The 288358-nt window shown below is 40.3% G+C and overlaps 2 protein-coding genes across 3 annotated transcripts; one reads left to right on the plus strand and one right to left on the minus strand.

Annotated features, from left to right (window-relative positions):
• The first annotated feature begins 22091 nt into the window (after positions 1–22091).
• LOC306881360 (dihydropyrimidine dehydrogenase [NADP(+)]) lies at positions 22092–192144 on the plus strand. Its single transcript, XM_079435424.1, has 23 exons — positions 22092–22243; positions 32803–32913; positions 40068–40150; positions 59463–59550; positions 59762–59923; positions 61440–61636; positions 62837–62918; positions 64732–64819; positions 71290–71397; positions 71736–71905; positions 75554–75764; positions 82196–82380; positions 87166–87381; positions 105726–105890; positions 116561–116629; positions 130504–130587; positions 140851–140971; positions 148921–149040; positions 168245–168387; positions 173750–173929; positions 189404–189562; positions 190593–190733; positions 191632–192144. The coding sequence occupies exons 1-23, from the start codon at positions 22205–22207 to the stop codon at positions 191794–191796; spliced, it is 3087 nt and encodes a 1028-aa protein (XP_079291550.1). The 5' UTR covers positions 22092–22204; the 3' UTR covers positions 191797–192144.
• Positions 192145–203835: 11691 nt separating this feature from the next.
• LOC306881212 (polypyrimidine tract-binding protein 2-like) lies at positions 203836–224014 on the minus strand. Of its 2 annotated transcripts, XM_079435190.1 has the most exons (15): positions 223886–223988; positions 223165–223195; positions 222905–222965; positions 214329–214501; positions 213988–214131; positions 213712–213870; positions 213483–213593; positions 212952–213150; positions 212557–212616; positions 211781–211896; positions 207180–207213; positions 206542–206634; positions 205650–205866; positions 205285–205362; positions 203836–205199 (listed from the first exon to the last, which is right to left on the minus strand). In XM_079435190.1, the coding sequence occupies exons 1-15, from the start codon at positions 223891–223893 to the stop codon at positions 205070–205072; spliced, it is 1614 nt and encodes a 537-aa protein (XP_079291316.1). In that variant the 5' UTR covers positions 223894–223988; the 3' UTR covers positions 203836–205069. The 2 variants fall into 2 exon arrangements, with proteins under 2 accessions (XP_079291316.1, XP_079291317.1); XM_079435191.1 differs by lacking the exon at positions 212557–212616 and having other exon boundaries at positions 203838–205199; positions 223886–224014.
• Between the last annotated feature and the right edge of the window lie 64344 nt (positions 224015–288358).

The raw sequence follows: 288358 nt of genomic DNA on the forward strand, positions 1-288358 counted from the left end.
CGTCCAATCAAGAGCTCATATGTTTTGCATGATTTTATGCACAGTCCCCCTGTCAAGCAGGATTCGGCTGGAGTTGGCCTTGTCTGCTGCAATTCAAATGGCTTGTAAGACTGTTGACTGCTGAATGATGTGGAGATGTACTGTTGTGCTATCATGCATGCTGAATGCCACTGTCAGACGCTGACGGGGGCCTACTAGACACAATATGGAGATGAGAGATTACTGCGTCCTATTTGGCGAAAAGCCACTCAGTTCAGCATTACTGGATCAGATATAATACAAATGTTTAGAATGTGTTTTTGCGTGCATTTTGATGCTGATTATGGGTAACTTTTTGCTTCAAAAATAAGTATTCAGTTCTAGTTAACTACAGTAGCCTATATCAATCCAGAAAAATGTAAGCACATGCTCCAAGCAGACCAGTCTCAGCAGATGCCACTAGCAGCACTCATAACTTGCAAATAATTTGCATGAGAGAGTAGCCAATTAGCATATTGGCAAGGGGGAGGGGCAGAGTGAAAGCGAGCCGCTCCCCTCTGATTGCTTGTAATCTTGACAGGATGGACCAATCCCGTGATCTGCTGCTGCGTGGGTGTGTGTTTGCATCTCAGGCCACTGGCAGGTTCAACCGTCTTGGGGAACCTTTATACTGTACTGCATTTTATTAAACTGCTGACACCATTTAAATTTTATCATTTGTCTACTTTTAGTCTAGGATGTGCTAAACTGCACTATTGGAGGAGAGTGCTGTAACTGTGAATACAGGTACGATTTCCAGGCAATCCATTTCTCTTGTAGCACAGTAAACGCTGAAGTTGGAAAAACTCGTTTTTAAAAATAGAAGTTGATGTATATTCACACTTAAAGAAAATACACCAAATCAAACCTCTGAAAGGAGCTGGAGCCTGGTGAAGAATAAACATTCAGCATTGTATCGCACTATTGATTCGAAAGATTTATGTTTCCTTAAACATAGTGAGTGAATAACAGGATAAATGCAGAAACACTCGCCATGACCAAAACCACTCAGGAGAGGCCTGTTTGCAAAACACCCGACTTTCAACACATTCAGTGGAGATTCATGGCTGGATGCATAATGTTGTAAGGGAGTAAAGGTTGTGAGTGAGCAGCTTTATGCTTCCTTGACAGATATTTATCCCTTAATTCAGCTTGCCACCGATTAGCCTGCATGAAAAAGAATGATTATTTAAAGTCGATGTGTATTGTTCACTGTACTAACTGATGTCTTTACCCACAGGTTCAATACAGAAGTGTAAAACACAGCAGCTGTATGTTGTAATGCATGGTTGCTGGGGAACCACGCATCTGAGGTATGTTGATATATGCTAGCAGCTAGTTAAGTCTAGTCAATATTATTTGTATAGCGCTTTTAAAAATGCAAATTGTGTCAAAGCAGCTTTACATCGGCTTGATATAAAGCTGGGTGGCTTTAAATCAGCTTTACAGTATTTAGACTGGGAAATAGTTTGTTGAAATATTGTCATTCTCCTCTGGCCAGACAAAATCAGCAGTTTAAATCTAGGCTAAAGCAGAATCAGATTGTGCAAAATACTCATCTGGTTCCTGTGGTCTTGTCCCGATGGCCGTCTTGGAGACAGGGTCTTCACTGGGGATCAGTCTCTGGGGCTTATCTAGATGTCCTGGCTATAGAGGACATCTCTAGGTGCTGATCAACCATCTGATCTGGATACAGTCTGGATCTGGGTGGCTACGGTGACCTCGGAATAAGAAAGAAACCGACCTATATTAGAGTAGATGCCATTCTTCTAATAATGTAACAAGTACATCAGATGTTTTGGGAAGTGTTCCCGGTTCCAGTTGACCTAATTAATCCAGCCTAAAAATCCTTTAACGGATTTGAATTATAGAAATGCAATAGTGTATTATGTGTAAACCAGGTTAAAGAGATGGGTCTTTAATCTAGATTTAAACCGACAGAGTGTGTCTGCTTCCCGAACAGTGTTAGGTATATTGTTCCAGAGTTTGGGCACTAAACAGGAAAACGATCTCCCACCCGCAGTTGATTTTGATATTCTAGGTATTATCAAATGGCCAGAGTTTTGAGATCACAGTGGACGTGAAGGATTATAATGCGATAAGAGCTCATTCAAATACTGAGGTGCCAAACCATTCAGGGCTTTATAGGTAATTAGCAAGATCTTAAAATGTATACGATGTTTAATAGGGAGCCAGTGCAGTGTTGACAGAACCGGGCTAATGTAGTCATACTTCCTGGTTCTAGTAAGAACTCTAGCTGCTGCATTTTGAACCAGCTGGAGTTTGTTTATTAAACGTGCAGAGCAACCACCCAATAAAGCATTACAATAATCTAGCCTCGAGGTCATGAATGCATGAATTAATACCTTAATTAATTAATGTTTCTGCATTTGACATTGAGAGCATGGGTTGTAATTTACATATATTTTTAAGATGGAAAAATGCAGTTTTACAAATGCTAGAAACGTGTTTTTCGAAGGAAAGATTGCTATCAAAAAGTGCGTATAGTTTCCTAACTGATGACGAAGAATTTACAGAGCAGCCATCAAGTATTAGACAGTGATCTAGGTTATTACATGCAAAAGTTTTTGGTCCAATAGTTAACACCTGTTTTTTCAGAATTTAGCAGTAAGAAATTGCTAGTCATCCAGTTTTTGATATCAACTATACATTCCGTTAGTTCTGCAAATTGGTAAGTTTCATCAGGTTGCGAAGAAATATAGCATATATATAACAGTAAAAGCTAACACCATGTTTCCTAATGATATAAACATGTAAAGCGTGAAAAGTAAGGGGCCAAGTACTGAACCTTGAGGTACTCCATACTGCACTTGTGATTGGTATGATACCTCTTCATTCACTGCCCCAAATTGATGGCAGTCAGATAAGTACGATTTGAACCATGCCAGTGCACTTCCTCTAATGCCAACATAAGTTTCTAGTCTATTTAAAAGAATGTTGTGGTCAATAGTGTCAAATGCGGCACTAAGATCCAGTAGCACTAATAAAGAGATACAACCATGATCAGATGATAAAAGCAGGTCGTTTGTAACTCTAATGAGAGCAGTCTCAGTACTATGATATGGTCTAAAACCTGACTGGAAATCCTCACATATATAATTTTTCTCTAAGAAGGAACATAGTTGTTATGATACTACCTTTTCTAATATCTTTGACAGAAAAGGGAGTTTCGAGATCGGTCTGTAATTAATTCATTCTTTGGGGTCAAGTTGTGTTTTTTTAATGAGAGGCTGAATAACAGCCAGTTTGAAGGTTTTTGGGACATATCCTAATGACAATGATGAGTTAATCATATTCAGAAGAGGATCTATTACGTCTGGAAACACCTCTTTTAGGAGCTTAGATGGAATATGGTCTAAAATACAGGTTGTTGGTTTAGATGATTTAACAAGTTTATACAATTCTTCATTTCCAATAGAAGAGAATGAGTGGAATTGCTCATCTGATGTGATACTGTGGCTGACAGCTGCATGGTTACAATTTTATCTCTAATAGTTTCGATCTTGGAAGTAAAGTAGTTCATAATGTTATTACTACTGTGCTGCTGGGTAATGTCTGCACCTGCTGATGTTATATTTTTTGTTTATTTAGCCACTGTATTAAATAAATACTTGGGGTTGTGTTTGTTTTCTTCTAAAAGAGACGTAAAGTAAGCAGATCTAGCAGTTTTTAATGCTTTTCTGTAGGATAGGGTACTTTCCCGCCAAGCAATACGAAATACCTCTTTTTGTTTTTCTCCAGCTGCGCTCCATTTTCCAGGCTGCTCTCTTTAGGGCCCGAGTATGCTCATTATACCATGGTGTTGGACTCTTTTCCTTAAACTTCCTTAAGTGTCAAGGAGCAACCGTATCTAAAGTGCTAGAAAAGTGAGAGTCAGTAGTTTCTGTTACATCATCAAGTTGTTCCTAGCCATTGGATATGCTGAGGAATTGAGATAAGTCAGGGAGATTATTTATAAAGTAGTCTTTTGTGGTAGAAGTGATGGTTCCACCATATTTGTAACAAGGAGTTGGCTTTACAGCTTTAGCTATATGGAATATACACAAAACTAGATAATGATCTGAGATATCATCGCTCTGCTGCAATATTTCAACGCCACTGACATCAATTCCATATGACAGTATTAAATCTAGAGTATGATTTTGACAATGAGTAGGTCCTGAAACGTGTTGTTTAACACCAATGGAGGTTAGAATGTCTATAAATGCTGATCCCAACGAATCCCTTTCATTATCAACATGGATATTAAAATCACCAGCAATTAGGACTTTATGTGCAGCCAGCACTACCTCAGATAGAAAATCAGCAAATTCTTTAATAAAGTCTGTATGGTGCCCTGGTGGCCTGTATACAGTAGCCAGTACAAACATCGCAGGGGATTTATCATTAACACTTGTTTCTTTGGATGACGTTATATGAAGCACCATTACTTTGAAGAAGTATACTTTAAACCCGACCTCTGAGAAATACTCAAAATATTGCTATAAATTGTGGCAACACATCCCCCTTTACCTTTTGGACGCGGTTCATGTTTGTAACTGTAATCTTGGGGGGTAGACTCGTTTAAAATAATGATTCAAGATTCAAGATTTTTTATTTGTCACATACACAATTATACAGGGTATAACCAGCAGTGAAATGTAAGTCAGATCCGCTCCAAGGACAGTGCAATTATAAAGTATACAGATATTAAGAAAAGAAAAGTAGAAAAAATAAGAGAATAAAATAAAATAAAAGATAAAAAATATAAATATAAATATAAATGTGCAGGTCAGTATGTTGTTGACTTAAATAGTAATAAGAGGAATGTGCAAAAAGAATGTGCAAAATGTTGTCCAGGGTATTTAAATAGCAGCAATATGAGGTAGAGAAAAATTATGAATAGCTATTGATATGGTGATATTTACATGGAGTCATGTGATGTTATGACACAGAGTTAGAGTTTAGGAGCCTGATGGCCTGGGGGAAGAAGCTTCTTCTATGTCTCTCAGTTTTTGCCATCAGGCTACGAAAGCGCTTACCAGATGGAAGCAAAGTGAATAGTCGGTTACCAGGATGATTTGAGTCCTTGATCATTTTGACAGCTCTATTTTTGCAGCGTTTGAGGTAGATGTCCTGCAGAGAGGGGAGAGCAGACCCTGAGATGCGCTCAGCTAAGCGCACAACTCTCTGTAGTGTTTTGCAGTCCTGATTTGAGCATGTAGTCATAATGTAGTCATAATGTAGTCATCTGGTTTTAGCCAGGTTTCTGTCAAACAAAGCACATCTAGTTTATGGTCAGTGATCATATCATTTACAAAAAGTGCTTTTGTAGAAAGGGATCTAATATTCAATAAGCCAAGCTTTATCATTTGTTTATCTGTATTATATCTGTTTTTTATTTTTTGAACATCAATTAAATTGTTACTCTTACTTTGGTTTGGATGTTTTCTGTATTTTCTAGTTCGGGGAACAGACACAGTCTCTATAGTGTGATATCTAGGTGAAAGAGTCTATATGTGCTGAGAATTAACTGACTTTTGTGACGTGAGGCGGCTAGCAGACGGTCGGTTTAGCCAGTCTGTCTGCTTCCTGACCTGGGCCCCAGTTAGTCAAGTACGAACTCTAAGACTATGTGCCATATTTCTAGAGAGAAGAGTGGCACCACCCCAAGAGGGATGAAGACCATCTCTTTTCAACAGGTCAGGTCTGCCCCAAAACTTCTTCCAATTGTCAATACACCTATGTTATTCTGCGGGCTCCACTTAGACATCCAGACATTGAATTGACGACAGTCTGCTATGTATCTCATCACCCCGGTAAGCAGGGAGCGGACCAGAGCATATTACAATGTCTGACATCGTACTTGCAAGTTAATTTTAATGCTTTATTAATGATTTTTCTTGGCTATATTTTCCCATTATATTAAGCATTGTCGAAAGTCAGTATATTGTTGTCTAAATCAACAGATTTCAGTATGATTGTCTGTCAGGTAGCCAAAGAAACCACATATTCTCTGAGCATAACAGTAATGAAGACTGGTATTATCAACCTAAAGGAGTGGCTCTGAAATATGTGAACTACAGCTGGACAAACCAACAGATGGCAGTATGTAGTTGCAAAATGGGGTCAATCACTTCGGTGCCTTTGTCTAAGATAAAAGCAGGATGTGCTTCATTATTTATCAAATAAATTGTCATATCTGAAATGTGTTCTTTCAATGAAGTGATATATCTGGATTTAAGAAATCTGCTAGCATTTTTCTCTGACGCTATGATTTAATTTTCCAGTAATACGCAATAGATGTCATGAAGCCTTTTCCAAATATTACAGTGGAAATCTGTCCATTCTGTGAATGTGTTTTACTTGAGGCAAGACTGAGAAACAAACAAATATAGCACAATATTTAATAACATTTATTGGTATATATGCTGATGGGCTCTTTATTAAAGTGATTTTGGACACTACTCTTATTCGACTCTGATTCATATTGTACCTTTTTGGATTTAATATCCTCTTATGTTCACTCCACAATTTTAGTTTCTAAAAAACAGCCATAACAGATCTACATGTATGGACATTTTTTAAGCATTTGCAAGGTGTTTTAGTTTCTTAAAATGCTCATATACAAGTAACAGATTGACACAGCAGCAGGATATACACGTAAATACTTATAACTATGTTTAATATGACATCTTTTTCATTTTTGCTTCATGTCTCAACAGCGAATGACTCTCACAGTGAACTGAAGGGTTTGTGAGAAGCGGTGAAGTCATGCATACAGATGGCAGTGCCGGTATTGGTGGAAATGATGCTTCCTGAACTGTTGTAGCGGTGGTCCCAGAGGACTGAGCCACAGTCCAATAAGATGTCATGAAGACTAGACCGAGAGGAGCGCGCATCAGATCTCCCTCAATTAATCCACCATTATGCCTGAGATTCATGGCTCACTGACTTTGCTTACTGCGTTGGAGCTCAAATCTAATTAGACTCTCTCTCTTTCTCTTTCTCTCTCTCGGCTTCTCTTTCTCCATGTCCATCCCTCCTTAGATCGAAAGATAGATGGATCTTTCCTCACTGAGCCCTGTGGTTGGGTATTTTAGGTGTTCCTCCCTCCCTCTCTCTCCTCTCTCTCTCTCTCTCAGTATCTTATCCTTACAGCCACATACTCACTCTCAGTCTGTCCCTCTCTTGCACTCCTGCTTTATCTCCCTCCCACTCTCTCTCTCTCTGTGACTCCCTCGCTCCTCTCATCCTCCTGTGACTTAGTTTGCCGTGCGCAACAACTGGCAGATATCTCTCCTGTTCTCCGGCGAGGTGACAAGCTTGTTCGGGAGGAGATCCTGCACGTTTGGGCACATGGTCTTACAGCAGCAACGGATCGGCGGCACAACAACCTGAAGGAACGGAGGCACGGCATCCTCAGCCTTCCCCATCACTGCCGGCTCAAGGCAGCGGACGAATGGATGGCTTTGTGCTCAGCGGGTGCCGCTCTGTAGAGATCTCTAGGGTAAGCCTGCTTCAGTGGAGTAAGGATTTGTGCCTGTTTTTTTTTCTGCCACTACTTTTCCTTTTGTTCCCTTTGTGACTCGTCACAATATCGTGGGGGAAAGAAAGATTTGTTGCCTTGGGTATTGTGTGAGCTGATTGTCACTGTGCTGCAGATTTGTGTAATCGCGCTACTATCGGGCGGTGGATATTTTTCTGCTGGATTTGTCAACTGTGTTTGCCATATTAACATATTCATGGGATTCCTGCTCCTTCAATTAAATGGCAATCACTGGCAGGCAGCAGGAGCCCTGTGTCAGTGAGCCTCTGTAATGATGTGTGAGTGGAATGAAGAGGAGCTTCACGAGAAAAAAAAAAAAGCTTTTTTGTCCCTTCTGTCCACGTTTTGTCTTCTCCTTTCTTTCGTTTGTCCTCTCTTTGTCCACCTCTCGTCATGTTTCTTTGTTTTGTTGTTCTTAAAAGCCCCAAAATGGAGGGAAAAGTCACAAAAGGATTGGGACAGTCACACTCGTGCACCTGCTGCAGGAAAAGCTTTTGGAGATGAAGCAGAAGATCATGTATTTTTGCTATTGGCCAGAGGAAGATGTTGTACCATGGGAACCTGGCTGTATGCATGCTTTGGGGGGCATGTGAGGGTGGTATTTTAGCTTCGAAAGGGCTGTCCAAACAAGATAAGAAGGGAGTTTGTTTTTGACAAGCCCATTGTGCTGAACTAGGGGTTGTGTTGCTGTTACAGTGTCTCCAGTGTGTTGTTTCTCTACTACATGTCTTGTTTGGTGTGTGAATTCTGCCTGAAATGTTGTAAGCATCAATGGATGGGTGTGTCTGAGTGTTTTGAGTGTGTTAGATAGCCACGGTCCATGTTTACGCCATGTTTTTGAATGTGTTATGTTGGCTTTCCACTGTAATGGTGAATCACCACTGTTCAATACTTGTGTCTTAATATTTTTTTATCTCTTGCATTTAAATGCTTTTTTTCGCATGTGAGAAATGTTTCAAGAAAGCTGTTTTAAACACATTTTGCACATTTACATCCTCCCAGCAAAGATATATATATGTTTTTTTTTTTTTTTTGTATATATATGTTCATGCTAATTTGTGGTTCCATGTGAGTCAGAAAGTGTGTATGAATGAATTCCACAAGGCTGGAAAAATACATGTTCTGATGTCCATCTTTTTCCACTTCCATTTGGGAGCTGCTGCACCCCTCAGAAAATGAGAGCCATAATAACAGACATTGTTCCCCATTTTTGACAGCCATCATTGCATTCCCTTTTTTCCCCCCAAACGATCTGTAATTTGCTTCCCGCTGCTAATGGATTTTCTGTATGACTCCTCTTCTCTCTCTCTCTCTCTCTCTCTCTCTGTCTCCCTGCCTGAATGTGTGTGATGAGCATGTGAGACTTTGAAGGTGACAGTGTTTGACTGTTAATGTGCTGTGCAATAGCGACGTTAAACCTATGGCGAAGAGAATGTCAAGCCACGCTTTTGTTTAATTCCTTCCTCCTTTACATCGTTCCCAGATCTGGCCTGGATGTTTGTGAGCGCTTCCGCCCCCAGAGGCTGGGCTGGACCGAGGACAGGACGTGAGGTCCGTGAGCACCAGGTAAGATGATCCCCCTCACCATCTGTCTCTCCACATAACTAGTTAAAACCCAGGAAGGGAAGCGTTTTACATGCAATATCCTCCCTCTCCTGCTACAAATGCAAAGTGTGTTCATTTCTGTCTGCAGATGCAACCTTTGACGGGGGCCTTGCCTTGTGGTAAAGGGCATCTTCAATCAATTCCCCTAGAGAGAAAACTTTGGCCTATGCCACTGTGGATGGCTGAAAGTCAGGCGAAGCCCCCTTTTTCTAAGGCTCTCTTCGGTGACGGGTATTCTTGGGTGGATAATACGGCTCTCGTTGTTATTGCTTAAGAATACGCGTAGTTGAGGAGAGTCGTTGTCGACTGTCTTCGGGGAGATAACCTCCACTGGTCCCAAAAACCTTCTGGCTTTGCACTGTGGCCGTTTATGTAGCTACTAGATTTTCACTGTGGTTTGTTTGATTTCTGCAACAGGAGACAGACAGCTCTTGCTCTCATTGGATTGTCTCCATCTACATTGGCAAAGCGCCGCTTTGTGTACCGCTATCCAACGAGCGGCATTTTGCATTTCACACAACTTGTTTTTTTTCATCTGAGTGTGCGTACGAGGGGCGGTTCATGGAGAACGGCGTTATTTTTGCTCTCTTCGGGGAGTGTTTTAGTGTACACATGCCTGCTTGCTTGACTGATAGGAATGCATTTACTGCTCTTTATTGTTAGTCCTGAGCACCAGCGGGAACCCCGGACTGCATGGGGTGTTCACACAGATTGATTTTGAGATGGCATTAGGCGTACAGTTTTCACCATTCAGCTGACAGCGATGGGAGGCAAAATGTCAACGGAATCTAAGAGGCTTTGCTATGACAGGGGAGGGGCTTCAAGTCTAATTACAAAACACAACTAAGCAGAAGCAGCATAATAGATTACATAAACGTATCTACTGGGCTCACAGCATCAGCTGTTTCCTTCTGATTGTAGCACAGTTTCTCAGGACAAAAACTGATTGAATACTATCTTTCTCCTAGATAAAGACACACGTTCACATAATGTTCTTTTCCAAACCACTAATTACTTTTTAATGATGCACTCAAATGTCTGAGTTAGCTTGTGCTGGGGAAAGCCAATGAGGCCTGTGGCGTATAAAGATGGTCAGTGTTTTTAAAGCAGTCATATCTATCTCTCAGCTCTTATCTTAAGGGTATGTTGCTTGTATAATATTTAACCAAACAATTTTCATATAACTGAATGCATTTAAGATAAACCTGAAGTTTATTTTTAATGCCTTGTTTTTATAAACTTAAGATAAAACTGAAGGACTGACAATTTTTGATGAAAAAACAAAACAAACACTTTTTTTATGATTTATAAATAATATTTGTGTGGGTTACAGAACTGTTAAGAAATTGTAAAAGCATAGCTTACTTCTTTCATTCTCTGCTTTTTTAAAAAGGCCTGGAAGTCATAGAGGCAAAATGCAAATTGGCTGCTACTCTGTTTTAGTCACATTAGCCACAGAGCTTGTGAAAATAACTAGAGGCTTATTAGAAATGCTCATGAAAAGTCCCCATCACCAGACACAAAGCATATTACTTATATTATTATGTAATCTAGTAATATAATGCTGATATTATACTACGTATCACAAGGTTATATCAATTAATATTATATTATTATTTAATTTATTACTGTCATTAATTTATTGTAATGCCATTCTTTGTTACTGATGCACATTCAATGTTTTTCTGTTTAGTTTTTTTTTCACTGTAATTGTATTGCACTCAAAATGTGCATTTATTGAATGATTTTACTCATTTTAATCATTAAGTCATGGCAAATGTTGTATCCAATGACAATTTGAAGCCCTAAATAAACTCTCTATAAAAAAGTCCAGAACATTGTTATGAATTTGTCATGACTTGAGTGAGTTTACTCTGCCTTCCCCCTGTTTCCTCTCTCTGTGTTAATAGCTTTCATACACCTGTTCCCGTGCAGGTGTTTTCCTCTTTATGATTACCTCTCCCACCCACTGAGCTAATTTCAGCTTTGGAAAAGAAGAAGAAGAGAAAAACACTAAATAACCCGTGGAAATTTCACTAGTTTACTAAATAACGACTTCATTTGGCACGCTTTTTCTCTCCCTCTTGTGCAGACAGCCACATTAGTGGAGGTGTTTAACTATTGTGTAGCAGGGAAGCATTTCAAATCCATTTGAACTTTATTCAGCTTTAAGACGTTTATCATGATGCATTCCTCTCTTGGGCTGCTATCAAAAACAGGCAGGTACCCTATCTCACTATAATGACACTTTAAAACAAATCTATTTTGGGGTGTTTGTGACACACAACCTTAGTGCGAAACCTGGATCAAGCGCTCCATTTTACCAGCGTTTTGGGGAGAAGATATTGTGCTATGGGGGAAGAAAAAACAGTTCTTACAACTGTTCTGTATTTTTACAAGATGCATTGCCCACTTGATACTTGTGCTGGCAAATGCTTTTTTGCTTTAAAGCAGTTGTCAGAAATAAGCTGACAGATTCTTGTATGCCAACTGCTACCCAGAATTCTGTGTAGGCAAACGTGATCTAGACTAAACAGACATTAGCACACACTCCAAAGACTCTGCATACTTGGCTGAGCTCGAAGCTGCGCTATCAGCTCAACCATATGATATGAGAATGCTGTTCATGTGTGCGTGTGAGCAGGCGCTCTGTGTTTTTATCCCTTACAGGGGCAAAGATGTTGGATACCTTAAAATCTCAGGCAGTGCCGCCCCCAAAGCTCTTTTCAAGAGACCCTCGGCTTTTAGCTACGTATCAGAGGCCAGTCAGAGTTCTAGTTAAAGGGCAAAAAGAGGCAAAAGTATCTGAAGTTGAAGATGGAGAAACTGGGGTCTTGCAATTGTTTGCTCAAGGCTATTAGACGAATGCTTTGTGGAGACTGAAGGCTCTCAGCAAGGCTGTCGGAGGCCTCATGGTCAAGTGGCTGCACTTAAAACATTTGAATACTCTGAAAGGGCCACAAAATTGTGTTTGGCCCATCTCTATCTCAGTCTCGGCCTCGCTCGCTCTCCCTTCCCCCTCCCTCTTCGCTCTCGTATAAGCTCTGACCTTTTGATACATAATCATCTCCTGGGGGCTGCACGCAGAGCCTTTGTTTACTTCATCATCAGGATCACCTTCAGACAAGACCCCCCTCCTCCCGCAGCCCTTCTCTTCCCTCTCCATGCAGGTCATATCTTTAATTATTCTGTGATAATTAGTCCAGCAGGGCATTTTCATCTGCATTGATATATGTGCAGTTCAGGGTAGGACGCTGGCTTTGTGAGTTTAAGAGTGCGCGGAGGTGATCGGTATGCACGCCATCTGCCCTCCAATTGCCTTCGACAATTTCGCTGTGGAATAAATGGAGGCCTGTCGGCACAAAACAAAATAAGCAAATCAATTATCTGCATTGCTGCAGCTCTTTTACTGAGCACTACACATTTTGCATGTAGCGTGGGCTCTCCGTGAGAAACAATCTGTTGGGTCCTCGCTTAACTGACGCGAGATCGACTCGAATGTATTTTTATTTTTTTTATAAAAAACTCAACATTCCCTCTTTGGTTGTTTATGCACTTATTTGCTAATTAAATAGCCACGTGTCCTGTCATCGTAGCAGGTTTAACCGCATCTTGTCATGGTGTATCGCAATCGAGGCATCGGAAGGAATCAACAGCTCTTTCAGAGGTAGATTTTAAGCATTCGGTGCCTTATAAGTCAAAGTGCGAAATAAAACTGACTCGGAGAGGCAGTTCACTCAGCCAGCTTTGTTTCATCCTCGGTAAGATTGACACCAACGGGAATTCCAGATCAACAGTTGCCAGTTTTGTATGCTTAGAGCTGACACATTGACACACATAGCAGTGCATCTCTGTGTTAAACAAATGGCTCTTTGAGCCATAGCTGACTCCGAGATCAAATAAAAGCTTGCCTAAATCCTCTCAAGGAGGACAAACTCTGTTTCTGTCAGCAAGACGAGCGACTGTTGTATTCGCTGCTAATCAACTTTCACACTTCAAGCTCGCTTCAAGAGCTAAGCGTGCAGTCGATCCATCGCCCTGAAACTCACAAGAGCATGCGTGTTGCTATCACAATGTTTTCGGGATGGGCCCCGGCCAGCTGTTGTGGGTCCAGATGCGCATGCCGTGCTCTTTTCTCACTTGTACTTTATCACTCTGACTGCCGGTGAAGAAAGTTTCGCAGATTGGTGTCAAACAGAACGCTATGGCTTGGCTTGTGCGTAGATCAGTTTTCATGATACATCTAACTCTCACAGGATTGGCCAGAACCCTGCTGAGAGAATCTGTGGTGCTACAGCCATCTGGCATGCGTTGGGTCAGCAATGCCTCCCTGCCCTCTGTTTTGGCCTCTATCTCAATCCTTCCCAGAGTTGTTTAACAGATATTTACGGTCTGCTTGCCAATTGCTCATCTTCATCATTTTTTTTTTCCTTTCGATGCTATATAACAGGTTAGGACTGCTGGTTGTGCTTGGAGACTGCGTGGTTTGAATTAGTTAGCCAATTTAGCTAATTAGTCATTTAGCTGATGTTTCTATCCACTGCGATGTACAGTGTGCTTAGTGCTATGAAAATCCCAATGGAGCAGGCAGGGGTTAAGTGCTTTCCTCAAAGGTGCAATGGTGATTTTTCATGGTGTCTAAGTGTTGCAGGATATGGACAGTCACGGTTGCATGAAAGTGTCTGCTAAATGAACAAATGTAAAAGTACAAATAGCAAAGCTTTGAGTTTAATTACATTTCTCAGTAGTCAGGTGGCAGCATCGCTAGTTTTTAAACCATTTAAACCACCAGGGGAAGTCGTGGCCTAATGGTTAGAGAGTCGGACTCGTAATCGAAAGGTTGCAGGTTCGAGTCCCCGGCCGGCAGGAATTGTAGGTGGGGGGAGTGAATGTACAGCGCTCTCTCCACCCTCAATACCACGACTGAGGTGCCCTTGAGCAAGGCACCGAACCCCCAACTGCTCCCCGGGCGCCGCAGCATGGCTGCCCACTGCTCCGGGTGTGTGTTCACGGTGTGTGTGTGCATTTGTTCACTACTCACTGCTGTGTGTGTGCACTTGGATGGGTTAAACGCAGAGCACCAATTTCGAGTATGGGTCACCATACTTGACAATACGTCACGACTTTACTCTTTTACTTTTATTTAGCTTGTCTGGCTGTATTGTGTATTTTCTTTCCAAGTTTATTTTACAAAGTACATAAATGTATACTTGAGTTCAAGTACAGATACCCTACTAAATAATAGTCTTAGTTTTAAATTTTACTTGAGTAGTAGTGCAAAAGTTATAAATAAAAAAAAATAGGTTACCATTCAACATCTGTGAATGAATCAGTCTTTTGAGTCAATTACTTTAAATTAATTAGCCAAGCATGTTCATCTAAATCAGTTCACGATTAAATCTAAATTCAGTCTAAACACACTGAACCAGCAGTTTGTAAATTAGTTACATTGCAGCAGTTTGTTACTTAGTCAAAGCTTTTTAAAACAAAATATTATCAAAATTATTAACAGCAAAAACGTTAAAAAGTACCACAGCATTTTCATGTGTTTTGTGTTGTTTGTTGTTTTATTGTTGATGTTTCTGATGTATCTTGGCATACTTTGTAAACAATCATTCAGTAGTAATCATTCGGTGTTGATGTTCAGTGCAGTTAGTCCAATTACAGCTGAGTATTTTTAATATTTCATCTTTATAAAAAATTTAGAATAGCTTAAATGTAGAAAGGTAAATATAGTGTAACTACCTTTCTCAAAACTAGGGTTTCTTGGTTCTCTGGCGAACCCCTAGGAGTTTGTGAGTTGATGGAAATCTAATAATTAAATCATAAAAATGCATGTTTAAAAGTTGAAATAAATTATTTAAAAATAAAATCTGTTAGAATAAATAACATTTGTTTACCTGCATGTCTTGTGACCATTAACGCAGCTAACAAAAATAAGTAAGAACGTTTGCTAACATGCCCTAGTTATTAAAACTTTATTTATGAATGTTCTCTGAAAATGTTACGTTTTTTAAATGTTTCTAAAAGAAGTAGAAACATTTAAAAATTGTTTGAATGTATGAATGTCCAACTAAAACGTGTCAGAATAAAAAATTCCATAAACTATGTAAAAATAATGTTTTTATGTTAACATTTTTGGAACATTATTAAAGACCAGACAACTCTGAATGAACATTCTGTTAATGTTACTGGAAGAATGTTTATTCATAAATTTGAGAGAACCTTGCCAGAAGTTCTGAGGACATTCCCTGTTAGCTGGGAAACAAAAATGGAGAACAAGTGGACATGCAAATGATTGAAATATTACCTTAAAACTCAGGGACACATCAAGTAAACATTTTAGGTCAAAAGGGGTTCACGAAAAAAAGTTTGGGCATCCCTGTTGCAAATAATATCATTGGCTTTTTTTCTGTAAATTAGTTGTTTACTTAGCTAGCTTGCCCAGCACTGATATATAAGCTCACAACCTTTCAATTACTAACACATAACTTTAACCATTAAGCAGCACCTTATGTTACACAAAGGTCCATCATAGCAGTTAATTAATTTTTCGGCTATATCCTTTATAATGGAACAAACCATGCTGCTTCTTGTCACATGAACTTAAGCTGTTCCTCCGCTTTTCTTGTTAAAGTAACCCAAAGGTCAGCCACAACCTGATCCTTCCAATCCAGGCAGAGCTGCCGGCAAAGCTGTCCAACACCTCGCTTTTTCTCAGTGCCCCCAAATCCTTGACTGGCAGTCAAAACAGCCCTGAGCAGAATCAGAAGTGTAGTTGACCGCCTCTCGTCTGCGCTTTGCAAACCATCCCTTCAAGTCGTCTCTAATCCTCTGCTAGCCCGGCTGGCTGCGGTGCCTTTAATCCCGATGCTTTCTGACAGAACTGAGCCCAGGCCTGAAGTTCAGTCTCTGCTTGCTTGGGAGAAATAAGGTGATGGTGAGAAGCATTTCAGAGCTCAGCCAAACAGAGCTGAGTCTGGACGCATCCGATGACGGCTCGGATCTGCCTTATGGCTGATGGTTAGTGAGCCTGAACCTGCTCTGTTATCATTCAACACGCTTTTCTCTGCAGTCTTCCATCAGTGTCAGATGGAGGAAAGCAGAGATGACAACAAATAGTAGCTTCTAACCTCTGATGTTTAAAGAGATACGACTGGTTAAAAATAGTGTGTTTGAAAACAGGCTCTCAAGTTAAGAAAAAGGTTGTTATTTGCTTTCAGCAGGTCTCCTTTTTAGGTGCCAATTTCATATGGTGCAAAGAATCATGTTTTCTCTCACTCTCTCTTTTAGTTTTCCAATAAAAATATCTAAACATTATTAAAACATGATAAATGGAAACTGTGTAAGACTATACGACTTGTTTTCAGAGAATACATATCTTGAGTTGCTTCTTGTTCATACATTTTTTTTTTTCTTGTTTTAAACATATTTGGCGTGCATATTTTGTTAGATTTATTCTAAAAGAAAAGAAAAAGATTGCCAATGGGGAATGAAAAATAATTCATTTAATATATATTCTCTGAAAACTTATGTAAGATCTTGTTTTAAGGATATTTGTATACACTACTGCCCCAAATTTTTTATTTATTTTTTGTTCAGCAAGGATGCATTAAATTAATGACATTATATTTCAAATAAATGTTTTTCTTTATTCACCGTTCATCAAAGAATCCTGAAAAAAAGTCTTACGGTTTCCACAAAAAAATATAGATATTGATAGAATGATTTCTGAAAGATCATGTGACACAAGTAATGGCTGCTGAAAATTCAGCTTTACCGTCACAGGAATAAATTACGTTAATAATAAATTATGTTAAAATGTTAAAATAGAAAATATTTTAAGTTGTAAAAATATTTAACAGTGTTAATGTTGTTACTGTATTTTTGATCTTTGAAATAAATGTAACTCAACGAGCAAATGGGATTTCTTTCAAAAATCTTAACAACCCCAAACTTTTGAACAGTAAGGTTCTTTTAATGGAAAACAAGACAGAAGTCCTTATTAAAAAAAAGATTTTTGCAGTGTTTATAAAATTCTTACATTTCATTAGATATTGAGTTGTTACATGGTATATTACCTTTGTTGGGATTTCTGTGCACATTTTCTGTGATTTCGGTCGTGAAGTGTGAGAGACTGGCTCTCAGGCCTGTGTTTTTGAATGACCTTCTTTTTCATGTCTTCACCAAAGATGTCTTGCTAGATTCAGACCTCTGTGGAACACTGAAGGGAAAATGAAAGAGTGTTAATGTTCAGAGAATAGGAACAGAGAATAGGAAGTTACCTTGATGTTTCTGATCTGAATTTTCACAGACCTGTCATTTATATGAATTACTGTATCAATTAATTGGAATGACTGGAAAGCTATGTGGTTCCTCCTGGAACAATATTGCAGTATATTTCTCTGTTGTTTCATCATATCAGAAATAGTTATGGTTTCCAATATTCTTTTTGTTCTGGATGTCTGCCAAGTTCTACACAGGCAGTGTTGCCAGACGGCAGGCATTTTCAATCCAGAATGCTGAGACCTACTGTGGTTGGCAGAGAAGAAAAACATTCGAAGCTTGACATTTATTAATACTTTGTCCTAATCCATGGAAGACATAAATGTAGAACAAAGAAAGTGAATAAAAATGAATAGGAATTCTCTAATTTCTCCGTAAAGTATGTGGAAACTGTTGAGTGTGTAGTTGAAGAGAACGATAGAAAGAAAAGCACTTACACTGAAAGTCATGGCAAAAAAAAAAAGTCCAGGCTGAAAACTGATGAAAGAGCTGTAATTTTCCATGCATGCTGCTAATAGGACATTTCCTTGTGTTACTCTGAGAAGCCCAACAAGAAAAAAATGAAAGGAAAAGGGAAAAAAGTGAACCAATGTCTGTTTTCTCTCTTCCCTGTCGCTGACACTGTCACAGGAGGTAGCCTGTTAAACGCAGGAAACCGTTTGGTGTGTTTCTCTCTCTCTGACTGCCACACAATGCTGTTTGTCGTTCCCTTTTGAACCGTTGCCTACTGGATCAAAGCATGCATGAAAGTGTGCAGGTTAGTTAAGACCAGAGATGTGTTGAACCACGTTCCATATTCACACACACACACACACACACACACACACACACACACACACACACACACACAGAGAGAGAGCTCAATCACTAAGGATAGCTTCACTCTGATGATAAAGCAATGTGCTTGTATAAAAGATATGTGAGACTGCAAATGAAAGAGTGAAAGAAACTTATTGATGCAGAAGAAATCACAGGTATTTTCGAACCCACAGGAAAAAAAAAAGAAAAAAAAAAGGCTTAAATGTTGTAATAACTGCCAGAATAATTGGTTGCTATTTGGCCATTTTGAGAGAATAAGAACATTTACAATATATTTAAAATAGCAATTAACAGTATAAATGTCTTTACTGTCACATTTGATCAGTTTAATGCATCTTTGCTCAATTAAAGAAACATATTTACTGACCCCAGGCTTTTGAATGGTAGTGTAGCCTATATAATTAAAAATAATTGTGCAATTTGTTGAATAAATTATATACATAATATAATTAAATATATGCAATTCAATTTAATGTTAGCAAAATAATTAGAATGCTTATTTTAAATATAAAATATATATTACATATTTTAAACACAATTATTTGACACAAAATATATATATTTTTTGTTTGTTTATTTTTGTGGTTTTATCATTTGTCACCCTATACTGACTAAACATCAGTATCTGTATTAGTTTTTAAACAACCCATATCAAAGTCCATCTTGTTCAGTATTGAATTTCTGATTATCTACATGCAAGCTCTTCAAAATGGTTTAAAGGCCTTTCAATATATAGCCGGCGGATTTGTTTTACAGCAGGGCAGTGAAATATCCCAGTGTACTGACAGCAGCTCCGTTCACAAACGACTAATCAAGCTGCCTTCCTTCGCTTTGAAAATGAAAGGACACTTATCTGATGTCAGGTTTGTTACTGCCCAAGGACTGAGATCATTTCTCTTTCAGCACACAAACGCTGGGTGACGAGAATCAATCAAACGCTGATTCACCGAATTGGCCAACACGGAGGAGAGGAAAAATTCACGGGAGCCAAGTGTGTCATCTGTTTCCAGAGTCTGTATGCGTGATGACAATGCTGTGCTGGATTCTGGTCCAGAACACTGGGTCTGTACTACTATAGCTGCTTGATTATAATGATATTCTGACCCCTGCTGATTCTAGAGGATCCACAATCCCTCTGATCAGTAAGTTGCCTCGGGCTTATCAGCTCCCAGCATGAGGAGGCTGCTGTCCCGAACATAAATATTAGATTTGAAAAATATAGGGCGAATATGAATCTAAGGAGAGCAAATAGAAAATACTGTTTGGGACGTTGTTTATATTTTTGTGATTATCTCTGTGTTGTTATTTGTATTATAACATCTAAATATTTAAATGAAGGATGTGTACTGCATTCAAAGTGCACTAAACTCTGAACTTACTGTGATTATAACGAGTGGCAAAAATAATTGTCTTGTGGAGACGACTAACACTGTGTTGAATGATTATAATGAGTGACACAAATAATTGTCTTGCCATAAAACACAACATTGCATTGAAGGCTAAGTAGACTGCAAAAAAACACTTGAGGTGCAAACACGCAACGCACATGCACACACATACACAGACCGGGAGGCACACACACACACCACTGAGAAGCTCAGCTCAGCTCCAGAGTTGCAGATTTGAAAAATAAAGCTCCTCAGCAGTCGGCAGGTGTTTGAACATCAAGCCCTTTTCACGTTTGGCCTGCTGTGTTGGGTTGGAGAGAAACCCGCTCTGACTGCAAAGACGTGAGATGCAAGCAGGCAGGAAGAATAAACACTAGTGAATGGAAGGTGAAGTGACCTATTTCTGCATGCGATGGCAGAGGTGTCTACATAAAAACAGCAAAACAACGCTTCTTGTCTCAAGGCTATATGGAATTACAAGTCTGATAAGATGCGCTGTATGTTCATTCTTTCATTCCGTCTCATGTACTACAGCACAATATTACGATGAAAAACATATCTGTTGGAAATATTTGTTTTTATAATAAAGTAGAACTCTGTAAATGGCTTTGTGTGATGATTTATGTACTCTGACATTGTTTAGACACATCTTCAGCTCAAATTTGCACTGATTTAAGTAAGAAAAAAAAAGTCAATGTGTGAAATTATTTGTTTAGCATGATCTTGGATAAATCCCACCAGCATTTTAATTTAATCTTTGATTACCAGCATCTCCATATTTGAATTTCTATGGCTGTTAAAGCTAAACTCTATAAAAAATAATAACGTAATTAGTTTATAATAATATAACATTAAACCTCACTCATAAAAACAAAGGTTCTTTATTGACATCTATGGTTCCATGAATAGCTTTTAATATTTCTACATTAATATTTCTATATTCTAAGTAAGTTTAATATTAACTTCTCCACTGGGCAAAAAATTCTTTATAGTAGGAAAATGTTCTTTAGATTATTAACATGTTCCAAGGTATAATTTGGAGAACCCAAAATGTTGCTGTGAAAACCCCCTTCTGGAACCTTTATTTTTAAGTGTGTTGAATATTGCATAATACCACGGCTCAGAGACATGTTAACTTGGAGTCATCAGACTTTGAACCTCAGGTTTACAGAGGAAAGAAAGAGGGAGAGGAGCCAGTGACATAGTTTTGATAAGCCATTCCCCTCACTGTGAAATTGGCTCAAAACATTTAACCCTACATTCCAGTCGGAAGCCAAGAGTTTTTCATATTTTGAGTGTTTTGGCAGCATAAGGTATTTTGAAATATGTGATTTGACCCAAGTCATATCAGTACAAATTATGACAACAATATTCAGATTAGTTCTGAAAAATGTCAGTATCATATTAAATAGATGAGTGTGTATCATGTACAGTTTAAAAAAATATATATATAGACACTGGACTGTATAAGTAAATTATATAAACTTTATGATTATTTATTAAATTGATATTCACACTTAAACAATTAATTTCAAACTGTAATATAAAAATAATATGGATTCATGAGATTAATGACATATATATGTGACCCTGGACCACAAAACTAGTCATATGTAGCACAGGTATATTTGTAGCAATAGCCAACAAGACATTGTATGGGTCAAAATTATCAATTTTTCTTTTATGCCAAAAATCATGTTCATATTCATGTTCCATGAAGATATTTTGTATATTTCCTACTGTAAATATATCAAAACTTAATTTTTGATTAGTAATATGCATGGCTAAGAACTACATTTGGACGACTTTAAAGGCAATTTTCTCAATATTTTAATATTTTTGCACCCTCAGATTCCAGATCTTCAACAGTTGTATCTTAGATAAATATTGTCCTATCCTAACAAACCATACATCAATGGAAAGCTTATTCATTCAGCTTTGATGTATATATCTCAGTTTCAAAATATTGACCCTTATGACTGGTTTGGTGGTCCAGGTACGCATATGTATAAATGGAAATATTAAAATATGTAAATTAATCAAAAATTGATTAATTATTACACATAAACTTTATAGATAGATAGATAGATAGATAGATAGATAGATAGATAGATAGATAGATAGATAGGATATATTGTAAATATTTAATTAAATATTGAAAACGGGGGTTATAAAAGCAACACGTGCACGTGCAGCATATCTTACCTTCCATGTAAACTTTGACCCTCTAAACTTCGTCTGTTGTTGGAATCTACCATTTCACCCAGAACTACTAACATTTTGCCCATTCGTGCCAATTTAAAAAATGAATGAGGTGAAAAGAGACAATAGATATGTGAGCACAGGTGGATTAAGAATAGCACTTTATCATGTCTGTGTCAATGCAAAGTAACAGCTGCTGCTGAGGTGAGTTGTGATCGGTGACATAATGGACTAGTCGCGTGTTTTTAGAGCGCGTGCTTAGATCTGCTGGAGTCGAGCGCTCTCACGTCTCTATAACGGAGGAGAAATCGGATCACAGTACTGCAGATCGGACATTATGGCTACAATGCTGAGTAAAGAATTGCCGGATATCGAGGTAAAGCGACATGCATATAGTGTATCTGAGCTTTGTATATTTCGTTCGGTAAGACGTTTTTACACACTCATCTGTTGCTAGACTATTTTTGGGCACGTGTCCATGTTTTAAAGTCAGGTAAGGTGATTTGTGTGGGAGACTGCGAGACAAAACTTTGAAAGTTGCTCTGTTGTGCATAACACAGACACAACGAAAGAAGAAAAATAGAAATAAATGAAAATAATGCTCATAATGCTTTGAATAAAACAAAAATCTAAACTTTAATATTATACTTGTTCAGTAGGCTATATTTGATTTCAAACTAAAAAATATTTATGATGATGATGATATTATTATGAATTATGATTTTGCACTAAATGTTTTCTTAAGATAATTTTTTTCTCCTGTCTTTAACATTTACACCTGAACGACAATGAAATCCCTCTGAATGTTTTAAAAGGTGGAAATTAATAAAAGGTATAATTAATAGGGTTTTAACATGGCCTTGAGAGCTGCTAGGAAGAGATGTCAGGACCTTGGACAGGGACTCGTTCAGTAGCTGAGCTCTCAGTAGCTGTTCAACACTGATGAAGCCATAATTAGAAGCTTAATGAAAATGTACAGTACCAATTTAAGGATCATTTCCTCCAGATAAACAAGTGTACACTCACATATGTTCCACAATTTCTTCTGATGTACAATGCACTTTGGAGACACAGGCCCATTGATTTGTGAGCAGTGCATGATTGATGGCCTACATTTTTTTCCTTTTTAGATTTCAAAGCAGTAAACATTGTTTTTAAATTATGTTTTGTTTCTATCAAGTGCACTCAAGCTAGCAGGTTGCTAATTTAGTGGTTAAATTATTCTAGAAAAACAGAGGCAATAAAAGTTTTTTAAAGACTGAATTAAAATCAATTAACCTAATCAAAACATCAGAAGGCATAATCAAATGTTGTAATTTTGTTCCTTTTGAAATGGTGTTTCAATTCAGGCCCGTTCTCAACTTCAGTGTCTCTGTATTTCCAGTATTAGTTCCTGCTGTCTGCAGCGTTTGCCATGTTTGATCTAGCATTAGCACATCTGATTTACATTAATCATATCTGTTAATGGCGAGCCTAAGAGAAAATGGTCTTCTTTATGATGTCTTGGTATGCACAGCACACGCCGGATGACATCTCTGCTCAGGTGAGATAAAGCTTTCTCTTTTAAGTTGAGCAGATATGGGCATTGACTTTCATAGAGAAAATAGAACTGTTACTGACAACTCTCATTAGCATTTCTATTCATGACTGTTATGACTATGGCAACGTGACCTTGGCGTGCAGAGTGCACTTAAAACGTGCACTAAACGACTCCTGTCTGCCACTGAAAATACCTCACTAAATGTCATAATAATGGCTGTCCGTGGGGCAATTAAATTGGCCATTCATTTTGGCAGTGTGTCAGACGTCTCATTTTAATATCCTGCTTTTCCGAGAGTGCTAAACGTGTGCCTTTGTGTGTGTTCACGGATTCATTAAAAAATCCTCCAGGATGGCCATCAGTGTTCGTTAAAAACCAGATTAATGTGGCCGCTTACACAAAGGGCTACGGCTTTTTATGGAAGGCCCCAAACCCCAACAATGACCACTTCCTGATAGCGAGTCAAGTGCCATGATAGAAAATTGTCGACTTAAAAGCCAAAATTGCAATATGAACGTTATGAAAGCCCCATTAGCTGACAGACATCCATATCATGGATGTCAAAGTCAGATGCTGTACCTGCTGGAGCCTTTATCTGTGCTGTAAAAATAAAAGTGCTTTTCGCGTTCAGGAGGAAATTTGGGAATATTTATAATCCAGTAATGGTCTGCAAATACATGCGGTGCTTACCAAGAGTAAAGTAAAGTAAAGTCGTGACGTATTGTCAAGTATGGTGACCCATACTCGAAATTGGTGCTCTGCGTTTAACCCATCCAAGTGCACACACACAGCAGTGAGTAGTGAACAAATCCACACACACACACACACACACCGTGAACACACACCCGGAGCAGTGGGCAGCCATGCTGCAGCGCCCGGGGAGCAATTGGGGGTTCGGTGCCTTGCTCAAGGGCACCTCAGTCGTGGTATTGAGGGTGGAGAGAGCGCTGGACATTCACTCCCCCCACCTACAATTCCTGCCGGCCGGGGGCTCGAACTCGCAACCTTTCGATTACGAGTCCGACTCTCTAACCATTAGGCCACGACTTCCCCCAGACATTGGCCTTATGACATATGCTACTGATGTAAGTGCTTACATAAATGGTTAGTGATTGCACAAGGTAGATACACCACTCTACGTCAGTGAGCAAAAGTGTGTACTTGTTTAAAACAGATTAGTTGGAAAGGAAGAGCTTTTTTCTTTTTGAACAAATACATTTAGTGTGTTTATTAAGGCTGATAAGTAAACAGATAAATACTTGAGTGATATCCATTTTTTATATCTAAAGATACCATAATCTAACGAAACAAAACAATTTGGTAAGACTTTAGCATTGTCAGTCCTTGTCTTGTGTTTCCCCTCCTCTCGTGTCCCTAGTTGGCCATCCTTGTTCCTTTAATTAGTAGTTCATGTGTCCCCAGCCCTGCGTTTGATTAGCCCTCACCTGTTTCTGTTCTTCCTCGTTAATTTCCCTGTGTTTATAAGCCCTGTATTTCCTAGCCCCTGTGTCCGGTCTTAACGTCATTGATGTTCGTCTCTCCCCAAGCTCCTCGTCTCATTGTCTTCAATAAAAGGGATTATTGGAACTTCCACGTCTCCGCACCTCCTTGTATCCCGAGAGGGAACGTGACAAGCATAGGACCAATTCTCAATATCAACTATTAGCATACCTATTATTAACATATTAGCTGTTTATTAGTGCTTATAAAGCACATATTCTGCATGACCATATTCTACATCCCTAACCCTACCAAATAACTAAACTTAACAACTACCTTACAACTAGCAAATTAAGAGTTTATTGAGGTAAAAGGTTAATGGTTTGTTAATAGTGAGAATTGGACCTTAAAATAAAGTGACCAACAATTTTAACTAAGACAGATATTTTTCAGATTACAAAGATTTCTGAAGGATCATGTGACACAGAAAACTGGAGTAGTGACTGCTGAAAATTAATTTGCCATCACAGGAATAAATTTAATGTACAGTTCTTTCAAAATGAAAGTTTTTGCTATATTCATATTTTGGATCAAATAAATGGGAATAACATGCTTGGTGAGCATAAGATACTTATTTCAAAAACAAAAACATTGAAAATTGTAATTATTCCAAATTGTTCACCTGTAATAAAAAAGTCACTTTCACTAATATAGATAGATATATAGATATTCTGTATTCAGATTTGATCTCGAAAATGGCAATTTCATAATATTTAATATATGAATGTGAAGAGTTATGTGAACAGTGGTCTAATAACTGTATATTAAATGTTTATAGGCTTTGATTATTCATTAAATTAATATTTCCCATTAATTAATAATTATAATATCTTTGATATTAAAATAATATAAAATTTAAATGAATGAATTACATTAGATTAGAATTAAAAGATAGATAGATAGATAGATAGATAGATAGATAGATAGATAGATAGATAGATAGATAGATAGATAGATAGATAGATAGATAGATAGATCAGCTTGGGTTATCATACTGTGATCCGCTCAACAAGTTCATGACCCTAAGTCAATGATTAACCCAGTCACATGTGAGCAGTATTAAGAAATCTGTTCACAAACAGCCCATTCAGAACCTTTGAACGACATGACAGGCCTCTCATCTGGAACACAGGATTTTGAACTTGGTCTGCCCTGTTACCCCTTCCTTAGTTTGAAATAATAAACATTAATTTACATTTTCTGAGTCTGGACAGAACACAGGGTTTAGTTGTTTAAACATCCAAAATGTTAAGACCGTATCTTGAGAAATATTCAGACAAACTAGCACATAGCCAAGTGCTTTTCTTACTTTTTGGATTCAAATTAGACCAATCTACCGATCGAATCGCTCATGCAATTGGACTGTGGGATTTCAGTCCAGTGACAATTAATCCAAAATGCAGTCATCTTAATGTTGCTCCAAACTTGTATGCCTTTCTTTATTTTGTGGAACATTAAAGAAGATATTTGGAGACTTTTTTTTGGCCATACACTAGTCAGTTGGGGTCTAGTGTTGTCTTGGACCACACAAAAACATTCTTCATTATAGCTTTAATGAATCTTTTCAGCAATGTTTAATACATTTTCACATAAAACCACGTGAAGAATGTGTGAACATGGTTGGTCAAAAGCATAGTAGGCTTCTTACAGATACCCAGCCAGTAATCGGAAGTACTTTTCTGTGTGAATCAGCTCCATTTCACTCATTACAGTCTCTGAAACCTGAAGAGAAGCTTCAGGAGACCTTTAGCTGAGCAAGATGATGTTGATGCCAAATGATCTGTATTGCTCTCTATAATTATGTTACAGCACTAAATGATATTCTGGGCTTGTGCTGAACATTGCTGAGCTGCTGGAGCGCTGTGGCTTCATTTCAGCTATGGAGGATCAATTCCTGTATTGATTTCAGACAAAAAGACTAGGCAAGAATCTCTGTAGATTGTGTTTAACTATTCTGCCTTAGGGAGGGAGGGGGCTGTGTTATGAAAGATGAAGTGTGCTTTGGAAAGGGGTCAAGTTGCCTACATTGAGATCATTGCATAAATGCTTTTAGTTATGAATTTGCCCTTTTTCTGCATCTGGATGATGTTTCATTAGTATTAATTATAGCAGAGAACACACCTGAACTCATTCAGACAGTGACAAAAGCTTGCTTTTAGTGTGGACTAGTGTTCTGGGTTGGTCCTGTGGTTTATAAATTACCCATTTAAAAGTTCACATTGAAACTCACATTGGGGTTCAAAATCTAATTTAAAACTTTGCTTAAACATAAGATTTTAGACAAAAATGTAAAACAAGAAATAAATAAAAGAAGATAATAAAATAAGAAAGAATAAAATAAATAAGGTATGTTGAAGAATTAATTTATCATGTGAATCTTTGTGCAGTCGGGCAGATGTTCTTCCACAGAAGATCAAGATGCGCATTGGATCATTAAATATAAATTATACTTCTATAAAAAAAAATATTTTATTCAGTAACAATGCTGAACATGACAGTAAAAACAAACAAACATAATGTTACAAAAGATTTGTATCACAGATAAATGCTTATAAACATTCTATTTATTAGAGAGAGAAAAATAGGTATTTTATATTGTAATAAAATGTAATATTATTGTTTTTACTGTATTTTTTATCAAATACATGCTACCTTGGTGAGCAGTCGATGCTTCTTTTGAAAACACTGAACAAATCTAAATGGAAGCTAAAAATGGAAGCAAATTCATGAATAGACTTCCTTCAAGCGAATTTCAATGGGACTGTATATATATTACAGCCTATGAAAGGCTTGCAGAATCCTTATGACTGACATCAGTCAACATAATTTGCTATAATTTGATCATATTCACTGTTCTGGATAGGGAGCAGATTTTGCTTACTTTGGAAGGAGAAAAGCCAGTATTGATTTGTTGTCTCAGTGGATCACTATGACCAGCAGAGAGTGATAAAACCAGTGTCCAGAGCTCTCCCTGTGGAAACGAAACACAGCACATCACATGCTGCTTAAAAATGCCTTCTCTTTCTTGCCAAATCCTGGCATGTTTTAATGAAATGTATACACTTGCTCGTCAGTGTGCGATTCTGCTTTGATTTTCTTGTGTTGAATTCCACATCTTTATTTTCATCTCGAGGCTGTGGTGTTTTGAGAGGAGAAACCTACCTCCCGGAAGAAACTCGAACCTTGCTGACATTTTAAAACAGGTTTTATTTCAAGCGACAAAGCGATGTACCCTCTTGTGAACAGTTCAATCTCATGAAGGCTTACTGTATATATCTAGTAAAAGAAACCCGTAATACCTCACCAATTACCTTACAACCTTTATAAGTGAATACACAAAAAGCAATAACTACGCAGAGCGACTTTCTGTTTGGTCATAAAAATGGGCCCACACTTTCATTTCCATCTTTGTTCCACTAAAAGCCTATTTGACATGAAATAGACTAAGATTTCCATCTGAGCTTGGGGACTATGGGCTTGGGAGATATTGATCTCTTCTAATATAGATCTTTTCTTCTTATGGATGTGTTTCCCCTTACACAATATTGATCTAATTGGCAAAGGTGCACAGTGTTTTTCATTGCTTACAAGAAACAGCCTTCACTCTAAAATCATTAAGTCACTCTAAACATACTGGGCATGCTTTTGTACTGGCCTTGATTAAGTGTTCTTTTTTATTATTAATGCTTGTTTGTTTTTCCTTTACCGGCTCTATGTGGACTGTGCGCCACTTTGAGGTTGCCGTCCATAGATTTCCAAATCTGTTCATCTGCGACTGGTCAAACATGGCTTAACACGCTCATTATTACTTCTGCTTCTCAGACTGAGCCTATTATAGCAAATAAACAAAGTTATCAGCAGTCCCAGCAAGGAAAAATACTCTGAAAACCTAATGTTTTTTGTCATTCCTGTGAGACATGAAATTAATGAAAACAAACAAGATTTCCTTTAAAAAACACTATTTAGAATAGTAAATTGCATCTAGTTTAAGCTGTGCTAAAATAGCCAAACTAAATGCCACAGACTATATGCCGAAAGGCTATATGATGGAAGTTTTGTGTTTTTCTTTTTAAAGTGTTGCTGATTTGCATTATTCAACAGTCAGATATTCCCTAAATATTTGCCGCCACGCAAATAAACAACAAAATCTGGCTAAAACTGAAATGCTACTTTCATGCCTCAGCTCTGACGCTTGATAGTATGCACAAAATCACATACAAAAGCAATTGGTGACGTCTCACTTTTTTTAGTTATCAGAGGACTTCAGAATTAACGTTACTGTAATATGGTAATGTGTTTGTTTTGTTGTTACACTATTGTTAAGAATGCTTGTCGAAATTTCTCGAGTGAAATCCAGCCATTTAGCGCCAGGGCGAAAAGGTTCTCATGCAGTCTTTGCGAATTTGCCGCATTCACCAACAGTCAGCTGCTTAGCCTGTTTCATTTTGTAACTGTTGTAACACCTTTTATATGTCTGTAAAAATTTCATAAAAGAAACATGGCAGTAGAACGCTGCATGGTTAGAAAGTGTCTTCTGTAGCTGCATTTCCATTAACCTTCAAATTGTGCTAAATTGAAATTGCGAACAGAAAATATGCCCAATGGAAACACATCAGTTTCGCCAAAACTCCCATGTGTTTAAATTATTAAACTCGCACGCATGAGGTGGTTTTTCAGGCAATTCGAAAAATAAATATTTTGCAAAACTGTAATGGAAACAGTTTCTTCGCATTTACAGGTCACCTGGTGTATTTAAACGTCACATGATCATTCTTTAATGTACTATAACCTCCAAGAAACACCTCATATAGGGCCGCTCTCAAGCACAAGGGGTTTTCTTTGCCATTAATGCTTGGATAACTCCTTTTTTACACTGCACACGTCTGCACACATCATTTCAAAAGCATCCCAGAAGTGGTTTTCCACGTTGCTTCGTTAAAGATACACATCTCCCTTTGTCTCCTTTGATTAAAAATAGTACGGTGGTTGTGATACATGTAAACCTACAAACATCCGTCGCCATGACTTATTGCGGGAGAAAAAAGTTTTAGTCACATAACATTGTTTAATGGAAATGCCGTCACTTTGCAATAGATTTTTATTGACATTTTTAAAATTTCACAAACGCAAATCTGCGTTTGCTCAAATCTGTAATGGAAATGTGAGCTTCAAATCTCTGGATTATTGATAACAGACTGTGGACTTTTTGCGTTTATCACCTTCTGGTAAGGTTACAAAAGAATGTTAACTTCAGAGAGTAGCCATGTGATAAGCAATGCTGTCAGCCTATCAGCACCCAGCGTTGGCGTCCTGTTGCAGTTAATTTTTTTGATAATGGCCAGCTGACGGTTTCGTTACTGCAGTTGTTACTCTTTATTAAATGTTATGAGATTTAACAACAATTATGGTGATAATTCTTTAATGAGAGGTCAGTGCTGTCACTTTAGAGTTTTATTATAATAAAAGATAAAAATATGAAAGTTTCATGCAAGACCTACCTTTGCAGCTCAGTGCACTTGCACTATACCCCCAACAAAACTAAGAATGATTTACACATGCTACATATTAATAGTGCCATCAATAATTAATCCCTCCATGCTTCTAAGAGTAAATGGAAAGCCTGTAAGGACTGTTTCCTCCATCTCACTATATTTGTTGTCAAACATATTTCTTCTGGAAGTTTTGTGGCATAAAATGGCAAAACTCAAAACTGAAATTTGTTTAGGAAACAGTGCATGACTGATTGTAAACCGTATTAATTGGACAAATACAGATAACAGACAAGAGTCACCACAGCATTCAAATATCATGTCAGGAATTTCCGTCAATGTCCTTTTTGTGCGAAGGTTTTACTGACACCTGGCTTATGGGCTAGAATGCGAAAGTGGCTTATTTCAATTTGGTCCTGGCCTCCTGTTCTGGCCTATGTCAGATAGTGTTTCAGCACAGTGAAATGACTGTGGACATGGTATTCTTTTACACTACAAAGAGCATGAAATTGGTATTAGTGTGATCGTAATGGTTGCTTCTCCCTCACTTGTTCTCAGTAAACTGCCTGTTAATTGTGTTTGCCATTAAAAGATCCCACACTGGTGCCTGCCTTCAGCTCCTCGACTGTGGTGGGGTGATTTGACTGGCAGGCGTGAAGGTGCCGTGTGTATTTGAACTGAAGGTTGCTCCTGAATCAAATGATGATGGTCCCCATCATGACTCTCATTTCACACTTTACTGTTTCAGTCGGACCCCTCTTTATTGACCCCACTGCTCTGGCGTTCTAATCAGTGTTGTCACAGACGGCTTTGAAGGACCTTGACTGGTCCAAAGTGTGCTTTGTAGCATATCAATGTTTTAAAATGCTTTCATGTTTGTGGAACACAAATGCATGATTATCTTAGCTTTTTCTTCATTTGTGCTGTAGAACTAGTCATGTTATTCAGTGTTGGGTACTTCAGTGTTACTTTTAAATGTAATGTGTTTGAATATTGAGATTTTACATTTTATAGAAAAGTAATGCATTAAGTTACTTTTGTATTACTGTCAGTTGACTAAGAATGTATGTATGTATAGGTATGATAGATATTAAATATAGTTATGCCACATAATTTTTTTTTTCATGGTATGCCCTATATATCATTCCATGCACTCTATTTGTCAGTACAATATATAAAAACTACTACATTATTTAGGGTAACACAGGGTAAGAAGGGGTAACTTTGTTTTCTTTTGGCCTTAGATGGCACAAAATCACATCTCAAAACTTTTTACATTATTATTTTACATTATACATTATTTAATTTTTTCCTTTTTTTATCTGAATATCTGAAACAGTTTTGAGGTTAATTGATTTAATTTTATGTCTCTGGAAAATATAATTTTACATTTCCAAACATTCATTTTGCCATTATTTGGAATAATCCATTGAGAGTTTTGTTTGCACAAGGATTCTGACAACAGCCAGAGCTCCACACAGAGATCTGATCTGATCATTATCCAGTCTGTCTGGTATGACATGAAGAAACAGAACAAACTGAGACAGACTAAATCCAGAAGAACTGTGGCAACATCTCCAAGATGCTTCAAGAAACCTACCTGCAAACAAAAATCTCACTGCATTATTACAATTAATGGCCAAATAAATGTTTGGAAATGTAAACTGATATTTTCTACTGACACACTACAGATAAAGATAACTGACTTAAAACCTTTTTTTTTTTTTTTTTTTAGCTGACTAAAATACTAGTGTCCGAATAATTTTGGCCACTGCTGTATTATATGATGAACATTAGGCTTTCAGAATACATATATAAAATAAGGAATAAAAATGATAATTTCATACATTCTGTTGAAGTTTAGCCAGGGGGCTTCATTGAATAATTTAACATTCTGTGCTAGAATAATATAACTAAATGAGCAAATGTTTCTATTTATTTCCCTTAATAACATATTGGCTGATGTGCCACCACATGCTAAACTTATATCTAAATATCTTTCAATTTAAAAGTAAATGCACATAGTCCCGAAGAGGGGCATATTCCCTTATATGAATAAACAATAGAACATAGACTCTCACTTGTGAAAAGTAACTTGGTGATTAGGGTGTAAATTTATCAAATAGGCCTTCTGGGATACTTTACTCATTACCATTACTGGAACATAATGATCTGATTTTGTAACATGCCTCAATTTTAACAGCATTTCTCAATGTATCATAATAGCTTATGTAAATTGTGTAGATCCATTGCAATAGTTACACAATATATCTTGATTTTTTTTTTTTTTTTTACTTTATTTGTTCTGCATTGATTAAAAAACGCACATTATACATTCAGCAATGATCTTGCATTGATTGAACCTTTGAAATGTAACACTCTTGATTATGTGTAATTGTTCTTCAGAGTATCCTTGCCTTGAACCCAAGGGTGAAGACCCACGCAAATCTCCATTCCACCGCCTCTAAGAAGAATGAGAAGAAGCACTGGAAGAGAAACCCAGAGCGGAGCTGTGATGTGAGTAAACAAAGACAAGTTATTCTCACAGGCTGCCTGAAATAACTCACTTTTCCAAAACTCTCACATATACTGCTGCCTTTGAGTTTTACATTAAATATTAAAGAAACAGCCAATGGGAAGAAAAGTCCTTGTCACAACATTCCAAACTCACATGTTTTTCCTTGTTTGTGGAATGTTTACATGCTGCGGTTTGTTACAATGTATTACGGTCACAACATACTTCTCAGCAAGATGAAAATTAGAGGTTGAAGAAGAACAACAGCGAGCGGTAAAGATGTTAGAGCTGGTTCTCTGAATCTCTTCTGAGAGCAAACTTCGTCCCAGTTTACCGATGATAATGAGTACTCTGTGATGTAGTTTATGGTGTGGTGATTCAATGATTATGTCGGCGATGGCTGTGATGATATTACTCTGATGAGCAGTAATAGGGCCGAATATTATTATTCTATAATTAGTTCCAGCCGCCTAGTTTGTCCAATTATTGTAGAGATTCAAATTTTGACTCCTTCTGCCCTTTTGCTTACAATTTGTCAGTGAGTAATTCTTTAGCACTCATCAGAAAACTGCAGCAAAAGCCTAAAGGAGACATTATGAAAATGCATCATAAGCAGATGCCCCCCCCCCCCCCCCCCCCCCAAATCCCCCAAGTGGATTAAATATTCCAAATTTCCTCTCAATTATTATCATATCCTGTGAGCCCTATGAGTCAAGGCTCATAAGCATATTCAAATGTTCATTTTAAATGCTTTTTCACCATGTGGCGATCTTGTTTCCAGAGCTTGCATATTAATTAGCTGTTAAATTATACTACCAATTCCCAGCACTAAGCATTTTGTCTAATTAATAATAATAAAGCCCCCAAGATGTTGGATTAGACTAATCCTTTGCAGGGGAAAATGCTACACACAATTTCAAGAGAAAATGTCAATGGTTATCCCAGTCCCAACAATGCCTCAGTATAATTGGAAATGTAATTATGTTTCATTTTACCACACAGATGAGTTTTAATACCTCACAGAAGCTGTGAGATTAGTCTACTGTGACACAGGGTTGACCAAGGTCAAGTATTTTTGCATTTCAAATCACAACACAAAATAACACATGGAGCTTTATATGATGCAAGGAAAGTTACATTTAAAATTATCTTCATAAAAATGTGTGATTGAAATAATTAAGCATTCTTTAATGGCTTTGCTCCAACCCCACTCTGGTTTTTCCATTGCCCACTTCTTGACTGGAGAAACACACTGTGATTTGACTCATCTTATTATTATTATTATTTTTAATTATTATTTTGAACGTGGGCATTTAAGTAAATCCATGTTTGTGCAATTTTCTGACAGTAGCAAGGCACTTACTATGAGGATGTGTTTGTTTGATATGTTAACCACACTTTATATATAGGATGGGATTTGACATATTACACATTTTAAATGTTATTTTCATATCTGAAAATAACAAATTATAATATATTTTTTCTCTACATGTTACACATTTTAAATGTTATTTTCATATCTGAAAATAACAAATTATAATATATTTTTTTCTCTACATGTCTTCTTTCATCACACAACATCTCTTCACTCTTTCATCCATTTTATTTTCTGTTCATTGTTTCCTAACATTTGACATTTTTTCTAATAATATTTCTGAAATTCCATGTTTATCATGTGGGGCATTCTTGGTGACTATGGATGTGTCAGCTCTGGTTAGGAAGCACACAGAAGATTCCAGGAAACAGTTTTTTGGTAAATTAAACCAAACAATTAATAGATTTTAGGAACAGGACCAAGAACACTAATCATATAATTACGGTTAATTTAGAAATTTAATTTAGCATATTAGCAAATGTGATCAAACTGAACACATGATCAAGGAACACTAACTAAAAAAAAAAAAAAAAAAAAAAAAAAAAAAAAATATATATATATATATATATACATATAAAATTAAATTAAATAAAAAATCCTAGCCCAAACTGAATGGCTTGAATGGTAATGCATTTTTATTAGTCATCATTTATTATATTTCTCATTTATTTGTACTGCATTAATCTTTCAGCGTTTATCCTTATGTTCAGGTAAGCAGAAAGAGAAATGGCTTCTATCTGCTAATTCAATTACTTTTTCCTTTTCAAAACTTGTGATGCACATAAACTTTAATGCTTAAATCACTACTTAAACTCTTAAGATTGATAGATTTATGTGAGGATCGTTCATCTCAAAACAGCATCAGTATCAAAAGTACTTCAAGATTGATCCACCCATCTGTATTGCTGACATGCAGTTGTATTATGGGCTGTTAACATGTGTTCTGCTCGTGATAGAGCGGTGTCAGATTGATCCCGGAGAGAGCAAAACATGCTCCAACAAAAATGCTTAAAAAAACCCGCTTCTCACTCCAGGCAAAATCATACAAGTCCATCTCGCTCACAGATTCTACTATCAAAACAAAATTATATATAGTCAGATGTTTGAACTTGGTGAGGTTATCATATGATATTCTTTGAAATCCCAAAATAAAAATCAAAGCATCATATACCTGTCACGGTGCACACAGCAGGGAGGACACAGGAAACACGGAAACGAGGATGTAACTCAAAAACATACTTTACTAGGACATCAGGGCAGGACAAGGCAAGGCAGACACTGACAGGGACACCGGGGAGTAACGAGTAGACCAGACAAAATGGCACAACACAGACAGGACTATAAATACACAGGTAACTTAACGAACACGGCTGGACACGAATAAACTACTAATTACATGAAACGAGAACAGGAAACAAACCAAATATGGGCACAAGAGGCAGGAACACATGACACACACACAACAGTTCTCTTACATTACTCCCCCCTCCCGAAAGGCTCGTCCCGAGCCTCAACAGTTCCATCGGGGAGGGGGGGGTGGGCGCTCTGGAGGCCTCTCAGGACAGACACGGACCGGAACACAGGACAGGGACCTCCAGAGCGATACAGACAGACGGAGACGTCGGAGAGCTGGACGAGACCAGCGGAGACACAGCGGAGCTGGACGAGACCAGCGGAGACCCAGGAGAGCTGGACGAGACCAGCGAAGACCCAGGAGAGCCCAGGAGGCCATGGTGGAGCCAGGGGCTCAGGTGACCATGGCGGTGCAGGGAGCACAGAAGGCCAAGGCAGATGGTCTACGGAGCCTTGGCCTCGGACCCCTCTCGGCCCGGCCCCTACAGCCGGAACCCTACTACCCCCCCCAAAAATTTCCCTGGGGGTGTGGGGGTATCAGGAGCCCTCCGGGGCTAGACACAAGTTAAAAAGACCTCGGTCACTGGTCAATACGGCGGCAGCCGGCTGCCACTACAACAACGGTGGCAGCCGGCCGGCTGACCATCCCAACGGCAGGGACCGGTGGGCTGGAGGCAGCCCCAACCGGTGTCGGGCCGAGTGACCTCGGACGGCGGGTTGGCCTTCCCCGCGATTCAGTGGCCAAGGTGAGCCGCGAACGGCGGCGTGATCTCCCGCGAACAGCGGGGTCGGTGAGCCGCGAACGGCGGCGTGATCTCCCGCGAACGGCGGGGTCCTTGAGCCGCGGACGGCGGCATGATACCCCGCGCACGGCGAGCTGGAGTCAGCGGCGATCCGGCGGGCATTGAGTCAGCGGCGATCCGGCGGGCATTGAGTCAGCGGCGATCCGGCGGGCATTGAGTCAGCGGCGATCCGGCGGGCATTGAGTCAGCGGCGATCCGGCGGGCTTGACTCAGCGGCGATCCGGCGGGCTTGACTCAGCGGCGATCCGGCGGGCTTGACTCAGCGGCGATCCGGCGGGTAAAACAAAAAACACAGGAACAAACAAAACACTGGAAAAACTGGACAAAACAAAACGCGGTGAAGGGACGACGCTTACTGTACTGGTCTGGTCTTCTGTCACGGTGCACACAGCAGGGAGGACACAGGAAACACGGAAACGAGGATGTAACTCAAAAACATACTTTACTAGGACATCAGGGCAGGACAAGGCAAGGCAGACACTGACAGGGACACCGGGGAGTAACGAGTAGACCAGACAAAATGGCACAACACAGACAGGACTATAAATACACAGGTAACTTAACGAACACGGCTGGACACGAATAAACTACTAATTACATGAAACGAGAACAGGAAACAAACCAAATATGGGCACAAGAGGCAGGAACACATGACACACACACAACAGTTCTCTTACAATACCGAGGCACCATTTAAAAAAAAACTGAAGATGTGTATTGTAAAACAGACTCTATTCTGGATTTGTCTCTTCTGAATCTGTATCTTGGCAGAGGTTTCTGCAACACAAGGTTGCCAGCTGAAGTACAGAATCCAGTGGAGGTTCATAAAAGAACTATAGCAGAATATCAGATGGCGCGCTGGATTGGTTTCTTATTCACTAACCATCTGTGTTATAATAAAATGTAGTAACTCTGCCTCATGCCATAAATTAACTCAGTGTGTGAAATCGAGTTAGCCTCAATCTCAATCATGTTGTGATTTTATTTTCTTGGCTCCTAAGCCGTATATATGTGCGGGGGAATTTCCTGGCTGCTCATCCCTTTGAATTTCATTAAATAGCTTAAGTCAGTTGTCACAATGGCTTCTGTGAAACTGTATTAGCTTATGGAATAAAGAAAACAGCTTAAGCGGCTTGAACTTTGCCTCCTAAAAAGGGAGGGGCTGGGGAATCCTCTTTAATGCCTCTCTGATAATGTCAGCCATGTCATGATACGGTGTTAAATGGCACCAATTAATCCTTCCGTTTTAAAGTAGAAACTCGTAAATCTTTAAAAGCAGGATAATCTCTGTACCGTCGATTCGATGCATAATCCTTCAGTGTGGTCAAATTCAAATCTACAGCATACAGAATATTCCTTATGTGCCTCATGATTTAGAACCATTTAGAGGATGTTTGGTTTTATTTGTAGGTTAAGGATTGCTGTTTTTCTCAACAGCGGTCTTATTTACAGAATAAATAGGTTCTTTAAATTTACCACATATTTATGGTTTACAGATTAAACCTACCAAAAAAGACAAAAGGTTGGAGTGATTATAAAACAATAAAAGCAGTTTTAATTCTTCATATTACATGGGAGAATTTTCAGGGTCATAATGCATATTCCACCTGGCACAAAATAGAAAGATGCATGTTTCACAAAACATGTTGCTACAAACAGTTATTATTACTAATATATTACTATATATTTCAAAGCCTATTAATTGTTAAAAATAATGGATTTTAATTATACTGTAATATTAAATGGCTATAATTAATGGCTAAAACTGAGGGGGAAAGCATGTAATAGAGACAGCAGTAGCAGTATTTGAATCAATAATACTGGCCTTCATTAATAACAGGTGACTTAGTAAAATAGATACCATTAAACACATATTTAAATTTTTATATTGTTTCTAACTTAATTTGGCAATTCAATATGAAATTATACCAATATAAATATTGAATATTAATATGGAATTGATTAATTGCAGAAAAAACGTGTGATTAGTCATTTTTAAATCGATTGACAACACTAATATATATATAACAACAACAACAAAACTTGAAACCATAGATTAAAATTCTTTAATAATTTACTCGTCCACATATCATTCCAAGTTCCAAAACTGTATGGAATTTTTTTTTTCTATGTGGAACATACAGTAGAAGATATTGAGATTTGTTTTTCCAATGGTCACCAAAACTGTTTAATTACCAACATTCTTCAAAATATCTTCTTTTGTGTTCCACAGAATAAAGCAAAGACATACAGGTGTTGTAATAATGAAAATTCATTTTATATAATATATATATACACATACACACACACACTCACTGGCCACTTTATTAGGTACACCTGGCTAGTACCGGGTTGGACCCCCTCATGCCTTCAGAACTGCCTTAATTCTTCGTGGCATAGATTCAACAAGGTGTTGGAAACATTCCTCAGAGATTTTGGTCCATATTGACATGATAGCATCACGCAGTTGCTCCAGATTTGTCGGCTGCACATCCATGATGAGAATCTCCCGTTTCACCACATCACTAAGGTGCTCTATCGGATTGAGATCTGGTGACTGTGGAGGTCATTTGAGTAAAGTGAATTCAAGAAACCAGTCTGAGATGATGCTCAATTGGTACTAAGGGGCCCAAAGTGTGCCAAGAAAATATCCCCCACACCATTACACCACCACCACCAGCCTGAAGCGTTGAGACATGGCAGGATGGATCCATGCTTTTATGTTCTTTATGTCAAATTCTGACCCTACTATCTGAATGTCACAGCAGAAATCGAGACTCATCAGACCAGCCAACGTTTTTCCAATCTTCTATTGTCCAGTTTTGGTGAGCCTGTGTGAATTGTGGCCTCCGTTTCCTGTTCTTAGCTGACAGGAGCGGCACCCGGTGTGGTCTTCTGCTGCTGTAGCCCATCTGCTTCAGGGTTCGACGTGTTGTGCGTTCAGAGATGGTATTCTGCATACCTTGGTTGTAACGAGTGATTATTTGAGTTACTGTTACCTTTCTATCATCTCTAACCAGTCTGCCCATTCTCCTCTGACCTCTGACATCAACAAGGCATTTTCGTCCACACAACTGCCGCTCACTGGATATTTTCTCTTTTTCGGACCATTCTCTGTAAAACCCTAGAGATGGTTGTGTGTGAAAATCCCAGTAGATCAGCAGTTTTTGAAATACTCAGACCAGCCCGTCTGGCACCAACAACCATTCCAAGTTCAAAGTCACTTAAATCCCCTTTCTTCCCCATTCTGATGCTCGGTTTGAACTTCAGCAAGTTGTCCTCACCACATCTAGATGCCTAAATGCATTGAGTTGCTGCCATGTGATTGGCTGATTAGCAATTTGTGTTACCAAGCAATTCAACAGGTGCACCTAATAAAGTGGCCGGTGAGTGTATGTGTATTTCATGTTTAAATTTATAGTAACATAAACAAAGAGTAAACAAAATAATTTTGATATATATTCAGAAATAAAGTAGCCTATTTATTCACAGATCATTTAAAAAATGTATTCTTTAACAAACACACTAATTTAAATGCGGTTATTTTTGTTAAAGTCCACCCCCAAAAATTCAATAAATGTGTCGTTTTGTCCCACCATTGTTTCTGTGTGTCTCCCTCCCACAGTCTTGTGTGAATTTGGAGAACAACTTCGATGACATCAAGCACACGACTTTGAGCGAGCGTGGGGCACTTCGGGAAGCACTGAGGTAAGCACTGTCTCCATGGCAACATTCACAGTCAATGCAAAGAGGAGTTTCGGGTGGGCAGCCGAAGGAACGCGTGTGCATGTGCATGCCGTTTAGCGAGGTGAGCACGAGTAGCGGCGTAAGTCATTCTTCATTATTGAGGGAATAGAGGGGTGTACAGGCAGCACTTGCCTCTGCTTTTCTCAGGGATTAATTTGTTGGAAGAAAGCCTCCCGCTGGGCTTTGCCTTGACTCTTCAACCCTGCAGGAGATGCTAAGGCTGAGTGCACAGTGAAAAATGTAAATGTTTAATTTGTTAGTTGAAAATGCTTTTGGGGATCCCAAGATAACATCAGAATACTTGATCATGAGGACCACTGGTGTTCTGGTTTAGCTTTCAGTGTGCAGTCTTAAAAAACAATGTTAGTGATAAATAAAGATTTGCGCTTTGCAAATAAGCTGAACAGGCTCCTAACTAAAATCTATTGATCTTCATATAAATGACACTGTTTGCTATTAGACATATTTCCCATGAATCTATCTATCTATCTATCTATCTATCTATCTATCTATCTATCTATCTATCTATCTATCTATCTATCTATCTATCTGTCTGTCTGTCTGTCTGTCTGTCTGTCTGTCTGTCTGTCTGTCTGTCTGTCTGTCTGTCTGTCTGTCTGTCTGTCTATCTATCTATCTATCTATCTATCTATCTATCTATCTATCTATCTATCTATCTATCTATCTATCTATCTATCTATCTATCTATCCTGTATATATTGGTGTTGTGTTGCAGAAGTGTTTAAGCACTGAACTCATTTTTGCACTATAGAGATATGTTTATCTATGAAGAGTGAACTATTCATCCATTTTTTTTTTTAAATAGACATCTTTTGGGCTTTTTCTGACAAGATGCGTTGATTAAGTTGTGTATAGTCTGCATTTTGGCCTTTGGGTTTCATTCTGTGCCAGTTAATTACTGTGTAGTGTGACCTCCTCATCCTGTAAATTAGATTTCATGATGGTATAGTTTGTGATAATTCTCAATAGCTCACTCTAAGCATGGATTTGATCAATTATGGCTGATATTAAAGGAAATATATAAAGGGATAGATATCTTTTTATTTTCTGCATACAGCCTAGGTCTGAGTGATATAATGAGTGTTCATAATGTATTTGTGATGGCTTTGCTAACAGTATAAAATTCAGCATGAAATGATTAAATAATCATCTTTGGCTCATTAGGATTTTTCAATGTTTTTGAAAGAAGTCACTTATGCTCACCATATTTGATCAAAAATGCAATTTAAACCATAATATTGTAAATAATATTACTATTAAAACAATTGTTTAGCAAAGCTGAATTTTTAGCAGCCATTACTTCGGTGTCACATGATCCTTCAAACCCTTCTAAAATTCTGATTTGCTGCTCAAGAAACATTTCTTATTATTATCAGTTTGTGCTGCTTACGTAATACGTTTGAGGAAACCAGGTTTTAATTGAAATATATATATTTTTAAAACTATTTAATAGTCTTTACGTCACTTCTTCAGTTAAATTCATCCTTGTTGAAGAAAAAAATAATAATCAATAAGGTCACATTAGTTAAAATTGTTGTATCTGCTAACATTATTTAATGGAAGTGAGTTAACAATAACTAACAATGAACAGTTAATGAATGCTAACAAAGATTAATAAATACTGTAACAAATGTATTGCTCATTGATAGATAATGTTAATGCAATAACTAATGTTATCTGATGTGACCTTATTGTAAAGTGTTATAAAAAATCTTTTGAACATTATTTCTCAGCCCTAACAATGCTACAGTTTGGTTAGTTGTAAAACGCAAGCCTGTTGAAGCAACACTTATACATTGATTGTTTGTATGGTAGTGCATTGATTCTAGATGAGCCTTTCTCAGTCAGCCAAAGGATACTAACATTAAAGAAGGTAAAGTTAGTCAGATCGTTTACCCAGTATCTGTTCTGATCACATCTGATCTGCTTTTCGGACATCTGTCTCCTAAACAGTGATCTATTAAAATGTATACTGAAATAGCACCACATAATGAGCTCATTTGAATAATATGTCTTAATTCTGCATGGCATCGAATATGCATGAGCACAGCATTGCATCTGCTGATCATGAATAAAAAACAAAACAGCAGCGAAAACCGAGAGTTGGGAGAAGAAAGAGCGCTAGAGAGATATTGGGGACATTAATGCACACTTTTGTCCTGCAGAGGTTTGATTTTAATCCTTCTCTAAACGAGACTCCCCTGCAGTGCCGGTCGGCAGATTTGATGAAAGATTTAGGTTTTATAACTGCTAATAATGCTGAACATGAAAGTCCAACCGGCGCGCTGTTCTGGTGCTCATCACAGGAGGCAGCTGGCTTATTTGGCCTGTTTGTTGGGCGCAGAGGAAGCCCCAGGTCTGTATTCCCAGTGTCACAAAACAGCCAAAAAGTTGACTCCTCATTAAAGACCACAGATTGGTTCACATAGTGAAGCAAAGTTACTAAAATACTACTTTTATACATCAAAACTCTTATCAAAGACGCTGCCTTATAGCTCAAATAACTGTATTTTGATGCCTTATCTTCATGTCAGTAAAATCACAAGCACTTCTAGCACTCACAGCATGAATCCACATTGATTTCAGAGTAAATCAGATAATGACTAAGGAAAATTGTGATATAAATTGTGTAGTATTTTCTTGATTATTATGAGGTAAGGCCGTTTAGTCGCCATATTGAATTGTTTATATAAGACCTACTTTGACATTTCTATTAAAATTCTAGTTGAAAACGCTGGTTCCTGACATGGTTCTGACATCTTCAGTTAATAGAGGCAGGTGGAACTTTGTTATATTTATTTTGCTCTCACTTATAAAATAATCATCAATTTTAACTGCTTGTGGTACATCCTACACTGGCCTGTGCAAATCCCATTTTAGGGGTCCTATCAGTAATCAGTAGGGTTCAGAACTGATATCTGTTTTTAAATATGCCTTGTATGAATCAGAAATGTACAGCAGAGCTAGTGTAGTTCACCTACTGAATGAACCACTCGAATGAGCAGTGTTGGGCTAGTTACTCAAATAATGTAATATATTACTCATTACTAGTTACTCCTTTCAAAAGTAATATTGTTAGTTTACTTATGACTTTCTGATTTTCTTCACGCCCCACAGAAGTTGTAACTGTGTTTTGTAAGAAACTGTTTAATTTTCCAAAAATATTTTTAATTATAGTAATATAATGTACCACATGCTGATCAGAGGGATGGGTAGGATGTAATGCCAGAGTAAAGTGTTCAGATTATCTTTTTTTTCCTGACAAAATCAATATAATGCAATATTTTATCTGCTGAATGTAATCTTTTACATATTCTAAGCTTGCCTGCTGCACTGGGGACATCACATGCATGTGTGAGTCTTGAAAATTATGAAAATAAATCTAGGAATTATTTCATTGTTGGATTTTAAATCAGCGGGGTTGAGGCATCAAAGATAATTAAGTAACTAAGCTGTTTTATGTATGGTAACGTCTCGGTTACGTACGTAACCCTCGTTCCCTGATGGAGGGAACGGAGACGTTATGTCGTGACGACATTAGGGGATTTAGTTGAGAGCCCCGACTGCCTCTGATAAGAGAAAACGCCAATGAAATTTGGCTAGTGGATTTTGCATACCTGAGCCACTCCCCGTGCATACGGGTATAAAAGGGCGACAGGTGCATCCACTCATCAGGTTTTCCGCTGAGGAGCCGAGAACGTGTCCCTGGCAACCAGCGATGGTTCAAGATTGTGGCATGGGGACATAACGTCTCCGTTCCCTCCATCAGGGAACGAGGGTTACGTACGTAACCGAGACGTTCCCTATCTGTCGGTCACTACGAGTTATGTCGTGACGACATTAGGGGTCTATGGAAAGCGCCACAACCTGAACCCCGTCACGACCTTGTGGCATGCAGATGTTGACAAGCTAGCGCGTGACAGACAAATGCGATGCGAAGGTCGCAACCTTCCCGTCGCCCCAGCGCAAATTCGCTAACCTTGGTGCCCGCAGGGACCACTGAGTACATTGCTGCTGGAGATAGCCAAGCCGCTGTTCCTTTCCCCAGAAATCGGAAGGGATTTCGACCTTCTATGAAAGACTGCTTCAAGTCTTTCCTGTTTGTTGCTACAGCCCGGCATTAACGACGGGGAAGCGAGCCTTCCGGAGAAGGGCGCTACGGAGGCCACACCCTGCCCGAAGGGAGGTAACGTGTGGAGACACTGGTATGGACTGGCCCAAGCCTGGGGCAGTGCTACATACGCCTGGACCCTGGGGCAGATCCTACCTAGGAGAAGGGAGGAAGGCTGCCAGCAGGGTCTGACAGAGCTCTGTCAAAGGGAAGACACGGGTTTACCGTGAGGGAAACCGTACCGTGGATGAATACACATGTGGGATCACCCGAAGGGAATCAGGCCACACGGGCACCTAGCCGAGTACAGGGGCTGACCGGAGACCCGGGCAAGCTAACACCGGTACTGGGCCTGGCGTCAGACTGCTCCGCCCAGCCTGACTGCCGGGGGTGCTGGAGGAACTCCACCAGGGTTCGCCGTCCGGGGAACTAACTGGAGGAGAGAATAGGCGCTCGTATCCCCGGGTAAGGGGGAATGGCGCAGCAAGCGTGACACCGGCCAACTCTTCCCGCCACTTACCTGTTACCCAACACACGGGAAGAGACTGGCTCAACGCGGAGACTGTAAAATCTCGCGAAGGTGTTTGGTGTCGCCCAGCCCGCAGCTCTACAGATGTCTGCCAAAGAGGCGCCGTGCGCCAGCGCATAGGAGGAGGCAACACTCCGTGTGGAGTGAGCCCTCACCCCGAGGGGGCACGGCTCGCCTTGGGATTGGTACGTCAAGGCGATGGCATCCACTATCCAGTGGGCCAACCTCTGCTTGGAGACAGCCTTCCCTTTCTGCTGACCTCCGTGGCAGACAAAGAGCTGCTCAGAGCTTCTGAAGCTCCGGGTGCGGTCCACGTATATGCGCAGCGCTCTTACGGGACACAGCAACGCCAAGGCTGGGTCTGCCTCCTCCGAGGGCAGTGCTTGCAGGTTCACCACCTGATCGCGGAAAGGCGTGGTGGGAACCTTAGGCACGTATCCAGGCCGGGGTCTCAGGACAACGTGAGAGTAGGCCGGCCCAAACACAAGGCACTCTTCGCTTACCGAAAATGCTTGAAGGTCCCCGACCCTCTTGATGGAAGTGAGCGCGGTCAGGAGCGCTGTCTTGGCCGACAGGAATTTCAGCTCGACTGAGTCCAGCGGCTCAAAGGGACCTCTCTGAAGTCCAGCCAGGACAATAGAGAGATCCCAGGAGGGCATCAGGGGTGGCCTAGGAGGATTTAACCTTCTGGCACCCCTCAGGAACCTCACGATGAGATCGTGCTTCCCCAGGGACCGGCCGTCCACTGCATCGTGATGGGCCGCAATAGCAGCCACGTACACTTTCAAGGTGGAGGGCGACAGCCCGCGCTCCAACCTCTCTTGCAGGAAAGAAAGCACCACTCCAATCGTGCATCTTCGGGGGTCCTCCCGCCGAGAAGAACACCAGTCCGCGAACAGACTCCACTTCAGCCTGTGGCAGGCCACTCAAGTCTGCCGCGTCCCATCCAGGAGCCGCACATGGCGGTTCCACAGAGCCGGACGCGGGTGCCGTATGGTGCCGAGCCCCTGAGAAAGAAGGTCCTTCCTCAGAGGGATGCGCCAGGGAGGGGCTGTCGCGAGGAGGGTGAGTTCCGGAAATCAGGTCCGGGTGGGCCAATATGGCGCAACCAACAAGACCTGCTCCTCGTCCTCCCTGACCTTGCACAGTGTCTGTGCGATCAGGCTCACTGGGGGAAACGCATACTTGCGCAGAGCCCGAGGCCAGCTGTGTGCCAGTGCGTCCGTGCCGGGGGGGGGCCTCGGCCAGGGGGAATACAGCTGGCAGTGGGAGGACTTGCGGGAAGCAAACAGGTCTACCTGAGCTTCCCCGAATCGACTCCAAATCAGCCGGATCGTCTCGGGATGGAGTCGCCATTCTCCGGGGAAGTGAGCTGTCGTGAGAGCGCGTCGGCTGCACGATTGAGCTCCCCCGGAATGTGGACGGCGCGCAGCGATTTGAGCTGTGACTGACTCCAGAGGAGGAGATGGCGGGCGAGCTGTGACATGCGGCGTGATCGTAGACCTCCCTGCCGGTTGATGTACGAAACAGCCGCAGTGTTGTCCGTGCGGACCAACACGTGCTGGCCTAGGAGCAGTGGCCGGAACTGCTTTAAGGCCAGATGCACTGCCAACAGCTCTAGGCAGTTGAAGTGCCAAAGCAGTCGAGGCCCCATCCAGAGCCCCGAGGCTGCCTGCCCGTTGCATATAGCGCCCCAGCCCATGCTGGAGGCATCTGTTGTGACAACAACATGCCGGGACACTTGTCCTAAGGGCACCCCGGCCCGTAGGAAGGCAAGGTCCGACCAGGGGCTGAAAGAGCGGCGACACGATAGCGTGATGGTGACACGACGTGTCCCGCGGCGCCATGCCCATCTCGGGACCCGTGAGTGTAACCAGTGCTGAAGTGGTCTCATATGAAGCAACCCGAGCGGCGTGACTGCGGCTACGGATGCCATATGCCCCAGGAGCTGCTGAAACTGTTTCAGCGGAACCACTGTCCTGCCTCTGAAGGAACTCAGGCAGTTCAGCACTGATTGGGCACGCTCGTCCGAGAGACGTGCCATCATACTCACAGAGTCTAACTCCACACCGAGAAAAGAGATTCTCTGCACAGGGGAGAGCTTGCTCTTTTCCCAGTTGACCCGAATCCCCAACTGGCTGAGGTGCCGGAGCACCAGGTCCCTGTGACCACCCAACTGTTCTCGCGATCGGGCCAGGATGAGCCAATCATCGAGATAGTTGAGGATCCTGACGCCCACTTCCCGTAACGGGGCAAGGGCGCCCTCCGCCACCTTCGTGAAGGCACGGGGAGACAGGGAGAGCCCGAAGGGGAGGACCCTGTACTGCCATGCCCGCCCCTCGAACGCAAACCGTAGGAACGGCCTGTGTCGAGGGCGAATCGAGACATGAGAGTAAACGTCCTTCAGGTCGATCGCTGCAAACCAATCCACGGAGTGAACTCATCTGCGTCAACATCTTGAACGGGAGCTTGTGTAGGGCCCGATTCAAGACTCGCAGGTCCAGGATTGGCCGAAGGCCACCGCCTTTCTTGGGCACGATGAAGTAGGGGCTGTAAAACCCCTGCCTCATCTCGGCTGGAGGGACCGGCTCGATTGCACCCTTTGCCAGAAGGACAGCAATCTCCTCGCGCAGGACAGGTGCATCTCGGACTGCCACCGAAGTCTCGAGGATGCCGCTGAACCTGGGCGGCCGCCTGGCGAACTGAATCGCATAGCCGAGTCGAACTGTGCGAATGAGCCAGCGAGACGGGGCTGGGTAGCGCAAGCCACGCCCCCAGATACCGTGCAAGCGGCACCAAAGGCCCAATCGACGTGCCCGCAGTGGTGCAGCGAGGGGGAGTAAGGTTGGATGGAACAGAAGGCAGTGCGTTCTGACTCATCCCCACAAAACTCCCTAAGTCCCCGGGGGGACTGGCTAAAGGTGCGCGGGGAGGCATCGCGTCCCCAGACCGCACTCTCTTGGCCACTGGCAATATGGGTCTCGGGTGAGAGTGAGGAGGCATTGCGTCGCACACTGTCAGCCCGCAGACCTGGGAACCCGGAGGGAAGGGAAATTGCTCTTTCTTTGACAATGTGGGTACCACTGGCCCTTGAGCCAGTGGCGGAACAGAAAGAAAAGAAAACACAGGATTCTCCACCCGGCCCTCCTCCGGGGGAAGGAGCGACGCTAGCCTCGTCGTCTCCTGGGAAAGAGCAAATTCCTCCATCTCCGGGTTGTGCGCGTCAGGGCCGCTTTGTCGTCTTCCTGGAGGACTTGGCGGCCGGCTGAGGCGCAGGGGGCGCCGCACTCCTGCGAGAGGCTCGACGCACCGGCCTAGGTGACGACTCAGCACGGGGCGGAGCAGCTCTGGAGGACGCAGGAGGGCGCCCACGGCGACCAGCAGACTGGGGCCTGGCCCTTGGGCCAGCGGTGGCAGCTGGAGCATCCCGCCGTTTAGGGAGGATGTGCTGAATTGCCTCCGTCTGCTTTTGTACTGCCGAGAATTGCTGGGCAAAACCCTCGACAGTGTCGCCAAATAGCCCCGTCTGGGAGATGGAGGCGTCGAGAAAGCGTACTTTGTCGACGTCCTTCATCTCGGCCAGATTGAGCCAGAGATGGCGCTCTTGGACCACTAACGTGGACATCGCCTTCCCGAGGGACCGCGCCGTGACTTTCGTCGCCCGGAGAGCGAAGTCAGTCGCCGTGCGCAGCTCCTGCATCAACCCCGGGTCGGGACTACCCTCGTGCATTTGTTTTAGTGCCTTGGCCTGGTGAACTTGCAGGATGGCCATGGCATGCAGGGCAGAGGCGGCCTGGCCCGCAGCGCTGTAGGCCTTGGCGGCGAGTGCGGCCGTCAGCTTACAGGCTTTGGACGGGAGACGCGGACGATTCCTCCAGGTGGCGGCGTTTTGCGGGCACAGGTGCACCGCAACCGCTCTCTCCACCTGGGGAATATCCACGTACCCCCTGGCCGCCCCGCCATCGAGGGTAGTGAGGACGGAGGAGGGAGACGAGCAGCTTCTGGCCGAGAAAGGGGCCGTCCACGACTTCGTCAGCTCCTCATGCACCTCCGGGAAGAAAGGCACCGGGGCAAAGTGCGGCCGCTGGTCGCGTTTTGCGCCGATGAACCAATCATCCAGCCGCGAGGGCTCGGGACTGGGCGGTCTGTTGACCTCCAGCCCGATACTCACGGCTGCCCGGGCAAGCATGGCCGTCAGCTCTGGGTCCGGATCGGCAGTGGCGACAACACCCGAGGGGGGCAGCCCCGCCGATCGTTCATCCTCAGAGGACGAAAGCCCATCCCCCGATGCCGCGATCGACATCTGATCCTCGGGCGGCGCACCGAATGAAATGCTGGCGGCCCCGTGAGGCGAACCAGCGAAATCACTCGGGAACCGGACGGAACAAGCGCTGCGGGAGGAGTAAGAGGTCCGCGGGGATGTGCCCGGCGGAGAAGCTCTTACCGTCACCCTCAGATCTCCCAGAGCGCCAGCCGGCGGTCCTCTGCTCGAGCCAGAGAGACCGGGACGGGTGGCGGCAGAGGGTGCCAATCCTTTCAGAAAGGAAAGGCGAGAACGCAGCGTTGCCATGTTCATACGCCCACAACAGGCGCATGACTCATCCACAAACGCATCTTCAGCGTGCTGGATGCCCAGACACTGAAGACAACGCTCGTGACCGTCATCCGAGGACAGGAAGCGACCGCAACCAAGAGAACACGGACGGAACGGCATCTTTAAAAAGACGCGAACCGCCCAGTGTTTTAGAAATTTGCTCTTTCAGGTGAAGTGCCCAGGGGAATCGCTGCTGCAGGGACACCGCTGTCTGCACCGTAACGCCACCCAGGAACAAACTTCGAGGCAGACGGCTTTGTGGAGATCTGATCTGTTTCGAAGATTTCTCATCCACTCGGCTCCGAAGCAAAAATCTGATGAGTGGATGCACCTGTCGCCCTTTTATACCCGTATGCATGGGGAGTGGCTCAGGTATGCAAAATCCACTAGCCAAATTTCATTGGCGTTTTCTCTTATCAGAGGCAGTCGGGGCTCTCAAGTAAATCCCCTAATGTCGTCACGACATAACTCGTAGTGACCGACAGATAGGGAACTGTAAAATTATTACTGAAATCTTATTAGTAATTAGTTATACGACTAGTTACTGCAAAAAGTAACATTATTACAGTAACTAAGTTATGAGTTTCTAGTTATTGCCCAACCCTGCTAATGAGTAAGTACTTTTTTTAGTGAATCAAGTTCACATAGTGTACAACTGTGAGACGTAACCAGTCAATACATACCCTTTTGTTCATACAGTATGACTACATATAGTTGAAGATAGACATTATACACTTTGTCAGTGATATTTTATCAGATTTACTGAAATCATTCAAAAGTTTAAGGTCAGTAAGTTTTTTTTTTTTTTTTTTTTGAAAGAAGTCTCTTATGCCCACCAAGACTGCATTTATTTGATCAAAATCACAGTAATATTGTGAAATATTATTACAATCCAAAATAACTGTAGTCTAATTTAATATGTTGTAAAACGTCAGTTATTTATTTGAACTCAAAGCTGAATTTTCAAAGGCCTTTCATTACTCCAGTCTACAGTGTCACATGATCCTTCAGTCACTCAAGTCACTCACAAGTCACTCAAAAAAAGCAGATTTTCTGATCAAGAAACATTATTAATCTTTACTGTCACTGTTTATTCAATTTAATGCATCTTTGCTGATATATATATATATATATATATATATATATATATATATATAAAATACTCCTAAAAAAAATCTTAAGACCAGGGAAACATTACAAGTATTCACATTTCACGTTGGTGGATCGTAACCAGGTTGTATGTACTGCTTCAAAATACCAAAATAATAAACAGGAGCAAGAGACAAAAAATATAAAATGGGTAATTTATTGAAAACTGCATTTAAACTCAAACAGGCTGTTCATCAGCTGATCAAAAGTTTAAGACCACAGCCTTAAAAAGTTAAATTCTGTGCATAAATATGGCTTTCATGTCAGGCAGTCACACTGTCATGACCTCCTGATGGAAAAGACAAAAAGTCTGTCTGTCTTTGAACGTGGCAGGATTGCTGAGATACACAAGCAAGTGCGCATGCAACACACCATCGCTGCCAAGGTTGGACGCAGTAAGACCCATTTTTGTCCCATAATTCTCAGGATATTTTAAGAAATGTAAAATGATTGTCTTACTGTCTTACTTATGATGGCGCGTTGCACACGGACTTGCTTGTGCGGCTCAACAATCCTGCCGCTTTCAAAGACAGAAAACCTTTTTGCCTTTGCCATCAGGAGATCATGACAGTGTGACTGCCTGAAGGACAATGATATAGAAGCCATATTTTGGTGCAGATTTGAACATTTTAAGGCTATGGTCTTAAACTTTTGATCAGCTGATGAAAAGCCTGTTTGAGTTTAAATGCAGTTTTAAATAAATTGCCTATTTTCAATTTTTCTGTCTTCCTCCTGTTTCTTCTTTTGGCATTTTGCAGTACTTACAACCTGGTTACGATCCACCAGCGTGAAATGCAAATACCTGTAATGTTTCCCCTGGTCTTAAGATTTTGTTCAGGAGTGTATATACAGTATGTATATATATATATATATATATATATATATAATCTTGTTGTCACTGCTGATAGCCTTGTGGGGCACTGTTGCACTTCGAGCATCCTGAGTTGGAGTCCAGGTCAAAATAGAGGAACCCCCCCCAAAAAAAATGTGTTAAACCCAAACCTTTGAACGGTAGTGTATGTTACTACATTTGTTTTAGGATTGTTGTTTAGTATAGTAAATGTCAGTTAGATTTTTCAGCGTTGTTACACAGTTACTAAAATCTATGTTAACACACCTTTTGCAATAATTATTTGTATTTAATTTATTATTAAAATTATCTTTATTAATTAAATTACAAATGTATTTGATACTAAAATGATCTCATAATTTGGCAATGGAATTGCATTTATTGTATTATTTATTCCTTTGAGTACTTTTTGTTAAAGGGGTCATCAGATGCCCAATTCCAGAAGTTGATATAATTCTTTAGGGTCTTAATGAAAAGTCTTTAATGTACTTTGGTTAAATTTCTCAGTGGTATTGTAAAACAACACCATTTGTACCAGCTCTTTTCACAGCAACCCGTTTCATTGCATGTCCCTTTAAATGCTAATGTGCTCTACTCACCCCGCCCCTCTCTCCCGTGGGGTGACGAGCCTGTTTATTTTAGCCGCAGAACATTATTAGGAAAGGCAATTTGCAAAGATTCATAAAAAATCGTATACTCAGTTCTTCTGTAGGTGAGGCTGGATCACGAATGATTCACGCGCACATAGACACATTTAGGCAGATCAGGGGAACATTCCCTTCAAAAACAAAAGTAATCCACTGCGTCTTCAGTGGCTCAGATGCCGGGACTAAATGACGACTTCTATATCTATTATTACATCCAACAACAGAACACCTCAATTGCTTAAGAGACAATCTTGTCTACATCTGCTCCGGCATTGAAACAATGGTGGACTGATGACAGCTCACTCAGGGAGTGTCTAAGGTAAAACGCCAGTGTCAATCAAAAATCGTGTGAGGGGCCTGGGTCTTTCTGGGCCTTGAATGTGGTAGTTGTGCTGCTGTTTATGGAGGGTCAGAAAACTCTCGGATTTCACACAGCCAAGCATCTGAGAATGGCTTGATTTGAGAAAGGGGTTATTATTTTGGGGGATTAAAAACCTAACAAAAATACAACAACAAAAAAAAACACTGGGTGGGTTTTTATCATTTAGGGTGGATGTGTACACACACTGCCAAAACACATTTATGTTCAAACAACATGTAAAAGTGAATTTTGCATCCGATGACCCCTTTAAGGAACTGGAACAGAATCACTAAAGTCTTGAAGGGATAGTTCACCCAAAAATGAAAATTGTGCCATTAATTTCTCACCCTCATGTTGTTCCAAGCCCGTAAGACCTTTGTTCATCTTCGGAACACAAATTAAGATATTTTGATGAAATCCGAGAGCTTTCTGACCCTCCATAGACAGCAACACAATTACCACATTCAAGGCCCAGAAAGATAGCAAGGACATCGTTAAAATAGTCCATGTGACATCAATGGTTTAACCTTATCTTCATGAAGCTACGAGAATATCTTTTGTGCTCAAAGATGTCAGTCTCCATCACGCGTTCACGAGAGTACCATGACACGTGTGTGATGCTGCTGATGAAGAACCCTGGATGCTCTGTGCCTTGTTTACAAGCAGAGGAATGCACATACATGCGCCGTGGTACTGTCGTGAACGCGTCAAAGGCTGACACGAAATAGAAGAAAGTTATTTTTGTTTTCTTTGTGCACAAAAATGATTATCGTAAAATTAAGGTTGAACCACTGATGTTACATGGACTATTTTAATGATGTTCTTACTACCTTTGAACATGGTAGTTGCGTTGCTGTCTATGCAGGGTCAGAAAGCTCTCAGATTTTACCAAAAATATCTTAATTTGTAACATGAAGATGAACGAAGCTCTTAACAGGTTTGGAACGACATTAGGGTCAATAATTAATGACACAATTTTTATTTCTGGGTGAACTATCCCTTTAAAAATGTCTATCTCTATAAAAAGTTTCACTGCACTTGTACTAATAGTCTGAAAGGTGAGTTTGGCTTTATATGATACATTCCTGCATAAAAGCGAGGGTCTCAAACCTGACAGCTGCCTTTAGTGCCTATTGTCAAACCGATTTCACAGATGTCAGATGACTGAAGTCAAGTAACATGTTGCCTTGTTAAAATGATGAGCTCTAATGAGGAGTAACTCCTCTTATTATTCTCTGCTCCACCACACCCCTGACAGAAGCCCTCTTTTTCTTTCCCTGTATTTTCTTTGACACAGGAGCCACAGTATAAAGGTGGATTGATCATTAAAACCATCCTCTCATCCCAGCTGTCCCGGCACCTATTCTGAAAGGAGATACTTTGATTCGGAGCCAGGCTTAATTGGTCGTATATAAAATGGTTTAAGTAATTAAGATGACAGAGCCGGTCTGTGAGAGGACACTTTCCTCGTGTCCTCTCGCAGAGGTCTGGCACCTCTCTAGGGTCCTCATTATGACTTGGTCCCCACAAATTACATGTCCTCACAAGTGAGGATTTTGACGGGTATCTCTCCAAATTGACCTCCCACACATACATGATAAATTCATTATCTCTACAGAAGAGCATTTGGGATTAAGTTGGTAGTGGTGGGAGGCAGGAGGTGATTTGACAGCATTCGCTAATGCCCACATTGGTTTTGAAATGAGCTAACATTGTATCATGTTTTGTTGCACTGAGTAATGCGCATGCTGCGTGTTATTGCACCAGAGCAGGCGCGCTAGGGATCCAAAAGAGAATACGATGAAAATCTGAGTTGTAAAATCAATTAAAAAAAAAAAAAACATTCCATTTAATTCAGATTAATTAGAAATATTTCAGATTCTAAACTATTTCCAGGTCGCTATTCGAGAAAATTTGTGACACTGATCATGTACACATGGTCGGATTTTCTTCCAGGATGTTCTTTGGCTCATTCTTAAATCGTGCTGGAGAACATGGTCATCAGGTTTTAAACAAATTTGGGGGCTCGTTCTGGCAGAAAGGGGGTGCAACAACTTACTCAAAATGGGACATTTTTAATCAGTTTTCCAATTAAACTTTTCAGAAATTGTTATGATAATTATGTAATTTGTAATGGAAAAAATTTACTTAATTTAAAAATAGCAAAACAATTTTCACTCGTGTTCTCAGACCACACAGGATCAGTGGTGCTTGCAACTCTGCCATTAGCATGCACTTATCGGTGTTATTGTTGTTGTTATTATTATCATTATTATGCAATTTGAAGTGATCTATTGAAGGCACATGTCTGAGAGAAAGAGAATCTGGTTGTCAGAGTATTTTGCTGAAAAGCTACACAAGCAATTTTATTTTTATTTTTATATATATTATACTTTTCAGTTTAAATTTTTTGGTTAAATTTGAGTAATTTTATGTGTTTTTGTCTTTTTTATTAGTTTTTTAATATTACTATTTAAATGTAATTTGTTTATAACATAATTTTATATTTATATATAATGTTTTCATCTAAATATTTAAATATTTAATAAGCATATAAGATTTTAATTTTTAATAGTTTTAGTTTTATTTAACCAAGCCCTATCCATCCAAATAAAATGTTTTACAATTATTGTTTTCCCCCCATAAATGTTATGCATGCATATGCTCCTCAGTTGGTCAGGTTCTTAGCATCCCCAGGCAAATCCTGCAGGCATCCTTGTGAAGGATGACTGTGCAAGTAAAAGAGAATGTAAACTGAAGTGTCACAGGAAGATGGTTTCACAGGATTTGTTTTAACCTCTGTTTCTTTAATAAGAGGGAAGTGTGGTGTAGGCAGGCTTATGTGAGGCTTATGGGGTTGAAAGAAAGCTTATGTTTGTATGCAGCTATACAGACCAAGGCAGTGACTGGATTTCTGAAATGAAAACCAGGCCGTGTGTACTTCAGCGATCAATAAATCATTGCATTTTCTAATATTGTCTATGAATTAAAGATGAAAATACAGCTTTTGTGTATTTTGACCCTGATAAATGAAGTACTGTGATGAACTATGGTCATACTACTCAAATGTACATTTAGTCATTCACATAAACTTGAACATGAAAGACTGTTCAAAATAACCACAGGCACTTTTGTTCCCCTAAAACACTGAATTAGGTATAACAATTCAACTGAATACAGTTGATAATAATGTTAATTGTCTAATTAAGTGTGTAAATCTAATGCAATAAGTAGAAACTATGAAGTAAAAACTATATATAGTGTGCTCGGTCTAATTACCTTCTGTTCAGTGAGTTTATTTTTTTAACCTTAAAAAGGATGAAACTGGACATTTCTGAAGACTGTAATATAGGATAGCTCAGTCAGAGATAAATGAAATAAATACAGTCCCTTGTCACTTTATGTATCTTATATATTCCTTCCAGCTGTGCAAAGTGCAGACAATGCTACTTAATCAGGTTCATTAGGATTATTGATGGGCTTCTCAGTTGAGGATCATTAACAGCTAAAGATTCCCGACCGCACTGCACTCCACATGCGCGGATGACTAGAACATATATTTCCTCAACATCAGTCAGATACGACCTCTGTCAGATTAAATGAGCGTACAACGCTTTGACACTATAGGGACATGAAGTATTACCGCTGACACAGTGCTGGAGCAGAATGCTTATCGCAGAGGTCATGTTTAGTCTGACCTCCCATTGTGGCTCATTTACCGGCAGGTGAAAAGAGCAGGTAACACACGCAAATAAATAATGAAACAAGGTGCTGAATTTAAGAGTGCAGGGGTCAGAGCTTAGTGCTTCTTCTGCGGTCATTCAAGAGAAAAATGCCCAATTTCCAATTCAAAATGTGAACGCTGCCTCCAGCGCTGCACTGTGCAATGCTAAGGAGGTACGTACTGTACATGCGTAAATGAGTTGTTTTTACCTCAGCCGAAAACAAACTGAATTGTGCCATTGTTAGGATAATCAAATATTTTACATATGTATGTCATAACTGATATCATTGAGAATCCCCATGGCCTCCATTCTTAAATAATGTAAAAATCCCAGTAGCAACAACGTGCAGCATCTATCAGAGATCTCAGCTGCAGCCCACAGCGCAAGCTAACTCCCTTAATGACCACACTGCAATTATTCTGCCCTTGAAACTTCAAATGCATATTCATTTGACTGAATTACATTTAAGGCTTAAACTTATAATTTCTCAAGCAGTGTAGCATTGACTTTTTGAGCATTATCTGTTTGTCTTCAGTGTCCCATGCTACAAATAAAATTGTCACTGGACGTTTTGTGAGACGGGAGACTTTGGAAATGTGCCTTTGTATCTTATAAATATGCTTGCCACATATTTACAAGTTAGAATTGCAACACCACTACTGAACAGCGTGAAACAAATGCAACATTGTTGTCAGATTACAGAACAAATAAATGGCTCTTATGAGGTGGCTCTTTTTAGAGAATCGACAACACAAAGCACAACCAGTGCAGTCTGATTCCAAAATACTCTTATGAAAAAAATATTATTAATTAATCAAAAACATACATCACAGACAGTGTTGTCTGATTCTTGTGAACCAGTTATTTTTAATGAATAAAAACCTGCAGTGCAGCCTGTATAGTCTGACTCGCAAACAAATGATTCTTATGAACCGATTATTTTTAGAAAATTAGAAATACAGTGCAACCAGTATAATCTGATTCCTGAACAAATGACTGGTATGAAACATTTTGGTAACACTTTCTATGAAGCTCATATTTATAATACATTATAAGGGTATTCTTAAGGCATTATAATGAATGCATAATGCATTATAAAAAGCTTATAATGTGTTATAAAATCTCATGAATAATCATAACAACAATTATAATACATTATAGTACTTACGTATTTGTGGTTATAACTTTTAAGAGTATGATTATTCATAACACACTATACATATTATAAAGTTATTTATTATGCATTATGCATTCATTATAATACCTTAAGAATACATTTATAATGTATTATAAACGCAGGCGTCATAGAAAGTGTTACCCACTTTTTTATATAAATAAAAATAGCTACAGTGCAATCAGTTTTGTCTGACTAACAAACGAATGACTCTTAAGAGCCAGTTCTTTTTAGTGAATCAAAAACATACTCTGAGTTGGTTCTTTTTAGAGAATTTAATACATACAGAAAAGTGATACTTGAATCAGTGTAGTTACTGACTGGTTGTTCATATGACTATGTGTTGTACAGTATTTTATTTGAATTTTTTTTTTTTATAAATTGTATTGCCACATTTAAAAACGTAACCCATCGTTTGGTGATGAAATGTGAATTTATTTTTGCAAATATTTATTCCTTACAAGTTCTAAAAGAATCGTTAATGAAACCATTAAGGTACTGGAACCATACTGTGTCAGTAATCTCTGCTCATTTTATTAGTTGCAGTTTTAAGGCAGGATTTTGTTGTGAGCCTTTTTTTGTAGACTCATTCAGCCTCCCAAAACTCTTAAATGAATGCAGTCATTTCCGTTAACATTTACTTAAATGCATTTGCTCCCGGTCAGTCAGATATTGTGCACTCAGAAAAAGTGTCAGGTCATCACGAGCCAAACCATTTTTGAAGATGCACTGTATGTGACACTGACCAAGAATCAGAAAAGTGACCTATGATTATTGCACCACTATTGCATGTGTCAAACGCATGATATAGATTTCAACTGGACTGTCACGGTCACAGGGTCCTTACCTACAGTATATCCAAATCTGTTCTGTTCACTCTCTTTAATGGAATGTGCCGCATGGATTTTGTTCCTCCATGAATATTTAATTGGCTAGAGCCAAATTATTCCATGTATAATTTAAAGCAGGCATGTTGTTGTCTACCAATATGGAGTTCCCTGGTCATTATGAAGTCAGCAGTATTTATAAGAGGTATCAGTCTTCACCACAGTCAGTGCAGAGACATGTCTAGGATAAAACAAGCACCGTTCAGCCATTTGTTCTCAGCTCTCCTTTTTCCAACCACACAAAGGACAAACCAATGTCCTTTGCCAGTGCCAATGCCAGTAATATATTTGACTTAAGATATTATATGCTTTACTTTTCTTTGGTATATAAATGTGTGGGTTTTTATTTAAATGAATAGTTCATCCAAAAATGAAAATTTGACACCCTTAGGACATTCCAGATGAAGATCAATTTGTTTCTTCATCTGAACAGATTTGGAGAAATTTAGCATTACATCACTTTCTCACCAGTGGATCCTCTGCAGTGAATGGGTGCCGTCAGAATCAGAGATCAAACAGCTGATAAAAACATCACAATAATCCACAAGTAATCCACATGACTCCAGTGGATCTATTAATGTCTTGTGAAGCAAAAAGCTGCATGTTTGTAATAAACAATTCATCATTAAGATGTTTATTAATTTAAATCCTCTATTGTTCTCTTCAGTAAAAAAAAGTTGTCCCATCTGAATCGGGTGAGACATATGCACAGATCAAGCACCATTTATTAGCGAAAACCATCCATAATGGGGGATTTTGATGTGAGAGGACAACAGGGGTTGGACTTTTTCACTGGAGGAAGCATTATTATGTATTATGGATTTGTATTTTGGACAGAAACGAGGTTTTAAAGTTAAAATGCTTTAATAATGGATTTATTTCTTACAAACACACAGCTTTTCACTTCACAAGACGTGAATTGATGGACTGGATTTGTGTGGGTTATTGTGATGTTTATCAGCAGTTTGAACTCTCATTCTGATGGCACCCATTCACTGCATCCATTAGTGAGTAATGCTAACGTAATGCTAAATTTCCCCAAATCTGTTTCGATAAAGAAACAAACTCGTTTATATCTTGGATGGTTTGAGGGTGAGTAAATTTTCAGTAAATGTACATTTTTTGGGTGGACTATTCCTTTAAAGCAATTGAATACAATTTTCTTTCATGCATAATGGTTTTGCATATAATTGTGAGGTTTTAAAATTAAAATGATTTTTCATAGATGCCTGAAATGTGCAGATGCTCCTTGCCAGAAAAGCTGCCCCACCAATTTGGATATCAAGTCTTTCATCACCAGTATTTCCAACAAGGTAACACCTACTACAATGCTTGAACTCAGCAGCTACACCGAACACAGTTTATTGATGTTGGCTTAAGTGATAATCTCATAATCCTTTGTGTATTATATTTCTCAGTTAGTTAAGCACAAGCACTTATACGTGGCTTTATTCAGCCAGGTAAAATCTCCAAATCTCTGCTTGAGTCCCTGTTTACAGTTGACTCTATTGTGTGTTTTTATAGAACTACTATGGTGCTGCCAAGGCAATCCTGTCCGATAACCCTCTGGGTTTGACCTGTGGCATGGTGTGTCCCACCTCTGATCTGTGTGTGGGCGGTTGTAACCTCTATGCCTCTGAGGAAGGTCCCATCAATATTGGTGGGCTGCAGCAGTTTGCTACTGAGGTATGGTCCTCTTCAGTGTAATGGCTAAAATTGCAGATTTTTCACCCTTAAGTCAAAGGTCTGGTGTGGTTCTTTCTGCTCTCTTGTACTTTGTACTGTCTTGTACCAGGTGTTGTACGTTCAGTTCCTCACTCACATCCCTATAACAATCATCAGGCTCTTTTTAGTTCCTCTGAGAAAACTCAGTGGGAAAGTCTTTTTCTCTGATGGAATGTTTTTTTTTTTCTCTCAAAGGTGTAACTCAAGAACAAGCTCAGGGAGGGAGAAAAAGTTAGCCTTTGCTCTCTTGAATTTTTTCTTAAGTTTTTAATTTGTAAGATTGGTGTTAATGTTTTTGAAAGACGTCTCCTATGCTCACCAAGACTGCATTTATTTGATTAAAAATACTGTAAAAACAGTAATATTTTGAAATACTATTACAATAAATAAAAAAAACTGTTTTTTATGTTATTATATTTTAAAATGCAAGTAATTTCTGGGCAGTATTTTCAGCAGCCATTTCTCAAGTGTACAGTATCACATGATCCTTCAGAGATCTTTCTGAGCTGATATTAATGTGCTAAATTCTTACTGACCCCAAACTTAACTGAACTGTTACCGGTGTATTTATTATTTATAAGTTATGGAATAGTTTATTATTTTAGTAGAGAAATATGACTAAAATGATTAATGCATAACCTAGTGACACTTTTCTTGTTAAAAATACATTATGTCTAACAATGCTTATTTTGTGTATTTTCCCCCCACATATGGCAGCTTTTCTGTTGGATGACCCAGCTTTACAATAGCCTGGTCTGCCTTATTTCTAAAACTATTGTGTCCATATCTAGCTGTCCCGTCTTCATCCCTGTCTTATCTTCTCTTCACCTGACCTAAGCGAATCTTTCCTTTTTCACATCCCCCCTCTTTGAAAAAAAAATAAAAAATCATCCTGAGTGGTCCAGCAAGAGAAGTCCAGCCGTACCATCCCGTCAGCTGCTCCCCCCACCGTCACCTCTCACCACAGAGATGACAGCTCCTCTCTTCTCAAATGTGAAAGGCCAGGGTTGTTTATCAGCCTGTTGATTAGATAAGCCCTAGACAGGGCCATCAGCGACCGCTCGCCTCCCCTCCTCTCCTCTCCTCAGTATGAGCTCGCCGACATACACAGACCAGTGCCTGCATTAGTGTATAACAGGAACTGTACAGTACATCACATACAGTAAATCACATTACATGCCAAGGGCGGCTTCTGGTAAACAGTCAGTTGAGAGGATGCAAACGGGGCCTGAAAGGCTTTCAGGAGATAAATAAGAGAGGAAAGAGAATAAGGCAATCACAGCATAATGTTGTTTCATTAGGCCTCGACGGATCTGTGCCTTTACTGTAAAAAGCTCCAGGGAGGTCAACTTTGAACTGTAATTTGCACACTGATTCCTTATAAATATTCCAGAGGTTACAGTGCCAGGGAAATAGGATTTATGTGTAAATGTGAATTTTATGCAGCCAAAATAAAGGTGAAGTTTGCTCTCCTCAGGTGTTCAGTAAGATGGGCATCCCTCAGATCAGGAATCCAGAGCTTCCTCCAGCACATGAAATGCCAGAGAGCTTCCACACAAGGATCGCTCTCATTGGCTGCGGCCCTGCCAGCATCAGCTGCGCCTCCTTCCTGGCTCGGCTAGGCTACGATAACATCACCATCTTTGAGAAACAGAAATACATCGGTGGCCTCAGGTAAAATAAATGATTTTTGAATCTCTTTCTGCAGTGATCCTCCTAACGTAAGCCTGAAAAGACCATGCTGGTCTTGGTCTTGCTGGTGGATGACTGTAGTCATGTTGTTATCCAGAAAAACATTATCATCTTGTCAGTAGACTTGGCTGTCTAGTTTTTGTTGACAAAAATACTGTAGGTTGGTTAATTGTCAATTAAATAAACAAGCACTAAAATAGCCATTTTAATAGGCCTTTGAAAACAAGTAGACTTATTTTATTATCAATATTAGCAAACATTTTGTTTGGATAACTAGTATGTTTTTAGAATATTATTTATTTTATTAATAGTACATTAAGGATAACCAAACTGATTTTAAATATAACACAAATATAATTAAATGTGACATTTTAGTATATTACTCATTTATATCATTTAATTACATTCTATTATGAATATTAGGTATTTATAATACTGTTCAAATACTGTTATAATACTGTTTGGGGTCAGAAAGTTCATACATTTATTCAGCAATGATGCATTAAAACATTTTTACATTACATTTTATACAGTTTTTTTTTTACAGTTACAGTTATTTGTAGTAATAGTTGTAGTAATAGTTCACAATTTTACTGTTTTACTGTATTCTTGATCAAATAAATGCAGCATCGGTGTGCATAAAAAAAAAAAAAAACGCACTGAACCAAAACTTTTGAACAGAAGTGTATGTCAGAATACTGCTTGCTTGCTTATGCATTTATTTATTTGGTTTTGTGTTGGTAATAGTAGTTTCTCTGTTATGTGTTCCTCCTGGATCTTTAATGAGCAGAAGACGTGCTTGAGTGCAGAGAAATCACATGTACAATTTGAACAGGTGCCGTTTGCCCCGAAAGTTATTTACTATTTATTATACTATTTATTATTTTACTCGCGCCCGATGGAGAATGAGATGTTGCCGATCTTGTCAAATGCACTATATCTTTCACATGCGTCATGGGGTTGTTCACGCGGACATCGATTTGTACAGTGTCAAAGCAACTGGACGTCATTCATTTTCAGTGAGAGGTGGCACAAGCATGAGCCAGAGACACAAAGTTGAACAGAGCTCAGCAGACTGATCGATCAGGGCATCCTGATCATGACTAATCAATATAATGTCACAAAGAAACAATTGCAAATATTGAAAGTTGTGTTTGTGTGTCTCCCTGCCTTTGTTTGCAGCACTGCTGAAATTCCTCAGTTCCGTTTGCCCTATGAGGTGGTGCAGTTTGAGATTGATCTGATGAAGGATCTTGGCGTAAAGGTACCAGTGAAAGAAAGATGGGGGGGATGTCAGACCCTTCCTAACCATCAACAGCCAAATGTCACTGACATTAATAACATGCAGGGAAAAAAGCAAGCTAACAAAACACAATTAAAAGCCACATTAGTGAGGCAAGTGGCAAAGACATCCATCTGTCCATTGCCTGAGATCTGTGATGGGGAGAAATGTCAATCGATAGTCCTCATCCAGATCACCTGACAATGATTAATTTGATTTTAGTCTTGAGAGAGCTGGAGAGAGACAGAAGGGGTGAGGGAAAGGGTTTCTCAAACTCGATGGAGGTTAAGTAAGGGGGACACCGACTCCCATGAGCTGACCTTTACATCAACACTTTATTCATTTTCAGCAAAGGAATTCCATTTCCAATAATTTTAATTGAGAAAATGTGTGCTGATGAGGATTCCACCATATTCTGTGAACAAAAACACTTAATTTTGCGTAAATATTTTTTTTTTCTTGGTCCTTAACAGACTAACAAGTTTACAAATGTCATCTTTATACAATCAATCACTGAAATGTACTAATATTACCATTAATTGCATAGGCTTAACAATATGCTATAATATTATTGTGTTTTTGATTTAGGGATGCATGACAAATCATTACCACATCATTTGCTTTTTAATTTATGATAAGTTGCTATTAGATATAAACTTTTTGATTTGGTTTTGACCAAAAGTAATGTATAATATTAAAAAATATTTATATTTCAAATAATTTATTCTGTTGATCTTTCTATCAATGAATCATGAAAAAATGTTACACAATGATTTCCACAAAAATATTAAGTAGTGTAACTGTTTTAAACATTGATAATAATTAGAAATATTTATAAAGCACCAAATCAGAATGATTTCTGAAGACTCATGTGACACTGTAGACTTGAGTAATGGCTGCTGAAAATTCAGCTTTTCCATCACAGAAATAAATTACATTTTAAAATATATATCAATAGAAAGCATTAATTTAAAATTGTATTATTACTGTTACTGTTTATACTGCATTATTGATCAAATAAATGTAGCCTTGGTGAGCATAACAAACTTCTTTCAAAATCATAAAAAAAAAAAAATTTTGGCCGATATATTTTCACTATCTTTAAAACACTAATAATTTAATAACACTGTAAAATGTAATCTTTAGCAAATCTCAAAATAAATATAAATATTTCATTCTGTACATTATAATGTTGTGATATAGACAACAGGTACATGTAGCATTCAAAACAACTAATATTGTTTTTTTTTTGTATTTTTTATTTTTAAATATTGGCACAAGAAATGATCAACTTATGAGTATCAGTCAAAATTTCAGTATCAGTCCATTCCTTTTCCTTGCATTGGTTAGTTTTTTTTATTAATGTCATGTAAGCTGTCTATATTGGCATCTGTCTAATTTAACTGGTTTCTACCAGGTGACAGATCAATTGCTGCACAATATTATACAGTCTGATTTATATTGTTAGCTGCGCTTTATTATTTGCATTTGGCATTATTTTTCCCCTGTGGCCCGCAACCCTTTAAGAATAGACCTGTGACCCACCGCTTGTGAACCACGGGTCTATTTGTCATTTGTACCCCAACACATAGAAGTCTGTTTGTACTAATGAATCATAACTATACTCATCTGTATACTGCCATCACAAAGGTTGCGGGATGATTGATGTAATTATGTCCTGGAATTCACAGCAGCGTAGAATAATTGACGCTAAAATCCTCTTTTTGTGAATAATACAGATAGAGACAGCCGAGACAGATGCAGTGTGGACGTTTTTTGTTTTTTTTCTCGACAGGTTGTTCTTGAGAAGGCACTGGGGCAGAATGGGATGACTCTGACCTCGCTGAAGGAAAAGGGATTCCAAGTGGTCTTTATTGGCATCGGTCAGTCCCTCTCTGGAGGTTCCTTTACCTATTTTGTGCATGTCTCTTTTTCTTTATTTGAATAAAACTGTCACGTGCTTGCTGACATTCTGTGCCTATAAACTAATTAGTCCTTGCATTAAAAAAATCTGTGTTCTCCTCCATTGGAGGTCACTCTGTGAAGTTAAAACTCTTTTTATACTCTCAAGGGAAACACATAACCCCTGTCCTCATTTCCCTTGATATCTAACTGGCCTGTCTGTGTAATGCTCCCTATTTCATTGTCTCTTTTTTCTGTCTTCCTGCATGTCTTGTACTCTGCCTTGCTCTCCATCACCACATCTATTCTGTGTCCTTCAATCTGTCATTCCTTTTTGAACACACACAAACACACTCACACTCACACACACACACACATATCTGCGCTCTTTGTTAAATGGCACATTCATTATTCCATCCAGACATAATGTCCATGTTTAACTTCAAGGAGATCACCAATAAATGAGAAAAGTGGTTCAGAGTTACCAATAAATGAGAGTTGTTATTTTTTGTCACAACAATGTATAATATAACTTTTTCATCAATTGAACACATAAGGAAAATTTTTGAAATTAAATTGAAATTCACCCTGTCTATTTTCTTAATACATGTTACTACTGTGAACGATTCAGCCATGCGTCTTTAATTTTATTTATTTATATGTCATAACTCGATATTCCATTTAAACGACAGATCTCATTTCGTTTAATCATTTAATCCAATTCCCTTTCTTACAATCTACTGCTACCCTCACAATATCATGAAAGGCCTTCATAATATGTCTCCATTTGAAGCTGTATTTGTGTGAGGAACAGAACATAGTTGAATTTTTTGAAATCATCTTTATCTCGCTTTAAAGTTCTTGCGAGAAGTAGCGAAGTCTGATTTGCAAGGAATTGTTCTTTTGAGTCAGATCTTTTCAATGAATCAATTGATCCAGTTCACAAACCACAAAGTCACAGCTGTTAACAGCTCACTGGAGAGGAAGATCATCAATAAAATAATGACTTAATTTTTGGTGCATGAGTTGTGTGGACCACTTTCATGGTGCTTTTTATGGGCATTTTTTAAGCATGAAAACTCCAATCTTTATTCATTCTAATTCTAAAAAGGTCGACCAGTACATTATTCAAAATATCTCTTTTTGTGTTCCACAGAAGAAGAAAAAGGACACACTATAGTATAGGGACCAATTCTCAATATTAACTAGTTGCTTATTAGCATGCCTGTTATTAACATATTAATTGTTTATTAGTACTTACAATGCACATACTGTGCATGACCATATTCTACATCCCTAATCCAACCAAATATCTAAACTTAACAACTACCTTACTAACTATTAATAAGCAGCAGATTAGGAGTATATTCATTCAAAAAGTCATAGTTAATCGTTTGTTAATGGTGAGAATTGGACATTAAAATAAAGTGTGACTGAGAAAAGTCATATAAATTTATATGGACATGAGGTTGAGTAAATGATGACAATTTCAACTTTTTCAACTAATCCTTTAATGCTTGGCATTTGTGGTTTCTTTGAGCAGAAAGAAATGTGTCCGTTGAGTCATTTTGCCTTCTATTTTTATTAAAGTAAGGAAATATTGTGTGCACTGGTGTATTGATTTGATTTGAGAAATTCAAACATTCCTCGAGGGGGACTGTGTACTTTGTGCTTCTTTCTTCTCCTCATAATTAATAGGAATACGTATCATTTATTATGTTTGAATAGCACTACTTTTTGGTAGCTAAGCTTCATTGTTATTGAGACGGGCGAGTCTCAGAACTGCTCTGGGATTTCTTTTTCTCATAAAGCAATGGTAATAAGCTGGGAATCATAAAGGAAATGATTACATTTGCGCCTCTGTGATATTTTTTTTCTCTCATGTTGTCTCTAATGTCAGCCTCTACAGTGATTGACATGCAAATGTGTACCTTTGCCTTTGAGAGAGAGAAATGGTTGAAAAACACAGATAAGGATGTTTCTTTTTGGCCTGTAAAAATAACCGACGTGTTTCACGCACACCCTTTTTTGTCATTTTATCATGTGATTGCCATGTCGTACGCTCCCCGGCTCAGTAATGGCTATCATCAAAATATAAATTTTTGGACCGTTGCCTTGAAAATATTGTTTTCTGTGTACACCCACCACAAAACCGTTCACAATGGAGGCAATTAAGCCCGGAATGCTTTAAGGTTAGCAGCAGTCATGTGGGTTTATCTGAAGCATTGAAAAAGATGAATGCAGCTTCTAAACTACACCATATGGGTAGGCAGATTGGTCTAGATGTTCAGTTCTAATGACTATGACTCTGAGGAGGTCTTACTGAGGTCAGCGTGTATATCATAATGTCGCGTTAGTTGAGTTTCCTACAAAAGCTTATGAAATGCCAGGAGTTGCCTAATAAATATATTGTTTTCTTAGTGTCGTTTTATATTAACTTTAATTAAAAACTTTAACATTTTACTGCATTATGTAATGCTTACAAATCATTAGTTTGACAGCTAGAAATAAGTTCATAGTTAAAAATATCATTTACATTTTAAATGCTATATTTTTTAGGCATTTTCTCCATGGACTTCCTGGAGTGCCTAAGGGGACTCCTGGGGGAAAACTCTAGATTTAAGGCAATCACTGCCAGGGAAGGATAAAACTATCTTTTTAACTGTTTTGTGTCGTTTTACTGCATATATGCCAGTTAAGCTGTTAAAGAAAGCAGTCCAAGAACTACTTTTCAACTAAAGTTGAACTGCAAATGGTATATTGGATATCAATATGTTGTTCTTTACATTTATAGCAGAACTCCAAAAAACTGCGCTGGTTACGTTTTATTGTAGTATATTACTTCTTGGTGTTGGTGTTAGTCACACAAACTTCGATTTATGTCCTCGCTGTGGTGCTGATCCAGGAGCAATGCAAACCAAAATCCATCTAAATCATTACTTAAAAACTCAACTTGTTTTATTTTTCCCCATTGGTCATGCTGTAAATAGTTAGCCTAGAAGATCACAACAGGACACAGAACAGAAAACAAAGTGTTTCCTTATTACTCGAGTATAAAATCTGGAAACAAATGTCTTGATCCAAATACAAAATCCTAATGTTTGTAACATCCGCCTCAGGGTAAAACACGACAAAAACAGCTCCTGTAAAATGTCTTCCATAGATATACAGGGTTCTGAGACACTACTTTTGTTTTAGAATTGTCAAAATCCTAACAAATTGTTTATTTTTCAGGTTTAAATTAAATTTAGAATCCCATAAATATTTAAATACGTAAAAAAAAATGAAAGCTAAAAGGTAAAAAAAAAAAAAAAGGCAATATTTTGGATTCTGCATGTCATGGTCACTACCATAGTGAAAAATAAATATACTAAAATGTATTTGAAATACAAATTTTATGTAAAGTACAAATACATTTACATATTTATGTACTTAATAAAAATACCCTGCGGTTTTACTTTTAGTATACTAAACTGGTATACTTAAAGTCTGCTAAATTGCAACAAGTAATTTTGTACTTAATGCACTTTAATTGTGCGGAAGTAGTGCTGAAGTCCAACTAAAGATATACTGAAGTATATTTGATTGTGCTAAAGTGGAGCTATTGCAAGTATACTTCAGGTACACTTTAAATATCTTGCATTTAAAGACTGATATTATTCAAAGATCAAATAATCCTCATCAACAGTGACATTAAAACACATTTTAGGCTTAATAATAAGAAATATTCATTGTGCACAAGTAGTACTCCAAATAAAGTTATTAAATTATAATTTTTATGTCAGTAAGTATTGAGAAATATGTCAGTAAATAAGTTAATAGATTTGAACAATATACTTAGTACGAAATAAATGGATTTTAAATATATTACTTTTTTACTTGGGTAATCAAGTGACCACATTTATGACACATACAGTGTGTATAGACTGACATATGTTCTTGTTCTTTGGATCATCTTAAATCATGCTGGAGTAGTAGTTGCTATTTTTAAGTACCAAATATGGGCTTTTTTAAAACTATTTTTAAATAGATATAAGAGGAACTCGCAAAACACCTTCAGGGTTCCTTGTAAGATTTAATTTCTAAAACCACATCTACTTCTCTACTTTCCTATAAAACCATTACCAGTCTGTGAATCACAGTATTTTTCTTCAGCTCTTGCAGTTGCTTAATGCATTATAGGCATACGGGAAAAGACTAGTATTTAATTTGTGCATGGATTTGATCTGAGAAGTATCAAATGGTGCTACGAAGCAACTGCTCTTAGCCGGTTCAAGGCAAAAACACATTTTTAGACATCTCTCAGCTGCAGAACTTTGTGAATTTAAGCGTTATCCTTATGTTGCCTTGTATGAAGCACCTACTCTGTACAGAACAGACTTAATTATAGCCTATAATGATTGGATAGAAGTACAGGCAATATTTAGTTTGTACCTGGAGCATCTGTGAACTTCCAGTTACCTTCTGCATGTCGTACTTGTTAATCTGTTCTTTGTTGCTTCGGCGTACAAAGTTTTCGTCTGTTGCTTCAAGGCACACAATGGCTTTTCCCTCCCATCACACACGAGGCCTTCGTGTTCATCGCTCAAACAGTGATGATGGGCATAATGAGATAGAGATTGATGGCCTCCATCATGCAGTACATCCTTGGGGTGCGTGCCAGCCATAATAGACAGATTTGAAGTGACAGGGGTTTAAGTATCCCTTAGATTTATTTCTGTTTGCCCTTTGTCTTATCGACATACTTCTTAAGGAAGCCGCCTGCCATTGCTCTAGTCCATTATTGTACGTTACATGTCTGCGGAGGACATAATTCCAAACAAACTCTATTTAGATCATTGATTTATATTCAATTGCTGAAGTGTGTTTATGCTCTGTAGTTACAGTTAATGTTTGTACTCATAATGTTGATATCAGCAGCATAAATCATGACTTCGCTGAGGTTTTAACATGGGTCGTTTGCCCTACTACAATATGCCAGATGTTCTGTGAATATTAGTGTTCAGGGGCGTCATGCACCTCATTTTATTTTGAGGGGGCACAAGTGACAGTTGCAACTCACTTGGTGGATTTGTGGTTCTGTTTTTGTTTAGCATGTTTAATATAATATAATATAATATAATATAACATAACATATAACACTTAATTTTAAGGTGTTGTCATTACACGTTACATGCACTTACTATTACAATAACAATAAATTATGCATAATTACATGCAAGTAACTCTAAGCCAAACCCTAATCTTAACCCTAACCATATACTGTAGTAAGTACATGTAGTTAATTAAGGGCAGTTAATGGATAGAGAGTTGGACTTGTAACCTGAAGGTCGTGGGTTCGAGTCTCAGGTCCGGCAGGGATTGTAGGTGGGGGAGTGAATAACCAACACTCTCTCCACCCTCAATACCACGACTGAGGTGAGACCCTTGAGCAAGGCACCGAACCCCCAAACTGTTCCCCGGGCGCCGCAGCATTGGCTGCCCACTGCTCCGGGTGTATGTTCACTACTGTGTGTACACTTGGATGGGTTAAATGCAGAGCACAAATTATGAATATGGGTCACCATACTTGGCCATACCACTTCCCTTTCCCTTTAATATTACTCAGTCCTTAAAGATATAATTACACTGTAACAAGAACATCTTAAAAAAGTGTAACCTAATATAATATGTTATAATATAGTTGGATACTATACATGAACAGATGGATGAATTCATATAATTAATTAAATTATAGTTTATTTATTATTTGGTGTGCTAAATTGCCACTGAGCTTGACAGCAAGTGATCTTCTTTTTTTCTGTTAACTCATTATACTTGAACTCATTTTCAAGTTAAAAGTGACATGAAGGTGGGTAGATAATAAATTAAATTTGAAGCAAATGATGAACAGAAATGAAATTAAGACTTAGGCAATTTAGACTATTATTTATGCTTAATCACTGTACAAACATGATTGTAATTTTAAAGGAAAACACTGTAAAAATGCTACCTTAAAATCCTGTTAATGGGTTAACACTATGTTCCGTTACTATATACAGAGAAAAACTTGTATCGATATAACGGGACATTTCATGTAATTTTATATTAAAATAATGCTGAATATACATATACAGTTTTGGAAGTAAAAAGAACCAGGCATATAATTTACAATGAAAAAAAAAAAAGTTAATTGACATTCTCATAATTTCCTGTGTGACACTTAACATTTGAAGTTTTTTTCATGGAAATAAATGTCTTCATACCGTCTTTTTGTTTGTTTGTTTGTTTGTCTTGTCTTTTTTTTTTTTTTTTTTTTTGAAGTTGCGTTCTGAATCCACTTGGCTCACAATATGTAAGAACACAATGTTTCCAGTGTTGTTTTATGCACCTGGTCACACATTGCCTCCAGGTGTATTCATCCTAACACACAATTTACATTCTTAATTATTACTTTTTTCACACTGAACAGGTCTTCCACAAGCCAATAGGGACAAGATCTTTGAGGGCTTGACCACAGAACAGGGATTCTACACATCAAAGGATTTCTTACCCTTGGTTGCAAAGGCCAGTAAAATAGGTACTGAAAGAGATTCCAGTTTATATTCCTTTCAACATGGTGCACCATAAAATATTTAGTGTGAATTTACAGTATACCTTTGGATACCAGCTGCTATCATTTTAAAGTAATTTTGCTTATTTCCTGTTGTGTTCTCTTGTAATAATATTACACTGACTGAAAAAAAAAAAAAAAAAAAAAAAAAAAAAACTCTCCTCAATTGTGGCATTCAGTGGTTAAACTGTTAATAGTTTCTGTTAATGATATTTGATGCTGGTTAAATCTCAATGCACTGAATTTTACTTACAATTTGTGTTATTTGTTGTGTTTTTTTTTTATGTGGCATATGTCTTTTGCAGGCATGTGTAATTGCCGTTCACAGCTGCCAAAGCTGCATGGGAATGTGATAGTCCTAGGCGCAGGAGACACAGCGTTTGACTGCGCCACCTCTGCTCTCCGCTGTGGAGCTCGACGAGTCTTTGTGGTCTTTAGAAAGGGCTTCACCAACATTCGCGCAGTTCCAGAAGAGGTAAAAAAAAAACAGTTCAGCAGCACCTGCAGCCAGTAATAAATTCCTATTGAAGGAACAGCTGTATACCCCACGTCTTTAAGAAGACATTTTCTCTTTCTGTCCTCTTAAATTACATTTTGTGTTGATTTTGACATGTTTTTTTTTTTTTGTTAGAATTCTAGCAAACTCTCTCCATCTCTACTGCTCACTCAAATGACAAGTAGATAGACAGATTATGGTGTACCTCTTAAAGCTCTTTTACTCAAAGAAGTATTCTGCCTTGAGTATCACTTAATTTATTTTGCATAAATGAAGACAATTCCAAACAATTTCTTTTTTTTAAATCTCCTTATATGTGAAGTACAGTATTTAATATCTGTTTTGTATGTGTTTATTTTTTATTTTTATGGTCAGAGTGGGTCAGCAGTAACAAAATTGGCTTAACCACAGTTTTGTGGCCGAGCTTCCTGTTTGTTTGCAGTGCTCAGTTGCACAGAAATGACACAGTTCACCTTTAAAATGATCTTGTCTGGCACCTGACAGACTGTTGCATAAAACCCTAAAATAATGAAAACTATTCCCAAATGGACATAATGTATTCAAGGGAATTAAAAAAAGTGAAGTTATATTCATTATTCACCTTTCCTCTAGAACCTGCTCAATTGAGAATGTAGCCTAGTTTCGAAAGCCGTTGTCTCAGTTATTACTGATATTTTGCAAAATTCTGTCTGTAATGTGGAATAGTTACATGAAATATTAATCGTTTCAAATGGAACCTTATCAAAGTTAACACAGCTAGCCGTAGATTGCACAACAGACAGTCAGAATAAAAGCGATAAAAGTCATCTGAGAAAAACTGAATGGCCTTACTTAATGGAGTAAGCTGACAGTAAAAAGATTGAGTAAAATATCTGTGATAACTGATCTGAAATCTAGTGTAAGATCTAGAGTGGAGTGAGATGGAGTTAAAAGTGGACCTTTTTCTGATAACTGGACATCTGAGATAAAAACAAAAAACAAAAAAAACATGTGAAACACTAAGGTTAAAAAACAAATGTACGTGAAAAAAGAAGGCTTATGTTTTTTAAAGCGATTAATTCTGCCTCTATTTCCTTTAAAATATTTTTTCAGTTACACACAAATAAACATTATATACAATGGTTATACTTTAATACATAGAACTGAATATACAGTATTGTTTATGAGACATATTTTGAGACATATGAGACAATTTTATGTATTACACATACAGTATAAAGTATTATGTACATTTTGAAAAACTAGTAATGTAGTTAAATGGTGATAGAAAAATACAGTTTTTGAGGGGAATGTTTAGTAACCTTCACAGGACTGTATGTGTGTGCACTGTTAAGACTTGAACAGAGGTTAGTCTGTCGATTCATCTGTGAAAATGTTTACATGTTTGCCATATTGTCTTCCACTTTATGCTATCTACAGTTTATAAATAGCAATTTAATTAATTTAAATCTTACTTTCCTCTAGTTTATACTGTATACAATTTATAAGTCTATACTTTACCTAGTGCCTAAGTTAGCTGTTGTCCAACACAATAGGTATTAAACATAAAAAATACTTTCCCATCTCAGAGAAAAAAAACATTGGAGTAAAAGCGGTTGAAAAAGAGTTTTGCAGGAAAACAAAGTGAGAGAAGTTTCTGTAAAGGTGACCATGTTTAGCTTTATATAATAAGATTTATTTTTCTGTGGAGCTTTTTAACAAAGTAATTAAGGCATATTCTTTTCTCAATGACAGCTGTTGCAATGCTGCCATGGCAACAGTGACAAGAAAGTTAAACTTAGAAATGTGTAACTACAGCAACTATTAGCTCTGCTTTTGCTCTGTGAACGTTCAAACAGAGGTGTGCTAAAGCACCATGGCCGTAAATTAAGCCTCTTCATAATTTTTTATGAAAGGTGTTAGTTATATTTCTACTCTCTGTTCATGTACATTTAAGGAATTTAGCAGACGTTTATCCAGAACGATTTACAAAAAGCTCTTTAGCTTGTCGCATGAGACCATCGTGATCAACAGATGGTAAGCATACAGTTTAGCACATTAGCTTGGAAAATAAATGATTTGTATACAAATACAAACAAAGTGCTTGCTAGTACAAATAAAGCTGATATATACATATAATAAACAATACATTGTTTGGTTTCTTTTTTAAATAATATAATATATTTGGAACGTTGTTTCCAATTTCAAATGTCAGTGTGCAATGGAGCAAACTGCAGAATGGGGGTGGAGGTTTAGATGATAGGGGTTGACGTTCGGCCAATGTACGAATAAAACCTACAGCACTGTTCCCTGGTAAGGAAAGGGCTGACTCTGGATATTTAGCAGGAGCAATCTGTGTGTCTTGACTGTGGTTTGTTTATTTGGTGCAAATGACAGGTTGCTGTCCAGTGCAGCATCAGGGTTCTTGGCTTTCTGTGTGGATGATATGGTGGAGCTGTTTACTGAAATGACAAGGTCTTGGCAAGGATGGATTTTAAATGGGATGCACATAATCTTGTTTTTTTTTATCAATTTAGCTTTGGAAGACAACTGTTCATCTAGGTAGAAATGCTAGCCAGACATGAGGCGATTTGTGAGAAACGTGGTTGTCAGAGGGTGGGAGAAAGAGAATTAATTGATTATCAGCTCAATGAGAATGATGAAGCCATGAAAGGTGTAAAGGAAGAACAGAACTGGTCTGAGTACTGAACCCTGTGGAACTCCAGTGGGTTTGGACATGAAGTGGGTGCTTCCCATTATATCTAGTGGGTTAATTTCTGAAGGTGCGATGAAAAAAAAGGTACTGCAGACATTGTAATTCAACTGCTTTTATTAGGGCTGTTTTTGAGGAGTGTGCTATTTAGAAACCAATTTACATCAATGAAATTGTTCTTGCAGGTGTAGTTTTGGATACGGTTGAACACACCAAATTCTGTGTGGTTCTACAATTGTCTTGCTTCACAATGGACATCAAATTTTATTTTATTTTAACCCTTCCGTCCATCAGAACAGACTTGTCACCCATTTTGGGGTCACTACCTACCAGTTGAGAACTACTGCTCTTCACTGTTGAGAGAGGGCAGTAAAGATTCCTATAACCTGTCAGATGTTCATGACTACAAACCGATGTGAAGAGGACCTGAAGTTAGGAAGGTCAGGTGATGGTGGAGGTGATGAAAAAGAATCTAAGATAGACTAAAAAGGTTTGAAGAGGAGGTAAAAAAGTGCATGTGGAAGGGTTTTGGACTCTTGTGCTTGTGAGCCTGGTCAGTGGTTTATACTGGAGTGTTTTATTGGAGATTCTTAAGGGGAAAGAAGCAATGCTCTGGAAAAGTTATCAGGAGATACAGTGGAATGAGTAGGATAAACTGGAGGGTTAAGTAGAGAGTAGACGATACAAAAATGCTTTCTGGGATTTGAAACTTGGCTTTGTAGAAACTTTTAGGAGATTTTCACTGGGAAGATTTGGGTCTCCAAATAAATGTTACAGCTGATGCTGTCTGTAAGCAGGCTCAGGAAGATGTTCAGGTGTCTGTGAAGTTTCCGAAGTATAGCCAATACTTAAATTTTAGTCTCATGACCACCTTCTAAAGATGAATGCAATTACAACTAGGATCACATGCTGCTCTTTTGATTTCTGTTTTTAAGATGGAGGTGGCCAAAGAGGAAAAGTGTGAGTTCCTGCCCTTCCTGTCCCCTTGTGAAGTAATCACGAAAGATGGATGTGTCGTAGGCCTGCGTTTTTGCCGCACAGAGCAGCAGGATGATGGGACCTGGATTGTTGATGAGGAGCAAATTGTCCACCTGAAAGCAGACTTCATCATCAGTGCCTTTGGCTCCATGTTGAACGATCCAGAAGGTGAGGTCGGGGTTGAGCCTGGTGACACAGAAAGGACAATAGCTGTAGCTATAGTTTATATGGGTTTATTTTTATACATTTTTACTCCTTTTTGAAGCTGCATACTGTATGTTGTATGTAGTGAGAATTACATTTCTCATCATGCTCTAACTCTATTTGTTTCCTGGGCAATGTAGTTTGAAGGTACCCAAATTAATGATTCCAGTTCGTATTATTTTGTATTCCACACTGGGCCAGTTAAAAACTGGTTCTAATGTAGTTTAAAGGAGCACATGTTGGCATACCTGTGGTCCATGTGAAAGATTTCCCCAGCGAGCCATCACAGAATCCAGACTGTTCTCTCGTCAATAAGCATTCAGCGCCGCCCCACTTATCTGTCCTTAGCAGATTTTAGTAGCCACAGCGTGATAACCATCACACTGAGGGAGAGGCAGGAGATGATAAGACCCTCAAAAGAGAGCCTTGTTTCATTATGGGAATCCTTTATCAATCCACCATCACAAATACAACCTTATTTCAATAGATTAACCAAAAACATCAACCACACATTCACATATTATGTCTGGATCACAAATTCTGTGCTCCTTCACTATATATATATTAACGAACGTATTTTTGTTTAATCTTTATCTTTTAAATTGATCATTTAATCTTAATCTTTATCAAATTTGTTTAAGATTATCATTTAATCTTTATAATAAAAAAATATAATATTTTTATTACAGTTTATATATTTTCATATTTATATATTTATTATATAATTTGTAAAAGAAAAGAGGCTATTAAACACTTAAAACATGAAACATATCCTCAAATCATACAAACCAAATACCAGAATGACAGTTTTGTTATTTACTCCATATCAAATCTAAATCTCTGTACTGTTTTTTGTCATTTTAATACTTCAACCTTTTATTTTACTTGCGAAGGCAACATTTCTAATTTTCATTAGAGTTAAATTTATTTAAACTCCCTCTCATAACGTTCTGATCCATGCTGTTATTTTGTTTTATTAAAGACAAAAAGTGCAATTTTAAAGACTCAAGACCAATGTTTTTATCGTTAACCAAATCTAAAACTATTTAAAAAATGTTTTTAAGTGAATTGAAATAAATATGAAAATTAAATAAAATAAAAATATTTGATGAAGAATGTAACTTTAACTAAATTTAACTAACAGTTTGAAAATGTCTCAGTATTTGGTTTTTATGTCTTAGTATTTGTCATAGTATTTGTTTCGCATGATTTTCTTTAATAATCAAAGAGTTACAGTATTAAATATTTAATATTTATTTGTTTTTATATTTTTAGATTCCAAAACTGTTTATTTCCAGGTTTAAATTAGATTTTAAATCCCAGATGTGGCCCCAGACTTTTGTACCTTGCTGCATTTCTTTGTATCTTTTTGTCGGCACACATTCACCCAGCTATTTTTCACCTCCTCGTGATGTTTTTTTCTTTACTTAGCGTTTTGTTGTCCCAGTGTTGTTGCTCTCTAGTGGACCTGTCATCCATCCTAAACACTATAATGTCTCTGAGCAGAGAGTTGTTTCATCACCGGCTTGAAGCTCAGAGATAGCAAGCTTATAAATGCCACTCACTCCCCGCACCTTGCCCAAGATATGAATTACTTATCCACTCCAATGGCCGGCAGAGCCGACAGAAGAGGGTTGTGTTGCAGCGTTAGAGAAGAGAAAAGCTGAGATAGTGAGAAATTCTCCCCCTGCAATCTTGGGTGGGCAGGCTTGTCCATGATTATATCACCACTGGCCAGCGGGATGAGCAGCTGAATGGCTACTTTTACCACTGTGGGGACCCTTTGCTGGACCCCATGAAGCATGACGTTGTCTGTATTCAGGCCCCTAGGCCTCAAAGCAATGCAGTTTTGAGACAGTTAAATTAGTCCACCAAAAAAAAGAAAAGAAAAGTCATAATTTTGTCCCTCTCAAGTATTCTGATCCTGTATGCTGTTATTTTCTTTTGTGAAAGACAAAAATTGCAATTTTAAAGAATCAAGACCAGTGTTTTTTAACCAAAAAACAAAAAATATTAAAAATATTTTCAAGTGAATTGAAATATATATTAACATGAAAATAAAATGAAAATATTTGATGAAGAATGTAAGTTTACATTAATTTAACTCTAACGAAAATTAGAAATGTTGCCTCCGCAACTAAAATAATAAGTATTAAAATTATGAAAAATAGTATACAGATTTAGATTTGATATGAAGTGAATAAATAATAACAAAACTGTCATTTTCTGAAGCAGTGTGATGTTTTCACATCACTCTTTCAGCATCATAACAATAAATGAATTCATATATTTAAATTTTCAGTGATGCATTCTGCATTCTCACTTTCATCCATCCAAAGTGGCTTTGTCTCCTGTAAGCTGTTGCATTTCTTCATGCCAGTGTCTTCCTGCTTGTATTTCACACAGCGGCTTGCATTCCATCTTCTAATGGAGCTTGGCAATGAGCAGTTGTATGAGAAGTTACTCTGGAGACTACTACTGAATTCTGAGAGGAGGCCATTTCATTTAAGGGGAAGATCTCAGGAGTCCCTTAGATTTGTCACACTCCACAGCTCGCGCGTGTGTGCATGAGACAGAGAGAGGTGGAGGGAGGAGGGGAACAAACAGGAGGGTGTGAGGATGTGTTTTTTTTCTTTTTTTGCTGAAAGTGATGAGGCCGGCAGTCTTCATGATCACTGAAGCGTCAGGCGAGGAGAGCTGACGGAGGGACCAGGGGATTGGTCTCGAAAAAAAGGAAAGGGAAAATATACTCAACAATAACAGCCACAGCAAAAGCATCAACAGGGCCGTCAGGGTTACAAATTCCTCTGCTTGTCTCAGGCAGGAATCCGGAGGGACTGTCATTTCTTCCTCCATCAAAGACATGTCTTCATTTTTCAGCCTAAACAATATCCAGCAGTCACTAAGTGAACAGTTATGTGTCCTCAGTGGCACCAAAACGTATTTGGACCTAAAGATCCTATACAATCAAAATCTAAGTTTTGTGACTTTGAATATGTCTATTAGGCTGTGTTTACACTGGCTCACGTGATTTTTGTTTTTTACTCACGTTGCACATTTGTAAACACAAATCAGTTTTTTTTTGCATCCGTTTTGAAACGCTTCGAAATGTGGTTTTAAATGTTTTATCTAAACATGCAAATTCCATTCTTATGGGAATTCTGAGCCATATAGATGTAGGTAAAATAACCCATGAAAATACATTTATTTTACCAAATCAAATGTTTCACTGCAAACATCAGTGACAGCTTTAACTTTTCCATGGTGGCAAATGATCATGGTAGGCTATAAGCAGCAGAATCACATCTGATGTGAATTAAAGTCAGAGAGCCATCTGACATAAATTATATAAATTATTTTTTTAAATGTATATGGCTGTTCAAAACACAAAGGTCAACAGTGCCATTAAAAGTGATCACAGTGGAATTATTCTAGTATGGATTTATTCCGGAAATGTTGGGACGTTTTTTAAATTTTAATAAAATGAAAACTAAAAGACTTTCAAATCACATGAGACAATATTTTATTCACAATAGAACATAGATAACATAACAAATGTTTAAATTGAGAAATTTGTCAATTTTATACACAAAATGAGCTCATTTCAAATTTGATGCCTGCTGCAGGTCTCAAAATAGTTGGGACGGGGTCATGTTTACCATGGTGTAGCATCTCCTCTTCTTTTCAAAACAGTTTGAAGACGTCTGGGCATCTACGTTGTGGGTTTGTGGAGTTTTGGTGTTGAAATTTGGTCCCTTTCTTGCCTGATATAAGTTTCCAGCTGCTGAAGAGTTTGTGGTCGTCTGACGTATTTTTTCGCTTAATGATGCGCCAAATGTTCTCTATAGGTGAAAGATCTGGACTGCAGACAGGCCAACTGACCTATCGGTAAGCCCCACCCCCCTTAGTTACTGTTGCTCCCTCGGACAAAAAATGACAACATGCACAGGATCAACACTGTTCATGCAGCGCAGGGTGCGATTAAATTAATGTACATTTAACCAGTTTAATATGAAGAGACAGTGAAATGTAGACCTTCGTTTATGTGTTTTTGCCCTACACTGTACAAGACGTGAGAACAGTCCGCTATTTTGGTTTGTACATTAGCATGGGCTCACTAACTTTAGCATTAGCTAGTTTTAAACAGAGATAGTGTTACCTTGCTAAAGCACAAGATGACATTAACGTTCTGCTTGAGCAGATGAAAATTGTAACTTAATAAAGATATGACAACCAGAAAATATTTTTTTTGTCTTCATTTGTATTGGGGTTGAATACTTAGGGACATTTTGCTCTGTTTTGTTTAGATTCAGGAAATGTAAAAAAAAATATTATATTGCCCATCCTCTCAGGATACCTGGAATCAGTGTTACAAATACGCGAGGCACATCGTTTTTCCATTTTTTAAGCATAAACCCCATAAAACCGATGCAAGCTTCGGATCTTCCCATGTTTCTCTGTGGCGCTGAAACCTAAAGATGTCCGAGTTCCGCTTCCCGTGCAACTGATACTCGACTCGAGGGGCTTACCGACAGGTCAATTCAGCACCCGGACTCTTCTACTACGAAGCCATGCTGTTGTAATAGCTGCAGTATGTGGTTTAACATTGTCCTGCTGAAATAGACGTCATCTGGAAGGGAGCATATGTTGCTCTAAAACCTTTACATACCTTTCAGCATTCATAGTGCCTTCCAAAACATGCAAGCTGCCCATACCGTATGCTCTTATGCACCCTCATACCATCAGAGATGCTGGCTTTTGAACTGAACGCTGATGACACGCTGGAAGGTCTCCCTCCTCTTAAGCCTGGAGGACACAGCGTCCGTGATTTCCAACAAGAATGTCAAATTTGGACTCGTCTGACCATAGAACACTTTTCCACTTTGAAACAGTCCATTTTAAATTAGCCTTGGCCCACAGGACATGACGGTTCTTCTGGACCATGCTCACATATGGCTTCCTTTTTGCATGATAGAGCTTTAGTTGGCATCTGCTGATGGCACGGCGGATTGTGCTTACCAACAGTGGTGTCTGGAAGTATTCCTGGGCCCATTTAGTAATGTCAATGACAGAATCATGCCAATGAGTGATGCAGTGTCGTCAGAGGGCCCAAAGACCATGGGCATCCAACAAAGGTCTTCGGCCATGTCCCTTACGCACAGAGATTTCTCCAGTTTCTCTGAAACTTTTGAATATGTTGTGCACTGTAGATGATGAGATTTGCAAAGCCTTTGCAATTTGACATTGAGGAACATTGTTTTTAAGTATTCCACAATCTTTTTACGCATTCTTTCACAGATTGGAGAGGCAATGCCCATCTTTACCTCTGAGAGACTCTGCCTCTCTAAGACATCCCTTTTATGTTACAGACCTGATGTCAGTTAATTTATTTAGTTGATAGATGTTCTCCCAGCTAAATCTTTTCAAAATTTCTTGCTTTTTCAGCCCTTTGTTGCCCCCGTGCCAACTTTTTTGAGACCTTTAGCAAGCATCAAATTTGAAATGAGCTCATTTAGTGGATAAAAGTGTAAAATGTATCTTGTTTAAACATTTAGGTTATCTATGTTCTGTTGTGAATAAAATATTGGCTCATGTGATTTGAAAGTCTTTTAGTTTTCATTTTATTTAAAATTTAAAAAAAAATTCAAAATATATGAATTCAGTGTTTGTGCAATATCCTGTCTACTAAAGTGCCGTCATCTGCTTGACTTTTGAAGGCAGCACAGAGCTGCCTATGATATCCCACAATACTGTGCAAGTGGTTTGGTAGTTTCTGAATGAATAAATGGAGCAAATGTATTTATAAATGTCTTTAAATGTATTTTTTCCCCCTCTCCAGTTCTAAGAAATAATATTGTAAAGATTAAATATTTGCTTGTTAAAATCTAAAGGTCACTTGAAATCATTCAGTTTCTTTAAGAACTACCTTTATACAAAAACACTGCCTGTGGAGTCAGTAGCCTTCGGATTTGGTAACAGAAAAAAAAAATATTTTGTATTATCTTATGTTATCTTGATGATTTGAAACACATTTATTTCATACTAAGTATATTACAAATACATTTGCATATTTATGTACTTAAAAATACCCTGTAATTGTACTTTTAGTTCACTAAACTGGTATACTTAATGTCTGCTAGATTGGAACAACTAACTTTGTACTTAATGCACTTTAATTGTGTGGAAGTAGTGCTGAAGTCCAACTAAAGATATACTGAAGTATATTTGATTGTGCTTAAGTGGAAATATTGCAAGTATAATTCAGGTACACTTTAAATATCTTGCATTTTTTTAATGCCCAGTGTGTCCTGACGTAGTTGTACAAAAAGTTGTTTTAGTCTAGTTTTGATACACTCTAACCACTCCAATCTCTTTAATATTATGTGCTGGAACAGTGAAGAAGGCCCTGGAACCAGTAAAGCTGAACGGATGGGGGACACCTGAGGTGAACTGCGAAACCATGCAGACCAGTGAACCCTGGGTTTTTGCCGGCGGAGACATCGCCGGCTTGGCCAACACCACCGTGGAGTCTGTCAACGATGGCAAACAAGCTTCCTGGCACATCCACAAGTACATCCAGGTGGGCTCTCCACTCAATAAGCCAATCCATCTCATTCTGCGTTTTGGACGTCTTACACAACATACTTAATGTTTGGCCACAATTGTGTAGCTTTGAGAGCCTGCTTTACATTATGTGTCAGTGCCAGCAATTTTCAGCATTAGTGTAGCACTCAAAGTTTTACGCTCACAGTTTTTATAGCGCGGCCATTATTCCACCGGGACTTTTTTTTCTCAGGGTGACATCTTGAGTGCTTTTTGGCTTCGACACTTAAACAGTAGAAGTTTCTTCCTTGGTGTTCCTAGCAGGAGACTATTTTCTGTGATTTCGCACACAGACCTAAGCGGCAGCATAAAGAGGAGGTTCATGCAGAGGTTAATCACTAATGTAACTGTGGCCAGAGGAAGTCACGCTGAAGTGTTTGTTCGGCAAAACCATTCTGTAATTTTGGACTACAGAGAAAGAGCTGTACAAATATTTGCTAATGTGTTCACAAGATCACGTAAATGATTGGAAGATAAGATCACATTTTGTTGTGAGTGTTCTGTTTAAATTTTGGTTATTGGGCTTTGTGTATGGATTTTCAGCACAATGAGGTGTTCTCTTGAGCAGCGTGCTTGTTTTTCTTCATTTTTAGCTAGCAAAAAAATGTTTCTGTGCTAGTAGGGGAGACCGGAGGCAGTTGTAAACACAATATAGTTCCTCAGTCACTAACAGAGTGATGACACTTACTCAGCACATGCTCAGCACAGTCTCCCTCTCTGCCTAAGAAAAATAAGTGCCATCATTTCAACTTCTGAGAAATTGTCAACACAAAATGTTTTTGTGGTGTGAAAGTGTTTTTTTTATGTACAAAATTATTATTTTGCTAAGTTTATGTCTAGTGTGTAAAAATTTAAATGAATCCCAAATTTTAACACTTTAACTCGGTGTAGCTTCAGAGTAGGATCTTCTTTCAGGGTCATGTGTAACAGATTATGAAACAGAAATTATTTGACTTTAATAAAAAATAAATCATTTTTTTTATTTTAATAATTGTATGTGCATGTATACATTTATGTTCATTAAAGAGCTTTGTAGTGAGTGGGGCGGGGCCGAGAGCCGTGGGAACAGAGCGAGGCCGGTGGAGTTGATGATAATGAGCAACACCTGCGCCACTCACCGGTCTCGAGTCCCACGGAGGAGCTCCGAAAGGATAAAAGGAGGAGTGACGACAGTGGAAGACGAGAGAGGACCAGGCCTGGACTTTATTTTGTGTTTTGTGTGCGGCAGTCGTCCGTGAGGGGCTGCCACTTTACTTTTGTGTTTGTTTTTTTAATTAGTTTAATTTTTGTTATTAAACTCGTAAATGTTTGCCGGTTCCCTCCTCCTTCCCGTTCTACGAACTGTTACAAGCTTTATTAAGCTCTTTATGAAGCTGTACTTCCATGATGTAAATCTATCATATTCCAAATTTGCTGGAAATTGAAGAGTCATCTGACCAGGCTACCGTTTTCCAATTTTCTATTGTTCAGTTTGGTGAGCCTGTGCAATTGTAGGCTTGATTTCGCTGTTGTTAGCTGACAGCAGTGCTCCTTTGCATACCTCATTTGTAACAAGAGGTTATTTGAGTTGCTGTTGCCTTTTTATCAGCTCAAACCAGTCTGCCCATTCTCCTCTGACTTCTGGCATCAACAAGGCATTTTGCCCACAGAACCACCACTCACTGTATACTCACTTTTCTGGCCTATTCTCTGTAAACCCTAGAGATGGTTGTGCATGAAAATCCCAGTAGATCATCAGTTTCTGAAATACTCAAACCAGCCTGTCTGGCACCAACAACCATGCCAGGTTCAAAGTCACTTAACTTCTTAACCCATTCTGATGCTGAGTTTGAACTTCAGCAGATCGTCTTGACCTAAATCTACATGCCTAAATGCTGATGCCATGGAATAAGTGAATAATTAAAAAAGTGAAACTTTCATATATATTTTAGGTTCATTATATGTAAAGTAAGACATTTCAAAAGTTTTTTTGTTTTAATTTTGATGATTAGGGTTTACAGCTCATGAAAGTCAAAATCCAGTATCTCAAAATATTGAATATTTCCTAAGATCAATCAAAAAAAGGATTTGCAAAGCAGAAAAGTTCAAGTTATTTCAAGTATGTTCATTTATGCACTCAATACTTTGTCAGGGCTCCTTTAGCACAAACTCCAGCATCAGTGAGGTATGGCATGGAAGCGATCAGCCTGTGGCTATGCTGAGGCACTTTTGAGCCTTCAGCTCGTCTGCATTGTTGGATCGACTGTTTCTCATTTTTCTCTTGAAAATATACCATAGATTCCATATGGGGTTCAGGTCAGGCATGTTCGCTGACCAATCAAGCACAGTAATATCATGGTCAACAAACCACTTGGAAGTGGTTTTGGCACCGTGGGCAATCTTCAATTGTTCGTAAAACCTATTTTGTCGAACTCGTCCTAGACGATTCGTCCGATTCTCACCAAAATTGGCTCAGATCATCTACAAACCATGGAGGCAAAAAGTTATGGAATTAAAGTCGATTCGTCCAAGCGTTCTGGAATACCACATTAACGAATTCGCCAAAAAACATGCAAAAATGGATCTGAGCTTATATCTCCGCAAGGGTTTGACGGATTGAGACGAAACTTGGTGTGTATCATACCAAGCATGACTTGAGACAACCTGCAGTGTTTCGGCACTGTGCCACCTAGTGGTCAGGAGATATGAAAAATGCATATGATTTGGCCAAAAATCACAAAACGGTCTCATTGGATTCGGAGCATCATGCCGAGTCCAACCATATCCAATTTTCCCATGTCAGCCATTTTGCGCATCGGCCATGTTGAATTTTGCAGTAAAATGTTATATTTTACAAACGAATTAACGTATCGTTACGAAACTTGGTATGGGTCATCAGCACGATGCCCTGAAGGAGCCTGAGAAGTTTTGATGCAGCGCCACCTAGTGGTAAAATCTAATTTTCACATGCTTATAACTTTGGGTGGGGTTGACTTATTTTCACAGGACTGAAATCGTATCGATGGAATCGTTCCCGAGTCCATCGATACCAAACTTCCCAGGTTTAGCCTTATGGTTTGTGCTACGTTGCATTGTAGCGCTTAAAAAACATCTGGCAATATCTTAGAAACCTTTTCTCCGATCGACACAAAACCACCGTAGGAAGTTCGAAAACTTAGCGTCCTGGCTATATGCCAATGCCCAATTGCCAAAATTTTGATAGTAAGTGGCACAAAAATGCAAACTCAACAGTCAGTATTTTTTCTCTTACACACGTATATGTCTATAACTCCAAATCAAATTTGACACGCATATGTATGGGCACACTCTAAGGACACGTAAAAAATTTGGTGGGATTGTGCCTCTTGGTGGCGCTATAATTGAACAAAACATGAAATTGCCATTGACTATAATGGAGTTTTATGATATAAAATGCTATATTTTACGAATGCATTGGTGTACCATTCCAAAACTTTATATGTACCATGGAGACCATGACCTGAAAGTACTCAAAATGTTTTCAGATAGTGCCACCTTTTGGTCAAAAGTTATAATGAAATGTCAAATAAATGCTTATATCTTTCTGTGAATTTTGCCTATTGAAATGAGACTGATATTTATAGATTCCTTGGGTCATGCTCAGAACAGTGATACCAATGTTACCGTAGTCAGCCAAACTTCCTCTCTGCCCTTTTTCGAACTCCTCGTAGACTGTTGGTCCAATTTTCACCAAACTCGAATCATATCCTCTTCAGACAATGCTGAAAAAAAAGTTATGGATTTTGTGTTGATAGACAAAACAGTTTTCACATTCCACAACAACGAATTTGAGTTATGATGCCAATATGACACTTGAGGCCGTATGTCTGCAATGCTTTGGTATATTGACACCTATCTTTGTGTGTGCCATTGTCAACGCACACAGAACACATTATATTGACTTGATAACAGCGCCACCTATTGGTCAAACGTTATAAGCCAATAAATCATATTACTAGAGGTTTTTATATGATTCTTTAGCCGTTTTGACTAAATTAATCATAAAATGGCTTCAATTACTAATTTCTGCAGTTGGTCTGATGCTCCAGCCAAACTTTCTCTCTGCCCTTTTGATTTTCATTAAAAATATACTTTTTCGAACTCGTCCTAGACTGTTGGTCCGATTTTCACACAAATCGAATCATATCATCTTCAGACCATGCTGGCAGAAAGTTATGGATTTCGTGTTAATAGACAAAACAGTTTTCACATACCACAACAACGAATTTGAGTTATGATGCCAAAATGACACTCGAGGCCGTATCTCTGCAATGCTTTGGCATATTGACACCAATCTTTGTGTGTGCCATTATCAACTCACACAGAACACACCACATCGATTTGATGATGGTGCCACCTGTTGGTCAAAGTTGAAAAGTCATTCCATCATATTACTAGTAGTTTTAAATGATTTTTCAGCGATTTGGACTATGATAATCTTAAAATGGCTTCAATTGATCCAACTCATTGCTGCAGTTGGTCTCATGCTTTCTTCCGTAGTGCTTGGCCCCGTAATTGATGCTTGCAGCTATATTTGTAATTTAGTTTCAACCTAGACCATTCCTTTAAACACTTATCTGCCAAAAAAAACAACATATAAAAGGGAAAACAATTCAGCATTATTATTTCCTTTGAGATGTATTTTTGTTGTTGTTGTTTGTTTGTGTGTATTTATTTATTTTTATTAGTGATGGCAATGAAGGCACAAGAAGTAATGGTTTATATGTGTGTGTTTTCTCTGCAGTCCGTTCATGGTAACACAGTAAGCACCACTCCCAAACTGCCTTTGTTCCACTGCGCCATCGATACAGTGGACATCAGCGTGGAGATGTGTGGGATTAAGTTTCCTAACCCATTTGGGCTGGCCAGCGCTCCACCCACAACCAGTGCAGCCATGATCCGCAGAGCCTTCGAGCAGGGCTGGGGCTTTGCCCTCACCAAGACCTTTGGCCTGAACAAGGTATATTTACAGAACACAGAAAAAAAAAAATCAACATGCAGTATGCCATAGGCTCTGCATGCACTCGTGCTTGGATTTGGGTGGTGTGTTTGTGTAGGAAGCACACACTGCATTGCAAAGTATCAGCAGAGCAAAGTCTTTCGTACAACATCACAGAAACTGAAACCGTGACAAAAATCCCCGAAAAGTCATAAGCATATGAAAGCACCAGCACTGGGCACTGCTAACAATAATGCAAGCCTTTCCAGCTTGTGAAACAGCTTACAGACACACACTCATACACACGTATGTACACACTAACACCAGCCATAATGAGCCACATTCTGGTGGCTTTCTTAAAAAAAAAAATCAAAACCAACAACCCTCCCATTAGGCAGCCATGCATCTGCCTTGTTAGCAATGTAACATTTATTCTTGACAGGAGGTAAAAAATAAATAAATAAATGAAACAGACATGAGTTGTTTATTGAACTCCAGCAGAAAATCTTTTTTGTTTTAATTTACTTTCTAATTCAAGTGATGGGAAAATTAATCGGTAACATCTGTTTGTTCTGGGCTTACTGGAAGTCCTTGATTAGTGGAGCTAGAAATGGAAATAGAATTAAAAAAAGAAAGGAGACGAGAGGGAGAGCGCAGAGTTTGAGTCGTATCAGACGTTGCCATGACAACGGCAAGAGGCGTCTGCGCAGCTCTTCGATCAGAGCGTCAATTTCACAAAGAATTTGAGAAAGCAAATGACAGCGTTTAAGGGACTTCAAAGAAAAAAAGTAGTTGAAGAATAAATGAGTGAACATTTTCAAAGATTGCAGTTTCATAGGAGGAGCCTGGACAGTTTTATCAAGTCTGAAGAAAGGAGAAAAAACAGAATGATTTTTAAAAATTATTATTCTGGGTTGAATGCAGTAAAGATATTACTTAATTAATATATTATTCTGTTGTGTCCACCGTTTGCATTCTGTGTCTTTGTTGTTTACTTTTTCCTCAAGACTATACAATCAAACAAAAATAAAAGCATAGGCGGAGTACTAAATAATTTGATACTGTTCACCCACTATTGGCTGGTATATCAAATGTACCAACCACCTAAACCCCCATTTTTGCCCCTCCACTCTAAAACTGAATCTCTTTCTAGTCTGTTTTAAAGCGGTCATGAACTGAGAAATCATAATTCCCTTGATATTTTGACATATAATAGGTCATTGTGCTATTAAAAAAAACTTTCTATAAGTTTCAAAACTCAAAATGTTCTTGTTAGTCTAAAAAATAATTATATTGAAATCAATCTGCCAAAACAACAGGATGTGGAATGTGCCACTTTATGCTGCAATAGTGTGGCTAAACAAAGCCTCCACAGAAGAAGATCAACGCCTGCTTCTACATCGCTGCCTGTTTAGCCCCACCTACCGATTCGTGCATGTAGTGTAAATAACAAGAGAGGCAAATGCGAGTCTACGCAGAAACCAAATTATCAACTTTATTTGATTAACTTTATTTTTAATGAATGCCAGACCACTTTGTTCACTTAATTGTACAGCGGATTCATTTACAAAAAACGCACAATTCGACGCAGGATTTTCAGAACGATTGAAATTAAAAGATGATGCTGTGCCGACTATATTGGAGCCGATGTCGCACCACACAAGTGTGAGTAATTGTTTGCATTACGTGGTCACTATTGCTTTGTCTGTTATTATAAATCGTTTGATATTTAGTAATCGATTATATTTGAGTATTTATGTGTTTTTAACCTAAAACATAGCAGTGTCCATCTAGGAAGGATGTAGGCTGTCAAACATACACAACTATTAGCCAATCATAGAAGTGGGCGTTTATTACTGAGTCTACAATCCGCCACGCCTATTCTGATGAGGGAGGTTAAAAACAGGACAGAAAATAGTCTATTACTTCTAAATTAGGATGTCTTTGATGTAAAAAAAAAATCTTGATAACTTTTATAAATGGACCTTAGAGAAAATAAAAAACTATGGCAGTTCATGACCAATGTCAACAACAACCCCCAGCGAATAATTCTTCGAATCTTACGCTGCAGCGGCGAGATGAAGCCATAGTCTAGAAAGACTGCACTGAAACACTCTGTCCCTTTCATTCTCTCTCGCAGACAGGATAAAGAAAACCCCTCAGTGTCAACATGTTCTTCGTGTCTCCGCACAGTGCTGTCATTAGAACATAGGGGACTTCTTTTTAATATCCTGTTCTCCTGAGCTGCGCTAAGATGAGTCGTCCGTCGAGGCCGCGCTGCATCAATAGCGTTCGCCTGTGTATATGTGTGCCGAATAGCTAATTTACCTAGTGCTAACAGGGGCACCCAGCAAGCAGGCGGCACTTTCATTAATTATAATTAATGAGATGCATTGCATATGTAAATGTTTTATTTTTCCCTTCTGTCTCAAGATGCGAGTCCCTCAGGAATTAGCACCACAATGGCTTGGAACGGGCCCCGGGAATGGTTTTGCATGACAGTTAGTGGCACTTCTCTGTTATTCCTCGTCTCTGATGATCTAAGAGTCCACTGCCCCTCAGATCCACACGAGAAGGTCATGTGATCAGATCTTAGCCATCAAACGGCGACTTGAAGAGCTGATGTGTGCTGAGATCTCAGATGTATCAGAACCTCCAGGCCCAATTAGCCTTTTAAGTCGTCTCTGTGTGAGAGACTTTGCACAGTGTCACGCTTTTCCTCCGTGGTGCCGTCGCAGGCAGGCAGCCAGGAAGTGGCATGTCAGAGCGCTGGAGGGTTAAGGGGCCATCACTCAGTCAGCGCTGCGCTAATTGTACATGAGAATGAATGATGACTGCTATTGTTCTTTTATGCGAGGTTGATTGCCTATTACTCGTGTTCTTGAGCTCACACGAGCAGTATCCTTAGCCGACGGATCAGCTGGTTGGAGATGATGTTAATGCTGGCTGATTTTTGATGGAGTTCATTATGCCCCTGCAGAGTCATGATGAATTTTAAAGTTAGCGAGAAAGGAGGTGAGCCAGATTTTCGGCTGTGGAAAAATACATCTCCCTCTCGCTGACACATTCATCATAACATTGTCTGGGCCGCTCTTGACAAAGCTACGCAGCTATACCCACTTTCCCCTCTACTGATTTAGCCGGTTGGTTATGGATCGGAGTGCAGTGCAGAGACAGAACTCGCTCGCTTCCTGCATGAGAAATAAGCCCATCCCCTGCTGTTTAAAACACATTCAATCATTGTCATAGCTCAGACAGGAGCTTATCACACCTAAGCTTTAAAACACACCACTTCAGGCTACAAGACTTAATATCTGCAGTGCAGTATAAAACTGCAATGGAAGAGCAGATGAGATCCACATCTCCTAGTTAGCCTCTAATTGCACGGTGCTTTGTTCAATTAAGTTAGCGTTTATAATGGTGGGTGTGAGCACATTCTGTTCTTTCTAGTCCACACTCAAAACTATTTGACTCATTGATCTAATCTACTTGGCAGATATTGACACATAAGGTTTCATAAAACATGCAATTCAGTGGCTACAGTATATTCATACAAGCAGTATTTGAGACTGACAACCGCATTTATCAACATGCTTGACAGAAAATTGAATGTGTTCCTTCATTGATGGACAACTCGCAAAAGCTGCGTTCACACAGTCAGTGTTTGGGATTGACAACCATATTTACTAATAGGCTTTACTCTCAAAAACTGTGTTCACCGTTTTTAGATTGACAATTTTATTTATTAACAGGTTTCACTCTCAAATGCTGCGTTCAGTCAGTATTTGGGATTGAAAACCCATATTTACTAACTGGTTTCATTCTCAAAATCTGCATTCACACAGTCACTGTTTGGGTATGAAAACCATATTTACTAACATGTTTCACTTTCAAGAGCTACTGTATGTTCATAGTCAGTATTTGGGATTGAAAACTGTATTTAATAACAGGTTTCACTCTCAAGAGCTGTGTTCACACAGTGTTTGGGACTGACAACCGTATTTAATTTTAATCTTAAATGTTGCATCCCCACAGTATTTGAGATTGACAGTCATATTTATTAACAGATTTTACTCTCAAATGCTGCATTCCCACAGTGTTGGGGATCGACAGCTGTATTTATTAACCGGTTTTACTCTTAAAAGCTGTGTTCACAGTCAGTATTTGGGATTGAGAACTTTATTTACTAAAACCTAAAAAAACTATGAATATCGTCTGTATGAGTAAATAACCAAATAAATTATTTTCATAATAGATGTGAATAACAACTGTAACCACAGTGAGTAAATATTAAAGATTTTGAATGAGATTTTAGTAACGCGCGGGATCATTTTCAGCGATTAAAACCTTATGTTTGACACTCTTCCTTCACATAGAGACATCGTATGGCTTCAGAAGACTTGGAATGCAACATGACTTTTATTCTGCTTGATTATGGTCACTTTTTGCAATAAATACCTGTGACTGCACTTATCTTTGCCTGTTACGTGTTTTATATTGTTTAGAAGTGGGTAGGTTTAGGGTAGGGGCGGGGTTAGGCGCTTCAATGAAAGTATACATTTATATAAAATGATTTATATTTTTTACAAATGCTTGCAAACCATTACATTATGACAAACAACTGAAAACAACAGAGGATGCTGCAAGTCGAAAAATTACGCTAATGGGGTACCTTGAGCATCAAAAAGCGACGCCAAGTGGTCCTGACCAAGCTTCAATATGTGACGAGTTGGAAGTGAGAAATTGTTGACACAATACATCTATTTTCTGGCATTTTCATAACCTTAGAGTATTTGACAGCCCTAACATTAGTGACTGACAGCAAAGAAGAACAACACACAACTCATGCCATACCTATATGTCAATAACATCACTGGCACCTAGTTGTCCACTGCGGTTCCATTTATACAACAAATATATAACTTAATCTCAAAATTCAGGCAATATTTTAAAGACTGTCAGTTTGGTTATAGAATGCCGTTATCAGTCTCTTTCATAGCCAAATGTTGTGTGAGCATAACCATATTTAGCACTCCAACCAGGACTGACAAACATGGTCTGTTGCTGTGTGAGCATAGCCATTATGACATACACTTGTCTGACATATGGCCATTATTGAGGTCAGGTACTGACATTGCATGATGGGGTGATGGTGCCTGGAACATTGTTCCAATTTATCTCAAAGGTGTTTAGTAGGGTTCAGCTGTGTGCTTTGAGCAGGTTTGTCAAGATTTTTTTCTTTTCCACACCAGAGTCAATAAAACATTTCTTTATGGCACTGCTGGAACCAAATTGAAAGCACACATTTCTCTAGAATTGTATGCTGCAGGATTAAGACTAGTTTCCCCTGGAACATACAGACCTGTTTTGATTTAGTTAGTAGTATAGTTAGAGCTACAGTATGTCTGAATTGCCAATCCATAGAAAATGTTCTTGACAGGCTGTAACCCCAACAGGAGCACCAGGTATTGTTGCACAGCTAGGTAGGACATCTGTGCTCTCTCTTCCACTTCCTCTCTGCTTAGGCCCTAAAAAAAACAGGCAGACTACTCAGTCCCTCACGCCCATGTGGGCCAGCCGGAGCATGCAGGAAATCAATGGTGGCTGGGGACAGACGGCTGCCGTCCCGCAATTAATGCGAATTTGTTATGTGCACGGATCTCTGCAGGGAGACATGGTGTGGGTGGAACTTTCCCGCACTGATTCAGGCACCTTGAGTCCACAACTCTAGAGAGAGAGCTAGATAAAGAGTATTTTCCCAGAGGTGAATTTAGATGGCTTTACATTCGTAAATGTTTGCATGAATATGAATGATTGCAATGAATTATTCAGATGTCTTGGCATGTTTTGTGACTCTGTACTGTTATTAACAAACACTGTATTCAATGGCTTGTAAGTCGCTGCCACTGAGCTATAAGGGTTTCTCTGTATAGGTATTACAAATCTTGGTGACATTCTACATTTAACTAAGTGGCATTTTCATGACTGGATGATGGAAATGTTTAAAAGTTAAATGCTTTATTATTTCATTTCATGCAGTACATGGGAGCTGAATACATGATGTTGCTGTTGCCAGGCCATGATACACTACCATTCAAAAGTGTGGTTTAAAGGTGCAATAGGTGCATTCGGTCCGAGCGTTTTAATTGTCTTTCCTACCTGCCTGTCAATGTATTGTAATAACTTTTGAACTATTGTTCTAATTTTAGCTTTTAGGGAATCATTCTTAAGATTCGATATTTATGATTAGTTGATATTAATCAAAATGTCCAACTTATACCTTATTAACTATACCTCATTAACGACTTGTCCAGCAAGCATTAAACCAGTATACCTTAACAATTCAGATTAATTTTGTGGCCACAGTGATACTGAATTGATTAGGTAATGTTGACATTAGGTAAAATTAGCATAAATAAATTTTGAGCGTAGGTAACGCGATCTTTGGCAAATAGTTTCAGATTTTAGAATCACAGCAACAGACAAGAGATTTCTTAATAGAATCAAAGTTTATTTCACTACTCTAACACAATACTAAGCTAAACAACACAAAACAGAATACGTAAATACACACACACACACACACACACACACACACACACACTGCAGGCAATGAATTGTTTTGATCTGAAGAGAGTCTTAGGTTCTGATGTTCGTTTTCAAGAATGCTCTAACTTCAACCTGAGGGAAATCACAGCATGGAACTTCACTATCTTTACTCTTAAAGATGAATACAACCAGTTTAAGCAAAATTAGGAAGTATTGTTTGATTTACTTGCTTTCAGCTGAATTTCAGTTCCTTCCTGGTTAAGGGAACCCCCGGGGTGCGGATTGGCTGCTGATGTGTCGTCACGGGGAACCCCTCTCGCAATTGGATGGTTTCTCTGTGAAGTGATGACGCTCTCAGGAAGTTGGTTTCAGTTTTTTGGTCTGGTGTTAAAGTTTCTTTCTAAGTTTGACTGAGTCTTGATCGCTGTTCAATGCTCGGCCATGATGTTAATGGCAAAAAGCGCTTAGCAGCGTGACCAGAGCAGGAACCTAAGTTCCAACAGCGCGTGAGCAAGCATAGAGAGACGAGCGAGCTGAGCTTAAACAACTGAGACACACAGTTGGGTGTCTGTCTTTAACGGGCCGATTTGGGATCCACCCACAGGCGACTGACCCAATCGGATTCTTCTTGTGGGGCGGAGCCCCGCCCTGCACAGCTTTTTTCCGTGCATACATTATCTGTTCAGTTATTTTATCACACGAAGAAATTATTGACAGCAGATTTCTAATCGTATTGTAATCATATATTGATGAGAAAAGACAATTTCCATCCACACCAGATTATTGCTGATGAAATCAGCTTTCATTCGAAATAAAACACCAAGTATTTTGCATACCCAAAGTACATATATCAATTGTATCTATTACGCGGTTAAGCCATAGATGAAACAATCCTTAATTCTAAATAATCACACCAAACATGTGAAACTAAACAATAGTGATCGGGAAAGTTAAACATCAAAAGATTACAACAATACCCTAGATTCCAATAACACAGCAAGCTTATAAATGACATGAAAACAACCTTAATATATATTGTAAATGTAATATATATATTGTTTTTGAGTATATTGCTTCAATAGCCGAAGCAATTATAATTTGTCCCTTTTAAACTGTTCTAATTCAAAGGTTTGAGTCTCTTTGTCTGTTAATACGCAGAAAGGGCGCGTTTTAGTTTCGAATGTGGAGAGAGAGAGAGAGAGAGGTTGTCTGGGGGTCACGAGTGTTCCGTTGGACACGCATCTGGAGATCTTCTTAGCTGGACGTGTGTCGTAAACACATCATTGAATTATTGCGTTAATGGTCAGAAAATCAGGGAGGGTTTGTTCCAGATGACAAGGTCTTTGCCCTGTTCGACTTTATTTATGATAAACCCGGTCGAACACTGAAGGTTCTCTTCTTTAAAGACATCCAGATTCTTCTCAAATATATTCCCTGTTTTTATGGTCTCAGGAGATAAGACGATGGTTATCCTCTTAGGTATGCACGAGCTCAATTGTTTGAGTCTTGGTTCAATAAGACTCTACAGTATGTATTTGCATACCTCTGCGCACCCTGTTTGCGCAGACACGATACGTCATCAGCGCTTTCCCGCATGCTGTGCAGACAGAGCGAGAATGGCAGACAAACATCAACAACCCAATCTTCCTTCCTGGGGGGTGTTCCAGAAAGCAGGGTTAACTTACCATCTGCTAAACCCTGAATTCTCAGTTGATCGACCCAAACCTTGCTTACTCGAGGTATGTTTGTTCCAAAAACGAGTCCAGGAGTAAGTTCATTCAACCCAGAGTATGTTCCTGGTTAACACAATAGAGCGATGAATCGACGAGTCACTATGGAAATGGACGCTAACAAAAAGTGCGCCATACTGCTTCTTTCTTTTTCTTCTGTTCAAAAGCCATTTGCGCACATAGTGCATATCGACAATTAATGGGTGGTTGTGCAATCATGTTTCTTTTTTTTTACGTTTCATCTTTAATATATATATATACAAATATATATATTTGTTTGTTTGTTATATTTTTATACTTACTAATGAGACTCCAGTGGGCGTGACAGATAGCGCACAGTTATATATTATTACAATAAGTTTATATATATATATATATATATATATATATATATAAACTTATTGTAATAATATATAATATTGTGCGCTATCTGTCACGCCCACTGGAGTCTCATTAGTAAGTCACGCACACATGCACTGATAGCTCTGAAGTAAGCTAACCCTGAAACTGAACCTACTCTGGAGCAGGTTATCTTCAGAGAACATGTTGCTATGGATACTTACATACTCTGAAAGTTACCTCTGTTTTTGGAACTGAAAGTTGAGGTTATCCGCTTACTTACTCTTAAACATACCCGGGTATGTCACATAACCTGCTTTCTGGAACACCCCCCTGGTATTGTAGTATTTTTACTAACTGTGCTATGAAGTTTTCTCATCGGTGAATGACACATGATGTAGCCCAGCTGTTTCCAATTCCAGGCCTCACGCCCCCCGCTCTGCATATTTTGCCTGTCTCGCTTAGTTAACACACCTGATTCAGATAACCAGCCCGATTAGCCTTTTTCACAAGAATCGGAAACTACGTCAGCGCAGGGTAAAATCAGTTCCGTTACAGTTCTGCGCCTATTATATCAGTGTGTCCTTTTGTCAAATAATGCTTCTTACCTTTTCTGTTTTGTCTTTTTTCCAAGTTGTTGTTATATAATCTATGAAGAAATAACATTTGACTTGTTTGTAACTTATATGGCCACTCAGACCGCTGACTCTGAGATAACGTGTTCAATATAGCGCTGGATGGTTTCTATTCTCCGGCAAAGCCCCTTTTTAAAATAGTCTTTGATCTCCGGTACATTTGAGCGTATTCTCTCAATTTACTCAGTCATTTCCCTCAAATCACCACATCATGATAAATTACTTCAAAATGACAACATTTATGACCAGATGCACATTTTTCCAAGAATATTAAGCAATTCTCAGCCCGGTTGAAGTATATTAAACTCAAAAAAACAACGTAATCCTAACAGAATAGGAACAAAGCCATGAATACGAGTCATCTCGTTTAATATGTATTTCCTAGGGTACATTATACAACGTACATTTACTTAATCACATTAATGCAAAGGAGAGCAAATAGAAGATACAACATTACTTTAATAATAATAGCGAGAGAAAAATGCACAGTTATAATGCACAGCCAGCACCAAACGGACAGAATGGCAAAGCTAACGTTAACTGAATTATAACTGCCACCATTTAGAATTAAACAAACTTGTATTTGTGATGACCCGAGTTGACCAAACAGTTCATTGTGAAATGTGTGCTCTATGTAGAATACAGTACCGGCAGTTCAAGCATTTTCATAGGATCTAATTTGTAAAAAAAAGACTTTGATTCTCTAATTAATTATTGTTCAGTACAGCCGCTGTTGTCACCGGAAAAACTTTTACCCTGCAAGCGCCAAACCGGAAGCCAGAAACGCGGAAGTGTGAAAAAGGCTAATAGAAGAGAGCTACGTGCTTGAACTGTATTCCAATTGACATGCTCCCTATACAGTGTTCATTGCTCCCTACTCCCTGAGCAGGGGAAATACGTTTGAATTTCACTTTGGAAGATTCACTCACGGATTTGCTCTGCGCAGGGTCTTCACACACAGATGAAACTTACTAGAGAAGTGTGAAGTGTGACATCATATACCTCTGTAAATAAATACAATTTAAATTCACGTCTCGCACACTTTAATGCCCATTGTATGAAACATATACGCTCGCTCTGAACTGGAATCATGGCGGAATATCTGGTGATGTCCACTTCGCAGGACACTTATGACTTGCAGTCGAATAGAAGAACAGTCGGACGAAATGTGCGGAGTGGGGAGGGCGCGAGGACTGTAATTGGGAACCGTTGATGTAGCCTATTATAGTAATTTAATGTTGTCTCTGGCATTCTGCTCTTTGAGCGTATGTGCGTGGGGCCGTGGCTTTAGACGGCGATTGCAGGGAGGGTGGGGCGTTCGCTTTCAGTGCTATCAGGCTAAAGTTAGCATTTCCCGAAATCTCCTACTGCACCTTTGAGTAAGATAAATAAAAAAAACCTTTTGAACCTTTTGAACATTCTATTCATCAACGAATCCTGAACAAATATATATATATTGCGATTTCCACAAAAATATTCAGCAGCATAACACCATTACTGATAATTGAGCATCAATATTTGAATTCATCAGCATATTTGAATGATTTCTGATGAATCATGTGACACTGGAGTTTTATTGTATTTTTCATCAAAAATGCAGCTTTGGTGACCATAAGAGACTTCTTTCAACCTTTTCTTTCTAACCTTTTGCCTGCTAGTGTATATTAAATTAGCAAATTAAACATCAACAAAACAACTCCATTTGGAGATGTGCACATGCTCCTTCCTACACGTGTTAAGCTCACAAACTGAGTTTGTTTCCATTTTTTGTTCTCATTTTGTTTGTTTTTTGTTTTACCTATGATTTCCTTTCTTTTCTTTGATCGTCACTATCTAAAGCAGGCTTTCTTAACCCTGGTCCTCGAGGGCCACTGTCTTGCAAATTTTAGCTCCAACCCTAATCAAACACACCTGAACCAGCTAATTAAGCTGTTCAGGATTACTAGTAAACTACAGGCAGGCGAGTTTGATCAAGGTTGGAGCAAAACTCTGCAGGACAGTGGCCCTCCAGGACCAGGGTTGAGAACCCCTGATCTAAAGGCAAAAGGCAAAAATCCTTCACACTAGACAGATATTTGTACATGTAGAAAAAAAATTACATGACATAAAACAAAAGGGAGAAGGTATCTAGAGGGCTTTTTTCATTCGTTAATGCAGTACATGTATATCAATAAGCACTATCCTCCTCTACATACTACTGTAGTGTCCTTGAGTGTGCTTCTTAATTCTCTATTGCCCCAGGCATGCTGGATAGCCAATCCTTCAGCCTATAATGGTAAGATTCTGGAACAGCGTTCGGCGGTGCTGAATGGATGTAACAGTGCCAAGGCCCTCATCAGAATCAGACTCAGAAAGAGCTTTTATTGCCAAGTATGCTTGCGCATACAAGGAATTTGTTTCATAAGCTTCCAGTTTACAGATACAGCAACGACACACAGACAATAAAAATAAGATGAGAATGAAAAAATACACATATGTAAATATAAATAAAAGAATAATTGAAACAGAAATGATTGTATATACAGTTGCCCAATAGATGATAGAATGGGATAGAATAAAAGGAGATACAGGGATGTACAAGGATGGAGGTGGTAGCAAATAAAAATAAGGTTATTGCACATTGTTATTGCATAATGGGGGGGGGGGCATTTAACTGTTCATAAGTTGGATTGCCTGGGGGAAGAAACTGTTGTTGTGCCTGGCTGTCCTGGTAATTGTGGCTCTGTAGCGCCGGCCAGATAGCAAATGTTCAAAAAGGGGATGACTTGGATGTGAGGGATCGAGACTGATTTTCTGGGCACTTTTTCTCACTCTGGATGTGTACAGTTCTTGGAGGGTGGGCAGGGGGGCACCCATAATCCGTTCAGCAGTTCGAACCGTTCTCTGTAGTCTTCTGATCCCTGATTTTGTAGCTGAGCCAAAACAGACAGTTATTGATGTGCACAGGACAGACTCAATGACGGCTGAGTAGAACTGTTTCAGCAGCTCCTGTGGCAGGTTAAACTTCCTGAGCTAGCGAAGGAAGTACAACCTTTGTTGGGATTTTTTTTTGAAGAGCAGTGTGGAGAGAACACAGCCCTGAGGGGCACCAGTGTTGGTGGAGCGGCTGTTTGACATGAATTTCCCCAGTCTCACTAGTTGCTGCCTATCTGTCAGAAAGCTGGTGATCCACTGACAGATAGAGCTAAGGACAGAGAGCTGGGTTAGTTTGGTCTGGAGGAGTGTAGGGATGATGGTGTCGAAGGCAAACTAAAGTCCACAAACAGGATCCTCACATAAGTCCCTGATTTGTCCAGGTGTTGCAGGATGTAATGTAGTCCCATGTTAACTGCATCATCCATGGACCTGTTTGCTCGGTAAGCAAACTGCAGGGGGTCCAGTAAGGGTCCAGTGATGTCCTTCAGATAAGCCAGAACCAGTTTTTCAAATGACTTCAAGACGACAGACACTAGAGCCACAGGTCTGTAGTCATTAAATCCTGTTATCTTGGGTTTCTTTGGAACAGGGATGATGGTGGAGCCTTTGAAGAAGGAAGGGACTTCACACAGCTCCAGTGAACTGTTGAAGATCTGTGTGAAGATGGGGGCCAGCTGGTCAGCACAGGTTTTCAAGCAGGCTGGTGTCACACCGTCTGGGCCTGGTGCCTTCCTTCTCTTGTTCCTCCTGATGACCTGGCGCACATCTTCTTCACTGATCTGAAGTACAGGAGTGGGGGAGAGGGGGGTTGCAGGAGGTGTTAACGGTTGTGTAGAGAGATAGTCAGGACGGGTGTGGGGGGTTTCAAATCTGCAATAAAACTCATTCAGATCTTCAGCAAGTTATTGATTCACCTCAGTGCTGGGGGATGGTGTCCTGTACTTGGTGATGGCTTTCAGGTCTTTCCACACTGAAGCGGAGTCATTGGAATTGAACTGATCTTCCAGGTTTTTAGCGTAGGTCCTTTTAACCACTCTAATCTCCTTATTCAGTGTGTTCCTGGCCTGATTGTACAAGACTCTGTCCCCATTTCTATAGGCGTCCTCTTTGGCCTGACGGAGGTGTCTGAGTTTTGTTGTAAACCATGGATTATCATTGTTGAATGTTACATAAGTCCTGGTGGGAATGCATATATCCTCGCAGTAACTGATATATGAAGTTACAGTCTCTGTGAGCTCGTCCAGATTGGTGGCAGCAGCTTCAAAAACACTCCACTCTAAGGTTGAGACAGGCTTGTAAAACCTGCTCTTTCTCGTTGGTCCATCTCTTTACTGTCCTTACTACAGGTTTAGAAGATTTAAGTTTTTGCCTGTAGGTTGGTATACGATGAACCAGGCAGTGATCAGAGAGCCCCAAAGCTGCCCGTGGAACAGAGTGAAATGCATTCTTTATTGCTGTGTAACAGTGATCCAATATATTACTTTCTCTGGTGGGACATGTAACATGCTGTCTGTATTTTGGCAGTTCACGTGAAAGATTTGCTTGGTTAAAGTCCCCAAGAATGATTAAAACAGAGTCTGGTTGTTGTTGTTCTGTGTCTATGATCAGATCAGCGAGTTTCTGTAGAGCTGAACTCCCATTTCTGTGAAACACAGAACAGCAGAGTTTGAAAAATCCTTATTTGTCCGGGAGAGCAGAAGGTGTTCGTCCGTTTTGTTAGGTAGAGAGCGGAGATTCGCCAGATGGATGCTAGGCAACGGCATTTGAAATCCGTGCTGTCTGAGCTTCACAAGCGCCAGCTCGCTTCCCCCATCTGCACGTCCTGCGTTTGATCAGCGCCGCCACTGCGCCGACTACTATGTCCAGCAAAACATCCGAATAATAGAAAATTAGTAGGAGATTTTATGGTGTGTTCTGCCGAATGTTCAGCAGTTCCTCCCTGGCAAAACTGATCATGTTTGACAAACAAAAAACAGGAAAAACTAACAAAAACACCAAAACAACTGGATAGCGAAGCACCATGGCTGCCATGAGCGGCGCCATCTTGACTGGGAAAAATATATATTCTCATTAAAGAATACATAGCATGGAAAGTAAAAGATTCACACTGAGATGGCAGAGGTGCATGCGAGAAACAGTTTGGTGCAAGAGTGAAACCTGCGTGGGGATGTTAGCATGTAGCATTTCATTTTATGTTTGTTAAATGCAGGTGTCATGTGTGGGAAGTTTGAGTTTCATGACAGAAGAGAAATCTTTGTAGTGACTTTTTAATCAGTTTGCGTGAAGAGTGGGAGTTTAAAGCCTAACTTTTAATTCCTTACTTTGTTGCAAATATATTTTTATGAGATGTAAATCACGTTCACTCACCTTTATAAGGCCTTGGAGTTAAGAGAGTTCATTTTTCTCTACAGCACTTGAAGCCCTGCGTTATTAACAGATTTATTTTCCAAAGAAAAAAAAAAGTTTTAAATCCATGTTTAATTGTAAAAAAATAAAATTTGAAGCACAAAAGGTTTTTTACTTTATTGCTTAAAGGAAAAAAATGAAAGTTCTGTCATCGCTTACACTAGTGTCATTTCTAACTTGTTTCTTTCTTCCATGGAACACAAAAGTTTTGAACGATAATTTTATGAGGAAAAATATGAGCATTTTACCTTAAACCCTTCCTTGAGAGCTGTAGTCTCATTTAGAGCTAAACAATAAGGCTGACAATGAGCTTGTCAATTTTAATTATTGATTAACTTTACATTTTTATGACAAGTAAATATATTTGAGTGAAAAAGTATAATAATGCATAATATTTTGAATAATATTAAAATACATATTTAAAAATTCATGTAAATAAATTCCTTACTGTTTTTCTATGGAACAAAACAGCTTGGACATTCAGATAAATAACTCCAAATGTTTTTTCCTGAAAGAAAGATACATTTCTGGGTTTCCAAAAACAGTGAGGGAGAGTAAAATAATTTCATTTTTTGATGAAGTATTCCTCTAATATGAGTAATATCACAAATATTTAGATGTCCTTAATGAAGTCAAGAGCTACTTTAATAAGAGTATACAAAACATCTTTACACTGTTTTTTTCTGCTAAATGTTGGTTTTATACAGGCCTTGGAAAATGTCTCATACAAGCAGCATTCATCTGGGTTTTAATGACTGAGATCTTTCCTTGTTGTTGTACGTTCTCATCATTGTGTCCTTAGTGCTGTTCAATGACTTCCTGCATTAATGACACTCAGTTATACCATTGAAATCTGCTCTGAAATGTGTGTTGAGTGTATATATTTTCATTAGTGATTTGTGACACACGATCTGTGATGTTCAGATACTGTACTACTTTCACAAAGCAATTAATATTTGTGTGCGATTTTTCTGGTAGTACATGAATCAAAAACAATGTAACGGTTGTTGTAAGAAACCCATATGCACAATATATGACTGCACCTAAGACGAGTATCTGATTATATAGTCAGTATATATATCAGTATGAGTGTGGCCATCTACGTTTTTCAGCTATTGAAAAAGCTCCTCAGAAAGCTCGATATATACAGTATTTGTTGATGTGAAGTTACAAAGGGACATTTATCCTCACTAAACAAACACAAATTCCCTTCACTTTACAGAATCGAAAGCCCAGACAGCTGAACTCAGTGAAAAGCAGAGAGGAACCACTCTGTAAAATGTGAATATATCAATTCGTGAAGTGGCCATGACTTCTGAAAGTTTTGAAAGATGGTGATTTAAGGCCACAGCCAGTATACTAGACGTATAGACTTTTTCAATTAAAAAAAAAAAGGACTTGAAAGTAAAGGTCATTTTTCCGGAACATCCATGCAATATGAATGGATCGATTTATAAAAGCCTGCTCTGACTACAAAAAGTAAATAACATAGACAAGCATTAAATTTAAAGCTTTATTTTGTCCATTCATTGCCATTAAGGTTTGAAAACATAAGCTTTACAAGCAGATGGAAAAGCAGTTAAGCACGTCATTACCAACAAGGCCATTTAGCTATTTACCACGCCACATCCTGTACTTCCAAGAATTTGCTTACATAAACCAGAAGCCAGCGGTTGTGTAAGGTGTAATTGTTTTGCAATCTCCAGTTACGGTCACTCATCCCTTGATCTGCGGCAGACCTGAGCTCAAACGCAAGGACACAGCAAAAATAATAGCAGAGGGAACGGATTCTGCACCCTCCCTCACAGGAGTGTCAACATAATGACGGCTATAGCCGTAGAGATAATTGTGGCCGAATGCTTTCCTGTGTCAGCTTAAAAAAATAGCTGGACTGTTTAAATGGCAGGCAGACTAATATTTAACCAGAGATTTTCTTTGAGGAGAACGAGAAAGAGGAAGCGGGGGTTGGCAGCTCGTCGGGACGGCATAACCGCGCCGTCTGTAATTACCCTGAATATGCCTCCAGGCTGGCCTATCAGAGGCTTCCTCGGTCGCTCGAGTGTGGCGCATGACATTTGATCACTCTCTTATCATGTGTGTTCCTTTTGGGAGAGGTGCTGGCTTAAAAGAGGATTACTGGGCTGTGCCTGGTCTGATAACCCTCTCAGTTTGTCGAACACCACACACGCGGCCACGGCTAACCACTGACCTCATCTCTGACTAAAGAAGTGTGTGAATTCAACCCAGGCTAATGTTTGACAGGTTAACGCATGCTAATGGAATCAGAGAACCAGAGATTATTTACTTACCACTGGATATCCTTCACACGCATTACCTTAAAGAGGGTACTCAAGCTGAAAGTGTAAATGTAGGTGGAGATGTGGGTAATGTGAGTATATGTACTTGGTAATCGCAGCGTTTTCTACTCTCTTATTACCACCATGCATCTCAAACACCTCCAGACAATTTGTCCACACGTCTCCTTTATCAGCAATGCAGCTACGCTTAGTTTCTAACTTAAGCAATGTATATCATTTCTGTGAAGACACTCGAGGTATTAGCTTTGAAGGCAGATGTTGTGTTGAAATGGAAGCTACAAACCACAGGCAACAAAATCACTGGTAGATTTAACGCTCTCGTGTTTGGAGGCGTTTCACGTAGGCGTTTATGATCAGAAGATGCTCCAGTTTCACTACAAATCATATGTGTTTCATTGTAATAAAGATGGTTTTCTCTTCCTATGCTTCAAAAGGAAACTTACAGTAGGCACGGTAACAGATTGTGCTGTAGTTATTTTCAGAAGCTCACATGCGGCTACAGATTTTTTTTATTTGTTTTATTAAGGTTCTATTTTGGAGGCAGAAAAAGATATTTGTATAAATCGTTGTGACAGATATCAATTTACATAAATTCACATGCACAGAAATCCACAGAGAAAAATAAATTACACAATGTATTTTCTAGGGCTGTCAAAGTTAACTTGAGATATTAATTAAATATGGTTAACAGAATCATTTAAAAAATATTTACCAAATTTCATATTAATACTTATTCATTCTGTTATTAGAAGTCATGACATTACAAATTGTAACGACATCTTTAGTTTAATATATATATATATATATATATAATGTATAACAATTAGCTAGTACAAGATTAAAGTCAATTCTGTAATTTAGGAAATGTTTATATCATGTTTAATATTCTAACACAGGGGGTCTTTATACATGACATTATATAGCTGCCTTAAATTTTTTCTGTTTTTGTAAAGTGCCTTGAAAAGCAGTCTTTAAAGATGCTACAGTATATAAAAATAAATGTAAGGGTCCCGAGTATTGAAATGTTTGAATGTACTTGTCTAACCCCAATGTTAAGAAAAATTAAGTTTTGTTTGGTCATGTGTTATCTTGCCGCTGGTGCCCCTATATAAAATGTTGCACGTGTCAGCCCTGGTTATCTTAATTGTTTAAAATTGTGTGGCTCCTAATTAACACATGCAAATGAATCCGAATTGCTCTTACTAATGGGCCATGCTCTTATCAATTCATTTATCATAGTTTTCTCTTAATTGTGAAAAAAGACTGTGCTTGATTGATGCTTATATCATGAATATATAGCAAGCATTTGTGGAATTTAACAATTTGATAAAGAAAGCACAGATATGTGTGTAAAGGTTCTAAAGGAAAAATGCATTCAGGCTCCAAGTCTGATCTAGCAAATGCGGTTGGTGTGCTTTCTCAGCGCTAATTGCAGTTTAGTGAACAGTGACAAAAGTTTCTCTCTCCTGCAGGATTTGGTGACCAATGTGTCACCGCGAATCGTGCGTGGGACTACCTCAGGTCACATTTTCGGTCCTGGCCAGGGCTCGTTCCTCAACATCGAGCTCATTAGTGAAAAAACAGCCGCCTACTGGTGCAAGAGCGTGGCCGAACTCAAAGCCGACTTCCCCAAAAATGTGAGTTCACTTTCAGCTTTATCTCTTTAGCTATGTCTTTATCTCATCTCTATCTCTCCCTATCTTTTACTCTTATTCCTACAGAAGTTTTTTCATAATGTGATTCATTACTTTGTTTCTCACTTTTTGTGGCTGGGGAGCCTGTCAGTGTTTTATCAACAGCCATAATTCTCCATAATAGAGGTGCCATCTTTTTCCCTCGTTTTCTGTCCCTCAGTAATTTGAGTCGCTTTTGCTCTGTGCATGTTAACTGCTCCACGGGTAATTGTGTAATAGAATCTCACTAATAGAAGATTTTCCAAGGCCTTCATTCTCTTCTCCTCACTCCTCTCAGTCGCTCTGCAGGCAGATGACAATAGCTTTTTGTAGTGTTCTTTTCATCGCAATCAGCCATCTCTTTTCTCTCTAATCATTTGCAATGAGACAGCCCGTTTGAGCACAAAATAACTTCCTCAACTTTTGTTGTCTGCCTGCTTTACTCAAGGGTGAAATTAATTTTGAATTACAGGGTGTAATTATGAAGCACAACGTCACTTTTCACTCTAACCCCTTGAATCCCTTCTTCACAGAGATGTGTCTCTGGGTTTATTTTTTTCAGACTGGCATTTACCTCAATGTCTACATAGGCAGCTATATTCTTAGGCTACATCCAAACCTAAATTGAACGTCATATTGCCCTATTTAGGTAGTAACTCTGCATGCCACACAAATTGGCTTTTTTTCTTTTTTGAAGTTAGAGTTTGAATTTAGCATGTTCCCTTCCAGGAACGTCGAGCTGCGTCGGAGACGCTATGGGAACGCTCTCAGCGTCATTCCGCTCTGAACATCCTATGTCATCAGTCCAATAGAAGGGCGACGCGTCACGGGCGGGGTGACGTCACGACCAGGAAGTATATAAGCACGTGCGGCGGCGCCCGCGTTAGCTTTCTGTCATTCAGCAAGCGCTCTGTATGTTGTCAGTCCTATTCTCTGTTTGTGAGTCTTATTTAGTGTTGTCTGTCCTTTTTGAAGCTAGACATGCCTAAAAGCAAGACCAAGACAGGGGGCGATTCCAGATCGCGCTTCAGATTGTGTGTTACTCCTTGCCCACGCTACATTACTGGGGAGGACACACATAATCTGTGCGTGGTCTGCCTGGGTGCGGAGCATGCGGCAGCGGCTCTCGAGGGAGCCGACTGCCCGCATTGTGAGCGGCTCTCGCTGCGCACACTCCGCACCCGGAGGGCTCTCTTCGAGGAGAGAGCCTTTGTGAGCGTCCCACGCGGTGCTGGCCCCGCTTTTGCCGAGGCAGAGCGGCGGCTGCACTCGTGGGGCTCACAGGCTGATCTGGCTGGCGAGGGTGAGACGGGCATGTCCCTATCTCCCCCCGTATCCGCCAGATCTGGTGTCCCGTCTCTCGAGGAAGCAGTTCCTTCCTCCCGAGATGAGGACTCGACGCTTCGTCTCTCTTCCTCCGAGGAGGTTGGGACGGCGAGCGTCGATGAGGGTTCGCCGCCTCCGCCCCAGTATGAGGAGCTTTTAGAGGTGGTTACACGGGCAGTGGCCAAACTAGACATCAGTTGGCCCCCCGAGAAACTTCCTGTGCCGCGCGCTAGTTTACTCGATGAGCGTTTTCTGCGCGCGCGGCAGCCACCTCTGCGTAGGAGCCTCCCGTTTTTCCCCGATCTCCACATCGAGGTGTCGAGATCGTGGGCTAAACCATTCTCGTCCCGCCCGTTCGTCCCCGCGTCTCATTACTACGGTAATGTGCGGGAGCTGGACGTGCGCGGGTACAGAGCGATGCCCCGGGTCGAACAAACGCTCGCGAGCTATCTGTCACCCGCGGGGGCGTCAGCTCTGAAGGCTCCTACCCTGCCCACTAAGCCTCTGCGCACCACATCATCCTTAGTGGGCAGGGGGTATGCGGCAGCAGGTCAGGCCGGTGCGTGTCTGCACACTATGGCAGTGTTACAGGCGTACCAGGCCGAACTGCTGAGAGAGTTAGACGAGGGCGGTGATATTAGGCCAGAAGATATTTCAGAGCTTAGGAGAACCGCTGATCTTGCCCTCCGCGCCACCAAGGAGTCGGCCCGTGCCATCGGCCGCTCCATGGCAGCTATGGTGGCGACGGAGAGGCATTTGTGGCTGACCCTGTCGGAGATAAAGGAGAAAGACAGGGTCTGCCTCATGGACGCCCCGCTTCAGCCTTCTGGTCTGTTTGGCGACTCCGTGAGTTCGGTTGTCAACAGATTCCAGGAGGCTCGCAAGCAGGCGGAGGCGTTTCAGCGGTTTCTCCCCCGCCGCTCTCTAACTCTTGGGGCTGCTGGGCGGGAGCAGTCCCCTCCGCAGACCAGCTCCTCACACAGGGCTGCGCAGAAACAGAGCGTCGCCTCTCGTGCTCCCCCGCGGCGGAGCCGAGGGCAGCGGCGCTCTGTATCGAGGACCTCGAAGCCGAAGGCAGACCTGAGGGATGTCCTGGCGGCCAAGAGGTCCTCGACGAAGAAGTCCTGATGGGCGAGCCCCAGGACTACGGAGGGCGACCCCTACTGGGGTGGAGCGGCTTGCACGGCGGTACACGGTGACCGTCTCCCCTCGGTGCCCTCCGGGGATTTGTCTGTCAACCCTGCAGTTCCAGGGCACAGCAGGTCCCAGCGAGTGTTGCTCTCAGGTTACTCCGCCTGTGACGTTAGCGGGCCTGAGAAACTCGCCCCAGCCGCCAGATTACGCGTCTTGTCCCGGTACGCCGCATCGAGACAGCGGTCTGGCCGCTTCTCTGACACCAGAGGTCAGTCTCGAGAGACTGATTCCCTTAGTAGATCGTTCTGCAGCCTGGCAGCGCCTGCCACACGTATCTCTTTGGGTCCTGCGGACGGTAGAGAGTGGTTACGCCATCCAGTTCGATGGGCCACCTCCGCCGTTCAACGGGGTTTGCGTGACCACGGTCCGCCCCGAGCAGGCTCTGGTCATGGAACAAGAGGTCGGCACTTTGCTGAGGAAGGAAGCCATCGAGTTGGTTCCGCCTCACGAAGTCCACGCCGGCTTCTACAGCCGGTACTTCATTGTTCCAAAGAAGGATGGGGGGCTGAGGCCCATATTGGATTTGCGCGTCCTGAACCGCTCAGTCAGAAAGCTGAAGTTCAAGATGCTCACTATCAGGCAGATTGTGTCTCAAATCAGGTCCGAGGACTGGTTTGTCACGATAGATCTCAAAGATGCCTACTTCCATATATCCATCCTTCCCCTTCACAGGAAGTTCCTGAGGTTCGCTTTCGGGGGCAAAGCGTATCAGTATCGGGTTCTTCCTTTCGGCCTAGCACTCTCACCCCGCACCTTCACCAAGTGTGTGGATGCGGCACTGGTCCCGTTGCGACTGCAGGGCATCCGCATACTCAATTATATCGACGATTGGTTGATTCTCGCTCAATCAGAGCAGTTGGCGGTTCGGCATCGAGATGTCGTTCTCGCCCACATGAAAGAGTTGGGGTTAAGACTAAACGCCAAGAAGAGTGTGCTTTCTCCAGTTCAGAGAACCACTTATCTAGGCGTAGTGTGGGATTCGACCACGATGCAGGCTCGTTTGACCCCTGCTCGGATCGAGTCGATCCGCACGGCAGTCAAGAGAGTGCGAGAAGGCCAGCCATTCACTGTCAAGCAGTTTCAGAGGCTGCTAGGGCTTATGGCAGCAGCGTCCAGCGTGATTCCTTCTGGCCTGCTGTACATGAGGCCCCTACAGTGGTGGCTCAAGAACAGGGGGGTCTCCTTGAGGGGAGACTCGCTCCGCGCTGTCAAAGTGTCACGCCGTGGTGTCCGTGCCTTAGACATGTGGAGAGATCCTCAGTTCTTGGTTCAGGGCCCGGTGCTGGGAGCTCCGTGTCGCCGCGTCTCGCTAGCGACGGACGCATCCCTCACCGGCTGGGGTGCGGTCATGAGTGGCCACCCTGCCCGCGGTCTGTGGAGTGGTTGCCATCTAACGTGGCATATCAACAAGCTAGAGATCCTAGCTGTGTTCCGTGCGCTCAGGCACTTCCTCCCGGACCTAATAGATCAACACGTGCTGGTGCGCACCGACAGCACGACGGTGGTCTATTACATCAACCACCAAGGAGGTCTGTGTTCGCGCCCCTTGTACAAGCTGGCACGCCAGATCCTTGTGTGGTCCCAGGGCAAGCTCAAATCACTGAGAGCTGTGCACATTCCTGGGCATCTCAATGTGGGAGCAGACGTTCTGTCGAGACAGGGGCTGAGGCCCGGGGAATGGATGCTTCACCCAGAGGTGGTGAAGCAGATCTGGAAGGTTTTTGGCCAGGCACAGGTGGACCTCTTCGCCACTCGAGAGTCAGCGCAATGTCCCCTCTGGTTCTCTCTAGCTCCGCCAGCTCCGCTGGGTCTGGACGCTATGGTACAGACGTGGCCGAGGCTGCGTCTGTACGCCTTCCCCCCGATCGCTCTGCTCCCGGGAGTTCTGGCGAGAGTGCGCCGGGACGCGGTCAGCCTACTGTTAGTAGCACCGTTCTGGCCGGGCCGAGTATGGTTCTCGGACCTGATTTCTCTCCTCGACGGCACCCCGTGGCCGGTGCCGATCAGGAGAGATCTCCTCTCACAAGCCGGGGGCGCCATCGTGCACCCCCGGCCGGAGCTATGGAAGCTGTGGGTATGGCCTCTGAGGGGGCGCAACTCATAGCTTCCGGTCTATCAACCGAGGTTGTCGAGACCCTCCTTCAATCCAGAGCTCCCTCCACGAGGAAACTGTACGCCTTGAAGTGGAAGCTTTTCACTTCTTGGTGCGGAGATCGCCAGCTTGACCCAGTCAACTGCCCGGTTGGTACAGTTCTGGAGTTCCTGCAGGCCCGTTTCTCCGCAGGGTTAACCCACTCCACTGTTAAGGTCTACGTGGCAGCTATCTCTTCGTACCACGCCCTTATCGGTGGCCACTCAGTGGGCAGACACCCCCTAGTTACACGTTTCCTCCGCGGTGCGCTGAGGCTGAGGCCTCCGGTACGATCACGGGTCCCCACGTGGGACCTAGCTGTGGTATTACAGGCTCTGAGTAGGGTGCCTTTTGAGCCTATAGAGGAGATAACAGACAGACTCCTCACGATCAAGACCGTCTTCCTGTTGGCCATCACCTCTCTGAGGAGGGTGGGTGACCTTCAGGCCCTATCTTCGGCCCCTTCTCATATTGACTTTGCGCCCGGTTTGGCCAAAGTGTTCCTCTATCCCCGTGCGGGGTATGTACCTAAGGTTCCGACGGTCATACCACAGCCGGTCGTGCTTCAGGCCTTCTGTCCTCCTCCCTTCAGGGAGCCCGACCAGGAAAAGCACCACTGTGTGTGCCCAGTGCGAGCACTGGGTGCATACATCCACAGAGCTGCCCTGTGGAGGAAGTCGGACCAGCTGCTGGTTTGCTTTGGTCCGCCTAAGAGGGGTCTTCCTGCTACGAAGCCCACTCTTAGCAGGTGGATTGTGGATGCTGTCAATACTGCTTACGAGGCCTCTGGGCTTGCCCATCCGTTGGGAGTCAGAGCGCACTCAACTAGAGGTATGGCGGCCTCCAAGGCCCTTTGGGCAGGCGTCTCTGTCCAAGACATCTGCGACGCTGCTGGTTGGTCCACGCCCCTGACATTCGCCAGGTTCTATGACCTCGACATTCGAGCCACTCCAGGCTCCTCTGTTCTCTCGTCCTGACATCAGGCAGGGACTTGTCAGTCTGGCGGCGTGGGCATAGCGTTCCCATAGCGTCTCCGACGCAGCTCGACGTTCCTGGAAGGGAACGAACCAGGTTACGTATGTAACCCAGGTTCCCTGAAGGGAACGAGAGCTGCGTCTCGAAGCCATACTTCCGGCATCCCTGCCAGCGCTTGCTTCATGACATGAAGCTAACGCGGGCGCCGCCGCACGTGCTTATATACTTCCTGGTCGTGACGTCACCCCGCCCGTGACGCGTCGCCCTTCTATTGGACTGATGACATAGGATGTTCAGAGCGGAATGACGCTGAGAGCGTTCCCATAGCGTCTCCGACGCAGCTCTCGTTCCCTTCAGGGAACCTGGGTTACATACGTAACCTGGTTCGTTTTTTAATATTACAGTGGAATAAAGTAAAAAAACAAAAACAATACATATCACAAATATTTTTAGCAAAATAATTAATTAATTACATGCTTTTCAGTACTGAATGAAATATCTGAAGTAACCTATGTGACTGATTTATTTCAGTAGAATAACGTTACAATCATGCAGTAACAAACAAAATGTTGGCAGCTTCAGCAGTAAAATTTTTCTGTTTAATAATGACTTTTGGTAATGACTTTTGACTTTTGGTAATGTTAATGCAAGATTAATCTGAAAATAGATGAACCTCATACAATACAGTTTATGTCACTAGCACTAGTTGTATAACTAACATGTCCCATTAAATAGCTTTAAATGTTTATAAATAAGGCATTTGCATAACGTGTAATTCTAAGTCCAAAAGACACAAACAGCCCAGGTTGTCATCTGTAATTATGACAAGGCATGAACGCACTCTTTGACATTAGCATGTTGCTAAGCTAACAACATGTTTACTCTAGTAAACATTACAATACATAGCACTCACAAATATTGCACAGCATAGTTTTTACCTTAAAGGGATAGTTCACCCAAAAATGAAATTTCTGTCATTAATTACTCACCCTAATGTCGCTCCAAACCTGTAAGACCTTTGTTCATCTTTGTAACACAAATTAAGATATTTTTTATGAAATCCAAGACATTTCTGACCTTGCATAGACAACAATGCAACTGACATGTTCAAGGACCAGAAAGGTCATAAGGACATTGTTAAAATAGTCCATGTGTCACAAATGGTTCAACCATAATGTTATGAAGCTACTACACTGCTCTCTATAAAGGGTCAGAAAGCTCTCAGATTTCATCAAAAATATCTTAATTTGTGTTTCAAAGATGAATGAAGGTCTTATGGGTTTGGGATGACATGAGGGTGAGTAATTAATGACAGAATTCTAATTTTTGGGTCAACTATCCCTTTAAGGTAAAAACTACTTCATCTAACCCTCAACATTTTTGTTGGTGTAAGCCAGTGAATTTGATTCAGTCATATTAAATCTGTGTGACTTTTGTCAAACCAGTTAATTTAGAAATAGCCGCATGAATCATTCTTTTTACGGTGTGAGTAAATTAATCAGTTTTTATTTACACTGAACTACTTCGTGAATTAAATAAGTTTATTTATGGTCAACACTTCTCTCACTTCACCTCGTCCAGCATCTTGGATTTGTGTTTTTCCCTTCTCTCTGCAGTGCATCCCAGAATTGCCTTCTCCAAAGGGAATCACCCTAAATTTGGAATCATATCACAGCAAACAATTTTGGGTGAAATGCGCAGTTTGTCCTGTAAACAATATAGCATATATATAACAAAGAAAAACATCTGGCTGGCACAGAGCCAGAGACACACACGTTTTTAAAGCACTGTGCATTATAACCAATCACATACGATTCTGTTGAGCTTATGAATGCAATGAGTCATCGCTAAAACACGCTGTTTCGTCACCACGCGCGCTGGCTGATTGATTTCTCTGACTAACGTTGATTCTCTCATCAGAAACAACAAAGTGAAGATGTACGAATGTAAGTAAGATATTAATTTCACAGTGTAAACGTCTTTAGAGATTATTATGTTTTTGAGAGTTCTTGAACTCGCTGTACTGAAGTGAAAATGTTCTTTGATAATGTAAACATTCTTTGCTCTCTTTTTGTTCAATGAAAGTGTTGGCTAATTAGTAACTTACAATGTTTTTATTAAATTCATATTAAATATGACACCCATATGTACTTAATTAAAAAGACGGGCTTTTATGCATAGTTAATAGATTACAGTATTAGGCTACTTTGCCCATCACCCATTATAGATCAACTAACATAATCTATAAAGGTGCAAATTTAATTTACTTACACATATTTGAGAATTGAGATATTTCATGATATATTTTGGGGATATATCGAATAATAAATTAAAACTATTTAATAAAACCCCTGCTGAAAAAAACAATAGACACCATTACAAAATTAGTAATGGTTTTACTGGTTATAATGGGACTTGTATTGATTTTAATGGTAACTGTAATTCACCCTGTGGGTCTCTACTGGTAATCGGTTGCCTTTTATTGGTGGCTTGTTAAAACCAATATATCCTAATGGAATATGTCCCAAAACACACTATAGAAAACCATTTTTTTTATGGAATGCTTCATTTTGAAGCATTCACAGCAACACTTCAAATTGTTTGCTGTGATATGATTCCAAATTTAGGGTGATTCCCTTTGGCCCCCCTAAATTTGGAATCAAGAATGCTTCATGCGGCTATTTCTAAATGAACTGGTTTGACAAAAGCCACACAGATTTAATATGACTGAATCAAATTCACTGGCTTACACCAACAAAAATGTTTAGGGTTAGATGAAGTAGAATTAACTCCTTAAAGGGATAGTTCACCCAAAAATGAGAATTCTGTCATTAATTACTCACCCTCATGTCGTCCCGAACCCATAAGACCTTCATTCATCTTTGAAACACAAATTAAGATATTTTTGATGAATTCTGAGAGATTTCTGACCCTTTATAGAGAGCAGTGTAGTAGCTTAAAAGTTGATGGTTTGTAATGTTTGTAATGGTATTTGTAGTGGAAAACATACAAATTTTCTGTGATGGTTTTATTGTTTGTTTGTTTTTTCAGTAGGGACATAAGCCTATATCAGTTATACAGTGTTATTGTGTTATCCCCTCACTTGTGTCCCCTCAAAAATTATGCCCCTGACACTACAATATAAAATTATTTGTCAAATATATGAAACATGATGAAACATTCATTTTAGTTTAGATTGTTATAGATTACTTCTATAGATTGCAGTGATACATGGCATGGTGAAAAATGACTGAATGAATAATATTAAAATAGGTTAAGATGAATTTTTAAATTGTGCCCCCAAAAAGCACAAGTGGCCCCTGTCTGCCACCCCCCCCCCCCCCCCCCCCCCCCTTCAAGGCATCGCAGGAGGATTCATAATTAAAATGCCAACATTTAGCTATGCTCCCTTAAAATCTTTCCTCTGTAGACAGCACACTCAGTTTTGTAATAGAACATCTGTCACGTATCCAGCGAGATAAACATAATCTACACACCGAATAGTTCAGTTAGACTCTCATTGATAATGCTCATCGATTTTGCGCAGGTTTCAGCTATTCAACACGCCCATTATCTCCATTTACTATCTACAATTTCCATTTCCCCCCAATGCTCTTCGTCAGCATGTCGTGACCTGCGCGGGCCACACTCTAGGGAGCGTTGAAGTGTGTGTTCGTCGGAGCTCATCACAGTGTGTGACTGGTTTGTGGTCAGGGGTGATGGGCGCACGCCGCTGGATGAAATGAATACTCAGAGAAGCATAATGAATAACAAAACCACTGCAATAATGTCAAATTGTACCGGCTCATACATTTCAGTCCCACAAACACACTGTCTGCGAAGCTGCGAGCTGCGACCCCGCCCCCTTTTCTTTTTTTAATTTCCTCATATCACCACATGATTGACAGTTTCCACAGCAATGGAGGTCCCTAGAGGGCCAGTGTTGCTAGTGTTGGCGGACGGGCTCAGTTACCTCAGCACAGCGTTATTAAAGCGATAACAGGGTGATTCTTGCTTCTTAGAGACACAGCCTGTCTCTCTCACTCCCTTTTTTCTGTCTGGTTAAAAAAGGGTAGAGCAATGCCATGCATGCACATTCACAGACTTATTTAATTTCAAACTCGAGTTTCTAAATGCTGGATAGCAAAAAGAACGGACTTTTTGTGACAGTATATAACAGATAGACATGTATAGACCGAAATCCGGCCCTCAGTTGTCGTCCTGACACCAATATAACATCAATGCTTTTCTAGCCATGCATTTGTGGAATCTGACGTTATGATAATGTCTTTGTAAAGGTTTCAAAGGAAAAATCCATTCATGCTTCACGTTTTATCAGCAAAAAGAGTTGACTTGCTCTTACAGTATATTACAGATATACAAGTATATACAGAGATATCAGTTATTCTCCAGACACCAATAAAACATTGACGCTGCTTTCAGTATGTGTGGTTGAGTGGAGCTCCCAGGGGTGAGCGGATGAGAGGAGGTGGGGTTAGAGGCGCTACAGGTCCCCCGGTCCCGGCGAGATCCAGGATGGATGGACTCATAAACTTCAACACATGCTTTGGCCGCCAAGCATTTCACCAAGCACCCTCCGTGCCGATTTGTTTCCCTTAAAAGCACCCAGAGAGGAGGAGACACGTGGCGTACATCTCTCCGCTTTATGGTGCGATTACAGTGTCTCCACATACAGAGAGAGTAATACAGCTAAATCCTATCTTGCCACAGAGGAGCTGAATAATGCCGTCAGCATGATGTTTTTATTGTTTTAATAATATGTGCATGCCACTGGGCTTCTACAAACGCACTGAATTATAAAGCAGCACAGTTTAAGGCGGGGTAATAGCTTTTGCTGGGAGCTGGGCTGTTAAAAAATGAAATAAATGCAGGTTGGAAAAAGTGTCGGCTTTAGTGCAAGCACATCAAGTGAAATCGCACTTCATCAGTCATTTTCATTCCCCCTAAGGTTTTTTCTATTCCTCAGACTCTTTTCTTCTTTGTCTAGATTATCATTTCCAGTATTATGTGTGGGTACAACCAAGCTGACTGGACTGTGCTGGCAAAGATGGCTGAGGTAAGCTGCCATTCCTTGTGTGTGTTTGTGTTTGGCAAGTTTGCTCCTTACACATCTCCCAACGTCAGAGATTAACCAGGCTTATTGGAAGCATGAAAAGTAAATGAAACATGAATCTGTGAAATTAGTTAATGTTCTGAAGATCTTGTTCTTCAAGATATCCATTTCATTTACATGTTTGAAAGTCTGTTAATGTGAAGGGTTTTTTCCTCGGCATATCACAAAAAGAAGCATTTTGTTTATCACACGCATTCTCAACACAGTCACATCCATATTCATAGTGTAAAGCCTCATTGGTTCTGTGGAAAGAGGCTTTTACATTAAATTTGCATTAGATACTGTATCATTGGATTTCAGCCTTTCGGGTGACAGAAGCCAACTGTGCTCACAAACTGTGAATGAGAAGTTGTAAAACTTTATAAAATGAATGTTTGCCATAGCCAGAACAAACTCTCTTCCTCTATCATAACCACACTGACCCTGACAGACTAAGTGTGCTTTTCCTTGTCAAATGGCCAAACAAAAGCTTGATAATTCAGCCAAATATGAACATTGTTCATCAATTACCCACGTCATATTGGCATTTCTTGCTTCTGTGGAACACAAAAGGAAAAATGCTGAAGAATGTACTTGCCACTCTTTCACACCATGAAAGTAAATGAGAATCCAGGCTGTGCAAACTGACCATAATATAATTTCTGTCATGTCATCTCTTGGACAGTTTATGGTAGTATACATGGCAATGTTAATGTGTTTGGTCTTGGGACAGTACGATTTTTAATGTTGAATTTGTACTCTTCATTGTCACTTAATTCTTTAGAAATCATTATGTTAAAAACAGTTGCTTATTATTTTTGTGGAAACTGTGATACACATACTGTGTTTTATTGCCCATTTTTGATCAACTTAATGCATCCTTGCTCAATAAAATGATTAATTTCTTCCAAAAATTAAATATAATTTTTGAATAAGAATAAAATAGAACAGAATAGAGCATATGTAATATGTATGTCTTTCTTCACCTTTAACTGAATAGACCTGCAGTCTGCACCTCTAATTTAAAACCACTAGTAACTACATTTACTTTATACTTTATACTACTTTATACTTTATAATACTTTATACTACTTTTTTCTTAAATAACAATGAAGACGGATGAAGAGAAATCATACAGGTTTCAAATAGGATGAGTAATTGACAGTTTTTATTTTTGAGTCAACCATGCCTCTAAACCCCCAATCAGTATTTCACTAATTCTGTCCTAACAAGGTAAGACTGAAGCACTTCTTCCTAAAATTCACAAATGCAGGTGAGCTGCTTGTTTAATGTATACTTGAGGGTTTCTGCAGACTGTTATTGCATTCGACGTAAGTGTGTGTGTGTGTTCTCTGAGGTGTTATAATTCCCACTGGAGCTGTTTTGTTCTGTATGTAAACAACCAGTGCTGATTTAGACAGGACGTACAGTATGTAAATGCGGACAGGACCCTGCCATCACTAACACTTACTGTTGCTGGTGCTCTAATTGAGGTGTCGTACACTCTCGTACCTTCCAGTTTATCTCCTCGATGCCCTCACACTCACACACACAAATGCGCTCAGCGAACACACACACATGTACGTTTACATTGAGAAAACCCAGGAGAAGATTTGGCTCGTGCAGCGAGGAGGATGGTGTGACAGTGAGCTTCAAGACCGATGAGGAAGACATGTTTGTGAGGGAGTTTAGTGGGAAGTTTCGTGTACAATCATGTCAAGTTATTCTACTCTAGAATCGTTATGACAATCTTCTTCCTCCTCAACATGCCTGTGATATAATACACATTACAAAACAACCCACACTATGGCCCTGTTCACATCTGATATTAAGGGCTGTCTATTGAATAATGTATCATGATGTAATAATAATACAGTGTTCCATAAAATAATGATACGAAATGTCTTTCTTTTTAAAGTACTTATAAAATAAAAGACTGTTATGAATCGATTCTTTTTAACAAATCAAGAGCATACAGTGCGATCAGTGGAATTTGATTCCCAAAAAAACGTCTCTTATGAAATTATTATTTTTAATGAGTCAAAAGCATACTGTTCAGTGCAAACAGTATAGTGAAACAAATGAATAAACCTGTGAATCAGATCTTTGAATGAATAGTCTATGGCTTGAATCAGTCTGAAACACTGCTCTGTATTAATGTAGCATTTCTGATTTTATGACCATATACATTACCATTACAAATGTTGGGGTCTGTCGGATATATATATATATTTTTTTTTTTTTTTAAGGAATTAAACATTTTATTCATCAAGGATGCATTACATTGATCAAAAGTATTTTTTAAGATTTACACTGTTAAAAAATATTCAATTTCAAATAAATGCTTTTCTTTGAACTTTCTATTCATCAAAGAATCCTGAAAAAAATGTTTCCACAAAAATATTAAGCAGCATAACGGTTTTCAACATGATTAAAATGTTTTGAGCAGAAAATCAGGATATTTGAATGATTTCTGAAAGATCATGTGACACTGATGACTGGAGGAATGATGCTGAAAACTCATGGATGATGATCATAGGAATAAGTTACATTTAAAATCTAAAAAATTGAATGAAATGGTTATTTTGAGATTTAATACAATTTTCATAATATTACTGCTTTTACAAAAAAAACAAAAACAAAAAAACAAATAAACAGTCTTGGTGAGTATTTTTTGCAAAAACATGTATGTCACTTTCTACATCATTGTATTATTCTGAGTTTTGAATCATTTGACCATCAGCACTGACTGCTTTTAAACACTTGAAACTGATCTTAATACCAGGAGTAAATGGGGTATTTTACTCTGATTTTTACTGGACTCAAGCTTTTAGGCATTAAATCAGAATTTTGATGTGTCATGCTCACTTTTCAAAACATGCTTTGCTTTTATGAATCTTTCAAAGACACAGAAGATATGAGAGCAGATTTTGTGGCGTGGCATATTCTTGCTTTAACTGAGAGAAGGGTCTGAGAAATTTATTAAGAAGTGCACAGTGTTAAAGGGCCCAACAGAATTGTCTATCAAGGGTGCCTTGATGTAGCTATGAGCTGGATTGGCCCGGGTAGTGCGGCTTTGATCACACTGGAGTGGTTAGTTCTTGTCAAAGTTAGTGTCAGGTCTGATCAGTGTTTGTGTTGAGGCCTCTGGCTGTCTAATGGAGTGTATCCAGACATTCTCCACTCACTCTGTCTCACTCACACACACACAGAAACATCATTTTTCGGAGTCCTGCAGATAAGTCACAGCTCAAAGCCTGGGCCATATGTGAAGACCGAAATCATCTAGGCTTACAAATGGAAATCTACTATACATGCAAGTACTTATATTCGTCTCAACGAGCGCAACAGTTGGCTTTTGTTTCCTGTTGAAGTGGGGAGCTTTGATGTGATGCACTTTTTACTATTTCTGTATAAGAGGTCATCAGCTTTGAAGTTTTCTGTTGTATTAGGTACATGAAAGTTCTTTCTTATAACACACAGGTGATGCTCTTGTTTTCGTTTCGCCATTGTTAGGATTCATAAATAGAATTACTTCAATTCTGTCCAATATTTCCGTAAGTCACAGGTGGAAAACGCAGAAAGGGGCTGAATGTTAAGGTGCATTGTGTGTAAATATCATTTGTCCTTGGTTGCGACTCTCCTTGTTGAGTCCACCTGCCTCTGGAAACACAAGAATGGTTCATCAGGGGCTTTATAAATTTGGTTTCAGTGGCCATGCAGCTGCATACAAATCTAAGATCACCACTGAGCAATGGCAAGCATCAGCTGGAGTGGTGAAGAGCTCGTCACTATTGGGCTCAGGAGCGGTGGAAATACATTCTCTGATTAATCACTCACTCTTCACCATCTGGCAGTCTGACAAACGGATCTCGGACTGACGTGAGAATCTGAATCTGACAGAGAGGGCTACCCACATGCCCAACCTTTCACGCATGCATATTGCCAGCTGTAAAGTTTGATGGAGGTGGAATAAGAATAGTGTAGGGCTGTTATTTTCATGGTCATGTAAGTTATAAAACATTGACATACACCCATATATAAATATAAACTGTGTGTGTGGTTTGTGTGTATTTATACTGTATATATACACACACATTTAAAAAGTTCAAAAGGTCACCAAGCAGTTTTTTTTTTTTTTTTAATCCAATTCATTTTGAAAGAATGTAATAGTAAGGATATATTAAATTGATGTTTAATGTTACAAAAAATTATATTTCAAATAAATTCTGTTCATTAAAAAATACTGAAAAAAATATTACATTTCCACAAAAATATTAAACAGAACAACTGTTTTTAACATTAATGAGAAATAAGAAATTTTTGCCATTTTAGAAGCTTTGCCATTACAGGAATAAATTGCACTTAACATTTTAAAAATATTAATTCATAACATTGTTTTTACTATATTTTTGACAAAAATGTAGCCTTGAGCGAATTTTCATAAAAAAAAATCACACTAAATAAATTAAGAAAGAAAGAAAGACAAATACTTTGGGGATGTAGAATGCTTTAATCTGATTGGTTGACCAATTATTTTCAGGAAAACACATGGCTAAAGTAGTTCCAGGCTGGTCTTGACCCTTATTACATGTCCACAACACTTCGACAAATTATTTCAGTTGTTTCAAAGCTCCTTACTCTCACACTTTACCAGGGAGCAAGGAACGAGGGAGCGAGGAGTACTTCAAAACACATTCTTTAATAATCCAGACATTCATGAGACACAGAACACATGGAACAGACGTTCAGAACCGACAGAACACATGGAACAGACGTTCAGGACCGACAAACACTAACAGAAGGACTGGGGCTTTTAAACACAGGATAATTGGGGAAGACGACGAGGCACACCTGGAATCAAATAAACACAATCAACATGAGGAAAAAACTGGGTCACAGGGAACACATGGGGAGCAAAACCCACGAAACAGTCCACAATCCTGACATATCGCCCCCCTCCCAGAAGGTGCGTCCTCGCATCGTAGTAACATCCAAAGGGGGACTAAGGAGGAGGCTCAGGAGGAGGACGGACACCCGGGAGGGGGCCGGCAGACAGAGACCAAGGAGGCGACGAAGGAGGGAGGAGCCAGGGAAGAGACAGGAGGGACCTGGAGCAGGAGGCACACAGCTGGACCCAGGCCACAGCCGTGAAGATGGCCAACGGTGGACCCGACGGTGGGAGGAGCCATGGAGTAGGGATGGCCACCGACTCCAGGGGGCCGACCAATGGCGGCGGAGCAGGTGGTGGAGGAGCCCGGGGCGGAGACGGAGATCCAACGAGCCAGGGGGATGCTGAGGATCTGGGGGGCCAGGGTTGAGCCGAGGGCTCTGGCGACCGAGGCGGAGCCCCGGAGATCCGCAGCGGAGCCGGAGCAACTGAGGACCCAGGTGAAGCTGAAGGGAGGAAGGAGCCCAACGGAGCCGGTGGGACGGAGTGACGAGGCGCAGCCAGAGGAGAGGAATCCTGAGGCGATGGCGGGTTGATGCCCGACCAAGGCGGAGCCGGAGGGACGAGGGAGCCCGGTGGAGCTGGTGGATCGATGGGTGACGGTAGAGGTGAGGGAGCTAGGAGCCGAGGTGGAGCCACTGGGTCTACAGGCCGAGGCGGAGTCCGGGCCTCGGAGGCTGGAGGCGGAGGTGAGGGATACTCCAGCCCCGGCGATGCTGGAGGATGGCAGACCCACGGGGCTCGCACCGTACAGATAGGGAGCTGAGGGCGAGCGGGGGCGCTGCCAGACGACAGCGGTGGAGGAGGCAGGAGAGGATGGGAGGGCGGGCATTTTCGAGGAGCGGGCACAGGAGGGCATTTTCGAGGAGCAGGCACTGGAGGATCGGACACCCCCTCTCTGTCCAGCAGTCCCAGATCTATCTTCAGCTCACCCTCAACTGCTGTGCAGGGGGCGGAGCTCCACTCCGCGCTCACACCGACCATGGCTTGCTCCCTCATGATGGGCACTGTCGCCGGCTCTCGCACCTGGTCTGATGGGTTGGGCTCAACTTCCAGGGCAATCATACGCCCAGTCGCTCGGCTTAGCGCTGCCTCGCAGATCGCGGCGGGAAATGGCTCTCCGTCATCAGTGGGCTCGGGCTGGTGCTCCGCACTACAGGGAGATGGTGGGCTGGGCTCTGGGTCTGGAGCGGATCTGGCAAGTTCATCCTCAGGGCAGACTGTGAGGGGCGATCCGTTTCTCACCAGAGTCCGCTCCACGAAGGCGGCGAAATCCTCTCGAGGACCATCTTCAGACGACAACGTTCTGCACACGGTGTTTAGGCTTGCATTATAGAATGAGCAGAGCGCGTTGTCCGGGTAGCTGGATGTTAGGCGTTAGCTAATAGGAGGAACAGTCTGGTATGGTCCTCGAGAGATCGGTCCCCCTGCTCCAGCAAGAGGAGGAGGAATTCGGGCAGGACGAGGGGATCCATGGGAACACAACGGAAACAAAAACTGAGCAAAACGGCAAACAAAATGGAGGGTAGACGCAGAGGTAACTGTTGTTGGTCGGTGCTTCTGTCACACTTTACCAGGGAGCAAGGAACGAGGGAGCAAGGAGTACTTCAAAACACAGTCTTTAATAATCCAGACATTCATGAGAAACGGGAACACATGGAACAGATATTCAGAACCGACAAACATTAAAAGAAGGACTGGGGCTTTTAAACACAGGAGAATTGGGGAAGACGACGAGGCACACCTGGAATCAAATAAACACAATCAACATGAGGAAAAAACGTCTCAGGTTACGTATGTAACCATGGTTCCCTGAAGGGAACGAGACGCTGCGTCGAAACGCATATGGGAACGCCTTCAGCGTGACCAGGCTCTGAATATGATGTGTAATCAGTCAAACAAGGGCGAGGCGTCACGGGCGGGGTGACGTCACGACCAGGAAGCATATAAGCACGTGCGGCGGAGCCGGCTTCAGCTTCAAGTCATGAAGCAAGCGCTGGCAGGGATGCCGGAAGTGTGGCAACGCGACGCAGCGTCTCGTTCCCTTCAGGGATCCATGGTTACATACGTAACCTGAGACGTTCCCTTCCAGGAACTTCGAGCTGCGTCGAAACGCATATGGGAATGAGATACCAACGCCGCCAGACTGACAAGTCCCTGTCTGGTGTCAGGACGAAAGGACAGAGGAGCAGGGAGTGGCTCGGATGTCGAGGTCATAGAACCTAACGAAAGTCAAGGTGTGGACCACCCAGCTGCGTTGCAGATGTCCTGCATGGAACACCTGCCCAGAAGGCCTTGGAGGCCGCCACACCTCGGGTTGAGTGCACTCTGACTCCCACCGGCGGGGGGAGCTCAGAGGCCTCGTATGCCAAAGCCATGGCACCCACAATCCACCTACTAAGAGAGGGCTTCGTAGCAGGAAGACCCCTCCTAGGCGGACCACAGCACACGGGCAGCTGGTCCGACTTTCTCCACAGGGAGGACCTGTGGATGTATGCGTCCAGTGCTCGCACTGGACACACACGGTTGTGCTTCTCCTGGTCTGGCTCCCCGAAGGGAGGAGGACAGAAGGCCTGCAGTACGACCGGCTGTGGAACGACTGACGGGACCTTCGGAACATACCCCATGCGGGGGTAGAGGAATACTTTCGCCGAACCGGGCGCAAAGTGAATAGAAGCCGTTGTCAGGGCCTGAAGGTCACCCACCCTCCTCAGAGAGGTGATAGCCAATAGGAAGACGGTCTTGATAGTGAGGAGTCTCTCAGTTATCTCCTGAATGGGCTCGAAAGGTGCAATGCACAGAGCCTCCAAAACCACAGCCAGATCCCACGTAGGGACGCGAGATCGTACCGGAGGCCTCAGCCTCAGCGCACCGCGGAGGAAATGTGTAACTAGGGGGTGTCTACCCACTGACTGGCCACCAATAAGGGCGTGGTATGACGAAATAGCTGCCACGTAGACCTTAACAGTGGAATGGGTTACCCCTGCGGAGAAACGGGCCTGCAGGAACTCCAGTACTGCACCAACGGGGCAGTTGACTGGGTCAAGCTGGCGGTCCCCGCACCAAGAAGTGAAGAGCCTCCACTTCAAGGCGTACAGTTTCCTCGTAGAGGGAGCTCTGGATTGGAGGATGGTCTCGACAACCTCGGTTGACAGAACGGAAGCTATGAGCTGTGCCCCCTCAGGGGCCACACCCACCGCTTCCATAACTCCGGGCGAGGGTGCACCTCGGTGCCCCCGGCCTGTGAGAGGAGGTCCCTCCTGACGGGCACTTCCCACGGAGTGCCGTCGAGGAGAGATATCAGGTCCGAGAACCATACTCGGCCCGGCCAGAACGGTGCTACTAACAGTAGACTGACCTCGTCCCGGCGCACTCTCGCCAGAACTCCAGGGAGCAGAGCGATCGGGGGGAAGGCGTACAGACGGAGCCTCGGCCACGTCTGTACCATAGCGTCCAGTTCCGGAGGAGCTGGAGGAACCAGAGGGGACATTGCGCTGACTCTCGAGTGGCGAAGAGGTCCACCTGTGTCTGGCCAAAACCTTCCACATCTGCTTCACCCCTCGGGGTGAAGCATCCATACCCCGGGCCTCGGCCCCTGTCTCGACAGGACGCCTGCTCCCACATAAAGATGCCCAGGAATGTGCACAGCTCTCAGTGATAGGAGCTTGCCCTGGGACCACACAAGGATCTGGTTGTGCCAGCTTATACAAGGGGCGCGACCACAGACCTCCTTGGTGGTTGATGTAAGAGACCACTGCCGTGCTGTCGGTGCGCACCAGCACGTGGTGATCTCTTAGGTCTGGGAGGAAGTGCTTGAGCGCACGGAACACAGCTAGGATCTCTAGCTGGTTGATATGCCACGTCAGGTGGCGACCACTCCACAGACCGCGGGCAGGGTGGCCACTCATGATCGCACCCCAACCGGTGAGGGAAGCGTCCGTCGCTAGCGAGACGCGGCGACAAGGAGTTCCCAGCACCGGGCCCCGGGACAAGAACCAAGGATTCCTCCACATGTCTAAGGCACGGACAGCGGCGTGACACTTTGACAGCGCGGAGCGAGTCTCCCCTGAGGGAGACCCCCTTGGTCTTGAGCCACCACTGTAGGGGCCTCATGTACAGCAGGCCAGAAGGAATCACGCTGCACGCAGCTGCCATGAGCCCAAGCAGTCTCTGAAACTGCTTGACAGTGAATGGCTGGCCTTCTCACACTCTCTCGACTGCCGTGAGGATCGACTCGATCCGAGCAGGGGTCAAACGAGCCTGCATCGTGGTCGAATCCCACACTACACCTGGTTAAGTGGTTCTCTGAGCTGGAGAAAGCACACTTTCCTTGGTGTTTAGTCTTAACCCCCAAATCTTTCATGTGGGCGAGAACGACACCTCGATGCCGAATCGCCGCCCGCTCTAATTGAGCGAGGATCGACCAATCGTCGATATAATTGAGTATGCGGATGCCCTGCAGTCGCAAAGGGACCAGTGCCGCATCCACACACTTGGTGAAAGTGCGGGGTGAGAGTGCTAGGCCGAGGGGAAGAACCCGATACTGATACGCTTTGCCCCCGAAAGCGAACCTCAGGAACTCCCTGTGAGAGGGAAGGATGGGTACATGGAAATAGACATCTTTGAGGTCTGTCGTGACAAATCAGTCCTCGGACCTGATTTGAGACACGATCTGCCTGACAGTGAGCATCTTGAACTTCAGCTTTCTGGCTGAGCGGTTCAGAAGACTCAAATCCAGTATGGGCCTCAGCCCCCCATCCTTCTTTGGAACAATGAAGTACAGGCTGTAGCAGCCGGCGTGGACTTCGTGATATAGCGAGGGCAAGGATGCACACATGACTCAAAACGTGGTCTGAAAGCTTCACCCCTGAGCTTGCCCTTGGCTTTGGCATGATACTGAATGCTTTCCACTTAAAACTAGGACAAACAACAGTAAATAAGACTGACACACACAGAGCGCTTCGCTGAATGACAAAAAGCTGAAGCCGGCTCCGCCGCACGTGCTTATATGCTTCCTGGCCGTGACGTCACCCCGCCCGTGACGCCTCGCCCTTGTTTGACTGATTACAAATCAAATTCAGAGCCTGGTCACGCTGAAGGCGTTCCCATATGCGTTTCGACGCAGCTCGAAGTTCCTGGAAGGGAACTAGTTCACAGGGAACACATGCGGAGCAAAACACACACAAACAGTCCACAATCCTGACACTTACAGCCTAAAACAGTAGAGGAACCAAAACCCACAAATACATTGACCAAGCAAAAAAATCTAGTAAACAATAGGTTAAAAACAACACATTATTTCCAAGTTTTTATCACAAAATTATATTTTATTATGTACAGAAAACACACTCTATTTCTCCCACTCTCTTTCCCTTACAAAGCACACACATACAGTACGGATACACACACACACACACACACACTTATACAGTACAGATCCACAGTCACACACAAAACATACACGTGCGCAGAAATGTTTTGTCAGCGTTACTCTGACAATTTTATCAGTAAAAAAAGTTTAGCAACTTAAAAGCAACCTGTCATTTCTCTCTAATGAGGTAATATCAGAATTCATGCATGCTTAATCTCTCTTTCTCTCTCATTAACTGCATTAATAACTGCATTACTATCATACTATCAATGGCTCAAGACTTCGTTACTAGGTCTAAAATGATGTTTTAGAATTAGCAACGGAGGCATGGGATGAGATGCGTAATAAATGAATCCTACACACAGGAGTGTTTTAAGGGCAAAAACTTAATGAATGTCTTGACATCATCTAAACAATATGTTGAGGTGTGGTAACTGTAGCAGAATAATTGACTCCAGTCTGTTGAATTATTAAAAAACAATGCACACTCCGCTTCGCATCGTGGCCGCATCACCACCTCAGGTGTGCATTATTTTCTAATAATGCAATGGCCCATCATAAACTGTGACCCTGGACCACAAAACCAGTCTTAAATTGCATGGGTATATTTGTAGAAACAGCCAACAATACATTGTAAGGGTCAAAATGATAGATTCTTCTTTTATGCCTAATATCATTAGGATATTAAGTAAAAATCATGTTCCATGAAGATATTTTGTGACTTTCCTACCGTAAATATATCAAAACTTAATTTTTGATTAGTAATATGCATTGCTAAGAACTACATTTGGACAGCTTTAAAGGGGATTTTTCTCAATATTTAGATTTTTTATTTCTTTTTGCACCCTCAGATTCCAGATGTTCAGTTAGTTGTATCTCGACCAAATATTGTCCTATCAAATATTGATGTATGGTTTGTCCTAAAACAAACAATACATCAATGGAAAGCTTATTTATTCAGCTTTCAGATCATGTATAAATCTCAATTTCAAAATATTGACCCTTATGACTGGTTTTGTGGTCCAGGGTCACAATTATTCCTTACATATAGAATTTAAAATTATGTAATTTTACAATATAAAATTACTTTTTTTAAAAATAATAAAAAAAATGGATACACTGTATTTTGTGTACTTGATAACAGTGTAATTATATAATCAAGTAATGAGTAATATTATTTAATTAAGGTTTGGTTAAAGGTTATTGCATGCAATTATGCATAATGTACTGTTATTACTATAGTAAGTACATGTAACGTGTAACTGACTGCAAGATTAAATGTATAAAATGTTGTTGTTTTTTCTTCATTCAAAATTCTTATCGCCCAACATCAGTTCTGACCCTAGTAATGCTCATGTGGATGCAGGAAGCAAACAGCCACTGACAAATTCCAGCTTTTACTGGAAACCCTTCCCAGAAGAGTCTGTTATTGCAGTACGGACCAACCTCATATTATTCTCCATCATTTGTGGAATGAAATGTTCACCAAGCAGATGTCCTCATATTTTTGGCCATATAAAGTATTGTGCACCTTATACTAGCACACCTTGGAGTAGATTTGCACAGTTCTGTCTCCTGCCTGCCTTGTCTGTCATTTTGTGTCTCTCAAACCCAGCCAAATCACTCGCTCGCTCACTCTCTCTCTCACTTACTATCCCTCTCTCCCTCTCTTTCTTTTTTTCTCTCCTCTCTAATGACTGTCAGGCTTTAGGAAAGCCATGGCTGTGTGTCTGAAGCAGCAGGTTTGTAGGGTGTGTAGCGGAGAAATCGTTCTGGCTCTCCCCATTTCAGTGCGGTTCAGAACGGCCGCCAGAGCATAATTGCCTGTTGAATGCTTTCCCACTTCCAGCACCCTCGCTCACTCACCCGCTCCCCATCCACCTGTGCTGCCTTTTTTCTGCTTCCCTTTTTTATAAGACGACTCTGTGGCAGCTTTGACATGTCAAAGAGTTCTTTTGGGTCTATTTTAAGAACACCATTTTATGCTTTTTGAATGCTGGGAAGTGCTCAGGGTGTTTTTTTCTTTTTGTTACAGATTTGAATTTTTTGCTTTGTGCAGCTTCTGGGAGCCTGTTTTACATCCACTGACCCCAAAAACTATTTGGACATCTTAATATATTAAAGATCTATTTATTGCAGTGCAAAATATCAAACCAAGTGGCATTTGTAGACAAATATTGCACTTTTTTTCTTTTCTTTTTTACGTCTTGATTTTAATGACATGTTTTTTTTTGAGAAAAATTGTATAAATGTAAAATGAAAAATAATTTATGACACAAGACTGAATTGCTATTTGATTGGATGTGCATATTACATTTAAACTTGGCCACATAAATGCAAAATGTATATAAATGCATCTACTATTCCTGAGTTGTATGAAAATATGCAGCTATAATACGGCTATTCACCTAATACGGCAACTATTGTTTGAGTTTCGTGATTGCTGCATCTATGTGTCTCATCCATGATTGCACGATGCTTACATATTTGGCTGAATCTCATCTTGCGTGCATCTCAAACCACCTCCTGAGCTTGTTTGAGTGATCGGAGCACTATCAGTCTCAAATGCACCTTGTAGGGCAGTTCCACCTGGTCTTGTCATGGTCAAATAGCAATCTGATATGTAAAAATGCATGAAGTGACCATGTGTCTTGTGTATGAGATATTGCGGTAACACTATTTGGTAACACTTTATTTTAAGGGGTCATAATACATAGTAATTACCTAATTGAGTACTTAGTAGTAGATATTGTACTTACATGAAATAAAATGTACTTACCATTTAACTAAGTTATGGAACAGCCTGTACTTACCGTTTGTAATTATGTAGATGTAATAGGCAGCTACTGTTATACATATGTAACAGACCGAGTCTGTTACACAGCTACTTGTACACTTAATCTTGATACACTTTATTTTAAGTAGCTTATGCCTGTGTAATATTATGTAATTGTAACGTAATTAGAAATGTATTACATGTATTTAAGCTGTGTACTGGTGGGTTTAAGCCGCAGCTGGATAAGTTGTACAGTATAGATACACATGAAGTACACTTAAGTACTGTAATTTGTAATAGACAGCTACTCTTACACATACATAACAGACCGAGTCTGCTACACAGCTACTTATGTATCCAAAAGATTGTTACATATGTGTTGCAGACTTTATACAACATAATTATAAATGTAAGTACACAGACATAAGCAACTTAAAATAAAGTGTATTAAGATTGTACCTAAGTGTACCTGTTACATATGTGTAACAGTAGCTGCCTATTACATCTATATAATTACAAACTGTAAATACAGGCTGTTCCATAACTTACAACGGCTACTACTAAGTACTTTATTAGGTAATTACTCTGTATTATGACTTAAAATAAAGTGTTACCGATATTTCTGTTTTGTATTTGTTTGTCTGTAAATGTAATTTTGCAGTTCAACTATTCTTGCACATATTTAATTACACAAGTGACTATATGTTGATGATGTTTTACATCATTATTTTGCTTAACAGGACTCTAAAGCTGATGCTCTGGAGCTGAACCTGTCCTGTCCTCATGGCATGGGAGAGAGAGGTATGGGACTGGCCTGTGGACAGGTAAGACAACATTTAAAAAGCACTGCTGAAAAACTCACTCCTGATTTAAAAATATTATAATTTGCAGACCCTTATGTTATTTCAAACCTGTGTGATTTTCTTTCCTCTGCAAAACACAAAATGAGAAAAATTGAAGCCTGTTTTCCATGCTTTTTCTATGCAATTACCCTGAACAGGGACCAAAGCTTTTAAGCTTCAGTAAAGACTATAAAAGGGTGAAACAGACATAAATTCAAATCATTATTCTCTAACTATCTTGATGCCTGCCCTAGATCTCCTTGGAGCGTTCATGAGAAATGTAGTAATGTCCTGTTTATGAATGAACCCCTCTTTTTACCTTTTAAAAAACTCAGGGCTGAAAGTTGATATTAGAGCTGCACAATATGGGATAATTATAATTGTTGTTGCTGTTATTGTTATTGTTATTATGAAATAAATATATAAAATAAGAAATATTGCCATTGTAATATTTCTGTAAAGTTAAGTCCACTGATAGAGAGTCGAGTTGAGAACCCATGTGCAGTTAATTGAACAAAATACAAAACAAACAAAACTAAAACATGACAAACTGGAGCGCTAGATTTTGACTATAAACAGGCTTAACAATATTCACCAACAGAAGGTTACAATAACAAAGTTAAGAGACTATAGAAACATGAGGGCTATATATACATATTCCTGAAAATGGTCAGGATAATTAACCAATGACAAGACAGAACTGAGAAACACCTGACAAGACAAACCAATGAAAACAATTTTGAAACAAAGGAAACACATGGCCAGATTACATGTGGGACAAAAGGAGTCACATTACATAAAACAGGAGCCATAATATTGGCAATTTGCAAAATAAACATAAATAAAACCTAGAACATACATGACTGTTTCACTCAACATAAGTATAAGAATAATAAATACTAAAAAAAATACACTAATATTTTTGTTTTTGTTTTGTTTTAATTTTGTAATTTTTTTCCAAGTTGCTTGCGTGTAAAAGAACACACTGTCGCATCGCACTCTGAAACATTCAGACTTATTGTGTTTTCTTTACTTTAATCATGCTGTCCCAGTTGATTTGGTTCACACAACTAGCCTGAATGTTTTGTTCAAAATTATCTGGTTCTTAGTCTTTGGCCACAGTGGTTAAAGGTCAATGGAAGGTAAGATTGTCAGTGAAGATTGTCATGTCTGTTCCTCACACAAATTTATCATTTGACTTGGAATATAGCACAAGATTTTACTTTTGCTACAAAAGCTTAGTTTACACTTCATCATAACTATATAGACAAGAAAGAGCAGCATAGTCCTCAGAATTTCTCCTTTTGTATTCCAAGTAAGAAAGAAAGTCATATTTCGGAATACGGGACAGAAGGTGAATCTGGAAATGGCATTAAGTTAACTCAGAATCGGGTCACCTGCACCACATCTCCGCTCCCAAGCTGTGTTTTTTTTTTTCTGCCGGGAGATCCTATAAGCCTTACAAGACACCTATGCAGACTTGTCACCTATGCAGACTGAATATACAGAGCAGGTCAGGAGGCATCTAATGGTACCCTATTCCTCTCCATCTCCCTTCAGCTTCGTTATGGTTGTGAGGGAAGTGGGAGCTGTTTCCCCCCTCAAACAGGACACAAAGCCAAAGCCAGCTAACCTCTGTGTGAACTAACGCAAGGCAATATCATTTAATCACACTGTTTGTCACACGCTCTCTTGTGCTCTCTCTGTGGCTGGCTTTCTCTGTCTGTCTGTCTCTGTCTGTCTTTGCTTCCTATTTATTTTTCCCCTTCTTTCAGTCTGGATCACCCCGTCCGCTCCCCCCATCTGTATGTTTCTGTCTCTCCCCCTTATACTGTAGGGAACAGGGGGAGGTCTCACTGATTGTATGAGAATAAGTAGGAAATTGTGCACCGGTACAAAAATGTATGATTGCAGCCCCGTACTGTTGGGAATTTAATCAGGGAGCATGGCCCTCTCTTTGAACCCTGGAGCGTACGGCACACTGGGCTAATGCAGCTCTATCTGGACACAGCGCTGTTGGAGGGGAAACTCATTTACATTTTACAAAGACAGAAATCAACTCGCAAAGATGTAAATATGCTAATGTTAAACAGTTTCTTTCTCTGAGCGCCAATGCGAGAGAACTTCAGGAATCTTAAGCGAGGCATTGTTTCGGTTCAGGCGTAGCTGGATTTCTCTTTTTATCTGAACTACATTTTGTTCTGTACTAGAGTCTGTTTATGATTAATGCCAAATGTTTATGCTACAGCTTTGAGTTACTGTGGTTGTGATGTGTTTATTACAGATTTCTCATACATGGGGCAAAACAAGCTCAAATTTTCCTGCTATGAGTTTTAAAATAGCAACATTTGCACTCTAATTAATCAGAGATGATCACTAGAACGTTCTTAATACAGATGTACCATATTTGAGTTCCTTTTTATTTAAAAAAAAATTATGATATTACATTAAAAATCAAACACCCTCTAAAACCACTTGTCCTCAGACTTCATAGAGACATATTTTTATAAGACTATAATATAATATAATATATAACTTAATACTTCATATATTATATTATATCATATCATATCATATCATATCGAAGGACGAGAACCAGAAGGGCGTAAGTGACATTTCACCAACTTTACAGGAGAGTCAAAACTAAAATTTTACCATTGTTTGATCTGACTTTGTGAACTGATTTTAATTGTTTATAATATAAATTTGTACACTCATGGATGACAGTACGTTTGCCAGTAGAAAGAGCTCATTAAGAGCTTTAATTTTATGTACAGTATATATCTGTTAGAGAAGCTGCTGGACACAAGGGTAAGTGTAACACACAGTGACTTTATTTGTAGAGATCGTGCAGTGGATGAGTGCGGCTGGTGATGAGAGGTGAGTGTCCGCCTCGAAGAGGTTTGGGATGCCAATGGGGAAGGAACTGAGTGTTATCTTTGTGCTTTCCAGGAGCGAGGAGCAGAGCATCCGATGCGGATCGGTGCGACAGAGAAACTGACCACAGAGAGGAACAATCTGGACACAGGGAGACAACGGGACGGAGAACAGGAGGTAAGTACAACAGGTAAAGGGTAGGAGATTATACTCATCGATATTGTCTTGCAGGAATGGAGTCCACATTGGATTAACGAGATCGGACACTGAGTGACTGGAGGTGAGTGCTTTTATGTGGTTCTGTGTGATGATGGTGATGGGGTGCAGGTGCGTGTGATTAGAACGCAGGTGACGTGGATCGTGGTAGTTGGCTGGGTGGAGAGCCTGGCCGTGCTGTTACAGTACCCCCCTCTCCACGGCCCGCTCCTGAGGGCCGACCCCGGCGTCGTGGTGGTCTGCCCCGACCCCGTGGAGCTGGGAGTCCTGGGTGAGTGGCATGAAATTCCTCCAGGAGCGTCGGGTCCAGAACATCCTCTCTAAGAACCCATGAGCGTTCTTCGGGGCCGTAGCCTTCCCAGTTGACCAAATACTCTAGTTTACACCACGGCGCCGGGAATGTAAGATCTCCTGGACCCTGTAGATGGCGCCTTCATCCACGATGAGAGGGAGAGGGGGTTCCTCGACCGGACCAGGCTCTGGGGAGACAGGAGGAGAGAAGGGTTTTAGTAGTGAGACATGGAAGGTCGGGTGAATCTTGTATTGTGGTGGTAGTTGAAGTCTGTAGGTGACTGGGTTGATGCGTTCGAGGATGGTGAAGGGATCAACGAATCTGGGAGCTTTCGGCAAGGCAGACGCAGTCTGATGTCCCGGGTGGACAGCCACACTTTCTGCCCAGGATGGTAAGTGGGGGTGGCAGAGCGTCGGGCATCCGCTGTAATCCTCTGCCTGCGCACTGCCTGCTGCAGCTGATGGTGCGCCGTGTCCCAGACTCTCTCGCTCTCTCTGAACCAGTAATTGAACATCGGAAGGTTCTCCTGACCATGGAAATAGAGGGGGCTGGAAGCCGAGTACGCACTGGAAGGGCGTGAGTCCAGTGGAGCCTTGTCGTAAGGAGTTTTGTGCGTACTCGGCCCAGCCTAGAAACTGGTTCCAAGAGTTCTGGTGGCTATGGCAGAAGGTTCTCAGGAATCGACCAATCCCCTGGATCTTGCGTTCAGTCTGTCCGTTAGACTGTGGGTGGTATCCGGAGGTCAAACTCACGGTCACACCTAGGAGGGAGAAGAAGGCTTTCCAAACTCTCGAGATGAACTGCGGTCCTCTGTCAGAAACACTGTCCTCCAAACAGTTTGGAGGGTAGTGGGTAGACCTGAGAGCGGAATAAGGCGGCAGGACTTCGAGAAACGGTCCACTACGACTAGAATACATGTGCAGTTATCCGAGGAGGGTAGGTCTGTGATGAAATCCACTCCTAGGTGTTACCAAGGGCGGTTTGGTGTGGGAAGTGGAAGAAGTTTGCCAGTTGGGAGATAATGGGGGCTCTTGGAGATGGCACAGTCCGGACAGCCATGAACGGACCTCCTCACGTCCCTGGCCATGTTGGGCCACCAGAAGCGATCTTGTAGCAAAAAGAGAGTAGCGTTGGCCCCTGGGTGGCCAGTACCGAGGGAAGTGTGTGTTGAGAAAATGAGCGGGGTTCGTTGGGTCCTGGGTACATACTGGAGATCGGGTGGACAGCCCGGCGGATTGGCTGGTGGAGTGGTTGAGGCTACTGGTGGAGAGGATGGGACTTGTGATTATCTCTGTGGGTAAGATACCTTCTGGTTCTTCCAGACTCTCCATGGATACATGGACTCGTGACAGGGCGTCTGCCTTCACATTGCGAGGCCCGGGGCGATAGGTGATTTTAAAATTAAAACGGGTAAAGAATAGGGCCCATCTGGCTTGACGGGGGTTTAGCCGCTTTGCATCCCGCAAGTACTGGAGGTTCTTGTGGTCCGTGAGTACTAGGAAGGGATGTGTGGCCCCCTCCAGCCAATGCCTCCACTCTTCCAGGGCGAGTTTGATGGCAAGTAACTCCCGGTTTCCTATGTCATAGTTCTTTTCCGCTGGGCTAAGTTCACGGGAAAATAAGGCACATGGATGAAGTTTGGGAGGCGTTCCCTGCTGCTGTGACAAGACCGCACCTACTCCTGTGGTCGAGGCATCCACTTCCACGACGAAGGGTAAATCTGGATCAGGGTGGACCAGGAGAGGTGCGGAGGTGAACGCTTCCTTTAGCCCTTGGAAGGCGTTCGTGGCGTTGATGGTCCAGGATAGGGTCTTAGTTCCGCCCTTGAGCAGGTCGGTGAGTGGGCTTGTGACGGTGCTGAAATTGGAAATGAAGCGGCGATAGAAATTAGCGAATCCGAGGAAGCGTTGGAGTTCCTTGATGGACTGGGGTTGTGGCCAGGAAGAGATGGCTTCCACCTTCCCCTTGTCCATGCGGATCCACTGTCAGAGAAACTGACCACGGAGAGGAACAATCTGGACACAGGGAGACAACGGGATGGAGAACAGGAGGTAAGTACAACAGGTAAAGGGTAGGAGATTATACTCATCGATATTGGCTTGCAGGAATGGGTGCTTTTATGTGCTTTTATGTGGTTCTGGGTGATGATGGTGATGGGGTGCAGGTGCATGTGATTAGAACGCAGGTGACGTGGTCAGAGAAACTGACCACGGAGAGGAACAATCTGGACACAGGGAGACAACGGGACGGAGAACAGGAGGTAAGTACAACAGGTAAAGGGTAGGAGATTATACTCATCGATATTGGCTTGCAGGAATGGAGTCCACGTTGGATTAACGAGATCGGACACTGAGTGACTGGAGGTGAGTGCTTTTATGTGGTTCTGGGTGATGATGGTGATGGGGTGCAGGTGCGTGTGATTAGAACACAGGTGACGTGGATCATGGTAGTTGGCTGGGTGGAGAGCCTGGCTGTGCTGTTACAATATCTCCATTTCACCAAAAATGTCACTTACGCCCTTCTGGTTCTCACCCCTCGATATTATATTATATTATATTATTCTACCTCATAATATAAATACTATATCCTGGCACAAGGAAAAGCTTAATTCTAAAAACTGTAATAACATACATTGTATTCTATACCTGCTTTTTGTCAACACCTACAAATTTTTATGAAAAATGAAACCTGGCAACATGAAAGTCCTTTTCAATAATTTACCTGCTATGAAGTCAAGACCTTCTCTCTTTTTCTCTCTCTCTCTCTCTCTCTCTCTCTCTACATATATTCAGTATAACTGTGTTGACTTCATAAGATGTAAGTTGCTTATAAAATGATGATTATGAGAGAATGATGATTAATTATTTTTTTTTTTTACAAATTTGTTTTGGATTTTTGATAATTTTGCATTACTAGTAGCAACACCAGAAAAACAAAATTGATACTGCAAAATATAATTATTTGTCAACGACAACTTTTCTCACATATTGCAGTAAAAGTTGGAGCTGAAAGGAAATGAAAAAAACGAAAAGGAAAAGGAAGGAAAGGGCAAGGACATTTTTTATTAATCAGAAATAAAAACTTTTTCTACTTTTTCATATCAGTAGCCCGTTTTGAATCAGTGATATGAAAATCACCACAGCATTCGGAGTTGAAGCAGCTGCTGTCCGTGGTTCTGAAAACAGACATCCCACAATCTGCAGGACAAAGTACTTTCCCTCCCAGCTTGATTTATATTTATAGATCCTCCTTATGTGTGATATTGTCTGCAGTGGATGAGATACTTCACCCATGGCTTACTTTCCACCGCCTGTGCTGTGTTTTAGATGTGTTCGAGTCCTCAGCTTCATATATTACCACCTTAGAAGTGTAACATATTCATTGATCTTGCACTGCGCCTTCATGTGTATCAGCACTTGTTTCAGAGTCTGACCAGAGTGTGTGTGCGCAGTGAGCGATCTCATACTCTGACTCAATGCCCTCTACATGAGATTGATGCATCTCATAAGTGTCCCAAGCCTCACCGGAACCTGTTCTTCCCGGATTTCGAGGGAAAGGGTTTCAGACACGTCTTGCCAGAGGTGCCTCTCTTCCTGCATTTAAAGCACCGGAGAAGCATGAGCCCTGAGCTCAGAGCCTTGAAAGCCAAGCTTACAAACACTTGTCAGCCAGAGGCCTTTAATAAGCTGTCATAGGCCTTCCCAGCGCCGCTGAGCTCCCCTCTGTGAGGACATTAAGTTCTTACAAGCAGCATCTGTTTCAGGGCCATGCACCTGCCTCTGGCCCTAGCGCTCCGCTAATGCTTTTCTACCTTCCCTTGACCACGCTCCCTGCTGTTAGCCACTATGTTTTAGCCTTGCCACCAGTGACCTACGCACAGATGGACACGCACACATACACTTGCGCTCGCAGACATCTGCTGGCCAGCCTCCATTATGCTCCTGGAAATTTTAATGTACTCTCGATCTCTTCTGCGAGCCTAAAGGTAGGTTTTTTTTCTCCTCGCTCAAGCATTTCATTCCTCTGGGCGCCCGGGTCCCATCTCCACCGACAGCTTGCATAGTTTTCCCTCTGTCTTTTGGGTTTTTCTAGCTTCTCTCTGTAGACCGTAGAACATTCTGGTTGCTACCCTCTGACAAGATGTAGTGTGTGTGTGCATGCATGCGTGTGTGTGGTTTGCCAGCCTTGTTATAAATGCTTGCTGCCCACATCCCTCCCACGGCCCATACTGGTGCCTATTTTTCTCCAATGCACCACATTTCATCCGCTCATGTTCCTTAGCACAAAAGAAACTCGTTCAGACTGAAGATCTCCACCTTGAAAAGCACTGGAGTTTCTCGTGTCGTGTCAGCGTCCTCCGGTTTCCTGTGTTCAGGCGGCAAAATCTCAAGACAGAAACAATAGCTCGAGGGTGAGATCCACAAAGTTTCTCGTGCAGCGATTACAGAGCGCGGCACAGAGGCTGCGTTTCAATCAAACGTGATGGGCTACAACAAGTTAGACAATAGGGCTTTTCCTCAAAAGCGCCTCATTTCTATCTCTTTGTTTGCTGCTTTGTGTTCATCCCTTTCCTTTCACTCACTCTGACACTTTTCCGCCGAAAAAAGGAAAGAAAAAACATAAAGAGATGTTTTATGGGCCCACACATGCTATGAACAAACACACTCATATTCAGAGGAAAACAGAAATGCCCCGAAGCATCGCATTTGCAACAGATGTCTGAGGAGCCCGGAGCCTGGTACGACAGAGGCACATCACATTTCCATTTGGCACATCTCTGAGTTATGACAGTTTGCGCTACTCTCAAGATGCGCGCCATTCAAATCTCATTCATTATGAATGCCAGTGATTTGGAGGGCTGCCATCACATTGCTCTCCAGAACCACAGCACCAACAGAGGAGGAGATATGGCTTCACTGTAAAACACACTTTATTCTGCTCCAGATGTTGCGAGAGATGGGTTCTTTTCCTTCGTTTAAAAGTTCTGAGGGAATCGAGCTGTATCCGATTCAATGTTTTATTTTTGTCTTTCTTGTGATTAAAATGCAGGATGTTTTCGGCAGATCTGACCTGTTGCACTCACATGTTTGAAGTTTAGAGGAAGCCAAGACTCCTTATTTTCAGCTGTAATCCCTCTAGTTATCGCTACAATCAGGCTGAAAGGGTGGCAACCCAACCATCCCTTGAAGTGTCATATAAATTTTTTTCACAACAGGTCATCACCTCCATAATATCAGATTGATATTGATTTAAAATAAATATTTCAAACAGTAAAAATAACTACAATGACAATAGCCAGCTGCAGTGCTGTATATCTGTGGCAGATATGTGTAGTATAGCGTGGAGTAAAAACAGATCTTGTTTACCATACCATTTTATTTAAATTGTGATATTGAAGAAACATATTAAATATATTAATTATCAATAAAAACTTTGGTGTCTGTAATATTATTTATTTATTTAAGTTGTATTCAGAAGTTAAATTGATCAAAAGGCAAACGATTCTACTTCAAATAAATGTTGTTCTTTTGTCATTTCTATTTATAAAAGAATTACAAAAAAAATAAATCAACACCGTTTCCACCGAAACAAAATATTAAGCAGCTCAACTGTTTTTAACATTGATAAGAAGAAATGTTTCTTGAGCAGAAACTCATATTAGAATGATTTCTGACACTGTAGAGACTGAAGTAATGGCTGCTGAAAATTCAGCTTTGCCATTATTGGAATAAATTACATTTTAATATATATTCAAATAGAAACCAGTTATTTTACATTGTAAAAATTATTTCACAATATTACTGTTTTATACTGTATTTTTTACCAAATAAATATAGTTGTGCTTTTTTACTAAATAAAACATACAAAAATCTTACTGACACCAAACTTTTGAATGGTGGTGTATATACTGGATATAAAAGAATAGAAGTTATAGGGGAGACTGGGGTTACTTGTCTCTTCAATTATGAAAAAAATAAATGGTAAAGGGTAATATAAATTTGTTTCTAATTTGAACCAACATACAAAATTACTGCTAAAGACACACTGGTGTAACTGGACTTTTGAATTAAAACATTCTCGTTACTGAGATATAGCACTTCTCCTCATGGGACAACTAGCCCTGGTTTGGAAAACAGATCTTTGAGCATTGAGTCCCCTGAAGCTTTGTTATAATTTAAACATTGGAGAACACATACATAAAATTACTGCATTCCTATCAGAAAGGTGCACACGCAATATAAATATTTTTTTTTTGTTGTTGCTTACTGAATGAGAGGGAGATGAGAGGCAGAATGAGCAGCACTAAGAGAAGGCTGAGGGAAGGGAGCGGGAAAAGGCAGCCGCAGAAGTGAAAAAGGCAGCCATGTGTTTCAGACGACATGTTCGGGCACAACAGCATTTCCTCCCTGGCCACATCTGAGAGAGTTCATGAGGGGATCGCTAAACCATTTGGAGTCTTTGGTGTGTGTGTGTGTTTGTGTGTGTGGGGGCGGCTGGGGATGGGGGGGGACTCTAAGAGAGAGACTCTATGTGAGTGAGGAAAAAAGAAGAGAGATTGAGAGAAAACACATTTTGAACATTGCCTCTGTGCTCTGTGGCCAGTGTTTGGTGAATATTTAGGGCAACCTTGCTCTTTTAGAATGGACTGGCAGATGAATGTGAATGAATGAGAAATGCACCTCAAATGTCCCAGTTTTCGCTCTTTGTCATTTTCGGTTTGGCCTTTGAGAACCTGAATTAACAGCTAGAAGTTCTTGGATGTCCAAAACAAATGTCAGAACAAGTCTTAAATAGTAGTTTCTTTCTGTGATCCACAGAAGCATGTAATGAGTCTCGACTTACATCCCCCATCACTCTAGGACCCTGAGCTCGTGAGGAACATTTGCCGCTGGGTCAGAAAGGCCACCACCATTCCCTTCTTTGCCAAGCTCACACCCAACGTCACCAACATTGTTGACATCGCCACAGCCGCATATGAGGGTATGAGCAGCCTCACCTACAAACAAACATAGACACAATCATTTTGAGTGCATTTGTAAGTGATATGTGGATTTTAAAAAATATGTTGCGTATGATGGGGAGATCTTCTAAAACAGGAATGCATGTATAAAAGTTTGGGGTCTGTAAGATTTTTTATTCATATCTTTGAAAAAATCTCATATGCTCACCAAGGTTGCATTTACAGTATATATATAATCTATCTATCTATAGAGATATATATAGATATGTTGTTGTGTTTTTTCAGTGTATTATATTCCAGCGCTGGAAAAGCTGAATTTTCAACTGCAATTACTCCAGTCTTTAGTGTCACATGATCCTACAAAAATCATTCTAATATTATGATTTAGTGCTCAATAAACATTTCTTATTTTTATGAATGAACAGTTGTTAAACAGTTGTGTGAACAGTTGCTTAATATTTTTTTGTTGAAACCGTGATATCTTTTGTTTTCAGGGTTGGTGGATGAACTGAATGTTCAAAATAACAGCATTTATTTGAAATAGAAATCTCTGAAACTTTTTTTTTTTTTTTTTTTTTACTGTCACTTTTGATCAATTTAATGCATCCTTGCTGGATAACTGTTAATTTCTTTAAAAAATAAATAAATAAATAAAATAATAATAATAATAATAATCTTACTGACCCTCAACTTTTGAACAGTATTGTACATTCAACTCATTACACTAATCAGTCATTTCTAAATTACATTTTCAATATCATGGCATTATTATTATGACGTGCATACCATTTTCAGATAGAGGAAAACGTCTTAGGTTACGTATGTAACCCCAGTTCCCTATCTGTCGGTCACTACAAGTTATGTTGTGACGACATAGGGGATTTACTTGGAAGCCCCAAACAACTCTGACTTAAGAGAAAATGCCAATGAAATTGGCTAGTGGATTTTGCATACCTGAGCCACTCCCCGTACATACGGGTATAAAACGGCGACAGGTGTATCCACTCATCAGATTTTTGCTTCGGAGCCAAGTGGATGAAGACGGTGCTGCTCTCCACAAAGCCTCATCTTTGTTTTTGTTCCTGGTTGGCGTCACGGTGCAGACAGCAGAGTCCCTTTCACCAGCGATTCCCCTGGGCACTTCAACTGAAAGAGCAAATCTAAAAGAGCAAATCACAGACGATCGCGTCTTTTTCAAGATGCCGTTTCGTCCGCGTCCTCTTGGTTGCGGTCGTTTTCTGTCCGCAGATGACGGACACGATCGTTGTCTTCAGTGTCTGGGTCTCCAGCATGCTGAAGCTGCGTTCGTGGTTGACTCATGCGCCTGTTGTGGGCGTATGAGCATGACATCGCTGCGATCTCGCCTTTCCTTTCTGAAAGGATTGGCACCCTCTGCCGCCACACGTTCCAGTCTCTCTGGCTCGAGCAGAGATCCGGCCCCTTGGCACAGATGCACTGGCACACAGCTGGCCTCGGGCTTTACGCAAGTATGCATTTCCCCCAGTGAGCCTGCTCGCACAGACACTGTGCAAGGTCAGGGAGGACGAGGAGCAGGTCCTGTTGGTCGCACCGTATTGGCCCACCTGGACCTGGTTTCCCAAACTCATTCTCCTCGCGACAGCCCCTCCCTGGCGCATTCCTCTGAGGAAGGAACTCCTTTCTCAGGGGCTCGGCACCATATGGCACCCGCGTCCAGATCTGTGGAACCTTCATGTGTGGCTCCTGGACGGGACGCGGGAAAATATGATCTCATCGTGAGGTTCCTGAGGGGTGCCAGGAGGTTGAATCCCCCTAGGTCACCCCTGATGCCCTTCTGGGACCTCTCTATCATCCTGGCTGGACTTCAGAGGGGACCCTTTGAGCCGCTGGACTCAGTCGAGCTGAAATTCCTGTCGGCTAAGACAGTGCTCCTGACCACGCTCACTTCCATCAAAAGGGTCGGGGACCTCCAAGCATTTTCGGTGAGCGAAGAGTACCTTGTGTTCGGGCCGGACTACTCTCACGTTGTCCTGTGACCCCGGCCTGGATACGTGCCCAAGGGTCCCACCACGCCCTTCCGCGATCAGGTGGTGAACCTGCAAGCACTGCCTTCGGAGGAGGCAGATCCAGCCTTGGCGTTGCTGTGTCCCGTAAGAGCGTTGCGCATATACGTGGACCGCACCCAGAGCTTCAGAAGCTCTGAGCAGCTCTTTGTCTGCCACGGAGGTCAGCAGAAAGGGAAGGCTGTCTCCAAGGAGAGGTTGGCCCACTGGATAGTGGATGCCATTACCTTGGCGTACCAATCCCAAGGCGAGCCGTGCCCCCTTGGGGTGAGGGCTCACTCCACACAGAGTGTTGCCACCTCCTATGAGTTGGCGCACGCCGCCTCTTTGGCAGACATCTGTAGAGCTGCGGGCTGGGTGACACCGAACACCTTTACAAGATTTTACAGTCTCCGCATTGAGCCAGTCTCTTCCAGTGTGTTGGGTAACAGGTAAGTGGTGGGAAGAGTTGGCCGGTGTCACGCTTGCTGCGCCATTCCCCCTCACCCGGGGATACGAGCTCCTTTTTTCCTCCTCCAGTTCAGTTCCCCAGACGGTGAACCCTGGTGGAGTCCTCCAGCACCCCCGGCAGTCAGACTGGGCGGAGCAGTCTGACGCCAGGCCCTGTACTGGTGCTAGCTCGCCCGGGTCAGCCCCTGTACTCGGCTAGGTGTCCGTATGGCCTGATTCCCTTCGGGTAATCCCACACGTGTATGCGTCCACGGTACAGTTTCCCTCACGGTAAACCCATGTCTTCCCTTTGACAGAGCTCTGTCAGGCCCTGCTGGCAGCCCTACTCCTAGGTAGGATCTGCCCCAGGGTCCAGTCGTATGTAGTACTGCCCCAGGCTTGGGCCAGTCCATATCAGTGTCTCCACATGTTACCTCCCTTCGGGCAGGATGTGGCCTCCGTAGCGCCCTTCTCCGGAAGGCTCGCTTCCCCGTCGTTACTGCCAGGCTGTAACAACAATTAGGAAAGACTTGAAGCTATCTTTCATAGAAGGTCGAAATCCCTTCCGATTTCTCGGGGAAAGGAACAGCGGCTTGGCTATCTCCAGCAGCAATATGCTCAGTGGTCCCTGCGGGCACCAAGGTTAGCGAATTTGCGTGGGGGCGATGGGAAGGTTGCGACCTTCGCATGGCATTTGTCTGTCACGCGCTAGCTTGTCAACATCTGCATGCCACAAGGTCGTGACGGGGTTCAGGTTGTGGCGCTTTCCATATGACCCCTATGTCGTCACGACATAAATCGTAGTGACCGACAGATAGGGAACGGAGGGAACCTGATGGAGGGAACGGAGACGTTATGTCCCCATGCCACAATCTTGAACCATCGCTGGTTGCCTAGGACTCGTTCTTGGCTCCTCAGCAGGTAAAACCTGATGAGAGGATGCACCTGTCGCCCTTTTATACCTGTATGTACGGGGAGTGGCTCAGGTATGCAAAATCCACTAGCCAATTTTATTGTCGTTTTCTCTTAAGTCAGAGGTGTTTGAGGCTTCCAAGTAAATCCCCTATGTTGTCACGACATAACGTCTCCATTCCCTCCAACAGGGAACGAGGGTTACGTACGTAAACGAGACGCTCCTCGAGGGAACAAGATACTGCGTCTGGAGACACTTTGGGAACACCTTCAGCGTAACCGGCTCTGAATACAAGTAAAATCTGTCCAAAGGATGGGCGAGACGTAATGACCAGCTGGTACAAAAGCACGTGCGGTGAAACCAGCGTCAGCTACTAGAATGAAGCAAGCGCTGGCAGGGATGCTGGAAGTGTGGCCTTGAGATGCAGCATCTCGTTCCCTCGAGGAACTGGGGTTACATACGTAACCTAAGACATTCCTCTTCAGGAACTCGAGCTGCGTCTAGAGACGCTTTGGGGAATGAGATATCCACTCTGCCAGACTTACCAATCCCTGCCCAGTGTGTATCCATGTGGAGCACATCTAGGGCAAGAGGACGGGAGAGCCTGGAGTGGCCTGCATGTCCAGGCCGTAGAACCTGACAAAGGTCAGGGGCGTAGACCATCCCGCAGCATTGCAGATGTCCTGTATTGGGACACCTGCGAGAAAGGCCTTGGAGGCCGCCACACTCCTAGTGGAATGAGCCTTGACTCCCATTGGCGAGGGGAGGTCAGAGGACTCGTAGGCAATGTGAATGGCATCGACAATCCACCGACTGAGGGTCTGCTTTGAAGCAGGAAGACCTCTCTTAGGGGGACCATAGCAAATTATCAGTTGGTCCACCCTTCTCCACAGGGCAGCTCTGTGGACTTATGCGTCCAGAGCTTGCACTGGACACATACAGTTAAGCCTTTGCTGGTCAGGCTCCCGAAAGGGAGGAGGACTGAAGGCCTGCAGTACGACTGGCTGTGGCATGACGGAAGGAACTTTGAGGATGTACCCATGCCAGGCGCAAAGTCCAAGTGAGTAGGGGCCACTGACAGGGCCTGCAGATCCCCAACTCTCTTTAGAGAAGAAATCGCCAGAAGAAACACAGTCTTCAGGGTGAGATGGCGATCCAAGATCTCCTCAATTGGCTCGAAGGGAGGCCTACAGAGAGCATCCAACACCACAGCCAGGTCCCAAGGAGGAATCCGGGACCGTACTGGGGGCCTTTGCCTCAGTGCACCACGGAGGAAATGTGTAACTAAGGGGTGTCTACCCACTGACTGTCCACCAAGAGAGGCGTGGTAGGCTGAAATTGCCACCACAAAGACCTTCAAGGTGGAGTGGGTTAACCCTGCGGAGAGTCGAGCCTGCAGGAACACCAGCACTGTACCAACCGGGCAGTTTACTGGGTCGAGCTGGCGATCTCTGCACCATGAAGTGAAGAGTCTCCACTTCAGGGCGTACAGTTTCCTCGTTGAGGGAGCTCTGGATTGGAGGATGGTCTCAACCTCAGTTGAGAGACCGGAAGCTATGAGCCGTGCCCCCTCAGGGGCCACACCCACAGCCTCCATAACTCCGGGCGGGGGTGCACAAGGGTGCCTCTTGCCTGTGAGAGGAGATCGCTCCTGACGGGAATCACCCATGGAGAGCTGTCGAGGAGGGAATTCAGGTCAGAGAACCACACTTGACCCGGCCAGAACGGAGGCTACTAACAGCAGCCGGATCCTGTCCTGGCGCACTCTCTCCAGAACTCCGGGGAGCAGAGCAATCGGGGGGAAGGCATACAGACGAAGCCTCGGCCACGTCTGTACCATGGCATTCAGCCCCAATGGACCTGGATGAACCAGAGAGTACCAGAGGGGACATTTCGCTGTCTCCTGAGTGGCGAAGAGGTTCACCTGAGCCTGGCCAAACACTCTCCAGATCTGCTTCACCACCTCCATTCCCCGGGCCACGGCCCCTGCCTCGACATGATGTCTGCTCCCACATTGAGATGCCCAGGGATGTAAACTGCTCTTAATGAGAGAAGTTTGCCCGGGGACCACACAAGGATCTGGTGCACCAGGCTGTACAGGGGGTGCGACCGCAGACCTCCTTGGTGGTTGATATAAGAGACCATCGCTACCGTTACGCGGCAACACCGAGCTCCCAGCACCGGGCCCTGAGACAAAAACCAAGGTTGTCTCCACATGTCTAAGGCACGTAGGCACCGCCGTGTGACCTTGATCATGCGAAGCGTGAGTAGCCACAGCGGAGTTAACGCAGCATCCACACACTTCGTGAAAGTGTGGGGTGAGAGTGCTAGGCCGAAGGGAAGAACCCGATACTGGTAAGCTTTGCCCCCGAAAGCAAACCTCAGGAACTTCCTGTGAGTGGGAAGGATGGAGACATGGAAATATGCGTCTTTTAGATCGATCGCAACAAACCAGTCCTCGGACCTGATTTGAGACACGACCTGCTTGAGTGTAAGTATCTTGAACTTCAGTCTGATAGGGCAAACCCGTCTCCAACCCGTCCGCCAGATCTAAGTGTGATCCCCGCAATCTCACCAGAAACGCGAGATCCTCGTTCACAATAAGCCCTCTCTTTCTGGGGGGAAGAAACCGTGGTGCGGGCTTCCAAACCCAGAGAGCGGGCGCTGGATCTGATGGAAAGGAAGAAGATAGGGGATCGCCCGTCTTCATTCCCTCCACCTGATCCATCTGCGATCCCCACGAGCGCAGCCGTCGCCCCGCCCTTTTCGGCGAAAGTGGGGCCGGTACCACGAGGAACGCTTGTGAAAGCTCCCTCCTCAAAGAGAGCCCTCTGAGAGCAAGCATACACAGTGAAAAACGCTCACAAAGCAGGCAGTCAACTCCCTCAAGAGCTGATTCTGCGTGCTCTGCTCTCAAGCAGACCACACAAGGACTGTGTGCATCCCCAACAGTGAAAAACCCACAGCCTGTAATGTGATCTGCTCTTGCCCAAGTGCTAGTTCCCTGCACTTAAAGACATTGTGGAGCTTATTTCAAGTGACTGTAAAACAAACAACACTAAATAAGACTTACCTCATAGATCGATAGACACACACAGAGTAGCGGTTGATGAGTGACAAAAAGCTGACGCCGGTTTCACCGCACGTGCTTTTATACCAGCTAGTCATTATGTCACCTCACCTGTGATGTCTCGCCCATCCTTTGGACAGATTTCACTTGTATTCAGAGCTGGTTACACTGAAGGCGTCCCCAAAGCGTCTCCAGACGCAGCTCGAGTTCCTGAAGAGGAACTTCATTTTGAATAAGATTGTATTATGTATTATATTGTTATATATTTTGTGTACATTTACATTATATTTAGTCATTTAGCAGATGCTTTTATAAAAGCAACTTACAAATGAGGACAATATAAGCAATCAAAACCAACAAAAGAGCAATGATATGTAAGTGGCAGGGTTTTTTTTTCGTTATAATAAATAAAAACAAAACAAGTTGACAGAATAGAAAAAGAATAGAGAACGGTAGTATTAGAGGGTAATTTTAAATAAAGTAAATAAAAAGAAAACAAGTCGAAAATAGCAAAAGAATAGAGAATGAAAGTGTTAGAGGGTCAGTTAAAAAAAAAATCAAGTTGAAAGAATAGAAAAATAATAGAGAATGCATAGAATAGAAATAGAATAGAGTGTTAGATGGTCAAGTTTTGTTAATAAATAAAAAGTAGATCAAATAGAATAGAGAGTGCTAGTTTATGAGGGTCAAGTGTAGGAATAGATGGAAGATATGTTTTTTTTTAGCCATTTCAATGTACAACTATTGTATATGCACCTACTGTACGTGGTAATCAGCATATTCTTCATGCTAATTTTTCCTGACTTTCTCATCTGCTCACTCATGCCATTTATTACACTGCACTTTAAGTCATTTAACCCCATCATTCATTCTCATTCATGTTCTTCACAATTGAAGTCAAGAAGGTGAAGGATAAATTGTACAATATAAGCCAGAAATCTTTTTTATATACAAGATTTGCTGAGTATTGATTTATGTTATTTTGTTACAAGCCTCCTCCTGGCTCCAAATTTGCGTTTGATGTCTTACATTACATATATATATATATATATATATGTAAATAAAAAGTATATAATCTGTCACATACTTTACATGCACAAACATTGATCAAAACTACATTTTAAATAGCACATCTGAAGTATTCTCATACAGGTGAACAGTTATTCATTCATTTAGTTGTTTCCTTCATACATGCATAACTAAACATGATTTAAAAATGAAATTAGAATGTACTGGATTGTCACTTGGCATAAGAACATTTTCAAGTCACTTTTTTTATAAATCTTGACTTGTTTCTGCTTAACATATGATCACTTCTATACAAATTAGCATCACAATTTAATTATTCATGCATTTTATAAATAAGGACCTGGTAAAGTATGATATTTTTGGCAGGATAAACAGTAGCACTGTATTTATATGTTCTGATATTACTGGAACAGCATCTCAATATAATTTCATCAACACATTGTGGCTGGTTCAGGCTTTTGTAAGAACCTCTGTGGTTGTTTGTAGGTGGGGCAGATGGAGTCACAGCCACCAACACTGTATCTGGACTAATGGCTCTCAAAGCCGACGCCACACCCTGGCCTGGGATTGGCAGAGGCGCCAGAACTACATACGGCGGCATTTCTGGTAAGAGAGGGAGTGTGTGTGGTGTTGGCTGGCGCACTAGCTGCTGAGATGTCTGGGCTTGCTCTGGTCAGGTCCTGCCTGCACAGACAGATGGACTAGATCAGGTGTGAAAGTACTGGGCATACTCTCTGCTCTCTAGAAATGGAGCTTCAGTGTGGGAGGCTTATAGTGAAAATACATAAATCCAGCTTGAAGTACACTGCAAAAATCACTGTCGATCAGTATTTTTAGATTACCCAATAAAAATGAAGTATCCTTAAAACAAGATACTTACTTGAGAAATATATATATATATATATATATATATATATATATATATATATATATATATATATATATATATATATATATATATATATATATTAAGACAAATTAAATTAAATTAATTAAATTAAATTAAATATTATTTAAATTAATATGATTGTTGTTCATACATTAGGTGACATTTAGATTTTAGAATAAAAATGTAAATAAAATTTATAATTAAATATATAGCATTGTTTTATTATTTAAATGAACTTGAATTCAAGATTCATATTAAAGGTACATCTCCAAAAATTTGAATATTGTGAAAAACTGCATTTTTTTGTAACTTATTTCAAAAAGTGAAACTTTCATATATATTTTAGATTCATTACATGTAAAGTAAGACATTTCAAAAGTTTTTTTTTTTTGCTTTAATTTTGATGATTAGAGCTTATAGCTCATGAAAGTCAAAATCCAGTTTCTCAATATATTAGAATATTTATATTTGAGTTTCATTAAATGACCATCTCTACAGTATAAATTCAGGGTATCTCTTGTTCTTTGAAACCACAATAATGGGGAAGACTGCTGACTTGGCAAAGGTCCAGAAGACGAACATTGACGCCCTCCACAAAGAGGGTAAGTCACAGAAGGTCATTACTGAAAGGAGTGGCTGTTCACAGAGTGCTGTATCAAAGCATATTAAATGCAAAGTTGACTGGAAGGAAGAAATTGGTTAAGAAAAGGAGCACAAGCAACAGGGATGACCGCAAGCTTGAGAATACTGTCAAGCAAAGCTGATTCAAACACTTGGGAGAGTTTCACAAGGAGTGGATTGAAGCAGGAGTCAGTGCATCAAGAGTCACCACGCTCAGATGTCTTCAGGAAAAGGCTACCAAGCCACTTCTGAAACAGAAACAACATCAGAAGCATCTTACCTGGGTTAAGGAGAAAAAGAACTGGGCTGTTGCTCAGTGGTCCAAAGTCCTATTTTCAGATAAATTCAAATTTGCATTTCATTTGGAAATCAATGTCTGGAGTCTGGAGGAAGACTGGAGAGGCACAGAACCCAAGCTACTTGAAATCCAGTTTGAAGTTTCCACAGTCTTAAAAAAAAAAGCGCTATATAAATAAAGGTGACTTGACAGTCAGTGGTGATTTGGGGTGCCGTGACGTCTGCTGGTGTTGGTCCATTGTGTTTTATCAAGTCCAGAGTCAATGCAGCTATCTACCAGGAGATTTTGGAGCACTATATGCTTCCATCTGCTGACAAGCTTTAAGGAGATGCTGATTTGCTTTTCCAGCAGGACTTTAGCACCTGCCCACAGTGCCAAAACCACTTCCAAGTGCTTTGCTGACCATGATATTACTGTGCTTGATTGGCCAGCCAACATGCCTGACCTGAACCCCATATGGAATCTATGGTATATTTTCAAGAGAAAGATGAGAAACAGTCGATCCAACAATACAGACGAGCTGAAGGCACAATAGTGCCTCAGCAGAGCCACAGGCTGATCGCTTCCATGCCATTCCTCACTGATGCTGGAGTTTGTGCTAAACGAGCCCCGACCAAGCATTGAGTGCATAAATGAACATACTTTAAAGAACTTTAACTTTTCTGCTTTGCAAATCCTTTTTTTGATTGATCTTAGGAAATATTCCATATTTTGAGATACTGGATTTTGACTTTCATGAGCTGTAAACTCTAATCATCAAAATTAAAACAAAAAACCTTTGAAATGTCTTACTTTACATGGAATGAATCTATAATATATATGAAAGTTTCACTTTTTGAAATAAGTTACACAAAAATGCATTTTTTCACGATATTCTAATTTTTTGAGATGTACTTGTATTGTCTTCAAAACATATTTTAATATGTCAGTTAGTATTTTTTTATCATGTTTTCTAGAATAAAATGTGTGTGTGTGTGTGTGTTTGTTTGTTTGTTTATTTTATTTTTAAATATCTATAAAAATCCATAAATCCATCCAAAATCCATCCATAAATTCACTTTAATTCATCACATCATAATTACTAAATTTATTTTTCATACATTGATGGTATTTTTTCCCCTTGCTTTAAGCATAAAAACAAGAAAAAAAAAATTACTAAAGTAAGAAAAACAAACTTAATTGAAGATATATTCTCTCAAAACATGTTTCAATATCTTCCACAAGTAAATTTATCAAATTTTATCCTTGTAAACAAGATATATACTAATTAAGAAAAAGCGTTTGTAATTGTGTAATATATATTATTACAAATGTGTGTATTGTCACACACATTTTAAACTCCCAGGTTATAAAATCACAATGTACGCATTTTACAAATTGCTTTCATTAATGTTCAGAAAGAAAATGTCAATATGCTTCTGTGTGCTTATAGTTACCACTAATAAAAACAATCTCTGTGGTCAACTTTTTTAACAACAAACGGTTTATGTATGTGCTTTATAGTTTGAGCTGTGTACAGTTGAGTGTGTTAAAGCTTCACCTCAGCACACCTCTCCCTTCTCCCTTCAGCTGAGCTGCCACAACGTCTGCAGAGGCAAGGACAGGGTCAGAAACACGGCCTGCATTAAAAATTAATACTCATACTATTGAGGCTCTATTTTATGCAAGCAAAACTGACTGGCTGTCATATTTTTCACTTTTAAAGTCTTATGGGCCTCACCGTGCAGCTCTCCCATGAGACCCAGCCTTGCAGCAATGGTCTAAGACTCTGCCCGAGACCAACCTATTGATCAGCGGGGCCCTAAAGGGCCCGTGCGGCCCCACATATTTTATCTGCTCCCAGTACAGTAGCTCTCTTCAGACTTTTTGTTTCAGAAGCCCATATCCAGAGCATAAAACCATGTGCAGAACATCCAGGGGCACATAAATGTGTGCCGCCCTGAGCTCTCGGTGGAGCTGACTTGATTCTCTAATGTATTCAGTAATTTAATGTTTAACTCAGCAGCAGTGGCCAGGTTTAAGGTGCTTTGATTTATGTGGCAAGTGGCATAAACTCTAAGTGTGGAGGAAATCAATCTTTTCTGTGATGTTTTTTTTTTTTCCTCAAAACTTTTTTAATCATAGTTTTTGTACTACATTCTTGCATTAGCCACTAGTGTTTAGTATAGGGATAGAGAGGGAATTTAAACTTTTAGACTAATTCATTAATATGAGTAATTCAACTCATTAGTTGATTAATGAAAAGTTGTTTAGTGCTGTTTTGTTACCCCCATTTCAGTGTTCAGATTTGTTCAATAGTCTAGATCAGGGATTTTCCATTGATGTAAGATTGAAGAGGTTTCCGTCCATTCAAAGGTCCAAATAATAACTTAAACGGGTGCGTTTCCCAAAAGCAACTATTGTCGCAAGTTCTGTCGTTACCAATAGAGTTCAATGGAACTAACGACCAAGCTAACGATGCTTTTGGGAAACCCACCCTAGGTCAAGTTAGGGATGCACTGATGTATCATCCAATAAATTATATTGGCCAGTTGTTTAAAAACAGTCAGTGACTAGGGCCAATTATATTCAAAAGGAGGCAGAAAAACGTGTGAAGAAACTGTGTGAAGAAAACGTCCCTTGTGCAGAATTTAGGGCTGTTGAATTAATGCAATAATGCATTAATCTCAATCTCACTGCACAAAAATAGAGCAGTTAACGCTAGTTCTGACTGACACTATGAGTCACCCGTGGTTCACGCCAAGGTTTCCAAGTCCACAATTTTTCCCTTTACCAAACATTTTTTTTTTGTAGTGCATCTATCCTATTCAATAATTGCTTTGTGCTTTGTTACTTCTGATAAAAAACAATGTCTCAGCTCATAAATACTGTCCACTTCCTCAAAAAATTCAAACAATAAATGCTTAATACGTTATAGTGAAAAATAAAATAAATATGACTAAACATCAGAAGGTAAGTTATGTATATGTATATATACAGTATACAGAACTTACCGAAATGTTTCATGTAACCACTCAATTATTTAAAAAAAAAATATTTTTACCTTACTTGCTCAACGACTCCCAAACGATTCGCTCAACGATTCGTTTTTCCAAGCCCCTCCTTTGCGTGACACTAATCTGCAGTGATTGGTCCGATTGGTCTCATTTTCATTTTATCATGCCTGTAATGCCTGATAAAGCAGCATTTGTGAGCACAGTGCTGTTTTGTGTACAGCGTTACCAGGGAAAACGCTATTTTTACAGCTTCAAAACCATCACCTAGTGGCAAAGAATGAATTTGCATTTACATTCACACCAACACGAAAAGACCAACAAGTGGATGGGCAATATGCTGTTTCATGTTGACGTCAACATGAAACGGCTTGGGATTTGTTTTAAAAACAACTTGTTTCAGTGATTCAGAGTCGACGCTTTCTTTTGAGAGACAATATCTTTATATACAGTGCACTTTCAGATTAAAAGTTTTGCAGGATGTTTTCATTCATTTAGAGCTGTTACACACTGCATGAAAGGTAATTTTAAAAAATCCATAATAGCGGCACTTTAAAACTTCAACTGAATATTGGGTTATGTAGGATTGCATTTACAAAGAAGCATTATATTTTGTGATTTCACTGTAACAGAGGGCTGTCATTGAGCGATAGGGCAGTGGAGTGTGAGTGAGCTTAACATATTTGAAAGCTAATCACTGATTTTTAGGGGATTGGGATGAAAGACCAAAAATGGTCTAGTATTTCCTAGAATTCATTGTAAATTCTCTGGTTGGCATTAACAATACCTTGTAAAATTTATGTCATAAACCCTCGATAGTCTCTCAAGACAGCTGCTTTAAACGCTGTACAGTATAGCAGAGCTTCTCAAGATGTGGTCCACGAATAGTGTTCTGCAGGTTGAATTAAAAAAAAGTTAGCAATGCACCATTAATCAGTATTATGATAGTCTTTTTTGTGATGTTATTGTAACGAGGAGGCAGTGTCTTTTAAGATCCATGTGCAGCTTTATTATTACACAAGAATGGTCATACAAGCATAATTCAATCACAGGCGTCAGGTACCACATAGGCAGAGCAGAATCATAAACAGAGTTCGGGCTAGAGGTCTGGGCAGGCGGCAGACATAACAAAACAGATCAGCAAGGCAGGCAGAGTCAGATTAGGCAGGCAGAGTTCTTTCATAAACGGGTAAACAGTCCAGGTCAGCAACAGGAAATCAAACACGGGATAAACGTTCAGAAATGTTTGCATGGCAAGACCAAGACTTCGCAATGAGAGCAAGGGTGGAGCAGATTAAATAGACTAGTCAATGGGGACCACCTGTGCAGGTAATCAGTCTCAGGTACGGGGTGTGATGGGAAATGAAGTCCGAATGACAGAGTTAATACTCAGGTGAGGGTTCCCTCTGGTGGTGATCGGAGGGAGCCACAGAGGCCGAGTTCGTGATAGAGCCCCTCCCCTGTGAGCTGCTCCTGACGTGAAGAGGCAAACGACGCCGGGGTCTTCCACGGGGTCTCGGGGCCAGCCTATCCGGATGGTCTCGAAAGTCTGCGGTAAGAGAAGAGTCCAAGATGTCCTCCGCACTGACCCATGATTGTTCCTCCGGGCCGTACCCCTCCCAGTCCACTAGATACTGAAGTATCCTGCCCCGGCGACGAGAGTCCAGAATCTCTCGGACTTGATATGCCTCCTCGCCATCTATGATCATGGGAGGAGCCCTCTGGTCACCAGCCTCCTCCTGGACCTCCGCTCCTCTCAGACCACCAGTGGGCTTGAGCAGGGAGACATGAAAAGTGGGTGAGATACGGTAATGAGCAGGTAGCGCCAAACGAAAGGAAACAGGAGTTATTTGTCTGAGGATTTTGAATGGACCCACGTACCTGGGACTGAGCTTTTTGCAGGGTAGTCGGAGACGAAGGTCCCGAGTAGACAGCCAGACCCACTGACCAGGTTGATAATTGGGATTGATGCGTCGGCGACGATTGGCTTGTTCAGTGGAACGACGAACTGCTCTCTGGAGATGGGTATGAGCCTCATTCCATGTCTCCTCACTTCACTGTAACCATGAGTTGACTGCAGGGAGTTCTGAGGGTTCCCCCGACCAGGGGAAGAGAGGAGGTTGGAATCCCAGAGTGCATTGGAAGGGAGTGATTCCAGTAGCAGGTTTGCAGAGTGAGTTTTTTGCATATTTGGCCCAGAATAGGTAGCGGCTCCAGTCGGACTGGTTTCTATGGCAGTATGAGCGAAGGAATCGAGTGAGTTCCTGATTGAGACATTCCAACAGGCCATTGGACTGGGGATGATAACCTGAAGTGAGACTTGCGTTGATATTGAGTTTCTGGCAGAATGCTGCCCATACTCGTGAGGTGAATTGGGGACCTCGATCTGAGACCACATCTTCGGGAAGACCGTAAAACCTGAAAACGTAATTGCACAGAGACTTTTTTGCACAGAGAATTACCGAGTAATTGCGGTCTCAAAGGCTGTGGGCAGTTTGGGTAAAGGGATCAGACGGCAGGCTTTGGAAAAGCGATCAATAACGGTGAGGATGGTGGTATGGCCCTCTGAGGCCCGTTACGAAATCAATGGCTATGTGTGACCATGGACGTTGTGGTATGGGTAATGGATGGAGCAGACCAGCAGGCAATTGATGAGGTGATTTGGAGATGTTGCATGTAACACAGTTCTTGACGAAGGCGATCGTTTCAGGCTGAATGGAAGGCCACCAAAACCGGTTATTCATTATTTGAAGTGTGGCTGTTATACCTGGATGTCCTGAACTGGGGGTTGAATGGACCAAACTAAGGAATCGTTGTCGTAGAGCTTGGGGCACATATGTGAGGTTAGGCGGAGTCTCGGCTGGTGGAGGTTCAGTGTTGTGTGCATTAGTGATTTCCATCATAATATCCCATTGAATGGGTGCGAGGATGATGGAGGATGGAATGGTGAGTTCTTGATTGGGAATTGAGGGGGCGGACTCGTAGAGTCGGGAGAGTGCGTCTGCCTTGGTATTTTGTAAACCTGGTTGAAGGTTAATGGCACAATCACCTGTTTTGTGCGGTGGAAGCTGGGTGGCTTTGGTTTTACTGAATGCCTCTGCGAGATCGTGGTATTCGGCAGGGAGTGGTAATTCGTGCGTGCATCTCACTTTTTTTGGCTGAGGTAGAAGGAAGGCAATTCTGTCGGCAGGATTCTGACCACTGAGTAATTTGCCTTTCGGACCAGGAGATTGAAGGATTGTGTTTTGCTAGCCAGGGTAATCCCAGGATGATTGGAGTCTGCGGTGATGAGAAAACAAATAGTCTTATGGATTCGGTGTGAAGAACTCCAACGCTTAATTGGATGTCCTCGGTGATGAATTGAACCCGGCCAGAACCCAGCGGGTGACCGTCTAACGCTGCCACTGCCAGATGAGATACAAAGGGGACAAGAGGAATGTTGTGAGCTTTGGCAAAACTAACATAAAGTGAAATTTCCCGCAGCTCCAGAATCTATTAAAGCCTTAGCCTCCGTAATCTGCCCGTCGAATGTTAGAGTGACTGGTATTTCTAGAACAGTGGATGGATTCAAATTAGAACTCACCGACGGGGGGGTTGCGAGATGGCCGAGTGGGAGAGGTAGCCCTCATATGTCCTGAGAGTCCGCAATATAGACACAGACTCCTGCGCATGCATCTCTCTCCTCCTCACTGAGGTGAGTGAATCCGATCTGCATGGGTTCAGAGTTAGAGAATGGAACTGGAGTGCCAACTGGAGCCGTGGAGAAACGAGGTTGACGTCGGGAACGAATAAGATTGTCAATCCGAATGGCCAGGTCAATGAACTGATCCAAGGTTTTGCCATCATCCCTACATGCTAACTCAGACTGTAGTTCCGTACTCAGACCCTTGCGAAAGTGAAGTTTCAACGGATCATCTGGCCATCCTGTTTGAGCTGCGAGTGTGCGAAAGGAGAGGGCATAATCCGCTGCCAAACTTCTTCCCTGCTTTAGTGAAATCAGTTGCTCACCCGCCTCCTTCCCACCAGCGGGATGTTCAAACACCTCCTTAAACCGCTGGATAAAGGCAGTGAAAGTGGGAAAGACAGGAGGATCATCACTCCATACAGCAGTGGCCCACTCCAGTGCCCTGCCTGTGAGCAGCGGGCAAACAAATGCGATGCGGCTATCATCGGTGGATTATAGCATGGGTTGTTGACTAACAAACATCGAGCATTGCAATAGGAAGCCCTTACACTTCGTGGGTGAGCCATCAAACTTATCTGGGAACGCCAGTCGGGGACTGGCGGTGGATGTAGATGGGGTAAGGGTTTGGAGAGGTGAGCTTGAGGGAGGTGTTTGGACTGCAGGTGTCTGGTGATGAAGATCCCGCAATGCCTGTAACATTTCTTCGGTCAACAGGGTAAGGTGTTTAAGTTGTTGCTGATGCGTGGTTAAGATCGTAGCGTGAGCCATTACCTCAGTGGTGAAATGGTAAAACGCTGCTGGATCAATTTGTGGCAAAGTCTTCTGTAATGAGGAGGCAGTGTCTTTAAGATCCATGTGCAGCTTTATTATCACACAAGAATGGTCATACAAGCATAAGTCAATCACAGGCGTCAGGTACCACGTAGGCAGAGCAGAATCATAAACAGAGTTCGGGCAAGAGGTCTGGGCAGGCGGCAGACAGATAACAAAACGGATCAGCAAGGCAGGCAGAGTCAGATTAGGCAGGCAGAGTTCTTTCATAAACGGGTAAACAGTCCAGGTCAGCAACAGGAAATCAAACACAGGATAAACGCTCAGAAATGTCTGCATGGCAAGAACAAGACTTCGCAATGAGAGCAAGGGTGGAGCAGATTAAATAGACCAGTCAATGGGGAACACCTGTGCAGGTAATCAGTCTCAGGTATGGGGTGTGATGGGAAATGAAGCCCGAATGACAGAGTTAATACTCAGGTGAGGGTTCCCTCTGGTGGTGATCGGAGGGAGCCACAGAGGCTGAGTTTGTGACAGTTACAGCAATGCAGAAGGCTGAAATTGAATTAAATAATTGGATAAATATTAAAGTCTGTCTGTGTTGGGTGCTTCAGTGCTCTGTTGTGTCGTCGAGTTTTGTCTGCTTCAAATTTATGGTGTGGTTTGATTATAATGTGGCGTGAACACAAAGCACTTTGCTTTTGCATTTTTTTAGTATACAAATATAATAATGTGACACTGGGTCAAGACAAGGAGGATATGACAGTTTTATAATATTCAGAAAGAGAAACATATTAAAGAGATCATTCAGCTAGAAATTAAAATTTTGTCAATTTTTATTTAACCTCTTGTTGTTCCAAACCCGAGACTTAAGTTCATCTACGAGTCACAAATGGAGATATTTTTTAATTAAACCTGAGAGATTTCTGGCCCTCCATTAAAATTCCATTACACCAAACATTTCAAGCAGATCAACCATACAAAGTTGACATGAGAACAAACCTCTTTGGTTCTTGTGTGTTAAGCAAGCACATTTGAGCTTCTGTTTACCATATTTGATGAGCTCTATGTGTGTGCGCTGATCAAAGTATTTATGTGAGTAAAAGCCTAAATTAAATATGTTCATTGCAAAGCAAGTGTGTCTCTTCAGAAGACTTGGATTAAACCACTCCTTTATGACCTCTTTATAAACTTTTTGACATGTCAAAGTTTTTCTGCAATAGGTTTTCAATATAGTAACAGAAATCTCTCAGGTTTAATTAAAATCTTCATTTGTGTTCCGAAGATGAAGGAAAGTCTTATGATTTAGAACAACATGAGGGTCAGTAATCGATGACAATTTTCATTTTTGGGCACACTGTGTTTAAAAAAAAGACAGTAATATATTTGTACGGTTTCACAGTGCGTGGTTTTTGATTTATTATTTTTTTTTTTTCTGCAATTATAATTGTTGTATATGTATGTATGTATGTATATATATATATATATATATATATATATATATATATATATTTGCTATTATATAATCTGTGTATATTGCTTCAGATTCAGCTTCTGTGTCATCTTATCCATGTAGTGATGACTGAAAATGTTTGTGTGTAGAGAAAAACACTGCTATGTTTACGATTATATTAATTTATGAGAAATGATTTGCAGTCCGGATGAAGCCAATACAGGGTACGGATCCAGGCGGCGGTCCGGTAATTGCTGACCTCTAGTCTAGATCATATGGTCACTTTATTTTTCCCCTGGTTGGACCTCCCACTGTGATTTCATTTAGCTGGCAGCGTGCTCCTCATTTGATGTGTGTTTTAATGATTGGTCATGCCGACCAGCTAGTCTGCTGTCACAGATATATTATTGCATCTCTTTCATTGTGCATGGAAAAACATGTTCCCCAGACACCCTGGCAGCATTGGCAGGCGTAATTAACAGAGAGCTGCACAGTCATTCCCGTCTCTTATTTGCTTTTGTTATCTGGCTGGGTCTTTTTGAGGCACAGCATATTCGGGTGAAGATAGAAATCGCAGAGGATGCAGAGACCCCACGCTCTGTCTCGCGCTGTGTTTGGAATTATTAATCAGAGAGTCTGGCATCGGGAGCGGACAACCTCGCGCTAACAGATGCCACCGATGGCCTCACTGAGCTGTCAATTACCTCAGCACGGAACCAGACTGAGGATGGCGCTCGTCCGGAGATGTGCTCACTCACGTTGGAAGCTGTGATAGGACCTGCTTAGAGTAATGAGGTATTGATGAAAGATACAGAGCGCTAGCGAGTCCAGAACATCTCTGTTCGAAGCACAGACTGTGCTGTCTGTAAAGAACAAGTGTGATACCGCTCAACTCAAGCAGCCTACAGAAAAAAAAGGAAAAGGAAAAAAACAAGTAACTCAGTCACAGTGGCACTCGCTATAGTAAGCGTATAAAAAGTGCAGAGAAATTATATGAAGGTATGCATGGGTACTTTATTAAAATTGTAAGTGCATTTTTCCCATTTAATGTGAAACATTTAAGCATGTTCTCTTCTTATGTTTTTTTAAATAAATATTATGGAAAAAAGCTAACCTAGAATAAAAAGTAGCTAATTTTGTGTCTATAAATGTTATTTAGTTCAACCTTCAAACCTGTTACTCGTCTTATTTTCTGGGAAATATATCAATACCTACAGACCAAATTCCAAACTATAGCCACAATGGAGTGGTAGCTTAATTTAGTCTAAATTAAAATAAGCTAATATATATAATACATTCTTAGAAATGTTTAGCAATTTCACAGTTGTGATTTATGTTCAGTTGTGATTTTATTTATATATATATATATATATATATATATATATATATACACAGTCATGGCAAAAAATATTGGTACCCTTGCAATTCTGTTAGAAAATGTAACACTTCTCTCAGAAAATTGTTCCAATTGCAAATGTTTTGGTATTCATGTGGTTATTGGTTTTGTTTGCACTGCAACAACACAAAAAACAGAGAAGAAAAGTCAAACTTGATAAAATTTCACACAGAACTCAAAAATGGACTGGACAAAATGATTGGCACCTTGTCAAAATTGTAAGAAATAATTGCTTTTCAAGCATGTGATGCTCCTGTAATTTGTATTTAGACACACCTGTGGCAAGTAACAGGTGTGGGCAATATAGTAATCACAATTGCAACCAGTTTAAATGGAGAAAAGTTAACTCAGCCTTTGTGTTGTGTGTCACACTGAGCATGGAGAAAAGAAAGAAGTGTAAAGAGTTGTCTGTGGATTTGAGAGAAAAAGTTATGGAAAAACATGGACAATCTCAAGGCTACAAGTCCATTTCCAGAGATCTTAATGTTCCTGTGTCCACTGTGCGCAATATCATCAAGAGGTTTATGGCACTGTAGCTAACCTCCCTGGATGTGGAAGTAAGGGCAAAATTAATGAAAAATTACAACGAAGGATTGTTCGAAGGGTGGATAAAGCACCCCGATTAACTTCCAAACAAATTCAAGCTGATCTGCAGTCACAGGGTACAACAGTGTCAGCTCGCACTATCTGTCGCCATCTGAATGAAAAGGGATGGTATGGTAGGAGACCCAGGAGGACACCGCTGACACAAAGGCATAAAAAAGCAAGACTGGAGTTTGCCAAAACGTATGTGACAAAAACACAATCCTTCTGGGAGAATGTACTGTGGACAGATGAGACAAAAGTAGAGCTTTTTGGTAAAGGACATCATGGCACCGTTTACAGAAAAAGAAATGAGGCCTTCAAAGAAAAGAACACAGTCCCTAGTCAAACATGGTGGAGGTTCAAAGATGTTTTGGGGCTGCTTTGCTGCTTCTGGCACTGGATGCCTTGAATGTGTGAACGGTATCATGAAATCTGATGATTACCAAAGAATTTTTGGGGCGCAACGTAGTGGCCAGTGTCAGAAAGCTGTGTCTCCACCAGAGGTTATGGGTCTTCCAGCAGGACAATGACCCGAAACACACTTCAAAAAGCACTCAGAAATGGTTATAAACAAAGCGCTGGAGAGTTTTGAAATGGCCAGCAATGAATCCAGATCTGAATCCCAGAACACCTGTTTAGAGATCTCAAAACAGCGGTTGGGAGAAGGCATCCTTCAAATCTGAATGACCTGGAGTTTGCAAAAGAAGAGTGGTCCAAAATTTCAGTAGAGAGGTGTAAGAAACTCATTCATGGTTGCAGGAAGCGATTGATTTCAATTATTTTTTCCAAAGGGGGTGCTACCAAATATTAAGTCAAGGGTGCCAATAATTTTGTCCAGTGCATTTTTTGGGTTCTGTGTGGAATTGTATCAGATTTGACTTTTTTCTTCTCTGTTTTTTTTTGTGTGTGTTGTTCCAATGCAAAAAAACATGTGAGTACCAAAACATTTGCAACTGCAACAATTTTCTGAGATTTCTTTTCTGGGTTGCATTTTCTGACAGAATTGCAAGGGTGCCGAAATTTTTGGCCATGACTGTGTGTGTGTATATATATATATATATATATATATATATGAGCATTTTCAGAAATTTGATTTTGGATTTAGTTTTTATTGGAAATTACAACTGTGAAATTGCTAAAGCACATAAATTAAGTTTAGACCGTCCTAAAACATTTAGACTGTCCTAAATGTTGGAAGAAAATAGTTTGACATCCTCAGGATAACAGTCTATGTTTTTGCTAACCGTTTGTTGGGTGGGGGGGAATGAAAAGTAAAATAAGCACATAAACAACATGTATATAGAAAATAGAGTAAAATCTATATTTTATCTAAGTCACTTTGATATTAGATTGTAGTGTAACATTTGAATATACAGTAGTTTATAAACTTACCACTGACTGTCAAGTTTGTTTTCAATATGATTACAGTTTTGCTGTGAACGAAGAGACATCTCTTCATCAGGATGTAACTACAGGTGCTGGTCATAAAATTAGAATATCATGAAAAAGTTGATTTATTTCAGTAATACCATTCAAAAAGTGAAACTTGTATATTAGATTAATTTATTACACACAGACTGATATATTTCAAATGTTTATTTCCTTTAATTTTGATGATTATAACTGACAACTAATGAAAGTCCCAAATTCAGTATCTCAGAAAATTTGAATATTGTAAAAATGTTCAATATTGAAGACACCTGGTGCCACACTCTAATCAGCTAATTAACTCAAAACACCTTCAAAAGCCTTTAAATGGTCTCTCAGTCTAGTTCTGTAGGCTACACAATCAGGGGGAAGACTGCTGACTTGACAGTTGTCCAAAAGACGAGCATTGACACCTTGCACAAGGAGGGCAAGACACAAAAGGTCATTGCTAAAGAGGCTGGCTGTTCACAGAGCTCTGTGTCCAAGCATATTAATAGAGGGGCGAAGGGAAGGACAAGATGTGGTAGAAAAAAAGTGTACAAGCAATAGGGATAACCACACCCTGGAGAGGATTGTGAAAAAAACCCATTCAAAAATGTGGGGGAGATTCACAAAGAGTGGACTGCAGCTGGAGTCAGTGCTTCAAGAACCACCACGCACAGACGTATGCAAGACATGGGTTTCAGCTGTCGCATTCCTTGTGTCAAGCCACTCTTGAACAACAGACAGCGTCAGAAGCGTCTTGACTGGACTGCTGCTGAGTGGTCCAAAGTTATGTTCTCTGATGAAAGTAAATTTTGCATTTCCTTTGGAAATCAAGGTCCCAGAGTCTGGAGGAAGAGAGGAGAGGCACATAATCCACGTTGCTTGAGGTCCAGTGTAAAGTTTCCACAGTCATTGATGGTTTGGGGTGCCATGTCATCTGCTGGTGTTGGTCCATTGTGTTTTCTAAGGTCCAAGGTCAACGCAGCCGTCTACCAGGAAGTTTTAGAGCACTTCATGCTTCCTGCTGCTGACCAACTTTATGGAGATGCAGATTTCATTTTCCAACAGGACTTGGCACCTGCACACACTGCCAAAGCTATCAGTACCTGGTTTAAGGACCATGGTATCCCTGTTCTTGATTGGCCAGCAAACTCGCCTGACCATAACCCCATAGAAAACCTATGGGGTATTGTGAAGAGGAAGATGCAATACGCCAGACCCAACAATTCAGAAGAGCTGAAGGCCACTATCAGAGCAACATGGGCTCTCATAACACCTGAGCAGTGCCACAGACTGATCGACTCCATGCCACGCCGCATTGCTGCAGTAATCCAGGCCAAAGGAGCCCCAACTAAATATTGAGTGCTGTACATGCTCATACTTTTCATGTTCATACTTTTCAGTTGGCCAACATTTCTAAAAATATTTTTTTTTGCATTGGTCTTAATTGATATTCTAATTTTCTGAGATACTGAATTTGGGACTTTCATTAGTTGTCAGCTATAATCATCAAAATTAAAGGAAATAAACATTTGAAATATCAGTCTGTGTGTAATGAATGAATCTAATATACAAGTTTCACTTTTTGAATGGTATTACTGAAATAAATCAACTTTTTCATGATATTCAAATTTTATGACCAGCACCTGTAGTTATTTTTCGCATTGAAATACATTTAATTTGCAGTTTTAAGTAAAATTCACAGAAAAATGTGATTTGACTGGTTAGCTCAATAAGACAAACATACAGACTATAAATTTGTCATGACCAGTGAAATACAGTACACAGTACACTAAATGAAATTTTTCATTAAGAATGTAATTAAATAAAACTACAGGTATTCTGTTGCAGTGTTGTTTAAGTGATGTACCAATGTAGTACAATTACTCAAGTACTTAAAACCCCTGCTCAAGAGACAATATTAGATCGTCCGAGCTATGTCCTGGCTGTGCTGCTGTTGACATGCAGTGAACTTGTGCCGACAACTTCACCACAGGTACTGGTGACAAACAGGCGTGAGCGACCCTGTTTGACAAGGACATGTTGGGGTTGTCAGAGCAACAGGAGCTGTCAGCGCGGCTGGCGTGAAAAACGAGAACAAAGCGCAGGGAAGGACAGAGCCAGTGCCACAATAACATCACAACAATATCACAGGACTGAAGCTTTTCTTGAGTGGAAGTGTGCTGGCTGACAACATTATCTGTGTCAGCTGCCATCGGCTGACAAGTGCTTTGATGGCTCAACCTTTGTTGCACAAGTCGTGTCCATATTAATGCGATTGTGACATCACTCACAGTACAATAGCCCATTGCCGGATGAGTTGTAGCAGATGTCTTATTGGAACATTATTACCTCCGTACATATTAGACTCGCTCAGACATTTAAGAATGATGCGTTCAGAGCTCTAGCCTCTCGACTTAAACTGTACTGAGCCGATCCCCCATCTCTAAATCACACCCAAATGGCTTTCATTGCGAGCCGTGTGATGTCTTCTTATGATATTAGGTTGTCAGAACAGAGCAGAGATGACAAATTCTACCTGACGTGCCATCCATTCAGCCAACAGGTGGAAGAGCAGAAAAAAAGTGATGGCGGTAGGAAATGCCAGAGGCTTAGGGAAGCGCCCATATGTACATAATTAACCATGCAGCATGGGGATGCAAAAAAATATGTGCCGTGATTGAATTTATCTCCACAATTTGAGAATAGTGTGGGTGATGAAGATCGTTTAGCACGCCGGAGTGGGGCTAAAAAAGAAGCTGTCTCGAGCCATCAAATGGTGGAAGTGGTGTTCTGAGCCGCGCCGGCGAAATTAATGTGGACAAACGTACAACTGTGATCAATAAATGGGAACCTGCTGGGAAAATGAGGTTAAATGTAATGTGATAAACACTTCCATCTGTCTGGCTGATCAGAAAGCCGCTCGGCTTTCATTAGGGAATCCTGCCATCCTGAGAGATGAAGAGAGAAAGGCACGGGGAGGGCTGTACTGCTTCATAGGTGAACCCAGACACCTGTAGACACAGTCGCTCCGATCCCAAACCCAGTGAGCTGCCTCGCTGTCCGCTGACTGCTTATAAGGCAGCATCCTAACCGATATGGAACATTGTAAGTGACTGAATGACTCAACTTACAATACAGCACTGCAGGAATGAGTACTAAAAACCCAAAAACAACCATTTTTGAAGTACCAATTCCATCATTCCAAAGTTAAGTGTTTTTGGTTAAATGCCTGAAATAAGGTCTGTGGTTAACACAAGCTCATGATATTGTCTTGTTTTAATTTTACAACAAAAATGAATCTGTAATTCCCCACACAATATTTTTTAAGCTTTCAGGTGTTTTGAAAAGTTTGTTTGGCTAAATGAGACGGGTTGTCTGGGACATTAAACCGGTAAACTATTAAATAATCTACAGAGCCCCACAGAAAAACTTTTTTGTTCCCCCTAGAAACTTTCACAACAGTTTTGCAAGAGAATACAATTTTATTTTATTTTTTTCCTTTATTTATATAGCGCTTTTCACAGTGCAAATTGTGTCAAAGCACTGCACAATATCAAAAAAGGAAAATAATGTGTCAATAAGTTTAAATGGTGTCTTTGCAATCAGGTCGACGATATCGCTGGAAATGAAGCGTCCCCAACTAAACAAGCCAGAGGCGACAGCGGCAAGGAACCAAAACTCCATCGGTGACAGAATGGAGAAAAAACCTTGGGAGAAACCAGGCTCAGTCGGGGGGCCAATTCTCCTCTGGCCAAACAAACCAGCAGTTCAATTCCAAACTGCAGCAAGTCAGATTGTAAGGGCTCAGCTGGTTCCAGTGGTCTTTTCCGATGGCTGTCTAAGTGGCGGGGTCCTCAATGGGGATCTGTCTCTGGCGTTCATCCAGGTGTCTGGCCTCCGCCTACGATCAGGGCCACATACGTCATCTCCCGGCGCTGATCCTCCATCTCAGGTGTTCGGTCATCTCAGATCATGTAATGGTTGGATCCAGACTGAAGTTCTGTAATTCCTAGCCCCACAGAATTAACATCCCGTGGCAGAAACGGAGAGACAAGCAGAGACATGATTAGCGTAGCTGCTGTTCCATCTAAGCAAAAATGAATTGTTCAACCCAAGCTAAAGAATAATAATAATGTACGTCTGATCAGATATAACTGCAGTACAAGATTATAAGATGCATTATGTGAATGCTTGGCTAAAGAGATGTGTCTTTAATCTAGATTTAAACAGAGAGAGTGTATCTGAACCCCGAATGTTATCAGGAAGGCTATTCCAGAGTTTGGGAGCCAAATGTTTTGCGAATGACCGCAAAGTTCCTCAGGGCAACACAATACTTTTGCAAGACTTTTGCAAGGTTTTGTGAGTGAAAGCAAAAGCATTGAAATCAAATTTTTACTCCCATCTCATATTTTTTCACCATATCTCTTTAGGTATACGTACTAATCCACTTTTACAGCCTTGTTGCCTTTACACTCGCTCTTATGCAAACTATTTTAACTAAAACTTAACTTTTATATATTAAATAAAGATCAAAACAGTTGTCGGAAGTGGTGATGTTAAATATGTGGTGTAGTTTGTTCATAGTCTTTTCTTTATTTAATTTTTTTTTTTCGTTTTCTTCTTTTGACGATTGTATTATATTCATAAAATTTGTGAATATTATCTTAATAAACAAAACGTGCAAGAATGGAAAAAAAAATGAATGGAAATACATTAAAACATTGAGTAATAGAGTCATTAATGTTTAATTATTAATTATATTAAATAATTTATTGATGCTTTTCAGTAATAAAATAATATTTTGCCATTTTGAATTATTTCCTTCACAAAGCTCCCTTCTTGGGTCACAAAGATTTAATTAGAATTTAGAAGAAAACAAAACGGGTGTCTAATGAGGCAACAAAATGAAGATGTTTATCTTCTGAACAGCTTTTGCATTAGTACGCTTATGATGTCTTAAAATGCTTTAATTTTCTTGCTTAAGAAGCATCTTTTATCATGATAAATGTTGAGCATCTCCTTAATATTTTTGTGGAAAATGTTTTTAGGATTAATTGAGGGATATAAAAAACAGCATTTGAATAAAATCTTTTGAGAAGTTATAAATCCAAAGTTCTGTCATAAAACTCTAGACTCCAGTCTGACATAATGACATCATTATCTCATGACACAGTGGTTCTTCTGTATAAGCAGCCAGTGAGCTTGCTGCTCAACATTCAAATACTTGTCTTGTACTTGCTGTAACATTTACAGCGCGCTTCAGAAACCCTCCACCTTCCCCAGCTCCACCTGTATAGATCTGCTACGGGGTGCTTCGTGTATGCTATAAATGGGGGTTATTTCATATTTGTTATATGTGCAGCAGCAGTGTTTCTTACATGCTCACAGCAGCATGATCTCAGTACTTTCTCTGCCACAGCAACAGCAACAGCAGCATAGCAGATCTATTCTGCCAAGACCAAACACATTAATATTGCCTCTGAGAGTTGTCATGACAGAAATGTCTTCACTGTCCCTTTTAAACAATTTAATGTATCCCTGCCAAATAAAAGTATTAATTTCTTAATGACCCCAAATATTTGAATAGTAGTCTATGTATAAAGTATGCTCTCTGATCACAAGTTGGATTTGTAATCTGCATGAACTGATTTTATATAATTACTGCTTTACATTAATAATGTTTTTCCTCCTGTATTTGGATAGGTAATGCAATCCGCCCCATAGCTCTACGCGCGGTGTCAGCTATAGCGAAAGCTCTTCCTGGCTTCCCAATCTTGGCTACCGGTGGTATTGACTCGGCAGAGTCTGGATTACAGTTCCTCCATGCTGGAGCATCTGTTCTGCAGGTAACCACTTACATTCATCACCAACTCCCATCAACTGCACCAGTGACTGTTGGATTTGAACAAACAACCTTTTGTTTACCAGTCTAAACATTTAATCACGTCTGTACCACCCCTCAGCCTAATAACGTTCCCATTTGTAGGACCACAGCTTGGGAAAAAAAATATATTAGTTTTGTTTTTATACAATCTGCAAGCTTAAAGTCTGGGTTTAAACATATATATTAAGTAGTCTGTTCTAATTAATCCTTAATAAGGAGTCTACTAACGGCTACACTCTCATAGAACTGCTACATCCGAGGAGCAACAACAATCTCAGAGCAAATTGCAATTTACAACATGGCACTGAACAAGTTGTTAGTGCAAATAAACCCATTATCTCAACATGATGCCACAGCCTCCGAAATCTCTTTTTAAATAAATAAATCAAAACACTCTCATTATGTGCAGAAATAACGTTTCACAAGTGCCCAGGAGTTCTTGGGGGGGGAATTAAAACATTTTAATCACACCCACATGTAATAGCAGAGTGCTGGCTTGTAGTAATAAGAGAAATTGTAAACTAGCCAACTCCTCACTACACTACAGTTGAATCAGTGTCACAAGCGGGTCACAGGAACACATCGTAGCTCCATCTCCTGCTTGAATTAGATTAGTCCAATGAGCTGCTCTGGCGAACAATGTTAGCTTCTCACAGACTCAAGACAAACAACACATGTGATAGTAAGTAAATAAGAGTGTTATTTATCGAACACTTCTGCAAACAACTTTTAATATGAAGCTTTGTACACATATATTCCTCTACGGTACTCATGACGATCAAAACAAAATGAAATTTTATCTAAATTGTAATATATTACAATACACTTTCAAAGAATAATTAAATAAAATAACTACAATAAAATTATTGAGAAAATTATTTATAAAGATCTGATAAGCATTGCTGCAGTTCCATTTGTAGGGAATTGTTATGGCATTGTTATTACTTCATCTGTACTCTAAAACCATGTTAAACCTATCAAAAAGTCACCAAAATCCAGATTAGGAAGTATTGTACATACATGTGTTTAATATAGTAATTTGAGGTGCACTTCATGCATGGGTTTTCCAGGGTGACTCTAGAAAAATGAATTATCAGGTTTACCTGCCTAATGACAACTGAAAACAGAGATGCTCTATTAACATAAAAGCCACTTTTCTGTTTTTTATCATGCACAATAAAAAAGCAAATCAATAAAAGATGAAAATATCAAAAGGCATGTTGCCTAAAAACAGCATATTCAAGACCCTTTTAAACGCCCCTTTAAACGCAGTTGAATATGTACACTGCTGTTCTAAGTTTAGGTCAGTAAGATTTATTTTTGAAAGAAATTATTACCTTTATTAAGCAAGAAGGCATTAAATTGATTAACAGTAAAGTGACAGTAAAGACACTGTCAAAAAACATTTCTATTTCACTTGAATGCTGTTCTCTATTCATCAAAGAATCCTAAAGAAAAAAAACTGCATAAGATTTCCACAAAAATATTAAGGAGCACAACTGTTTTTAACATTGATATTAATAGCATATGTTTATTGATCACCAAATCAACATATTCTAAAGTCATCATGAAATAAAAAATGACAATTCTATTTTTTTGACAGTGTTGCAGTATTTTTTTTTTAAATGATGTATCCATGCACATCATTTTTTTTTATTATTATTCATTTGCACGGGTAATCTTTAATCAAGAACATTAACAACATCTCTCAACAACATCTCTTCTCTTCCTGACGTAAGACTCGGAAAATGGGTTGGGCTATACTGACTGTCCAATGGCCAGGCATTTTAGCACCCTTTACTGGGAGTTTGATTGACAGGCGATCTGACCAATCATACTGCCAAATCCGCCATTTTGTCCAACAAACACACCATATAGGAGAGTTAACATCAGTACAGTCAAACTTGAAAATGGTGTATTGACATCTTTCCGCGGTTGAGACAACATACATTTTGATGTTCATTCATGTTTATTTTATTCTATAACTAGCAGGAAGTGATCCATTCGCGTTTAAACCGCTAGAGCTGAGGCGCTACAGCGATCTGTCACATTAAAGAGCCACGAAATGGTATTTATTGGTTGAATTAATTTTGAAAAAACTACAAAATTTGAAAGCTAAGACTGTTTCATGAAAAAAGTAACCTGCTCTGTTTTGTTGTCAGTGTCTTATTTGCTCCAAGATGTATTTTTCACTGCGTGATGATGTGTGGCGTAAGAACTCAATTGCCTCAGTTCAAGCGGCACGCAAACGATCATCTCTTCTTATTTACAACTCTATATAGCACAAAATAAACTAAATGAAAATCAGAGATATGGTGCCTCAACCACGAAAATGTGTCAATATACCATGGTCCACTGATGTTAATCCTGTTTGGTTTGTTTGTCAGACAAAATAGCGGATTCGGCATCATGATTGGTCAGAAAGCTTGTCAATCAAACTCTCGGCAAAGGGTGAAATCTCTCCCTACATTTTTTCTTATTCCAGAAGCCGTTTCACTCGGATATACACCACAATAGGGAAGAAAAGACTACCACAACTTTCGCTTCATGCTGGCTTTTAATGATTTTTGAAGGATCATGTGACACTGAACACGTAAAGTAATGCCTGCCAAAAATTTTACTTTGCCAACACAGAAAGAAGTTACATTTTAAAATATATGAAAAAAAAACACTTAATCTGAATTGTAATAATATTTCACAATATATGCTTTTACTGTATTTTTGATCAAATAAATGCAACCTTGGTGAGCATAAGAGACCAATTTAAAAACAGAAAAAAAAATCTTACAGACCCCAAATTTTTGAATGTGTACATAAAAACACATTCACATACTAATGAAAGAAAATAGAAGAAAATAGAATGTGCAGATAGAAATATAAGGAAATAAATTGCAAACACCAAGAGTAATGTAAACTTGAAACTGCATGTAACTGCATTTCAGTTTCAGTTTTATATTATTTTGGAGCTTACCGGTAAAGTCAAAATTAAAATATTTAAGTAGTATTAAATAGATTTACATGCTGGAGTGATGTGGAGTGATGGACAATATTCTTCATGGAATATTGCACTGTTTATTATAAAATTAATTAAATAAAATTAATCCATGCACATGATTTGTTAGACAGCTCTTAGCACGGCAGCCAAAATACTACTGCAATAGTGAAGTCTTGATGTGACAAAGGCGTGAATAAGATTCTAGCTGTCAGTAGGGAAAAGAATTCACATGGCTTAGAGATGTTGTGAAAGTGATAATATGCTGTTTTAAAAACATTGTTAGTATATGTCAATCACGATTCCTAATTTTTTGAACATTCAGAGACAATTAGTTTATATATGGGACAATTAAAAACTGTATTTACTTTTAAAGAGTCTCTAGTCACAATCTTTAGATGTAGTCCAGAAGTCTGCTAATTGGGTTGTGGGCATCTGGTGCAAGTTATAAAAAAATGTACATACTGAAAATTTAATCCATTTACATACTGATGATGGATATTGATTCATTACACCAGCTAATAGATGCACATAATGTTTAAATAATAAAGGACTTGAAACTAAGCCATGGGGAATACCACAAGTTGTCTGGTGTTATGTGCACCCAGTGCAGCATAGTATTTATTGTCACTTAAGTAAGATCTAAACTAAACTAGAACTGAAACTAATAGGTCGGTCAGTACAATCTTACGATCAACAGTTTTAAAGACAGCACTGAGATCAGACAGATCTGGGATTGACAGAGTACCTTATTAACTTGCAGATCTGTTAAAATAGCAATTTTAGGGCTATATAAGGCCAGACTGAAATATCTCATTAGGATTATTAATGTTGAGATAGTTATTGAGCTGTAAGAATATTATGTTTTCAATTACTTTGAAATGGAAGATTGGAGGAGAATCAGTATCACTTTGCTTCACCAGAGGCCTAACAATTGATGTCTTTAAACTATGTGGTAAAGTACTGATTAACTATGTTCAGGATGTCCAGTGATTAGGACTTTAAAACAGTTTTGAGCAAGTTAGCGTGTAATGGGTCAAAAAAAGACTTTTAAAGAATTCATAAGTGATGTGACCTGGGTGAGTTTATTAAGGCTGATGACTAGGAAAATGGACATATTACTTTCTATAGTAGTAGATGGAGAGCTAGATACCACTCCAAAAGGAGACATGCCGGTTATGGTTTGTCTGATGGTAGCAGATTTTATCAGTGAAGAATACTGCAAACTGCACTTTTCCATTGGGAAACGGTTAGATGATATTTGAGGTGAGGGGTTAAACAGCCTCTCTATGGTAGAGAAGATGAATCTAGGATAGTCTCTGTGTCTGTTAAACATGAGCTTGTCTGGCAGACTTCATCTCATTATTGAAGGGGTCATACCATGAGGAATAAATCTTGCTTGATCTTTTTAGAGAAAAAATGTACGATGAAAACACTGACTTTCAAAACTTCCTCCCAAGTCCAAAAAGACCATTTATTGAATCTATAAGCTGCAAAATTGACTCATTCTAAACTGATGTCAGGGAGATATATACTGTTTTAAAAATTGGGGTTGGTAAAATGTAATGTTTTTGAAAGTCTCTTATGCTCACCAAGGTTACATTTACTTGATTAGAATACAAGTAACAACATTGACATTGTAATTACTATTTAAAATGACTGTTTTCTGTTTTATTATTTTAAAACGTAATTTATGATGCCAAAGCTGAATTTTCAGCAGCCATTACTCCAGTCTTCAGTGTCACGTGATCCTTCAGAAAGCATCTAATATGCAGATTTGGTGACATTTCTTATTATCTGTTGACAACAGTTATGTTTTTAATAATTTTTATGCAAACTGTGATATATTTTTGTGCAGGATTGACCAGAATTTATTTGAAATAGAAATGCGCAATCTTGCTAAATAAAAGTTCTTTAAAATAATCATACTGACCCAAACTTTTGAACAGTAGTGAACATCAACATTTACATATTCAATGTTCAGAAACAGTTATTATTCTTAAACAGTAGAATGAACTAAAGAGTTTAAGCTGTTTCTGGCAGTGTGTTGCTCAAAGGTTTGGCCATTTTTTGAATATGAAGGCAAATGAGATTTCAGAGCTTCAGCAGAGAGGAAGATTATCAGTAATCAACAACTTAAATGAAATGAAACTCAGTTCTATTGCTCTGCAAGCACACAATCAGCTTTCTTTCTATTATGCTGCATTGAGCTTCTGAATACACTGCTTTTAAGAAGACCCACACATACTAAAAAGATGATGGGGATAGTGTAATCACTGGTCTTTCACAAAGTCTGGGCCCTGAGGTCTGTTCATCTGTGAATATTTAACAGGTGTGCAGTGCTGTGCAGAACCAGGACTTCACAGTGATTGAGGACTACTGTTTAGGCCTGAAGGCACTGCTGTATCTGAAAAGCATAGAAGAACTGCACGATTGGAACGGCCAGTCTCCTCCCACCATACGCCATCAGAAGGGCAAACTCGTCCCCCGCGTGGAGGAGCTCGTCGGGAAGGTGAGCATCTCTGTGGCTAGTTGCCTCAGGCTCGTTTTAAAAACGAAACACTCTGTGGTATTTTTTCTGGTTAACCTTTAGTGATTTGTGTTGCAATTAAAGAGGCACAATCCGCCTGATGTGGAGATAATGCTTTATTGAGTCATGAAGGATGTTTAAGGTTGTGGGTGTTAGTAACAGCCGCGAGGTTGATGCTAAAAGGCGTGAGAGTAATTTACTTCCTACTGCTTGGCGTGAAAGAAGCCTCAGGCTTCTTCAGACCGGTTAGTGACCCCGTGACCATTTGACCAATAGTGGCTCTCAGCTACACTGTGCTGTAAAAATGTGGTGTGAAACCCATCTAGTTTTGCACAAATCTAACAAATTCTTCTGTGATCGATATCAACGAAGAGAGTTTTTTCTTCTTCTTCTTTTCCATTTTGGGTTTTAGTTGAGAATTACATTACACTCAACCCTCTATTGAAATTTCACAGTTGCACAAAGAGATATTTTCCCCATCACTACACCATATTCATGCAGCATAAAACCGAAAGCACACAAACATATGCAAATTTTTCTCTCTCTATAAACAGCTTTGTGCTTCTGTTAAAAGTGATGGAGGGGGAAAAACACTGTGAACTGATAAGTGCTATTCCTCGACTACGACATGATTTTGAAAAACATGAGGGGCGAAATCTCTCCCTCTCTCTCTCTCTCTCTCTCTTTCGTGCCAACAGGGTGTCTGTAGAGCCCTGTCCAGAAACAAGCACACAGTTTTTGAAAACAAGGAGTGGGAGGAGGGTGTTTAGACACTTTAATTTGCTTTTATTATAAAACTTTGGAAGATCATATTTTTGTCAGTATATGCAAATACACTGCTACAGACATTTTCTAAATCATTATTTTTTTCTTGTCTAGTAAAAGTTTCTAAATGTCTTTGAAGATGAGAATGATAAACTTTATAATTTCACAAGATAGACTGTAAGGGGTCCTTTTATGCTTTTCACTTTTTGTAACTTTAGCATAAAATGATCTGCAAGGTTACTAAGCTCAAAGTCGATATTAACGTGCTTCTTCTGGATATTGTGAAGTCGCAATGTCGTTTATTTAAATAATTATGGCCCATGGAATACACAAAAAAGGGCGAGAGGTCTGGTTGAGCTGTGCTAGACAAGATGAAAAAGAGCTGCTGTAGTAGTGTGTTGCTGCTATGTCACCATGAGACGCTGTTTCTTTCACCCTGGTTTCAAAACCCCTTTATTTGTGCTTGCAAAAGTTCAGCATGATCCTCTTGTTCATAAACATTCTCAGGGTCTGAATTTGTGCTTGAATTGGTATATGGCAGTTATGGTGAGGGGCATAACATTTCCGGGAACATGCTCAAAGTGATTGGCCAATCACAACATAGTGGTCCAGCTAACCAATCAGAGCACATTTCTTTTGTCAAAAGGAGGGGTTTAATTGAAACAGGAGGTAAAAAGGGCATTTGAGACAGACTGGGAAGAGAGGTGCCACAATAATGTGAATATGTGAAAAAAAAGCGTTTAGTTTTTTTAACAATCAAGCATAAAGACCGATTCTAGTACACCCCATAAAACAAATCAAGACTTCGTAAAAATGGATGGACCCATTTAAATAAATATTGATTATACAATTATACATAAAATAATTAATGCTTATCATATTATTACATATTCTTTAAATGTAAAATATATCTAAACTTATTTAGATATAGACAAATTATATCTTGAATGTAAGTGTTATTGTTTTTTCAGAATTATTGGAAAGTAACTGGTTTAAACAAAGAAATTATATAATAATATGAAAACGTTTACATTACTTATATGAATTTTTATTTTATTTTCATTTATATTAAAGTTTTAGACATTATTTCATTGTTTATGCTCATACTTGACCACACACCAAGTAGTGTGTGTGTGTGTGTGCGTGCATGTTTATGTGGTTTATGAGGACACAAATGTGTATAATGACATGGGTATGACAGAGGTATTACAATATGAAGGTGGTTTATGAGGACACTGCCTATGTCCCCGTAATTCAAAAGGCTTAAAAAACATACTAAATGGTGTTTTTTTGAAAATCTAAAAATGCACAAAGTCTCCTGTGAGGGCTAAGTTTAGGTGTAGGGTTGGTGTAGGGCAATAGCACACACAGTTTGTTCAGTATAAAAACCATTACGCCTATGGAGAGTCCCCATAAACCACAAAAACCAACATGTGTGTGTGTGTGTGTGTGTGTGTGTGTTTTGTGATGTATAGTCACCACTATTGTAATGCCTTCTGTGATTTTTATGGTCCAAATCATGCTGGTCACACAAGTCCAAGTTTCCAAGGAGGAGCTTTAGAGAGTTTATGCATGTTGAATTTCAAGGAACTCTGTAGTCCTTAAGCAGCTCACAAAAAAACAAAAAACATGCAAAGCAGATTCCAGCACGCGCACACACACACACATGCACTTGTACTGTTATCTGAATGTTTGCTGCTGTTCAGAAATGGAGTGAGGACACTGGCAAAAGGTTTCCATTATCTTTGCACCCTGATGAGAGGAGACACAAAAAGAGATGTGTGGTCTTGGCTAATACAGTATTTCTTTCTCTGGAAAACAAGATCAAATTCACTGCCTGGAGCCAATTAAAGTGCAGAGATCAATGCCCACCATGATACCAGCACTGAGCTCCTTACATTAACATGAGCTTGGGGGATTCATGTTTTGTTATTTTATTCTGTATTATTTAGTGCCATTACATAAGAGGATCCTGTAAATTGAAAATATGCTACTGGAACAAATAAGCCAAACTTTAACTAATGAACTTTCACTGATTATAAGCTACTGTATTTGGTGTTTAAAAAATAGTTGGGAATTTTATAAGAGCTTTTTACCTATTATGTTGCTGTAACATAAGAAAACATTTTCAGAAAAATCTGTTTTTGAAATAGAACTTTTTAACTGAAACCAGGTAATATATTTATATATTTAAAAAAATAATAATAAAAATTGTTTTCATAAGGTTTTATATCTAGCCAAAAAGTGAGATGAAATTCTAGCTTAAATCAATAAGATATTCAAATGAATAGTTTTATGATCAAAGTAAAAGCAAATAAATGTTCCACAAAATTGGAAATTTCACATGATTTTTCAGAAAAGAAAAAAGCCATTATCAAGTAAACCTAAGTTGCTTCAGTGCAGTAAGTGTTCATGTTGAAATATTACACAACAAAATGCATGTAGAAGATTGTGTACAACAGGTTTTTCAGCAAAGTTTTGATCATGTTGATAATTTAGAGGCCATATAAAATATGAGACAATAGGCTTTATGGTTAAGCGTGACAAGGAGACACTGAGGTACGATCCTTCAGGTAATGAAATAATCTGATGATCCCCATTTGGACCCAACCGGTTCCTTACTTTCAGTCACATCAGGATAACAATAATGTTTCAACTGATGTTCCTCTGCAACTGCTTTCCATAGAAGGCAACGTTTGTCAAGTGAGGTCTGTTTAGCTCTTAAAGTGCGATTAGTGGCCATTACAAGGCAAAGATAAAGATTAACGCTTCTCTCGTCCAATCCCTCGGCGATCAGTGCGATGCTACAGAACATAGGAGGTTGGGCTTCCATTCTAATTCTCGTATAATTTAAATCACTCAGCCCACACTGACATAATGTGCGCTCCTTCCTCCACTGCACTCTTGATTTACAATCCAGAGGGGAGATGAGAGAACTGACAAGCCCTGTGTTTTGGAAAGCTCTGCATCTAATTAGCAGAGGCTTTCTGGTTGCCCGGGACATGAGATTTGGCAATACGTGTAGCTTCTCTCATTAAAACAGCACTCCTCGTGGAGTGGACTCGCAAAAAAAAGCCTCCCTCTCAATAGAAAGAAAGAAAAAGGAAACAATTCCTTTTCCACCAACACATTTGTATAACTGTTATTTAGCGCGCACGCTTTTATACGCAAGTATTCAACCTGTCTGCTTAGCAGACGTCCAAAGCAAATGGCATTTTCTTTTTCTTTCAGTGTTTTTTTGTAAAAAACATTCTTTGTGAAAACTCCCATCATTATATTTTTCTTTTCCATTGTTAAGTGTATTGCTTTGTAGACTCTTCTTTGAATCCTTTGAATGATCTTAGAGCGAATTAGCATAAAGCAGATACGCCGTGGCTCGTCGCTAAACAGAAAACAGAGAAAGAGAAAGGAAGAGCTCATCTAATAGGACTGAATGGGGTTGCTGCGAGTTGGACAGACTGCAGTTTGTGTATCTGGAAGACATGAAATTATAATAGGCTTCAGAGATTTCCGCCGTTGCCATTTAAGTACCCAGCACTTACTCACAAGACTGCCGGAGACAAAATGGTGGTCAGTTGCTTTGTGTGGGGTTTTGGTGAGATTTGAAAGGACGTGTAAGCCAGTGAGGCGTGATCGAGTGGTTTTGGTTCTGTTTCATGGCACCTGTGTCTGTGTGGGATGCGTATTAAAATAGATGTTTGTCCTGCTGGAAGTTCTTGTGCAGTTTTGAAACAGCAAATTTATTTTCCTTTACGCCCTGAAGAATTACAAGATGACGCCGCTGATGGCAGCTATTGTGCGTTGCTCTCCAGTGTTTGTACTGTTTTTGTTTGTTTTTTGTTTTTCATATAAGATCAGTTTTACCAGGGATGACCTGCTGAACATTCGGCAGAACACACTAGAGGTCTGCACGGGCTTTAAACTGAAGCCCGAACCCGGCCCGTACCCGCGATCATTTAACCCGACCCGACCCGACCCGACAAACACATTTACATGTTAAGCCCGAACCCGACCCGAACCCGAGGTCCACTCTATTTCTCACAGCAAATAAATACCATTTTTGCAATATGTTGTATTTTCTCACGGCAAATAAATACAATTTTTGCAATATGTTGTATTTAATGATTGCTTGAATGTCGTCTCTCAGTTGTTGAATTTCGCGCAGACGTTACCACAACGTAAATGTGTTTGCTCAGTCCGATCTCATGAAAGTGCGAATACCACGAATTGTATCTGTAGTGCTTATGATACGCAGTTTTCGTGTGCATATGAAACGCACTTTATGGGGTGTAATAGGCACGCACTCCGCACCCCTAATCCTAACCAAGGGGTTTACAGTACGTAGCATATGCATGCAAAAAACATTTTTGGTGTATAAATGGCACTAGAAATTAATTTGTGGTATAGATACGCACTTTCATGAGATCGTGTTTCATAATCTGCTACTGGGCCGGCCCTCTGTCAAATTTTAAAACCCAGTGTGGCCCTTGAGCCAAAAAGTTTGCCCACCCCTGGGCTACACAGACCACAGACACACAGGTAGAGCCTGTGTGTCTGTGGTCTGTGTAGCAGATGCACATTGCACATCTGCGCACGCAACTTTCTCTCTCGCGCGTGCCGGTCACCACAACACAGCAAGCAGGCAAAGCACACGGCACGCAAACTATATATAGCCTATTTAGTTTTTATTAGTTACAAACCCGAACCCGACGCTGTTCAATAAACATTAACCCGAACCCGACCCGAAACCCGCACATTTTTCGGGACCCGTCGGGCTCGGGTCGGGTAGCAGACTTCTAGAACACACCACAAAATCTTTTACCGGATTTTGATTTTTCGGATGTTTTGCTGGACATTGTAGTTGGTGGAGCCATAGCTCTGGTCAAACGCTACAGGAGGCGCAGGCGGGGGAAGAGAGCCGGCGCGCTTGTGAAGCTCAGACAGCGTGGATTTCGAACAGCGTTGCCTAGAATCCATCTGGCGAATCTCCGCTCTCTACCCAACAAAACGGACAAACTCCTTCTGCTCTCCCGAACAAACAAGGAGATTTTTCTAACTCTGCTGCCCTGTGTTTCACGGAAACCTGGCTAAATGGCGACATACCAGACAGCGCGATTCATCTGCCTAATTTCACGCTGATCAGAGCAGATCGCAACGCAGAATCAACGGGGAAATCGCGCGGCGGCGGGACGTGCTTTTACATCATTGAGAGGTGGTGTACAGATATAACTATGTTAAAGAAGATGTGCTGTTCAGATCTAGAAACGCTCTTCATTATCTGCAAGGCGTTCTACTCACCGCGGGAGTTCTGCTTGTTCATTCTCGTCTGTGTCTACATTCCACTGCAAGCGCAGTGTCTACATTCCACTGAAAGAGCATAGCTTTACAGAGACTCGCTGATATGATCACAGAGAGTGAGCACCAACACCTGGACTTATATAAATAAATGTTTTAATCATTCTCTGGGACTTTAATAAAGCAAATCTCTCCCGCAAACTGCCAAAATACAGACAGCACATCACATGTCCCACCAGATACAGTAATATATTGGATCACTGTTACACAACAATAAAGGACGCATATCATTCAGGCGCCAGAATGTAGATGACGCCGCTGAGTACAGAAGCCATCCAGGTCGCTCCGCTTAGATTGGGATTTTATTTACTTTTTTACTAACTTTTACTTTCTCTTTTTACACATTTAACGTCGGCACTGATCACTTATGACAAAGAAACACTTTTGGACATTGGAAACCACTACACTAACCTGTTCCAGGACACATTATCCACGAATCCATCGTGGCCACTCGAGATTCTTCGGAACGTGGAGATGAACAATGGCCACTCGAATAAACCCCCGAGGTGACAGATCAAGAAACACCGCGGGAAACGCGCTGGGATTCAAGATAGACTCAGGAAAAGGGCTCATAATCCTCCTCTTCCGAGCATTCTGCTCACAAATGTCCAATCCTTGGAGAATAAGATGGACGATCTTAGAGCAAGTATAAGTTTCCAACGGGACATAAGGGACTGTAACGTTTTGTTTGTCTGAAACATGGCTTACACCCTCGGTCCCGGACACTGCTGTAATGCCGAGTGATAACTTTTCTGTTTTACGGATGGACAGAACAGCAGAGGCTGGTAAATCCAGGGGTGGGGGAGTGTGTTTCATGATTAACAATAAATGGTGTGATCCCAGGAATATCTCCATTATGTATTATCTGCCCCGGGAGTTTTCATCGATCATTGTTACTGCTGTTTACATTCCACCACAGGCAGACACTGGCTTGGCTTTGTCTAAGCTTCACGATGTGCTCAGCGGCTACATTAACAAACATCCTGACGCTGCCATCCTGACGCTCATCGCGGGAGACTTTAACAAAGCTAGCCTCAGGCAGGTCATGCCGAACTTTCATCAACATGTATCCTGTCCAACTAGAGGACTGAATACACTGGATCACTGCTACTCTCAGTTTAAGAATGCCTACAAAGCCTGCTCACTACCGGCTTTTGGCAAATCGGACCATGCCGCCATTTTCCTCACACCGGAATATAAACAAAGGCTCGTTCAGGATCCCCCGGTGCAGAGAGTAGTGACGCGCTGGTCCTCCCACCCAGAAGCTATGCTACAGGCGGCTCTTGATGATGTTGACTGGCTGTTACAGATCTGCCAGGTTCTGCCACCACATTGTCACAGCAATCACTCTCACCTGTGTTGATTACACTCACCTGCTCCTCATCACGCTCCTCGTTACTGCTCCCCATAAAGACACACACCGCCAAACACTCAATGTCTGGTCTCGTTTGACGAAGGAGGACTACCTCAGCTACTCCAAGCTTTTGTGTGTATAGCTGCGAAGTTTACTTACCTGCTACTTGAATTACCTGCTCTCTGTACCCTCAGGATCTGGTCCCTCGTCTGCTCCAGAGTTCCTGAGGCTCAGCTCCCAGTCGGCTGTGTGTGTGCTCTCTCTCCACTCCTCTCCGTGTGTGTGGCGTCTTCTGCAAAGAATCCTCATCTGTAACAGAAGACCAGACCTACACCGAAATATGGACTGCAGCTACCAATCTCCCGAGGATGAACTGCTTCAGTTGTCTCAGGACGGCCGCCCCATAGAGGATTATGTAGAGGATTTCCTCTGGCTCTCGCAGTACGTATCGTGGACGGATGGGACATTTAAGACCGTCTTTTGGGGTGGTCTAAATAACTACCTGTTTCTCTGAGCGCTACCTGCCAATACGCCAGGCTCCCTGCAACAATACCTGGATTATGTACTACACCTCGCCGGGTCATCTTTTACTGTGGAGAAGGTTCCTGCAGTCCAACCACCGCCTGCGGCAAAGAAGGTTCTGCCGCCCGCGACATGCGAAACCGCGCTTCCCGAATCCCAAGAATCCAGTTCTCGAGCCACGACCAGGAGTGCCGATCCTGAATCCAGTTCCCAGACCGCGGCCAAGAGTGCCGATCCCGAATTCCGAGAATCCAGTTCTCAGACCACGGCCAGGAGTGCCAATCCCGAATCCAGTTCTCTGACCACGGCCAGGGGTGCCTGATCCCGAATCCAGTTCCCAGACTACGGCCAGGAGTGCCGATCCCGAACCCCGAGAATCCAGTTCTCCAGTCACGGCCAGGAGTGCCGATCCCGAATCCCAAGAATCCAGTTCTCTGACCACGGCCAGGAGTGCCGATCCCGAGTCCAGTTCCCAGACTACGGCCAGGAGTGCCGATCCCAAACCCCGAGAATCCAGTTCTCCAGTCACGGCCAGGAGTGCCGATCTCGAATCCCGAGAATCCAGTTCTCCGATCACGGCCAGGAGTGCCGATCCCGAATCCAGTTCCCAGACTACGGCCAGGAGTGCCGATCCCGAATCCCCTGTGTCTGCGCTGCCCGTGCGCCCTCAAGAGTCCGCGCCGCAAGAGCGCCCTCCTGCGTCTACGCTGGTCCCGTCCAGCTCTCCTTCGTCTCCGCTGGTTCTGTCCAGCTCCGTGCCTCCCGTGCGCCCCCAAGAGTCCGCTCCTCCAGAACGCCCTCCAGTGTCCGCTCCTCTAGAACACCCTCCAGTGTCCGCTCCTCCAGTATGGCCACCAGAGGGGAACGTTCCCAAATAAAAAATTTTTGGGGGGGGCCATATAACCTCAGTCTGTGTGGCCAGGCCAAAGGCCAAGGTCACAAAGATCTCTGATCCGCCAGGGCCATCCAAGATCTCTGATCCACCAGGGCCATCCAAGCTCCCTGATCCACCATGGCCATCCAAGCTCCCTGATCCACCATGGCCATCCAAGATCCCTGACCCGCCATGGCCATCCAGGATCTCTGACCCGCCAGGGCCACCCAAGCTCCCTGATCCGCCATGGCCATCCAAGATCCCTGATCCACCATGGCCACCCAAGATCTCTGATCCACCAGGGCCACCCAAGCTCCCTGATCCACCATGGCCACCCAAGATCTCTGATCCACCAGGGCCACCCAAGCTCCCTGATCTGCCATGGCCACCCAAGATCCCTGACCCGCCATGGCCACCCAAGCTCCCTGATCCGCCATGGCCGTCCAAGCACCCTGACCCGCCATGGCCGTCCAAGCGCCCTGATCCGCCATGGCCTCCCGAGTCTCCAGTCCCGCCATGGCCTCCCGAGTCTCCAGTTCCGCCATGGCTTCCCGAACCTACTGATCCGCCACGACTTCCCGAGTCCCCGGATCCAGCCTGGAGGCTTCCCCTGTGTCTTGCCCTGCATCGGCCTTCAGGAGGTTCCGTCCCCTATGTAGTTATTACGGTGCGGGACGCACCTTCCGGGAGGGGGAGCTAATGTTACAGATCTGCCAGGTTCTGCCACCACATTGTCACAGCAATCACTCTCACCTGTGTTGATTACACTCACCTGCTCCTCATCACGCTCCTCGTTACTGCTCCCCATAAAGACACACACCGCCAAACACTCGATGTCTGGTCTCGTTTGACGAAGGAGGACTACCTCAGCTACTCCAAGCTCTTGTGTGTATAGCTGTGAAGTTTACTTACCTGCTACTTGAATTACCTGCTCTCTGTACCCTCAGGATCTGGTCCCTCGTCTGCTCCAGAGTTCCCGAGGCTCAGCTCCCAGTCGGCTGTGTGTGTGCTCTCTCTCCACTCCTCTCCGTGTGTGTGGCGTCTGCAAAGAATCCTCATCTGTAACACTGGGACATGTTCCGGGCGAGTTCATCTGACGTCAGCGAGTTCACGGATGTAGCATTAAACTTTGTAAACACGCTAACCGAGCAAGCTACAGAAACAATAACTTTAAGGACCTTCTCCAATCAGAAACCGTGGGTGGACAGACCAATCCGTGCTGCGGTTAACAAACGCACTGCCGCTTACAATGAGGCTCATTTGACCGGGAATATGAGCGAGTACAAAGCATTTTCAGCTCAAGGACTCGTATTGCTGCTATGTAAATACCATGTACAACTTTTTTGCACATTCCTTCTTTATTACTATTTAAGTCAACAACATACTGACCTGCACATTTATATTTATATTTTTAATCTTTTATTTTATTTTATTTTATTCTTTTTATTTTTTTTCTACTTTTCTTTTTCTTAATATTTATGTACAATCGATGTTTTGTATTCTATATAATTGCACTGTCCTTGGAGCGGACCTGACTTACATTTCATTGCTAGTTATACTCTGTATAATTGTGTGTGAGACAAATAAAAATCTTGAATCTTGATATCACTCGGTTCCACAAGCAGCTTTAGGACTCTCTGATCACTGTTTGGTTCATCTTATTCCGACCTACAGGCAGAAACTTAAATCTGCAAAGCCTGTGTTATGATCTGTTAAAAGATGGACTAATGAAACAGAGCGGGATTTACAAGCCTGTTTCTCTCTCACAGATTGGTCTGTTTTTGAAGCCGCTGCCATCGATCTGGACGAGCTCACAGACACTGTAACATCTTATATCAGTTTCTGTGAGGATATGTGCATTCCTAGCAGGACTCATCTAATCTACAACAATGACAAACCTTGGTTCACTGCAAAACTCAGACAGCTCTGTCAGGCCAAAGAAGATGCTTACAGAAAGGGGGATTATGTCTTGTACAAACAGGCCAAATACACACTGGAAAAGGAGATCAGAGTGGCAAAGAGGAATTATTCTGACAAGCTAAGGAAAAGATTATCTTCCAGTGATCCTGGTTCAGTGTGGAAAGGCATGAAGGATATCACCAGTTACAAGACACCATCCCCCAGCACTCTGGAGAATCAACAATGAGCAGACGACTTGAACGAGTTTTATTCTAGTTTTGAAAAAACACCCCACACCCACCCTGAACACCTCTCCACACAACCATTAATACCTCCAGCAACCCTCCTCTCCCCCACACCTACAATTCAAATCAGCGAAGAAGATGTGTGCCAGGTCTTCAGAAAGAACAAAAGAAGGAAAGCACCAGGCCCAGACGGTGTGTCACCAGCTTGTCTGAAATCCTGTGCTGACCAGCTGGCCCCCATCTTCACACAGATCTTCAACAGATCACTGGAGCTGTGTGAAGTCCCCTCATGCTTCATCCACCATCATCCCCGTCCCAAAGAAACCCCAAATTACTGGACTTAATGACTACAGACCTGTGGCTCTAACGTCTGTAGCCATTAAATCATTTGAAAGACTGGTTTTGGCTTATCTGAAGGACATCACTGGTCCCTTACTGGACCCCTGCAGTTTGCCGGTCTGTGGGACTGCACTTCATCCTGAAGCATCTGGACAGACCAGGGACTTATGTGAGGATGCTGTTTGTGGACTTCAGCACCGCTTTTAACACCATCATCACCGAAACCCTTCAGAATAAACTAACCCAGCTCTCCGTACCCACCTCTGTCTGTCAGTGGATCAACAGCTTCCTGACAGATAGACAGCAGTTAGTAAAGCTTGGTAAATTCACATCTGGCACTCCTACCATCAGCATTGGAGCTCCTCAGGGCTGCGTACTCTCCCCACTGCTCTTCTCCCTCTACACCAACGACTGCACCTCTAAAGACCCCTCTGTCAAGCTCCTGAAGTTTGTAGATGACACCACACTGATCGGCCTCATCCAGGACGGTGACGTGTATGCTTACAGACAGGAGGTTAAGGAGCTGGCTGTCTGGTGCAGTCTTAACCTGGAGCTTAATACACTCAAAACTGTGGAGATGATCATGGACTTCAGGAGAAACCCCCCTGCTCTCCCCCCACTCACTATCATGAACAACACTGTGACTGCAGTGGAGTCATTCAGATTCGTGGGCACCACCATCTCTCAGGACCTGAAGTGGGATATTCACATAGACTCCATTGTCAGAAAGGCCCAGCAGAGGTTGTACTTTCTTCGCCAGCTGAGGAAGTTCAATCTGCCACAGGAGCTGCTGAAACAGTTATACTCCACCATCATTGAATCCATCCTCTGCACTTCAATAACTGTCTGGTTCAGCTCAGCTACCAAATCTGACCTAAGAAGACTACGGAGGGTAGTCCGGACTGCTGAGCGAATCATTGGTGCAACCCTCCCCACTCTCCAAGAACTGTACTTATCCAGAGTGAGCAAAAGGGCTGGTAAAATCACGCTGGACCCCTCACATCCAGCACACTCCCTGTTTGAACTGTTACCGTCTGGTCGACGCTACAGAGCTCTGGGCACCAGAACGACCAGACACAGGAACAGTTTCTTCCCTCAGGCAATCCATCTCATGAACACTCAACAATAAACGTGGAACACACAACTATAATACAGTATCCATTCACCACACTCACTTATTTTATTTTTATTTTCTCATTTCTAATTTGCACATACTTGACCTGTACCTATATAGTTGTCTATATTATATATTGTGTTTTTGCTACAAAGGTACATCGCCTATTTGGATATTATTATTTTATTATCTGTGTCCTGTCCTGTTGCTGTCTTTCTGTTGCACTGTGGAGCTTCTGTCACTACAACAAATTCCTTGTATGTGTAAACATACTTGGCCAATAAAGCTCATTCTGATTCTGATTCTGAGAAGATATCACAGGTTCATCAAGTTTTAGTTAGCTATTACAAAACTCCTCTCAGCTAGCACATCTTTTCAAAGTGAAGGCAGCCTTGTCACCTGACCTGAATACAGTGCTCTGATTCGCTAAAATGGACTTATTGGTTTCTGTTCACAAACATCAAGGGCGCTTGTCGGTTTCTGCAGTAAAACACGAACTCGCGATGCCTTGAAAGTAGGGGTGGGCGATATGGGAAAAATATCATATCACGATTTTAAAAATACAAACTAAAATCAATCATTTTAAATACAAATTTATTAACTGAATTTAGGCATTATAATTAAAATTGGATTTTCATTTTTAGAAGATAAAATTTTACATTTAAGAGTGTTACTAAAGGGTTCTGTCTGAAGTTTTTAAACGGCGGCTCCTTTAAGGCTTGTCAGTAAGCGTTATGATTTGCTAACAAAATTTCAGGAGAACGACAACACCTCCTTGCTATTGCACGTATAAAACATAATTTGCAGACAAAGCATTATTAATTTGTTTGTATGGTTTGTGATGCAGCTGCTATCAGATCCAATACAGTCAGCAGCTTCATCTTTTAACAAAAGTTGTGTAAAAAGCTCAAATAAAATGTTATTTCTCATGTCATGACCTCTTTAAACTATTAGTTTTTTAAGATAAATAATAAAATAAATAATAAAAAAAAAAGATAAAGGAATCTAAAAGTAAAAATAGCAGCTATGAACGCCCAATTAAATATCCAATATCGCCAGATATGTTATATATGGTAATGTGCTTTTGATGCACATTTTTCAGATGTGACCTAGTGGTTAGTGCTAGGTGTTAAGCTGTGATGTTCATTCAAGTTCATATTCAGCTTGTGTTTGTTACCCCCTCCCCACCCATCATTTCCTGTCTGCTTCTGACTGTCACTGTCAGTAAATAAAACAAAAAAAACTAAAATAATATATATAATTTATATTTTACGGCACACCCGGCTGTTTATTTCAATAGTAAGCTGTCAGCATGTTAGAAATAAAGTAGTGTTTATAGTTGCCATGTAATCAAGGTTTCACAAGCAAGCCAGTCGTCTCTGTGTTTATTTTGACTGATGCACTGTTAATGACATATCTCTGTCTAGTCTGTCTGTTTTTGTGTGCACGAGAACGGGTCCATGTGTGTAGTCTGTAGTGTGTGTACGTTTATCTCCCCAGCCACCGATGAGTTCCTCAGACTGTCTGCTGCAGGGCTGGAGCGCTTGATTCATTAGACTGTCAACCTGTGCCTGAGAGAGTAATGCTTTTATGCAGGATTAGAACAGGGCCACCAGTGTTAGCTCTACAGGGAAATAAATACATGGAGGATGTGCCCCCCCCTAAGCTAGCCATTAGTCCTGCAGTCAACACCGGCACCGTAGATTTGTGTCTCTGATTCGTCTGATACATCCTGCTTTACCAAAGGCCTCCGATCTCTGTTGGGCTGTTACTTTTCAAAAAAAGACTTGAGAGAAGTTTGGCGCGGACGGCTAATAACTGAGCCTTTCCTGTCGTGTTTTGATTCTTTTTGCTTTGCAAAGGAGACACTTCCATCTAGCCATGGTAGAAATGAAGGGTTACAGGCAGTTGTGAATGACAGCTTTGAGGAGATTGTGTCTGGGAAAACGCTAGACCAATTTAAATGTCCTATCGTTGGTACGAATGGATTTGCAGCGGGCGTTGTAAGGAATACTTGTTGCCGGAAAGGTGGAATAGGGTGTTGTTAAAAGGCTTGAATAAACGAAGCATTCTTTTGGAGAAAGGTCACAAAGAGAGATGCAGAACGAAACCGTCATTAGGAAAATTCTGTGTTTGCTCGATCGTTTCAAATTACAAATATGATAATTAGCCACCAAAAATAAAAAATAAACTCCTAAAAAGATTTCTTCATGAAAGAGCATTTAGAAAACTGAAAATATCAGTTATTGGAAGCGGTGCCCATCAGCAACCCATAACTCCATTTCCCCCAAATTACCATTCATTACCATTTTAGTGTCAAACCATTAGTTTGACCAGCTAATCCTTGCAATTACCGGTAGTATTATACGATTTCCTAACAATTCATTGCAGATTCTCTTTATGGCTCCATTAAAAGGATGGCTAATTTTGTGGCAAACTTGATTTCTCGTCAGTGGAGCCGGCGTTTCCTGTCGAATGGCCTTTGGAGAGCGAAGGCGCAAGGCTCTTTTATGGCCACCTCTCAGGCTCGGTGCGTCGGTATGAGAGTGTGACTGTGAATACGAATCACCTCTTTAGCCCTGCTGCTCTGGAGGGTCAGGCATGTGTGCGAGACTCTGAGGTGAAGAGAGCACTACAACCACTTTTGTTCTAAATGGATGTGGGAAGTGATAGCAAGGATGTGTTAGCACACTTTCCATTAGATTGGTGTAAAAAGGTTGATTTAATATGGATATGAATTCACATGACGTCCATACCTGACATGCTTTCTCAATCGTGTCTTTGTATAGTTTTTAAATAACTTTCATTAAAAAGTAATTAACACATATTATATAATGTCGAACAGAACAGATTTGTGTACATTCTTATGAATAAATTTAATGATGTTTCAAACTACCTGAAAGTACATTAACCACTGATCTGGCAAATATTTTAAGACTTTGTTTGAATAAATTTAACTTGTTGTATCTGCAATCCTACTCTCCAAAAGAGTCTGCCCAGCTTTGGACCGTACTTAAAGACGAAGAATGAAGCCCTGGCGAGGTACAAGAAGATCCTTAAAGATGCTATCGGCAATGTGATTACAGACACCAGTGATGCTGGAGTTCCCCAAAACAACATCCCCAAAAAACTCATCCCTAATGTGAAAGTAAGTAATATCTTGAAGTGTTATAACACCTTTTTATTATTGGAATCAATACACTTTTTTTCAAGTGATATTAGGCCTGTCAGTCAGTTTTGTTCAAATTAATTACACGATATGCTGATTAATCTCTCTCTCTCTCTCTCTCTCTCTCTCTCTCTCTCTCTCTCTTTTATATATATATACATACACACACAAACTATATTAGTATTATTATTGATTAGTGTTCTATGTATAAGGTTTGGGGTCAGTAAAGTTATTTTTGTAAAGATAGTGAATACTTTTATTTAGCAAGGAAGCAAATTGATCAAATTGATTAAGAGTGCCAGACAGCAAAGTCATTTATAATGTCAAAAAAGTTTTCTATCTCAAAAAAAAATATAAATTAAAAAAAAAAAATTAAAATATATAAATAAATAATGCTCTATTCATAAAAAAAACATCATACCAAAAGTGTTGAATGGTAGTGTACATATATTAATGAGCTTATTTATTAAGTTGTTATTATAAGTACACATTATTTTAGGTACACACAGATGGTTGCTGGATGGTCTCCCTGTGTTTTTGTAAAAAATGTCAACTTGTTCAAATGTTCAGCTTGTTCAAAAAAAAATCATTTAAGTACAGGGCAGATGGCATATAATTAATTGTGTTCTTTTTTAAAATCACATTCCTTTTTTCTGTAATAAATCATCTCGTTAATTTGACAGTGACATTACGCAAATATTCAAAACTTCACCAACACATCCTCAACAGCTTGTCCTCATGTAATCTGTGAGGTAATCTTGTAGCACATGCAGTTTTCCTGCTCATAACATTAAAAGGCTTTATTCCTCTAGGTGATTATGCTGTGAGGCATCTCTAGGAGGAAATGGAGATCACAAACTACCAGTCAGACATCAAAACCGATCGGCTCCTTCCAGTGCTGATTTAATTAAGCTAACTTAAGATCGGAACGCTGCCTTTCAAATGGTTTCTTTGAGATGCCACGGCTGTTTTTCTTGCCGTTTAATCCCTGTCTCTCCTCTCTGCAAAGGATGTGATTGCCAGAGCGCTGAAGCATATTGGTGCCTACCAGGAGCTGGATAACACGGAACAAGTGCAGGCCCTCGTCGATCCAGAGATGTGTATCAACTGTGGCAAATGCTACATGACCTGCAACGACTCGGGCTACCAGGTACAGATGCACACATTAGATTATTACACAATACGGTGTTATTTACGGAATAGCAATTACTAGTGGATTTTGTTTGCTAAAATGCAGAAGCTAGTGAATATTTTCAGATTGTATGTTGTCTTTGGAGGTCACTCAATTCTAAGTCCCTTTCAAGAAAAGTCTGTTCATTAGGCCACCATATTTGCAATGCCTCCGGGCAGCTCAAACAAGACCAAGTCCTATCTAAATGAATGGGGGAATCCTGAAATCTCAAAAACTGCTCGCTGAACTCGCGATTAAATTACATATTTCAAATCAGCTACAAAATCTGAAATTAACTGCCCCATGAATGTTGTTTCTTATGCTTAAATAGCGTTTAAAAAGCTTATTTTTGAGGCTAGAACAGCCAATGCGCATGCATAGTTCCAATGTGCTTGTGACTGTGCATGTGCATTGGCTGGTCCAGCCTCAGGTTTCTATGGGAACCAGAGCTTCTAACACCCGCTGCAGTGATGCAATGACTTTACCAATCAACGATTGGCTCTTTCATTTAGAAGGTGGGACTATCCCGCCATATTGCGAGTTGCAGTTTCTCCCATTCATAAGTATTGGAATGAACTTTGTCTTTGTATATCTATAGTCTTTGCCCGATTATAGAGTTTATTCACCGCCTTTGGCCCTGCATATTGAAAACATAAAGAGACAAATGCAGAGTCTGAAATGAATAAGGCTGGTGTGCGACGAAGGAGGCCAGCTATTTACCTTAGAGAACGACACTGTTGTGCTAGCTGCTGTCATTGTTGTTGCTTTTTTCCGTCCATGAAAAGCTCTCCCAGGAGTGGGGAAATCCTCCTATGGAGAGTCGATAATTGCTCTAATGTAATAGCTTTTTTTCCCTCCCCTTCCTCTTCTTTTGCAGGCTATTAAGTTTGACCCTGAGACCCATCTTCCCGTAATCACAGACAGCTGCACCGGCTGCACTCTCTGCCTGAGCGTGTGCCCCATCATCGACTGCATCAAAATGGTTACCAGGACAACGCCGTACGTGCCCAAGAGGGGCCTGCCTGTTAATCCCGTTTGCTAAAGCGCACCGTCGCTCCACCTGACCGGAGAGAAAGAAAACCATGGAGCCACGTCTCATTCAAAGCATCGATTCCACTTATAATTGCTGTGTGAAAAATTACCTTTATTATGAAAAGGAATAATTAGCCAGCAGAAATAATTGCCTTATATTCCCAAGCCAGTTATGCTAGAATAATTGTGCTGGCACAAAAGAGTTGCATTATTTCAAAACAGCACAGTGCAATGTCATTTTTTTTAGTACCTTTCACTATCAAAAGTGAGAGGGATGATTGATTGAGAAAGATGGTGAAGTGCTGTTGTTTTCTCTGGTAAAAATGAATAGCAATAAATGCAATAATAAAGCAATTGACCGTATTGAAGTCTCATTTTCACAGTATTATTTTGAAACTTGGTAAAATGAATGTGATTGGTAAGTGTGATTAATAATAAGCATAATTATTTATAAAACAGATTTGCTTTGTTTAATGTTTGTTAGTAATTAAATCACAAGATTTCTAATGATAAGCAATTTATTTCCAAAAACATTATTATTATTATTATTATTTAATAATTTAGCAGACGCTTTTATCCAAAGCGACTTACAAATGAGGACAACAGAAGCAATCAATTGAAGTATTAAAACAACTAAAAACAGATCCAAAACTAAAAGCTAAAACTTTAGAAATACTACCTATACACATTTTAAAAATAAAGAAATTAAATAAAAATGACAAATGCATACAAAAAAAGTCAAAACTTAACATTTAAATGAAAAACAAAAAATAAAGCTAAAAACAATTCAAAATATTAAAGAACAAAAGGTATGATAATGATTCTAACATAACACTAGTCAAGTCACTTTTATTTATATAGCGCTTGTAACAATGTAAATTGTGTCAAAGCAACTGCACAATATCAAAAAAGGAAAATAGTGTGTCAATAATGTAAAATGAAAAGATTAAAAAAAGATTTTCAGTTAAAGGCATTTCATTATTGAATTCAGTGATGTCATCATCCAGCTCAGTTCAGTTTAAATAGTGTCTTTGCAATCAGGTCGACGATATCGCTGACGATATAACACTAAGCCAAACACCAAAAAAAACAACATGGTTTTTAAAAAGTATGAGCCATAATTAATTTGAATAAAATATCACTAGACTTATTGTGAGTTCGAACAGTTTCACTTGCAGACTGTTTAGGCTTCTTGAAGAGCAGCTTTAGGTTTAGACACAGACAGAACAACTCGTTCTAATGATGTTTAGAATGCTTCTTCTAATGTCCCAATTGATTTGTTTTGCAAAACTAAGCATTCATTGGAGCTGAGTCTTAGTTGTGTTAATATGATCTTCCTATAATTGTTACATCTGCGAACAAACATCCGATTGGGATCAGTGGACAAGACGGTAGACGGAGTTAATTAAAATGCTATCGTTTTCATCTCCGAGATGCAGACTGCTCGTTCTCTGAGTGGTTCCGTGTTTGAAATGCAGGAAAACGCTGCACAGCAATCAGACATGTCAGAGTTATTTAATCATTTATTATAACCACACAATAACAAGGGATTAGAAAGAAAACCAGGTCGCCATAAATCTAAAGTTTGTACTGGAGCTCCATTAATTTGGCCACGACTTAACTTGCTTTGTAAAAATGTTTGCCTTTGAAAAATTAGCAGCCATGCCAGGCACGATGAGAATGTTCAGCAAATTTAGTCCCTTAAGCACTCTCATCATTAGCTGCCAGAACTGCATTTACACTACAGATGCTTTTACTTGCACTACTCCTAATTTATATTATTCTTCTTATGTCAGGATAAAATTATATTTCCATATGCACAGCATCAGGTCAATAACGAATATATAAGTATGATAGTTATTATAGCAAGTCGTGCGCTGAAGCTGAATCCTCCTCAGCATCTCTTCCCCCGCCTGCCATTCATACATCACTGTGCATCAACCTACTTCCTCCCTCTGATTGCAATTAAGAAATGATGTGTCTGGACCCTGGCCAGGCGTGCCAGGTTAAATTATTCATAAATGTTAATAAGACAAGCGAGAGCACTCCCTCTTTTCCTCCTCCTGCTCCCCTTTCTAAGTGCCGTATTAGAAAAATGATATTGGCCTTTCCACCGAAACGCCCACCTGTGACATCGGGAAGCTGCCGCTCTGTCATAATGTCCATGTCTTTTTGAAAAGCACACAGAGACAGGCTCTACCTCTCTATAGATCTGCATGAGTGTTATGTACTCAGCGCTTATTTAAGTTGAGAACAAGCAAAGAAAAAAATCTGAAACCTATAAATCTCTAATAAAAAGCAATGGTGTGATCATAATGTCAGAATTCTACAAACATTCACAGGGTTTTCTAATAGCTTCTGTAAATCTGTAATCATTTACTTACCCTCGTGTCATTCCAAACCTGTATGATTTTCTTTATAACATTTTTGGTCACCATTTGCTTCTAATTTATGGAGAGAAAAAAAACACTAAGACACATTTCCCAAAATATCTTCTTTTGTTCCACAGAAGAAAGACAATCATACCATTGTTTGATTGTTTCATATTTGAGTATTCATATACTACTATAACATCTATAACTACTGAATTTATAATATATTTATTTATATTTATAATAGATTTATGTTGTTTTTGTTTTCAGCTGTTTTTTGGGGGGGTTTTTGTTTTTTGTTTTTTTAGTTTCAGATTTAGTCATTTTATGTGCTTTTGTTATTTTTTTATTCGATTTAGTTTCTAAAATATTTATATATAACTTTTTTTATTTTTTATTTTAGTAAACTTTTCTTCTCAAGTCAAGTTAGTTCCCCAGGCAACATTTCTAATGTTCAGGTTTTCATTAAATTTTTACAGTTTACTTTAGTTCAGCTTTATTTTAATCACCAAAAACGAGCAGAAAATCTTTTTTTCTTCTTCCTTCTTTTTTTTCTGCTCAAAAACTCCTTTGTTCTTTCTGGTATCAACAATGAATGTTCTTTCAAATTACCTTTTTAAGAAATATCTTACAGAAAACATTGTAAACTCCCCACGATCTGATTTCTCCATATAAACATTAATATTGCTAGGCCTAGCAATTCAAGAAGACATTTCATGAGCTAACCAGTAGAGGGTACCATGCTATGAATGTTACATTGGAAACATTGAGTAACCCCACAATAACTTATTATTAAACCCAATAGGCCAAGTTCGCCAGATCATCTACCTAAAGTCTGTTTACATTCACAATGTTGTTCTGAGGGCAATCTTCCAGCATTTTTCCAATTTACAAGTGCTGCTAACTTTTCACTAGCTTTGATTGCAATAGAATGAATATGTTTTCCTCTTATTCCCATGACGCTCCTATTGTCTACGGGTTTGACCTGCCCCTTGACAAATCTAATTTGACTATACTCAACCGCTGTTACCCGCAAAGTTGCAGATGTGAATGTGACAATAATCATTAAAGCTATTAGCATGGAGCGAATGGCAGCTACTGGTGAGTGCTGTATAGACTCATGCCTCTGACCTGGGTAATTGGCATTAGCAGGAGGCTGGCAGAGAGCCTTTCATTTCTCTCCACTATGAAAGACTGAAGAGGTGAGAGACAACAGCACTGAGCCACAGGCCACGGCTACCAATGATTAGGTGCTTCACTGCCGGGCCGGGATGCGTATAGTAAAAAAAGAAAATTAAACAAAAGCCATTATTGGGTATTTACTTTGCTTTTTCTATTTAATTATTGTCTGTATTGTCTTGTTTTTCATAGGCAGGTATTTATTCGAACTTCATAATGTTACAAAAAAAGTTTATAACATGTAAAATTTGAATAGGTTGTGTTGATTCTATCGATTCTCACAGTGGCAAAGGTGTATTTAAAAAAAGTACATAAAAAGAGTATATCACAGTGTTATTTTAGTATTATCTATATAATTCATATAATATTTTACATTAATTTATAATTAGTATTATTAAATTAAAAATGTAATAACATTTTAAATTATTGCTTATTTTTATATTTTGAGTTTAAAAAACACATTTAAAAAAACATTTTTAAGATGTTTTTCTATTTATAGATACATTTCTTTGTATTTTTTGATAGATTTCAGTGTAATTTAGTATACTTCAAATTATTTCTGTTATTCTGTTAAGTTTTTCATCTAATATTTATATTTGATTTTATTTTAGCTATGCATTACAAAACCTATTTATTAAATATATATACATTAAATATGTAAAATGATATTAAAATAAAAAATGTTTTTAATTAAATTAACAACAATAACAACACTGGTGAATGATGACAGAATTTTTATTTATGGCTGAACTATCCCTTTAAGTCAGAAAGAAATCTTGTTGTTTTTATAAATAGTCTTTAAAAATGGTCCTTTTCAATAAAGTTAGTTGTTTTTGTTTGGATGCTTATAGTAGAAACAATTAAACAAAAGCTATCCTTGGGTATTTACATTGCTTCTTCATTTAATTATTGTCTGCATTGTCTTGTTTTTAATAAGCACTTCTTTATTCACACAACTGCAGTGCGTAACTTAATAAAAAAGTTTCTTTCAAATGAGAATGTTTGAGAATGTAAATTTTGAATTGTTTGTGTAGATCTGAATACCTATCAGTTCTCACAGTGGGGAAGGTGTATTTAAAAAAAAAAAAAGAGAAAACGTCAGGATGGTACACAACATGCACACAGCTGCACGAGCACAAACAATCCTATTCAGGGCACAACAATGGCCCTTGTCAGTGTTTTCAATACTGTGGGTCCCTCCCAGTCATAAAGATATAAACTCTTGTTTGCTGCTTTAATTCAATTACTGGTGGAGGTAGGATGTCTGTGGAACACTGGCCAATGCTAATCTCATTTCGTCAGCCATTACGCCAGAGCCCGGTCCTGGCCTGCTTTCCCCATGAATGCACCTTCCTGCCAAGCCTTGGCACATCCTTACAGCTTCACAGCCTCCGTAAAAGCCACCGTGAGCCTGGCTCCATACCTTCAGACCTCTCGTTTTCCTTCCCTGGTGGTAAGAGCGTGCGCTGCATGTCGTTCCATCAGTTAACCTTTCCGACGAAGACACCGAAAGCTACAGGCTGTCAGTGAAACCGTCTCTCTCCCTCCTGTCCTGACCGGCTGGCCGACTGACCGACTGGGCCAGACGCATGCAGGCCTTCTCCACAGGAGAACCGTCTCCCTGCACAGAGCGTGAATGAAAGCAGATGTTAAATGATGCTCCCCTGACAAATGCAATGATAGATGGTAATGGGGGTGATTACTTTAAAAGGGAATAAAATGGTCTCTGAGCTACAGCCAATCAGCAGTGGCGGCCGGAGCAAAGAAGCGAGCGAGCAAGCAGGCTTTTGTGCTTCTCTTTGAGCCCAGATTTCAGCAGATCAATTGGATTTTTGAGTTGGCCAAAGGAGATATGATCCAATGGCAATCCTCCCTCACCATCGATCTCTACTTTTACAATGGCTATGAAATAGCTTTTACAGCATTGTCAAAATGAGCCCGAAATGAGGGATAGGGAGAATCATCTGTTGATCGGGTTAAACTTGATTTTCTTTCGCTGCCGGCGTCACTGGCGAGCTATAGCGCTAAAAGTTTATTGTCAAAAATAAGTAGGTCTTTAATCGAATCTGCATCGAGTCGTGGAGTTCTCTGCTTATTATTTTTATCATCAAACGTAAATGAAGCCCACACAGAGGAGGAGAAGCACAACTTGGTTTGTGTGATGCACAAAAGCTCAGTCTAGCGCACGACTTGCAGTGTTTTTAACTCTCTGCCCTTCTTCAGAATCAGTGAGTCGAAATTATGTTCAATTTTCCATCTCGAGCATTATTGAGGTGCAAACAATCCCAGTTCAATTTTCTAGCATTCACACCAATAACCCCCTGCCTGTCCTTTCCTCCATACTTTTGGAGCAAATTTGACATTTTCCTCTTGTTTCTTTTTGCCACTCTGATTTTGAAGGCACTTGTACAATTTAAATCTTGTAAGACGTTGAGGACAAAAAAGAACTGGCATGTAATTCTCTTTCATAAAGGGGTGAGTTGTTACATTTTTTGTCCACTGACTGAGTCATTCATTCATATACTCTTTCGTTCAAATAATTTTTGCCAAAATATAAGAACAGAGGAGATTCTTTAATATCACAAAGGCTTTCTGGACTGGACTAGCCACCTGTGCAGGGTATTTTCTCTGGAAAGACTCCAGCACTCCCACAACTGGATCACATTTCATTACCATAAGTGGCAGACAAACTGATGAGGGACATGACCTCAGATTTTTTTCAGTACTTAATTGGCAAGAGCACATACTCTGATAGTATATTAATTGACCATCACCTCTATGTAAACTGTCATGGGTTATGAGTCTTAAATGACTTTAATAAAATATGTACAGACATTTGATTGTATTGTTTCACAAATGTGGTGGGCCTAATGCTCCCATTATAGGTCAGAAGAGATGAAAATTTCAACTGTGTTACATAGTATATCACTTTATGATCAATTATGTGTCATTCATTCATTGTTACAGACATTTTATAAAATAAAACATTTCATTATGGCTGATCAAAAATACTGCAAAAACAGTACTATTGTGAAATATTTCAATTTCATATTTTCAATATTTCAACAAATGTTTTCTATTTGAATATATTTTAAAATGTAATTTATTCCTGTGATGGCACAGCTGAATTTTTAGCAGCCATTATTCCAGAATTCAGAGTCACACGATCCTTCAGAATTCTTAAATGCTGATTTACGGCACAAGACATATTTCTTATTAATATAAAAAAATGTTGAAAACAGTAGTGCTGCTTAACTAATAGATGTCGCCATACTTCCACTGTTGACTGGTTACATTAATAATTGCAAACCTTTTTGAATATCAAATTTTCTGAAATGTTACGTTTAAGCAAATTAATTTAATATGCACTAATTTGCATCCATTCCCAGAATAGAAATTTGAACACTGGATAAAACCAGGTGTTGATTATAGATTCAAAGTTTGTTTTTGTTTTGTTTTGTTTTTTACAGATCTTTTTATCACTCAATATATCAGAAAATACTGTCAAAAGCCAGAAATATAAGCAAATAAACAATAAACAAATAAATAAAAACAAACAAACATTTCTGGCTCAGTGCATCAGAAAATAATTGTGAAAAAACAGCATTTAAAGATATGTATTGTAATTGAAATCTACAGACATTAATCAACAAAATAGTGCAATAAAATAAGCACTTAAAAGTGTATTTTTTAGATGTTTTCTTTCCAGTATTCTGAAACAATGCAAAGATATGTAAATACTGTTTCTGACCTATTACGTCTGTGTACAGTCAGACTTCCACACAAACATACTAAAATGATCCACAATGCAAAAAAATGCAACTCTGTCATCATTTACTCACCTCAAGCTGTTCCAACCCTGAATGCATTTCTTTCTCCTGTGGAAAAGAAGTCATTTTGAAGAATGTTGGTAACTAAATAGTAACTGACAGTTAAGTCAGTAGGGACCAGCAATTTTGTTACCAACATTCTTCAGAATATCTTCTTTTGTGTTGAGCAGGAGAAAGACATGTATACAAGGTTTGGAACAGCTTAAGGGTGAGTAATTGACTGGACATTTTTGGGTGAACTATCCAATTAATTGCAATAAGTAAAAACTGTACACTGAAGAAATACTGAGTTAATGTTACGTCTGGTTGATGTCAAATGTACCTCTAAATATAGAATACCATATGTCCTTAAACATGCTTACTAGTTGCCAGTTACTGTTATTAAAGCTGTTTGTGAGACATGACAGATGTTCTGGTTATTCCATTTAGCATATCAATTCTTTCACAAGAAACAATTTCTCTTCAAAAGAGGATAAACAATGTCTGCTGTTCTGCGTACACAGCATAACAATACTATCCACCGCTTGAGTATTAGCTGAAGTCACTTAGACTGAATAATAGCCCACCAAAACATTTCTATTTTTCTCTATGCATCAGTGTAGGTGGGTTGAGATGTCTGTATATCATTTCTATCATATCTCTCACAGACCAAATCTGACCTATTCTTAAATTAGTTTTAAAGTTATCCAAAGTTCAGAGTGACCTACAAAAGGAAGGTTCCAGCCAATCAAGTCGGTCTTTGTTTCAATAAGCATACAACACTATCTCAATCTCTATGGTATAATCCAATGATCTGAATAGTGGAATTGAAACATGGACAGTGGTGAGCTCCCGTCCACTATGAATGCTCTGCAGCTTAGAGCCATCCTCTTGAGTCATTCAAATGAAATGCAAGAAGGCCATCATTCCATTTGCATATAGATAAAAGCCCATTTGATTTGGGAAATCACTACCTCATTCCGTGATTTAAGAAATTCTGCTTTAATCTGTGGATAAATGCCCAGTGCACATTTTCCCCGCTCCTTATTTTTACAGCACTATGTCAGCGTTGGTAAAAAAAAAAAGATGTCATTTTAGAGGCCTGACGTTCAGGTTTCTGCTGAGCCCCTGAGCTAAGCTGTGATATCATGTTCTGTCCTCGCTGACAGAGCTGTTCGGTCATAAACAAACTGTGCTGCTGCCATGAGCCGTTGACAAATGGGACATAAGCTTTTGCCTTGCTGCCTAAACGATATTGTATGTATACAACAACATGCTAACAACAGCTGCTCTAAAGTGTTAGCTCACACATAAATAAATAAATTGTCAACTTTTACCTATGCCATTCCGAACCTTTGACTTTTTTCCATGCAATTGCAATAAACAGACAAAAGCTTTCAAGCTTCAAAAAGGACGCTAAGGTACCGATTGATAACACCCTGCTGTGACCGAAATCAATCAGTAAGTGAGTTGAACTCGAGAATCGGTGTAGTGCCCATTTTTGACCCCTGCCAAATTATTACCCCCACTCGTTGAAATTGTTACCTGATTGCCTAATCCTAACCCCACCCCTAATCCTAACCCCTCCCACACCTAACCCTAAACCTACCAATACTAGAGGGGTAGTAATCTGGCCGGGGTCAGAATTTGGCACAACACCGGATTCATAAACGAATCATCCAGGCTGCTTTGTTGAACCACACAAAGCGATTCATTGAAGAATCAGAACACGCCAATATCTACATTTTCAGTAAATAATGACATTTGCATTTGAATATGCAAGGCGCAGGGCATTGGATTGGGGGGAAAAATGCAAGATCTAAAACGTATTTTTAAACGTTCAACGTCAACTAGAAACTACAGTAGACTAGAGGCGTGATTGAAAAGAAGTCCATCAAGTCTATAGTGCATGTTTACATAGAAAAAAAAAAACAGCATAGTGGGATTCAAAGTTAAATTGTGTTTCTTATAAAAAGCTAGAGTATAGAAGACTTGTAATATAGCATGAGTGTTATGAGAATTGTACTTCTACATTTTTTGTTGTTATTTTTCAGCTTCTCAGCTAACAAAAATTCTAAGAACGATTTGCTATTTTTCTTTTTTAACAATGGAACATTTCATTTTATCAGGAAAAAGAAATGTTCCATGAACAATGCATAAATAACATTTTTGTGCTGAAGTTTACATTCTATTCCATTCTATTATCATTGCTGAAAGAACATTAGCCAAATTCTGAGAATGTTCCTAGATAGCTGGGTGTTATCCTCAATCCACATACAGTTCCACGATATTGAAAATAGTGGCCAAGATATTCTTAACAAAGAAAAATTAAGTATTGTGTTCCATTGACGAAAGAAAGCCAAACAGGCTTGGAACAACATGGGGGATTAATGACAGATTTTTCCATTTTGAGTGAACTATCCCTTTAAGAACAGGAACTGTAGGTTTTCCTCAAGGTTATTCTACATCCTGAACTTCACAGCTAGTATATGGCCCAATGTTGTTTTCCAATTCACGTTAGGAGATACAAACCTTGGAGAAAGAGCAAAACTGTCAAACTGACACATAACAGGAAGTGATTAAAGGAAAAAAAAAAAAAGAGTAATATATGGAGATCGGTTGGAGATATATTTAATATATGAAGAACCATGGAGTCTGTTGACATTTGGGTCATAATTACGCTATGCTAATTAAATCTGCTGAGTATCAGAGAGCTGTTTAATAATTCAAACCCAGTGCAACCTCTAATACCAATGCCAATTTCCCAAAGTAAAGACAGTGGAATGATCATACTTGTCTCTCCTAAATATTTAATTCTCCTTGGGAAATCATTTTGACCTACAAAGACTAAGGAAGGGCAAGACAATGACACTATTTCTGTACTTACAGTGGAGAACCTACTCTGAACCAGACTGGGTACGTGGAAATGTGATCTGTCAGAGTACAACTGAAGGCTCCTATTTAGCACTGCATGAAGTCTCACGATAACCATCCACAACTGTGCTACAATTATATCAGTTGTTGAAGGAAAACATATCAGTTGTCAAATCAAACAACGCTAGTAGTTTTTTGTGCCCTGTTGATCTCTGAACTGACCTGTATTGGGCCTACAGCTTGTTCTCTGGCAGTCTTTTCTCAAAGCAGAGAGAAAGTTTTTGTTGTTGTTGTTTTCTCCAGGCATGAACAGTAATAAAGGCTACGTGGCGAGTTACAGATGGCCTTGCAACAACACAATGAGCAGAGTGGGCTTGGATTGCTCAAGGGAGCTTTGACATCCAGAATATTAGCAACCCAATAAAAAGACCCCAAAGCTTTAGGAAAAAGCCAGAGATTTAGAGTAGCCTGGTTAAGTTCAATTAGCACATTCAAAAGAGCACATTTTTATTCAGAAATTTAAATTACCAAATGTTCCAATATGGTTTGGAGCAGAAGTAACTACAGTGGAGGCCAACAATATTGGCACCCTTGCACTTCAAGGAACTATTTATTATTGCAAAAATGTTTAAATTAAAGCAATGTAGTCTTCAGCCAATATTTTAATATTCCAAAAAAAAGAGAAACGCTTTGCTTTTTCATTTAGAAGGCTTTTAAACTAGTAAACAAAGGGAAATTACATAATATGGGATGCATATTAGGGGCCACATCAACATATCTTATTAATACAAGTGTATGAATTAAACTCTAATCCTAATTAAAATGAAAGAAAAAAAAAATCTAAATCAAAAAAATTAATTGTTTTACTGAAGAAAATGCCGTTCTTGAAATTTCTTGAAAAACACAATGTATTGTGATTAATTTAATGTATCCCCAGCTTCTATTAATAGAACATGAAAACAGGCAGCTTTGTCATAATTGCAGCAAAAATACCAGCAGTCTTCACCTATAGAGACACATTTTCAGTTACTTTTCTATGTTCGGTTTCATGTGCTATGAAATTTAGTGTAAACAGCCTTATCACACTGTTCTAGGTTGCAAAATCCAAAACACTCAGTTTTTTTTCTAAGCACCCAACCCTTAAGGCAACACAACCCCAAAAATCTGAATCTCCTTAATGTTTTACTATAGCAAAGGCATTGTATTTTGTAAAAGCTTTCTTTCTATAAAAAAGATGGCATTCTTACCAAAAAAGAAACACTCTCCCAGAAGAATTCTAGCACTGCACTGTTACTATGTTTTTACCAGTTCACAAAAAAGGTGCAAGTTGGAATTTTTTGTACCTTGCGTCTTTGCTCAAATCGGTGCCAGTTGATTGTCCTTTCTCCACCAGACAATCAATTGCTTCAACACACAATAAGCTGCATGCTGAAAGGCTGTAAGCACCTTTTCTCCATTGTACCACATGCAACTAAACACAGGTACCAATCTGTTGCCCAAACACCCTACTTTTGGAGAAAGGTTATGGGGACATGAAAATGGCATGAACACTGATGTCTAGGTTGGATATGTAGACAGAGAGATCTGGGGATAAGCATGAGAATTTAGAGAAGAAACATGACAACATGATGGGAAAGTTACAGATTAGCACTGCAAATGAAGTCAAAGATTACATTGTTTTCATGTTTTACTTCCAGGGAGTATTTTTATACCAAGTCAAGTGAGTATTTCTCCACCCTGGAAAGAGTGCATCAGAGAAAAAGAGCCAAGTGAGATACAGAGGACAGAAGAGGAAGAGACAGCAGAGAGGCAGAGGTGAATGCAGAGCGAGAAGAGTTTATTCAGCATGCTACAGGATAAAAGCACTACACCACACAGGGACCGTCAAGCACGAGCTTGGTAGAAAAAAGAACCTTTAATTGTGCCGCTTCTATACTGAACTTTACATTCCTGAAGATGTAAAAACTCAATTCATGTAGAAAATGTACAGAACACCCCCTCCCCTATGTTTCCCAGGCCTAGACCACAACAAAATGTCATTTTTCAGTAGATTCAGTGAGCGATTCTCGTACAACCACGATTAAAGACAATTAAGGATCATTTATATGAGTGATATCAGCTGGAAAGTCTGTTTTGTTTTTTGTCCATTGATAAAAATATTCCAGAGGTTGAATAAAACATTTTGTACAATGCAGAATAAAGTAAGACTAAAGGCACATTTACTTTGGTCCCAACAGTCCCTACATTAATGTGACATCACAACATCAAACATGGTCAATCTGACACATGCAACTGCCGAGATCCATCAGCACATGCTCTGATTTTCATCTAAAAATGGGTAACAATTCACTGAAGCAAAAGTGAATGAGAAATATCAAAGCAGGTACTATACGTCACACACTGTGCTTCCCACTGTCAGTGTTTTGTTTACCACAGGTTTCAATCACAAAAAGTACCTTGGGTGCCTGATCAAAGAAGAAAGAAAAAAAGGAAAAAAAAAACACTACAGCCCAAAATAAAACAAATGCACAAGATAATTTACAACTTGGAGTATGTTCCATCAAATTCAGTTACTTGTGTTCAGATTCAATTCAATAGATCATAAAAAATTAGCTTTTGCCTTTGAATCAAAGCAAGCCGACTAGCTTTCAAAGCTTGAATTGAATTGGTTTTGAAAAATGACAAGGTGAGGCCACATTGAGCAAGAGTGAAAACTATCACTTTCAAAACCCGTCAAAACAACAAAGCAAGGTTACGGTTTCTGTATCATCACACATAATGTGCCTAAACCTCTATAATGTGTAACAACAGGAGCAAAGGGATGATGCTATTTTGCTAAGTAAGGCACATTTTTGTCAATCCATCCTAAAACAGAATAACAGCTGGCCATACATAAACAATAGTAGGAGCAGATACAGAGCGAGTGTTCCTTTAAGGGCCATTCTCATTGAAGTTCTTGATATGGTGTTAAGGAATGACTGGTAAAAATGAATTCGACTTGAGGCTCCTGTGGGAGAGAGAGGAAAGGTGGCATAGCACCAGGGGATCCTCAGATGGTGGACTTTGAGAAGGACACTCTCAGGCGGTGGCCACGGCCCATGTCGTAGTTGTGAAGGTCAATGAGTGCCTGAATCGCCTCCTCCACCGTGGACATCTGCAGCAGAGCCATTTTGCGATCTCTAAAAATAAATAAAGTGACGGTCATACCGAGGATCGTGAACGTAGACAAAATTGACTAAGAAACTGAATGCAGTAGGTTCTTACTGGAAAAACTTGAACGCTTTCACTGTACCGCCAGAATTTGAGAAGAGCAGTCGTAAATCCTCCTCTGTCACATTCTCACTGGAGGGGAAACAAGCAGTTATTAGCATTTCCTCAGAGTAAATGGTAAAATGTTATCATGATGCATGAACCAATAAAAATGGAAAACTAATTTTCCTTGGTAGCCATAATTTAATCTCAGACTTGAACTGAAAGACACTGCGAGGGAAAAAACTGACAATTAATTTAAAAAGATGGTCAGCAGTTGGTCCAAGATTTATGATTCCAGAACAAGACACAACATAATAAAATGGCAAAACCTACTGAAAAATCACCACTAGCATTCATTAGGACTGATGCATACTCACGGTATGTTAGACAGATGGAGAGTAGCTGAAGGGGGGAAGATGTTCTGGAAGTTCTTGGACCCAGGCTTCTTGAAGCGATGCAGAGGAGAACTGGTGAAGTCCTTGGTCAGGCCCTGATCATCTAAACCCTCCCTGGGCAGTTGTACTGTCTGGTGCTTGGAGAGGGTCACACGAATGATCTTGCCATACATCTTCTGCCCGTTCAGATGGCTCATGGCTAGATAATAAAGACACATAGAGCTCTTTCTTTGTCTTAAAGGGTTAGTTCACCCAAAAATGGCATCCTAGGAGTTATATGAAAAATTGTTGTGGCTATTCCAAGCGTTATCATTGCAGTGGGTGGGTGTTTCTGTCCAACAGTCCAAAAGACCTCAAATAAAGGGCACATATCCATAATAAAACGTGCCTCACATGGCTTGGGGGCGTAAATAAAGGCCTCCTGTAGCGAATCCATGCGTTTTTGTAAGAAAAATATCCATATTTCAAACGTAATAAACAATTCTCTCTCACTTCATCTAACTGTCATAAGCGGAAGTCGTTCAGGCGGATGACGTAGGACGTCGGCGTTGTGTGATTAGTGATGAACGCGAAGAGAGAACAAAACAATGCGCAGGGGGATTTCGATATAAGCCAAGAGGTGAGTTTTCCTTTGCTAAAGTAAGGAACTTTGCTTCCTTTGCTCCTGTAAACAAACTCACGACACTAGCATATCTCAGACAATTTTTTATATAACTCAGATTGGATTCGTCTGAAAGAAGAAAGTCATATACACCTAGGATGTCTCGAGGGTGAGTAACACAGAGGCTAATTTTCATTTTTGGGTGGACTAACCCTTTAATGCAATATAAAAACGGTACATGTTAATCACAAAAAGGGCAGCGTGTCAGCATACCTAACTGAGCTTGGTTTCCATCAGACATCTGGATTAGAGCACTGTCCTTCTTATTGTAAAGAATCTTCACACGCTGCACATCACCGTAGACACCTTCGGTTAAGCAAGAGGCAGATGGAAGAGGGAGGGAAGGAGGAGGAGGAGAGGAGTGAACCAGGAAGGACAAGTTAGTGCTTCAGAAGCTCCGGTTCTGACATGAAAGGTGAAGACGATGGTACAAATCTTCAAAATTATCTACACCAAAGAGTCCAAAACAGTGTTTCTAACAGATACAATTTATTTGATACGCCCTCCAAAAACAAGCTCATGTGATATGGCAAAGTTAAAATCAAAAGCCTACATGCAAAATAATCAACCATGCATTAATATAAGCTGTACATGAAGAGAGACAGATAGAGCAAGATAGAGACAGAGGCTTCGAAAGCCAAGGAAAAACAAACAAACAAAAAACTATTTCATTTCAAATTTGGCATAGTAGAACTAAACAAATTAAATTGGAAAACTAAGAAACTGTTGTTACACTAGTGCCAGATTAATAACTAACCCTTAAAATGATAAATGAAAGAGAAAATAAAACAACTGAAATGAAATTAATAATAGATAAACAAAAAAGAGGTAGATTGCTAACAATAACATACCGAAGAGGGTAAACAGACTTTGGGGCGTAACCATCTTTAGAAGGAGAGAAGAGCAAGCAGCGTAAGACAGGTAGAGAGAAGAGTCGAGGTAGAGCGGAGATGAACAGATCATCCATAACGGAGGGTGGTTTCCCGTAGAATGGTGAGGTGGTCATGGAGCATGGGTCAAGGCAGTTAATTGGGGCAAGTCGGTCCGAGGAGGAACATTTGTTTTGGTTCAGGCACAAAGCATGAATGGGTGGAGGGCGGGGAGACAGGATTGCAGGAGAGAAAGGGCCAACCAATCACAGAGGAGTCAGGAGAGGAGAGAAGAGGAGAGGAGAGGGAAGAGGAGGGGTTGGAAGCAGCGTGGGATAAAAGAAAAAAATAGTTGGAAGGGGGGACAAAAATAATATACAGGTCAGTACATAGGAAATGCAGGAGTTTGGTCAGAAAATGGCAGGATTCTCTTTTTCTTTTGCTTCCCCGACTATGTTTAACAGAGCCAAACGTAGTCACCCGAGACCGAGCGTGGGCAGGGCACATTTACTCAGACTAACTGCAGCACAGAAACGCTGTGAGAAGGACAAAGCATGCAGAGCGCATGGAAGGCTTTGGTATGAGAAAGCGTTAAGGGAAAAAATAACAAACAAACAAAACATCAGCCTATAGCTGTAAAGGGGCGGGGCCATGCAGCGAGTAGGCATGAAAACCACCTTGCAGAGTTATGGCATCAATAGAGAGCACATCATGTTGAAAACTCCACAAACCCACAAGTGTTTGGGAAAACAAAAACCATGATGGGAAAATTACTGGGACACTTCAAAAAGACAGAGAAATCAAAGTGAGAGAGAGTGTGAGAGAAATGAGAGAGGCGGGTGGGGCTACCATGTTTCATACCAACTTTGAATAGCTTAGAGAGAGGCAGTGGAGCATCAGGAGAGGAAGAGAGAGATACAGCTTAGAAAGAAAAGACAGTTAGATATTACTTCCAGACAGAGCGCTTGTGAAAAGGTGCGAGGGAAAGAGAGAGAGAGAGAGCCAGAGAGGGGAGAGGGGGAGAGATAAAGAGAGAGGAGAGACAGTGATCAAAATTTGCACAGAGGAGAGACTGCAGACAGACCCTCCATTTTGACGAAAACCTTACTGAGAATGCTTTCAGTATATTTCTGTAAGTATAAATGTCACAATAGAGAACAAAGAGCTATAGGTTTTAATTCATTACTAGTCACTATCAATTCACTACTAACTGCAAATATACTGAAATAACATTGAACATAATATATGAAATACACTAAGGATGGAAATGAGAAACAGGTCAACCTTGAAGTCATGTCAAGACAAGTCACCTGCTCAGTGTTCATTGTGTGTGACTGAATACATCATTCTCAATCTAATGCACATTAGAAAAGTGACTGAAATGACTTTGAAATCAACTTCAAAACATCCAGCAAAAGAGCAAAGTTAACATGGGAATGTGATTACAAGGTTTTGGGGATTAACGAAGCTCTGATGATGTAGGCTATTTAGTAGAGTTTTAGTAAAGTCTATTTAGTAAAGTGTACGGTGACAAACACAAATTTTTTTGGGTTCACCCAAAAAAATTGTCAATTTACTCAGTCTCGTGTTGTTTTTATTTCAGATAACATTTAGACTTTTATTCACATTTAAACATTGATCACCGCACGTAGAGCTCATCAAATATGGTAAACACGGAAGCTCAACCATGCCTGCTTGACAAGCGAGAACCAATGAGGTTTGTTCTGGCACATGAAGCAAGCAAGGTTGAGTTTTTATGCGTAGGCAAGCTGACTAAAGATTGAAAAATATATATATATATATATATATATCGTCTGCGTTTATGAACGCGATTTTGCGTAGCTTGTCAGTGAACTTCGGCTCTGTGTAGTAAATGCTGCCCCATCTGAAAGCAGGTGATGGAGATTTACTACTAATCACAGAACCGGCTTTACTGACAACATTCGCATGACTATCACATTCGATTAATCGTGCAGCCCTATTCAGAAGACTTGCATTATACCGCTTTTTGACAAGTGAATGTTTTGGCTGTGTGGACTTTCAATGGATGGACAAAAATGAAGAGAGAATAATTAAAAATTTCTTCATTTGTGTGCTGAAAATGAATAAGTCTTATTTGGTTTTCTGTTTTTGGACTGACATTAGGGTGAGTAAACGATGACAGAATTTCCATTTCTTGGTGAACTAACGCTTTCATTTTCACACTTGTATATTATGTAATATTTTGAGCCATTACAGCTTAATAAAGCAGATATAATGCAATTGCAAGCTTTGAAATGACGTAAAAAAAATTTAATAATGAAAGAACATATGTGGGGCAACTGTTAAGGTTTTTTTTTTTTTTTTTTTACTAAAAACAGGCATGCATTAAAATGCTATTGTGGTTTTAAAAAATTATATTAGTTCTTGCAAATGATGATAAATATTAATTTAAAAAAAATTTTTTTTTATAAAGCTCTAGTATTTATTTAAAAATATGAACAGGCTTATAACATCAAGAATCCTTCTTTATGTTGTTCTCTCATAACACAACTAGGGGTCGACCGATTATCGACCTGGCCGATTATTGGCACCGATGTTAAGCATTTTTATGATAATCGGCATCGGTCATTTTCAAAACCGATGTGCCGATAAAATTATTTAATTTTGAAACGCGCTATTTGGCTCTGATGCAGCCTGTCGGAACTCACCACTCTGTGGCCTAGAGCAGTCTCCGCCCACCGCGCATCTGATTTGTTGAGAGTCAGGAGTCCGACCAATCAACGTGGAAGACTAAAGGCGCTCTCACACCGAAAGCGCTTGCTGACTGGTGCTGCTTCATCATGCATCAGTTATCTCTCAAAGGCAGCAGCAGACGTTGCTCAAGTTGCAATAAATTACAATCCACTACACTGAAGTTGTAAAAACCTCAATATTATCTATTTATGGTTTCCGAGATGGGGGAAACGCAGGGGGAATCGCGGAATCCAGTCATATGGAATTTACTGTATAACGTGGAGTCACGGAATTAGTCAAAGTTTGGATGAATTAATCAAAAGTAGGTCAGTACACTTAAATCGACTCATGATATGGACTATCTGTAAACATTACGCTGCAAAAAGACTATTTAAATATGAATTCTGCATGTTCGGCGTGTCTCTGTATATGTGAAAGGCACAGACGCGCGGTTTTGACACACACACACACACACACACACACACACACACACAGAAGTGCGCGACGCTCGCGGAGTTTTCCGCATCTGCCATGTCACTAAATGAGAACATAAATACATGAACATCATCCCCGGAACTGCTCAGAGAGTTACTTCATGAGCATTTGACTGTTTCGTTTGAGTAAAACGATCGTCATATCATAAATAGGCTACAGAAACTTAAGAGGTCCTCATGGCAACCCGTCAAAATAAAAGTTCGGTTTATTTACTAATGCTATTACAATTATTACAACTTTTGTTTAAAAGAACAATTACACAATACGCTATTTCTTACATGTTTTAATTTTAATAGTAAACATTTGTTTGCCAAAAAATAGAGTTCAACTCTCATTTGATTAAAAGATAAATTAAATTTATAATAATGTTTTATGCCTTCATTTGCACTGCTCTGTAAATGAAAACTAATGGAAATTACTGTCACATAGGCCAAGACTAAGATACTGTCACATAGGCCAAGATTAAGTTACTGTCACATAGGCCAAGATTATGATGACGGAAATTGGGACATTTCAATAGGCTATTGAACCAAGTGAGCCTATAACAGGCTATTAGTGTTATAGTTTCATTAAAATAGTTGCGGTCTTCTTCGCAACTTCTACAATGGAGCTATGAAGACAATTAAATTATTTACACTTATTATATACATTGCGCTTTTTAAATTAATCAATTGATGTGCATTAGATGATGAATTGAATAGTCACCTCTTGTAGGTTATGATTTAGTCAACCGAAAATAATTAATGAAGAATTATGAGAGGTTATGCTATTACACATACATTTCTAACATGTAAATTATTGAAGCCAAATACTTACATTTCCCCAAGCTGTTTAGCTTTAGTATTTAGTGTTCATAGGCTTAATCATGAAGCATACAGTGGCCCCACTTTTAACTCTCTCTTTATATATTACCCTTATTGTAGATGGATGCATGGGGGAAGACAAGAGTAAGAAGTGCAACCAACACTAGGGAAGGCCGTTTTTGTCAGAGCCCTTGTTATTCTTAATTTTGACATTCATTTTCATTTTTACACCAGGCATATATATCGGTTCAATATATCGGTCTACTTGGTCTGTAATAATCGGTATCGGCATCGGCCCTGAAAAACACATATCGGTCGACCCCTAAACACAACTCCATTTCATGTATGTTAACACTGCTCTGCTGCTAAATGTCGTGAAGGTTATGTTAAGGCCCCTCAAACTCAAAAATGATCTTTAACAGATGAGGACTGAACATATAAAACCTGAGACATACAGTGTACTGGTGACCTGATTGACATAATGAAAAGACTGTGAACAGAGAGAGCAGGGATATGTTTGCTTGTGTGTGTGCGTGCGTGCGTGTGTGTGTGCTGTGGGTGTGTACTGACCTCTTCGTTGAGGTTGCTGACCAGGAGCACTCCGCCAGGTCCCGAATGTCCAGACAATGCCACCCTCCCTGCTGCTGCCGCTGCTGCTGCTGCTGCACTCAGAGGGCTGATGGCCCCTACAGAGAGAGGAGGAGAGAGGAAGGACCGTGTCAGCTCACACAGCCCAGAAGAGCCTACAGCTCAGCATCTCAGGTGGATCTGCCCTGTGGCCATGCATTCTACCTGTCTGCACCCACCACACCAAGCACATCCAGTTACGCAGCCAACACCACACACCTCGGGCAAACCCACATCCCAGAGTCAATATCTGCTGCTAGGCAGATCGCTATCTGAACCGATTTCACACAGACTGGCACTCTAGAGCAATATCCTATCCGAACCAAATTGCTTTTTGGGCCCTCTCTGCTCACTGTAGTTAGCCACTCAATAGGCCGCTCTGCTTTAGCTAAAGGGAACTCGTGTTTGGCAGTTTGGATTGCCAGTCTGTCTGAAATACGGGTCCCTAATTAGTGTGCGTGTCAATCTATTACGTCAGGCCCATAATGCAGAATGGAAGGGCTTATTGTTGCAGCTTCAGATTTATGCTTTGACAAATAGCGACACTGTTTATGAATCCTGCATGTCAAGTCAGGACAAATGGTTGGGGTGGTTTCAACATGAAAGCCCTGCCAATTCTGACAGCACTGAAAAAGTCCCTGTCCTTCAGAAGGAAGAGCGCATTCAAGTAGGGTTAGAAAATCAAAAGGAAAAAGGAAAGTAAATGGAAGCATAGGTACCTAGAGAAGATGGAAACCCTCCACCACTAGAGTAGGAAGTTACCATTCCAGAGGGAGTACCTAAGGAGAACGTGTACAGTCAAAGTCTTACGGGATCAAACACAGACTGGGGGCCGTGGAAGCGGCAAAAACGTAAAGCAACGTGTTTGAATGGCACATCAATTAGACGGGATTGCATTTCAGGCACCATTGACCCATTTTCCACTAAGAACTAGAAAACTCTCATGAATCACAATAGAGGGGAAGCATTCACACCTCTACCCTGCTCTGAAACTGAAGCTATGCAGACAGGAGATGATGATGCATGTCAGAGAATGACAGGGAAGATGGGTCTTAAAGGTGTGATTGAGCAACGTCTGCGTTTGAGGCACACATGAGAGCGTTTTCTAACTTACCGAGCAGGGAGGTGGAATCTTTGCTGAGAGTGGTGGCCACAGACGGGTCCACGGGTGGTTGACCGTCTCCTGCGGGCAGCTCGGGTCGGGTGTAATCCCGGCTTTTGTCGTTGTTGTATTTTACGTTCAGGTTGACCAGTTTGGAGAAGTCGATGCGCAAAGTGCAGCAGGAGTTGTATATGTTCTGGCCATCCAAGGACTTTAATAAAAGGAAGCGAAAAAGAGAGACGGAGGATGAGAGCAAGACATTTGTTATTCTATGACATGGGTGAATAAGGATAAGAATAATTACAGCCAGCGAGTAATGTAGGGCCCTGGCTCAAAGTAATAAAAATGCTCCTCTACAAGTAATGACAACTGCAATCATTTCATCACATAAATGAAAGAAAGGTACTAAACCAACATATGACTGGATCATAATTTGCCTGTGGCCATAACCATCACATTAAAAATCTCATAACAGTGCTTTGGCACATCATTACACATTTATAGAGTTTGCAGTGGTTTCAATCCTCCTCTTCGTTCACTCACCAGTTTGGCCTGCTGGGCATTTACTGGGTCACTGAACTGCAGAAGAGCCTGGAACTGATTATTTTTGGTAAATGTGATTATCTTCATGACGGTCCCAAACTTGGAGAAGATCTAAGAGAGATCAGTGCAAAGTCCTGTTAATTCAGAGGCATGAGAGTGTAAAAATACATTTGGCTGTTTTTTTTAAACTGCGGTTTATTCCAGATGGATGCCTGCTGTGGCCAGTGACCTGTTGGAGGACGTCCAGGGTGACTGGGTAGAACATGTTGTCAATGATTATTCGCAGTACTGGGCTGGGGGCAGGCGTTAACACACTCTCACCGGCCGCCGAGCTTGGAGAGCCACCCTCCTGGACCGCGGACACCGCCTGTAGCACAGCCTGAGCTCGCTTTGGAAGGAAAGCAAGGGAACCGATTAGGACTAAAACTACACTAATGACACGCTTCTGTTGCTGTTAGAATTTTAGTTCTGAAAAATTAAAACAAGGACGAGTGCATTTTCTAACCTGGTTGAGCGCATTGTCGGTCTTGAGCTCTTTGTGGTTGGAGTACTGAATGAACACTGGGACATTACGCACTTGAGGTGTAACAGCTGTGTAGTAGTTCACCATGGTAACAGCTGCTTCCTCTGTTCCTAGCTCCAAAAATGCCTAATTGAGGGAAAGTGTTCAAAATGAAGAAAGAGGCTCTTTTTCCAAATGAATGAGCAAAAACTTTGTTCACCCAATTTGAAAAACAGCTTTAACAAGACATTTTAAACACTAAATTGAATTTCAGAGATCCATCTCTTTGCTATCACAAAAGGAGCTTGGTTGAACTTTCCTCACCACCATCCCCCATCACATACCTGATTTTTGCCTTTAAGCATCAGGATATTAGTGACCTTTCCAAACGGCAAACCCAGGGCGATGACCTCAGTCTCGGAAACCTCATTGGGGAGTTTCCGGATATGAATGACTCTGGATGGTGGGCTGTCCATGCTGTCCTCCACCCTCAGTTTCTTACTGTCACTTCCATTAGCTGTCAAATAATTCAGAAATACACCTGAACTTCAAAAGTTATTTTTTATGGCTTATATGATATTTCATTTAATAAATTGGACCAACTATATATTAATTGCCAGTAACTGGGGAAATAATCATCAATACAGCTGTACAGTGTTTGAATTTTCCATATTCCGTTAATATTTCATAAATAAGCAAAAATGACTTGGTGTCCTTTCACGTTGGATGTGATTTCACATTCTCCTAGCACTTGTTTTACAAAATGCCTTGTGTATGTGTGTCAAATGATTTTGGCCAGTTTGCTGTCCCTTGATGTTTTTCAGCATCTCACACCATGAGCATTAGGGCTGCACGATTTAGGGAAAAAATATAATTGCAATTTTTCTGGTTAAAATTGTGATTTGTAATTTAAAATGTACTTTTTTTTAACAAATTAACAAAAAATGTAAATATAACAATTGGATAAATAAATAATGATAAGATAAGAACAATAATAATTTTATTTTACAGAAAACAATTGTTTTACAAACAACTGCAGAGTTACTTGTTAACATGCAAAATCTTTGACAGTAATGTCTTGATAAAAATTAAGAGGTATGTAAAATCAAAAAGAGTCAATGTCTTTAATATGAAATTTGAGCCTTTTATGCATCCACAGAGAGGGGGGGGGGCATCTCCTGTACACTTCTATACACTGGAGAAAAACATGGATTATCATATGTTCACTTAACATTTCTTTAGAGAAAAGTATTATTTGTCCTGTTTATGCCCAAAATAGGACCGAGTGTGCATTACTGAGCCCTAAACACATAATCTCTGTTACATTCATACTGGATACCAGAGGGTGCCCTCTCACAGAAACTCTAAATATGCATCACAGATGTAATAGAGCTCAAGATGCTCCAGGAAATCCCTAATAGGGACAAAGGTATCTAGCTATCGCTGTGATTTAATAAAAAGGAAACAAAAACGCTTGAACTGATCTTATATATATATTGTGACGAGTCGGCTGCCTCCCCCCTTATCATCATCACCACCCTGTCCCGTATTCGCTGCCCTTCACCAGGCTCCCGACGGGAGTGGGTGTGTGAGAGAGGAGGGGCGCTGAAACAGCCAGGGCTGGCGGCGTGTGATGAGGCGAACCTGATGTGAATAGAGCCTCATCACCGCCGCCGTTTAGATGCCGAGCGCACCTCTCCTCGGGAGACCGGTCTCTTCCCCGTGCATGCACGCTGGTATCCTCGTGGGTCCAGGAAGGGCACGTCGAGTATGAAGACTGCCGCACCCGTTACGGCTGACGGGCCAGGATGCCGGGCCGTTTAATCCCCCAGAAGCTCCGGGGGCCAAGGAGTAGGACGAAGCCGCTGGAAGAAGCCGCCGCCACTCGCTCCCGGACCCGAGAGGGGAGCGCGTGCGGCCACCGGACTCCGCCCCTTCCCTCCTGGACACTGCCCTCCTTCACGAACCCCGCAGCACGGCGAGGACACCAGATCCCCTGTTTATTTTAGACACTTTTTCCCCTTGGACACTATTTAGATTTTTATTGTTTAATAAAAACCTCTCCGAGGCCTGACGCCACGCCCACTGTGTCTGTCGTTTGCTCCTCCCGCCACAATATATATATATATATATATATATATATATATATATATATATATATATATATATATATATATATATATATATATATATATATATATAAAATATTTTTTTTTTTAATTATGAAAATACCCAAGATCAGTTCAAGCATTTCTTGTGTATATATTATATATATATATATATATATATATTTTGTGACGAGTCGGCTGCCTCCCCGCTTATTATCATCACCACCCCGTCCCGTATTCGCTGCCCTGAATAGCCACGGCTGGCGGCGTGTAATGAGGTGCACCTGATGTGAAGGGAGCCTCATCACCGCCGCTGCTTAAATCCCGAGCGCGCCTCTCCTCGGAAGACCGGTCTCTTCCCCGTGCATGCACGCTGGTGTCCTCGTGGGTCCAGAGACTTGAGTTGCTGGACCCGCAGTCCGGGAGACAGCCAGCACCCATTAGACGGCTGACGGGCCAGGATGCCGGGCCGTCGAGTCCCCCGGAGGAGCCGCGGCCAGCAGAGGGATTACGCCGCTCAAAAGAAGCCGCCGCCACTCGCGCCCCGGCCCCCGAGATGGGAGCGTGTGCAGCCACCAGACTCCGCCCCTTGCCTGGACCCTTCCCTCCTGAACACTGCCCTCCTTCACAAGCCCCGCAGCACGACGAGGACACCAGATCCCCCTGTGTATTTTGGACACTTTTTCCCCCTTTGGACACTTTATTTTACAATTTTTGTTTAATAAAAACCTCTCCGAGGCCTGACGCCACACCCACTGTGTCTGTCGTTTGCTCCTCCCGCCACCATATATATATATATATATATATATATATATATATATATATATATATATATGAAGAGTTTGGTTCCAAAACGTTATAAATCCATTTTGATTAATTTGAGTAAAAACGTGTTTTCTTTAACCAAGAAAGTGGCAAGACGAAAACCACTATTTTCTGTTTCAAACTTTCACATATTATCTTTAGGTTATAATAACATTAAAAATTTAAATCCAGATTTTGATTTTCAAAGATTTATTATAAAAACTGATTATTTTTTCCCCAAAATGCAATAAATCCATGACATGTTTTTTTTCCTTCCATTGAATCAATATACAAGTTATTTTTCATATTGAAACTGTTGAAAATAAACAACAAAGTAAGTTGACCCACATATGACCGCCTCTGAACTTGGTCAATACTAATCTTATATGCAGACACTGGACTAAAAATAGCCTACATTCAATCAGTCATCCCCTCCAAAATTAATTCAACAGGTTATCTTGTTAACAACCCCAAGGTCATGGGTTCAATTCCCAGGGAAAGCAAGAGCTGATAAAATGTAAAAACTGTAACTTGAATGTAATGTAAGTCGCTTTGGATAAAAGCGTCTGCTAAATGCATAAAGGTAAAGGTAAACAGTGTTGGGGGTAACACATTACAAGTAACGCGAATTACGTAATAATATTACTCTTTTCAAGTAACTAGTAAAGTAACGCATTACTTTTTAATTTACAAGAAAATATCTGAGTTACCTTTTCAAAAAAGTAACGCCAGTTACTTTTTCCTATTTATTGACTGACAGTGCACTGTGTGAACATGCTGTTACTGTAGTTCTAGTTCTAGACTAAATGTGAATGTGCATTAATTCATCCCACTCGCAAAAAACAGATTTAGTATTCATCAAAATGAATTAAAACAGTGAAATGCAAACTCAGAATATGACGCAAACTGCAATAATTAAATATGTTAAACAACACAAATGTATCTAATCCCATTTTATTAACCAATGCCTTTGCTGATGACCTTTGATGATCCAGTTCAACCATACTAATAAGCAAAAATTACTTTATCCTGCGTTCTACTTTACAGATGTGAATTTACTTTTCCTTCAGTCTGAGGTTTATTCATTACACTTTTTGGTGTGAAAGGGCTTTTACATTTGCTATAATTAGAACTTCTTGTATTAAAAACAATCAAGCCCTGCTCATATTTAAAACGTAACGCAAAAGTAACGTAACGCATTACTTTCCATAAAAAGTAGCTAAGTCACGCAATTAGTTACTTTTTTAGGGAGTAACGCAATATTGTAATGCATTACTTTCAAAAGTAATTTTCCCCAACACTGCTTGTTAATGCTTTAAATTAATTACAACAATAAAAGAAAATTTAATCATGGACAAGAACATGAACAACAATAACCAATAAATGACAAAATGACATTTCCCTTACATTCAACTTCCAAACGTGCATTGATCTTTGCCATGTTATATTCATTTAGTTGACTAGTGCTATTCGCTGTATATACCAAAAACTTTAATGGCATTAATAAAAACACTTAAACTGACACAAACTACGCATGCGATTCATCTGCAATTATGAACGCGATATTGCATAGCTTGTCAGTGATCTACAGCTCTGTGTATTAAATGCCGCTCCATCTGAAAGCACGTGATGGAGATCACAGAACCGGCTTTACTGACGAGATGTGCATGACAATCACATGCGATTTATCGTGCAGCCCTAATGTTTGTTTGTTGATCACAAAGTACAAAGTAGATGAGGATGCTGGGCGTATTCAAAGCGCCGCCATTACCGGTATTGTTTACAGTGCGTGGAATGCTGCGCTGTGATTGGTTGAGTGGATTTATCGCATTCTGCAAAGAAGGGAGACTGGCGTGTCGTCACGGTTTGGAAAAAAAGGGAGAAAACATGACAGAATAACACGGCAGATATCGCATTTTGCGTAAAATTAAAAATGTACTTGTCGTTACCGACCAGATACAATACTGATTTTGGCGGAAACTAATATTTTTTTTTTTTGAGCCCCTGGGGACTGAGGGTGTTTTGGGGGCCTGGAGAAGTTTCGACATGCCCTGACATTTGTGCTTTTTTCATCTGCTTATAAAAATGTAAATGGCTAAAGTCTAATACCACTGTAAACAGCAAAATCTGGGCTACAATAATATGTTAGCAGCATTTATGTACATGATTGTGTTTTTGAGAAAGCAACATTTATGTATGGTTAGTGAAAAACTAAAATTTTGAAGTCACTGAGATAAGACCATAAAGCCCATACAGAACATTTGTTTACAAGACTTTTGAGAACTGGATCTTGTAGCCTGTAGTTTTTGCTTCAACATTATGTGAAAATCGGCTTGTTTAATTGCTCACAGAAAACAATATATTGATTTACATTTTTAAAGTCATGTTTTGTGATCGAAAGCCTATATGCAAGGGAGTGGCAATGGCCTTGAATATTAAGTGATTTTCACCTGAGAGACAAAGGGCCCTCCCCTAATGGCCCCATAATGGCCCATCAGTGTGACTGTGACTTTGAGGCAGGTAAGAAAGAATGTGAGGAGATTTAAAAAAATCTTCTTTTTTTTTATTATTATTGTTTGTATTTTATTTACAACACAGTATAATCAAAACATACATAATTAAGGTCATAGTGGTAACCACAGAGATGTGAACAGACTTTGAGTCATTCCTGCAACAGATTCTGTTCAACAAGTGAAACAAGTCATACCTGATATTTACGGGTTATTTAAGTGTTTCTGCTTCTTTCCATGGATTCATGAAGAAAAAAAACAATCAGTAGTCAAGGATCTTGTTTTACCATAGAATATCAGTGTAGTTGAACATCTGATGTTGGTACAGCGCTCTCAGAGGAAAACAGTTGGAAGAGACTGAAAGTCAACAGGGTTCATCTGTGGTGCAGGTATCTGATTCAATAAAATACAAAAAAAAACAAAAAAACATTTGTGAGCATGTTAATATCAGGAGCATCTGTGTGTATAATATATATATATATATATATATATATATATATATATATATATATATATATATATATATAGGTTTTGTAGCCATAGACTCAAGCATGCTTAATACTATCGTAAAAAGAGACATTTTATATCTGAGATACTAATTATTGTTTAGTACATTATTAAAATATATTTGTGAACAGAGTATTAATAATAAACACGGTCTAAACATTCTTAGATGCGTAGCATTCATCATGTTGTCGTTTGGGAAAAACCCAACTAGTAATGTGTTCAAGTTTATGTCACAATAACAAAGGAATTACCATCCATATTACAATGTTATTGTTTTGTTGGAGTAAAAGTGCTCTATGGGATGTTGCTCTGTGGACCCTTGCCTTTCTAACTAAACCAGAATTTCAGCAGTGGACGCGTTTGTGACTCGTTGTTAAGACGAATCTGGTATGTACTGCATTTTTATTCTGCATGTTTTGATGTGTACTGCTTACACAAATTTAGCAAATACATTCCTTATAAGTTTTCAATCGAAAAACAGCAATCTATCATCAAAGCTTGAGGCTTAGACCTTCAAAATGATATATAGTTTGTCAAGATTAACTTTGTCCCATTTCGTTTACTCTATTCGTAAACAATGACACGTGCAAACAAAGAGCGTTCAGTGCGCCGGCGTCCTGGTGCAGGTTAACAGGTTGTAACTAATGCAAAAAAGAAACATTACTTACTCGTCAGATTGATCTTCTCTTCTGGATGAAATATTGTTCTTTTGAGGGAAATCCAGCCTTTATTCAGGGCGTCTTCTTCCAGAAACTAACAGTAGCCGCGATGGGTGATCTCTTCACTCTTTGTTTATGTTTGGCGTCTCCACGTGCGCGCGGCTCACGTGGTTATTTACATATGAACGCGAGGGGGCGGGATCGCATTAGAAATTACGAGTTAGAAGGAAAAGACTGAACATCGTGTTGGTTTCATACGGATTACTTCATCACAAAATATTTATGGACATGACTTACTTCATGTAAAAGGAGACACTTCAAGCTTTCTATAGATATAACTCCCATGTCTCTGTGTTGAGTATTTGCTGAGTTACACTTCATTTTAGTGATGCGTTTCTAAATGCAGTTCGCGGAGTCGGAGAAGACAGAGAGCACACCCTGTTTGATTTCTTTATTTTATAAAATTACAAAGTTGTGTTGTTATTATGAGTGTATACAAATAAAAGTAGATGCTTTACAGATTCGATTGATGTATTACTCTTAACTGTACAATTAAAACTCACAGAGTATTTTAAGTTCCTTTTAGGGACTTTCAAAAAAATGCTCCAAAACGTTAGATCCTCGTCATGTTCAGCAGCAGCTCTTAAAGAAATAGCAGCCAAATAACCTAATAACCAGCTGCTGTGATGTCTGTTCATCAAGAATAAAAGAAAAAAAGAGGAAATCAATAACTTTTATATAGCTGTAAGTATTTATCTGGATTTAGTTTAGAATTTAGTGTTTGATAACTTTATTCAATTTCTGTATATTTCTGCTGAGGGGCACAGGTAGCCTAGCCAAATATAACATTTATTATAATGGGTTTATGTAAAGATTATTTGAAGTTCACTTAAATTAGAAGTTATTTTTAAAGTCTAATAAATGTTAAAATTGATTGCTCTTAATTATAATGTAATGTTTAATGGCTATAGTCAATGGTTCAATATTAGGGGAAATTTTTTTAATAGGGAAATCAGCATTACTTGGTATCAGTGATACTGGCCTTCAGTCATAAAAAAGATGCCATTAAACAAATATTTAAAAATATGTTGTTTGTACATTAATTTGAAGATTGAATGTGAAATTATTGCTATATAAAATTATATCTAAAAACTGTAAATGTTAGGTGGGATTTAATCGCGATTAATTTCAGAAAAATGTGCAATTAATTAGTTAATTTATTTTAATCGATTGACAGCACACATACATACTGATATATATATATATATATATATATATATATATATATATATATATATATATATATATATATATATATCACATTATTTAACCCGTTTGCGAGGCGTGCGTTACACATTTTCCCCGGGTGTTAACATCAGTATTTACGACTGTCAAATGTAATTTATTTTCATCTATCAGTCAACTCTCTGTAAGATTCAACAATTCTGATTTGACTATGTAAACCCTTAGTCGGGGACACCCTTAAGGGAAGTCGTGGCCTAATGGTTAGAGATTCGGACTCGTAATCCAAAGGTTGCGGGTTCGAGTCTCCGGCCGGCAGGAATTGTAGGTGGGGGGAGTGAATGTGCAGCGCTCTCTCCACCCTCAATACCACGACTGAGGTGCCCTTGAGCAAGGCACCGAACCATAAATGGCTGGCCACTGCTCCAGATGTGTGTGTTCACCGTATGTCACGTCACTTTCACTTTCACTTTCAAATGGAATTATATAGAATGGATTTAGATTAGATAAAATGTGCATTAATAGACAGATAGTTGATTATGATTGGATGAGCCACATTTGAAACTGTAACAAATGGCTCTTTAAACACACATCTGTAACCTTATTACAGGAGTATTACTGTGCCACTACATCTGAGTGTTGCTGTCTTGATAAATGTTTTCTGAAGAACTACATTTGTTGGCATAATAATAATTATTATTTGTTATCAATAAATCTTTATATTTTTGTTGCTGTGTGTATATTTTATGAAACCTTGCCAGGTACATGCGACCATTTTATAAAAGCAATAAGCCCCATAAAGCCAAGGATTGTAGTGATTTAAGAGCAGCTTAGGGGGTTTAGCTGTTCTAAAATAGTTGTAAGGCACAGCTTCTAGGGCTTATTGCTTTAAAATGGAACTGTATTCTAGACACGTATATGCTATATTGCCATGTAGAATTTTTTGAATGACAAAGTTCTCAAATCTCTGGCCTTTCTGTGGAGTTTTCTTTTTTTGTGTTCATGTGGGCCTAGTTTTCGGTTATCAGTTTCACACACAAAAAAATCTATACTGATTGCAACCTATTTACAGTTTTATTCCTCCTCTTACCAGTGACTGAAGAGTTTGGACTGTTGTACAGACTGCCAGACAGCAATTCATCTGAGCTTCTCTAGAAAGACACAGATGTACACTGCAAATTCAGTAAATCATTCAAATGATTAAAATGTTGTATAAGTCATATAACTTTACATCATTCCATAATTCACATTCCACCAAAGTAATACAGACCTGTGTTGGTGGTTAGGCTATCAGACTTATTTAATATATTTACATAAAATTACTTTAAGACAAGCCAAAAAAACACTTACCTTCACACCAACTGCAACATCACTTGCAATGCTGTAAAGAGAAAATGCCGATAAATTCTGGGCTGTTTGTTTTGTTACACTGTCGAAATCACATACACATCGAGGTCACGACTGAACTAACACTTATTTCTCAATTAACGTTACAAATATTACAGTATAATAGTACAACAAGACCAAATGTAATATTATGGAACCCTCAAGCGTGGACAGTATTGTCAGCAGTTTGTTATAAGAGTCTTAATAATGTTTGTACAAAACTGAGTTGAAAAGCAAATTATGCATAATAAAGTCGTAATCAGTAGCTACAGATTAATATTCAGCTCATGGATGGACCGAGAGACCGTTACATTTCAAACAAAGGAAACCGGACGCGCCCGACGCGCAGCGACAGTACCGTTAGCCCCGGAGCTACACTACAGTACACGTCCCTGTTGTTCACATAATACCAAACAAATCACATACTGATATTAAATTATTCAGAACGCTGCTATTTGATATTCTGTATACACAGCGCATCTATTTAGCGGTAAAATATGATCTGCGGAGCTCGCATGCGTTTGTTATTATTAGCCAACATTGGTTTATGCATCAACAGTCTGCGCGAGAGGCCTTGTCAGAACGCTTGAGATTGTGGTTAAATTCGTTTTAGAATGAACATAAGCTGCTCTCAAAAACTGCATTATTTTTTTTTTCTCTTATTCTGTAAACAACGCAGTCTTACCCGTCCATTGCAGGGAAAACGTTCTTCACGGTGCGATACCGATCGCAGGAGCAGAGGAGCCTTCAACACGGACACGCGTAACTATGCAAGATGGAGGAGAGTCTGTTATTCACGGAGTCACCCGAACACAGCCGAGACACAGCCGAACCGACGAGCATACTCAGAGCGATCTGGGTGACTGATTTTAAAAGTTCATCAAAAACAACAAGAACAAAAATCATCGTTTTCTGCAGCATAGACAGCTGCATTACCATTATTATCAAGGACTTCCACACTATTATACACTATTATTAAAACTTCCCATGCTTGGAAATATCATGGAAACAGGGGCCTAACATCTGGGTATGCACGTGCATATGGGCCAGGGCTGAGGAGGACCTTTTAATTAAAACGAGGATATTCGTATTCTAATAATTTGTGGCCAGGATATTGTGAGGGTTTGAGGTTGGTATAGCTAGCGAGTTGAAAAAAAAAGTATCACATCTAGCTTCAGTGACACCTGCACATTTTGATTATCTTTCTTTTGTTTTAATTCTATTTATCGAAAGAGAAAGGCTATCGAAAGTAGTCATTCTTTCCAATGAGAATACACAAAGCCTTAAAATACATTGTGGATGAATTTGCCAAAATAATTAAATTAAAATTAGAAAATTAGCTAATTAGTTTTTTGTTGTTGTTTTTACTTTTAGTTTTGGGATGCTGTGCGAAGAGTGTGCTTGCATTATACAGATGGCAGCATTTTAGTGCCATAATATTTTCAGAATAAAAAAATATTGTGAGATTAAAGTTGTGTTTTATTGCGTGAATAAAGTCAGTCATTGAGAAAATTCCACCTACTCCAACCGACTGTGGCAGTTAACTGACTCATTTATGAAAATAATAAAACAATGTTGACAAAGTTGTTGTCATTTCTGAGGTAGGCTAAATGTTATGAAATGATTGTTATTTACAAGCTGTTTCATTGGCGATTGTCGAAACCGATTGATCGATTACTTGACATTTGTTTTATTACATTGTTCAGATTTTTTTTCAACATGTCTTCTGATATTCATTCATGTTTATTTTGTGCTGTAACTAGCAAAAAGAAGGGGAAAGATGACTGATTCACATGCCGCTTGAACTGAGGTGAATGATCTCATGCCACATTAAAGAGTGGAAAAACACATTTATTGTTTGTATTTCATGATAAAATTGACAGAATTTAAAGGATAAAATTTGTGATATATTAAAAGTATCAAAACACTTATTGTGATTTGTGGGTGGCTGGCACGCAACAAATAATGAATAGACTTCAAGACGTTAAATATTTCCAAGCATTTATACTGTCAATAAAACATCTTGTGAATAGTAATGTAATGTGATTTACCTCAGAAAATACAACAGTGCTGGAGCCCACATTAACCTGTAACAGGTTTTTTTTTTTGGGGGGGGGGGGGGGGGGGGGTACAAATATTGTTTAATATGGGGGCTGACTTGATACGCCACTGATTTCCATATCATTGAACACAGGCCTATCACTGACCTAAGGTCCACAGCAGTCCAGTCCGTGCAAGATTTATTTGTTTTTGTATTCTGTCTATATTTTCAAGTTTATGTAAACATGCATTGAAGTCTTTGGATGCTGCATCACATCTTGCTGGATTTGCATCATGATTTTGAAGTATTTAAATCAAGACAACAGCACAAGAATTATTCAGTTTCAGCTCTGAGATTATTGCATTTCATTGAATATCATTTTGAACTCTTTGGAATTTATTTTCTTCATTACTTTGAATATGTATTTGATTTTAATCTACTTATAAATATGGTTTATAGCAGGTGTTAACAGCGATTAACAACCATTACTTATGAAGGGCAGGGTCGGGTGAGGTTGATATTGTCACAAAACAGGCCGAAAACAACAGGTAAGTGCAAAAGTGGATGGTTTATTGACAGGATGCAGAGAAATGGGAAGGGAGATGCAAAGGCAGGTGAGGATGAGCACAATGATGGTTAGAATGTATCTTAGCTGAGTTCTGATGATGGGTCTCTGTTGCAGGTTCGTTGGAGATCGCTGAAATGGAACAATGGAGTCGCTGGAGAATCAATGGGCTGAACTATACAGATAAGTATAGCCTCGTTCAGACTGTCAGCCCAAATCCGATTTTGGGCATATCCGGATGGAATCTGATTTGAATAACTGACTGTCCACACAGCATATTGCAACTGTTCATATCCGATTTGCGCCCTTTTGTTTTTACTGAATGTGCATTGGTTTTTATGGTAATGCCATTGCCATGTTATGCCTACGCTAAAAACAACAGTAACAGCAATACAGTTTGCAATACAGATGTTGTCTTATCATCGCGGTTGTGCTGTAGTATTAAATTTCGTCTTGTGAGGTAGCGGCAGAAATGTAGGAAGCTGTGCGGCTTTATTCCGTGCTTCCATCTCCGCTATTTTCCTTTTTTGTCTCCGCTACTTTAAAAAAAACAAAGAGGTGAGTGTACTAGCGGTATATTGTTTTTTCCTGCAAGATTGTTTCTGCAAAAATGTCTGACATATTTACATTTTACGTGGCGTGAGGACATGAAAAAGCTACGCTAAATTCATTCTAACTGGTCAGACTGAAATGGTTTTCCAGAAATGCGATTTGAATAGGATTCCAAACCACATACGAATTTAGCTCGAAACGGATTTGCACAAATCGGATTTCATGTAGTTCGTTGCCGTTCAGACTAAATATCTAAATATGATCGGATTTAAATCGGATTTGCACAAAAATTGGATTTGGCCTGACAGTCTGAACGAGGCTAACAGAGCAGGGAGTCAGGAACAGTTCATAGGAGTGAACGGTAGACCGGACTGTGAGTATCTGAGAGGTACATGTTCTTATAATGTTACTTGATTAGTGACAGCAGGTGCGGGTGCTCAGAACTCAGGTGACTGATCTGGTGATTGTCCTGGATGGTCACTGAGGTGACTATGACGAATCCCTGGCATTACCCCCTCCCCCAGGGGCGGCTCCTGACGCCCTCAAGCGGTGACGAGGGTGGCCTCTGGGTGCGGGACAATCAGGATGGAAGCCCTCCAGCAGCAAGGGGGCAAGAATGGCCACCCAGGAACGTTCCTCAGGTCCATAACCCTCCCAGTCGACTAAATACTCCAGCCGGCCACCCCGTCGCCGCGAGTCCAGAATGTCTCTGACCAGGTAGATGGACGGTTGGTCTAGGATTTCTGGGGGAGGAGGTTTGTCCGGTTCCGTGGGTCCTGGTGCAGAAGGAAAGAATGGTTTAAGGAGTGAAACGTGAAAGGTGGGGTGAATTCAATACCTTGATGGGAGTTGGAGTTCGTAGGTCACTTCATTAATCTGCCTCTGTATCTTGAATGGACCAATGTAACGGGGACTCAGCTTCTTACAGGGCAGGCGGAGGCGCAGATCCCGGGTGGACAGCCATACCTTGTCTCCTGGATGGTAAGTGGGAGTGGAGGTACGCCGAGTATCTGCGAAGGACTTATGCATCCGCACTGCACGTTGGAGGTGGATGTGAGGTGAGTCCCACACTCTCTCGCTGGCTCGGAACCAGTGGTCTACAGCTAGAATCTTCGACGGCTCTCCTGTCCACGGGAAGAGTGGTGGCTGGTAGCCGAGTATGCACTTAAATGGCGTGAGACTGGTGGTGTTCTGTGTCAGGGAATTTTGGCCATTCGTCTGGGGATGGTAGCCGGAGGACAAGCTCACTGTGACCCCCTAGTAGCTGGAAGAATGCCTTCCAAACGCGGGAGATAAACTGTGGGCCTCTGTCCGAACTATGTTCTCGAGGATTCCAAAGTTTCTGAAGACGTGTGTCAGCCCCTTGAGTGGTATTAGCTTGCAGGCCTTGGAGAAGCGATCTACTGCTACTAAGATGCAGATATAACCTTCAGAGTTAGGCAAGTCTGTCACAAAATCAATCCCAATGTGATACCAGGGCAGACGTGGAATTGGTAGGGGCACGAGCTTGCCTATGGTTAGGTGACGAGGGGTCTTGGACATGGCACAGACTGAGCAACTGCGAACATTTCTGATGACATCACGGGTCATACTAGGCCGCCAGTACCAAGCTTGGAGGACTGAGAGGGTCCGTTGGCTGCCTGGATGTCCAGAACCCGGTACATTGTGAACTGAACCCAGTTGGGAGGTGGGTACGTACGTCTTCCATTCTGGGCCTCCTAGCGGAGCAGGTTAAATAAAAGTGGCGGCTTAGATGTCTACATCGATGTTCCACTCAGAGGACTTACAATCAGGGCTGAGGGAGAATCAGCTCAGATCGGAAGGTGAGTCTGGTGAATGCATACATGAGAGGGCATCGGCTTTGTTACGATTTCCTGGACGGTAAGTTATGGTGAAATTAAACCTGGTGAAGAATAACGCCCAGCGGGCTTGGCGAGGGTTGAGTCTCTTGGCGTCTCTGAGGTATAGAGCTCCGGACCCCACGTGACCACCAGTGTTCGGGCCGCCATTTTGGCAGTAAAATGACAAGCGCCAGCGCCGAAGCTTTCAAGCCATCGGAGTACTCATCTCACTTTAATTCGCATGACATTGAGCTTTATATAAAAAAATTAAATAGGTTAAATATTACCGACCCATACAATGCCCCCGGGGTGCTTTTCACAAGTATCTCCGCTGAAGAAGACGTCCCAGATCTGCAGTATCCGGATATATATAATCATAGTCAACAACAGTGGTGCTACTGCCGTGAGCCAGAAGCAGGGAACATGCTGGTCTGTGCATCAGGTTTTTGTTCAGTTAAAAAGTTTCACCAAACCTGCCTTCACATGAAAAGGGTCCCAAAACAGTGGGTATGTCCCAGCTGCCGAAAAGTAATCAATGCCCAAAAAAGAAAAAACCTTAGTGAGGAGACTGTGAAATGAGTTAATAGTAGTAGCTGATACTGTACTGTCTTATTTATGAATAAACAGTTGTTAAACGAATGTTGTTCTCTTCCCCATCATTAGTATTAAGTATCTGTAGCAATCAAGGATATGAAACATGGGTAGGTCATTCATATCAAACACACCAGAACATATATCTGCTTGGGTGGAACTCAGTTAGAATGGGTGGATGTGCAGCTTGATCTGTAAACAGAATGTGATCGCATCAGAATAGCGAGTGTTCAAAATGATAAAAAGTAATGTCACAACAAGGAAGCAAGAAGTGAGAGTAAAAAAGGTTTATTTCCTGGTTGAGCACATCTGTAGCCAGTCACATCAGTTCAATTTACTGTACATCCCATCACTGGAAGGGCACCACAGATTCAGACACATTTGTAAGTGCACAACATATGCTCACAATCTTGTCAAGGTAGGTAACATCATTTTCTCTGTCTATGTCTGTGAAACTTATGGGGACAGTGCTTTGCAAGACTGTGTACTTTTGACGGAGAACTCCTATTACTCTTTCTATGTGTATCCTAAGAGAGGCTAGACATCTGGTGTTCTCCAAGTCAACAGGATCTAACTGCTTCTTTCCACGAGTAAATGCTGGAATCTTTAATTGCTCATGATTGCTCATGAGAAATTTCATATTTATTGTCCCCCCCTACTGTTAAATGAAATTTACGCCCATGTCCATAGTAGGAAAAAATATATACTATGGTAGTCAATGGGGACCGAGATCTGTTTGATTACAAACATTCTTCCAAATATCTTCCTTTGTGTTCAGCAGAACAAAGAAACTCATATAGGTTTGGAACAACATGAGGGTGAGTAAACGATGATAGAATTTTCACTTTTGGGTGAACTATCCCTTTAAGAGTATATGTACAACTGATGACATTTTTTTGTCAATCACTCTCTGTTTTCTGCAGTATATACTAGCTTTCATTAGTAAGTAAATTTGACTTGTATAGCACATTTACATCATAATATATATTATCGATAGCTACTAGATACATATTGACAATGACAGTGACAATCACGTGCATAGTCAGTTGTTGCTAAATGCAAGTCGGTAGAGGTGTGTGATGATTTCAAACCAGTCACAGATGTTATGGTTTTTAGCTCATTGGGTGTTATTAAACCTACAATGAATTGTGCCGAAAACTTTTTGGTTTATAATTTTAAAGTCCATGGAAGTGGGGTTGAACAGGTTAAGAAACTTTGATATATTCACCTGGGAGGGATGGCTTTCGCAGATAGCTTTGTCTGCTCTATCTTCTGTAGCTTTGCTTTCTGTCGTCTGTTGAAAACCTCCAGTCTCATTTTTATTTTCCTCTTCTCTGGAGATGGAACGTAGTTGAAAATAGATGGAACAAAGTCCGGACTCAAGGGATTATCACTCTTTCTCCCTACAAAATAAATAGAAACATTTCAGTATCGAACTGGGTTTTGTTTACTACGTTAGCACTTGCTAGCTTACATGACATTGTTAGCCCCACGAATTGCATGCTATAATTCAACTAAGGTTAGCTAGTATTAAACTGATTAGAAACCACAATTATAGCCTATTAAATAATGAAGATACTTATGTTCGGTAACTTACCTGATATGAAGTGATCGCTGCACAAGCGGAATCCAATGGCTGGGGGGTCCCATCTTTCAGTCTTGTTTTGCTTGCTTCTGGCTCTTTTAATGGCGCTGATCCACTTAGCTCGCCTCTCCGCATATTTAGGAATGCGGTAAAACGACGTACCTTTCTTTTTCCCTCGTTTATTTGTGCAACCTGGTGCACAACAGTTATCGACCACAACAGTCTGCCAATCTGCCGAATGCTGCCAAAATGACGGTGCGCACGGTTTCCTGTCACGTAACTACGTCATCCCCCAGAACTCTATTGGAGGTAATTGAGGTCAGTGATTACTGTGAATGGATGATTAGCTCCCTCCAGCCAGTGCCTCCACTCTTCCAAGGCCAGTTTGATGGCCAGTAACTCCCGGTTGCCGATGTCGTAATTCTGTTCCGCTGGGGACAGTTTCTTTGAGTAGAATGCGCAAGGCTGGAGGCTCCCCATAATATTGGGACAGCACAGCCCCGATGCCGGTGGTGGAGGCGTCCACTTCCACTACAAACGGGACATTAGGATATGGATGATGAAGGATGGGGGGCGTGCTCAAGATTCAAAATTCAAGAGTTTTATTTGTCACATACACAATTATACAGAGTATAACCAGTGAAATGTGCTGAAGGCTGTCTTGAGTTCCTTGAATTCTTTGTGGGCGCTGGAGTTCCAGGACAGGGACTTGGGCTTTCCTCGGAGCATGGAGGTTAAAGGGGTAGTGTGCTGACTGAAATCCTTGATGAACCGACGATAAAAGTTAGCAAATCCTAGAAATCTTTGAAGCTCTTTCATGGTCTGGAGAGGGGACCACTCCTTGACAGCTTCAACTTTCCCCTGGTCCATTTGGATTCCCTCTTGGCCGACGATGTAATACAGGAACTGCACAGTGGGGCGATGGAATTCACACTTCTCCAGCTTCAAGAAGAGAAGGTGCTGACGAAGCTTCTGTAGGACCTGCGTTACATGTTGGCGATGGTTGGCCAGGTTCCGGGAGTAAATAAGTATATCATCGATGTAGACGATCATGAAGCGGTGGAGGAACTCCCGGAACACCTCGTTCATGAAGCCCTGGAAAATGGACGGGGTGTTGGCAAGCCCATACAGCATAACGAGATACTCATAGTGGCCAGATGATGTGATGAATGCCGTCTTCCACTCTTCACCTTCCCGTATTCGAATGAGGTTATACGCACTACGCAGGTCCAGCATGGAGAAGGACATCCCCACAGTCCAATGGCCGATGAGGTGGTAGCTGGGTGGCTGCCTGCTTGTTAAAGACATCCTGGAACGCCTCGTAATCAGATGGGACTGTGACCTTCTCACAAGGTTCAGGACTTTCGATTAGGGTAGATGCAACTGGAACTGAGCATGGGTTGGGTAGGGAAGTGAAGCAGTTTGCGGTAACAATGCTCGCTTCAGTGAGTCACCTCACACAAGTCCCATCTGATCTCAGGAGAATGGAGTACCAGCCAGGGGTGTCCCAGGATGATATCCACCGTGGGTCCCTCCAGTACCAAAAACGTGATTTCCTCCTCCTGTAGATTACCGATCTTGAGTTTCAATGTAGGTGCTCTGTATTTCACCCTCCCATGTCCAAGCGGTTTTCCCTGGATGGTCTCGACTCGTAACTCCTGGGTATGACGTTTCTGGGTCAGATGAAGCCAATTCAATAAGTCTTGGGAGATGAAGTTGCAAGAGGAGCCCGAGTCAATAAGGGTAGGGACTGTAACAGATTAGTCTGAGGTAAGTAGTTGCACCATTAGCATTGAAAGCGTGGAAATGACAGGGTTAAGTTGAAGGGTACTCACCGCTGGACGTGGGGGTCTGACTGGGCAGGTATATATATATTCATAATCATTGTTAAAGAATTCTGACAGTGTTTTTTATGCAAGACTGTAATTTATTTTAGGACAATATCTATATTTATTGCTGCTATTACTGTATGTCAGGGCATTTTCATTCTGTAAAAAAATATGAGTAATTTTTATGTGTAATTTTGATTGGTTAACTGTAAGGGGAAAAAAGGTAAATGGTCACATTATAAGAAATTTACATAGTCCCTGTGTAACACATCACACATGCATTTTATTTAAATGTTTTCTTCTTATTTTTGGTATCAATAATGTACTACAAGGTGTTTTGTGCTACATATTATTTTATTTTTCTTTAGCCCTGAAGGGTGCATATTAGTATCTAATAATAGTAACTATTATTCGTAGTTGTATGGACCCTTAAGGTAATATGCACTTTTATAGTACTAAAATGCACCCTTTATGTACAAAGGTATCCATTGAGGGTACTGCCCCAGTGACAAGCTGTTGTACCCCTATAAAGGTACAATGTTTGCACAGTTTTTCTGAGAGTGCATCAATATGACATACAACGTATTGTTTATTTAATTTCTATTAACCACACCTGCCATTTTTACAGTAAATTAAACAGGATTTTTTTTATAATCTGCATTTTGGAATGAAAATGACATTACTATGGCAGTAATATGAAATATTAAAGAAAAGAATAAAGGAAGGAATAGTTTATCTAAAAATGGACATACTCACTCTCAGGACATCCAAGATGTAGATGAGTTTGTTGCTTCATCAAAACGTCTGAGAAATTTAGCATTACATCCCTTGTTCACCAATGGGTCCTCTGCAGTGAATGGGTGCTGTTGGAATAAGAGTCCAAACAGCTGATAAAAACATCACAATAATCCACAAATAATCAACATGACTCCAGTCCATCTATTAAAGTCTTGTGAAAAGCTGCATATTTGTAAAAAAAAAAAAAAAATTCATCATGAAGACATTTTTCATTGCAACTAGCTAAAGTACAAGTTCTCTGTCTTTTAATATTGCTCTCTCCAGTGAAAAAGAAGAAATATGCAATAAGCATTGTTTATAAGTCCAAAACAGTTCACATTTTGATGTGAGAGGACAACAAGGGATGGACTTTTTCACCGGAGGAAATGTTATTATGGACTAAATTTTTGAGCAAGCGATGTAATCCTAAATTTCTTCAAATCTGTTCCGAAGAAGAAACAATCTCATCTACATCTTGGATAGCCTGAAGGTGAGCAAATTTTAAGCAAATTTACATTTTCTAAGAGGGGAGGGGAGACTATTTCTTTAAAACAAGTGAAAAAAGCGTGGACACTTAAGTGCTCAAATATCAACTTTCTGTTCAGCTCAACAGTAGCAGCTCTGTGACCCTTTAAACGATGTTGCAGATTGCTGTGAGATCATCACACCTCACTGTTCTGAGAGCCCACAGGGAAAATGCAATCTTACTCTGGACGGAGGGGGCAAATCGGCTTCAACTGACCACAGATGAAAAGATGTTTACTACACATTTCTGCACCAAATGTAACAGCTTGGCCTGAGCATTATTATATACCCTGTATTGATTTCCAATAGCCAGCACATGTGACTGTTGCCTCTGGGGCCTTGGCCACCAAGTGAATTGGGAGCTTGCAGTCCTTTGTCACTGAATCAGATTATTGATGAGAGAAGTGGGCCTTCTGGCTATAGTGTTTCATATAACCTTTACCTAACCCTCCTCCGCTTGTCCAACACCAGTTCGGCCGTCTGTGGAAAACTGCCAGTCCTTGCGGGTGTCCACTATTTCTGTGAACCTAGCAAAAACTAAGCAAAGCTAATGCTTTGTTAAGAGGTCACAGTGTGAATATACATGACTCTGTGGTTACCGTAAGGTTTGCTGCAGGGCTCGATCTGTCATGGTTACCTGATATAGCATTTCCTTAATTATTCAAACAGCGCTGTGCATCTCATTTAGCTTGAACTCAGAACTGTTCGATACGGTGAACCCGCTGACCCCTCTGTAATCACTACAATCTGTTTGCCTCTGTTGATTAAAGCCTTTTACAACATTCTCAGAAGGCCTGCATGCACCCAGAGGGAAGGTAATAACAACACAAACAGGACCATAAACAGGAGTCTTTTTGTTACAGTCCCTTTTGTCAATATTCATTTCATATTAATAGAGAATGCTTTTTACCCTTTCTTAATAGTTAATATCTTTGCCTGTGACCTTGAATCTGACTTCATTTTGTAATATAACTTTTATTCCTTCTTGTATTCTCTATTTGTATCAGTTTGCCCATGCTTGTGATTCAAACCCACATGTTAGCAATCTCATTTGGTCAATACAAGTCTTGTTATTAGTGCATCAGCTTTGTGAAAGCATTACAGCTGTGTATATTTTCTGTGCAGTTAATACAAAATTAATATGTAATGTGATTACACAAAACATAACACAAAAAGAAAACAAAAGAAGATTTTTTGATGAACATTGGAGCTCAAAACAATACAGACCTTATGGGGTAGTGCCATATTTCATTAATGACAGAATGAAAATGAGACTGTGGGGGATAGAAGTAAAATGTGTATCAGTGCATGCCAATAAAGTTTGTACGACTGTAAGGTCTTTTGGAAACCAAAAAACGTTTTTAATACATCATCTTTAGTTTTCTACAGATGAAAGAAAGTCATACAGGTTTGATGGTGAGTAAATGACAGTGTTATTTTAGTATTGTTTTACGCTTTTACTGTATTTAATCATTTAAATTAGCTTTCATTTTTATTTTTTTCATTAGCAATTAGTAATTTTGTGATTTTTCATTTTCTTTATATTTCAAAATATTTCAAATATATTTCAAATATTAAAAATTTGACCATATCTTTATTTTTTCAGTTTTAATGTATCTTATTTCAGTGTTTCATCTTAAAAATAATAATTTCAGTTAGTTGGCAAGGCCAAGATTTTTTTTTTTTTATCTTATATGTACATTTTATTTCAGTTTTAATTCAATTACCAAAAATTATTTTTAATAGTTTTAGTTTATTAACAATAACATCACTGGTAAATGATGACCGATTTTTCATTTTTGTGTCAATCCTTTAACTTTATTTTATTTTTTTTATTGTTCGGAAACTTGACAAGGACCTAGTACTCTACCAATTTGTGATTACTTTTCACTTGTGAATCAAATTATATCAAGCCTGGAAATTACTTATAGATGTTAATTAGAGATCTCATTAGAATGCTCAATAAAAGCTTAATAGTTCCCTTTAAAGATTAAGTTAGATTCTGTGCCGTCATTCTTCTCTGGCCCATATTGAATAGGTTCTCTCAATGCTGGTTAAATAATCAATTCTTTATTGCAATTAGATGCTCCAGTGTCTTTGTTCTCTTACTCTTTGTCATCTTTGGGCCTGTGGTGTAGCATTATCCAGCTATATTTTTCCGAGTGACCACCAAGACAGCAACCCACCAGCAGTGGTTTATCATTAGCAATGTGCTGATTTTGCAGTAAAAAAACAAAACAAATCAAAAAACACACAGATGTTTATGGTTAACAAATTCTGGCACAGACCTTCCCCTTCTATTGTAAGAAAACAGCAGTTGATGTAAAGGAAAAGGAAGTGCCATTACCAGGTGAATCCACAGATATTACACTCACAGTCCTGTTGAGCCGAGTGGCCTTTGGGAGTGACGGCTTGTGATTTCAGACGTGTCTGTTGAAATGTCAGGGCACTTCACATTTCAGCCCTGCTTCCTTCAGCAGGCCACCACCTCATCTTGCAGACAGGACAGTAGTGTTGAGATTTCCTCCGCTGGCCTGCCATGCACTGCTCTGCTATAATGGGCTGTGTTCACTGCGCTTCTGACCCTGCCTGATGTATGAGCTTTAACTACCTACAGTAGAATACAGCAGATGAAGAAATGTTTTTTTTTTTTGCAGACACAGGACAAATGCTGTACTTTGGGGTAATTGATATAATATTTCTACATCATCAGACAAGTGAAGTGAAAGGGTAGTGTTGGTAGTGCTTGTATGGTTTCTTTTGCTCTCTTACAAATGGAAGTGATTCTTGAGCTGTAATTGTTGAATTTCCTAGCAGAAATCCATTCAATGCTCCAAGGATGAGAAGTTCAGCAGGGAGAGTGTTTAGTCTTAAAGCTGTAGCTCAAACAGTATGGCGCTATACATTATGTCATGGACATTTATAATAATGTTTAAAAGTGCTATACTGTATTATTGTATGTGTTTCATGTGACACTTAAGACTGGAGTAATGACAGCTGAAACTTCAGCTTTGCAATGATAGGAATATGCTATATTTACAACCCGAATTCCAGAAATGTTGGGACATTTTTTTTAAACTTGAATAAAATAAAAACTAAAAGAATTTCAATTCACATGAGCCAATATTTTATTCACAATAGAACATAGATAACATAACAACTGTTTAAACTAAGAAATTTTACAATTTTATGCACAAAATTATCTCATTTGAAATTTGATGCCTGCTGGTCTCAAAATAGTTGGAATGGGGGCATGTTTATTTATTTATTTATTGCCAAACACCCTAGTTCGAATTTGCTTGGTGAGCTCATCAACAATGATAGCATACATTAAATGCATACATAAATACATACACATACAGGACATAAATCCAACTATACATACAGTGGTGTGAAAAAGTGTTGGCCCCCTTCCTGATTTTTTATTTTATTGCATGTTTGTCACTCTTTAATGTTTCAGATCATCAAACAAATTGAAATATTAATCAAAGATAACACAAGTAAACACAACATGCAGTTTTTAAATGAAGGATTGTTTTATGAAGGGAAAACAAAATCCAAACCCACATGGCCCTGTGTGAAAAAGTGTTTGCCCCCCTCCCCCCTGTTAAAACATAACTGTCGTTTATCACACCTGAGTTCAGTTTCTCTAGCCTGATTACTGCCACTCCTGTTCGCAATCAAGAAATCACTTAAATAGGACCTGCCTGACAAAGTGAAGTAGACCAAATGATCCTCAAAAGCTACACATCATGTTGAGATCCAAAGAAATTCAGGAACAAGTGAGAAAGAAAGTAATTGAGATCTATCAGTCTGGAAAAGGTTATAAAGCCATTTCTAAAGCTTTGGGACTCCAGCGAACCACAGTGAGAGCCATTATCTACAAATGGCGAAAACATGCAACAGTGGTAAACCTACCCAGGAGTGGCCGGCCGACCAAAATTACCCCAAGAGCGCAGCGACGACTCATCCAAGAGGTCACAAAAGACCCCACAACAACATCTAAAGAACTGCAGGCCTCACTTGCCTCAGTTAAGGTCAGTGTTCATGACTCCACCATAAGAAAGAGACTGGGCAAAAATGGCCTGCATGGCAGAGTTCCAAGACGAAAACCGCTGCTGAGCAAAAAGAACATAAAGGCTCGTCTCAGTTTTGCCACAGTTTTAAGACTTTTGGGAAAATACTCTGTGGACCGACGAGACAAAAGTTGAACTTTTTGGAAGGTGTGTGTCCCATTACATCTGGCGTAAAAGTAACACAGCATTTCAGAAAAAGAACATCATACCAACAGTAAAATATGGTGGTGGTAGTGTGATGGTCTGGGGCTATTTTGCTGCTTCAGGACCTGGAAGACTTGCTGTGATAAATGGAACCATGAATTCAGCTGTCTACCAAAAAGTCCTGAAGGACCATGTCCGGCCATCTGTTCGTGACCTCAACATGATTTCAACATGATGTGTAGCTTTTGAGGATCTTTTGGTCTAATTCACTTTGTCAGGTGGTCCTATTTAAGTGATTTCTTGATTGCGAACAGGAGTGGCAGTAATCAGGCTAGAGAAACTGAACTCAGGTGTGATAAACGACAGTTATGTTTTAACAGGGGGGAGGGGGGCAAACACTTTTTCACACAGGGCCATGTGGGTTTGGATTTTGAAAACTGCATGTTGTGTTTACTTGTGTTATCTTTGATTAATATTTAAATTTGTTTGATGATCTAAAACAGAAAGCTCTCGGATTTCATCAAAAATATCTTAATTTGTGTTACGAAGATGAACTTAGGGGTTTGGTTTTTGAGTCCTGTAGCAGGCATCAAATTTTAAATGAGCTCATTTAGTGGATAAAAGAGTAAAATTTCTCTGTTTAAACATTTGTTATGTTCTCTGTGTTCTATTGTGAATATAACATTGGCTCATGTGATTTGAAAGGCTTTTAGTTTTAATTTATTCAAATTTAAAAAATGTCCCAACATTTCCGGAATTTGGGTTGTATATAATAGGCCTATATTAAGATCAACAACTGTGATTTAAAACTGTAATAATATTTCACAGTATTGCTGTTTTTTATGAATTTTTGCTCCACTAAATGGAGCCCATGTGAGAAAATAATAATAATAATAATAATAATAAAAAGATCTTTCCAACTTTCTGTACGGTAGTCTATCAGTCAATACAGTTGAAGTCAATAGTATGTTTTACCCAAACGTTCTTAAAAAATATAATCTTTTGTCTTCTGTAGAAGAAAGAAATTCATTCAGATTTGGAGGGGAGAAAATGATGACAGATTTTTTATTTTTTATGACTGTCTTGGAAATATAAGTCACTTTGGATTAAAGCATATACCAATGCATAGATGTAGTGGCAAATATACTTTGAAGTTTTGAACAATCACCTCAGATTTCAGATGTGTATTAATTAGTTGAATAAACAGTATTAAATACAATAAACAATAGTAAATGTGAGATTTAAAACAAACACCTTCAAAAATGAAACAAAAAAAACAGAGTCCCAGATGGATCTCTTTCCAGCTACGCTCAAAAATATGAAAACACCAGAACCATTTATCCGTGAAGACCCCCACACTGTCATATCATCACGACAGATAATAATTTATATGACTGATGCCTATTAAAAATACATTTTAAATCCCCAAGGCTGGCTTTTTTATGGTATATATATAGTCCAGATTGTTTTAGCCGTGTCTTTGTGGCCTCTGCACAAATGACAAAATGATGAATTAAACAACATGTTCCACAAACACTTTCCTGCACATTTTTTAAAGTTAGGTGAGGCGTGTCTTGTCTCATAATTTACAACATGTAAACACGTCTTTATCTCCATGGGTGCGTGACACTGAAGCAGTTTCCATGGAGACATTTGGCAAAAAAAAACTGTTGTACAAATAAATCTCATTAACCTCTTCACCTCTGCCTCCGTCTCTGGAGAATTGTTCTTCACAAACAGGAGCTTAGTTTCTTCGTTCTGCCGCAAAAATTCATTTTAAGCACATTGTAACCTGACAAGGTGTCACAGAGGGCAAATGCGGAGGGGCAGGGGGTTCACCGCACACACATGAACTGTGCTCAGCGGCATATGATGCCTAATGGACGTGGGCTCACATTAATGACTCCCCGTCTGTCCTTGTTTAAAAAAAGAAGCATTTGTACCAAACAAGTTGCCATCCACTGAAGAAGGTTATTTCAAGACTTTGAATTAATGTTGGAATAAATGTTTGTAGCTGTTGAAAGTCTTCTCCTCTGAGTCTGAAACTTCATTGTTCTTTTACAACTGCTATATTCACAGAGCCGGCCTGTGGGTTTGTGAGGCTCAAGGCCAGAATATGAAAACGGACCCAACTTGTGTAAAATAACAAAATCATCCATAGAACCACTACAATGTTGCATGTTTTCAAGAGAAATCACTTATTCAGGGCTCACATAGTACAATATTATGCTTGTAAAAAATATGGATTAAACATAAATGATTTTAATGATGCTTTTAATGTTTCACATTTGTATGTGGTTAAAAGAACTAAATGAATAAATTAAATGTTTCATATAAACGGTGTAAATAGATTGAGGATGTAAAAAAACAAACAAAAAAAACTGCAGATTTGTATGCATAAGTGACCATAAAATACTTGCAAATAAAAAAAAGTGTGCAGTTATTGTGAAAGAAATTATTTAATTACAAACTGAAGCTAAATAAAATAAACAAAACCTATACATAGAAACAGAACACTTTAATATACTATAATATTTTCAAATATAATACGCATATTGAAACATTCATTTTAAAATAAAATTATAATAACTAGCCTATATATACAGACTTATTTTCAGAGCAGGTCTTTCTTAGAAATTAATTGCTCTGTATTTCACTCATATTTTCATAATGTAACAGATACCGTTTCTTCAATGCAAAAGTGTGCATGCCGTCCCCAGTATTATTTTATTATTGTTCATATACATCATTTAATTTATTAATATTTTGAAATAGCTTTAATTTGATGTTTTTTGTTGTTTTGTTTTTTTTAGCTTGAAGTTATTTTCATTTCAGTTTTAGTCATTTAGTATTTCAATATATATGTATATATATATAAAATCTTCTCTCCATTTCAATCAATGAAAACATTTAATAATTTAGTTAACGGTAACAACACTAATCATTCTAAACCTGTTTGACTTTCTTTTCTTTTTTTGTGCAGAACACAAAAAAATATATTGTAAAAAATGTTTTGGCTGTTTTTCTCTATATAGGGAAGTCAGAGGGGTCCAGAAGAGCACTGGACCCCACTAACTACCACTGTCTGGACAATAAAAACAGAGCCATTTTTCTTTTTCTTTTTTTTTTCTTTTGTGTTTTTCTTTTATGAAAGTCAAACAGATTTGAAAACATGAATAAATGATGATGCACGCTACAGATTCAAGTCATAAAACAAGTTTTTTTTCACGAAAACCTGAGACTATTATAATGTCTGTATGTGTTAGCAATACACAGCAGCATGAATAAATTATACAGGTTTTGCATTTATACTGTTGTTAGTTTATTTCTTGCTCTATATCTGTCATAATGTGGCAATTGCTTATATCGCCCATAGGACGAGCGGCCCTGTGTATAATTGCATGTCAGGCATACAGTAGCATTGTTGGGTAAAATAAACTCCACTGGTGTTAAATACTCATTAGAACCACAAGAGAGCAATTGCATCTCTGTTCACAACATAATGATTTCCACACATACAATACACCAGAGAATCACAGAGAAATAAAGATGTGTGTTACGCTCCCTGGGAGTGTGCATGTGTAATGAGTAATATAAAAAGAGTTGATGTGTACTTGCATGCGCGCTCGCGTTCACACGTACATCTGTGGCCCCCACACCCCACAGAGGCAGGTCACCGTTACCCCCCGGGGGGAAGCTGCTTGAGCACTGCTTGTTATCCTGTTGTGGGAGACAGAGTGTGACAGCCCCCTTAATCCAGCCGGCTTTGTGCCACTGCCCCCGACACCATGCTAAATTGTGTTTGCTTGAGGAAGCTCTCAGAAGCATCCAGCCCGCACCACATCTGTGACCTTCCTGACACATATAGAGCAAATACCACAGAGACCGCACTGATGGGAAGCTCTGCCATCTCCAACGCTACCAGATGCTCTTTTGTCATAATTCGTCCACTGATAGCATATGACGTTCCATCTTCCACTTGAGAAGGCAAAGCGCTGAACTCAATTCCCCTTCCAAGAGCGCCGGCGACGTGGATCTGATGTTTCCGTGATGTGATTCCGCGTGAGAGCACCTGCCATGGGAGGATGTGAGGTGGAATGCAACATACAGAAGTTGGGGAGCTGCTCATACACTGAGAAAGATATATACTTTGGACCAACTTCAACTATTTTTTTGCCTAATTTGTTAATTTTTCATCAATTTATGGTTTGGTTTCACTTGTTCTAAACCTGGGTCTTCTGATGAATGCAAAAGAAGATATTCTGAAGAATGCTGTTAACCAAACAGCTGACCCTTACGAAACAAAAATGTCTGTGAATATATTGGAAAATATAATGCAGGGCTGGTGAACTCCGGTCCTGGAGAGCCGCAGCCCTGCAGAGTTCAGCTCCAACCCTAATAGAAACTCCCCTGCCTGTTAGCTTCCTAGTAACCCTTCAGACCTTGATTAGCTTGTTCAGATGTGTTTGATTAGGGTTGAAGCAAAACTCTGCAGGGCTGCGACCCTCCAGGACTAACGTTCGCCACCTCTGATATAATGTGATATATGAAATAATATATTTTAATATATGGGACTCTAGTTCTTATATTTTCAATATTCGGCAATATATGCATGAAAGTGAAAGTGACAAAGTGAAATTGACGTGACATAAAATGGACACTAAATGGAACAATTGATTATTTTTAAACATTGTACACTAATACAAAACATCAATTTAAAAATACTTATTTTACACTGATTATTTTTTTAACATTCTAGCAGAAATTATACAAAGCACAATTTAACTTTTATTAAAAATTAAACATTTATTAAAAATTTATTAAATTAATAAGTTAGTAAAATAATATTTTGTGGCCATTTTTGAGACCCTCTGCTTGAATCAGGCTTGCAAATAAAATGCAGAAGGAAATTATTTTAAAACATCCTAATTTGAACACTATGTGTGAACATTATAATAAATGTAGCCTATTAATAGAGCTGTTGTAATTATTATCAGTATTGTTGTCTATTTAATTTTATTTAACAGAACAACAGTAATTGAAAAAACATTTATGAATGTTGATGGAGCTTTTATTTTGACGGAAACCCGCAGGAATTCATCAGTGCTTCTTTTTGTTGACAGCAGCAGATTCATCAATTATTCTCATTACTAATTTGGGAAGACGCACGTATCACATTGTCACATGCCTTGTAAAAATTCAGTAAAGTGTTACTGCCAAAATGTTCATCAGAATCAGAATCAGAATGAGCTTTATTGTCAGGTATGTTTACATATACGAGGAATTTGTTTTCGTGACAGAAGCTTCCGCAGTGCAACAGACTGACAGTGACAGAACAAAAAAACTAAAAAGAAAAAATTTAAATATAACAAGTAAATAGAGAATAACAATAAACAAATTGACAGTTGTATGTACAGGTGTAATACAATAGACAGTTTTGTATGTATATTATGTGCAAATTCGAAATGTAAACTAAGTATGTGTGTTAGATAAGTAAGTGTATAAGTGTATAATAGTGTTGTGTGTTCCACAATTATTGTCAAGTGTTCATGAGATGGATAGCCTGAGGGAAGAAACTGTTCCTGTGTCTGGTCATTCTGGTTCTCAGAGCTCTGTAGCGTCGACCAGACGGCAACAGTTCAAAGAGGGAGTGTACTGGATGTGAGGGTTCCAGAGTGATTTTGCCAGCCCTTTTGCTCACTCTGGATAAGTACAGTTCTTGGAGAGTGGGGAGGGTTGTACCAATGATTTGCTCAGCAGTCCGGACTACCCTCCGTAGTCTTCTGAGGTCAGATTTGGTAGCTGAGCTGAACCAGTCAGTTATTGAAGTGCAGAGGACAGATTCAATGATGGCGGAGTAGAACTGTTTCAGCAGCTCCTTTGGCAGGTTGAACTTCCTCAGCTGGCGAAGGAAGTACAACCTCTGCTGGGCCTTTTTCACAATGAAGTCAATGTGAGTGTCCCACTTCAGGTACTGGGAGATGGTGGTGCCCATGAATCTGAATGACTCCACTGTCGTTACAGTGCTGTCCATGATGGTGAGTGGGGGGAGAGCACTGTGGTGTCATCTGCAAACTTTAGGAGCTTGACAGAGGGGTCTTTAGAGGTGCAGTCGTTGGTGTAGAGGGAGAAGAGCAGTGGGGAGAGAACGCAGCCCCGAGGAGCTCCAGTGCTGATAGTATGGGTGCGTTTGAAGCATGAGGGGACTTCGCACAGCTCCAGTGATCTGTTGAAGATCTGTGTGAAGATTAGCCAGCTGGTCAGCACAGGTTTTCAGACAGGCTGGTGTGACACCGTCTGGGCCTGGTGCTTTCTTCCTCTTCTTCTTCCGGAAGACCTAGCGCACATCGTCTTTGCTGATCTGAATTGCAGGTGTGGGGGAGATGGGGGTTGCTGGAGGTGTTATTGGTTGTGTGGAGAGGTGTTCAGGGCGGGTGTGGGGTGTTTTTTCAAACCTGCAGTAGAACTCATTCAGATCGTCTGCCAGTTATTGATTCTCCACAGTGCTGGGGGTTGGTGTCTTGCAGTTGGTGATCTCTTTCAGACCTTTCCACACTGATGCTGAGTTGCTGGAAGTGAACTGAATCCTTAGTTTTTCAGAATAATTCCTCTTTGCCACTCTGATCTCCTTTTCCTGTGTGTATTTGGCCTGACTTTGTCCCCCTTCCTGTAAGCATCTTCTTTGGCCTGACGTAGCTGTCTGAGTTTTGCAGTGAACCACGGTTTGTCGTTGTTGTAGGTTAAATGAGTCCTGGTAGAAATGCACATATCCTCACAGAAACTGATATAAGATGTTACAGTCTCTGTGAGTTCGTCCAGATCTCGGCAGCAGCTTCAAAAATACTCCAATCAGTAAGGTCGAGACAGCCCATCTGTCTCGTTGGTCTGTCTCTTTACAGTCTTTACTACAGGTTTAGCAGATTTAAGTTTTTGTCTGTAGGTTGGTATAAGATGAACCAGGCGGTTATCAGAGAGCCCCAAAGCTGCCCATGGAACAGAGTGATATGCATTCTTTATTATGGTGTAACAGTGATCCAATATATTACTGTCTCTGGTGGAACATGTAACATACTTTCTGTATTTTGGCAGTTCACGGGAGAGATTTGCTTTATTAAAGTCCCCAAGAATGATTAAAACAGAGTCTGGGTGTTGTTGTTCAGTCTCTGTGATCAGATTTATATGAACTTAAAAAAAAAAACTAAAAACATTTTGTTAGTCAAGGTTTACTTTAGTTTGCTTACTCTAAATACAGAAATATTCACTTTGAAAGTGTGATGTCTTTCTAAAATATGGATAGTCTTTTCTGTTATGACACTCTGGTGACAAGAGAAAATTGGCTACTATTCAAAGAATATTCATTCATTCATTCATTCTATTGGGAGTGTTATTTGCTTTTGACCAACCTGGAGGGGGGGCATTTAAACTGGAAACCATGATCTTCTAAAAAATGTACTTTAAATAATGACACAGCCATTTCCCTTTTTTCTGTGGGGAGACAGCTGGGAAGAAACGGTAATGTTAGACTCAGGCATATGTCCCTCAGAGCGAAACTTTAGCTTGTATGTGTGTGTGCTCATTTTGAGGTTTAATGTTCAATGGAGAAAATCCACTGTACTTCTAACAGCTGGTCAATATGACTTCCCAGTTTTGCCTTTAGGTTGTCTAGCAGGAACAAGGCTGCATTAAGAGATACCACGGGGCTTCAATTCATGGGGGACCTTGTACACCTGCATTCAGACTATGACCTACTACTTACATACATGCACATGTATATATAGTATAAGCAATTTTAGAGCAAAAGCTTTATTCTGAATATCAGCAGTGCTGCAGATAATCACAGCGATTATCATATTCAGACCAACAGCACCATAGTATCAACAGTTTGGTTAAGTAATTTTCATTTTAGACACAATATGGGCAGTCTTATTTTGCTTAAAGAACATAGTTCCAAACAAAGAAAAAGTAGAAATCAACCATCATAGAGCTACACACAGTAATTCAGTTCCTGAATGAACCACAGTTTTTTTTTTTTTTGGGTGGTTGATTCACTCGTACCACACTCTAAATGTAAAAATATGGTACAATGTGCTGTACAGTAATATGAAGGAATTTTCTGTATTGATTTTTCAGAGGGGTTTTGCCCATTGACTGTGTATTGTATTGTGTTGTGTTTTAACGTTGAAGCAAATGAAACTTAATGAAAAATGTCCTGGCAGACATTTGGTGATGTTCCTTGCGTTTTTAGAACTGAGAAGCAGCCAGTCACTTGAATGAATGAATGATGCATTTATATAGCGCTTTATTGTGTATAGCTGTACACCCAAAGCACTTTACAATCATGTGTGGGGGTCTCTCCTCAACCACCACCAGTGTGCAGCATCCACTTGGATCCACACTACAACGGCGCCAGTGTGCTCACCACACACCAGCTACAGGTGGAGAGAAGAGAGAGTCATAGAGCCAATCAAGTGTATGGGGATTATTAGGAGGCCATGATAGAGGCCATTTTGAGGGAATATTTTTTTTTTTACCCAACAGAGGGAATTTGGCCAGGACACCGGGGTTACACCCCTACTCTTTATGAGAAGTGCCATGGGATTTTTAATGACCACAGAGAGTCAGGACCTCGGTTTAACGTCTCATCCGAAAGACATCCATCCCATCCAGGTACTGACCAGGCTCAACCCTGCTTAGCTTCAGTGGGCAACCAGTCTTGGGCTGCAGGGTGATATGGCTGTGGCACTTTTGTTCTTGAATAAATCAGAGTTTTGAATGAATAAGTTGAGTGAATAATTAATTGACTCAATTAAGACACTCAATTTTCGCCACTTTGGGGTGTAATTAAAAGCATTCTTATAATTAAAAGCAAAAATAAACTTGCACTGTGCAGAAATTATATTCAAATTTTGGATTAAATAATGATTTCTAATTGTAACAGAGTTTGAAGTGTTTTTCATGCAAGCATATTAGACCAAAGAAAATCATATCCAATCCCAAATGTAATTCCCAGGTAACAAAAATACAAGGTTCTAACTTTTTTTTAACGTACTCATTATGTTATGAAAACATTATTTCTGATGTTGTCTATCTGAACATTTAAACTGTCCAGTTTATTAAATATTTAAAAACGTTTTTTCTTGGTTATGGGAACATTAAAAATAAACACAGTAACTTGTCGCCACCTACTGGTATAACTACATAACTTACAGAAAACAAGTGCAGAATGTGCAAACAACAATTAATAAAACAGTATGTTGTGTAATATTACATTATATATGACATATATTTTACTACATTGTTCATATTAAAATCATATTAAATGGAAAACAATTGTAATAATATTTCACAATTTGACTGCTTGACTATTTTTGATCAAATAAATGTAGTCTTGGTGAGCATAAAGACTTCTTTTACACATATTATTTTTCGCTTTTAACAGCTGAAGAGATTCTTTTCATGTTTCCATAGTGCAGGCAGATAGCAGCAAAAGTGAAAGAGAGTGCCGCAGTATTAAAACAGCTAGCTAGTGTGTACTTGTGTGGCACCACTAAAGAAAACGCTGATGCCCCAGCCCTGTCTATAGATCGCTTATGCCAGGATCCACCACTGCAGCTATCACATTATAAATTGTGGTGATCAATTTTAATACGTCATACTTTTGTGCTGCACCACTGGGTCCCTCCCTCAGGCTGGGGGCCCTAGGCTCAAACTCAGGTAAGCTTGTACATTAATGTCACCCTGGGCATGAGGAGATGGTGTGGAAGAAATTCTTACATACGCATACATGCTGCATGCTGAACGATAAAGAGAGAAATGAAACGGGACTGGAAAGAAGACAAACACACCGTGAAGGCTCGTTTCTTCCAGATCCAGCACAGCCGCAGGCATGGAAAAGGACCCAGACTCACAACACCTGCAGCACGAGCACCACGGGGTCTGCAGAGATACAGAGAGACATCTGGGATCTAATGAAGCCACAGATGAGCTAAATGTTAATTAAAGTTTCTGTAATAAAAATCCATATGGTGGCCTACTGATTAGCACACTCAAGATACACTCGACGTGTTTCATTATACCAGTACAAGGATGTTACTCTGGATTCTCTTTGCAAAAGCTTGGGAGCCATCGGAGGAAAGTCTGATCTGAAGCTTTACTGCTTTATGCTGTGGAGGGGGGCTTTTATATATGCTCATAAAACATTTTTATGTTCATACTTCTTCATAAAACATCAATGTACTTTAAGATGATAGCATTTATTCTTGCTTGGAACAGCAAGAATAAACTTGCACTATGCAGAATTATGTTCAAATTTTGCATTAATTCAATAATCTTTCCTACTTCTAACAGAGCTTGACAGAAGAGTTTTTCGAAAGGGGTCTTTCATGCAAGCATATTACAGACAAAAGAAACTTATATCTTATTCTGAAAGTAATTCCAAGGTAACAACATATATGTTCTAAGAATGTTTTCTGTTCCCTGAACATTTAAAAAAATGGAATCAGTTGAAATAGTTTTTTAATGTTTTTTTTTTGTTGTTGTTGTTGTTTTTATCTTGGTTATTTGAACATTCCACTTCATCATTTTGCAAACGTTATGGAAAAAGGTGAATGTTCTCTTTAACATTCTAAGACAAAGATGAGCATCCAACTGAAACGTTTAAGAAAAAGATGTTTCATGAACCATGTATAAATATCATTTTGGTGCTAAGTTTTTGAGAACATTATTAAAGACCAGACTGAAGGAACGTTTGTTCATAACCTTGCCAGCAAATTTTGCGAATGTTCTCTGTTAGCTGGGTTATTTTGAAAAAATAAAAAGGCCCTGCAGACTGCATCTAGAAAACTGAGCATCTTTTCATTGCAGTGTTGTCCAGTTTGCTCCTCTGTGGTCACTGTGATGTAAACACAGATTGCAGGAAAACATTATTTAAATGGGGAAAAGGAGTGCTGACTGTTCATTTGGAGATTAATTTCACCACCTGATGCTGACTAGGCAGCAATTCTCTCTAGAACTGCAGGTGTAATAGCATCCTGCCTCATAAAATGATTCCTCTTTATGCCTTTGCGCTCTGTTAAAACTATAATATGACGAAAGAGATGTTTTATAATTTTACTCTTTGTTTGTGTAAGCATTTATGAAGATTACAAAGAAAAGACAACAACAGATTACCAAGGTTTGATTTTGTATATGATGAGCATAATGCAACCTCAACAGGTTATACCTAACAAGAAAAAATGCCAAATATAAAGTTAGAAAGCATCTCACATCCAATCAAACTTATAACGGCTTGATATGCACCTATACTGTGGGCACTTACAAAGAAATCCATTCATTACAAGCAGCCTGACACGGGCAGATGGCAACTGGTTTAATCTTTTCACCCCAGAATCCTAGGCAGCCTCAGGTTTGCACAGAGGCAATCATACGCACTGAGGGATGGGATAATTGCCATTGATGGCAGCCAGCCTTCCAGAGACAGGCCTCATAGTTTCACAAATAGCACAAACTGACTCGATGGTCAAGGGCTCAAGCCAAAGTTTCAGACAACAATCCAGCTGGCTGGTTGATGGAAGATAATTATAAAGTCTCAGTGAATGATGTCCACAGTCCAAAACATCCGGTTAACAGTGGTATATGCAGTGTTTGCAAAAATTATTTAGACATGTTTTGCCTCCCGCTTAAAATGTATTAATCTCATTGCATCACATAGCAAAATATTAAGTGGCATCTGCAAACAAATCATACTACATGTTTTTTCAGAACTAGCTAAACTTTTAAACTAGTTTTTTTGTGTGGATGCGTGTAGTCACTTCATCACATTAACTATGAATACTAAAAAAAATACGAAAAAAATTCACTCAGAAATTACATTTCACAGCTAATTACAAAGAAACAGCTGTAACGCATTGAATGAAACAAGAAATTTTGAAGTGGAAATACTGAAATAGTATTTTCTTTTAAAATGTACTTCGATAATCTTTGTTTTATTTACAGTGTAGCAATACATCTATTATTTTATTTATTTATTTTAATGTAACAAAATATTTTAGTGAACTGTTTGCTTGAAAAGTGATTTGTGCTTTTCTTTAAAAGAAATGCCATAGTATGAGAAATTGAGAATATAAGGTAAAAATATATTATATTATATTATATTAAGATATACACAAATAGGAACTTTACTATACATTCAGTCTGCATCCAGTCAAGTGTCATAATGATGGTTGTGAGCAGCTAAATTGCAGCACTCAAATAATTACGAACTAAACTGAAAATTGGACCTCAGAGTCCTCAAGTGTTGCTCAAATGAAAGAAGATTCAGATGACAGCTGTTTATCCCTGTTAGTTATGGTCTCACATGGACCCCCAGAGAGCTGTCAGAAAAGAATGGTGTCATTTCTCCTAACAGAGCAGAAATTACTCATTAAAAGCTGATGATATGATAGTGATGAGTGCAAGGCAGTGGTCCACAGTCTCCCAGAATGCTGAGCTGCAGTCATTAGCAGGGAGGTTGGGCAGGCTGAGGTCACTGTGTTCCAGGGTTGAGCAGAGCAGAAGGAGGAGAGCCATTCTGGCCAGGACCATAATGAGCACTTTCAATGGCTTTGTGTGCAGCCTTTCACTCTCTCTCTCTCTCTCTCTCTCTCTCTCTCTCTCTCTCTCTCTCTCTCTCTCTCTCACTCACACACACACATGCAAGTTTGTTTGTTTTTTCCTGAGAAATGAGCGGTAGAGAATTATTTTTGTGTTGAAGTATTAAAGAATATAAATTATCATAAACTGCATTTTATCAGAATCAGAATCAAAATCAGAATTATCTTTATTGCCAGGTATGTTTGCATATACGAGGAATTTGTTTTGGTGACAGTAGCTCCACAGTGTGACAGAATGAAAGCGACAGGACAGGACACAGATAATAAAAAAAATAATGTACAAATATACAAAATGTGCAAAATAGCACAAACACAACATACAAAATAGACCATTTATATGTACAGGTATGTTAGGTGCAAATTTGAAATGTAATAAGTATGTGTGTTAAATAAAAAATAAAAAGTATGATAGTGTTGTGTGTTTCGTGTTTATTGGTAAGCAGGGGCAGATCTAGAAAATAATTTTTAGGGTGGCAAAGGGGTGGCATGGGGTCTATCAGGGGTGGCAACACCAAAGCATAGTTTTGGGGGATTTATTGTCTGACATGCACAGTGTTCATAAATATTGCATTACCATTAAGTAATCATCTATACTGTTTAACCCTCTGGTTGTGTTCGGGTCAAATTGACCCCGAAAAGATTTAATTTTTCCCGAAAATACTAGTTAACGTTATTGTATTGGACTCAAACTTACTGACTTTGTTCACATAGGGTACAAGTATTTCTCATTAATTGTTTTTTAATTTTCATAATATTTTGTGGGTTTTATTTCACATAGTCACACTGTTCCCGGTCAAAAATATCTTGTTTTCTTTCATTTAGGACTGGTTTTGTGTTTCTGTTTGCATCTGATTAATCGTAAGCCTAATTTATCTGTGAGTAGGTACCTCATTTTTTGAGTGAAAAAAATCATTTTTTATGAACAATTTTCACAATATTAAACAAAAAATTATCAAATTTTGCACTGTTTCTCACACTAGTGTGCTTTAATGTTTAATCAGGAAGTTTGCTTTTAAATGCTTTTATTTTGTACAAAATTGAAAAAAGTCATGAGAGAATGAAAGTAAGAGAAACAACTAATGTTCAGGAGCATGTTGTGCTTGCAAACATAAAGGCCTTGGACCTGTGCGTGTGTGGATGTATGTATACTCACGCTATCACACACCCCAGCAACAGCATAAGAGCCTAGCAACCAACTAGCAACACTTTAGCGAACATCTAGAACATTGACCAAACTATTTATGTTTCTTAAACAAGACTTTAAGACAAGCCAGTATAACTTTGTCTTTAAAACTTTTCAATCTAGTTATTAGAGGTATTCTTAAATGCTTACACACAATTCAAATACACAGATGACTCTCCTGCCCAGTGAACACTCATGAGATCAATAACACTTAACAAAAAACTCTTATTAGGATTCAGGAATTATTGTTGCAGCTTAATGTCTATTACAGCATACAACATAAATTAAATTACTGATAATAATAATAATTCAGCAATTAACTTTTGGGAACAGGTCATTTTCATTTCACTACTGTAAAGTAATCTTGCAGTAGATGAAAAGTTCAAATACCAAAGAATTGTATATGAACTTGGTATGCACCAAGCCGAATAAAGATACTCCTTTTTCCTACTCCTCATCGTGAGCTATTTCCCACAACACCATATCCGTAACAGAAGATCAGACCTAACCGAAACATGGAGGTAGCTGATCGGATGATAGCTCTGGCCCGCCAAGATCTTCCGCTACCAGAGTTTACACGAGAGTTCAGCAGGATCGCTATCTGGTCGGGGCTGGATGACGGCACGCTGAACTCCTTGTTCTGGATCGGGGCTAATTACCATCGCCCCGTGGACTTCCCAGACACCACCGGGTTCAGCCGTCCTCCAGAGCCCGCTCCTCCAGAACGCCCTCAAGTGCCCGCTCCTCCAGAGCGTTCCCCAGAGCCCGCTCTGCCTGAGCGCCCTCCAGTGCCCGCTCTGCCTGAACGCCCTCCAGTGCCCGCTCTGCCTGAGCGCCCTCCAGTGCCCGCTCTGCCTGAGCGCCCTCCAGTGCCCGCTCCGCCTGAGCGCCCTCCAGTGCCCGCTCCTCCTCAATGGCCCCCAGAGGGGAACTTCCCCAAGAAATTTTTTTTTTTGGGGGGGGGGGGGCATATAGCCACGGCCTGTGTGGCCAGGCCAAGGGCCAAGGCCACGGAGCTCCCTGCTCCGCCATGGCCTCCCGAGTCTCCAGTCCCGCCATGGCCTCCCGAGTCTCCAGTCCCGCCATGGCCTTCCGAGTCTCCAGTCCCGCCATGGCCTCCTGAGTCTGCTGATCCGCCCGCCCCCCCTCCCCGATGTGACTGTTACGGTGTGGGACGCACCTTCCGGGAGGGGGGCGATATCTGTCACGGTTTGGTTTCTGCCTAGTTTCCTGTTTGCCCTTATTTGGTTTTGTTCCGTTTTTCCTCATCAGTTCCTTGTTAATTCATTCATTATCATCACCTGTGTTTAATTATCTTGTTTCCTTGTTTGGTTGATCCCTTTATAAGTCCTCAGTTCTCCTTATGTCTTTGTCTGATCTTAAGTTTATCAATGGAAAGGTTCTTGAAGCCGAATAAAGATACTCCTTTTTCCTACTCCTCGTTGTGCGCTATTTCCCATAACACCATATCCGTAACAGATATATACTGATGAATACAGTACTTATTCTCTTTGCAATCTGCAGTGGCCTTCAGACCAAACATATATATATATATATATATATATATATATATATGCTCTGTGTGATTTGGAATCTGTGTTAAGTCCACTCTGCAGGGCAATATTGGATGATTGGAATGCACTGCAGGAAATATCTATCAAGCAGCAGCTTCAGTTCCTGAGATCAACAAAAAACACATGATTTCAGATGTACCCTCAGGGCTGTACATTGCTGGGTGGAGCAATAAAAAAGGTCTAAAACATTTCATCACACACTGGAGCTGAAGCACCATTCTAAGTGTGCCACATACCAGTATTTTCAATAAACATTTCTTGGCTGTCTAAAAACCTATTATCATACCACTGTGAAGAGTACTCAAGGCTTGCACCAAAAACCCATATCACTATCCAAAACAAAAATATCTTTATTTGGAATTTTAAAAATTCATAAAAACAAGAAGGTTCGTGAAAGTGTTATTGAATATTTGGGAGGAAAAATTGAGCACTCAACCAGACAGAATCAAGCAGTATATCTGTGGAGTGTGAATAGACAAACCCTCATACCTGTCAGTGCAGAATTTCACAACTTGACTCCAGAAATCAAGCAATATTGCATATTAAACAGGGGATTGTTTTGGTGAGACTTGTAGGAACAGGGCCAACTATCAAAACACCAAAACATTTTACAGCGGAAAATACTGCATGTTTCATAAATACATGGGAAAAATGTTCAATATTTAAATCCAATCTTTGTGATATACTGTATACAGCTGTTTTTTCACTCTGAAGGCATTCGTTTTGCAATAATGAATCAGAATCAGAATCAGAATGAGCTTTATTGGCCAAGTATGTTTACACATACAAGGAATTTGTTGTAGTGACAGAAGCTCCACAGTGCAACAGAAGGACAGTAACAGGACAGGACACAGGTAATGAAACAAAATAACAGGATATAGCCAATAACCAATGTACAAAGCAGCAAAAAAAAATAAAAAAATACACAATATATAATATATAATATAGGTGACTATGTATGTACAGGTCAAGTATGTGCAAATTAGAAATGAGAAAATAAAATAAAATAAGTGAGTGTGGTGAATGGATAATGAATTATTTGTGTGTTCTACATTTATTTATTGAGTGTTCATGAGATGTATTGACTGAGGGAAGAAACTGTTCCTGTGTCTGGTCGTTCTGGTGCTCAGAGCTCTGTAGCGTTGACCAGATGGTAACAGTTCAAAGAGGTTGTGTGCTGGATGTGAGGGGTCCAGAGTGATTTTACCAGCCTTTTTGCTCATTCTGGATAAGTACAGTTCTTGGAGAGTGGGGAGGGTTGTACCAATGATTCGCTCAGCAGTCCGGACTACCCTCCGTAGTCTTCTGAGGTCAGATTTGGTAGCTGAGCTGAACCAGACAGTTATTGAGATACAGAGGATGGATTCAATGATGGCAGAGTAGAACTGTTTCAGTAAGTCCTGTGGCAGGTTGAACTTCCTCAGCTGGCGAAGAAAGTACAACCTCTGCTGGGCCTTCCTGACAATGGAGTCAATGTGAATATCCCACTTCAGGTCCTGAGAGATGGTGGTGCCCAGGAATCTGAATGACTCCACTGCAGTCACGGTGCTGTTCATGATGGTGAGGGGGGGGGGAGCAGGGGGGTTTCTCCTGAAGTCCACGATCATCTCCACAGTTTTGAGCGTGTTAAGCTCCAGGTTGTTGAGACTGCACCAGACAGCCAGCTCCTTAACCTCCTGTCTGTAAGCAGACTCGTCACCGTCCTGGATGAGGCCGATCAGTGTGGTGTCGTCTGCGAACTTCAGGAGCTTGACAGAGGGGTCTTTAGATGTGCAGTCGTTGGTGTAGAGGGAGAAGAGCAGTGGGGAGAGTACGCAGCCCTGAGGAGCTCCAGTGCTGATGGTTCGAGTGCTGGATGTGAATTTGCCAAGCTTTACTAACTGCTGTCTGTCTGTCAGGAAGCTGTTGATCCACTGGCAGACGGAGGTGGGGACGGAGAGCTGAGTTAGTTTATTTTGAAGGGTTTCCGGGATAATGGTGTTAAAAGCAGAGCTGAAGTCCACAAACAGGATCCTCACATAAGTCCCTGGTCTGTCCAGATGCTGCAGGATGAAGTGCAGTCCCATGTTGACTGCATCATCCACAGACCTGTTTGCTCTGTAGGCAAACTGCAGGGGGTCCAGTAAGGGTCCAGTGATGTCCTTCAGATGAGCCAGAACCAGTCTTTCGAATGATTTCATGGCTACAGACGTTAGTGCCACAGGTCTGTAGTCATTAAGTCCAGTAATTTTGTGTTTCTTTGGGACGGGGATGATGGTGGAGCGTTTGAAGCATGAGGGGACTTCACACAGCTCCAGTGATCTATTGAAGATCTGTGTGAAGATGGGGGCCAGCTGCTCAGCACAGATTTTTAGGCAGGCTGGTGACACACCATCTGGACAAGGTGCTTTCCTTCTTTTGTTCTTCCTGAAGACCTGGCACACATCGTCTTCGCTGATTTGAATTGTAGGTGTGGGGGAGAGAGGGGTTGCTGGAGGTGTGAATGGTTGTGTGGAGGGGTGTTCTGGGCGGGTGTGAGGTGATCGTTCAAAACGACAAAAGAACTCGTTTAAGTCGTCTGCCAGGTGTTGATTCTCCAGAGTGCTGGGGGGTGGTGTTTTGTAGCTGGTGATGTCCTTTAATCCTAGCCACACTGAAGCCGGATCGCTGGAAGAGAATTTGTTCCTGAGATTGTCAGAATAATTCCTCTTTGCCACTCTGATCTCCTTTTCCAGTGTGTATTTGGCCTGTTTGTCCAAGACTTTATCCCCCTTTCTGTGAGCATCTTCTTTGGCCTGACGGAGCTGTCTGAGTTTGGCAGTGAACCATGGTTTGTCATTGTTGTAGAATAGATGAGTCCTGGTAGGAATGCACATGTCCTCACAGAAACTGATATAAGATGTTACAGTCTCTGTGAGCTCGTCCAGGTCATTTGCCGCAGCTTCAAATACAGACCAATCAGTCAGGTCGAAACAGGCTTGTAAATCCCGCTCTGTTTCGTTAGTCCATCTTTTAACAGATCTTAATACAGGCTTTGCAGACTTAAGTTTCTGCCTGTAGGATGGAATAAGATGAACCAAACAGTGATCAGAGAGTCCTAAAGCTGCTCGTGGAACCGAGTGATATGCGTCCTTTATTGTTGTGTAACAGTGATCCAATATATTACTGTCTCTGGTGGGACATGTAACATGCTGTCTGTATTTTGGCAGTTCACGGGAGAGATTTGCTTTATTAAAGTCCCCGAGAATGATTAAAACAGAGTCCGGGTGTTGTTGTTCACTCTCTGTGATCAGATCAGCGAGTTTCTGTAGAGCTGTGCTCACGTGCGCTTGCGGTGGAATGTAAACACTCACGAGAATGAACGAGCAGAACTCCCGCGGCGAATAGAACGGCTTGCAGTTAATGAAGAGCGTTTCTAGATCTGAACAGCACATCTTCTTTAACACAGTTACATCTGTACACCACCTCTCATTGATGTAAAAGCATGTCCCGCCGCCGCGCGATTTCCCCGTTGATTCTGTGTCCCGATCTGCTCTTATCAGCTGGTAATTAGGCAGATGGATCGCGCTGTCCGGTATGTCGCCATTCAACCAGGTTTCCGTGAAACATAGAGCAGCAGAGTTAGAAAAGTCCTTGTTTGTCCGGGAGAGCAGAAGGAGTTCGTCCGTTTTGTTGGAGAGAGCGGAGATTCGCCAGATGGATGCTAGGTAACGCCGTTCTAAATCCGCGCTGACGAAGTTTCACGAGCGCGCCGGCTCGCTTTCCCCGTCTGCGCCTCCTGTAGCGTTTGACCAGAGCTACGGCTCCGCCAACTACAATGTCCAGCAAAACGTCCGAAAAATCAAAAACCGGTAGAAGATTTTGTGGTGTGTTCTGCCGAATGTTCAGCAGATCATCCCTGGTAAAGCTGATCTTATTTGAAAAACAAAAAACAGGAAAAACAAACAAAAACAATACAAACACTGAGGAGCAACGCACAATAGCTGCCATCAGCGGCGCCATTTTGTCCAGGACCTACTGACTGTACATTTTTCTTGCCAAATAAATAAATACGTAAATTATTTTATAATCTTACCTTGAAAAGGCTTTATATATTTAAATGAAGCAAGCAGGTGACTCAGGTTCAATCTATTGTATATTGTGATTGCTGGGAGGAGAGATACAGTAGGAGGTTAAAAAAGGGGGTCATGAACAAGAACTATTGTGAATTCCATAATAAACCATCCACGATTTCTATATCCACAAGAATATCACACAGTCTTTTACAACTATGAAAAAGATTAGCAGTGATTCAAGTTTAATCATTTAAAATTCAAGGTTGAACATGGCTAAATTCACAAAAGTATGGGAACATTTTAACCCATTAGTCTCTTGAATTTAAATAAACCAATGTCGAAATTGATTGCAATTTTACATAATATAATTACACCAGTGGGAATAAGTTACATGCCCAGTTGACCGGTCTGAATGAGGATTTTGTTTGGATTCTTATTCACGTCTGATGAAGGCAAATTATTTTTTAACTCTACAAATAACTACCTGATTAATATCAACACTGACAAGGAAGAAAATAAATATTAATTAGCAACTCGGAATATTGTGATGATTAAAGCAACGATGCTGTGACCTGCTATTCCATTAATACCTCATGTTTGGATGAAAAAAGACACCAAAAGTCATTGTGCAAATTTGCTTGTGTCAATCAGGATGGGCTGAAGTGAATACACAGTCATAGGGGAGCATTTCAAAATCATAATGCTTTGTCTGATATGAGTAATTACACAAGAGAGATAGCAATTAAAGAATGTTATCTCCCTTCTCTAGTTTCCTTTTCTCTTCTTCATTCACATTTAACTGAAGTCAAGAGGTTTGAGAAAAGAAGGTAGGGAGAATGAGAGGGAGGAGGTTAAGTGATTTGCAAAATGAGTTTTAATAAGATTAAAACAATTAAGAGTTCAATAACGGAATTGATTCTTAAGCGTATGGCTTTCTTCTTTCTTGTTTTGCTCTGTCTCAAATACAGAAATCGGCACTAAAATCACTCTCTAACCTTATCGTGCTCTGCTGTTTACCGCTGTGAGATGATTGTTTGTATTTGTAGACTTCTGTTTGGGAAAGTCAATGTGAAAGTTATTCATAATGTGCCACATCAGGTCCATTTGGGTCCACAGAATAAGTTTTAAGCAAATCGTATGTTATTTACTCGTCCTCTTGGTGGTGTTGTGTTGAGCCAGCGGTAGCTCAGTATTTAATAGCACTCCCAGGTGAGGAGGTATTAATGCAGATTTACAGACAGGGTTGGAAAGGAACACAGACCACCCAAATCTGCACTACTGACTGGAGTCACTGACCAGTCAGCTTTATGGTGGGTTTAATAACAGGGTACAGATGCCTAAAAAGTTATAGTGCTAAAAACAAAGAAAATGTTAAAATTGTTAAATGCTACAAATCTCAAATCAAATAAATTATTTAAATGTAAATGTATTTATTTATTTATTTAGTCATTCATTCATTTATTTATTTAATTATTTATTTATTTACTTATTTAGTGCTGTTGTAACTCGTTTAAAGGTGCCATAGAATGAAAAACTGTCTTTACCCTGGCATATTTAAATCATAACAGTTCTGTACATGGAAATGACATACAGTGAGCCTCAAACACCATAGTTTCCTCCTTCATATGTAAATCTCGTGATTAAAAAAGACCACTGAAAAACAGGCGAATCAGAACATAACACCGACTGTGACGCAACAGTCGGGATCACTACGCTCCCAACATTTGCATAAACCCTTCCTTGTTCTAAGCCGGCCGAACCATCAGAAGCTCTGCAGGTATTGTAAATAAACAAGCGTGGACAACAGCGAAAATAACAAAATAAATTTTATGTTCCAGGCCGTGCAGGGGGTGTGAAGTGCAGGGATGGGTTGGTGTCTGTATTCAGAAAGGCACAGAAAGCAAATAACGCGAGCCACTAAAGGGACATGGTTAGCTCCTTGCTAGCGGTAGCCTGTTACAGTACATAAGATTTCACTCTCAGTAAGGAGAGATGAGGATGATGGCGAATGACTTACAGATCCTGAGCACCACTGACAAGCATCTGATCTTGTGAAATGTGTGGTAAGTACTGTTGCTCCATAATGTAAACATAGTTTGTGTGATCGCGTCTCTTGAAAGCGAAACTATAACGCGATCGATGGATCGTTCAAAAGCAGTTTCAATGCCTCGCATATTAATAACGGCTCCCTGATGCCCGCGTTTTATATATAGTATAATTACCCGACGATATAACTGCGAGAGAAAGTATTTAAATATATATTTTCCTCCCTGTGCTTCCTTCTTGCTGATGAGCCGTACTGTGAAACAGCCAATCAGAGCAGAGCTCAACATCGAGCAGCACTGTGAAACAGCCAATCAGAGCAGAGCTCATTATTATTCATGACCCTGCCAAATAAGCCAATAACAGACCGTTTCATTCTAGGGAGAAATCCTAGGGTTGTAAATGGACATGTAAAATCGTTTCTGGAGATTTTTTGCCCTTACCTAAGCCACATACCTTCTGTGTAGATATCAGAGAACAATTTAAAATACTGTATCAATGCATTCTATGGCACCTTTAAATAAAGTCAGCAATGACTGTAAATCTTAAAGTAATTCCTAAAGTCATTAATAAAAACAAGTGGTTTTAACACCTACTGTGGGTTTAAAGCCTACTGTATCATATTTTGATATTCTAAGTCCTTTTATATGGTTAGTAATATTTCAAGATAAACACTTACTGGACTGAAGCAACTTAGGTTTACTGGATTATCTATGTGTCATTTTTAGGATACATCAAGCTTTTGAGAAACATTTATTTGTGACCCTGGACCACAAAACCGGTCTTAAGTCGCAGGGGTGTATTTGTAGCAATAGCCAACAATACATATGGGTCAGAATGATCTATTTTTCTTTAATGCCAAAAATCATTAGGATATTAAGTAAAGACCGTGTTCTATGAAGATATTTTGTAAATTTCCTACCATAAATATATCAAAACTTTTTGATTAGTAATATGCATTTCTAAGAACTTCATCTGGACAACTTTAAAGGCGATTTTCTCAATATTTTGATTTTTTTTTTTTTTTTTTTGTACCCTCAGATTCCAGATTTTCAAATAGTTGTATCTCAGCCAAATATTGTCCGATCCTAACAAACCATACATCGATGGAAAGCGTATTCATTCAGCTTTCAGGTACCTCAACTAAAAAAAATGGACCCTTATGACTGGTTTTGTGGTCCAGGATCACATTTGTACATCTCTCATTATAGGTTTTGCCCACCACAATTAAAACTACAGAGCTTTGATCATAAAACTATAAGCATTTAAATATCTTACTAAGACATTTTATTGGAGAATATTGTGAGAACTGATATTTGTGCATTTTATGTATTGTAGTCTGCTACTGTTATAAAGATCTCATTGATTTACATGATAGAATTGTATCTTATTTTCAGCCATTTAAATATCAGCAGCTGCATCAAATTGCATATTTTTGCTCAATTTGGTCCTCTGAACAAACTGAAGAGATATCCTTGAGCTTCATACTCTCCTGCATAATACTGTATGAGCCATAAAAGCTTAATGTTTAAAAAGTGAAACTCATTAAATTAAAAAAAAGTTAATTATTATGGAATAAACTGTTCCATTAAAAAATAAATAATCATATGTCAGGCTTTACAGCGTTAATTATAAATTACCTAAATGGTCAAATACATATCCAATACGTATCAAACATGTAATACATTCCCTAAACTTCTTTGGCTAAAAATACAGGAATTTCAAGTACTTATGGTGCATTCAAGTCATGTCAAAAATATTGTTGAGTATTTATGAGTTAAAACACATGAACACCACCACAAAGTCGTAATATCAACTGAGAAACTTCTTTAAGCCCAGAGTTTCCTATTTGGGTGTATGTGGGTAAGAAAACATGTCAAAAGCAGTGGATGCATAATTTGTATTGATGGTTAATTTGTTGAAATTAATTAACAATCAAAGTGGCATCTAATAAATACGATACTGCTAAGTATACGATAACTCTGATAGAATAACAATTAAATTTACAGCACCTTCATAAACTAAATACACAAAAAAGCAAAAACACAGATGCAATTTCTTCCTCATTTTGTAGAAGCAGAGTTTAAAATCTTGTTGAAATTTTTGAAGAAAAGGTACATTGACTTCTTGCTCCAACCAAATTGACTTGAATGCACCTGACGTCGAAATTACAACTTGCCAACTCTTAAATACAAACTTCCCAGGAGGACTTGAACGCACCATTAAACTCAAAATGATCATGTAAAAAATGAAGGCTTTGGAAATACCCATAAGCCTTTGCACTTGAATAATATAATAAGAGGAGGGTGGGCTCAGTTGTAACACACTGGCTGTATCTGAATATGCATACTCCCCTACTATAGAGTAGGTCAAAAACAGTATAAGAAAAAAGTAGCATGTCCAAATTAACAGTTTTCATAAAACAGTTGGCAAAAAGTCCCCAGATGACCAACTAAATCTGCTGAGCATTATATAGAAAAAGACATGATAAATTTTGCTGGAAGGTTATAAAGCAACAAGCACATCTATACCATCAGGACTTCCAGAGTGTTGTGGACAGCAGTGCTGGTGAGTGACACTGACAGAGCCCCAATGCATTCCGCAAAACCACAGGCAAGGTCAAAGAGCTCATGCCACAGTAACACTGATCTAAGCCGAAGCCCCACAAGGTATACCGCAGGTGCACGTCATTTCTGATTTTCCACTCAACACTACCTTTATGTAGGTTGACCCACACAGTAGTGTTTTCCTCTGTCTCGCTTCATCTCTCTTTAACTAGAACTTTTGAAAGAAGTCCCAAGGTACTGGGAAGACAGTTTTCTAAAGGTTCGATAATTTGAGAGCAACTTGTCATTGGTAATTGAGCAAAGTGTTGTTTCAATGTAAAAACCGTTCCTGAGACAATTATTTTGAAATTTCTAGGGAGCATCTGTCATTGTTGAGGTTAATTCTCTCAGATTACTTGTCAAAATGTATTGAATGTCTCGCTGTGAAATCTCAGTAAAAGCGTTTCCTGTACCTCTCAGCTGAATCAATTCCTTTGAGGCAATTTTTATAAAATTGATTCATAACACGAGATGTTATCTCTACATTTTACCATGAAGACAATGAATAGTGGAAGTTTTGTGAAGATGCAGAAAAAGTCACTGTTGCTTACTAGACATTTATTTACTACCAGATATTGTATTTTTAATATACATTTGAAGAATTTATTTGCAAAAACAGATAAATCCGTTTTTATAAATTTTCTTAAATCATGTATTTTTATTGTGTTATCATGCTTTTATTGTTTTATTGTGTTAGTTAGCTGTATATTTTTAGTTATTATTATTTAATCAAAACAACCAAACTGCAGTTTGATTGATATTAATTGGAATGCAGGATAATAAAAACACATCATTTTTGAACATTGGATTTATCTGCTTTTGCAAATGAACTTTTAATTTTCAAATATATATATATATATATATATATATAATATATATTTATTTTGTATAGCGCCTTTAAAAGTAGCTTTCTCAAAGCGTTTTACAGACAAGCATAACAACAAAGGAATAACACAATGTAAATACAAAAAAACAAAAACGAATAAACACATGAAATTAAGATCATGTAAAAGCAATCCTAAAATAAAATGTTTTAAGAAGAGATTTAAAAGACACTAATGTATTTGCTTCCCTGATGTCGACCGGGAGAGAATTCCAGAGCTTAGGAGCATAGACAGAAAATGCTCGGTCACCCCATGTATGAAGCCGTGTCTTCGGAACGACCAAAAGACCACTCTGAGAGGAGCGCAGATTACGACATGGTGTGTAAGGGATTAATAAATCAGTCAAATACTGAGGTGCCAGATTGTGCAGAGATTTATAGGCCAGCATAAGGATTTTAAAATCAATACGGTACCTAACAGGTAGCCAGTGCAGGGACTCCAAGACCGGGGTTATATGGTCCCTGGCCCTGACCCCAGACAGTACTCTAGCAGCTGAATTTTGAAGATACTGCAATTTATCCAAAGATGATTTAGCTACCCCAGCTAGAAGACCATTGCAGTAGTCGATGCGCGAGAAGACAAAAGAGTTTATCAACTTCTCAGCTACTGAAAAGGACAACATAGGACGAAGCCGGGCTATATTTCTGAGGTGATAAAATTATGTCTTAACTGTATTCTGGACAAAAGAATACAGTTAATATATATATATATATATATATATATATATATATATATATATATATATATATATATATATATATATATATATGTATGTATATATTCCTCAGAGAAGGAACACTGCTCTCTAGATTTCTCAGAAAAAAAAAATAAACATGCTGTATATAGGCCTCTCTCTATATATATTATATATATAATTGTAATTGACCCTTCGCAAATAACTGCCCCCCCACTTTCATTACTGTTGCTATCTCCGACAAGCCATGGCACTTTCACGCCACATATCATGTTCTCACGCAGTGAAAAATGCACCACCGAGTAAAGAGAAAACTGGCAATGTGCCGACAGAAAAGACAGAGCAGGTCACTTTGGGTGAAAAAAAGGCTCTGCTATTAAATTTGGTCATTTTTTAGAGAAATTCAAACAATAAATACCATTTGTGGCTCTTTAATGTGTCGTTACAGATTCAAGTGGCACGTGAACCGATCATCTTTTCATAGTTACTACTAGTTATAGCACAAAACAAACATGAATGAGCATAAGAAGGCTTATTGTTTCAACCACAAAAAGATGTCAGTGCACACTATTGTTCAAGTTCAAGTCCACCAATGTTAATCTACTCTCCTGTCTGGTTTGTTTGACAGACAAAAATGGCAGATTCGGCATTATGATAGGTCATATCATGTCAGTCAAACTCCCTGCGACGCGTCATTTGCAATTTTTTATTTCTCATAATTATGTCTATATCTCACAATGTGACTTCATGTCTCAACTTAATATCTTTATATACATTTATTTTACACTGAGGTGGAAACAGGTTTACATAGGATGCAGAATCACACAAAAAGGATTATTATGAGATAAAGACAATAGTATTTGGCTAGTCATGTGATCTCAACATGGCATCCCTAAAGCTTATATAAGACTATGAGCCTTGGAAGTGTACTTCATTATAGTGTTTGGGAAATATGGTTGGAACCTTTTTTTTTTTTTTACAGTTCCGTTTGGTGAGGCTATAGCACAGAATCACACACTTCACCTTTAAAGGGGTCGCATGATGCTTTTTTTAAAGATCATAATTTGGTGTATTTGGTGTAACAGAATATGTTGACATGCTTTAATGTTCTAAAAAAACACATTCTTTTTCAAATACTGTACATTATGCTGCGTTCCAGGCAACCCATAACACGTGTGTTTCCAACCTTCTACCTGTGAAAGTGCACTGGAACGGCAGTCAAACCCGTGATTTCCCACCCGTGAATTCTTACTAGATCGATGTACTCCCAGTCCCGCTCTGACGTCACATAGCCCGCGAAACAACAATGGCAGCCCCCTACGGATGCAGTGTTTATGTAAGTGGTACACGGTGAAAAATAGACTTTAGGACAATATAAAGTTGCAATCAAATCCGTAATAATACAATTCCACAATTCCTTGCGCTCAAGCAGTTTGGCGTGACTTACCTGTGAGTCGTGGTTTGAAGTCGTGACTTACGGGCTCAAAAACCTGCCTGGAACGCAGCATTATTGTAGGTCCTCTATGCCCCGGCTCTCTCAAATGCTTCTTTTCTACAAAGTCCCTCCTTCCGACAAGCGCAGTCTGCACTTTGACTGGCCAACTGGCACAGTGCATTGTGATTGGCCGAACAGCACAAGCTCTTCTCGGAAATGTAACTTTTCCATAAACGTGAGCTTCAGCTTTCAAAATAGAAGTAAAGACAGTTAATAATGTCCTTAGTTTTGCCATCAGTTCAAGCCCGAGAGGGGAACAGAGTCGCGTGACAGACACAGTGATGAAACTTGTATATATTTCTTCTTCTTCTTCTTGTAAGATTTAATGGCGGTTGACAAGCCATCGAATGTATTTGCACACAAGCCACGATTAAGATAGCTGACGTGCTGTGATGTGTCTTTCTCTCTCTCTCTCTCTCTCTCACACACACACACACGATGCGCAAAACTCCACATTTGAACAGTTAATAGCAAATACTTTAACTAATAACAACTTACATACAGTCGCTGATTCAGAAGCGCCAGATTGTCATAGCAAAGTCAGAATGACCTCCTCTCCTAGGTTCACGAAATAGTCGTCCATAAAATGCATTGTGATAACATCTGGGTTGTGCTGTTCTGTTGTAAGCAATCTTAATGATTCCTAAATGCATCTACTTTCGGAAGGCCAAATAAAGTGCTTTTGCTTTCACCTAGAAACACACAGTGTCTCCCTGTCACCCAAGTAGGGCTCGCTGCATCCTGCGGTGGACATCCAACCTCGCCCACATTCAAGTGTGACATCACAAGCCACGCCCATACCAATACAGTCACGCCCACGTCAGAACGTTACGTCAGAAACCACGCCCTATCATATACGTCACCTCTTGTGATTCCCCGTACCGGGAAACCCAGAGTTATGTCAAAGCAATTTACAGCCGTTTCGGGGATCTAAATAAAATTATATTTTGCCTTTCGTTTTACTAATACACATTTTCTTATTTCTTTAAAGAATGTCTAGGCTAAAATGGAACAACTTAAATCTAATATATTTAATATGTCTAATGTACGGAGCTGATTTCTCATCACAACAGCCTGTAAAACACTTGCATTAGTTGATTAAATTAGGTTAATTGTAATAAAAAACCTCTACACTTTACCTTATTCAACCATATTGTAATGAGATAAATTCTCATTTATTACTAGCGATTTTAAACTACCTAAGACACCTTTTAGATTCATCAAATTTAAAGAGTTCAATTAGATTGTGTTATTGTTAAAGTCACAACACATTGTTATAATTTATAATTGTCATTTAATTTTCTAAATATGTTATTGTAAAAGTCACAACACATTGTTATAATTTATAATTGTCATTTCATTTTCTAAAGATGTGTTGTTCCACTTATCATCAATTGTCAACATTTGAATGATAGGATTGACAGTTCTCCATATGCAGTAGGCTGCACATACATATGCTAATAGAGATTGCTTGCGTTGATAGATTATAACAAGTAACATGGCATTGACATTCAGGCCTTGTTCATCAACAAAACTTAATATGAAGAAACAGACGTCCCTTGCTTCATTTTGTATTTTTATATTTATTATTTTACAAAAATAATTAAATAAAAATTTTTACAAAAAATATATGTTCTATAAGAGATATGTTCCAACTATCATAAATGAACAGCTGAATGATCAGATAAACAGTTCTTGAAATGCAGTACACATACATACATAAGCTTCACAGAGAGATTCCTTGCCTTGTTAGATTATTCACAGAAACATGGCATGGACTTTCAAGCCTTGTTCAGCAAGACAATTTCATATGAATGTGTCCAGCTCCTCCGGATACTCAAACAATCAGAATATTGTATTATACAGATGTGCTATATACAAATTATGCAAGGGAATGTGGATAGATGTATGATATATTAAATAAAAACATATGTATAATAAATATAAGTATGGATAGTTTGGTATTGCACATGTTTTATTGCACAGTGGGGAGAACTTTTAACTGTTTGTGAGGTAGATTGCCTGAGGGAAGAAACTGTTCCTGTGTCTGGTCGTTCTGGTGCTCAGAGCTCTGTAGCGTCGACCAGACGGCAACAGTTCAAAGAGGGAGTGTGCTGGATGTGAGGGGTCCAGAGTGATTTTACCAGCCCTTTTGCTCACTCTGGATAAGTACAGTTCTTGGAGAGTGGGGAGAGTTGTACCAATGATTTGCTCAGCATTCCGGACTACCTTCTGTAGTCTTTTGAGGTCAGATTTGGTAGCTGAGCTGAACCAGACAGTTATTGAGGTGCAGAGGACGGATTCAATGATGGCGGAGTAGAATTGTTTCAGCAGCTCCTGTGGCAGTTTGAACTTCTTCATCTGGCGAAGGAAGTACAACCTCTGCTGGGCCTTTTTCACAATGAAGTCAATGTGAGTGTCCCACTTCAGGTCCTGAGAGATGAATAAAAAGATATCTCTTGCTTCATCCGATTCGACCCCAGGTAGTCTTTGATGGCATTTTGTTGATTTGTACTGTCCATCTGGAGTAAGGCAGGCCCTTTCACCTCCCCACAGAATTACTCACGGTGACTCTGTATCCAGCACAACACTGGGCCAATGTCTCTTACAAACTTCCACTATATGTCCTCTTGGCACTCCTGTTAAAAATACAGAATACGTGTGTATTGGTCCACTAAATATTTGTCATACTAAATAGTATTTACCTCATCATTTTGCATACAAGAATATTTATCACAAAAATCAATCACTACAGTATCTAGAGAAATGATCCCACCATTCCTCCATAGCTTTCTTTACTGTTGAAACAGCAGCAGGAACCCCTCATCCCAGCAGAACTGCTCTGCATCAGGCTAGGACCAAAAATGCGTAGAATGCTGTAAAACATGACAAACAAAGATTAACAATTATTATGTGATCTTTCCATTAATATAGAATAATACAAAGAAAATTTGTCTCAAACAGAGATTTATCCAGCAATTCATAGTGAAATTATGTGGTTGCTCAACAGTGTTGGGAGTAACGCGTTACAAAAGTAATACATTACAGTAACGGATAACTTTTTTGCTGTAACGCAGTAGTGTAAGGCATTACTAATCCATTTTCAGTAATATTTTACTCGGTACATGTTCAGTAATGCTTGCAACACACTTTTAGCCCCCAATTTTTTATTTTTTATTTTTTTTAAGTCCCTAAAGTTTTTACGTACCTAGGGCCGGGCTTCGGGCCAATATTCACATCATAGTTCAGCAGAGAGCCGTCAGCAAAGCTGAAGAGTTCTGCATTCAAATACACACAATAAAGCAAAAGCCCCAGCAAAAGTAACTACCATGAATGTGTCCGGGGGAAATAGTAAGGATTCGCCATCTCCTCGTTAGACACGCCTTTAGAGTGCATCTTCACGGATAACGATTATATTAAATAGTTTTTGTTTTAATTTTTATTTATTTCGTTAAGTAGTAATTTAAAGCTTTCTATAGATATATTTATCATGTCTGTAAGGCATGTATTCGCTGACTTTCGGTTAATTTTTGTGAAGCACTCCTGTTCAAGATAAAAGAACGTTTTGTTGACACTGTGAGTGCACACAAATAAAAGTAGACCCTTTACAGTTACAAAGGATGTATTACTCTTACCTTTATGAGCAAAAATTATGGCGTAAGTTGTTTCCATTGAAAAAAAAATTGCAACTGATTGCGCTGGTTCCTCCATGTCCTGCGCTTTAGCTTCCACTCTCCGCACAAACTACTGGATGCAGCGCACATTTATCTAGGTTTAACGTTTAAACACTGTTATATGCTTAAACTGTTTTATTATATCTATAGATTTTATTTCAGGCAAGTCGTGATGATTTGCGAAGGCTAAATTGATCAAGCATAAGCTATGATCAGCCTGCCGGTCTGTCGCTGGCCGCTTGGTCGTTACTTTAAGAAAGAAAAAACGTATTTAATGAACAAAAAATGCTCCAAACGTTTTTTTCTAAATTAACTTAATAAAAAGCCAGAACGAAATATAAACACTTTGCCATTAGGGCAAGGCTCTAGTACATTTTGTCATTTTAGAATGTTAAGTTCTACTTCTGTAGTTATTTTGGTGAAAGTAACGCATCCTGTAAATACAGGAGTCATGTAACGCATTACAATTCTGAGACAGTAATATTGTAAGGTAATGAGTTACTTTTAAATAACAGTAACAAGTAATCTGTAATGTATTACAGTTTGGAAGTAACTTGCACAACACTGGGTGTGGTAAGTACATATGTGTGAGTCGGTGAGATGAGTGTTATAAAAAAATTGCACATTCAGTCAACATTCATTATATTTTGTAAGAATCAGTGCACTAATAAATATATAGTACACTGATTTTATTATGACATAAAATGAACTCTAACTGAATGTGCAATTTTTTGTAACAATTTATAAGCTCAAAAGGGAATTGTATATAAATAATTATATTTAATTATGATTAATTACAATTATTTATATCGGCTGACAGTAATAACTGTAGCAGAATTAAATTGCTATGAACTGATCTGCTGTCGAATTCCAAAGATGTTCTTAGGTAGAAATGTTCTTTCCAGGTAGAAAGTGGAAAAGAGTGAAGAAAGAGATCTGCTGAGGTCCGAGGATCCTTTGTTGAATGGAAAGTCAAGGCCGCAAGGCCTGGCACAAAACTTAGAGTGTTCAGAAGAGTTTTAGCTCACATCCTCATCTTCTTAGAATCTAACAGAACTGCAGACTGCAGGGGTGTCACTTACGTGAGAGATTTATCTGCTATAGAGCTTCACACCTCTGGGAGTCAAAGGGTCTATGGTGACTTGAACTTTTGGAGGGAAAGTTTACGAATCTTTGTCTCCACGCATGGTAATTTGCATATGAACCGGATTGGACGTTGATATACAAACTATTAAAGATTCTTAGAACACTTATATGTTGCATAGGTATCGACATAATATACACTCTCAATTAGATCATCCGAAGACGAATTGATAGAGACCAAACATGATATACATGAAGTAATATTAACTAGTGTTTTATCATAATCATGCATAAAACAGGATACAATATGCAAAAACATATACAAGAACATTAATAATATACACAATGACCTGAAGATATGTGTGTTTATTCAAAGAAAGGTTTTTCTATGAATTAATTAGAGAAGAGTCCATGTCTCTTTCCTAAGGGGAAAAGAAGTGCGTTCCCGCATTCCTTTGAGCAATAAAACAAGTGTTATCAGATGGGTTGCCATGGAACCAGAGGCCTGTTCTGCCTTCTTAGGTGTTAGATGCATTTCGGGGGGAAGGGTCCACAGACCCTCATAGTTGGCCTTCTGGTTAGGTGAGGGGGGCATAAGAGATTATTTGTTAAATATAACAAATAGTTGTGTGTCTGATTGGTCCAAATGTTACATTTTTTATAAGCCTTTTTTTATAATAGCTAAATAACACTCTTACCTACTCATATACACACTCTATCCCTCTCACATATGTATTTACCTCTCCCCACACACATGATATTTTTAATGACACTGATCACAGAACCCTTGCACAGTATCTTGGTTGAGGAACCACATCATTTCACTGTCTTGCTGGATAACACACTCACACACACACAAACAAACATGCATACATATTTATATGTTAGTGATATCTAAGTAATAACGTGCCTGTGTACAATTCAAAACACATAAGCATGCCGAACTGTTGTTTACACATGCACACAAATGACGCACACATTCAAGTTGTCAACGTTTTAAGTCTTCGTAAAGACCAAAGATGTTTTGTTTTTTTTACCTACCAACACAACAAACTTCTTTTTAGCGGTTTGCAAACAATTAGACTTATCTTCTTATCGATGCTTTTCCGGTTTCAGAATAATACGAATGTGACCTATTTGGACACAGGCGTGGCTTGTGACGTCACGCTTGGATGTGGGCGGGATTGGATGTCCATTGCAGGCTGCAGCAGAGATGCTCCTCCTGTCACAGGTGCATCAACGCTACTGCGGTTAATGAAACCACCCTTCTCTCTTTGAACATTTGGGCGGCATTATGCAAATATTTCCACACCGTGACGTAGACGTGTGGGTGTGTTTGAATGAGCTGTTTTCGTGGGCCGTGGCAGAGTCTAATCTTTGATAAAGAATATCTCTTTGGTTTTGAGACTTTAATCTTTGCAACTTCAGGGATATCTATGCACAATCTGTTATGTAATCAAGAGGAGGATTCAATTGCGGATAAACAACAGTTTAGTGAGAGAACAAACAAAGTCACTAGAAAGGTGAAGCTCGTGCACAGCGTGGATGGAACCGGGCGCAGGGACGCAATGGGCAGCCACAACCAGCCGAGGAATCCTCCGAAGACAGGGCAGAGACCAGAAGACAGATCGGGAAGCAGAAACAGGAACACCGAGAAACTCTGAGGATCTGACAATAGACCCAGTAATGATCCACAGCTGGGACAGATCAGCCCGTGATCACGAGCTAGGACACACCCACTCACACCACACACCACAACAGACAAGGATGAGACAGTGATTCTATGAACCGTGACAGTACCCCTCCCCCTAGGAGCGCCCCCTGGCGCTCCCAGCCAATCTTACCCATAGATTGTAATCATCAATAAGGGAGTGATCCAGAATGTCCCTGGCAGGAACCCAACTTCTCTCCTCCGGACCGTAATCTTCCCAGTCCACCAAATACTGGAATCCGCGTCCCCTCCGCCTCGAGTCCAGAATACGATTGACCGAATACGTTGGTTCCCCGTCTACGAGACGCGGCGGTGGAGTAACCGGGGTAGGCGGATTAAGGGGTGAACGAAATACGGGTTTTATTTTAGAAACATGAAACTCGGGGTGAACTCTCCTGTACTCTGGAGGAAGTTTGAGGCGGACTGCCACCGGACTAAGAACTTTGGTGACAAGAAACGGGCCAATGAATTTAGAAGCAAGTTTATTACAGATGGAGCGGAGTGGAATGTTCTTAGAAGAAAGCCACACTTTTTGACCAACGACGCATATGGGAGGCTTTGACCGGTGGCGATCGGCCTGAGCCTTAGTGCGCACTCCCACCCGGAGAAGAGTCTCTCAGGCTCTTATCCAGGTGCGATAGCACCTCTGGACGAAGGCGTGGGCAGAGGGAACTGCGACTTCGGATTCCAGACTAGGAAAGATAGGTGGCTGGAACCTTAGACTACACTCGAACGGTGAGAGGCCCGTGGACGACACTGGTAACGAGTTATGTGCGTACTCAACCCATGAGAGTTGTTGACACCAGGAAGTGGGATTCTGCGCAACCAAACATCGCAACACTCTCTCCAGATCCTGGTTAGCCCGCTCCGTCTGGCCGTTGCTCTGAGGGTGAAAACCAAAGGACAGACTGACACTCGCCCCCAGCAGACGACAAAACTCTCTCCAAAATTTGGATACAAATTGCGGTCCCCTGTCGGAAACCACGTCCATCGGGAGGCCATAAATGCGAAAGACGTGATCAACGACAGTAACCGCTGTCTCCTTAGCAGACGGTAATTTGGGTAAGGGGATGAAATGAGCCATCTTCGAGAACCGGTCCACTATGGTCAAAATAATAACGTCGGACCATAACCCCTCTGGCACGAATAACCGTTTCGGTGGGCACCCAGGCGGAGGCGTTATCCCTCTAAGGCTGTGCGAACCTTCGACTCGATCTCCCAAGTGAGCGTAGAGACAAAGAGTCTCTCAGGTAATATGCACTCGGGAGACGACGGGCGTTCGGAGCAATCAAAAATACGAGACAGCACATCGGGTTTGATGTTCTTGGATCCCGGGCGGTACGACAGTGAAAAATCAAAACAACCGAAAAAAAGTGCCCACCGAGCCTGCCTGGAGTTGAGGCGTTTAGCGGATCTGATGTATTCCAAGTTCTTATGATCGGTCCAGACGATAAAAGGTACCCCCGACCCTTCTAACCAGTGACGCCATTCCTCCAATGCTAACTTCACCGCCAACAACTCTCTGTTACCAATGTCGTAGTTACATTCAACAGAGGACAATCGATGGGAGAAAAACGCGCAGGGATGCACCTTATCGTCCGAGGAAGCCCGCTGGGACAGCACCGCACCTACCCCCACCTCTGACGTGTCGACCTCCACCACAAACTGACGTGTGGGATCAGGGGCGATCAGAATAGGTGCCGAAACAAAGCGGCGTTTCAATTTGGTAAATGCAGCCTCAGCTGCACTGAACCACCTGAACGTCGTTTTGGGGGAGGTCAAGGCCGTCAGAGGAGCGACTAGTTGGCTGAAATTATGAATGAAACGTTGGTAGAAATTGGCGAATCCCAGAAACCTCTGCAGGGCCTTACGGGAATCAGGGATTGGCCAATCCACCACAGCCTTAACTTTATTCTATGAACCGTGACACAATCAGCTTGTAACACTCCAAAGAGAAAGGAAAACTTGAAATCGCATCATATGACCCCTTTAAGAAAAAAGCTACATTTTTACTTTAATTAAATATTAAAATAACATTAAATGCATAAATAATATTAATATTCTTATAAATAATTTTAATAATACAATTTTAAAATACTTTAAAATATTTCTTAGGGGTGCTTAAGTAAATGTGAATGTGTGCTGCCCATTAAGGGAAATACAAGTTTCATTAAATATTTATTCAATTAAAGAAGGGTATTCATGAACAATAATTATAAGAATTCCTTCACTGATGTCATGCATCGGTGACTTATTCTTATTTCTATTCCATCATCCAAACAAAAAAACAGAGGGAAATGCACCCCAGGCAGATAAATGGATCATATCAGTATTCGGCGTCTGTGGGTGAATAGGACTCATCTTCATTCTGTCTCTGAGAGAGCTCATTGTCCTGTTGATCCTCAGATCAGCTCCCCCGTGCTGGTTTGGAGTCAGTCAGAGTCTCACTATTGCTTTGGTTTAGGTCATAACTGTCTCCTGCCGACAGGTCTGACAGCGTCCCGAAATAGAAACCGGTCCTGGAGATTCTGGCGTCAATTGGGCAGAAAATAGGAGATGACAGTGGAGCCTGCCCTGCCTGCTGAAATAGATCGGCTCCCCGATGGCTTTAATGTCATTATTACCTCTCAAATGCACTGTGCAAAACGCATCAGCTGGCTTAGAAACGCCACAGCGCGTTACAGAGCAGGTAGTACATGCATGCGGCAGCGTGATGGCTTTGACAGGCGAGTCCAGGGAGGCAGATGGCTCTGTGCGGCTGCTTCTGCCTCTGTTAGATTCTGGCCTTTGCAGGCTTTCCCTCTCACCTTAATGGACCCAACCTTTATTCCTCCTAACTATCTCACTCCAGACGTGGCAAGGATATTCTGCAGATTGCTGAAAATGGGGCCAAGGACAGATCGCTGTCAATTCAAAGTCTCATAAAGATCGACTGGTCTTCAGGAAGAATACTCATGTTCTGTTTACACTGACTGTACTGTATTTAAATTCGATGTACACTAATGTTAAAATTTTGTAAGTTTATGTGTTATAATCCTTCAGAAATCATTCTAATATGCTGATTTGCTATGCATTACTTATTATATTATCTATAATAAGCATCATAAATATATAGTCCAGATGTTGACCCCAAACAAAACACAAGGGTTGATTTTTTTTTTTTTTTTGGGAAAGAGAGGAAAAACAGAGCAGCTGTGTCTGTCTTTTCTTCAGATCAAAGTGAAGTCACGCTAGCTAAAGGGGCCTTAAGTCTCAGAGAGCGGTTGATGGGCTCCTCAGGAGCTGTGAGTGTGAAACTGGCAGGAGAGGAAGTCCATGGAATGCGTTGGTGTGATACACTCTCTCCGTCAATGGGGAAAAGAGCTTTTCGCAGAGGGGAGTTGGCAAGGGGCATCAAAAGAGAAGATGTGTAGTAGATCTCCGCTATCCACGACAAAGAGGGTCAACTCGTCTTGATCAAATAGAGATGTTTAAACATTTTCGGATTTATTTCTGGATTTGTTTTCATTGTAACAGCCTTTTGAATCAACATAATAGGCTAACTGGGACACTGGCTGCAACCGAGAATATGATGACAGACAGACAGGGAAAACCGGTTTAATTTTTTTAACAGATCTGGAGAAATTTATTATGTGATACTAAATTTAATATTAGTTATAAGTTAGTTCCTCACCAATGGATCCTCTGCAGCAGAGGTGTCATGCCCATTCAAAGAGAGGGGGCATGTGCCCCCTCAGATTTTTGAGCCAAGTGGATTTTGAATGCAGCTTCCAAAAGACAAAATATAGCCGATTAATATTTTCTATATTTAATACAATCACACAGACGTGATTATATCGTTCAGTGCGTCTTATCATCAGCTGCTAAAAAATCTGCCTGAGCCAGATACAGATGCGTTTTTACAGCACTGCGCATTATAACCAATCACACACGACTCTGTTGAGCTTATGAATGCAATGACCAATCAGAGGTGTTCAGATGAGTCATCGTTAAAATGCCGGGGTTTTCTTCACTTGCTGGCTGACTGAATACCTCTTTCTGGCGATTTCTCTCGTCGGAAACAACAAAGTGCAAATGTGTGTACGAATATGTAAGTAAGATATTAATTTCATACTGTAAAGAGCTTCCTTGATTTTAATGGGAGTTTTTGAGAGTGCTTGAACTCTATTGTCAGTAAAAATGTTCTTTGATAATGTAGCTAAATCTTCTTTGCCCTCTTTACAGGGTCAGCAGCATCTTCACTCTGCTGACCCACGACTGCACACCATCACACAACTCCAACATTTTCATTAAGTTTGCGGATGACACGACTGTGGTGGGTCTCATCAGCAACAGAGATGAGACAAACTACAGGAGCGAGGTGAGCCGCCTGGCCGGGTGGTGCAGTGACAACAATCTCTCTCTGAACGTGAAGAAGACGAAGGAGATTGTTGTTGACTTCAGGAGAGTACACACTCAGCATGCCCCTCTGACCATCAACGGTGCGACTGTGGAGAGAGTGAGCAGCACCAAGTTCCTGGGTGTGCACATCACTGAGGACCTCTCCTGGACTAACAACACTGTAGCACTGGCCAAGAAAGCACAGCAGCGTCTCTACTTCCTCCGCAAACTCAGAAGAGCCAGAGCCCCGGCCCCCATCATGTGCACCTTCTACAGAGGCACCATCGAGAGCATCCTAACTAGCTGCATCACTGTGTGGTATGGCGCTTGCAACGCATCCTGCCGCAAGTCACTTCAGCGCATAGTGAGAGCAGCTGAGAAGATCGTTGGTGTCTCTCTCCCCTCCCTCCAGGACATCTACAGCACCCGTCTCACCCGCAAAGCCCTCCGCATTGCAGGCGATCCCACCCACCCGACACACAGCTTCTTCAGTCTGCTGCCATCAGGGAGGAGACTGCGGAGTCTCCAGGCGAGGACCAGCAGACTGAAGGACAGCTTCATACATCAGGCTGTCAGGAAGCTGAACTCCCTCCCGTCCTTGCCCCCCCTCCCCTCTTTCACCCCCATTTAACACAGCAACACACTAGGAACTCTGACTCTGTGACACCCCCCCCCACCGACCAACAACTGTAACCGGCACCTGTCACTTGTGCAGCATTGGCTGATCACTACCCATCCAACATTGACTGCAAATTACCTCTTCGGGTAGTCTGACAAAAACTATCCGAACAGTCTCTTCGACTTGTCACTTTAACAGACTGATAAGCTCTTCTTGCACTACACTCATAACAAAACAAAACATCTGCACAGTTTTGTTTTTGTTTTTGTACATTCAACTGGTTTGCACTCCATCTATTCTGCCATGTGCCTTATGCACTTTATCTATCTCTCTTGTTTTTATTTTCTACAATGTCCTCAGACTGATAAGCTCTTTTGCACTACAAATATATCTACACAGTGTTGTTTATTTAACTGGTTTTGCACTCTATCTGCCATGCGCCTTATGCCACTTTATCGATCTAATTCTTATTTTTTTCTACAATATCCTCATTTGTATAATTGTATAGTTGTATGTACATATGTTTAAACTGTATTTATCTGTATCTGAACGTGTTTAATGTTAACTGTATGCACCAAGGGTCTGAGAGTAATGCAATTTCGATTCTCTGTATGTATGTACTGTACATGTGGAAGAATTGACAATAAAGCTGACTTGAACTTGAACTTGAACTTTACAAAAGTGTTATAATTAGTAGCCTAGTTTACAATGAAAGTTAATGTGAATAAAAACAATGTTAAATTCACATTAAATATAAAAGTCAGTCGTATTAAAATATGTAATGGCATGACACCCATATCTGTTAATTAGCCTAAGTAAACAAACTTATGTTTATGGTTATTATGCATAGTTAACAGATTAAATTGTTAGGCTACTTTGACCATCGCCCACTAGATCAACTAACATAATCTATAAAGGTGATAATTTAAATATTTCATGATATAGTTAATGCGTTTGGGAATGTTTCGAATAAAAAGGAAAAAAAATAATAAAACATAAGTGCTGTTGTGGCTGCTGTGTGTCACATGCGACCCCACCCCAAACTCGTGCTCCCTCAAAAATAATGAGTGCATGACGCCCCTGCTCTGCAGTGAATGGGTGCCATCAGAATGAGAGATCAAACAGCTGATGAACACACCACTATAAACTACAAGTAATGCAAGCAATCCAAATGTTGCATGTTTGTAATAAACAAATTCTTAAGACATTTTTCATTTCTAATATATGAGTGTTCTATACATTATTATTATATTTATATATATATATATTTATATATTGTGACGAGTCGGCTGCCTCCCCCCTGTTCATCATCACCACCCCGTCCCGTATTCGCCGCCCTTCACCAGGCTCCCGACGGGAGTGGGTGTGTGAGAGAGGAGGGGCGCTGAACACCTAGGGCTGGCGGCGTGTGATGGGGCGAACCTGATGTGAATAGAGCCTCATCACCGCCGCTGTTTAAACGCCGAGCGCGCCTCTCCTCGGGGGACCGGTCTCTTCCCCGTGCATGCACGCTGGTGTCCTCGTGGGTCCAGGAAGGGTGCGTCGAGGAGGACTGCCGCACCCGTTAGGCGGCTGACGGGCCAGGATGCCGGGCCGTCGAGTCCCCCAGAAGCACCGGGAACCTAGGAGTTGGAAGGAGCCGCGCAAGAGACGCCGCCGCCACTCGCTCCCGGCCCCGAGAGGGGAGCGCGTGCGGCCACCGGACTCCGCCCCTTCCCTGACGAACACTACCCTCCTTCACTAGCCCCGCGGCACAGCGAGGACACCAGGTTCCCTGTTTATTTGGACACTTTTCCCCTTGGACACTTTATTTTCCCTTTTTATTCTTTAATAAAAACCTCTCCGAGGCTTGACGCCACACCCACTGTGTCTGTCGTTTGCTCCTCCCGCCACAATATATATATATATATATATCATTTCATTTCCATTTAGTTTGTTGAAGTATTAAAATAACTCCAATTAAATAAAACTAAAACTTAATGAAATCCCTATACAGACATAATAAATTCAGATATTATTTAACTAAAATTAAAATAGATCACAATACAAATACAAATCACGACAGTATAGTTTATCAGTAATCCTAAGAAATAACACTGCCAAACACACATGCTAAAAACAACAACTTACACATAGTAAGAAATGGTTATAAAAACTGAAACAGAAGTGAAACAAGTAGAAGAGGAGAAATCAAAAGCGATATTTATATCCTTTGCCGGTGTCCCAGCCCGGTGGAGTCGCACGGTAGAGTCGATGGTCTTTACACTCTTCATCACACGAGGAGGACTTCACACGACAACTGCCGTGACCACTGCCGCGGTAAACTAAGCTTCTTCTTTTTTTATACCCATCTAACAAAATACTAATTGAACTTAGCTGGACACACTTTATTTTTTGTTAACAACTATTTATTGAATTTTATTCTGTACAAAACATTAGTACAAAACAAAAAGCAGCTGTACAAATGTAGAACCCACCCCAACCCATCTCACCCCCTGGTAGACTTTAAAAAATAATAATAATAATAATAATAAACATTTATTAATTAATATTAATAGATAAACAAATAACAATAAAATAATTTTTACAAAGATTTTAGAAAAGAAGACACAACATTAAAAGCTGAATGCCATGAATGAACCGTTTTCACGTTAGATCCATGTATACGAGAAGTAGAGAGTTCCATCGAGATAATGTCCAACAAATACACAGTCCAGGTTCGTCTGTCCATTTTGTGAGAAGGATTCCAACGGTTGGCCAGCAATTGTTTTGCTGCTGTGAGAGATCTTTGTTGGATGGACAAGGTGAAGTCCTAACAGTCATTCATGAAAAAATGGCGCGGAGTCAAACATATCTCAGTACCCAACAAATATGATAGGTCCTGTGAGAGCTGAGTCCAAAAAGATGAGAGAGAGGGGCACTCCCAAAAAAAATGCAAAAACGTGCCTAAAACTCCTTGGGAACAGAGATTACACTTAGGAGAAGACGACAGATTCATATAAAAACGTTTCATTGGAGTCAAGTAAACCCTATGCAGCAATTTCCAATGAATCATTTGGTGATTAGGGTTTTTAGAAGACAGTTTAAACATACCCCATACCTGATCAGAAAATAAAACATGCACATCCTCATTAAGATCCTTAGCCCAAACAGTAGTAATAGATAAAGGTTTGTATGCTCAAGAAGAAAGATATAGATGACTGAAGCAGAGGAGGGAGATTCCTCAGAAGGAAGGATTAGTTTGTGCAAAGGTTGAACAGACAGTTGAGAGTTCCAAGGCACCCCATACGCCCGTAGGGCCGATCTAATGCGCAAATACATAAAAAAGGAGGTGCCTGGCAGATTATATTGAGTTTTAAGATTCTCCCAGAATGTTTACTTTATTATGAGTCCATTGCAGACAATGAAATGGAGTACTGCCTGACCAAAGGTTATTATTGTGGAAAATAGGCGAATGCCTATGCCATTTTGTAACTAGTTGTGAACGTCTTTCAACATCCCTCCATGTGGAAAGGAGGTGGGTTACAATGAGACCAAACCGAGATTAATACTGCCTAAGAGGAACTCCCGAAAAAACAAGATGCATCAATTTATACGGATAAACAATAGATTCCTCAATTGCTTTCCAAGACACAGAAGCGTCAGGATCAAACCAAACTGCTAAAGGGCAGAGGGAAAAGGCTTGAGCATACAGTCTAAAATTAGGGAAAGAAAGACCTCCATGTAATCTACATCATTGTAAGGTAGTCAGTTTAATACGAGGACGTTTCCCATCCCATATATACCGTGAAACACATGCATCTAGTTTGTTCCAGTAGCCAACCGGTGGAGCGAGAGGAATCATGGAAGAAAAGAAATTGATACGTGGGAGAGCATTCATTTTAATCACCGATATATGGGCCTGAAAAGAAGTAGGAAGACGAGACCAATTTTCCAAATCTGAGGATACTTTGGCTAGAATACCATTATAGTTTTTTGAGACGATTTCCTGCAGGGAAGGAAAAAAATCTATCCCCAAGTACTTAAAGTTTTGAACCAATGGAATAGATATAGAAAGGAACATGGAATCAATTTTAGAATTGAGGGGGAAGTAAACATGACTTACTCCAATTAATTTAAACCCAGAGAGAGATCCAAAATGGTCAAATAAATTCAACACATGAAGAATAGAATGTGACGGCCTCTACAAAAAACAATAAGATATCATTAGCAAACAAAGAAATATGATGATGAGTATTCTGTATATTTATGGGAGAAATAGTTTCAGATTGTCGGACCACTTGAGCTAAGGGTTCCAAGGATAGGGCAAATAACAGAGGAGACAGCGGGCAACCCTGACGAGTACCTCGATGTATAAAGAATGGGTTCGAGCAAACAGCACCTGTGAGAACAGTGGCTGCTGGATTGGCTTAAAGAACTTTTATCCTATTTATGAAACTCGATCCAAGACCCAGATAGTGTAGAACCGCCCATAAATAGTTCCATTCTAGCTGGTCGAAAGCTTTCATCGCATCTAGAGATAATACTGCGCAAGGAGAGGACAAACTATTATTTGAATTAATAATATGGTATAACCTGCGTAAGTTATCCGAAGCTGAGCAAGATTTAATGAATCCTGTTTGGTCATGATGAACTAGCCTATTCATAAATTTGTCTAGACGACGAGACAGTACTTTAGCATATAATTTAACATCAGTCCCTATCAAAGAAAGTGTCCGGTAACTAGAACAGGAAGTCGGATCTTTATCTTTTTTTAACAAGAGAGAAATAACAGCCACCAACGAGGATGAGGTTACACATTGCCGAAGTTTCTCAGAACATAAAGCTTGAGAGTGTGATTCCTTTGGTCCTAATCTATCTAGGATATGCGTCATTACAGAATTCGTATCTGCACCCAATACAATTTCGAAATCTGAAAACTTCTAGAGATAGGTTGACAAAACAGAGAAAAAAGTAGGGTCAGGAGTACAAAGGGCATAAACTGAGATAAATACAATATTCCTATTCTCCACTATTGTTTTTATATGTGTTATTCTACCGTTTGTATCACAACCTTTCTCTAAAATAGTAATATTTAAAGTCCTCTGGACCAATATTAGGACACCCTTTGTTTTAGTATCCAAAGATGAGTGAGATACCACTTCATAAAACTTATTATTACACCTGCGTATATCCTCCTCTTTCAAATGGGATTCTTGAACTAACACTATATCAATCTTTCTTCTTCTCAAAAAATCCAGAAAACCTGAACGTTTGTGAGGGCCATTTAGCCCATTAATATTACAACTCAGAATATTAAGGTCAGTCATAGGTATCAAACATAGGTACTGCATAATAAGACAAAATACAAGTTTGAAAATAAAACCAGCTGAGTCTACCATTAAACCACCCCCCACCCTCCCCGTTACCATTCAAAAAAACATCAAACCAAGAACAAACCTTGATCTGCCAGCACCCCTTAATACGGTCCGTGGTGTCAACAAAACCCTGCACATTACTGTAGCATTACTGTAGAAGAGAGATAAAGAATACAGCTAAAACAAATAAAATATCATAATCAGTAAGCGATACTGTATGCACAATGAACTATGAATTAAGAAGTGAACATTAAAGTGAACAGTGAAAGACACAGTCGCCTAACCATTTAGAGCATCTCTTCTCCGATTTGACAGCAAATGTCCAGCTGGAGTTCTCTGAGAGTTGGTGGATGAATGGGATCTGAGAAAATCTCTTGCTTCTTCTGGAGAGTGAGGCATTTTAGGTTCCCCTTGATTGAGAATGACCTTCAGCGTTGCAGGATAAAGGAGAAAATTCTGGATGCCAGTGTCTCTCATCTCCTTCCTAATTGGCGCAAATGCACTTCTTCTTTTTGCGGTGACCGGAGAAAAATCTGGAAAGAAAGACAGCATTGCTCCATCGGATGTTTTCACTGGGGCATGAAGTCTGGCGGCCCGCAGAATGAGCTCCCTATCCGTATACCGCAGCAGTTTAAAGATGAAAACCCGTGGTTTAGTGCGATCTGAGGAGAGCCTTGTGTACACGCGATGCGCTAGCTCCACTTCAATCTCTTTGCCCGCCAGAGACGGGAGCCACGTCGGTAGCGATCTTTTCAAAAAGCCCATAGGGCCGTCCTTTTCGGAACCTTCAGGAAATCCGACCAGACGCAGATTGCTGCGCCTATTGCGATCCTGCAAGTCCACAACCTGTTTGCAGAGCGTGGCAACGCGTCTATTATGATCTGCAACAACTTTCTTTTCTTCTCTCATCTCCCCTGTAAGAAGATCCAGTTTAGAGCATAGCGACTGAACAACTGACATGTGAGAAGCGAACTCGTTCTGCATCGCCGTCAACTCAGTTCTTAGAATGTTCTCAAAGTGAGTAACAGTGTTCGCCATCTTGTCCATCATATCGCTCGTGGTCGGTGGCTTGGATTTCTTCTTAATCGGAGAAGCCAATGGAGACAACTCCTGCTGTATACGACTGCATGCCAGTAGGTAAAGCACCACCAATGAATAAAACTTAAAACAAAACAAAAAAATCAGCAAAAAGAGGCCAAACGTACAGAGCTCTACTCGAATTCAGTTCAGCATTCAACACAATCATCCCTCAACAGCTCACTCACAAACTGACCCAGCTGGGGCTCAATACCTCTCTGTGCAACTGGCTGTTGGACTTCCTGACCGGGAGACCTCAAGCAGTACGGGTCGGCAGTAACACATCCAGCACCATCACACTGAACACTGGGGCCCCCCAAGGATGTGTGCTGAGCCCCCTCCTCTTCACTCTGCTGACCCACGACTGCACACCATCACACAACTCCAACATTTTCATTAAGTTTGCGGATGACACGACTGTGGTGGGTCTCATCAGCAACAGAGATGAGACAAACTACAGGAGCGAGGTGAGCCGCCTGGCCGGGTGGTGCAGTGACAACAATCTCTCTCTGAATGTGAAGAAGACGAAGGAGATTGTTGTTGACCTCAGGAGAGTACACACTCAGCATGCCCCTCTGACCATCAACGGTGCGACTGTGGAGAGAGTAAGCAGCACCAAGTTCCTGGGTGTGCACATCACAGAGGACCTCTCCTGGACTAACAACACTGTAGCACTGGCCAAGAAAGCACAACAGCGTCTCTACTTCCTCTCAACTGGTTTGCACTCCATCTATTCTGCCATGTGCCTTATGCACTTTATCTATCTCTCTTTTTTTATTTTTCTACAATGTCCTCAGACTGATAAGCTCTTTTGCACTATAAATATATCTACACAGTGTTGTTTTTATTTAACTGGTTTTGCACTCTATCTGCCATGCGCCTTATGCCACTTTATCGATCTAATTCTTATTTTTTTCTACAATATCCTCATTTGTATATTTGTATAGTTGTATGTACATATGTTTAAACTGTATTTATCTGTATCTGAACGTGTTTAATGTTAACTGTATGCACCAAGGGTCTGAGAGTAACGCAATTTCAATTCTCTGTATGTATGTGCTGTACATGTGGAAGAATTGACAATAAAGCTGACTTGACTTGACTTGAGTGCGACTAGGTTCATGAGCACATCACGTGACTCCCAGCTGGACACACTTTCCTTATTTTTTCACAACAAATGGCCAAGCAAGCACAGACACTGACAAGATACGTGAGACAGAACGAGACCAAACACGATGTATTACATAATATTGGTTTTTCCAGTGAAAAAGAAGTCTTGTCTGAATCAAGAGAGAAATATGCACATATCAAGCACAGTTTACAAGAAAAACAGTTCTAAACAAATATGTTGGTGGATTTTGATGAGGGAATGGACTTCTTCACTGGAGGCACTGAAGCGAAAGTTTAATGTTAAAATCTCATAATGATGGATTTGTCAACACGCAGCTTTTCACTTCACAAGACATTAATTTATGGATTAGAGTCATGTGGATTACTTGTGGATTATTGTGACGTTTATAAACAGATTTATTTGTCATTATTTGGACTCTCATTCTGACGGCACCCATTCACTGCAAAGGATCCATTGGTGAGCAAATGATGTAACTCTAAATTTCTTCAAATCTATTGTGATAAAGAATCAAACTCATCTACATTATGAGTGGCATGAATGTAAAGAAATTAAAGAAAACAATTAGGAAAGGAGGAGATCATTATTGCATTGTAATTAATTAATAAGTAAGAAATAGTTTATGTAAAATTCAATTGCTCAGTTTAACTCAGATTACTCACCATATATACACATATAGATGAATGACAATAAAAGCTGACTTCACTTCAACAAGCTTCAAATGTGAATGGTTTTCATTCAGGGAGGGTCTTCCCACCTTGTGTGAAGCTTAGTGCATTTAAAAAGCATTAAGTGTGGGATCGTGCTTCTCTTGTCTACAGAATTACATAAGAAGATAAACATATCCCTCCTTGCATGTAGGATTTTCATGTTGGACTGGGAAGAACCTACTTAGAATTCATGCAGACTGCGAGTGTGGCGCTCCTCTAAATCCACTTTGACAATCCATGAAAATGTGATTTGCAGGCTAAGTCAAATCCTGAATTATTAGCTCGTCCAGTCTGGAATGATGAAGGGAGTGCAAATCATGAGATGAATAATTGATTTTTTCTTTTCCCTTTTTTTGCATTTAAGCTTAAGAAAAAAAAAATCCCAACAATGTTGGTGTTAAATATGCAGTGTGGAAAACTGGAGACCCGAAGCACAATCTTTAATGGCAGGGTTTGTGATAAATGAGCGAGAGGGACAATAAACACAAAGAGTTCAAGACCTCCTGGCCGTTGTGTGAACTCTAGAGGATGTAGCATGTTTGTTTCAATGCCACGGCCCGTCACATGCCAGCGCCGGCTCTCGCTCTTACTCTCATTCCAGACAATGCCAGCCCTAGTTAGGAGTCTCACGGGGCACAGACAACATTTTCACCCCTTTCGTGTTGTTTTTTCAAGTCGACAGCTATCTTCTTGTCTCCTTCACTCAGGCCGGATCTATGGGAATGTCTAACAGCTCTCTCGGCTAAATTTGGATGCCAATCAAGCAGACGCTCTCGGTGAATGGAATGAGCGAAGCTCAAAATATTGAGGGCAGGGCCGCTAAATAATAAGGATTCAGGCTGTAAAATTGGGATGAAACCAAAGTTTGCTGTAAGACCCTTTTCCACAACATATTGATCCAGTTTTATTGACCACATGACTCTCAATGGTACTACATTTACACAGTCTTATCACAATCAACTCTTTTGACTCTTATTGACACTAGCAGCAAGTTTACCGAGAGGCTAAATTGCAGAAGGGAAAAAAGAGCCCTCCAACTCTCCACTTTCCTGAAAGCCTTATCTAATTATCTTTCTCTCACAAACACACCACTCTCAATCAATATGTTTGTCTGGACTGACAAGAGAGAGCCCACACCAAGTGTGACAGTTTAGAGTCAAATGGTTCAAAGAGCTCAAGGTATCTTTACCATGGCTGACACCTGGGCACACACAGACATTCATTCTCTGTAGTCTATGGGCTCTATTGCTGGCTGTGTCATCATCAGACAAAGGCAGTTCTGCCCAGCGGTACACAATGTCAAAGAACTCACAGCGCTAGATGGGAGGTAGTGACATTGACCTTCTATTTCTGAATTATGGACAAAATTACTTGGGCACACAGTATCAAGTGCAACACTGCTCTGTCCTTTGTATTCAGCAGTGACATAAAAGAAGTGGTCTTGGCTTCATTTTAGTGATTGTCTAATAGAACATCTGCATATTATTTGTACTATACTGTACATCTATCAACAGATACATGTGAGTAGTTAGAAGTTTCAATATTATTTATTATGTGACAGCTACCGGAAAATGTTTTGTAAAGGTTCTTTTAATTTTATTTGTAAGTTTAAAAAAAGTTTATTTTGAAGTTACAAATAAAATGTATTAATATTAATAAAACTTTTTCTACATAAAATGATATTATGCTTTATAAAAATTTGGAAAACATTCTGTGAGGGTTTGCTCAAAGTTACAAATAAAACATTCTTGCATTAACGTTAACATAACTGTCATGACTATAATGGAGGAAGCAATACTGCGAGTGATCAGCCTCTTATTGAGTAAGCAATGGGGGAAGTCGTGGGAAGTCGTGGCCTAATGGTTAGAGAGTCGGACTTGTAATCCAAAGGTTGCGGGTTCGAGTCTCCGGCCGGCAGGAATTGTAGGTGGGAGGAGTGAATGTCCAGCGCTCTCTCCACCCTCAATACCACGACTGAGGTGCCCTTGAGCAAGGCACCGAACCCCCAACTGCTCCCCGGACGCTGCAGCATAAAATGGCTGCCCACTGCTCCGGGTGTATGTTCACGGTGTGTGTGTTCACTGCTGTGTGTGTGCACGTTGGATGGGTTAAATGCAGAGCACGAATTCCGAGTATGGGTCACCATACTTGGCTGAATGTCACTTCACTCACTCAATGGGTGAGGGCAAACAAGCAGCAAGACGATGATAACGAGTGGCGCAGGGACCTCGACGAATTGGACAGAAGAATGGTGGTGAAGAGATAATCCGCTGGTGAGTAGTGATGTAATCCAGACACAAAACGAGGAACACAGCAACACCGAACGGAACTCTGACTCACGAACAAGACAGCAGCAATGATCAGGAACACCAACAGGAATATAGATCCAGAGACAGCACGCGAAGACATCAAACAACGATCTGACAAAGGAGGGAAGAAACTGGTGAGTATATATAGGTGTGTTGATGAGCTGCAGCTGGCGCTGCCAACGAGACTCAGCTGAGACACTGATCAGCAGTAATTGTCCCGGTCACGCCCACACGAACTACACACACACACACCCATCCACAACACATATCAACAATAACACGAGACGAGAAGGAAACAATGAATTAGTGAACGACAGTACCCCTCCCCCTAGGAACGCCTCCTGGTATGTCTCTAGCAGGTACCCAACTTCTCTCCTCCAGACCATAACCCTCCCAGTCCACCAAGTACTGAAATCCGCGTCCCCTCCGTCTTGAGTCCAGAATACGATTTACCGAAAATGTGGGCTCCCCATCTACGAGTCGTGGCGGGGGGGGGGAACCGGGGCTGGCGGATTTATAGTAGAATGAAACACGGGTTTAATTTTGGATACGTGAAAGACGGGATGAATCCTCCTGTACACTGGAGGAAGGTTGAGGCGGACTGCCACCGGACTAATGATCTTGGTGACAGTGAGCGGGCCAATATATTTGGGAGCAAGTTTATTAGAAACGGAGCGGAGAGGAATGTTCTTGGTTGAAAGCCACACTTTTTGACCCACAACGTAAACGGGAGGCTTAGACCGGTGGCGATAGATCAGCCAGTGCGCATGCGCAGTCCTGAGCGCGCGTCTCAGAGCGCTGACTGTTTCTATAGCAACCGGGACTTCTAACGGCAGCTGCAGTGACGCGCTGACTTTACTGATTAACGATTGGTTCTTTCATTCAGAAGGCGGGGCGTTGCATTTTTCCCCATTCAAAACAATACGAGTGACATGTCTTAGGTATTCTATAGTCTTCGGCACGACGTATTGCACACAAATCACCGCGGCAGCTTTCCAATATGCGCGACACTGATGTCTGTACTTCCAGGTCAGAGAGCAGCTGTCCATCAAAAGCTCACTAGCCAATCAGAGTGGATCGCTGTTAAGCCCGCCCCCACGAGAGGTTTGTGCCGAAACAGCAAACGAAAATTTGCGAAGCGTAAGCGAAATCTGTAGCAACGCATTCAGAATCCGCGATTTGCGAAAACGAATCTATGAAAATCATTAACAAAGAATTAAGCCTATTTGAAGAGCATGTTACATTTGTGCGACTGAGTTAATTTTTTTCATTTTCATTGTGTTTTTCTTCTTTTGTAATGACATATTTTTGATAGTTTCTGGAAAAGTTACGTTTGTTTTTATAAAGTTATGTTCATTTTTATAAAGTTATGTTCATTTTTATTGACACAAAAATAATTCCATATAGAAGAAGCATCATC

Source organism: Barbus barbus (genome assembly GCF_936440315.1).
Source record: "Barbus barbus genome assembly, chromosome: 15".
Classification (NCBI taxonomy): domain Eukaryota; kingdom Metazoa; phylum Chordata; class Actinopteri; order Cypriniformes; family Cyprinidae; genus Barbus; species Barbus barbus.

Excerpts from the sequence above, each read along its gene's own strand:
- LOC306881360 (XM_079435424.1), top strand. The coding sequence starts at position 22,205 with ATGGCTACAATGCTGAGTAAAGAATTGCCGGATATCGAG. Across the intron at positions 59,924-61,439 it reads TGCAGCAGTTTGCTACTGAG|GTGTTCAGTAAGATGGGCAT; the intron begins GTATGGTCCTCT and ends TGCTCTCCTCAG. Across the intron at positions 168,388-173,749 it reads CTGGAGCATCTGTTCTGCAG|GTGTGCAGTGCTGTGCAGAA; the intron begins GTAACCACTTAC and ends AATATTTAACAG.
- LOC306881212 (XM_079435190.1), bottom strand. Across the intron at positions 214,132-214,328 it reads TGCTTAAAGGCAAAAATCAG|GCATTTTTGGAGCTAGGAAC; the intron begins GTATGTGATGGG and ends TCCCTCAATTAG. Across the intron at positions 205,200-205,284 it reads AAAGCGTTCAAGTTTTTCCA|AGATCGCAAAATGGCTCTGC; the intron begins GTAAGAACCTAC and ends ATTTATTTTTAG.